The 279,950-nt window shown below is 45.7% G+C and overlaps 5 protein-coding genes across 9 annotated transcripts; 1 reads left to right on the forward strand and 4 right to left on the reverse strand.

Moving 5' to 3' along the window:
• Positions 1–1,117: 1,117 nt before the first annotated feature.
• TSEN54 (tRNA splicing endonuclease subunit 54) lies at positions 1,118–26,856 on the reverse strand. 2 transcript variants are annotated; one of them, XM_077251508.1, is made up of 11 exons: positions 26,724–26,856; positions 23,451–23,615; positions 22,668–22,731; positions 21,663–21,746; positions 20,611–20,709; positions 20,193–20,245; positions 15,782–15,868; positions 14,693–15,315; positions 14,187–14,247; positions 2,141–2,257; positions 1,120–1,429 (listed from the first exon to the last, which is right to left on the reverse strand). In XM_077251508.1, the coding sequence occupies exons 1-11, from the start codon at positions 26,729–26,731 to the stop codon at positions 1,279–1,281; spliced, it is 1,512 nt and encodes a 503-aa protein (XP_077107623.1). In that variant the 5' UTR covers positions 26,732–26,856; the 3' UTR covers positions 1,120–1,278. The 2 variants fall into 2 exon arrangements, with proteins under 2 accessions (XP_077107624.1, XP_077107623.1); XM_077251509.1 differs by lacking the exon at positions 21,663–21,746 and having other exon boundaries at positions 1,118–1,429.
• A 108-nt stretch (positions 26,857–26,964) lies between these two features.
• LOC143769001 (ubiquitin carboxyl-terminal hydrolase CYLD-like) lies at positions 26,965–225,170 on the forward strand. Its single transcript, XM_077257613.1, has 12 exons — positions 26,965–27,089; positions 209,542–209,974; positions 212,780–212,906; positions 216,962–217,100; positions 217,509–217,616; positions 218,878–218,957; positions 219,040–219,106; positions 219,207–219,339; positions 219,845–219,953; positions 220,360–220,478; positions 223,633–223,825; positions 224,550–225,170. The coding sequence occupies exons 2-12, from the start codon at positions 209,552–209,554 to the stop codon at positions 224,735–224,737; spliced, it is 1,686 nt and encodes a 561-aa protein (XP_077113728.1). The 5' UTR covers positions 26,965–27,089; positions 209,542–209,551; the 3' UTR covers positions 224,738–225,170.
• Positions 53,553–58,033, reverse strand: LOC143765145 (uncharacterized). 3 transcript variants are annotated; one of them, XM_077251512.1, is made up of 6 exons: positions 57,527–58,033; positions 56,615–56,675; positions 56,446–56,532; positions 56,085–56,280; positions 55,778–55,937; positions 53,553–54,852 (listed from the first exon to the last, which is right to left on the reverse strand). In XM_077251512.1, the coding sequence occupies exons 2-6, from the start codon at positions 56,660–56,662 to the stop codon at positions 53,802–53,804; spliced, it is 1,542 nt and encodes a 513-aa protein (XP_077107627.1). In that variant the 5' UTR covers positions 56,663–56,675; positions 57,527–58,033; the 3' UTR covers positions 53,553–53,801. The 3 variants fall into 3 exon arrangements, with proteins under 3 accessions (XP_077107627.1, XP_077107625.1, XP_077107626.1); XM_077251510.1 differs by having other exon boundaries at positions 55,778–56,280; XM_077251511.1 differs by lacking the exon at positions 57,527–58,033 and having other exon boundaries at positions 55,778–56,280; positions 56,615–57,306.
• On the reverse strand, positions 61,547–132,553 carry GGT7 (gamma-glutamyltransferase 7). Of its 2 annotated transcripts, none has more exons than XM_077251513.1 (15): positions 132,132–132,553; positions 112,803–113,029; positions 110,113–110,264; positions 109,258–109,372; positions 97,534–97,601; positions 97,201–97,274; positions 93,244–93,437; positions 76,485–76,572; positions 76,188–76,315; positions 72,491–72,579; positions 70,836–70,988; positions 70,584–70,701; positions 67,959–68,096; positions 67,640–67,739; positions 61,547–63,082 (listed from the first exon to the last, which is right to left on the reverse strand). In XM_077251513.1, the coding sequence occupies exons 1-15, from the start codon at positions 132,286–132,288 to the stop codon at positions 62,919–62,921; spliced, it is 1,965 nt and encodes a 654-aa protein (XP_077107628.1). In that variant the 5' UTR covers positions 132,289–132,553; the 3' UTR covers positions 61,547–62,918. The 2 variants fall into 2 exon arrangements, with proteins under 2 accessions (XP_077107628.1, XP_077107630.1); XM_077251515.1 differs by having other exon boundaries at positions 67,959–68,093; positions 132,132–132,422.
• Positions 225,171–232,923: 7,753 nt separating the features above from the next.
• RAB5IF (RAB5 interacting factor) lies at positions 232,924–245,797 on the reverse strand. The gene is made up of 4 exons (XM_077251516.1): positions 245,359–245,797; positions 243,565–243,668; positions 237,667–237,796; positions 232,924–234,092 (listed from the first exon to the last, which is right to left on the reverse strand). Exons 1-4 carry the CDS (start codon positions 245,689–245,691, stop codon positions 234,051–234,053), a joined length of 609 nt encoding a protein of 202 aa, XP_077107631.1. The 5' UTR covers positions 245,692–245,797; the 3' UTR covers positions 232,924–234,050.
• Positions 245,798–279,950: the final 34,153 nt, after the last annotated feature.

Below are 279,950 nucleotides of genomic sequence, written 5' to 3' on the forward strand. Positions count from 1 at the left end.
GGGGCTGATTTGCTGTACTAGATACAATGAAATCTCACGGCATCCTGGAACGAGATGTGCTGCCCAGTGACCGAAAGCTTGGTTCGATTCACAGGTTATGGGTCCCCCAAAAGGATAATGAGCCAAGACCCATGCAAGAATGGCAAAGGGGAATAAAAACATTGAACTATTCTGAAGGGGTAAGGCTACTTTCACACTAGCGTTAACTGCAATACGTCGCAAATGCGTCGTTTTGCCGAAAATACGCATCCAGCAAAAGTTCTTGCTGGATACGTTTTTTCGTCATAGACTAACATTAGCGACGCATTTGCGACGCATTGCCAAATGTCGCGTCCGTTTTGCGACGCTTGGGCGTGTGGTAGCGGACCGTCGGGAGAAAAAAACGTTACATGTAACGTTTTTTGCTCCCGACGTTCCGCTTTTTCCGACCGCGCATGCGCGGCCGGAACTCCGCCCCCACCTCCCCGCACTTCCCCGCACCTCACAATGGGGCAGCGGATGCGTGGGAAAAATGCATCCGCTGCCCCCGTTGTGCGGCGGAGACCACGCTAGCGTCGGGAACCTCGGCCCGACGCACAGCGACGGGTTGTTCCCGACGCTAGTGTGAAAGTAGCCTAAGAAAATATAAGAGCATTCCCAAAGTCTGGGAACTGCATGCCTTTGTTGCAAATAGCTATAGTAAGGGGGTCTGCGGTACGGACTTCCTAGAGCTATTGACATTGCTCAAAGGAAACAAGAAAACCCTGGACTAGATATTCCTGTGCCAGTGTATTTAACCCTAAGTTCAACCAAAACTGAGCATCTAAGAAATGTAGCAATTCAAGAACACTTATGCCATAAGGGGAAACCAAGTACTGTATCCTTAAATTGGGAAATATTTTTAGCTCTCCACACTTGGACTGCAAGTCTGTGACTGGGCAAGAAGGGGCGTGAATATTGCCCTGGTGCCTCCAAGACTCCCAAAGACTTTAAAGATTCAACCAGTGCGCACTGAAGTATTCAGAAAAGCAAAATAATCTTTAAGCGTACTGAAAAATCATCACTCTCAGCAGCACCTTTATCCCGTGTAAACATGTCCTAAGATTCTGTAGATTCAAGCTTATTGAAAATCGGAACAGTAACAGCACAAAGCATTGTTTGATTTATTTGTACTTTTGTTTTTTTATTAAATTACTACAAGAATATTTTTTTTCAAAATATATGTATTAAAGATTAATCTTCAAATATAAGCAGCAGCACCTTTTCCATACAAACAAATTGTTCAAGGCTCATACATCCTCAGGGGTAAACATCCACTGGTAGTTGCAAATCTTTGAAGGTGTAAAAGGCTATTTCTCCACAGTCCACCAGAGCAAACACAACTGGTATGTCTCCACTCTGGTATGCCATGCTCTTTATAGTTCGCAGAGAAGGGATCTGCTCGTCAAAGCTACAGGAAGGAAAATAGAAATTCATTGGTTTGATGTCAATGAGCAAGCTTAAAAATATACAAAAGCTAATGCTACAATGACTAAAACAATTGTAAGAAGAGTCCTTTATAGTGATGAGCGAATATACGCGGTACTCGAGATTTCCCGAGCACGCTCGGGTGTCCGCCGAGTGTTTGTAAGTACTCGGATATTTAGTTTTCAGTGCCTCAGCTGAATGATTTACATCTGTTAGCCAGCATAAGTACATGTGGGGGTTGCCTCGTTACTAGGGAATCCCCACATGTAATCAAGCTGGCTAACAGATGTAAATCATTCAGCTGCGGCGCTGAAAGCTAAATCTCCGAGTACTTACAAATACTAGGACGACACCAGAGCGTGCTCGAAAAATCTCGAGTACCGAGTATATTCGCTCATCAATAGTCCTTTATGTTTGCTCAACCTTTAGCCAACTCTTTATTAGGCTAAATTCACATTAGCGTTTGGGGGCTTTGCGGAGGACTGCGTACGTCCTCCATAAGCCCCACCTACTTTCGCAGGCGTCCTGGGTACCTATTGTTAACACTGGGTACGCAGGACATGCGGATGCGTTGTTGACGTGCCCGTCAACCGCACGGGAACGCAACAAGTTGCGTTTTGTCCAATGTTGCCCATACCAAAATGTTCATTCTGCCTTCACATACACCATAGAGTTCATGTTACTAGCCACCTACCTGCGCACACACAAATAAGCATATGGTTTGCCTGGTTTGGATTTCTTAAACTCAGAGTTACCATCAGCTTGATACAAATTAAAGTGTATCTGTGGTACATTCTGCTTGTCTTGAAGTCTGTAAACAGGAAATAAATAATTTAATTTCTCACTTTATTTCTCTAAAGCTTCAGAACTTATAAATCCAATACAAGATGTATAAATCTGAGGTTAGATTTACACAAATGACAATCACGCGAGTGCTATTCTGCATTCAAAATGCAGATGCTTTGAGTCTTCAGGACAGCGCATTACTCCATTCTAAGAATTTTACCTTCTTGATATTTTTTTTTGTCAACATATAGTACATATAATGTACAAAAAAAAATTTTTGTGGGAGCATGAAAGAGGAGAGGATTTTTTGCAATTTTTTTTTAAAATACATTTAACCTGGGGGTTGATATGACTGCAGCGTTGCCTACATGGAGTTATCTTGTACTACTTTTGCACAATAAAAAGACTTTAAAAAAAAAAATAGCAATTTGCCTTCATATCACTGCAATAGCGCAGCATGAGAAGTTGTTTTAGAGTTTTAAATACTTGGCAGGTTTTAGATAAAAAAAAAAATAATCAAAAAACATACTTATCGATTAGATGCATATTCCACCACCACTTGGAAAGCATTGGAGCATCAGTTCCAGTAATGCTTATTTCATGATTTATGGCCTGGTTTTCTGTTGATCTTAGACACTTAAACCCTTCACTATCTTAAACATATATACAAGTTGGAAGCGTGTCACAAATCTTGCCCATTGGCGCCCGTCACAATTTCAGGACGCCAATGGGTTCTCATAAGAGCTGGGGGTTTGCAGAAGACTCCCGTGACTGTCATTACGATACTCCTGTGAACGCCGGCGCCTGGCTGGCACCCATAGAAGATCGTGATTTCTGCTATTCATAGGACAGGCAATCAGACAGCAAGGGTATGTGTCCACAGGCCGGATTACATCCGGATTAGCTGCAGATTGAACGGTGCGTACAACCGCAGCGTCCAGATGTTACAGCATAGTGGAGGGGAGTTTATCAAATCCCGTCTCCACTATGCGTGCGAACACGCATCCAGTGGCCCTGCGTTTACAGACACACGGCGCATCTTTTTAGAACATAGCATGTCTGTTTACCTTGCGGCGACGAACTGAGGAACCTTGTGGTTCATACGAGAAGCCATCAGGTCGACGTCTCGGGTGCCCCATCTCTGGCAAATCTGGTTGAAGATGGCAGGGCTGTGAGACCACTCTCCCGATGCAAGACCCTGATGGCTCAGAAAATCGCCTTCCCAATTTTCTACCCCCAGAATATGAACGGCTGATATGGCAGGAACGTGACGTTCCACCCATCACAGAATTCTTGTTACCTCTAACATAACCTGTTTGCTGCGAGTCCAGCCTTGATGGTTTATGTAAGCCACGGTCGTGGTGTTGTCCGACTGTATGCGGACCAGCTGGCTTGCGAGGCGGGTCTGCCAGCCGCGAAGGGCAAGGAAAATTGCCGTTGCAGCGGCCCTGCGCTGTGTGATGTAGAAAGACCGCTCCCCAACCGAGGAGACTGGCGTTGGTGGTGATGACCTGCCACAGGAGAGGAAGAAAGGACTTCCCTCATAGGACTGAAGCTGATAGCATCCACTAGGTCAGGGACTGCCTCATCTTGAGAGGCAGAAGCACGGGCCGGTCCAGGGAGACGGTCCTTTTGTCCCAAGCCAACAAGAGAGCCAGCTGAAGATGATGGGTATGGAACTGGGCAAACGAAACGGCTTCCATGGCGGCAATCATCTTCCCCAGAACTCTCATGCAGGACCGTAGTGGGAGGGGAGCTGGTCGCTTCAGAGTGCGGATCCCCTGGCAGAGGGATGAAAACTTCTCCTTTGGAAGGAAGAAATGGGCTTGGGTTGTGTCGAACCTCACACCCAGGAACACCAGATGCTGAGCTGGGGTCAGGGAGGACTTCTCTCTGTTGAACATCCAGCTGAGCCAGACCAGAGTGTACAGAGTGATCTGAAGACACTGGTCGCAGTCTCGGCGGGATGGCCCCTTGAACAGAAGATCGTCCAAGTAAGGAATTATGAGAATCCCCTTGGAGCGAAGGATGGCCATGACCACTGCCATGACCTTTGTAAACACTCTGGGAGCAGAGGCCAGGCCGGAAGGAAGGGCTGTGAAGTGAGAATGATCCTCTTGGACCGCAAACTGTAGGAATCTCTGATGCTGAACACAAACAGGAAAATGAAGATAAGCATTCTGAATGTCTACAGAACAAAGACATTCTCCCGGTTCCATGGAGGCGATTACTGAACGTAAGGACTCCATCCTGAAACGGAAGGCCCGAACATGATGGTTCAGGCGCTTGAGGTCCAAAATCAGACTGAGCAATCTGTCTTTTTTTGGGACTACGAAAAGATTGGAGTAGAACCTTGAAAACCATTAGTTTCGGAGAACGGGTACAATTACTCCTGAGCGTAGCAGGGAAGAGACGGCCTGAAGAATCCCTGCGGCCTGAGACAGATGTCTTTCCGGGCGAGACAGAAAGAAACGCCTTCCTGGAGGGGGAGAAAAGTTGATTTTGTAACAGGAAGTGACTACCTCTCTGGCCAATGTGTCCTCAACCACCGACAACCATGCGTCCAGTAACAGAAGAAGTCTGCCTCCCACCCTGGAAAGATTCCCAGGTGGGGAGACCCGTCATGCAGAGGTGAACCTGTTGGCGCGAGATCCTGAAGGCTTGGAAGAGTGACCCTTTGGTCGCCAGTGAGAAGCTTGTTTGAAGGACGGCTTCTTTTCCCCCTGGGCAGAAAAGCGGTCCTGTTGTGAAGAAGTCCCTGAAGAAGAGAAGGGCTGAAAGGAACGCAATTGAAGTGACCGTTTCCTATTAAAAAGGCGCTTAGGTTTGGACTGGGGCAGCGAGGTGCTTTTCCTGCCGGTAGCATCCGATATTATTTGATCCAGCTTGGACCCGAAAAGTCTAGAGCCCTGGAAGGCCAGACCAGTGAGGGACTTTTTTGATGGTGATCTGCATTCCATGCTTTCAACCAGATGATGCGGCGTATAGCAACGATGTTGCTAGAAGCCCTGGCAGAGCAACCTGCTGCATCTAAGGAAGCAGTCAAAAGATATTTGCCGGCATAGGCAATCTGAACTGCCAAGTCTACCATCTCATCCAGAGGAGCTGCCGATAGAATACCCTGACAAAGCATTCTTGCCCAGGCAGACATGGACTTTGCCACCCAGGTGGAGGGAAAAATTGGGCAGAAGGAGGCGCCAGCTGCTTCAAATGCTGACTTAGCCAAGGATTCAATCTGTCTATCCGTAGAATCCTGAAGAGATCCACCATCCAGTAGAGACAGGACTGCCTTGGAAGACAGGCGAGAAACCGGCGGATCCACATTAAGGGATTCTGCCCATTTACCAACGAGGGCTGGTCTAATGGGATAGAGAATATCTAGCTGCTTCCTTCCTGGAAAGCGCTTTTCAGGGAGTTCCCAGTGTTTAGATAAAATTGCCTCAAACTCCCTGTGATTAGGGAAATTCCGGGAAGGACGTTTTATCCGTTTGAAGGAAACTGAGTGCTCCTGAGCAGGTGCCTCGTCCTCCTTTAGGCTCAAAGTTTGGGTAACTGCCAAGATGAGGCTATTTACCATATCCTGCAACTTTGAGGTCTGGTCCATATCGGACTCAGACATAGACTGGGAATCCACATCTGACCCAAAAACCTCCTCCCAGGAGGGGGCTTGGGGTGAAGAATGCATCCAGGAGGATGCAGAGGGACCCGGAGAACTAAAGGAAGAACTGGAAAGAGTCCAATTCCTTTGCTTTGAAGAAGATTTGTCCCTGTGAAGGTCGCGGTCAGGTGCGTGCGAATCACTGTGAGAGGCGTTCGGAGCACTGGTGGCATTAGACTAATGTGGAAGTCGCTCCAGGACCAGGGACTGTGAAACTTGTCAGGTCAGAGACCAACAGACATGGCAACAGCCCACTCCGGAGGGGAGTGCTCTCATCCTGAGTGTTAGAGGGCTCTAGTGGGGGCAGACATGGTGGAGAGGCTGTAGGACAGGCAGAAAAGGGAGGGCTGGTCTGAAGACCACTTCTTTTTGCAGAGGGCACAGGTGTGAATTACAGTGGAATAGAGGGCCTCTCTAGGATTGGGCATAAGTTGAGCTTTGGGGATACTGCTGAGGAGGAACCAAGGCAAAAAGAAACGGAGCCTACCCGATGCCAGTGACGACCAGCAGAAAGAGCTATGGAAGCTGTGTCCCCCTGTGAGCAGAGTGTCCGCTGATCTAAAGAGCGCAGAATATGGCTGTGTCTCCTGTGTGCAGAGCGTCCTCTGGTTTGTAGCGAGGGCGCAATATGGCGGCGTAATAAGCCAGATGCAGTCTCGGCTGTGTCACCGCATGCTGAAGTCTGCCGGCTAACATCCTATTGGTTGACACGGTGGGAGCATGAACAACCAGGGAGATCTGCGGGCGAAAGCGCAAGTACCCCTGTGATTGGCTGACACACCGGGGGGGCGTGACCAGCCAGGAAGGGGAAGCTGCATGATAGAAGCGAGAAAAAAGGGCTGAAAAAGCGCGAACTGCGGGGGAACATGGCCAGAAGAGGATGAAGAAGCCTCTTATTGGCCAAAAAAAGAGTGTGCGATTTAAATGCGCGGCGAAGACAGACCAGGAAGGGGTGAAAGGGGAGTGCCCGCAAGTACAGAGCCTGGCCATGAGAAAAATGGCTGCGGCTGTGCCGGGTGTTCCCTACAACTTTAGCTGCCCTGTCCCTTTGCGATAAACACAAACAGGGAACCTGCAAAAGGAAAATGCAGATCTGGGAGCATATCCAAGCCAGCCTCCTTCAGACACTAGGCTTAAACTGAGGTACTTGGTTCCTGTCGGTGGGTGTATACTGCTGAGGAAGAGCTATTTTCTTTTTCTGCCTACTGTAAGCCTCCTAGCGACAGCTGCATACACCCATGGTTACCTGTGTCCCCCAATGAAGGGATAAAGAAAATGGTATCGCCGAAAACACCAACTTGTCCCGCAAAAAAACAAGCTGCCATATAGCTCTATCAGCATAAAAATAAAAGTTTTATCTCGCAGAATAAAGCGAAGCAAAAATTATTTTTTTTTCTATAAAAAATAGTTTTTATTAGTACTAATAAAAAGGCCAACTTGTCCCACAAAAACAAGCCCTCACATGACTGTCAGCAGAAATATGGAAAAATTATAGCTCTCAAAATTTGGTGATGCAAAACTTGGCAATAAAAAGCGTTTAGTGTTTGAGAACAGCCAAACCGAAAAAATACAATATAAATCTGGTATCGCTGTAATTGCACTGACCCAAAGAATCAAGTGGCCTAATCACTTATACCACACGAGGAATTGCATAAAAAATAAAACCAATTCTTCACCTCCGATAGATTTTGCCTCCTAAAGATCGCAGTAAGGTTCGGCGCACATGTATCCTGCACTCTATGCTGAGCACTTACACTGAAGTTTCGATATAAATCTCTGAAATACGCGATTCATACGAAACCCCCGGCCGAAGATTCCCTATAACAAGGCAGATGGAGGCACTGTGGACAACATCTGGCCTATGATCCAGCAGTGTCTGTCTTTTTTTAGGCGTGCAAACAAGAGCTGTCTGCCACAGTTTTGAGCACTTCTGAAAAGAAGGACATCACTGAAGAGAGGCGAGATGGAGTAAGGAGTAACTCTGCTGCCTCATTATAGTGAATGGATCCCTCCGGGGTTTAATTTGAATCACGTCACTCGAAGATTTAGATGGAAACCCCAAAGTAAGTGCTCAGAGTAGAGTGCCGGATAAATGTGATTCAAAATGTGATGTAAAATGTTCCTAACAAACTCTTCAAATCAAAACGCAAGTCACCTCTCAGGTCTGTCATCTGTTAATGGAAATACAGGGGGCTTCCACATTACTGGTAGTACAAGGGCTCTATGAAAAGTGAAATGGCTCCTCACCCCCCTAAGGAAATTCAGAAACTTTTGTGCTCCCAAATCCCTCCCCTCATTTCTGAGCCCAAGTGTGCCTAAACCACATATAGGGTCCACATGTTTGGCATTTCTGTAGCTGTGACAGCCTGCCTAATTTAGGGTTACGGTACATGTCTCCAGAAGCATGAGCTGGGCAAAATGTACTGGTGCTACAATGGCAGTTTACAATTTTCACTCAGTCACAATAGTCACTACACCTGTAGATAAATTCCCAAAGAGGAATAATTTCCAAAATGAGGTCACTTGAGGGGGGATTCTACTTTTCTAGCACTTAGGGGCTCTGTATATGAAGCCTGCAAACTATTCTAGGAAACTCTGTGTTTCAGAAGGCAAACAGCGCTCTATTCCTCCCGAGTCTCACCATGTGGCCAAGCAGTAATGTATAGCTGCATGTGGGGTATGTTTACATTCAGCAGAAATTGTGGGACAAATTTTGGAGCCATTTTTGCCCACTTTCCCTTGAAAAATATAAAATCAGGGACTAAAACTAAGTTTTGGTAGTAAAAAAGTAATTTATTCTTCACAGCCCAATTGTATAAAATTCTGTGACACACCTGTAGCGTCAATGTGATCATTGCACCCCCTACATGAATTGAGAAGTGTGTAGTTTGAAAAATGGGGTCACTTATGAAGGGGGGGTGGGGGTGTTCTGATGTTCTGGCACCTCAGGGGCTCTGCCAATGTGACATGGCACCTTAAAACCAGTTCATCAAAATTTGAACTATAATAAGATGCTTATTCCCTTTACACTGTACCTCAAAAGTAGTTTTCAACCACATATGAGGTATCCATGTACTCAGGAGAAATTACACAACAAATTTTTGGGTGCATTTTTTTATTGTTACCCTTGCGAAAATAACAAAACTGGGGTCTGAAGTAAAATTTGTGTGTAAAAAAGTTAAATGTTCATTTTTTTCCTTCCACATTCTGTTAATTCCTGTGAAGCACCTTAATGGTTAATAAACTTCTTGAATGTGGGTTTGAACACCTTGAGGAGCGTAGTTTTTAGAATGGTGTCACTATTGGGCACTTTGTCATATAGACCCCTCAAAGTCACTTCAAATATGAGGTGGTCCCTAAAAAAAATGGTTTAGTAAATTTTGTTGGAAAATGAGAAATCGTTGGTCAACTTTTAACCCTTATAACGTCCTAACTAAAAAAAACTATGCTTCACAAGTTGTGTTGATGTAAAGTAGACATGTGGGAAATGTTATTTATTAACTATTTTGTGTGACATATCTCTGATGTAAGGGCATAAAAATTAAAAGTTTGAAAATTTTAAGATTTTCCACAAGTGTCCATTTTTTTCACAAGTCCCAATGAAGAAATGTTACCACTATTATGAAGTACAATATGTCACAAAAAGACAGTCTCAGTCACTGGGATCCATTGAAGCGTTCCAGAGTTATTACCTCATAAAGTGAGATTGGTCAGAGCTGTAAAATTTGGCCTGGTCATGAAAGGTGAAAACCGGCTTGGGGGGTAAAGTAAACTGACAACAGATGCATGCTGGTCAATCCATGGGACGCATGTATCCGCTCTATCCTGCAGTACTTTTATGTTTTACTACTTTTGCACACGAGATGCAAACACCCTGAAACATCTGTCTCCAAATGCAGTTTCTAGTTTGGCTTCTTATTCATGTGGCAAGGCTCATTAAAAGAGTTCATATTGACTTTTAAGATTACTACATCCAATATGGGCACTAGAGTTCTAGTCCTCCTTTTCTCTGAAGAGACCACTTTCATATTTAAATTTCCATTTCCATTTCCATCATGGCCTATACAGTTGTGGCCAAAAGTATTAACACCCCTGCAATTCTGTCAGATAATACTCAGTTTCTTCCTGAAAATGATTGCAAACACAAATTATTTGTTATTATTATCTTCATTTAATTTGTCTTAAATGAAAAAAAAAACACAAAAAGAATTGTTCTAAAGCCAAATTGGATATAATTCCACACCAAACATAAAAAGGGGGGTGGACAAAAGTATTGGCGCTGTTCAAAAAATCATGTGATGCTGCTCTAATTTGTGTAACTAACAGCACCTGTAACTTACCTGTGGCACCTAACAGGTGTTGGCAATAACTAAATCACACTTGCAGCCAGTTGACATGGATTAAAGTTGACTCAACCTCTGTCCTGTTTCCTTGTGTGTACCACATTGAGCATGGAGAAAAGAAAGACAAAAGAACTGTCTGAGGACTTGAGAAACCAAATTGTGAGGAAGCATGAGCAATCTCAAGGCTACAAGTCCATCTCCAAAGACATGAATGTTCCTGTGTCTACCGTGCGCAGTGTCATCAAGAAGTTTAAAGCCCATGGCACTGTGGCTAACCTCTCTAGATGTGGACGGAAAAGAAAAATTGTCAAGAGATTTCAATGCAAGATTGTGCAGATGTTGGATAAAGAACCTTGACTAACATCCAAACAAGTTCAAGCTGCCCTGCAGTCCGAGGGTACAACAGTGTCAACCCGTACTATCCGTCGGCGTCTGAATGAAAAGGGACTGTATGGTAGGAGACCCAGGAAGACCCCACTTCTTACCCCGAGACATAAAAAAGCCAGGCTGGAGTTTGCCAAAACTTACCCGAAAAAGCCTAAAATGTTTTGGAAGAATGTTCTCTGGTCAGATGAGACAAAAGTAGAGCTTTTTGGGCAAAGGCATCAACAGAGTTTACAGGAGAAAAAAAAGAGGCATTCAAAGAAAAGAACACGGTCCCTACAGTCAAACATGGAGGAGGTTCCCTGATGTTTTGGGTTGCTTTGCTGCCTCTGGCACTGGACTGCTTGACCGTGTGCATGGCATTATGAAGTCTAAAGACTACCAATAAATTGTGCAGCATAATGTAGGGCCCAGTGTGAGAAAGCTGGGTCTCCCTCAGAGGTCATGGGTCTTCCAGCAGGACAATGACCCAAAACACACTTCAAAAAGCACTAGAAAATGGTTTGAGAGAAAGCACTGGAGACTTCTAAGGTGGCCAGCAATGAGTCCAGACCTGAATCCCATAGAACACCTGTGGAGAAATCTAAAAATGGCAGTTTGGAGAAAGCACCCTTCAAATATCAGGGACCTGGAGCAGTTTGCCAAAGAAGAATGGTCTAAAATTCCAGCAGAGCATTGTAAGAAACTCATTGATGGTTACCGGAAGCGGTTGGTCGCAGTTATTTTGGCTAAAGGTTGTGCAACCAAGTATTAGGCTGAGGGTGCCAATACTTTTGTCTGGCCCATTTTTGGAGTTTTGTGTGAAATGATCAATGTTTTGCTTTTTGCTTCATTCTCTTTTGTGTTCTTTCATTTAAGACAAATTAAATGAAGATAATACCAAAGAATTTGTGATTGCAATCATTTTCAGGAAGAAACTGAGTATTATCTGACAGAATTGCAGGGGTGTCAATACTTTTGGCCACAACTGTAAGTCTCTCTATGCTGACTTGGTGCTCTCCACAAGGAAAATGTATTGCTAAAGACCTACTTTTGGACAAAATACTTGATTTTTATTTATTTTTTATTTTTGTTGGCACTAATTGGGGTATAAATTAAATTTTGAGTTCTTCTTATTTCATATTTTTTGGATTGGGGTTTTTAGTTTAGGTTAATTTTATAGTTGAGGTAATTACCGATGTCACAATACCAATTACATGTATGATTATTTATAGTTTTTTTTTTTCCTGGCAGTTGTTTCCATAACGCCATTCTTCTGACGCTTATTTTGCGGGTATAGGGAGAATACTCACAAGATCAATATAACAGATATGTTCTCTAAAGAACACAACTATATAATTGTCTAAGGGTCACTTCCGTCTTTCTGTCTGTCTGTCACGGATATTCATTGGTCGCGGCCTCTGTCTGTCATGGAAATCCAAGTCGCTGATTGGTCGTGGCCGTTTTGCCGCGACCAGTGACGGGCACAGTCCGGCGGCAAAATGGCCGCTCCTTACTCCCCGCAGTCAGTGCCCGCTCCATAATCCCCTCCAGTCAGCGCTCACACAGGGTTAATGGCAGCGGTAACGGACCGCGTTACCGCTGCTATTAACCCTGTGTGACCAACTTTTTACTATTGATGCTGCCTATGCGGCATCAATAGTTAAAAGATCTAATGTTAAAAATAAAATAAAAAAATCGTTATCTACTCACCGTCCGTCGGCCCCTCGGATCCAGAACCGGCCTTTCCCGCTCCTCGCGACGCTCCAGTGACCGCTCCATGCATTGCGGTCTCGCGAGCGAGATGATGACGTAGCAGTCTCGCGAGACTGCTACGTCATCATCTCGCGAGACCACAATGCACTCTTGGGACTGGAGCGCGCGAGGAGAGTCGGTAAAAGCCTCGCTTGGATCCGGGGGCCAACGGAAGGTGAGTATATAACTATTTTTTATTTTAATTCTTTTTTTTTTAACAGGGATATGATGCCCACATTGCTATATACTGCGTGGGCTGTGCTATATACTGCGTGGGCTGTGCTATATACTACGTGGGCTGTGCTATATACTACGTGGGCTGTGCTATATACTACGTGGGCTGTGCTATATACTACGTGGGCTGTGCTATACACTACGTGGGCTGTGCTATACACTACGTGGGCTGTGTTATACACTACGTGGGCTGTGTTATACACTACGTGGGCTGTGTTATACACTACGTGGGTGGGCTGTTATATAGTACGTGGCTGTGTTATATGCTATGTGGGCTGTGCAATATACTACGTGAGCTGTGTTATACGCTACGGGGCCTGTGTTATACGCTACGTGGGCTGTTATACACTGCATGCGTGGGCTGTGCAATATACTACGTGGCCTGTGTTATACGCTACGTGGCCTGTGTTATACGCTACGTGGCCTGTGTTATACGCTACGTGGCCTGTGTTATACGCTACGTGGCCTGTGTTATACGCTACGTGGCCTGTGTTATACGCTACGTGGCCTGTGTTATACGCTACGTGGCCTGTGTTATACGCTACGTGGCCTGTGTTATACGCTACGTGGCCTGTGTTATAAGCTACGTGGCCTGTGTTATAAGCTACGTGGCCTGTGTTATACGCTACGTGCGTGGGCTGTTATATACTACGTGGCTGTGTTATATGCTATGTGGGCTGTTATACACTCCGTGGGCTGTGCTATATACTCCGTGGGCTGGGCTATATACTCCGAGGGCTGGGCTATATACTCCGAGGGCTGGGCTATATACTACGTGGCTGTGTTATTTACTACATGGCCGGCTGCGAACAATCAGCGACAGGCGCAGTGCGGCCGCGAATTGGCGCAGGATTTGAACCACGCTTCGCTAATTGGTCGCGGCCGGCTGAATCCTGTGTATTCAATGTATTATTCTAAAATCTTCATAAATAAACTATATACATATTCTAGAATACCTGATGCGTTAGAATCGGGCTACCATCTAGTATCTTATAAATGTGCCCCTGCTGTGTACTGTGTAATGTCTGTGTCTCACCGTACAGGGACATGGTCTGATCATACCACAGCTCCTGGGCAGGGGAGGAAGCAAAAGACTAAACAGACAGGACAGCACGGGATCACAGACCTTTTTTTTTTTTATTGAGGAAAAACATTACTTAAAACACAGGAAGTGAAAGGTTTTGCCTCACAGAAAGTAGCAGCTACAATACCGTGCTGTAATGTCTGTACACTTTTCTGCTTCCTCTCTGCCCAGGAGCTGTGGTATGATCAGACCATGTTCCTGTACGGTCAGACACGGCCATTACACAGCACGGGCACATGTGTAAGATTATCTCAGCACAGGAACATTGTTGTTTAACATCCAATTGTGGAAATTATTATCATTCAAAGATCTATAAATTAAAATGCGCTTTGTGGGAAAACCCCTTTAAAATCTCTGCACCTAGAATTAACTGTATAAGACAAACCTGTAGTTTTTTTTCATGTAGTATAATATTATGGCATTCGGTATTGAAAAAAAAAAAAAAAAAAGCTTTACAACAAACCTCTACATTAATAGTTCTGCCAGGGACATGTCTTCTGTTCGTTATTGCACTTACCTCTTACCATCTTCTAGTAATGTAGATTGACTGATAATCGTTACTTGCTCTAAAACAGAAGCTGGAAGCAACAATGAGGAGTTAATATATCGAATGTGTCGTTATCAACATTATCAATCAGTCAATAATACCAGTCACTCTGCTCCTTGTTGTCTGTTACTTTCTAGAATTTGCTATATAATGTAATTTAGTCATCTATATAACAATGTAAAATCTGCGTCTGACTCGTTAAATATAATGCTAATTTAGGTCATCAGACTTCATTCATAGTAACATATTAGTGACTGTAATACAGATGGGCCCGCGTCACGATGGTCCGATTTGAGGCCTAACACTAATGCTAGACATTTTGCTTGAAAACATTGAATAGAGTGGTAGTAACGTTTTACATCCCTAGATTTCGGGCAATATTCACCCTACACAATTTACACCACCCTAAGGTACGATTTTATATGTTTGAGAGTAAGTATTAAAAAGTTAAGGCGATAAACATAGGAAAACTTCACCTGTAGATGTCACCTGTCCAGGTGTCAGCAGTGGTCGGACTGTACTTGACCATAGATGTGCTGGCCTCTCCCTACAACTTTGACATTCTCTCTCTTGTAGGAGCTTCTTATATTCACTCCAGTTTCTGCACTTCCTTATTTTAGGGTCAGCATTGATGCCGATTTTGTACTTCCGTTCCCAGTCCAACTGATCTTGTTCTTTTCTGGAAAACTTTTCTGCACGCAAGTTTAGTTTCCCTAACCAAGGAGATATATTCACTTGGCGGCCAACCACATTTTCGGGAAGAAAGGCAGGCTCAGGATCTGGCAGCTGAACGTACGGCTGATCATGTGCACAGTTAGGAAAGCAGAATTTTGAGAAATCCCATCTGTATTTCTCTTTTGATTTGACAATAGCCGATTCTTCAAGGTCATGAGCAGTTTCGTTGCTTTCCAGTCGACTGTTATTATTTCTGGCTTCATCATCAATGTTCATGTTTTTTACTATGGTGGGAAAAAATGCTATTGGTTCTGGAGTAAAGGAATCAACTTTTCCAGGGCAATGACTAATCCGTGGTTTTGAAGACCTATTTTCTTCTCTGCTATTGCTTCCTGATGTCTCCAACTCATCTTGAGTTCCTAAACTGCAAATTGTACACAAAAAAAACAAAACAAGAAACACACAAACAAAAATCAGGTTATTTTGCCTCTAATCAACCACTCCTTTATCTGTATGTTTTCTGAGTTTGTGGCCTGTACAGCCTTGCTATGCTGCAAGAAATAAGAAGCTTGGGTCTGACTACAGATGTGGCTGCTGGACCAGGGTCCCGAGAATCTTTTTGCTCAAAGCTATTAAAGGGATTTTTAGGTCACTACAACTGCTAAACCGCACTAAAGTGATCAACAATAAAGGAACCACGTCGCTCCAGGCACCACAACTTTCATTCAATGAGTGGTCAAAGTAGGGATCACAAAGAGTGACTACACTGCTAATCTTGTGAATGGAGGTGTTACATAATGCAAGCAGATAATTATTGAACGTCATTGAATTCCAAAACATTATTCCCAATCCAACTCAATTACTGTACTGTATGAGACATGGATCATTACCCTGTTCTTGAACTCCTCTTACGCTTCCTATTCGATACCGACGGGATCTCCAAATTTATCTGTCTTTCATAAGGCAACTGAATTGAGCTATAAAAAAAAAAAAAAAAAAGAGAGAGAAAGCAGAGAAATTAATATGTGTCAGTGGAAGGACATCAGATTCCAGAATATCACTCACAGTGATACAGCAATATTAGTAAGGCTACATTCACACATACATGAAATTCAGATCATGGATAAATCATAATTACCATATATACTTGTGTAATAGCTGAGATTTTCAGCACTTTTTTTGTGCTGAAAACACCCCCCCTCGGCTTATACAAGAGTCATTGTCCAGAAAGCCAGTGGGAGTGGCGGAGCAGCAGCAGGCGGCTGTAACTGTGCAGCTGCTAAAGAGAAATAATATTCATTTCTCTTATTGCGCACAGTGACAGCTGCCGGCTTCCAGAAGACATCATACTCGCCCTTGCTGCATCTCATTGGTTCTGGCGCCAGCAGCTCTTCCTGCCGAGTGATCACGTGGCCCCGCTCATTAAGGTAATGAATATGCACGCCTCTCCACTCCCATTGGCGTGGAGAGCATATTCATTACCTTAATGAGCGGTGCCACATGATCGCTCAGCACAGGAAGAGCTGCAAGCGCCAGAACCAACGAGATGCTGCGACGGCGCAGAGGAGGGCGAGTATAATGTTTTTTGGTTTTTTTTGGAATAGGAAGCATGCATACCGCGACTTGGGAGCCAATTCATATGACGGGACCAGGGGAGCAATGCATACAACGATGGGAGGGGGGGGCATGCATACCAGGACAGGGCAGGGAAGAGCCACACATACCAGGACAGGACAGGGAAGAGCCACACATACCAGGACAGGACAGGGAAGAGCCACACATACCAGGACAGGGAAGAGCCACACATACCAGGACAGGACAGGGAAGAGCCACACATACCAGGACAGGACAGGGAAGAGCCACACATACCAGGACAGGACAGGGAAGAGCCACACATACCAGGACAGGACAGGGAAGAGCCACACATACCAGGACAGGACAGGGAAGAGCCACACATACCAGGACAGGACAGGGAAGAGCCACACATACCAGGACAGGACAGGGGGGAGCCACACATACCAGGACAGGACAGGGGGGAGCCACACATACCAGGACAGGACAGGGGGGAGCCACACATACCAGGACAGGGGGAGCCACACATACCAGGACAGGGGGAGCCACACATACTAGGACAGGACAGGGAAGAGCCACACATACCAGGACAGGACAGGGAAGAGCCACACATACCAGGAAAGGGGGGAGCCACACATACCAGGACAGGACAGGGGGGAGCCACACATACCAGGACAGGACAGAGCCACACATACCAGGACAGGACAGGGAAGAGCCACACATACCAGGACAGGACAGGGAAGAGCCACACATACCAGGACAGGACAGGGAAGAGCCACACATACCAGGACAGGACAGGGAAGAGCCACACATACCAGGACAGGACAGGGGGGAGCCACACATACCAGGACAGGACAGGGGGGAGCCACACATACCAGGACAGGACAGGGGGGAGCCACACATACCAGGACAGGGGGGAGCCACGCATACTAGGACAGGACAGGGAAGAGCCACACATACCAGGACAGGACAGGGGGGAGCCACACATACCAGGAAAGGGGGGAGCCACACATACCAGGACAGGACAGGGGGGAGCCACACATACCAGGACAGGACAGGGGGGAGCCACACATACCAGGACAGGACAGGGGGGAGCCACACATACCAGGACAGGGGGAGCCACACATACTAGGACAGGACAGGGGGGAGCCACACATACCAGGACAGGTCAGGGGGAAGGCCACACATACCAGGACAGGACAGGGGGGGGGGGGGGGGAGCCACACATACCAGGACAGGTCAGGGGGAAGGCCACACATACCAGGACAGGACAGGGGGGGAGCCACACATACCAGGACAGGACAGGGGGGGGAGCCACACATACCAGGACAGGGGGGGAGCCACACATACCAGGACAGGACAGGGGGGGAGCCACACATACCAGGACAGGGGGGGGGGCACACATACCAGGACAGGACAGGGGGGAGAGCCACAAATACCAGGACAGGACAGGGGGGGGGAGCCACATATCAGGACAGGGATGAGGGGACAATACATACCATGTTTATACTCGAGTCAATAAGCTCACCCAGTTTTCCGTGGCATAATTAGGTGCTCATCAAAGAAAAAGTCTTGTACATTAGCAAGATGACAGAGGTCCTAAAGAACAGGTCTTGTTCTGGCAAAACCAACTTGCCCATGTATCAAGTGCATTAAGATGAAGGGGCTGTTCAGAGCTAACTTAAGGGGAACCTGTCAGCAGGACTGTGCACAGTAACCTGCAGTGTCAGGTCAGCGCCGTTATTCTGAATAAAATGATCCCTTGGGTGATGAAATCCTTCTTGTAATTGTTGTTTAATCATTATTTTCAGTTTTGCGTTAATATGTTCGCGGTCCGGGGCGGCCTATGGGGGGGTCTGCATGTGGTGCTCTGCTTACATATTTATCAGTATGGCTTCTGACTGGTCAGTGATCCCTCAGTGACCTGACCCTTATTTTGCATACTGAATATTCTATATATTGAAAATAAAATGCCTTGAGCAGGCAGTGGCGCCTGCAACGCAGCATGATCCGCATGTAAAATGTGTATATAATTTAGTTAATTGATGCTATACAGAAATTAATTGAAAAAAAAAAAAGGATTCTCCAAGATGCTACTGCGCAGGCGCCAGTGGCGCCATCATTGAGGCAGCAATTTTTTTTCTCTTCCTTTATGAATTTCTTTATACCTAATCAGAGCACCACATGAAGATCCCCACAGGCCACCCCAGAGCACGAGCATATCATTAGCTCACAACTGAAAATAAGGATTAAACAACAAGCATAAGACGGATTTCATCAGCCCAGATATCATTATAATCAGTAGAACGGCGCCGACCTGACACTGTCTGTAGGTTACTGTGCACAATCCTGCTGACAGGTTCCCTTTAAACATTGCAGGTAGAAGAAGCCCACGCGAAACGCGCGTTGGGGCTGCTACCTAGGACGCACCTGAAAGATACCCATGAAAGTAAGTTCAGCGGTCCTTAAAGGGATATTCCCTTATATTTTGTAGTATGTCTGGCAGGTTAGAATGAGGGTTGATGGAACATCTCATACCTGCTGCTTATATTGCTGATTAAACACACATATTTGTCCCTATATTATAAAACGTATTGGATTTGCACTATGGTAACAGGGTATATGGACTATGCTTTTGTGGTCTGCTGACTAGCCCTTTCAGTTACTACAGTGGTGGTGCTCTCCCACACATAAGATTGTGTCTGTGCCTTGTTCATGTCTGTCCTTACATAGGTTATTATTATCCATTTATTAGTAAAATATTTATTTTATTGATCTTGGTTTGGACTTGTACTCCTTTTTCTGTGTAGGATTCAGTGCTGCTCTTGATGTTGCAATTTTAAAGATCTTCCAAGATTACATGCATGATCAGCAGATTTAGTGCAACCTGTCTTACTCCTTGAAATACCGAAATAACGTTCTCACAAGAATCATGCACCGGTCATCTCCTGATGCAGAAGTGTGCTGCTGCACCAGTCTATTTAGGCCACATTCACACATTCAGTATTTGTAAGTCAGAACCAGGAGTGGGTGATAAGTACAGGAGTGGTGACGTGTTTCTACCGTATTATACTTTTCCTCTGACTGTCCCACTCCTGGTTTTGGCATCAAAATACTGACCAAATACTGAAGGTGTGAACGTGGCCTTATAGTGATTTTCCAGAAAGAGAAAGCTATCACTTATCTACAGTATATGTCTCCGAGATCACTAAAATGGGCAATTTGAATCTAGCGGGAATGCTCTATGGGACTGCTAGAGATAGCCATGCGCTGTATTTAGCCATCACCTGAATGAAGTGGTGCACACATTCTCAACGGTTGTCTATGCCTGATTAAATCCAAAATAGGCAACTCAATGACTGTTTAGCAATAACTATTTGTTACCTAATACATGAATGACTAGCATATGCATTCATTACCATCTTTTCAGTTAGCCATTAAAAAGGTATCAACCACTGAAAACTCTCAAATCTAAATATTTTTCCATCTACTGGCTAACACGGTACCAAGATATATATCTTTCCTGTAGTATAGGCAAAAATGTAAAATTTAAATGCAAACTGCAAGCAAGTCAATAGATGCAAAGACGATTCCCTCCGAAATACATTAGCTTTATAGCAACCCAAACATTCGCTCAAGCAGAATGAATGCAGGCCGAAAAGTGTCAAAAACCAACAAAAATAGTTAAGGTTAACCAGAGAAACTTCAATAAAAGCCAAGTGTTCGCACCTTGGATCAAAACGGGTGACAATGTAGCCCAGTCTTTTCAAGTGGCTATACACCTGTATAAAAAGCCAGAAAGAAAGAAATATTAACTAGTAGAGAAGCAGACTACCGCTATGGATGCATTCACATTGTGTTTGCAGTGTACGTCAGAGAACTTCCCAGTGTCTGCCTCCGACAGCTGCCTGCAATCACTGTACAGGTAAATGGTAGATGTAGCCCATGGGCCGCCATGTTACTGTACTCAAGGCTAAAATAAAGCCTGACAGATACCAGCAGAACACCCTTTTGGCCTTCATCTGAAGACTTGGGCTCTACCGATCTGTTCTACATGTAGTCGTGGAGTGCTCAATACATCAACTACACACGTCAACTGCAATATGAACACATCCGTAGTGATAAAAAATAAGAATGCCGATTGTACCTGATAGTGTAGCAGACTGACCGGCCCACGTGAGAGCAGTCTCTCGTAAGCCTCCTGGACAGACAGTGGACGTTCTCTGTAAAACAGCTGAATCGTTCCCTAAACAGAGAAACCATTAGCATTTATAGGACAAGTGCACACTACCGTATTTTTGGTACAAGTTCTGCCCGTGAAAAGGTGACAGAACTCGGAAAGCACTCAGACCAGATTCAATGTCACAGCGAAGATGAGCAATTTTTATTTTTCACCAACCGAGTCTGTGTTGGATGAGAATCACCCATTCATGTCTATGGGTATAAAACATATATTGGATTCCATACAGAGCCACTATATCGCATCCAATTTTTATTGATACTTGGAAACGGTTTTTAGTCTTGTACATATTAAATAACTGCTACTGTATAAAAACTGATTGGACACAGATGGAAAAAAACTGTTTTTATATTCATGTGAACTTAAAGGGGTAATCTCATCTCCAAGATCCTATCCCAATATATAGTAGATGTAATAATATTAGCAAATACCATCAACTAGAAATTTAGTATAGTTCTTCAGATTCGCTGTCACTTACCCCATGTAGGGCATTGCAGCTTAGGTATCCATGTTTATGACCACTTCGGGGTAGTTAAACAGCACTGCGTGGTCGTAACCATGGATACCTAGGTTACTGCAATGCCCTATATGAGGTAAGCGACATAGTAAATCAGAAGAACTATGCTACATTTCTAATTGGAGGTATTTACTAAAATTGTGATTATTACACCTACTACATATTGGGATAGGATCTTGGAGACGCGAACTCCCCTTTAATGGTTAATAAGGCACAGAAGTTATATTATAGACTACAAACAAATAAGGTGTGAGACATGAACATACTGTAAGAATGTCAAAGATACGAGCAATGGTGCCAAATTGATCATCAAGGTATACATGCATTATATGCTCAATGGGACTATTTTATCAGAAGAACAAAAAAGCATACAGCAACCAGAGGTCACCATTCATGTCTTTGCACTGTGCCTGTTTACTATGGGGGAGAAGTTAACACTTACACACTCGAGTAAGTAGACGGCTTCCTCAGGCAGGAGACACTGCCTTCCTCCCTCAGCGAAACCCATAGTCTGCCAAAACTTGCCCTGCACATGAGAGTTACAGATCACTACTGCTCCTGGTGACAAGTATTACATTCACAGCGACCGATTGCCACAGGGGATTGTTGGAGCTCTCGAGCTGTGCATGGTGTACAGTGGCCTTCCTGGCATGAAGCAGATGCATGTAAGCTTCTTTGCGTACCTCAATGCAGTATTGGGGATTATTGTTTTTACTTGTTTAGTCTGCAGAGGAGCACGATACCGAGGGCACTGTGGATGATGAAGAACGCACCATCCACACGAAGCAAAGAGGACAACGTCGAAAAAAGTTAGTGGACACGGACCAAGACACCCATCGGACTGGACAGCCCCGTAGGAGAGAATAATAAAAGCTTTTCTTGCTTTATGGAGAACATATTGGGGACACAGACAGCATTCGGTCACACTGGGCTTACAGATGCTGGCCTTACTCTTTAACATCTGTACTCTATGGTTGACATGCGCCATACTCCTTTTTAATTACCAAATACATTTTTTATCTCTATTTTTAACAAGAAAAAGGGGGTTGATTTAATTTTTTATTTTATACTTTTAAAAACGTAAATGCTGCTGTCAGAAATTGACTCTAAATGATGGTTAAAAGCAGCATTCAGAGCTCAGCTGCCAGCGCTTGTGTTAGAGACAGGTGCCAGCTACGTGGAACAGCCAGCATCTACAGTGCGTAGAGTGGGCTTCGCTCCCAAGCCCGCGCCGCTCCCCACTGTGCAGCGCTAACGAGGCAGGCTGGGCTTTAGGCAGGTATTTCAGGGGGCAGCAAAATCCACGGCAGACCGTTGTCAGAGGCGAGATGCTCATCGCAACTCACGGTAGAAGCGGCCTTGCGTGTTATGTATCTGTGAATGGTGTCATTTCCAGACAGTTTATTAGAGCTTTAACCCCAATTTGATCAGGCAAAAGAACACATACTGCAGGTATCGTCAGCTCCACCAATTCTTCTTCTGGTTTCCATACGCCTCTTCCCAAGCTTCCCCTGCAAAAGACAATCTGATCTGTCATTTGAGAGCAATCTGTGCTATTTAAACAAGATCATATACAACTTGCACAAAAGGTGGGACCAGAAATCTGATGCAGGGGTCTTAATACAAAGTTATGCAATGTTAAAGTTTGCAAGTTCATGGAGGAAATGTGCAGCTGTGAGGTAGAAGTAGAGCACGCCTTGCCAGAGAGCATGCGCCATGCCAGAGAGCATGCGCCATGCCAGAGACCACCCGCCGTACCAGAGACAACGCGCCTTGCCAGAGAGGAAGCGGCGTCAGAACACGCACCGTACCAGAGAGCACGCGCCTTGCCAGAGAGCATGCGCCATGCCAGAGACCATGCGCCATGCCAGAGACCACCCGCCGTACCAGAGACAACGCGCCTTGCCAGAGAGGAAGCGGCGTCAGAACACGCACCGTACCAGAGAGCACGCGCCTTGCCAGAGAGCACGCGCCTTGCCAGAGAGCACACGGCGCCAGAGAGGACCAGGTTCACTGTGTGTGCCAACTGACATAGCAAAGCCTGCCAGCATTCATGCCAAGTATATCACATCCACAAAGACTGCCCAAACTCCATCACTTCCCCACAGCTCTTTACAAGCTATGCTTCAATCTCGCCCCTTGCGACCAATACAGAGCTCCTCTTCTAAGCCTAAAACAATGAAGGTTAGTGAGCTGTGTGCGCGCGCTCTAATCCCATGACATTACTTACAGTCGCTCCACACGCTCCTCTCCCAGCAACTCCCATTGCTCAGCACGACAGATCTGCAGCTTCTCATTCTGTATCTGTGACCCATCAGGCAAAAAGTCCTTCTGTCCATGTGAGCGCTGAGGAAGGCTCTGCTCTCTGCTCCGCACTTCAAACAGCTCTGCTGGGCTGAGAGGCATAAATACATAGCAAAAGTGAATGCAGGAGCCTTTATTAACGTGAGCGAAAGAGAAAAGAAAAAGCTGGTCATAGCAAGGAACAAAGTGCAGCTCTTTTTGATAGGCGAGGGTTCCCTTTGTTACCACATCAGTAGCCCTAGTGATGTGATTGTGGGGTGCTAACTGCAGCGTCCAAAATGGATACAATTCCACAAGCCCTGTATTGAGGGGATGAGGCTTGTATGGGGTTTTTAACCATAAAAAGAAAACAAGAATGGCAGCATTCAGCGACAGTAACGTGCGTAGGAGTCTTTAGCTGGAGGAGAGAATGCAGCTAAAAACTGGTTTTCATGAATTGCACCTTATGTTGCATGAGTTTTAGCAAAGAGGCAGCCCCTTAAGAAAGTGCCTAAAGTGGATGTACATGGGATGTTTGCACTATGGGCCGGATTCATCAAAGATTTTGAGTAGAATTCTGGCGTAAAGGCTTTAACCTGTTGATGACACAGCCCTTTTTTGTTTTTGCGTTTTCGTTTTTCGCTCCCCTTCTTCTCAGAGCCGTAACTTTTTTATTTTTCCATCAATATGGCCATGTGAGGGCTTATTTTTTTGCGGGACGAGTTGTACTTTTGAACGACACCATTGGTTTTACCATGTTGTGTACTGAAAAATTGGAAAAAAATTCCAACTGCGGTGAAATTGCAAAAAAAAAAAAAGTGCAATCCCACACTGGTTTTGTTCGGCTTCTTTTGCTAGGTTCACCAAATACTAAAACTGACCTGCCATTATGATTCTCCAGGTCATTACGAGTTCATAGACACCAAACATGTCTAGGTTCTTTTTTCATTTACAGCCAAAATAGCTCAGTTGGGAGTGTGTTAGACTGAAGATTTAAAGGTCCCTGGTTCAATCCCGGGTTTTGGCAACAACTTTTTTAAGGGGTGAAAAAAAAATCCAAATTACGCCATTTTCTGATACCTATAGCGTCTCCATTTTTCGTGATCTGGGGTCGGCTGAGGGCTTATTTTTTGCGTGCCGAGCTGAGGTTTTTAATGATACCATTTTGGTGTAGATACAATGTTTTGATTGCCCATTATTACATTTTAATGCAATTTTGTGGTGACAAACAAAAAATGCAAACCTGGCATTTTGACTTTTTTTCTCGCTACGCCGTTTAGCCATCAGGATAATCCTTTTTGTTATTGATAGGTCGGGCGATTCTGAGCGCAGCGATACAAAATATGTGTAGGTTTCTTTTTTTTTATTGTTTTATTTTGAATGGGGCGAAAGGGGGATGATTTCAACTTTTATATTTTTAAAAATATATATATTTTTTTACCATGGGAGACTAGAAACTGCCATAACCCGATCAGATCTGCTACATATAGGCGATGATCAGATCGCCTCTATGTAGCAAAATTACACACTTGCTATGAGCGAAGACCATCAGGCGGTGCTCACAGCAAGCCAACAGTGACAACCATAGAGGTCTCCAGTAGACCTCTGGTTGTCATGCCAATGAACCGGTAACCTGTGATCACATGACGGGGTCACCGGTGTGCAGATTTCCGGCCCTATGGCCGGAAGCGCGCGTTAAATGCCACTGTTAAGAGTTTGACAGTGGCATTTAATGGGTTAATAGCCACAGGTGGATCGCAATATATTAATTATAAAATATTTATTTTTTCCTTTATTTGGGGATTTTTTTAAAAATATATTTTTTACACATTAGAATATAGATTTTTTTTTAACTTTTTTACATTGCCCCAGTATGAGATATTATTATATAACATCAAATCGCTGATCTGACGCTGTGCACTGCTGTGTATCAGAGGAGCGATCTGACAGGCAGGGAAGGAGGCATGCCAGCACCTGCTCCCAGCAGGCGCTCACAAGCCACCTCCCTGCAGGACCCCACAGCCATCTCGGTGCCAGGGGTCTCCATGGAGAACATCAGAACAACGCGATCACTACTGACAGCCCAAGATCTGTGCCAATACCGATCGTGGGGGTTGCTGCGGGGTGTCAGCTGTCAAATACAGCTGACACTCGCACCCGATAGTCGCAGCGCTCAGTGTGAGGCCGTGGTGATGGCGACGCCGCACTAGTACTGCTCTGGTCAGAAATGCACCTCCCCCGCAGAGCAGTACTAGTATGGCGAAGGTCGTGAAGGGGTTAATGGAATAAAAATTCAAAGACACGCTTTAGGTTTACAAAATTCTAGGGACGTTTTTTGCTACCTAGGAAAGACACAGTGTACCCCATGGGTAGGTGCACACGGTCAGTAAATGCTGCGGGTTGGACGCTGCGTACTTGTGCAGCGACCAGATGTTACCATAGTGGATCATGGGATGTCAAGAATCGACAAGCCGGACATGCGGCTCACCTCTCCAGACAGCAGCGTGTCTCTTTATCTTGCGGAGACATATTGGACGCAGTGAATCCGCACGGCTCAGTGATCACATGTGGAGTCACCTGCGCGCAATAGCCGGCAGCGGATGAGTGCTGCGTCCAATGAGCTGCCACTTCCGGATAGTGTGCACCTACCCTGACGGTGTGGCGGATGCAGACAATGGATCTGATCACATAACCTGGGAATAAATCTGGCGCAGTTAGGCTACGTTCACATTTGCGTTGTTGTGCGTTGCGTCGCTGACGCAACGCACAACGCATGCAAAACGCATTGTTTTGTGACGCATGCGTCCTTTTTTTGCATGATTTTGGATGCAAAAAAAATGCAACTTGCTGCCTCCTCTGCGCCGACGCGTGCGCTCAAAAAGACGCATGTGTCACAAAACGCAACACAACGCATGTCCATGCGCCCCCATGTTAAATATAGGGGCGCATGAGGCATGCGGCGACGCTGCAGCGCACAACGCAAATGTGAACGTAGCCTAAGTTGCACTCTGCACGGTCTCAGCCCCTCATTAGCGGAGTACAGACTGCCACACACTGCGCCATTATTCCGCTGCCAACAACAATACTATTATATAATGGCTTAGAGCAAAAAGTGGGTATATTCTGTGTGACTGCAGTGACGAGAAGCTTGCAGCAGCAGGGGCGCAGATGGGAGGAGCTGTCATGGCCGACCATTGCCGGCAGCACCGAGGACACATACCTCAGCATTATTCACTACGTGTCCGGTCCTGCGCCCACATACTAGTCATACACCGGGACCGCAGCGCACGTGTCCGGTCAGGAACTGCGAGAGACATGATGCACAGCTCGGCAGCCAATCAGCACGAACCTCGTTTGCTGTGATTGGCTACCAGTCCAACCTCTCTGGCGTATCAGGGGAACTCGGCCTGCTATTGGAGCACAACTGCCCACTAATACTGTGCAGAGTCACGTGAGCGACCGGCTTGTGACGCTTTCTCTGCGCCCCCTGTTGGAGACAGGAGTGATTACTTATGAGGGTTACAGTCAGTTCTACACTAATATCACCAGGCCCATAGTCTTCATGTGTCTTAGTGACAGGGAATGGGTAAGTTTATGTGTGGGGTTAGGAGGTGTTTACAGTGTGGATGTAGCAGAGCCATGTGTGTACGAGGTGTACGGAGCGGAGCTGCGTGTGTAGAGGTGTACAGAGCGGAGCCGCGTGTGTACGAGGTGTACGGAGCGGAGCCGGGTGTGTACGAGGTGTACGGAGCAGAGCCGTGTGTGCACGAGGTGTACGGAGCGGAGCCGCGTGTGTACGAGGTGTACGGAGCGGAGCTGCGTGTGTAGAGGTGTACAGAGCGGAGCCGCGTGTGTACGAGGTGTACGGAGCGGAGCCGCGTGTGTACGAGGTGTACGGAGCGGAGCTGCGTGTGTAGAGGTGTACAGAGCGGAGCCGCGTGTGTACGAGGTGTACGGAGCGGAGCCGCGTGTGTACGAGGTGTACGGAGCGGAGCCGCGTGTGTACGAGGTGTACGGAGCGGAGCTGCGTGTGTAGAGGTGTACAGAGCGGAGCCGCGTGTGTACGAGGTGTACGGAGCGGAGCTGCGTGTGTAGAGGTGTACAGAGCGGAGCTGCGTGTGTAGAGGTGTACAGAGCGGAGCCGCGTGTGTATGAGGTGTACGGAGCGGAGCCGCGTGTACGAGGTGTATGGAGCAGAGTCGTGTGTGTGTACGAGGTGTACGGAGTGGAGCCGCTTGTGTACGGACTGTAGCCGCGTGTGTACGAGGTGTACGGAGTGGAGTCGTGTGTGTGTACGAGGTGTACGGAGCGGAGCCGCGTGTGTACGAGGTGTACGGAGCGGAGTCGTGTGTGTGTACGAGGTGTACGGAGCGGAGCCGCGTGTGTACGAGGTGTATGGAGCGGAGCAGTGTGTGTATGAGGTGTATGGAGCGGAGCCGTGTGTGTATGGAGCGGAGCCGGGTGTGTACGAGGTGTACGGAGCGGAGTCGTGTGTGTGTACGAGGTGTACGGAGCGGAGCCGCGTGTGTACGAGGTGTACAGAGAGGAACTGTGTGTATGAGTTGTACGGAACACAGCCGCCTGTTCAAGGTGTACAGAGCGGAGCCGCGTGTGTACGGACCGGAGCCGCACGTATACGAGGTGTACGGAGCACAGCCGTGTGTGTACGAGGTGTACGGAGAGGAGCCGTGTGTATGAGTTGTACGGAGCACAGCCGCATGTTCAAGGTGTATGGAGCCGAGTCGTGTGTGTATACGAGGTGTATGGAGAGGAGCCGTGTGTGTACGGAGCACAGCCGCGTGTGTACAAGGTGTACGGAGCAGAGCCATGTGTGCAAGGTGTATGGAGCAGAGTCGTGTGTGTTTGTACAAAGTGGAGCCAAGTGTGTACAAGGTGTACGGAGCGGACGCTGTGTCGGATCGGAGCAGATATTGCTCCTCGCTCTGACACTGACTGGCACAGGAGACACGGAGAGGTCTTTATCAGTGGCGTACCGCAGCTGCAGCGACGTGAGTAGTCAGCGGTGCGGTTTGGCTGGATGACATCATTCAGCGCCACGGGAGTGGAAGTTGCCAGCTGCTAAGAGGGAGCGCGCTGAAAGGTGTGTGTGTGGGTGGGTGTAGTGATGGAGAAGGCAATGATGGGGGTGGGGTAACCATGTGTGGCCATTATACTGTACGCAGGATCATGTGGGGCCATTATACTGTACCCAGCATCATGTGGGGCCATTATACTGCACAAAGCATCATGTGGGCCCATTATACAGTATGGAGCACTATGTGGCCATTATACAGTATGGAGCACTGTGTGGCCATTATACAGTATGGAGCACTGTGGCCATTATATAGTATGGAGCACTGTGTGGCCATTATACAGTATGGAGCACTGTGTGGCCATTATATAGTATGGAGCTCTGTGTGGCCATTATACAGTATGGAGCATGCTGTGTGGCCATTTTTAGCCCAAACTAGTCTCTTCTGCTTGTTGCCTGTCCTTAGCAGTGGTTTCCTAGCAGCTATTTTACCATGAAGGCCTGCTGCACAAAGTCTCCTCTTAACAGTTGTTGTAGAGATGTGTCTGCTGCTAGTACTCTGGTCTCTAATCTGAGCTGCTGTTAAGTGAAAACCATTCCCGGTAACTACCTCTTGAAGCTTATCAAGAGAATGCCAAGAGTGTGCAAAGTAGTCATCAAAGCAAAAGGTGCTACTTTGAAGAACCTAGAATATAAGACATATTTTCAGTTGTTTCACACTTTTTTGTTAAGTATATAATTCCACGTGTTAATTCATAGTTTTGATGCCTTCAGTGTGAATTTACAATTATCATAGTCATGAAAATACAGAAAAATCTTTAAATGAGAAGGTGTGTCCAAACTTTTGGTCTGTACTGTATATCACACATGAAAACATTGCTACATCAGGACAGAGCATACCCTTAGATTGCCAACAATAAACATCAAAATAATGATGTGGATAGACTGACCTGCTGATGACGTGGAAAGGAGAAGTCCCAACGCAGGTTTCGCACATTGCTTCTTTGGGGGCGTAGTGTCAATGGCTAGGGTGCAGGTTATTAAATACCCCAAGAGATTGTGGAATAAAGCAGCTGCTGCGGTGCTTCCTGTAGCACGGCGGAGACCGGATGCAGTGGAGTCAGCGTCCAACGTCACAAATGTGCCGGGTGTTAAGGATAGACTGTTCTTTAATTAATGGTTACTTTTTTCCTGCATGGATGTGGCACTATGGTGTCATCTCCTGTTTTTAATTGTTTCTGTATTGATTGTATTTACTTACCTTTTTAATATTTTGTGAATAAAAATGTATTTCTTTATTTAGCTCAGTTGTCCATTTTTCTTTGGTTATTCTCTTAGTCTTACGTGGTGGGGCTTGCTTATTATATGCCACTTATTTGGTTTATTCACTTATTATGTATAGCAGAGTCCCTTAGTATATAGTGTACTCACTTATTATGTATAGTATAGTCCCTTAGTATATAATGTACTCACTTATTATGTATAACACCATCCTTAGTTACATAGTTTCCTCTTTTATTATGTATAACACTGACCCTTATTGCGTACCATCCTCTCTAGTTATATATGGTGCCGTCCCTTATTACATAGCTTCCTCTGCTGTTATGTATAGTGCTTTCTCTTACACAGTGTATTCTTGTTATTTTTGTTATTCTCAGCGCCCTCTTTTATTACATAGTCTCCTCTCTTGTTAGATATAAAATGACTGCTGATGGAGCAGCCAGTGACCAGACGACCAGTCCATCAGCTCCTCCATTAGAAAAGAAGCTTTCCCATGCTCCATCAGTGATCATTGCATTACATATCTAACAAGACAGGACGGTATGTATAAACAACATTTTGTAAAAAGGGAACATAATAAAGGAGACAATGTAAGATATACAGTGAGTACGGAAAGTATTCAGACCCCTTTAAATTTTTCACTCTTTGTTTCATTGCAGCCATTTGGTAAATTCAAAAAAGTTCATTTTTTTCTCATTAATGTACACTCTGCACCCCATCTTGACTGAAAAAAAGCAGAAATGTAGAAATATTTGCAAATTTATTCAAACAGAAAAACTGAAATATCACATGGTCATAAGTATTCAGACCCTTTGCTCAATTTTGAGTAGAAGCACCCTTTTGAGCTAGTACAGCCATGAGTCTTTATTATTATTATATTATACATTTATATAGTACCATTTATTCCATGGCGTTTTACATGTGAAAAGGGGTAAATATAGACAAGCACAATAAACATGAGCAATACAGGGCACACAGAAGTACAGAAGGAGAGAAGACTCTGCCTGCGAGGGCTCACAGTCTACAGGGGATGGGTGAGGACACACTAGGAGAGGGTCGAGCTGGTCCTGCGGTGGTTCAGCAGACTAAGGATCACTGCAGATTGTAGGCTTGTCGAAAGAGGTGGGTCTTTAGGTTCTTTTTGAAGGTTTCCGTGGTAGGCGAGAGTCTGATGTTTTGTGGTAGAGAGTTCCAGAGTATGGGGGAAGCACAGGAGAAGTCTTGTATGTGGTTGTGGGAAGAAGAGATTACAGGGGAGTAGAGAAGGAGATCTTGAGAGGATCGAAGGTTGTGTGTGGGTAAGTATCGGGAGGCCATGTCACAGATATATGGAGGAGACAGGTTGTGGATGGCTTTGTAGGTCATAGTAAGGGTTTTGAACTGGAGCCTCTGGACAATAGGAAGCCAGTGAAGGGCTTGGCAGAGAGGAGAGGATGGGGAATAACGGGGAGACAGGTGGATAAGTCGGGCAGCAGAGTGTAGGATGGATTGGAGGGGAGGCCAGAGTGGGAGGTTGCAGTGTCTTCTTGGGAATGATGCAACAAGTTTTTCACACCTGGATTTCGGGATCCTCTGCCATTGTTCCTTGCAGATCCTCTCCAGTTCTGTCAGGTTGGATGGTGAATGTTGTAGACATCCATTTTCAGGTCTCTCCAGAGATGCTCAATTCGGTTTAGGTCAGGGCTCTGGCTGGGCCAGTCAAGAATGGTCACAGAGTTGTTCTGAAGCCACTCCTTTGTTATTTTAGCCGTGTGCTTAGGGTTATTGCCTTGTTGGAAGATGAACCGTCGGCCTAGTCTGAGGTTTAGAGCACTCTGGAAGAGGTTTTCATCCAGGATATGTCTGTACTTGGCCACATTCATGTTTCCTTCAATGGCAACTAGTCGCCCTGCCCCTACTGCTGAAAAACACCCCCATAGCATATTGCTGCCACCACCATGTTTCACTGTTGGGATTGTATTGGGCAGCTGATGAGCAGTGCCTGGTTTTCTCCACACTTATCAACGAAAAGGTCTATCTTCGTCTCATCAGACTAGAGAATCTTATTTCTTATAGACTGGGTGTCTTTCATGTGTTTTTTAGCAAACTCTATGCAGGCTTTTATATGTCTTGCACTGAGGAGAGGCTTCCGTCGGGCCACTCTGCCATAAAGGCCCGACTAGTGGAGGGCTGCAGTGATAGTTGACTTTGCGGAACTTTCTCCCTACTGCATCTCTGGAGTACAACAGTGATCTTGGGGTTCTTCTTTACCTCTCTCAGAAAGGCTCTTCTCCCACAATTGCTCAGCTTGGCTGGATGACCAGGTCTAGGAAGACTTATGGTGGTCCCAAACGTCTTCCATTTAACTTCTTCATGACCAGAGGTTTTTTTGGTTTTGCGTTTTTGTTTTTCGCTCCCCTTCTTTCCAGAGCCATAACTTTTTTTAGTTTTCCATCAATATGGCTATGTGAGGGCTTATTTTTTGCAGGACGAGTTGTACTTTTGAACGACATCATTGGTTTTAGCATTTCGTGTACTCGAAAACGGGAAACAAATTCCAAGTGTGGCGAAATTGCAAAAAAAGTGCAATCCCACACTTGTTTTTTGTTTAGCTTTCTTGGTAGGTTCACTAAATGCTAAAACTGACCTGCCATTATGATTCTCCAGGTCATTACGAATTCACAGACACAAAACATGTCTAGGTTATTTTTTATCTAAGTGGTGAAAAAAAATTCTAAAGTTTGCTAAAAAAAAAAAAATTGTGCAATTTTCCGATACCGTAGCATCTCCATTTTTCGTGATGTGGGGTTGGGTGAGGGCTTATTTTTTGCGCGCCGTGCTGACATTTTTAATGATATCACGTTTGTGCAGATACGTTCTTTTGACCGCCCGTTGTTGCATTTTATTGCAATGTCGTGGCGACCAAAAAACATAATTCTGGCGTTAAGATTTTTTTCTTGCTACGCCATTTAGTGATCAGGTTAATCCTTTTTTTTATATACCAAATATGTGTATGTTTAATTTTATTTTAATTGTTTTATTTTGAACTTTTATTTTATTTTATTTTATTTTTTTCATATTTTTAAACACATTTTTTTTTTACTTTTGGCATGCTTCAATAGCCTCCATGGGAGACTAGAAGCTGCCATAACTTGATTGCCTCTGCTACATAGAGGGGATGCTCAGATCACCCCTATGTAGCAGAATTACTGAATTGGTATGAGTGCCGACCACAGGGTGGGGCTCATAGCAATCTGGCATCAACAACCATAGAGGTCTCAAAGAGACCTCTGGTTGTCATGCCGACACACCACTGATACCCGATCACGTTACGGGGGTCAGCGGTGCGCGTATTTTGGCCCGAAGCACGCGTTAAATGCCGCTATCAGAGTTTGACCGCAGCATTTAACTAGTTAATAGGTGTGGGCAGATCGCGTTTCCGCCCGCACCTATTGCGGGCACATGTCAGCTGTTGAAAACATGTCAGCTGCCAGAGCCCACCTGAAAGCGGCACTTCTGACCTCGGACGTACTATCCCGTCCGACGTCAGAAAGGGGTTAAGGATTATGGAGGCCACTGTGCTCTTAGGATCTTTGAGTACTGCAGAAATTCTTTTGCAACCTTGGCCAGATTTGTGCCTTGCCACAATTCTGTCTCTGAGCTCCTTGGCCAGTTCCTTTGACCTCATGATTCTCATTTTGTCTGACATGCACTGTGAGCTGTGAGGTCTTATATAGACAGGTGTGTGCCTTTCCAAATCAAGTCCTATCAGTTTAACTAAACACAGCTGGACTCCAATGAAGGAGTAGAACCATCTCAAGGAGGATCACAAGGAAATGGACAGCATGTGACTTAAATATGAGTGTCTGAGCAAAGGGTCTGAAATTACTTATGACCATGTGATATTTCAGTTTTTCTTTTTTAATAAATTTGCAAAAATGTCTACATTTCTGTTTTTTTCAGTCAAGTTGGGGTGCTGAGTGTACATTAATGGGAAAAAAGAACTTTTTTGAGTTTACCAAATGGCTGCAATGAACCAAAAAGAGAGAAAAATTGAAAGGGGTTTGAATACTTTCCGTACCCACTGTATGTAAATATGTACACACACACACACACACACACACACACACACACACACACACACACACACACACACTAGATGGTGGCCCGATTCTAATGAATCGGGTATTCTAGAATATGTATGTATATAGCACAGGCCACGTAGTATATAGGAGCCATGTAGTATATAGCAGACAAACAGTACGTGGCCTGTGCTATATACTATGTGACTGCTATATACATACATACATATTGTAGAATACCCGATGCGTTAATACAGGCCACGCAATATACAGTGCCTACAAGTAGTATTCAACCCCCTGCAGATTTAGCAGGTTTAATAAGATGCAAATAAGTTAGAGCCTTCAAACTTCAAACAAGAGCAGGATTTATTAACAGATGCATAAATCTTACAAACCAAAAAGTTTTGTTGCTCAGTTAAATTTTTATAAATTTTAAACATAAAAGTGTGGGTCAATTATTATTCAACCCCTAGGTTTAATATTTTGTGGAATAACCTTTGTTTGCAATTACAGCTAATAATCGTCTTTTATAAGACCTGATCAGGCCGGCACAGGTCTCTGGAGTTATCTTGGCCCACTCCTCCATGCAGATCTTCTCCAAGTTATCTAGGTTCTTTGGGTGTCTCATGTGGACTTTAATCTTGAGCTCCTTCCACAAGTTTTCATTTGGGTTAAAGTCAGGAGACTGACTAGGCCACTGCAACACCTTGATTTTTTGCCTCTTGAACCAGGCCTTGGTTTTCTTGGCTGTGTGCTTTGGGTCGTTGTCTTGTTGGAAGATGAAATGACGACCCATCTTAAGATCCTTGATGGAGGAGCGGAGGTTCTTGGCCAAAATCTCCAGGTAGGCTGTGCTATCCATCTTCCCATGGATGCGGACCAGATGGCCAGGCCCCTTGGCTGAGAAACAGCCCCACAGCATGATGCTGCCACCACCATGCTTGACTGTAGGGATGGTATTCTTGGGGTCGTATGCAGTGCCATCCAGTCTCCAAATGTCACGTGTGTGGTTGGCACCAAAGATCTCGATCTTGGTCTCATCAGACCAGAGAACCTTGAACCAGTCAGTCTCAGAGTCCTCCAAGTGATCATGAGCAAACTGTAGACGAGCCTTGACATGACGCTTTGAAAGTAAAGGTACCTTACGGGCTCGTCTGGAACGGAGACCATTGCGGTGGAGTACGTTACTTATGGTATTGACTGAAACCAATGTCCCCACTGCCATGAGATCTTCCCGGAGCTCCTTCCTTGTTGTCCTTGGGTTAGCCTTGACTCTTTGGACAAGCCTGGCCTCGGCACGGGAGGAAACTTTCAAAGGCTGTCCAGGCCGTGGAAGGCTAACAGTAGATCCATAAGCCTTCCACTTCCGGATGATGCTCCCAACAGTGGAGACAGGTAGGCCCAACTCCTTGGAAAGGGTTTTGTACCCCTTGCCAGCCTTGTGACCCTCCACGATCTTGTCTCTGATGGCCTTGGAATGCTCCTTTGTCTTTCCCATGTTGACCATGTATGAGTGCTGTTCACAAGTTTGGGGAGGGTCTTAAATAGTCAGAAAAGGCTGGAAAAAGAGATAATTAATCCAAACATGTGAAGCTCATTGTTCTTTGTGCCTGAACTACTTCTTAATACTTTAGGGGAACCAAACAGAATTCTGGTGGGTTGAGGGGGTTGAATAATAAATGACCCTCTGAAAAAACTTTTCCCAATTTAAAAAAAAAAATAAACAAAGAAATAACATTCTTTTTTGCTGCAGTGCATTTCACACTTCCAGGCTGATCTACAGTCCAAATGTCACAATGCCAAGTTAATTCCAAATGTGTAAACCTGCTAAATCTGCAGGGGGTTGAATACTACTTGTAGGCACTGTATAACAGTGGCCAGGCAGTATATAACACAGCCCAAACAGTATACAGTATAACACAGCCCACGTACTATATAACACAGCCCACGCAGTATATAGCAGCCACCCAGTTTATAACACTGGCCACATAGTATATAATACAGGCCACGCAGTATATAACACAGCCCACGCAGTATATAACACTGCCCACGTACTATATAACAACCCACGCAGTATATAGCAGCCACGCAGTATATAACACTGGCCACATAGTATATAGCACAGCCCACGTAATATATAGCACAGCCCACGCAGTATATAATACTGCCCACGTAATATATAGCACAGCCCACGCAGTACAAAACACAGCCCACATAGTACCTAACACTGACCACGTAGTATATAGCAGCCACGCGGTATATAACACAGCCTAGATAGTATACAGCAGTGTGGACCCATATCCCTGTTAAAAAAAATAATTAAAATAAAAAATAGTTCTATACTCACCCGCCGGGATCCAGCGAAGCTCTGGCGATGCGCGTGCGGCTGCCGCCATCTTCTGTTCCCAGGATGCATTGCGAAATTACCCAGATGACTTAGCGGTCTCGTGAGACCGATAAGTCTTCTGGGTAATTTCGCAATGCATCTCTGGGAACGGAAGCTGGCGGCAGCCGCGCGTGCCTCGACGGAAGGTGAGAATAGCAGGTTTTTTGTTTTTTCATTATTTTTAACATTATACAGTCATATGAAAAAGTTTGGGCACCCCTATTAATCTTAAGCTTAATGTTTTATAAAAATTGTTTTTTTTGCAACAGCTATTTCAGTTTCATATATCTAATAACTGTTGGACACAGTAATGTTTCTGCCTTGAAATGAGGTTTATTGTACTAACAGAAAATGTGCAATCTGCATTCAAACAAAATTTGACAGGTGCATAAGTATGGGCACCTGTTATGACCCCAATGGCAGGGGGTCTCAGAGACAATAGTGAAGTCTGCAAACATAAAACCCAGCTCATAGGGCAGTGGTAACTGGGCTGACCATATACCTGAACCTAGCACACAAATAACAGCAGCCGGGGAACGTACCTACGTTGATTCTAGACGTCTCGCGCCAGCTGGAGAACTAACTAACCCTAGCAGGGAAAAGAAAGACCTTTCTTGCCTCCAGAGGAAATACCCCAAAAAGTTGGATACAAGCCCCCAACAAATAATAACGGTGAGGTAAGAAGAAAAGACAAACGCAAGAAATGAACTAGGTTTTAGCAAAGAGAGGCCCGCTAACTAATAGCAGAATATAGGAAGATGACTTATATGGTCAGCAAAAACCCTCACAAAAACTCCACGCGGAATATTCAAGAACCCCCGAACCGTCTAACGGCACGGGGGGAGAACATCCGCCCCCTAGAGCTTCCAGCAATATAAGGAATCACATTTAGTACAAGCTGGACAAAAATAAGAGCACAGATAATAACCAAAAACAAGAAAGCAGGACTTAGCTTAATTTTGCAAAGAACCAGGACCAGCAGATAGGAGCAAACAGAAGGATCTGATTACAACGATGCCAGGCACCAGACTGAAAATCCAGGAAGTTCAAATAGCGACACCCCTGGACTAACGAGGCCAGGTGGATACCAAGCAAGGGAAGGAATATCAAAGTGTCATATCACTAGTGACCACAAGAGGGAGCCAAAAGGTCTAATTCACAACAGTACCCCCCCCTTAAGGAGGGGTCACCGAACCCTCACCAAGACCACCAGGGCGATCAGGATGAGCAGCGTGAAAGGCACGAACCAAATCGGCCGCATGCACATCAGAGGCGACCACCCAGGAATTATCCTCCTGACCATAGCCCTTCCACTTGACCAGATACTGAAGCCTCCGCCTGGAGAGACGAGAATCCAAGATCTTTTCTACCACGTACTCCAACTCGCCCCCAACCAACACCGGAGCAGGAGGCTCAACAGAAGGAACCACAGGCACAACGTACCGCCGCAACAAAGACCTATGGAACACGTTGTGAATGGCAAACGACACAGGAAGTTCCAAGCGAAAGGACACTGGATTAAGAATTTCCAAAATCTTATAAGGACCGATGAAGCGAGGGTTAAATTTAGGAGAGGAGACCTTCATAGGAACAAAGCGAGAAGACAGCCACACCAAATCCCCAACGCGAAGTCGGGGACCCACACTGCGGCGGCGGTTGGCAAAACGCTGAGCCTTCTCCTGTGACAACTTCAAGTTGTCCACCACATGATCCCAAATCCGCTGCAACCTATCCACCACAGAATCCACCCCAGGACAGTCAGACGGCTCCACATGTCCCGAGGAAAAACGAGGATGGAAACCAGAGTTGCAGAAAAATGGCGAAACCAAGGTAGCGGAACTAGCCCGATTATTAAGGGCAAACTCAGCCAACGGCAAGAAGGTCACCCAATCATCCTGATCTGCAGAAACAAAACATCTCAAATAAGCCTCTAGAGTCTGATTTGTTCGCTCAGTTTGGCCATTAGTCTGAGGATGAAAGGCAGATGAAAACGACAAATCAATGCCCATCTTGCAAAATGTAAGATACTAGCGCACTACCTATAGTAAAAAATAAGAAGAAAGGGGTGCAGCAAAGTGGAAATGAAATGACTATGCAGAACCAAGAAAAAGAGCCACTAGAACATGCTGCACACCAATCAATATCAATGCCCATCTTAGCACAAAAGGATTGCCAGAACCTGGAAACAAACTGGGATCCTCTGTCAGACACGATATTCTCAGGAATGCCGTGCAAACGAACCACATTCTGAAAGAACAACGGAACCAGATCAGAAGAGGAAGGCAGCTTAGGCAAGGGCACCAAATGGACCATCTTGGAAAAGCGATCACATACCACCCAGATGACAGACATGCCCCGAGACATTGGAAGATCCGAAATGAAATCCATGGAAATGTGTGTCCAAGGCCTCTTCGGGACAGGCAAGGGCAAAAGCAACCCGCTGGCACGAGAACAGCAAGGCTTAGCCCGAGCACAAGTCCCACAGGACTGCACAAATGACCGCACATCCCGTGACAAGGAAGGCCACCAAAAGGACCTAGCCACCAAATCTCTGGTGCCAAAAATACCCGGATGCCCTGACAACACCGAGGAGTGAACCTCGGAAATGACTCTACTGGTCCATTTATCAGGAACAAACAGTCTGTCAGGTGGACAAGAGTCAGGTCTATCAGCCTGAAATCTCTGCAACACACGTCGCAAATCCGGAGAAATGGCCGACAAGATTACACCCTCTTTAAGAATACCAACTGGCTCTGAGGCTCCAGGAGAGTCAGGCACAAAGCTCCTAGAAAGAGCATCAGCCTTAACATTCTTTGAACCAGGGAGGTACGAGACCACGAAGTCAAAACGGGAGAAAAATAATGACCAACGGGCCTGTCTAGGATTCAGGCGTTTAGCAGACTTGAGATACTGTACATCAGATTTTTGTGATCAGTCAAAACCACCACACGATGCTTAGCACCCTCGAGCAAATGACGCCACTCCTCAAATGCCCACTTCATGGCCAACAACTCCCGATTGCCAACATCATAATTCCGCTCAGCAGGCGAAAATTTCCTAGAAAAAAAAGCACATGGTCTCATTACTGAGCAACCAGGGCTTCTCTGCGACAAAACGGCCCCTGCACCGATCTCAGAAGCATCCACTTCAACCTGAAAGGGAAGCGAGACATCAGGCTGACACAAAACAGGCACCGAAGTAAACCGGCGCTTCAGCTCCTGAAAAGCCTCCACGGCTGCAGGAGCCCAGTTAGCAACATCAGAACCTTTCTTGGTCATATCCGTCAAAGGTTTAACAACGCTAGAAAAATTAGCGATAAACCGACGGTAGAAGTTAGCAAAACCCAAGAACTTCTGAAGACTCTTAACCGACATGGGCTGAGTCCAATCATGAATAGCTCGGACCTTGACTGGGTCCATCTCCACAGCAGAAGGGGAGAAGATAAAACCCAAAAAGGGAACCTTCTGCACACCAAAGAGACACTTTGAGCCCTTAATAAACAAAGCATTCTCACGCAAAACCTGAAACACCATCCTGACCTGCCTTACATGGGAGTCCCAATCATCAGAAAAAAACAGAATATCATCCAGATAAACAATCATAAATTTATCCAGATACTTCCGGAAGATGTCATGCATAAAGGACTGAAACACTGAAGGAGCATTAGAGAGCCCAAAAGGCATCACCAAGTACTCAAAATGACCTTCGGGCGTATTAAATGCAGTTTTCCATTCATCTCCCTGCTTAATGCGCACAAGGTTGTACGCACCACGAAGGTCTATCTTGGTGAACCACTTGGCACCCTTAATCCGGGCAAACAAGTCCGACAACAGAGGCAAAGGATACTGAAATTTAACAGTGATTTTATTCAGAAGTCGATAGTCTATACAAGGTCTCAAAGATTCGTCCTTCTTGGCCACAAAGAAAAATCCCGCACCAAGAGGGGAAGAGGATGGACGAATATGTCCCTTCTCCAGAGACTCCTTAATATACGAACGCATTGCGGTATGCTCAGGTACAGACAGATTAAATAATCTTCCCTTAGGAAACTTACTACCTGGAATCAAATCTATAGCGCAGTCACAGTCCCTATGAGGAGGAAGAGCACTGGACCTGGACTCGCAGAATACATCCTGATAATCAGACAAATACTCAGGAACATCCGAAGGAGTAGAGGAAGCAATAGACACCGGCGGGGAATCGCAATGAATTCCCTGACAGCCCCAACTTGACACAGACATAGCCTTCCAATCCAAAACTGGATTGTGAGTTTGTAACCATGGCAGACCCAAAACGACCAAATCATGCATTTTATGCAAAACAAGAAAACGAATCACCTCTCGATGATCAGGAGACATGCACATGGTCACCTGTGTCCAAAACTGCGGCTTATTCTCCGCCAATGGCGTAGCATCAATACCTCTCAGAGGAATAGGATTAACCAAAGGCTCCAGAACAAAACCACAGCGCTTGGCAAACGACAGATCCATAAGACTCAGGGCAGCACCTGAATCCACAAACGCCATAACAGGATAGGAAGACAATGAGCAAATCAAAGTCACAGACAAAATAAATTTAGGTTGCAAATTACCAATGGCGACCGGACTAACCACCTTTGTTAAGCGTTTAGAGCATGCTGATATAACATGTGTAGAATCACCACAGTAGAAACACAACCCATTCTGACGTCTATGATTTTTCCGTTCAATTCTAGTCTGAACTCTATCACATTGCATTAACTCAGGTGTCTGTTCAGACAACACCACCAGAGGATTAGCGACTTTGCGCTCTCGTAAACGCCGGTCAATTTGAATAGCCAACGCCATGGAATCATTCAGACTTGTAGGAACGGAGAAACCCACCATCACATTCTTAATGGCTTCAGAAAGGCCATTTCTGAAATTTGCGGCCAGAGCACACTCATTCCACTGAGTAAGCACGGACCATTTCCGAAATTTTTGGCAATAAACTTCAGCTTCATCCTGGCCCTGAGAGATAGCCAGCAAAGCTTTTTCTGCCTGAATTTCAAGATTGGGCTCCTCGTATAGCAACCCAAGCGCCAGAAAAAACGCATCAACATCTGCCAAAGCCGGATCGCCTGACGCTAACGAGAAGGCCCAATCCTGAGGGTCGCCCCGTAAGAAAGAGATAACAATTTTTACTTGCTGAGCTGAGTCTCCAGACGAACGATGTCTCAGAGATAGAAACAATTTACAATTATTCCTGAAATTTCTAAATTTAAATCGGTCTCCAGAGAACAATTCCGGAATAGGTATTTTAGGTTCTGACATAGGACTGCTAGTAACAAAATCTTGAATACTCTGCACACGAGCAGCAAGCTGATCCACACTAGTAATCAAGGTCTGGACATTCATGTCTGCAGCAAGGCTCCAGCCACTCTGAGATAAAGAGGAGGAAAGAGAAGAAAAAAAAAAAAAAAAAAAAAAAAACTCAGAATTTCCTTTCTTATAATCCCACTTCTGCAATGCATTAAATATTCACTTATGGCCTGGCATACTGTTATGACCCCAATGGCAGGGGGTCTCAGAGACAATAGCGAAGTCTGCAAACATAAAACCCAGCTCATAGGGCAGTGGTAACTGGGCTGACCATATACCTGAACCTAGCACACAAATAACAGCAGCCGGGGAACGTACCTACGTTGATTCTAGACGTCTCGCGCCAGCCGGAGAACTAACTAACCCTAGCAGGGAAAAGAAAGACCTTTCTTGCCTCCAGAGGAAATACCCCAAAAAGTTGGATACAAGCCCCCAACAAATAATAACGGTGAGGTAAGAAGAAAAGACAAACGCAAGAAATGAACTAGGTTTTAGCAAAGAGAGGCCCGCTAACTAATAGCAGAATATAGGAAGATGACTTATATGGTCAGCAAAAACCCTCACAAAAACTCCACGCGGAATATTCAAGAACCCCCGAACCGTCTAACTGCACGGGGGGAGAACATCCGCCCCCTAGAGCTTCCAGCAATATAAGGAATCACATTTAGTACAAGCTGGACAAAAATAAGAGCACAGATAATAACCAAAAACAAGAAAGCAGGACTTAGCTTAATTTTGCAAAGAACCAGGACCAGCAGATAGGAGCAAACAGAAGGATCTGATTACAACGCTGCCAGGCACCAGACTGAAAATCCAGGAAGTTCAAATAGCGACACCCCTGGACTAACGAGGCCAGGTGGATACCAAGCAAGGGAAGGAATATCAAAGTGTCATATCACTAGTGACCACAAGAGGGAGCCAAAAGGTCTAATTCACAACAGGCACCCTTATCATTTTCTTGTTTTAAATACTCCTACCTACTTTTTACTGACTTACTAAAGCACTTTTTTTGGTTTTGTAACCTCATTGAGCTTTGAACTTCATAGCCAGGTGTATGCAATCATGAGAAAAGCTACTTAAAGTGGCCACTTGCAAGTTGTTCTTCTGTTTGAATCTCCTCTGAAGAGTGGCATCATGGGCTCCTCAAAACAACTGGCTAATGATCTGAAAACAAAGATTATTCAACATAGTTGTTCAGGGGAAGGATACAAAAAGCTGTCTCTGAGGTTTAACCTGTTAATTTCCACTGTGAGGAACATAGTAAGGAAATGGAAGAGCACAGGTACAGTTCATGTTAAGGCCAGAAGTGGCAGGCTAAGAAAAACATCAGAAAGGCAGAGAAGAAGAATGGTGAGATCAGTCAAGGACAATCCTCAGACCACCTCCAGAGAGCTGCAGCATCAACTTGCTGCAGATGGTGTCACTGTACATCGGTCAACTATACAACGCACTTTGCACAAGGAGAAGCTGTATGGGAGAGTGATGCGAAAGAAGCAGTCTCTGCAAGCACACCACAGAGTCGGCTGAGGTATGCAAAAGCACATTTGGAGAAGCCAATTTCTTTTTGGAAGAAGGTCCTGTGGACTCATGAAACCAAGATTGAGTTGTTTGGTAATACAAAAAGGCGTTATGCATGGCAGCAAAAAAACACAGTGCGTTGTATAGTTGACCGATGCACAGTGACACCATCTGCAGCAAGTTGATGCTGCAGCTCTCTGGAGATGGTCTGAGGATTGTCCTTGACTGATCTCACCATTCTTCTTCTCTGCCTTTCTGATGTTTTTCTTGGCCTGCCACTTCTGGCCTTAACAAGAACTGTACCTGTGTTCTTCCATTTCCTTACTATGTTCCTCACAGTGGAAATTGACAGGTTAAATCTGAGACAGCTTTTTGTATCCTTCCCCTCAACAACTATGTTGAATAATCTTTGTTTTCAGATCATTTGACAGTTGTTTTGAGGAGCCCATGATGCCACTCTTCAGAGGAGATTCAAACAGGAGAACAACTTGCAAGTGGCCACTTTAAGTAGCTTTTCTCATGATTGCATACACCTGGCTATGAAGTTCAAAGCTCAATGAGGTTACAAAACCAAAAAAAGTGCTTTAGTAAGTCAGTAAAAAGTAGGTAGGAGTATTTAAGACAAGAAAATGATAAGGGTGCCCATACTTATGCACCTGTCAACTTTTGTTTGAATGCAGATTGCACATTTTCTGTTAGTACAATAAAACTCATTTCAAGGCAGAAACATTACTGTGTCCAACAGTTATTAGATATATGAAACTGAAATAGCTGTTGCAAAAAAAACAATTTTTATAAAACATTAAGCTTAAGATTAATAGGGGTGCCCAAACTTTTTCATATGACTGTATCTTTTTACTATTGATGCTGCATAGGCAGCATCAATAGTACAAAGTTGGGGACACAGGGTTAATAGCAGCGATAACGGAGTGCGTTACCGCTGGCATTAACCCTGTGTTAGCGGTGACTGGAGGGGAGTTTGCAGGCGCCGGGCACTGACTGCAGGGGAGTAGGGAGGGACTAATCGGACTGTGGCCATCGCTGATTGGTCGCGGCAGCCATGACAGGCAGCTGGCGAGACCAATCAGCGACGCGGGATTTCCGTGATGGAAGTTGCCGTCAGAAAAACGGAAGTACCCTGTTGTGAATTCTGCTTTTGGGCTCCCTCCGGTGGTTGTAGGTGGTAATTCAGTTGTCCCTGAGTTGCAGTCCTGGTCAGGTGTATCTGCTGATTGCAGTTCTGACTGGGGTATTTAGGCGTGCAGGATTCATTAGTCCTTGCCAGTTGTCCATGGTTGTTGGGAGGTTTTGGTCCTGGTTTGGTTCCTTCTGCCTTCTGCCAAATCAGCAAAGATAAGTGTCTGGTTTTGGTTTCTGTGGCACACATGCTGTGTGCTTAATAATTCTGTGCTATTCAGTGTTTTTTTTTGTCCAGCTTAGATTGTGTCAGTATTTTCTCAGTCTTGTTGGATTCTCTGGAGTGGCAGATATACATTCCATGTCTTTAGTTAGATTGTGCAACTTTTTGTATTAATTGTATTATCTGCTGTGGATATTTTTGGAAGGGTTTTAATACTGACCGCTTAGTATTCTGTCCTATCTTTCCCTATTTAGCTAGAGTGGCCTCTTTTGCTGAATCTTGTTTTCTGCCTGCGTGTGTCTTTCCTCTCCTACTCACAGTCAATATTCGTGGGGGGCTGCCTATCCTTTGGGGTTCTGCTCTGAGGCAAGGTAGTATTCCTATTTCCATCTATAGGGGTATTTAGTCCTCCGGCTGTGTCGAGGTGTCTAGGGTTTGTTAGGCACACCCCACGGCTACTTCTAGTTGCGGTGTTAGTTCAGGTTTTGCGGTCAGTACAGTTTCCACCTACTCCAGAGAAAGTTCATGCGGCTCCAAAGTCACCGGATCATAACAGTACAACTGGCCCACTATGAGTTAAATGCATCTCAGAAGAAGGGAAGAAAGGTGTTGAGTCATTTTTTTTCTGCAGTTTGCTGTGCCTTTTCTTCCCTCTTTTTCTCTGGGTGGCTAAGGAGTCTTGTGTTAGCATGGATGTTCAGGAATTAGCTTCTCGTGTAGACCAGCTTGCTGCTAGGGTACAGGGAATTTCTGATTATATTGTTCAGACTCCTGTTTTAGAGCCGAAGATTCCTACTCCTGATTTGTTTTTTGGTGACAGGTCCAAATTTTTGAGTTTTAAAAACAACTGTAAACTGTTTTTTGCTTTGAGACCTCGATCCTCTGGGTATTCTATTCAGCAGGTTAAAATCGTCATTTCCCTGCTGCGTGGTGATCCACAGGATTGGGCATTTTCCCTGGAATCTGGGAATCCGGCTTTGCTTAATGTAGATTCCTTTTTTCAGGCTTTAGGACTATTACATGGTGAACCTAATTCTGTGGATCAAGCGGAGAAGACCTTGTTGGCCCTATCTCAGGGTCAAGAGGCGGCAGAATTGTATTGTCAGAAATTTAGAAAATGGTCTGTGTTGACTAAATGGAATGATGATGCGTTGGCTGCAATTTTCAGAAAGGGTCTTTCTGAATCCGTTAAAGATGTTATGTGGGGTTTCCCATGCCCATCGGTCTGAGTGATTCTATGTCTTTGGCCATTCAGATTGATCGGCGCTTGCGGGAGCGCACAACTGTGCACACTGTGGCGTTGTCCTCAGAGCAGAGTCCTGAGCCAATGCAGTGTGATAGGATTCTGTCTAGGACAGAACGACAAGGACTCAGACGTCAGAATAGGTTGTGTTATTATTGTGGCGATGCTTCTCATGTCATTTCAGTCTGCCCTAAATGGACAAAGAGGATCGCTAGTTCATTTACCATCAGTACTGTACAACCTAAACTTCTGTTATCGGTGTCCCTGATCTGCTCATTGTCATAATTTTCTGTCTTGGTGTTTGTGGATTCAGGCGCCGCTTTGAATTTCATGGACCTTGAGTTTGCCAGGCGTTGTGGTTTCCCCTTGCAGCCCTTGCAGAACCTTATTCCTTTAAGGGGCATTGATTCTACACCTTTGGCTAAAAATAAGCCCCAGTTTTGGACACAGGTGACCATGCGCATGGCGCCAGCCCATCAGGAAGATTGTCGATTTCTGGTATTGCATAATTTACATGATGCTATCGTGTTGGGTTTTCCGTGGTTGCAGGTACATAATCCTGTGTTGGATAGGAAGTCTATGTCTGTGACTAGTTGGGGTTGTCAGGGGGTTCATAATGATGTTCCTTTAATGTCCATCTCCTCTTCTTCCTCTTCCGAAATTCCAGAGTTTTTGTCTGATTTTCAGGATGTATTCGATGAGCCCAAGTCCAGTTCTCTTCCACCACACAGGGACTGTGATTGTCCTATTGATTTGATTCCAGGCTGTAAGTTTCCTAAGGGCCGACTCTTCAACCTGTCTGTGCCGGAACATACCGCTATGCGGAGTTATGTTAAGGAGTCTTTGGAGAAAGGGCATATTCGGCCATCTTCTTCACCGATGAGAGCGGGATATTTTTTTTGTTGCTAAGAAGGATGGCTCCTTGAGACCCTGTATTGATTATCGCCTCTTGAATAAGATCACGGTCAAGTTTCAATACCCTTTACCTTTGCTTTCCGATTTGTTTGCTAGGATTAAGGGGGCTAGTTGGTTTACGAAGATTGACCTTCGGGGGGCGTATAATCTTGTTCGTATTAAGCAGGGTGATGAATGGAAAACTGCGTTCAATACGCCCGAAGGCCATTTTGAATACCTTGTGATGCCGTTCGGGCTCACTAATGCTCCATCTGTTTTTCAATCTTTCATGCATGATATCTTCCGGACTTATATTGATAAATTCTTGATTGTATATTTGGACGATATTTTGATTTTTTTCTGATGATTGGGAGTCTCATGTGGAACAGGTCAGGATGGTATTTCAGATCCTTCGTGACAATGCTTTGTTTGTGAAGGGGTCTAAGTGTCTCTTTGGGGTGCAGAAGGTTTCTTTTTTGGGTTTTATTTTTTCTCCTTCATCTATTGAGATGGATCCGGTTAAGGTTCAGGCCATTCATGATTGGATTCAACCCACGTCCGTAAAGAGCCTTCAGAAATTTTTGGGTTTTGCAAATTTTTATCGCCGTTTCATTGCTAACTTTTCCAGCGTGGTTAAACCCTTGACCGATTTGACGAAAAAAGGCGCGGATGTGGCAAATTGGTCCTCTGCGGCTGTTTCTGCCTTTCAGGAGCTTAAACGTCAATTTACTTCTGCTCCGGTGTTGCGCCAACCGGATGTTTCCCTTCCGTTTCAGGTTGAGATTGACGCTTCTGAGATTGGCGCAGGGGCCGTTTTGTCTCAGAGGGATCATGTTGGTTCCTTGACGAAACCGTGTGCATTCTTTTCCCATAAATTTTCGCCTGCTGAACGCAATTATGATGTCGGCAATCGGGAGTTGTTGGCTATGAAGTGGGCATTTGAGGAGTGGCGACATTGGCTTGAGGGAGCTAAGCACCGTATTGTGGTCTTGACCGATAATAAGAATTTGATTTACCTCGAGTCTGCCAAACGGCTGAATCCCAGACAGGCTCGATGGTCCTTGTTTTTTTTCCATTTTGATTTTGTGGTCTCGTATCTTCCGGGTTCCAAGAATATTAAGGCTGATGCCCTTTCTAGGAGTTTTTTGCCTGATTCTCCTGAGGTCCTTGAACCGGTCGGCATTCTGAAAGAAGGGGTGGTTCTTTCTGCTATTTCCCCTGATTTACGACGGGTTCTTCAGGAATTTCAGGCTGACAGACCTGATCGTTGTCCAGTGGGGAAATTGTTTGTTCCTGACAGATGGACTAGTAGCGTGATTTCTGAGGTTCACTGTTCTGTGTTGGCTGGTCATCCTGGTATTTTTGGTACCAGAGACTTGGTTGGTAGGTCCTTTTGGTGGCCTTCTTCATCACGTGATATGCGTTCTTTTGTGCAGTCCTGTGGGACTTGTGTGCAGGCCAAGCCTTGTTGTTCCCGTGCTAGTGGGTCGCTTTTGCCATTGCCGGTCCCTGAGAGGCCCTGGACACATATTTCTATGGATTTTATTTCTGATCTTCCGGTTTCCCAGAGGATGTCGGTTATCTGGGTTGTTTGTGACCGGTTTTCTAAGATGGTTCATTTGGTGCCTTTGCCTAAATTGCCTTCCTCTTCAGATTTAGTTTCATTGTTTTTTCAGCATGTGGTTCGTTTGCATGATATTCCGGAGAATATTGTGTCTGACAGAGGTTCCCAGTTTGTTTCTAGGTTTTGGCGGGCCTTTTGTGCTAGGCTGGGCATTGATTTATCTTTTTCCTCTGCATTTCATCCTCAGACAAATGGCCAAACCGAGCGAACTAATCAGACCTTGGAGACTTATTTGAGATGCTTTGTGTCTGCTGATCAGGATGATTGGGTGGCCTTTTTGCCATTGGCCGAGTTTGCCCTTAATAATCGGACTAGTTCGGGTACTTTGGTTTCGCCTTTTTTTGTAATTTTGGTTTTCATCCTCGTTTTTCTTCTGGGCAGGTTGAGCCTTCTGACTGTCCTGGTGTGGATTCGGTGGTTGACAGGTTGCAGCAGATTTGGGCTCATGTAGTGGACAATTTGGTGTTGTCTCAGGAGAAGGCTCAACGTTTTGTTAACTGTCGTCGGTGTGTTGGTTCCCGGCTTCAGGTTGGGGATCTGGTCTGGTTGTCTTCCCGTCATGTTCCTATGAAGGTTTCTTCTCCTAAGTTTAAGCCTCGGTTTATTGGTCCTTATAGGATTTCTGGGATTATTAATCCGGTGTCTTTTCGATTGGCGCTTCCGGCCTCTTTTGCTATCCATAATGTCTTCCATAGATCTTTATTGCGGAAATATGTGGTACCCGTTGTTCCCTCTGTTGATCCTCCGGCCCCTGTGTTGGTTGATGGGGAGTTGGAGTATGTGGTTGAGAAGATTTTGGATTCTCGTTTTTCGAGGCGGAGGCTTCAGTATCTTGTCAAATGGAAGGGTTATGGCCAGGAGGATAATTCTTGGGTTTTTGCCTCTGATGTCCATGCTGCTGATTTGGTTCATGCTTTTCTTCTGGCTCGTCCTGATCGGCCTGGGGGCTCTGGTGAGGGTTCGGTGACCCCTCCTCAAGGGGGGGGTACTGTTGTGAATTCTGCTTTTGGGCTCCCTCCGGTGGTTGTAGTGGTAATGCAGTTGTCCCTGAGTTGCAGTCCTTGTCAGGTGTATCTGCTGATTGCAGTTCTGACTGGGGTATTTAGGCGTGCAGGATTCATTAGTCCTTGCCAGTTGTCCATGGTTGTTGGGAGGTTTTGGTCCTGGTTTGGTTCCTTCTGCCTTCTGCCAAATCAGCAAAGATAAGTGTCTGGTTTTGGTTTCTGTGGCACACATGCTGTGTGCTTAATAATTCTGTGCTATTCAGTGTTTTTTTTTGTCCAGCTTAGATTGTGTCAGTATTTTCTCAGTCTTGTTGGATTCTCTGGAGTGGCAGATATACATTCCATGTCTTTAGTTAGATTGTGCAACTTTTTGTATTATCTGCTGTGGATATTTTTGGAAGGGTTTTAATACTGACCGCTTAGTATTCTGTCCTATCTTTCCCTATTTAGCTAGAGTGGCCTCTTTTGCTGAATCTTGTTTTCTGCCTGCGTGTGTCTTTCCTCTCCTACTCACAGTCAATATTCGTGGGGGGCTGCCTATCCTTTGGGGTTCTGCTCTGAGGCAAGGTAGTATTCCTATTTCCATCTATAGGGGTATTTAGTCCTCCGGCTGTGTCGAGGTGTCTAGGGTTTGTTAGGCTACGTTCACATTAGCGTCATGCGACGCAGCGTCGCAGACGCAACGCACGACGCATCAAAAACGCACGCTAAAACGCACCTTTTTAAACGCACGCGTCGGACGGATGCGTTGTAAAACGCTGCGTTTTTGGTGCGTTTTTGGTGCGTTTTACCAAAAAACGCAGCGTTTTACGACGCATGCGTTGTCAAACAATGATGTAACAATTTAGTGTCTAGACAGTAGATAAACACCACCAATGAATAGAAGAGGGTGGGTCTAGTGTTCAGAAAATAGATAATGCCACCAATGGGTAGATGAGGGTGGGTATTAATGTAATAGTGGTATATATACCCCGGCATAGATTATTTCCAACCATAGAGCATCAAGATGGATCGTCCCATGGAGATTATCTACCTAAAATTTGAGCTGGAATTAGCACTTGCTATTGCATATGCTATTGCCTGTCATGAACAGAGGAAAAGGGACAAACTACGGAGAAGGAGTCATCGGCGTTTTTGGCTACACCCGATAGTGGAAGTCCGAGAGAGTCGTGGAGCCTATCACTGTCTGTTTGGCGAATTAAATGAGAACCAGGATAAATACTTTGAATACACAAGGATGTCACAAAACAGCTTCCGATATCTGTTGCGTCTGGTTGAAGGAACCATTTCCAGGCAGGACACGCAGCTCCGTAAATCGATTTCCCCCGAGGAACGTCTGCTGGTGACTCTACGGTACGTAATGCAATGTGAAGGATTTATATGTTCTTGCCATTTTTTAAACCCTTCACCCCGCGGCCCTTTTTCATTTTTGTGTTTTCGTTTTTCGCTCACCTCCTTTCCAGAGCCAGAATATTTTTATTTTTCCGTCAATATGGCCATGTGAGGGCTTATTTTTTGCGTGACGAGTTGTACTTTTGAATGTCATCATTTTAACATGTCATGTAATAGAAAACGGGAAAAAAAATTTCAAGTGCGGCGATATTGCAAAAAAAGTGCAATCCCACACTTTTTTTTTGCTAGGTTTACTAAATGCTAAAACTAACCTGCCATTATGATTCTACAGGTCAGTACGAGTTCATAGACACCTATGACTAGGTTATTTTTTATCTAAATGGGGTAAAAAAAAATTCCATGCGGTACTTAAATGCCGCTGTCTGCGTTTGACAGTGGCATAACAGGTTAATAGCCGTGGGTGAATAGCGATTTCACCCGCCGCTATTGCGCGCACGACAGCTGTCCAAAACAGCTGACATGTTGCAACTTTGATGTGGCCTCAGCGCCGGAGCCCACATCAAAGGGGGAGACACGGCATGCACAGTACATGTACGGCGCATGTCGTGAAAGGGTTAAAGTTACGTGTTTTGGATTTGTGGGGTGGGGGATTGTAATTAATAATGAAAAATTCTTTCAAAACAATGTAATTAACATTATTTTTTTTTTTCTTCTTGTCAGTTTCCTTGCTACTGGAGAGACATTGAGATCACTGCATTTCCAGTTTCGTATTGGAGTATCCACACTGTCTGGTATTATTGCCGACACATGCCGTGCATTGTGGGACAACCTCCGGGAGGAGTTTTTACCCCTCCCTACAACAGAAATATGGCAGGCCAACGCCCAAAAATTCGAACAAGTTTGTTCCTTCCCTAATTGTATTGGAGCAGTTGACGGGAAACACATCCGGATTTTAAAGCCTGCACGAAGTGGTTCGCTGTTTTTTAACTACAAAAAACACTTTTCCACCGTCCTCATGGCCATTGCAGGTGCTGACTGCAGGTTTCTTGCCGTGGACATTGGCGCATTTGGCCGTGCCAATGATTCACGGACATTTAAGGAGTCAGACATGGGCCAAAGATTATACGAGAACAATTTTAATTTCCCCCAGCCACGACCTCTTCCCAACACCGAAGGACCGGCCCTGCCATTTGTTGTGGTTGGGGATGAGGCTTTTCAAATGAGTGGCAACCTACTTAAACCGTACTCCAGTCGTGGGTTGGACCGCACCAAAACTATATTTAATTATAGACTGTCCAGGGCCAGAAGAACTGTGGAGTGCGCCTTTGGCATCCTGGCCTCCAAATGGCGTATCTTAGGATCCGCTATAAATTTGAAAATTGAGACAGTGGATGAGGTGGTGAAGGCGTGTGTGGTTCTCCACAATTTCATTATTGATAAAGAGAGAGTCAACGTTGAACTCGATGAACCCATACCAAATCCATTGCCTGATTATCAAGCTAATCCTCTGCGGACAACTGTGGAGATTGCTCATATGAGGGACCAATTTGCTGCATACTTTGTTTCTGATGTTGGCCGTGTTTCATGGCAAGATCACATGGTTTAATCTTTGTGTTATGATGTCATGTAAACACTGTTGTGTCCATGTCATTTAACCATCCTATGTATGGTTATTATATGGTTATTGTTATAATGTCCCCTAATTGTATAATGCGTTGTGTTTTTAAATAAAGTTCTTGTGCCTTTCCATTTTCCAAAAACAAATCTCCCATACGTTTTTCCATAGTTGTGAAATCCAATTTTATTGAAAGTAATGTGTGTCCCCAAAAATTTGTCTGTTCCACAGTTTTGGCGTATAACATAATCGGCTCCCACCTTGTCAACCATTTTTAATCCTGCAGACTATGTGCATATGGAACCTGGCTTGACAAGGAGGGAGACGATCATGTTTGCAAAACTGTACAGAGTGAACACTATTGTACTCAGGATGCTAGAATACGTCCAGAGTCAAATAGTGGCGACACTGTGAACATTGCTTCCACCTCACCTGACCAATATTCTTAAGGTCGGTTTCACACGTCAGTGATTCCGGTACGTGAGGTGACAGTTTCCTCACGTCCCGGAGACACTGACACACGTAGACCCATAAAAATCAATGCATCTGTTCAGATGTCATTGATTTTTTGCAGACCGTGTCTCCGTTTTCGAAACACGGAGACATGTCAGTGTTCGTGGGAGCGCACGTTTTACACGGACCCAATAGAGTCAATGGGTCCGCGTAAAACACGGGCCTCACACGGACATTCTCCGTCTGGGGTCCGTGTGCGTGCAGGAGACAGCGCTACAGTAAGCGCTGTCCCCCCCACATGGTGCTGAAGCCGGTATTCATATCTTCCCTGCAGCAGCGTTAGCTGTAGAGAAAATATGAAGAATAGTGTTACAAATAAAGATCTATGTGTCAGCCGCCCCCCCCACCCCCTGTGCGCCCCCCCGCTGGTGAGAAAATACTTACCCGCTTCCCTCGCTCCTTCCTGGTCTGGCCGCGCCTCCTACTGTATGCGGTTACGTGGGGCCGATCATTTACAATCATGAATAGTCGGCTCCGCCCCTATGGGAGGTGGAGCCACATATTCATGACTGTAAATGATTCGCCCCACGTGACCGCATGCAGGAGAAGCCGCGGCCAGACCAGGAAGCAGCGATAAGTATTTTCTCACCAGCGGGGGGGGCGCACAGGGGGTGGGGGGCGCACATGGGGTGGGGGGGCGCACAGGGGGTGGGGGGGCGGCGTACACATGGATCTTTATTTTAAACATTCAAAATCATTCGCTGACACCAAAAAAGTCACAGCAGGGGCTCAATTGTTTTTACGATTTCAGAAAAGATAACGTTGGTTACACACAAAAAAAAAATTTATCTATACTGAAATCGTTGTCTGATGGTACATTGTAAACTTGACATATTGAGCAATGCTGTTTGTATTTGTAACATCAGAGTACAATGAGCGACAGCCCTATAAACAATGAAAAAAAAATTTGGATAAATATTGTCAGACATTGCACATCAGGTGTTACAAAGACAAGATTTGTGTATACGGCGCAAGGTGTGATTTGGTGCAAACTTTGAGACAATAAAAACAATGGGTTTTTTTTAAAAAAAAGGAACATTTATTTAGGGTACACAAAAAAAAAAGGGAAATGTTATTAGGGGGTACCCACATCGGCAACTAAAGGGGATTGATATCCCACACTTTTTGGGGGTGTTGAGGAGACCGAGGCGGAGGACGAGGGGGAGGAAGCAGCATAGTCTATGACACTAGACGGGATGCCATCAATCCAGCCAGTTGATGTTGGCGACACTAACTCAGCAGGAGATGAGGGAGGAGGAGGGACGACCAGTGTCCTTGGCTGGCTACTCCGGCTCCGGGTAGACCCAGGCTGGGTACTGGGTGTACTCTGTGTAGACCCAGCCTTGGTACTTGTTGTGCTCCGGGTAGACCCGGAGTTTTTTCTTGTGCTACTTTTTGGAGCAGCCATAGCCAAGGTTGGAGTGCTTGTAGTCGTCGTCATCTTCTTCTTCTTTTTCCTCCTCTCTCCCTCTGGGTGTGGGTCGGCTTCCCGTCTGTGTCCCCTTGAAGGCCTGTCATGCTCAGAACTTTCGGGGTCTGTTCTGTGGTGGCGGTGGCGGTGGCGGTGGCCCTCGGCACGCGGAGCTCTGTGGTGGTGCTCTGCAGCAGGAGTCGGAGTCATGGCAGCCAGCGATGGTACTGCGGGCATAGTTGTCGCTGACTGCATGACCCGAGCCTGCTGCAGAGCACTGACATATACATTGTTGCAGCCCTGCATGACCGAAATCTGGAGTTCCGGCGTAAGATGTTCAGCCATGCCCTTGTAAATGGCGTTAAAAAAATGTTTGGCCGGCTTCTGGAGCTCCCTTTCGATGATTTCAAGACGACGTTCGAGATTGGACATTTTATCGCACATCGCCTTGAAACCATTCTGAAAAACGGTGCTCAGATGTAAAAATTCGGGCATGACCTCCCTGTCCGAGGCCCGTTGACGCTGTCGGGAAGACCTAAAGGAAGGAGCGACAGAGGCCTCGGCCAGGGGAACATCTGATGGACCGGCTGCCGGTTCGCCAGATTGGGGTGGTGCAGACCTGCTCTCGCTGTGGGATGGCTGCGACTGTTCAGATGGCGCTTCACAAAGTACCGCTCCAGAGGGTCGGACAGTCTCGCGGGTGCTGCTGTGTGTTCTGTGAAAACATAAGGAAACCTTTAGTATACTAAATATCACATTTAACATGCGTCATTAATTAACTTTACCGCCAGATATCCATTGCTGCCATTAATATTAACCTATTTTTAATATTGACACTGCATATGCACCATCAATATTAAAAAAAAAAATGTATTTATTAAATTCACAATAGTCACCCATGGTTGTGGTTTGCAACGCCACACAATTATGCTTCAGTTGGAACTGCCATGACGTCACGGTCCTGTGACCGCGACGTCATCACAGGTCCTGCGAGCTGAGTAACCATGGGAACATAACCTGCTTTGCAGTGGAATGTATGCCGTATCGATTATATTTTACTTGTTTGTGTCTAAAAAAATCGCGGATACACCTGGATAGCCACTATACTACTCCACTATTAAATATTGGCTGGGCATGTCCAATCTACTGTGTTCTGTATACTTCGGATTTCAGTGAAATGGCTAGTAAGTCAAGGTCAACATTTTAGTAATCCCAGAAGGGAGGCGCTGCTGTGTCAAGTGTGAGAAGACCATAAATGAATAAAAAATTCAAGGTCAACGAGGCGTGAAAAGTAAAAACACAATACTTTATTCACTTCAATCAGAAGCCGAGGATGAAACATCAGCACAATACAATAAAAACACTATGTACGCGTTTCAGGTCTGATGTTCCCTGTCACCTAAAACGCGTAGATAGTGTCTATTGTATTGTGCTGATGTTTCATCCTCTGCTTATGATTGAAGAGGATAAAATTATGTATTTTTTACTTTTCACGCCTCGGTGAGCTTGTCTTTTTTTCTTCCCTTCTATACTTGGTACTTGCCAAAATAAATGGCTGGGCAATAAACTACGTGGCTGGAAGGTAGTATGTGAATAGGAATGTTATAAAAACTAGGTGTGTGCATAGGTACTATACTTACGCTCTGCTTACAAGGACCGGTCGCAAGAACTGCAGTATACGGTTGTACTTGTACACCGAGGTCCTTGAAGCGGCAGCACCACTACGACTCTGTCCCTCCTTTTTCAGGCCCCTCTTGAAACGGTCCTTCATGGAGCGCCATCTGGTCTTCAATTGTTTAACTGTGTATAAATTTAAAAAAAAAAAAAAAGTTTTAGATAATATTTTGAAAACGATTACGCAACCGTGTGCAATCCCAATAGAAGACATCACAGACGGTTGTGTAATCCTGGCATGATGGGTCACAGCAGCATTTTGTAAATACTTACGGAAACTATCTTTGGCCTTGGGTGAAGCGCTGTCGAAGCCATCCCACAGCAATAGTGCCACCTCTATCCACAGACGGCGCAATATGCCCTGGTCCGCGTGCCGGGGGTCACGGCTGTCCCACAACGGGCCCCGTTCTTCAATGGATGCCACCATCAGGTCAATATCCAGTGGTTCATCCAGGGACCGTTGTGAAACCTAGAAAAAATGGTAAATATTAATGTTTGAAAGATCTAAAAATTGTCCCTACCTCCTCCACCGCCACCTACTACACAGAACACCACAACCTCCCACCACCCCCCATACCTGCCAAAAAAAAAAAGTTAAACAAAAAAAATTAATAGGTTTGAAAAAAATTCTTACTCTCCGTGATGCAACCACAGCTTGGCCCCGTGGTCCCTGCTCCTGCTCCCTCTCTTCCTCCTGGTTCTCCTCCTCACTTGAAGAAGCCTGCAAAATAGTTTACCAAAAAGTTGAGTGACCCATCTACAAATGACAGCGAATAGTAAGCAATAGTAGATCATGTACTCACCGCTCTCCTCAGCGGTGGGGTGTTGCTCGACTCGCTGCCGCTGGCCATGACTAATGCAATTCTGAAATAAAGAACAAAATAACATTGATACTATGCTCCTATGCACAATCCAGCAATAAATAAATAATAATAAAAAAAAAGTCTTTTAAACCACAAAGAACATTGCACTCCAACTGAACTAACGCTGAGCAAACAACACTGCCACATTGATTAAATTAAAGAAACAATGGCAGAGACAACCCAATGCCAGAGTACAAAAGCCTAAAGATAAGAAGACTAATCTACAACAGACCCAATGTAGTAATCCCAAGTTTTTTTTTTTTTTTTTAAAGTACAGTATGCACGGAGCAACACAAAAAAAACAATATTTTTCTGAAAGTTAAAATTTAACAACCCCGAAAAATTAAGGGCAGAAACATTAATAACAAAACAAACTTTACAATAAAACCGACAGGGCCGGAGACAATAAAAGGGCCAATACACGCCATACCTCACAACCATAAACATACAACGATGTCTTTACACAACCACAGTGCTGAACATAATACACAACTTGCAATAAAAAATTAATAAATGTAATAAAAGGGCTCAGAATCATTCTATACTACCATACTTTACAATAAAACCGACAGGGCCGGAGACTATTAAACGCCATCATATAACGCAAGAATAAAACATCACAACTTAATACAAAAAACACCACCAAACCAATAAATGGAAACGAAAAATCTACCCTGGAAAGAACAATAATCAAGGCCGCAGACCATGAAACGCCATCGTATACAACGCCATACATCAGAACCAGACCAAAAATACCACAATATCCTAACCACAGTGCAGAATATAAAACACAACTTGCAAAAAATTTTTTAAAAAACATGGAGAAAATGCACAGAATCATTCTATACTTACATCTCTGGACAGCGGATGAATAGAAGTCGTCTTCTGGAGATGTGCCTGTGGTGTCTTGCCTCAAGATGCTGCAGCAGAAGTGACAAACAATCCAAAATTTTCTTTATATATGGGGGATGTTTTTCTCACTGTTTGCACCGTCTAGACATTGTCTAGACACTTTTTTGTTTCATTTTAGCTAACGACGCATGCGTCGCACAACGCACGCACGACGCACACCCGCGACGCAAGTGCGTCGTCAATAGGTTTCAATGGGAAATTGTAACGCATTGACGACGCACGAGCGACGCAAGTGCGACGCGCGCGTTTTTTGAACGCAAGAAAAATGCTACATGTAGCGTCTTCGACGCCACCCAGGTGCGGTGAAACGACGCATGCGTCGTGCGTTTTACCGAAAACGCACAACAACGCAACGCATGCGTCCCCAATGAAAAAGATAGGGGCGCATGACGCATGCGTTGTCGTGCGTCGACGACGCTGCGTCGCATGACGCTAATGTGAACGTAGCCTTAGGCACACCCCACGGCTACTTCTAGTTGTGGTGTTAGTTCAGGTTTTGCGGTCAATACAGTTTCCACCTACTCCAGAGAAAGTTCATGCGGCTCCAAAGTCACCGGATCATAACAGTACCCCTTAGACCAGAGGTGTCAAACTGCATTCCTCGAGGGCCGCCAACAGGTCATGTTTTCAGGATTTCCTTAGCATTCCACAAGGTGCTGGAATCATTCTGTGCAGGTGATTAAATTATCACCTGTGCAATACAAGGAAATCCTAAAAACATGACCTGTTGGCGGCCCTCGAGGAATGCAGTTTGACACCTCTGCCTTAGACAATTATATATATATATAGATATACACTGCTCAAAAAAATAAAGGGAACCCTAAAATCCCACATCCTAGATATCACGGAGTGAAATATTTGAGTTGTAAATCTTTATTCATTACATAGTGGAATGTTTTGAGAACAATAAAACTAAAACATTTTCAACGTAAATCACATCTAATATCCCACTGAGGTCTGGAGTTGGAATGATGCTCAAAATCAAAGTGGAAAATGAAGTTACAGGCTGATCCAACCTCAGTGGAAATGCCTCAAGACAAGAAAATGAGGCTCAGTAGTGTGTGTGGCCTCCACGTGCCTGTATGACCTCCCTACAATGCCTCGGCATGCTCCTGATGAGGCGGCGGATGGTCTAATGAGGGATCTACTCCCAGATCTGGACTAAAGCATCCGACAACTCCAGAACAGTCTGTTGTGCAACGTGACTTTGGTGGATGGTGCGAGACATGATGTCCCAGATGTGTTCAATCGGATTCAGGTCTGGGCAACGGGCGGACCAGTCCATAGCTTCAATTCCTTCTTCTTGCAGGAACTGCTGACACACTCCAGCCACATGAGGTCTGGCATTGTCCTGCATTAGGAGGAACTCGGGGCCAACCGCACCAGCATATAGTCTCACAAGGGGTCTGTGGATCTCCTCTCGGTACCTAATGGCAGTCAGGCTACCTCTGGCGAGCACATGGAGGGCTGTGCGGCCCTCCAAAGAAATGCCACCCCACACCATTTCTGACCCACTGCCAAACCGGTCATGCTGAAAGATGTTGCAGGCAGCAGATCGCTCTCTACAGTGTCTCCAGACTCTGTCACCTGTGCTCGGTGTGAACTTGCTTTCATCTGTGATGAGCACAGGGCGCCAGTGGCGAATTTGCCAATCCTGGTGTTCTGTGGCAAATGCCAAGCGTCCTCCATGGTGTTGGGCTGTGAGCACAACCCCCATCTGTAGTCGTCGGGCACTCAGACCATCCTCATGGAGTCGGTTTCTAACCGTTTGTGCAGACACATGCACATTTGTGGCCTGCTGGAGGTCATTTTGCAGGGCTATGGCAGTGCTCCTCCTGTTCCTCCTAGCACAAAGGCTGAGGTAGCGGTCCTGCTGCTGGGATGTTGCCCTCCTACGGCCCCCTCCATGTCTCCTGGTGTACTGGTCTGTCTCCTGGTAGCGCCTCCAGCCTCTGGACACTATGCTGACAGACACAGCAAACCTTCTTGCCACAGCTCTCATTGATGTGTCATCCTGGATCAGCTGCACTACCTGAGCCACTTGTGTGGGTTGTAGAGTCCATCTCATGCTACCACGAGTGTGAAAGCACAACCAACATTCAAAAGTGACCAAAACATCAGCCAGAAAGCATTGGTACTGAGATGTGGTCTGTGGTCTCCACCTGCAGAACCACTCCTATATTGAGTGTGTCATTATAATTGCCAATAATTTCCATCTGTTGTCTATTCCATTTGCACAACAGCATGTAAAATTGATTGTCAAACAGTGTTGCTTCCTAAGTGGACAGTTTGATTTACTTGGAGTTATATTCTGTTGTTTAAGTGTTCCCTTTTTTTTGAGCAGTGTGTGTGTGTGTGTATAGATATATACACTCACTGGCCACTTTATTAGGTACACCTGTCCAACTTCTTGTTAACACTTAATTTCTAATCAGCCAATCACATGGCGGCAACTCAGTGCATTTAGGCATGTAGACATGGTCAAGACAATCTCCTGCAGTTCAAACCGAGCATCAGTATGGGGAAGAAAGGTGATTTGAGTGCCTTTGAACGTGGCATGGTTGTTGGTGCCAGAAGGGCTGGTCTGAGTATTTCAGAAACTGCTGATCTACTGGGATTTTCACGCACAACCATCTCTAGGGTTTACAGAGAATGGTCCGAAAAAGAAAAAAAATCCAGTGAGCGGCAGTTCTGTGGGCGGAAATGCCTTGTTGATGCCAGAGGTCAGAGGAGAATGGGCAGACTGGTTCGAGCTGATAGAAAGGCAACAGTGACTCAAATCGCCACCCGTTACAACCAAGGTAGGCCTAAGAGCATCTCTGAACGCACAGTGCGTCGAACTTTGAGGCAGATGGGCTACAGCAGCAGAAGACCACACCGGGTACCACTCCTTTCAGCTAAGAACAGGAAACTGAGGCTACAATTTGTACAAGCTCATCGAAATTGGACAGTAGAAGATTGGAAAAACGTTGCTTGGTCTGATGAGTCTCGATTTCTGCTGCGACATTCGGATGGTAGGGTCAGAATTTGGCGTAAACAACATGAAAGCATGGATCCATCCTGCCTTGTATGGAGCATCTTTGGGATGTGCAGCCGACAAATCTGCGGCAACTGTGTGATGCCATCATGTCAATATGGACCAAAATCTATGAGGAATGCTTCCAGCACCTTGTTGAATCTATGCCACGAAGAATTGAGGCAGTTCTGAAGGCAAAAGGGGGTCCAACCCGTTACTAGCATGGTGTACCTAATAAAGTGGCCGGTGAGTGTATATATATATATATATTATTATTTATTATTATAGCGCCATGTATTCCATGACGCTTTACATGTGTGGAGGGGTATACATAATAAAAACCGGTACAATAATCTTGAACAATACAAGTCACAACTGGTACAGGAGAGAGGACCCTGCCCGCGAGGGCTCACAGTCTACAAGGGATGGGTGAGGATACAGTAGGTGAGGATAGAGCTGGTCGTGCAGTGGTTTGGTCGATCGGTGGTTACTGCAGGTTGTAGGCTTGCCGGAAGAGGTAGGTCTTCAAGTTCTTTTTAAAGGTTTCGATGGTAGGTGAGAGTCTGATATGTTGTGGTAGAGAGTATATATATATATATATATATATATATATATACATCTGTAGCTTTGTCGTCATAACAGGAGGGGGCCCAGACACACTTCTTGCACAGGGGCCCCAAGCTGTCAGTGTCTGTCCCTGTGTTGGTCAAACCTATATCGGTGAGCTCAGCTGACAGTCTCATGTGTATGGGATCCTCCCAACACTCCTCCGAGAGATGACGTCGGGGAAATAAGGATCTATCATATCCTACAAAGATACTCTCCACCCAATAGCTAAAGTGATAAAACCATCCACAGCTGAGGCCTCTTTCTGAAAGGTGTGAATACTAGCAACACTAATTCGCAAATCAACTTGACACACAGACACAAAGTCTATTTTTTTTCAATATATTTAGGGTTTGTTTTTTTTGGGATTGGGAAACACAGATTGCAAGTATTTAGAAACCACATACAACCCCAAGCACATTATCCTTTGCAGCAGCTTAAAAGTAGAGAAAGCATTTTATGATCACAGTAGATTCAAAACGATTAAATAGAAATCTAGTTTCTGGATTCATGCAAAACGGTGATCTTACATTTGGCACAAGAAATTTGATATGCATGTTCCTCCTCCAGAAAAAGAGATGACACAGAGTGGGGCAACATGTCGTGTGCCACTTATGCTCTGTTTTGTGACAGAGAAGGTTGGGATCTATGGACTATGCCTATGGTGTCCATCTCTCCATTCAGGAGTGGCAAACGCAGGAGGCACCCCGGGGGCAATGTCTACAAAGTAGACAGATCTTGATGACTTCCCTAAACATTGCACAGACATATAACCAGCCCCACTTTGATTACATAGCACATGTAACTAACACACAAGTGAGTGGCACTGTGGCTTATTAGGCTAAGACATAATGTTTTCTTATAAAATGTGCAATAGGATTTAATATTGTTTTTTTTATTAATTCACCAAACAGATGTCATCGGTGCCCATAATTGTGATCCTTGTCACTTCACCAATAGTGATCATCATTGTGAATGGTGTGTAAAAAATAATGATATCTACCCCATCAAAGAATTAACCAAATCCTCTGACTCTTTCTTTTTTCATAATATTTTTCACAAATTGATCCAAATATTAAAAAGAGTCCTCCAGGGGAATCTATTTTGTATTTGTCTTCTTTTACCCCTCAAATACATGTAAAAAAAATTTTAGGTTGCAATGACTTCTGACTGAGAAGGAGCTTGCAGCAAACAAAGCCTCCCCCTCTGTTCTGTCTGCATTGCGAGACCAGGCAGGCTAAAAACCATGGCCCCTTTAACAAAGTTCTAGATCCTCAACTGAAAATGGAGGAAAATTAATAGAGAATTTTGATGGATTTCCGTAAAACTGTTTTCTTAATAATTTAAAACGTTAGTGCTTCTTTAAAAGGAAACCTTCTCTTGTATAATTTTTATATATAATTTTTTTTCTCGGAGAATAAGAGTCAAACAAATTTAGATGCCCCATTATTCAATTTTCACAATATGTAAATTTGTGAAATTGCTCTGACAGGTCCACAAAGACAATAATAGATCTGATCAAGGTAACATTGTACAATTTGATTTCCTTAGTAAAATTTGGTCCTAGGAACAAGCTGCTATATTACATGTCACTTTTGTTCATTGGTGTGCTAATGGCAGAGGTGAAAATACCCCTTAAAAACCCATTAGGATTGTTTTGAGGGTCGTGGCATGAATGTCACTGTTATTTCTTTCTGACCAGCTGTTATCTCACAAAATGGTGGCAGCTTCTGCATCAGTACTTCGGGGGTCTTTAATGCCAATAATAAGATCGTTACTCCTGCGCGACCCATGCACCAAAGATAGGATGTGTGTTCGGTCCAGCTGATGTCCCTTGGATTCTAGGTCCTGAGTGTCATTTTCAGGGAAGTCACCTAATATAGAAATATTTACGTGTATTTAATACAGTAGGAGAAAATTACTGTATTGTCTTACAGCTATGCATACCTTTACTCCTTTTTTGCACTACATGTACTAGGTAACAAATGCCAGTAATTGGTGATAATTACAAGTTTTTAACCATTTTGCTTTGGGAGTTTGCATGTAATTCAATACATTACAAGCTGCCCAATGCTGTTTAGTATCAATACCAGCAGCTGGGCTCCTTGGCAGCTCAGTCCTTATCTCCTCCTGTCTTCTTCTGAATGCCATATTGAGCTCAGTTCTGATCATATCAAATATCAGAATTCAGATTAGATTGGCACACAGGAGAAGACAATAAGGGCAGGCAACTAAGCTGCCAGGATTTACACTAATCTGCACTGAGCAGCCTGCAATGCATTGTAATATGCAAGCTGCAGTAGCAAAATTGTCAAAACCCAAATACAAAAAATATTTTTATCACTTATTTTATGAGTAAATTGCTTCGTGTAACCCTGGTTCAGGGTCCAGGTCAAGGCTCTCTGACCATGGAAAGGAGCTGCACGTATTTCCTGAGCTTCTGGGTTCTGTTTGATTCAACTACCTGATGTGACGCTATCATTGTAGTGTGTGGCGCACAGGTGATGTCTCACCAGCCCGGTCAAACATAAGCCTAGTTGGGAATTACAAAGGTTAAGCCAGAGAACACTAACCTGGATCGCAGACCGGGATTGTGCTAAGCGATCACTCATCTGTAATGCAACTTAATAAAATAAAACACTCAAAGGCATCAGCCCATAAACATCATATTCAAATAGGTAGTCCACTACTTTATCATTCATGAGCTATCCTTAGGAAAGGTCCTCAATGTCTGATTAATAAGGGTCCGACACCCGGCACCCCCGGCTATCAGCTGTTCTTCTTCAAATCAATAGGAGGCGTATGTGCAGTACCACCCCACAGCCAGTATCAGAAGATGGAGCGGCTACACTATTTAGCAGTTGCGGCCTCCGCCACCGAGAACTGATTGATGGGGGTGCCGGATGTTGGACCCCGACTAATCAGACATTGCTGACCTATCCTAAGTATAGGTCATCAATGATAAAGTAGTGGACAACCTCTTTAATTATCAGATTACAGGCATAACATGGCAACGATAACGGAATCGCTGTCAGGCTGGTAATTTTATCTGTAAACTCTCTTATCAAAGGGAATGTCCCCAACAGAAGTTTGAGCCTGTGAAACAAACCAATGTGGCTACCTGCTCAACACTACATCTATGAAACACATTTAAAGGGGTTGTCCAGTCTTCAGCTACAAGCCTGCAGTCATACTGTGTGACTGCAGACTTATGAATTCTCACATCGCGTAAATTTTTTTAATATATTGTGCCACTTACAATGTTATAAAATACGTTTTTGTTGGGGATTACAACATAGCTCTTTATTTTATATCTGAGTTCCTTCGTAATTGGTGCTGGCATATTAGCCACAATTAAATTTTGGTGCAAATTTAGCTGCAGCAGAGTGGATCTTGGTCTACTAGGACCCAGCAACTTGTACTCTCCTGCCACCCGCTAATCACCTGATTGATTGGGCAGGAGGAAGGGCTGTCAGTCGTTCCTAAGCTATATGCACAGTACTCATTCAGCTCTGTGTATGTAGCAATCAGGATTATTATTACTATTACTTACCAACATACTCTACAGCCCTACATCAGGAAGGCGGGAATAGTAATAAACCCTTTCTGCTTTCTCTATGTTTTTTTTTTTTTAACAAGCCCTTTAAAACTGATGATACAAGGTCAGGTAGTGGTGCAAATTACTGATACACTATAACCACTGATATATATGTATATACAGTTGTGGCCAAAAGTATTGACACCCCTGCAATTCTGTCAGATATTACTCAGTTTCTTCCTGAAAATGATTGCAAACACAAATTATTTGTTATTATTATCTTCATTTAATTTGTCTTAAATGAAAAAACACAAAAAGAATTGTCCTACAGCCAAATTGGACATAATTCCACACCAAATATAAAAAAGGGGGTGGACAGAAGTATTGGCACTGTTCAAAAAATGACGTGATGCTTCTCTAATTAGTGTAATTAACAGCACCTGTAACTTACCTGTGGCACCTAACAGGTGTTGGCAATAACTAAATCACACTTGCAGCCAGTTGACATGGATTAAAGTTGACTCAACCTCTGTCCTGTGTCCTTGTGTGTACCACATTAAGCATTAAGAAAAGAAAGAAGACCAAAGAACTGTCTGAGGACTTGAGAAACCAAATTGTGAGGAAGCATGAGCAATCTCAAGGCTACAAGTCCATCTCCAAAGACCTGAATGTTCCTGTGTCTACCGTGCGCAGTGTCATCAAGAAGTTTAAAGCCCATGGCACTGTGGCTAACCTCCCTAAATGTGGATGGAAAAGAAAAATTGACAAGAGATTTCAATGCAAGATTGTGCAGATGTTGGATAAAGAACCTCGACTAACATCCAAACAAGTTCAAGCTGCCCTGCAGTCCGATGGTACAACAGTGTCAACCCCTACTATCCGTCGGCGTCTGAATGAAAAAGGACTATATGGTAGGAGACTCAGGAACACCCCACTTCTTACCCTGAGACATAAAAAAGCCAGGCTGGAGTTTGCCAAAACTTACCTGAAAAAGCCTAAAACTTTTTGGAAGAATGTTCTCTGGTCAGATGAGACAAATGTAGAGCTTTTTGGGCAAAGGCATCAACATAGAGTTTACAGGAGAAAAAAAGAGGCATTCAAAGAAAAGAACACGGTCCCTACAGTCAAACATGGCGGAGGTTCCCTGATGTTTTGGGGTTGCTTTGTTGCCTCTGGCACTGGACTGCTTGACCATGTGCATGGCATTATTAAGTCTAAAGACCACCAACAAATTGTGCAGCATAATGTAGGGCCCAGTGTGAGAAAGCTGGGTCTCCCTCAGAGGTCATGGGTCTTCCAGCAGGACAATGACCCAAAACACACTTCAAAAAGCACTAGAAAATGGAACACCTGTGGAAAAATCTAAAAATGGCAGTTTGGAGAAAGCACCCTTCAAATATCAGGGACCTGGAGCAGTTTGCCAAAGAAGAATGGTCTAAAATTCCAGCAGAGCATTGTAAGAAACTCATTGATGGTTACCGGAAGTGGTTGGTCGCAGTTATTTTGGCTAAAGGATGTGCAACCAAGTATTAGGCTGAGGGTGCCAATACTTTTGTCTGGCCCATTTTTGGAGTTTTGTGTGAAATGATCACGGTCTTGCTTTTTGCTTCATTCTCTTTTGTGTTTTTTCATTTAAGACAAATTAAATGAAGATAATAATACCAAAGAATTTGTGATTGCAATCATTTTCAGGAGGAAACTGAGTATTATCTGACAGAATTGCAGGGGTGTCAATACTTTTGGCCACAACTGTATGTATGTATGTATGTATGTATGTATGTATGTATATATATATATATATATATATATATATATATACACTCACCGGCCACTTTATTAGGTACACCATGCTAGTAACGGGTTGGACCCCCTTTTGCCTTCAGAACTGCCTCAATTCTTCGTGGCATAGATTCAACAAGGTGCTGGAAGCATTCCTCAGAGATTTTGGTCCATATTGACATGATGGCATCACACAGTTGCCGCAGATTTGTCGGCTGCACATCCCAAAGATGCTCCATACAAGGCAGGATGGATCCATGCTTTCATGTTGTTTACGCCAAATTCTGACCCTACCATCCGAATGTCGCAGCAGAAATCGAGACTCATCAGACCAAGCAACGTTTTTCCAATCTTCTACTGTCCAATTTCGATGAGCTTGTACAAATTGTAGCCTCAGTTTCCTGTTCTTAGCTGAAAGGAGTGGTACCCGGTGTGGTCTTCTGCTGCTGTAGCCCATCTGCCTCAAAGTTCGACGCACTGTGCGTTCAGAGATGCTCTTAGGCCTACCTTGGTTGTAACGGGTGGCGATTTGAGTCACTGTTGCCTTTCTATCAGCTCGAACCAGTCTGCCCATTCTCCTCTGACCTCTGGCATCAACAAGGCATTTCCGCCCACAGAACTGCCGCTCACTGGATTTTTTTTCTTTTTCGGACCATTCTCTGTAAACCCTAGAGATGGTTGTGCGTGAAAATCCCAGTAGATCAGCAGTTTCTGAAATACTCAGACCAGCCCTTCTGGCACCAACAACCATGCCACGTTCAAAGGCACTCAAATCACCTTTCTTCCCCATACTGATGCTCGGTTTGAGCTGCAGGAGATTGTCTTGACCATGTCTACATGCCCAAATGCACTGAGTTGCCGCCATGTGATTGGCTGATTAGAAATTAAGTGTTAACAAGAAGTTGGACAGGTGTACCTAATAAAGTGGCCGGTGAGTGTATATTTATTTACTGTGTGTGTGTATATGTGTATATATATATATATATATATATATATATATATATATATATATATATATATATATATATATATATTTTAACTAATAAATTTAAAAAGCATGAAAATGAAGTGCCATAATTTTCAATAAAAATGAAAAGGGACGGAAGATACTCACTGTCTATCTGCAGAAAATTGGTCTCAAGATCAGGATGTAGTCTTCCCTGGGATACACTGTCACTTAAGTTTTTATTAAATGATAAAACATTTAAAAGCACCTTGATAAAAAGAAAAGGCAAAAAAATAAAGAGATAACTTACAGAAGGAAAGAATACATCTAAAAAGATCAAAACTCTTTTTTAAAGAAAATAATACCACAGTCCCCCATCGCTCTCTAGACAACCCCCTCAAATTCAAGTCCTAAACCACAAACTATACTGGTTTTTAAGTGACCACTTAAAACTTAGAAGCAAACTAGGTCCTAAGCAGAATCATACCTGGGTTATGCCAGATAGAGCTCGTTCCCCATTGGAACCACCAAGGGACAAATATGTTCCGCAAAGACCCTGAGCCGGCCTCACCACTGTGGGGAGCAGGAAGGAGAGAGGCCTCTTCCCAGGCTCAACAATGTTCTGCTGCAGAAAAAAATTGGAGTTCTTAAAGGTATAGAGGAATCAAAATGGACATGAAGTCATAGTAGCTATTACTACAATGTATAATATATATACAGTGCCTTGCGAAAGTATTCGGCTCCCTGGAACTTTTCCACCTTTTCCCACATATCATGCTTCAAACATAAAGATACCAAATGTAAATTTTTGGTGAAGAATCAACAACAAGTGGAACACAATTGTGAAGTTGAACAAAATTTATTGGTTATTTTACATTTTTGTGGAAATTCAAAAACTGAAAAGTGGGGCGTGCAATATTATTCTGCCCCTTTACTTTCAGTGCAGCAAACTCACTCCAGAAGTTGATTGGGGATCTCTGAATGATCCAATGTTGTCCTAAATGCCTAATGATGATAAATATAATCCACCTGTGTGTAATCAAGTCTCCATATAAATGCACCTGCTCTGTGATAGTCTCAGGGCTCTGTTTGAAGCACAGAGAGCATCATGAAGACCAAGGAACACAACAGACAGGTCCGTGATACTGTTGTGGAGAAGTTTGAGGTTTGCGCAGATGTCAGGAGGAATTTTGGTTCACTCCTCTTTGCAGATCATTTCTAAAGCATTAAGATTTTGAGGCTGTTGCTTGGCAACTCAGAGCTTCAACTTCCTCCATAAGTTTTCTATGGGATTAAGGTCTGGAGACTGGCTAGGCCACTCCATGACCTTAATGTGCTTCTTTTTGAGCCACTCCTTTGTTTCCTTGGCTGTATGTTTTGGGTCATTGTCTTGCTGGAAGACCCAGCCACGACCCATTTTTAATGTCCTGGCAGAGGGAAGGAGGTTGTCACTCAGGATTTTACGGCACATGGCTCCATCCATTCTCCTATTGATGCGGTAAAGTAGTCCTGTGCCCTTAGCAGAGAAACACCCCAAAACATAATGTTTCCTCCTCCATGCTTGACAGTGGGGAGGGTGTTCTTTGGGTCATAGTCAGCATTTCTCTTCCGCCAAACACGGCGAGTTGAGTTAATGCCAAAGACCTCAATTGGGGGTTGATAATTATGGTATTCCTAATTGACCTAAAACGGGAATGGTTTATTCTGATTTCATGTCAGATTTTGAGAAAAACATGCATATGTCTTTTTATATAGTGTATGTAAACTTCTGTATATACAGTATATATATATATATATATATATATATAATGCAGATAATTTTTTTTGTATCAGAGTATTACATCTTCCTTTCTGGTGAGAACAGACTTTTGTCACAATAGATCAAACTGTAGACAAAAATGAATATAAGAAGTAGAGGCAGAAACTCTGATCCTAATGCTGGGATACTTACCGGGCTTCTTGCTGTAGCTTTGATAAAACACTTGTTAGTCCTTTAAAGGGAACCTATCACCCCGTTTTTTAAAGATTAGATAAAAATAGTGTGAAATAGGGGCAGAGCTGGGCTTTACATTACTGCCTTTTTGGTGCCTTTACACCCCCGTTAGGCTGCCGAAATACCTTTGTGAAGTGGCCGTTTTCTGCTGTCACTCAAGTTGGTCAGGTCGGATGGGCGTGGTCACAGCGCTGTTTCTCCCCCAGATCAGGCTCATCATTACGTTGGTGGCGTAGTGGTGTGCGCATGTCCAAAGAGAAGATCCGCTGCCCAGGAGATTCAAAACAGCGCGGTCTTCGCTATTCGCCGTTTACCGGTGGGCGCGGCCATCTTTCCTGTGGCCGCGCGTGCGCAGATGGAGCGCTCTGCTGCCCGGGGCTTCAGGAAAATGGCCGCGGGATTCCGCGCGTGCGCAGACGGAGATCGCGGCGGCCATTTTCCTGAAGCCCCGGGCAGCAGAGCGCTCCATCTGCGCACGCGCGGCCACAGGAAAGATGGCCGCGCCCACCGGTAAACGGCGAATAGCGAAGACCGCGCTGTTTTGAATCTCCTGGGCAGCGGATCTTCTCTTTGGACATGCGCACACCACTACGCCACCAACGTAATGATGGGCCTGATCTGGGGGAGAAACAGCGCTGTGACCACGCCCATCCGACCTGACCAACTTGAGTGACAGCAGAAAACGGCCACTTCACAAAGGTATTTCGGCAGCCTAACGGGGGTGTAAAGGCACCAAAAAGGCAGTAATGTAAAGCCCAGCTCTGCCCCTATTTCACACTATTTTTATCTAATTTTTAAAAAACGGGGTGATAGGTTCCCTTTAAGCAATGAGTTCCTTCTATCTATTCTTCCATATTCATGAACTACCCCTGCCCTCCTCATTGATTGGCTGCTTTCTGCCTATGCACAGTCTAGGCAGAAAGCTGTCCATCAGTAGTGTGGGGGCGAGGAAAGACAGAGGTCATCACTTAGAGGACTAGCAAGCCTTAAAAGAAGCAGTGTAAAAAAAAGACATGTTGCAGAAATAAGAGTCTCTGATCATGCCTTAGATTAGGAAGTATAAACCTGGTGACAGATTTGTTTTAAAGTGATATATACTGATTTTTCATGAGTACTTACTGGATTTGGAGAGGAGAGGTTGGTGCTTTTATTGCTCCAGGAGAAATCCAGGATCTGGCTGTTGAGAAGGATTCCTGAAGGGGTCATAATCATACTACCAAAGGGGCGGTTTAAAGAGCTAAAAGTGGAAGAAATAATATATATCTAACTAATGTAGTAACGGGAGAGTGACTGGATAGTTACCTAAGAAAATGACAAATTGCACAAATCATTTTTAAATAAAACAAGCCCCCAAGATATCAGGTCACTCACCTGACGACAGCCACAATGAAATCATCTGGACCAACCACTAAAGCTTGGCTCGCAGCTGGGCCAACATGTAGAGAATGGAAGGGCACGTATTCTCTAGGATACGCCGCATGGAACTCATTTATCTTCTTCCGGAAAAAACTTGCTTCCGCCTTACTGACAGAAGAGAGTTCAAGTTATGTTTTGAGCAAAGAAAGTAGGCTCTTATAAACTGTGTGTAACCCCATAGCTAACTGTAGTGTGCAGTTATTGTCATTTTTCACTCTGCACCAGGGTAATCTATCAGACATGTTTTTCACTTGGGGTCCTAACAGAGCTTTAGCCTTCCTTCTTTTCCGTACGACCATCTACTCAATTAATGACTATTCACAGTTTCCACGCTTAGATGTGTAGTTGTATACTTTTTCCACTAGTCGTAGCTGTTGTATAGTCCTCTGGGCTTATAGCATCAAAGCGTTGATCAAAGGATAGGTTTCAATGAGTCATTTAAAGGGAAGCTAAGATCAGAAAATAACATATTGATAAAATCATTTTTTGTGTTAGTGGTTGTTCACACTAACTTTTCTTAGAAGTTTTTGGAGCGGAATCACTCCAAATCCCCTTCAGCAACTCAAAACTCCTCAAAAAGTTAAGAGTTTACTCTAAGTTTCTGCTATGAAAACTTAACAAAATGACCATCGACTAGTATGAGAATTGCAAGATTACTGATTTTTATTATACAGATCGAGATATGAAAAAAAAATTGACAATTTTGTTTACTAAAATGCACGTAACACAAAATGCTTATTTAAACAATGGGTCTCCTTTTGATAATACATTCACTTTAATGAAATTACAACAGGGGAAATGATCCAAAATTTCATTTTAGTAAATAGAGTATTTTCCATCTCATTCACAAACGTCAGGAAACAAAATCTGCTGAGGATAATACCCAAGCTGTATTTTACAATCCATAGTATGTTTATTCAGGAAAATCCACAGTGTATTTGTCTACATTTGCCTTAGATTCCCAGGAATAGAATCTCTGAACAGTGTCAAATAGCTCTCTAAGGCTATGTGCACACGTAGGAAATGTGGTGCAGAATATTCTGCACTAAATCTGCATCTCCTGGCAGAATCCGCAGGTGCGGTTTTGATGCGTTTTTTATGCGGAACTGATGCGGATTTTGTGTAGTTTTTGTGCACTTTTTACCACTGCGGATTTCTATTAATGGAGGGGTGCAGAAACGCACAAAAGAAGTGACATACACTTCTTTGAAATCTGCAGCGTTTCTGCACGGATTTTTCTGTACCATGTGCACAGCTTTTTTTTTTTCACATTGATTCACATTGTACTGTAAATCACAGTGCAGTTCTGCAGCGTTTCTGCTGCAGAAAAATCCGCTGCAGATCTGCACCAATTCTGCACTAAATCTGCATCGTGTGCACACAGCCTAAGGATATCTTCACATGTTGCATATTTGCTGTTGATTTTGCTGCAGAAAGTTCTACAACTGTCCCATTCATCTGAAATAACTACTTTCACATGAATGAAAAATGATCGAATTTCAGTTGAATACATTTCTGCAACAAAATGTGAATTCACATAGGGCAATGCTGACTTTACCCTCCTTGTGCCTCACTACACACACAAATGGGTTTAAATGGCTAATAGTCACCTCAGAATCTCTGTTACATATCCAGCCACTGTGTGGTCAAAGGAAGGGTCTCCTAATTTACTGGCACAACCCAGGGCAATCTTAAGTGTCTGTAATACAAAAAAAACGGAAGAGACTTAATTTAAGACAAGAAAATTCATGAGGTGAAACTTTATTTTACTCGCCCCAATCACCTTGACTGACAGGTCAATCCCTATGAACACACATTTATGGAGCGACCTGTCAGTCAAGGGGAGCGGAGGCGGGGAGAAGCAGTGAGTGTCCTGCCTTGGAGTAGCCGTCCAATATCCATACAATAGTCCCCGTCTGACCCTTCGTATGTTTTCTCAGAAACACACAGTAAAACATACCACACGTCGGCTTTAATGCAGCCATATGGTTCATGCTACCTGTGGTTCGGGCAGCATGAATCAGATGGAAGGTTCTCTCTAACTGGAAAGGACGAGGCCTAGTTCGTACTCTACGCCACAATTTTGCTGCACGTTTCTGACAGAAAGTAGGCCAACTAATAGATGGTGTAAGCATAGACTACACAGTACAAAGATGCTCCAGATTTATCAAAAAGTATGAACCATTTTGATAAATCTGGTTTATTTTGATAGGAAGCCACCTCGGAAAACGCTATTTACCTGCATAAAGTGCGGCTACCAGGAGAAAAGTAGACGTTTCCTCCTGAGAACCATACAGCATTATTAGGGCCTAGAAATGGTTTCTTCTACTTAACAATTAGCTTGGTGGAAATATATAAAAATAAACGTTAGAAAAAAAATACTTAAAATATTTACAACTTATTGTTTTTTAAGCTTAATTGTTGAAGCTACTGAAATGTGATATTTCTGGTTATGAATTTTGTTAAATGCAATCCTGCCTGGAGCGATTCACGTGTCACAGTAATAATTAGGCTGCTTTTACACTAGCGTCGGTACGGGGCCATCGCGCTGTGTCGGCCCGACGTACCGACGCATACTGTGCAAAAAATGCCCGACGTGGCAGTGGAAGCAGTCTTAGGACGCTTCCGCTGCCCCATTGCAAGGTCCGGGGAGGAGGGGGCGGAGTTTCGGCCGCGCATGCGCGGTCGAAAATGGCGGTCTCGACGCACGAAAAAGCGTTACATGTAACGCTTTTTTGTGGCGGCGGTGCGCCAAAACACGACGCACGATGGTTGCGACGTGTGGCACTGCGTCGCAATGCGTCGCTAATAAAAGTCTATGGAGAAAAAACAAAGTTGCCAAGTTGCCCGCAGGATGCGTTTTTTATCCACTTCGACGCATTGCGACGTGCAGTGCACAACGCTAGTGTGAAAGTAGCCTAACAATTCATTAATTTCCGAGTAGGGTTATTCTGCAAAATATTAATGTCTAAGGCTGCAATACTGAAATATTCTGATCTTGTTCTGAATTGTCATGTAAAATGGTGTCATTGCTGTCTTCTATCTCTACATCCTAACTGCAGTGCATAATGTACAGTATATGTGCAGACATGGATGGATTTGGTGATTCACATCCACACAAGGTCTGACAACAGATCACACGTTTCACCACTGCAGCATATGTATTGGATACCTGTGTATATATGATAAACTAGGTGTTTCCAGCCAGCTAACGCTCGGTAACGCTCATTGCTATCTGATTAACGCTGCTGGTGATTAAACTAAAGTAAATAATGACAACATTCAATAGTGCTTACACAGGTGGTAAATTAACGTGTGGTAATGTGTGGGAACGGAGCCTCGTGTGGTAATGTGTGGGGACAGAGCCTTGTGTGGTAATGTGTGAGGATGGAGCCTCGTGTGGTAATGTGTGGGGACGGAGCCTCGTTTGGTAATGTGTGAAGACGGAGCCTCGTGTGGTAATGTGTGGGGACGGAGCCTCGTTTGGTAATGTGTGAAGACGGAGCCTCGTGTGGTAATGTGTGGGGACGGAGCCTCGTGTGGTAATGTGTGGGGACAGAGCCTCGTGTGGTAATGTGTGAGGATGGAGCCTCGTGTGGTAATGTGTGCGGACGGAGCCTCGTTTGGTAATGTGTGAAGACGGAGCCTTGTGTGTTAATGTGTGGGGACGGAGCCTCGTGTGGTAATGCGGAGGGACGGAACCTCGTGTGGTAATGTGGAGGAACGGAGCCTCGTGTGGTAATATGTGAGGACGAAGCCTCGTGTGGTAATGTGTGGGGACAGAGCCTCGTGTGGTAATGTGTGAAGACGGAGCCTTGTGTGGTAATGTGTGGGGACGGAGCCTCGTGTGGTAATGTAGGGGGACGGAGCCTCGTGTGGTAATGTGTGAGGACGGAGCCTCATGTGGTAATGTGTGGGGACGGAGCCTTGTGTGGTAATGTGGGGGGCGGGATTATGTGTGGTAATGTGGGGGGCGGGATTATTTGTGGTAATGTGGTGGGGGGGCGGGATTATGTGTGGTAATGTGGTGGGGGGCAGGATTATGTGCGGTAATGTGGGAGGGCGGGATTATGTGGTAATGTGGTGGGGCTGCGGGATTGTGTGTGGTAATGTGGTGGGGGGCGGGATTATCTGTGGTAATGTGGTGGGGGGCGGGATTATGTGTGGTGATGTGGTGGGCGGGCGGGATTATGTGTGGTGATGTGGTGGGCGGGCGGGATTATGTGTGGTGATGTGGTGAGCGGGCGGGATTATGTGTGGTAATGTGGTGGGGGGGCGGGATTGTGTGTGGTGATGTGGTGGGGGGGCGGGATTATGTGTGGTGATGTGGTGGGCGGGATTGTGTGTAGTAATGTTGTGGGGGGGGCGGGACTATGTGTGGTGATGTGGTGGGCGGGATTATGTGTGGTGATGTGGTGGGCGGGCGGGATTATGTGTGGTAATGTGGTGGGGGAGGCGGGATTATGTGTGGTGATGTGGTGGGGGGCGGGATTATGTGTGGTGATGTGGTGGGCGGGCGGGATTGTGTGTAGTAATGTGGTGGGGGGCGGGATTGTGTGTAGTAATGTGGTGGGGGGGGCGGGATTGTGTGTGGTAATGTGGTGGGGAGGCAGGATTATGTGTGGTGATGTGGTGGGCGGGTGGGATTGTGTGTGGTGATGTGCGGGATTGTGTGTGGTGATGTGGTGGGCGGGCGGGATTGTGTGTGGTGATGTTTTGGGGGGTGGAGCTACTGTGCAGGGGGCGGGATTAGCGAGTAATCACGATGCCTCATATATATATAGATGTATGTAATGGGAATTGCCTAGTCTGAATACCAGTCTACATAAATGATAGACCATAAAATACGTCATTGTTGATTAATGGAGGTTTTCCATCTATTAAAAAAAACGTTCGTTTTATTATTTTAAACATGGCCAGAATGATTTAATAAAAAAATTGAAAGGGGAAAACACATTTAAGCTTTTGTATATTGTGGGAAATCTCTTCTCAGAAATGAATGAAGCATAATGATTGTGTAGCATGTGAACAGGACTTATCAGATCAGTCGCATGGCCCCTTGTGACGCCCCGTGAGCCCACACACACAGCGGACTGGTGCAGGAGACCTCCTGCTTACATGCACTAGTCTGGTCCACTAACTGGCCCACACTAGCGCATGCTGTGGAAAAATCACCTTTGTGCCCACGCGCATAGACTACAGCTGGTCCATGTATGGTCTTTTGCACACCTAGAAAGCAAGCAGACTGATAAAATGTGTGAACATAGCCTTACACAACCAAGAAAAACCTATAAGCCTCAAACTCACCTCTGCTATCCAATGGAGGGCACTGGAGCGAGATGTGTGCTTGGTCAAATTTGCCCCTTCCAGAATATTGAGGGCACTTATGAGAGCAGGACCTGCATGAGGAGCAGGAGGGGCAAACACAAGGTGACCTACAAAGAAGACAGTAACTGTAGTAGGGAATGTTCCTATGTAGAATTATGTAAGTAATTGATAGTAACGCTCCTATTCAGAATTAGGAGCTATTTACAGCATGACCTGGAGATGCTCCAAATACTCATGAATTCTTATCACATGGATAGGAGTTTATAATGTACATACCTTGATATATAGTTTGTACAGGCTTCTCAACAGAAGCATTATAGGTAGTAAAGTCTTCCTCTGCCATTACTCCACCTTGAGCATTAACCTGAATAAGAAACATAGACTTTACTTCTAGCAAAGTTAATCCTACAATCTTCTGTAGATGCCATATCTAGGAACATGTCACTAGGGCAAACTACTGTAAAAAAAAAAAAAACCTCTCCTGGCAATGAACTGATGAACTCACTAAGGCTGGGTTTTTATACAGTGGCATGTAAAAGTTTGGGCACCCCTGGTCAAATTTACTGTTATTGTGAACAGTTAAAGGGAACCTGTCAGCAGGATTGTGCACAGTAACCTACAGACAGTGCCAGGTCGGCGCCATTATACTGATTACAATGATACCTTGGTTGGTGAAATCCGTCTTGTGGTTGTTGTTTAATCATTGTTTTCAGTTTTCAGTTAATGATATGCCCGTGCTCCGGGGTGGCCTGTGGGGTCTTCATGTGGTGCTCTGCTTAGGTATTCATAATACAGACTGCTGACAGGTCACTGATCCCTCACTGACCTGCCCCTAGTTTACATAATGAATATATGTACAAACTGAAGAAAAAAACAAAACTTTCTGCAGGCAGGTGCTGGCTGTGGCGCCTTCGTCGCAGCATAATCGCATGTTTAATGTGTCAATAATGAATGTGCTTGAGGTTATCCTGAGAGTATATATATATAAAAAAATATATATATTTTTTTAGCAGCTATCGATGTATATAGAGGTGATCAGGTACGTGCTATTGCGCATGCATCGGCGGTGCCATCTAGGAAGAGGACATTTTTTATTTTTCTCTAGCAAGATGGCGCCGACAGCATCTGCACAGTAGCAGCTCTCGGCAGCTGGTACTGCGCAGGTGCGGGCGGCGCCATCTTGGAAGAGGACATTTTTTTCCTTCTCTAGCAAGATGGCGCCGCCAGCGCATGCGCAGTACCATCTATCAGATCACCTCTATATACACCAATAGCTGCAACTGCGCAGGTGCGGTGGGCGCCATTTTAAAAATTGTTTTTTTATTTATACGTTCAGGATAACCTCAAGCACATTTATTATTAACACAGTAGACATGTGATTATGCTGCAGCGCAGGTGTCATGACTGGCGCCTGCAGGCAGGTTTTTTTTCAGTATGTATTGTAGCGTGGCTAAAGGTCATATAGTCAACGGAAGGTATGTGTCGCAGAGATGGCTTGTCTCTGTTTTGTAACCCGGAGTGTTTTCTTTAATGCACATAAGCAATAAGGGATCATTTAGTACACTTGGGTCCGAGTTATGGGTAACTGAGAGATGGGAGGGTCTGGCTACCCATACACCTTACCCCTGAGTAGCGGCATCATCATATCTCTATGTGTTTGAGGACCTGCGATGATGTCACTACCACGTGACTAATCATGTGATGGATTCCTGGGTGTGGTTAGAACTATATAATGTAGCCTAATGCTTAACACAGGACCTGTATGTGGGGAGGTGAAAGCCTCCAATGTGTGCTGAGGCTCCAGGACTGACTGGACATAGGTATTTCCTTTTGCCTGAGCTAAAGGCTATTTGTTTTCTGTTTTTGGAGTTGTTGAATGAACCCAAAGAACTTTTAAAGGAACGTGCCTCCTGATTGCCACCCGCTGCATCTGAGCGAGTACAACCCCTACAATTGGTGGAGAATGCGGGCAGCATTCCCAGCGGAGACTGTTGTTACTACATGTCCTGGGTCAAGTCTGCAGTAAGTCAGCAAGCATTGCCGGGAAAAATGGAGGACTTGCTGAAACACTTGGTCCAGTCACAGTCACAGCAGCAAGAGACCAACAGGCTGTTGTTGCAGTAGATACAACAGAGCCAGCAGGAGCAATGACAGCAGATGCAGCTTCTGGCAACCGCCATCCAGGGCAAGACAAGTGCCCCAACCCCAGGTCTGGCTGACGACGCCCACGTCCGGAAGGCTGTAAGACGCGCATTGCAGAAAATGACCCCTGGGGATGATGTTGAGGCCTTTCTGACAGTGTTTGAGAGAGTCGCTGAGAGGGAAAAACTCCCACCAGAGCAGTGGGCAGAGGTACTGGTGCCATACCTGACGGGGGAACCCCAGAAGGCGTACTATGACTTGACCTTGCAGGATGCCAAGGAGTATCATAAACTGAAATCTGAGATTCTCCCACGTTTAGGGGTGACACTGACTGTCAGGTCACAGCGAGTTCACTGCTGGGCCTATCATCGAGACAAACTGCCTCGCTCCCAAATGTTCGACCTGTTGCACCTGGTTCAGAAATGGCTGCAGCTAGAGTCCTCTACGCCTGCACAGATGATAGAACGAGTGGTGATGGATCGGCTTGTGCATTCCCTGCCGAGGCCCATACAGACTTGGGTTGCTCAGGGTGATCCCCAGAATGCCGATGAACTGGTCGGACTGGTCGAGAGATACCAGGGGATGGAAGGCTCATTGGGGAGGCAGCACATGCCATACTGGGGGTCCCAGAAGCAGGCTGAGTCCCAAAAAGGGGTGGGGCGTCCAAGGTCAAAAGAGGGGGAGGTGGTGCCCAAGGTCCCTACGGGGGATATTTGCTGGAGGTGCCACAAGCCAGGACATAGAGCTGCCCGTTGTCCCCTGACCACCGAGCAGATGGACTGCAGCATGGGATGCCGTAGTTCATTCTATGAATATCCAGCCTGCAGTGTGAACTCTCCGCCCAACGGGGGGCCTGAAGCATGTCCCGTGAAGGTGAACGGTCGAGCAGTAATGGCGCTGCTAGACTCTGGGAGCATAGTGACCCTTGTAAGGGCCACTTTTCCTCTTAACCTACTCCCGGGGAGGAAGGTCGGTTTTCGATGCATACATGGTGATGCAAAGGACTTCCCTATGGCCAGAGTGGACATTGAAACGGCGCATGGCACTGAGTCCCATGAAGATGGTGTCGTTCGGTACTTGTTGCATCCTATAATTATAGGCCAGGATTTTTGTTTGTTTTGGGATCAGTGGGGTAAGGGTTCTGAGGTCACTAGCAAGAGAAGGGAACCAATGAACCCTAATAAGGTATCGCCACACCCAGAGACAAACTGGTTTCCTTTTTGTGTCCTAGTAGGGGATGAGGAGGAAGTGTGCCCTGTATCTGACATTCCAGAGTTAGGTGTGGCCTGTGAGAATTTTGGGACTGCCCAACATAGGGACCCAACTCTGAGGGAAGCCTTTAATAATGTCACAGTCATTAATGGGGTTGCACAGGAGTCGGGGGCGTACAAAAGATTTCCCTATTTTATGGTCAGTGGGGAGCTGTTGTACCGGGTCACGGAAATAAAGGAGGAGTTGGTAGAGCAGTTGATAGTGCCAGGTCCCTATAGACGGAAGGTGTTGGATATGACCCATTCACACATCTTGGGTGGACACCCAGGGGTGGAAAAAATGCAGGAACGGGTTGTGCAGAGGTTCTATCAGACTGGGTGTCACTGGGAAATAGTGAACTATTGCAGGTCCTGCCCTTCATGTCAGTTAACTGCCCCCACTCCTCATTTCCGGAGCCCCCTTGTACCATTGCCCATTATTGAGGTGCCATTCGAGAGAATTGCCATGGACTTGGTCGATCCCCTAGTTAAATCAGCCCAGGGCCATCAGTATATATTAGTCATCCTGGACTATGCCACACGCTATCCTGAGGCAATTCCCCTGAGAAATTCCACGAAGAGTATAGCCCGCGCGTTGGTCCATGTGTTTTCCCGGACAGGTTTGCCGAAGGAGTTCCTGACAGACCAGGGAACACCTTTTATGAGCAAGGTGATGAGGGAGTTGTGCAAAGTCCTGAAAATCTGAGGAATTCAGTGTACCATCCTCAGTCAGATGGCCTTGTTGAGAGGTTTAACAAGACACTGCAGAGCATGCTAAAAAGGAGATTTTTGTTTACTTACCGTAAAATCTTTTTCTCCGAGCCACTCATTGGGGGACACAGGACCATGGACCATGGGTGTTATGCTGCTGCCACTAGGAGGACACTAAGTAGACAGAAAGATTAACTCCTCCTCTGCAGTATACACCCCTTCACTGGATACAATTTCAACCAGTTCGGTAGTAAAGCAGTAGGAGCATGAACAAAGACAACTATGTCAAAACCAAAGAAGTAACAACAAGCCAAAACAGGCTAACAGGGTGGGTGCTGTGTCCCCCAATGAGTGGCTCGGAGAAAAAGATTTTACGGTAAGTAAACAAAAATCTCCTTTTCTCCTACGCCTCATTGGGGGACACAGGACCATGGGACGTACAAAAGCAGTCCCTGGGTGGGGAACAATATGCTAATACCCCATGTACCACTGGCTTACGGCTTAAGGAACTGCCGCTTGCAGAATGCGCCTGCCAAGGGCGGCGTCTGCAGAAGAGATAGAATGAATGTGGTAATGCTTGGTAAAAGTGTGCAAACTGGACCACGTCGCAGCCTTGCAGACCTGCAGTGCTGACGCCTGGTGCCGAATGGCCCACGAGGCGCCTACCGACCGAGTAGAATGAGCCTTGATCCCAGCTGGGATAGGAACACCTTTGACACGATAGGATTCTTGAATGGCTGACCGAATCCATTTTGCCAGAGTGGCTTTTGAAGCAGGAGAACCCTTCCTGGGCCCCTCTGGAAGTACGAACAGGACGTCCGACGTGCGGAAGGGAGCCGTCCTCGAGACGTACCGACGAAGAGCCCTCACCACATCAAGAGTGTGTAGAGCCTTTTCGATGCGATGGACCGGTGCCGGGCAGAACGAAGGCAGAACAATTTCCTCATTGAGGTGGAAAGAGGAGACGACCTTGGGCAAAAAGGTGGGAGAGGTCCTCAATACCGCCTTGTCCGGATGAAAAATTAGAAAGGGAGGACGGCAGGAGAGCGCAGCCAACTCCGAGACCCTTCTGATGGACGTGACGGCTACTAGGAAGACTACCTTCCAAGAAAGGAAGGTCAAGGAAACGTCCTGTAGCGGTTCGAAGGGAGTCTCCTGAAGAGCTCCGAGAACTAAGTTGAGATCCCACGGATCCAAGGGTGACCTGTAGGGAGGCGCCACACGGGAAACTCCCTGGAAGAAAGTTTTCACCGGCAACCTATTGGCAATCTTCCGCTGGAAAAAAACTGACAATGCCGAAACCTGACCCTTTAGGGAGCTAAGGGCAAGTCCCGACTCTAGTCCGGACTGAAGAAACTCCAGTATGGAAGGAATAGAAAATACTAGAGGAGATCGTCCCTGTGCATCGCACCATGAGAAAAAAATTCGCCAGGTACGGTGGTAACTACGCATGGAAACAGGTTTCCTAGCTCTGATCATGGTGGAGGACACCCTGGGAGAGAAACCCGCTTGGCCTAGAATCCAGGACTCAACGGCCAGGCCGTCAAAGACAGGGCCCTTGAGTTCTGGTGGTAAATCGGGCCTTGTGAAAGAAGATCCGCGCGATCTGGAAGACGCCAGGGGACGTCGGCTACCAGCTGAACCAGTTCGGCGTACCACGCCCGACGCGGCCAGTCTGGCGCGACGAGAATCACTGGTACCCCCTCTGCCCTGATCTTCTTGATGACCCTCGGTAGTAGGGGAAGAGGAGGAAAAATGTACGGGAAGCGGAATTGGCGCCACGGCAGGACCAGGGCGTCTACTCCGAGGGCCCGTGGGTCGAGGGACCGAGCAAGGAACTGAGGAACCTTGTTGTTCATCCTGGAAGCCATGAGATCCACATCCGGGGTCCCCCAGCGATGGCAAATCTGCTGGAAGACCTCCGGGTGGAGGGACCATTCTCCGGAGGCGATGCCCTGGCGGCTGAGGAAGTCCGCCGCCCAATTTTCCACACCTGGAATGTGGATCGCCGAGATGGGCGAATGGTTCGACTCCGCCCATTGGAGGATGTGAGACACCTCGAGCATGGCCGTCCTGCTGCGAGTTCCGCCCTGACGGTTGATGTATGCCACGGCCGTGGCGTTGTCGGACTGGATTCTGACTGGATGACCTGCCAGAAGTCGGTGAAAGTGGAACAATGCTAGCCTGATAGCTCGAATCTTGAGGATATTGATGGCAAGGCGAGACTCTTGAATGGACCACCGCCCCTGGGCTGTGTGATGGTTGAAGACCGCTCCCCAGCCTATGAGACTGGCATCGGTGGTCACTACCAGCCACCGTACTGGGAGAAAAGACCTTCCCTGGGTTAGGGAGGACTTCAGCGTCCACCACCTGAGGGTCTTCCTGACCCGAGGGGACAGGATGAATCGGCGGTCGAGGGAGGACGGGTTGCCGTCCCAAGCCGACAGTAGCGCATGCTGCAGGGGACGGAGGTGAAACTGCGCAAATGGGACCGCTTCCATGGCCGCTACCATCTGCCCGAGAACTCGCATGCTGGCGCGAATGGAGTGGGATACTGGACGAGAAAGATGCTGAGCTCCCTGCTGCAAGGCCAAAGCCTTGTCTTGAGGGAGTATGACCAGACCGCGGGAAGTGTCCAGTATCATCCCCAGGAAGGAGATTTGTTGAGACGGAATTGGAAAAGATTTTTCGAAGTTTATCTTCCATCCCAGGCGAGAAAGAGTATCCACCGTGAGAACGACGGACTCTTCGCACGCTGGGTAGGAAGGACCCTTTATCAGCAGGTCGTCCAAGTACGGAATTACCACCACTCCCCTGGAATGAAGAATGGCCATGGCAGCCGCCATGACCTTCGTGAAAACTCTGGGAGCGGTGGCGAGACCGAAGGGCAAGGCCACAAATTGGAAGTGTTCCCCGCAAAAGGCGAAGCGAAGGAACTGCTGATGCGGAGGGAAGATAGGTATGTGCAGGTAGGCATCCTTGATGTCTATGGAAAAGGGAGAATTCCTGGCATCCATAGACGCGACCACAGAACGGAGGGATTCCATCCTGAAGTGTCGGATTTTTATGAATCTGTTTAGTAGCTTCAGGTCTAGGATCGGACGTAGTGATCCGTCCTTCTTTGGGACCACGAACAGATTCGAATAGAAACCCTTGAATCTTTGTTCTAGGGGGACCGGAATGATGACTCCGTCCTTTTGTAGTGCCCGTATTGCCTGGAGAAACGCTGTGGCCTTTGACCTTTGAGGGCAAGACTGGAAGAAGCGTGTAGGGGGGAGGGAGGAAAATTCTATTTTGTATCCGGTGGACACCAGTTCTCTGACCCACTCGTCGGAAACGACTGAGAGCCAGGCTTGACGGAACAAGAGTAGACGTCCGCCTACTTTGTTGGAGTCCACCAGATGATGCAAGGAGTCATTGGGCGGAGGATCCATGGGATGCGGATCCCTTAGACCCGGGAGGTTTAGGCCTGGGTCTCCAGTTACGATTAGGTCTGTAAGAGACCTGGGCGCCCCGGCCACCGCGCGAACCTCATCCTGATGCGGGGGTAGAGGATGTAGAAGACCAGTTGGTATTGGACCGAAAAGGCCGAAATGGAGGTTGCTGCTGGTACCGAAAGGACCGGGTAGGCTTTTGCTGGGGGAGAAATTTACTTTTCCCTCCGGTAGCATCCGAGATCATTTGGTCCAATTTTTCTCCAAATAACCGACCGGCCTGGTAAGGCAGGGCTGTTAGAGAACGTTTAGAAGCCGAATCTGCTCGCCAATCCCTGAGCCACAGGGCTCTCCTGATGGAGATTGCATTGGCGGCTGCCTGTGCAGCGCAATTGGCTGCGTCCATAGAGGCGTTGACTATGAAGTCTCCGGCCTGCGCTATCTGGTTAACCAGTATGCTGGCTTCTGGAGGTAAATCACTGGTGTTAGAAGAAAGAGTCTCGGTCCAAGAGACCATAGCCTTAGCCACCCAAGAGGCGGCGAAGGATGGGAAGAGAGACGCTCCTGTGGCCTCGAAGGCGGAACGAGCCAGATAATCAATCTGGCGATCGGAGGGATTCTTAACGGAGGAACCGTCCGAAAGAGACAGGATGGTCTTGGACGCGAGGTGTGACACAGGAGGGTCCACCGAGGGAGACTGCAGCCAGTCTTTGACTAATTCCCGAGAAAAAGGGTATTTGGCCTCGATGGACTTTTGTCCTATGAAGCGTTTATCTGGGCGATCCCTATGTTTTTGTACAATCTCCCTAAAGTGAGGGTGAATGACAAAAACCTTTTTAACACGTTTAGATTTCTTGAAAGACACCACATGTTCGGGTTCCGATGCGGAGTCCTCAGTCACCTTCAGGGTCTGGTTTACCGCCTCAATGAGAGAGTCGAGAGACTCTTGAGAGGAGGGGGGGTCCTGAACGTAGGAAATGTCGGACTCATATTCAGAGTCATCCGAGTTTGGGGAAGGGGACCTGGGAGCAGAGCTTGCAGGTACTGAAGGGCCCGCTAGCTCATGGTCAGGGGATGAAACGTGAACACGTTTTCTGGAGCCCCGGGTAGAAAGTGACCGGGTACGCCCCCTGCTGGAAGAAGAATCCATACCGTCGTCTGAATCCTCCACGGTCCGACCTAAAGGGGGGCCCCGGAGGGAGTTAATTGCCCTGGTTAGGGAAGCCACAGATCGTGACAGAGAGGTTGCCCACTCAGGGGGGCTAGGCTCTACCAGGTCGACGGCTGCGGCATCGGCGACGGTACCGGCGTCGGCAAGGGGCGGCTGCACAGAGGGCGAGACGCAATCTGCACACAAAGGGCTAGTGTGGGCTCGGGGCAGGGCCGCATTGCAAGTGGCACATACAGTGAAAAACACTGTGTGCTTCTTGTTACCCTTTTTTGTCTCCTTGGATTGAGACATAGTGCCTTAGGGACAGAGCGGGCAGTATACGCAGGGAAGGGGTTAAGCTTTCTTGAAACAGCTTACCCACGGTCCTGTCTGTGTCCCCAGAGAGAGATATGGCGGTTCTTAGTCCAGGAGTTCTCCTTGGAGCGCTAGAAGCGTGGACTCCGTGCAGGGAGAGAGGAAATATGGCCCCCGAGATTTGGAGGGCGCCTCTCGTCCCAGACGAGAAGCGCCGATGTAGGGGGCGGAGCTACGGCCGAGGGAGGAGATGTTTCCCACTGCGGCCTACTCCGGCTGAAGAAGCCGGGGACTAAATTTTTGGGGGCCTGCCGACGATGTGCGGCGACGGCCGCGATGGAGCGCCGCCGAGCACCACCGACCCCCGGTCGGCGGTGCCTCTCCCTGGGGACCCGGACCGCGTCGCTGCCGCTAAGGTGGAGCAGGGGGGGGGGGTCCCCTGAAGGTACTTACAGCCGCCATTGTCCCGGTTCTCACAGGTCTGCAGGCGCTTCTGTGAGAATGCGAACTCAATCCATGTACCCTGGATGGGAATGGAGAGGCCCCTGATGCATCACGCTGCTGTAGCAGAGGGGGGCTGCGGCACAACATCCCCTCCGGACTGCATTCTTCTCCAGATTACATTGCTGTAATGCAGGGTCCTGGAGGGGGTTGGGGGAAATCGGGACCAAAGAGGAACCGTTGCCCTGGCGCAAACTTTTCGTGCGCCATACGTCGCAGGAGAGGGACGGGGAGGTATACTCGCCGTGCTCGCCTGTTGTTGGTTCGGGGGAGAGCGGACCCTATGAAAAAAAGGACCCGTCGCCCCCTTCACTCCGTTATATAAAAAATTAAAAATTTACATAAAATTAAAAAATCAAAAATTAAATAAAGTTGGGGTCTGGGAAAAAAGACCCAAGTGCCTCCTAAGACACTAAGCAAGAACTGGTTGAAATTGTATCCAGTGAAGGGGTGTATACTGCAGAGGAGGAGTTAATCTTTCTGTCTACTTAGTGTCCTCCTAGTGGCAGCAGCATAACACCCATGGTCCATGGTCCTGTGTCCCCCAATGAGGCGTAGGAGAAAAAAGCCATAGAGAAAGATGGTAGAGACTGGGACTGTAGATGGTAGAAACTGAGTTTCTGTATGGCCGACATCCGCAAGGTCTCCTGGGTATAGCCAAGGAAACCTGGGAAGCCAAAGTCACGCCCCACAGAAGCGTCATTGAGCATGTGGCACTGATGCAGCAGAGGATTTAGAAGGTGATGCCCATTGTGAAAGAACACCTCCGCCAGGCACAAGAGGCTCAGGCCAGGGTCTACAACCGGTCAGCAAGAGTGAGGCAGTTCAATCCAGGAGACCGAGTTCTTGTGCTAGTTCCGACAGTGGAGAGAAAGATCTTGGCCAAGTGGCAAGGGCCATATGAGGTGGTCGAGAAGCTTGGTGAGGTAAACTATAAGATTCCCCAACCAGGAAGACGGAAACCAATCCAAGTTTACCATGCCAACCTCATCAAGCCATGGCAAGATAGAGAGCCGGCGGTAACTCCATGTTTGCTGGGCAACCCAGAAGGTGAGGTTGGAGGGGTTACTATAGCAGAGACTCTATCGAAGGCCCAGAAACAGCAGTGCCGGGAGTTACTCCAGAAGAACAGGGACCTGTTTTCAGAGTTGCCAGGATGCACGAAGGTCGTAGAGCACAAGGTCCTGACAGAGACACATGTGCTGGTGAACGTGAAGCCCTATCGAATTCCTGAGGCCCGTCGAGAAGTAATCTCCAAGGAGGTGGAGCGTATGTTGAAGCTTGGAGTTATTGAGGAATCCAAGAGCGGTTGGTTGAGCCCAATTGTCCTGGTCCCAAAATCTGATGGTGAATGGAGGTTCTGCAATGACTATCGGAAGTTGAATGAGGTCTCCAAGTTCGACGCATATGCCATGCCACGCGTTGATGAGTTAATCGAAAGACTTGGACCCGCCTGGTAAATAACCACCTTGGATTTGACAAAGGGGTATTGGCAGATTCCCATGGCACAGGAAGCCAAGGAGAAGACTGCGTTTTCTACACCAGACGGATGCTTCTAGTATGTCCGGATGCCGTTTGGCCTGCAGGGAGCTCCGGCGACCTTCCAGAGGGCTATGGATAGAATCCTTGCACCTCATAAAGCCATACGCTGCTGTGTACCTGGATGATATCGTCATCTTTAGCCCAGACTGGGAGAGTCATCTGGAAAAGGTCCAAGCAGTGTTTGATGCTCTAAGGGAAGCGGGGTTTACAATAAACCCGAAAAAGTGTGCCTTGAGTAAAAAAGAAGCCAAGTACCTGGGATATGTAGTTGGTTGTGGCGAAATAAAACCCCAAATCAGTAAAGTAGAGGCAATTCAAACATGGCCAAGACCGCTCTCCAAAAAGCAGGTTAAAGCCTTCCTGGGGATCGTGTGATATTACAAGAGGTTCATCCCAAACTTCGCCATGCGCCTCTGACCGATCTTCTAAAGGGGACAAAATCAGTAATGGTTAAATAGTCCGAAGAGACAGAGTCAGCCTTCCAAGAAATGAAAGGGGCTCTGTGTAAGCAACCTGTTCTGATGGCCCCGGACTTTAAGAAAGAATTTATTCTTCAGACAGACGCCTCTGGGGTCTCAGTACTCAGTCGTAGAGAAGGAGTGATTGGCCATAAAGTGGGCGGTGGACACATTACGATACGATCTGCTGGGATGTAAGTTTAGATTGATATCCGACCATGCCCCACTCAGATGGATGAGGGAAACGAAGGGTAGAAATGCTAGGGTCACCCATTGATTCTTAGCCCTGCAGGACTTCAACTTCCATGTAGAACATAGGGGAGGGAAGCTACACAGTAATGCTGATGACCTATCAAGAATCCCTTGTCTAGTGGGGGAAAGTGCCAAGCCCCACAGCTTTAGGCAGGGGGGGAGGTATGTAGCGTGGCTAAAGGTCGTATAGTCGACGGAAGGTATGTGACGCAGAGATGGCTTGTCTCTGTGAAGTAACTTGGAGTGGTTTCTTTAATGCACATAAGCAATAAGGGTTCATTTAGTACACTTGGGTCCGGGTTACGGGTAGCTGTGAGATATGGGAGGGTCTGGCTACCCATATTCCTTACCCCTGGGTAGGGGCATCATCATATCTCTATATGTGTTTGAGGACCTGCGATGATGTCACTACCACATGACTAATCATGTGATGTGATCCTGGGTGTGGTTAGAACTATATAATGTAGCCTAATGCTTAACACAGGACCTGAATGTGGGGAGGTGAAAGCCTCCAATGTGTGTTGGGGCTCCAGGACTGAGCCTGAAGTACTGGACATTGGTATTTTCTTTTGCTTGAGCTATAGGCTATTTGTTTTCTGTTTTTGGAGTTGTTGAATAAACCCAGTGAACTTTTAAAGGAACGTGCCTCCTGATTGCCACCCGCTACACCTGAGCGAGTACAACCCCTACAGTATATATATATTCATTATGCAAACTAGGGGGCAGGTCAGTGAGGGATCAGTGACCTGTCAGCAGTCTGCATTATGAATACTTAATCAGACCACCACACGAAGACCCCCCACAGGCCGCCCCGGAGCACAGGCATATCAATAACTCAAAACAACCACAAGATGGATTTCATCAACCCAGGTATCATATTCATCTGTATAAAAGCGCCTACCTGACACTGTCTGTAGGTTACTGTGCACAAACCTGCTGACAGGTGCCCTTTAAGCAAAATGAAGATTAAATTATGCCTAAAAGGCCTAAAGTTAAATATAACACATTTCCTTTCTATTTTAGGCAAAAAAAATTATATTTTCATTATTTTCGTTTTTTTGCGTTTTCGTTTTTCTCTCCCCTTCTTGCCAGAGCCATAACTTTTTTATTTTTTTGTCAAAATGGCCATGTGGGGGCTTGTTTTTTGCAGGACGAGTTGGACTTTTGAACAACACCATTGGTTTTAACATATCGTGTGCTGGGAAAACGGGAAAAAAATTCCAAGTGCCGTGAAATTGCAAAAAAAGAGGAATTCAACAGTTGTTTTTTGTTTTGCTCTGCTTTTTTACTATGTTCACTAAATGCTAAAGCTGACATGCCATTGTGATTCTCCAGGTCATTATGAGTTCATAGACACCAAACACGTCTAGGTTCTTTTAAATCTAAGTGGTGCAAAAAATGTCCAAACTTTGCATTACAAAAAAATTGTGCCATTTTCCGTGATCTCGGGTTGGGTGAGGGCTTATTTTTTGTATGCCCGGCTGACATTTTTAATTATACTATTTTAGTGTAGATAAGATCTTTTGATCGCCCGTTATTGCATTTTAATGCAATGTCGTGGCGAACAAAAAATTCTGGTGTTTTGACTTTTTTCTCACTACGCCATTTAACGATGAGGTTAATCCTGTTTTGTATTGATAGATTGGGTGGTTTTGAAAGCGGCGATATCAAATATGTGGATGTTTGATATTTTTTAATTGTTTTATTTTGAATGGGGCGAAAGGGGGGTGATTTGTACTTTTATATTTTTTTATATATATTTTTAAAACCTTTTTTTTTTTTTTTACTTTTGGCATGCCATGGGAGACTAGAAGCTGCCATAACCTGCTTAGTTCTGCTACATACAGGAGATATTCAAATCGCCTGTATGTAGCAGAGTAACTCACTTGCTATGAGCGCTGACCACTGGGCGGCGCTCATAGCAATCCGGCAGTGACAACCATAGAGGTCTGCAGGAGACCTCTGGTTGTCATGCCAACCGATTGGTGACCCGCGATCACGTGACGGGGTCACCGATGGGCAGATTTCAGATGCACTTGCCGGAAGCGCGCGTTAAATACCGCTGTCAGAGTTTGACAGCGGCATTTAATGAGTTAACAGCCACGAGAGGATCGCGATTCCTCCTGCAGCTGTTAGCGGCACATGTCAGCTGTTCAAAACAGCTGACATGTGCCGGAAAAAAATGTGGGTTCAGTGCCGGAGCCCACAACAAAGGGAGGGTGTCCGACATTGGCGTATTATTACGCCCGATGTCGGAAAGGGGTTAAAAATTATAAAACGGAAAAATGAGATGATGCAAAAGTTTGGCCACCCTGCATGATTAATACCTAGTAGCACCCCCTTTTGCTAGAATCACAGCTTGTAAACGCTTTTTGCAGCCAGACAAGAGTCTATCAATCCTTGTTTGAGAGATTTTTATCCATTCTTCCTTGGAAAATTCTTCCAGTTCTGTGAGAACTGCACAACACTGATATTTTGATGTCTAGCCACAGATTTTCAATGATTTTCTGATCAGAGGACTTTGAGGGCCATTGTTTAACCTTCAGCTTGCACGTTTTGAGGTAGCTATTATGGATTTTCTGCGTTTAGGATCATTATACATTTGATGAAGCCATCATCTTTTCAGCTTCAGCTTTTTTGCAGATGGTATTATGTTGCATCAAGAATTTGTTAAAATTTCATGAAATCCGTTCTTCCGCCTACCCGGAAATATTCCTCATGCCATTGGCTGCAACACAACCCCAAAGCATGATTGATCCACCCCCATGCTTAATTGTTGGCGAACTGTTCTTTTCCAGAAATGAGCCCTTTTGTCTCCACACATACCTTTTGATCATTGTGGTCAAAGAGTTCGATTTTAACTTTATCAGTCCACAGGACTTTTTTCCAAAATGCATCACACTTGTTTAGATTTTCTTTTGCATACTTCTGACACTGAATTTTATGTTGAGAACGCAAGAGGGGATTTCTTCTGATGACTCTTCCATGAAGGTCATGTTTGGGCAGGTGTCTCTGAACAGTAGAACAATGTACCACAACTCCAGAGTCTGCTAAATCTTTCTGAAGTACTAGTAGATTAGGGAGACAAAAAAGCGCATATAGGGTCTTATCCTCAGATTAAGTGCAGTTTTTAACAGGGAGCTGCTCACCTGATGGTATAAAGCAAGAGCATGTGCGTATCTTTCTGAAGGTCATTTGCAGTCAAGCAGGGATTCTGATTTGCCTCTCTAGCAATCCAACGAGCAGCTCTCACTGAAATTTCGCTTGGTCTTACAGATCTTATCTTGATCTCCACTGTTCCTGTTAACTGCTATTTCTTAATTACATTTTGAACTGCGGAAAGAGCAACTTGAAAACACTTGGCTATCTTCTTATAGCCTTCTCCAGCTTTGTGGACCTCCACCATTTTAATTTCAGAGTGCTAGGCAGCTGTTTGGCAGAATCCATGGCTGCTGTTTTTTGGCATGAGGTTAGAGGAGGCTGTTTTTTCATAAAGCTGGAAAATTTGCATGACCTGGCCTTTCCTAGTAATGATAGTGAACAAGCTATAACCCTAAGAGGCTAATTAGGGTATGAAACCTTGGTCAAAGTTATTTGGTCAAATCTCTAATGGTGCCAAAACTTTTGCACTAGCCCATTTTCCTTTTTGTAATTTTTAAAATAATAAAAAAAAGACAATATATTTTTGGGGGGCCTCAAATACAGGAAATAAGGAAATATGTCTTCTTTAACTTTAGGGATTTTAGAGATAATTTCATCTTCAATTTGCTTAACTGTTCCCATTAACAGTCATTTTGACCAGGGGTGCCAAAACTTATACATGCCACTGTACAAAGGCCTTAGTGACGCAACTGATGACTACTTCGGTCCGCTGTCTATAGCCAACTCAAAAACTTCTGCATGCAATATTTTTTATCTGGAACTAGTATACTTACCAACATCTCGGTTGGTAAAATGTGGATCTTTCAAGGAAGTGTGTCGTCAGAAAACTACCGTACATCTTGTTTATATCAGGTTTTTAGTGTTACATGTGGATTTTTTTTTATTTTGACAATTTTTTTTATATCAGTTAAATAAAGTAAGTAATCTTGCAATTTTTGCACTGGCCACAAAGGCTTTTTTAGACTCACACTTCCTGTCCATTCAGGAAGAGTTTGCAGCAGTTCTTTATCATCAGAGGCAGGATTACAATGCCTGAAACACCTGTATTTACAGCTAATAACAAAGGATCCATCAAACACAATAAGTGACGTCACACTTGATCATCTTCCCCCACTCTTCACAATGACTTCTGCACACCCTCAATAGATGCATCAATGCAAAAATATAGGGTCAGAGTCTGTTCATTGCTGCTAATGTACATGTGTTGTTTCCTGAAACTAGAAGAGTCTAAAAAAAAATACAAGTTGGCCAATGTCAAAATTGCAAGATTTGTGATTTTTATTTTTAATAAAGACTGTAATATGGAAAAAAATATTTCCAAACATTAAGAAATGCATTTAACACAAAAAAAACAATAAAAAAGGTGATTTTCTGAAGATGCATTCCATTTCAGCCCTACTTGTATTACTGTCCTAATGGATGACCAAAACCAGACAGGTGGTGGAATTTCGGACAGGCGCATAAGTTTTCAAGGATTTTTCCCTAAAATTAGGAACAGAAGCACAAGCTTAGGGCTAGTAACAACTATGCACAATGACCAACCTTCGTCGGCATCTGACATGTCGGATGTCTGGACATGATCCAATAGAGACCATGTGAACAGCCACATAAATGGAAACAAGGCCTAAGACTAAACTGTGGCCTAATGAAAAATCTTTACAAGGAAAGACAGGATCCTTAGGTTAAAATGTAGTAACACTCTACTCTTTAGATGGTTAGGTTGGGGACCTTGCCTTGCAAAGGGTGTTCCGGAAGCAAGCTCAGGAATCCTATCCTATTCTCACATTTCATCCTATATCTAATCTGATTATAGCATGTAATCAGTTAACAATGGCAGAACCTTTTACATGAGTTTCCGAGCGTACAAAATGTTAGCAAGCCCGAGTGCTTTATTATTGCTCCACCATTGGCACCTTGTTTGCTGGAGCAATTTGTAATAGATCTCTGATAGAATATTTTGATTATTTAGAGATTATATCCCAAATTCCACATTTAGATTAATTGGTAATTCTTAGCATAAAGTGACAAATTAATACAGACTGGGCAGTAGATGTGTCAAACAAAGCCGGCATCAATAATCATCTTCTAAAGTAAGCATATCCTCATTTCGGGTCTCACCTCATTCACCATTTCTCGCGTTAAATTGCTTGAATAGAATGCATCTACCCCTCTTTTTGCTACATCATGCAAAATGGCTGCCAGATCAAGCCTTCTGACAAATGTTCCCGTTGTTAGAGGTAAGCCATGTGGGAAGAAAATATCTTGAAAAGGGGTTGATAGTTCATCTTCCTTCAAGTCACTGATGGCCTTAGCTGTCAAATTGAAATAATCCATTGGTCACTGAGGTTTCAACAAATTTGCATAAAACAATAGTACAAATAAATTTTGCAATATACAGGGAAATATGCTTCTCTCTGCTCTTATGAACCACTTCTTTTTCCCCTCCACCTCCTAAACTTATATAACTGGTAAGATCTATCTTATTTAAGACAGCATTGACTCACTGAAGGATCAGATTACAACTGCATATTAATGTCTATAGAGAAGGGAGGGGGGATAAGGTTGAGGAGAATGAAAGAACGAAATAGACAGACACAGAGAGATGGTGCTGCAGCTTTCTAGCAGTGAATTAGGTCTGGATTCACAGTTACACTGCTCAGTACTGCTGCATAAAGCTCCTCTAAACATTCATATATGCTCATTTAAGGGTCTCCCAATAGCAAGACAATTTTTTTTAATTGACCCTCAGTCTGACATGTCAGCTCTTCTGGCTCGTCTGTAAATATAAAGTAATAATTCTGGAGTATGTTTTCTTAGAACACTGGACTGTGCTGGTACTCTATTATTCCTCCTAAAAATGTGTTAACAAATTGTTCAGTGGGTGTTTTCCTTGTCATTAGGGTGAGTCCCTAGGAAATGGTAATGGTTAGTTGTAAATTTGTACATACATTAACATGAGGAGTAACAGAAATGGTGCAAAGCAGAGTTCCACGAAAATATGTCCTATTGTTATTTTGGGGAATACAAGTATTTACCAAAACAAAAGAGTCAGTATTTAAGTACTACTAGATGGAGGCCAGATGATATCGCAGTAATATCACGATGGGGGCAGGCTTTGCAGCGTTGAGAATCCCCCCCATGTGCTCACCCACCTATCCACTGTCTCATTCCCCATGTGCTGACTTCTCAGAGGATACATTTTGTGAGGTAAAATATTGCTTAAAAACAGTCAGTGAAATATTTTACCTGACAAAAGAAATCCTCTGTGATCCCCTGCTGTATTGTCTTTTGCTTCCTCCCCTGCCCAGGAGATGTGGTATGCTCCGTACACGGTCAGACACAGACCATTTTTAAAATGAACTTTCGTTCGTGGGAAAACCCCTTTAATGTGACCGGCTTCCTCTGCCTGTAGACACATCACGCATCTGCCACCGGGATCAGCCGAATGATTCACTGCGCTGCCATCTTTGTACAGACAGATGGCGTCGGTCACATTAAAACTGCGCATGCGCTCCTCCTGTACCAAGATGGCGGCAGTCAGTGAATCATTTGGCTGTTCCTAGCGGCGTGTTCACGACGGTGTTCAGCTGGTGGTACCATGCAAGAGGCAGCGTACGGCATTTACAGTGTGTGTGTGTGTGTGTGTGTGTGTGGTGCATACGGCATATACAATGTGTGTGTGGTGCATACGGCATATACAGTGTGTGTGTGGTGCGTACGGCGTATACAGTGTGTGTGTGTGTGTGTGTGGTGCATACGGCATATACAATGTGTGTGTGGTGCATACGGCATATACAGTGTGTGTGTGGTGCGTACGGCGTATACAGTGTGTGTGTGGTGCGTACGGTATATACAGCGTGTGTGAGGTGCGTACGGCATATACAGTGTGTTTGTGTGTGTGGTGCATACGGCGTATACAGTGTGTGTGTGGTGCGTACGGCGTATACAGTGTGTGTATGTGTGTGGTGCGTATACAGTGTGTGGTGCGTGGTGTGTACTGTATATACAGTGTGTGTGGTGCGTACAGCATATACAGTGTGTGTGTGTGTGTGTGGTGCATACGGCGTATACAGTGTGTGTGGTGCGTACGGCGTATACAGTGTGTGTGTGTGTGGTGCGTATACAGTGTGTGGTGCGTGGTGTGTACTGTATATACAGTGTGTGTGGTGCGTACAGCATATACAGTGTGTGTGTGTGTGTGGTGCATACGGCGTATACAGTGTGTGTGGTGCGTACGGCATACACAGTATGTGTTTGTGTGTGTGGTGCGTACGGCGTATACAGTGTGTGTGTGGTGCGTACGGCATATACAGTGTGTGTGGTGCATACGGCGTATACAGTGTGTGTGTGGTGTGTACGGTATATACACTGTGTGTGTGTGTGTGTGTGTGTGTGTGTGTGTGTGTGTGTGTGTGTGTGTGTGTGTGTGTGGTGCAACGGTGTTCCGCTGGTGGTACCATGCAAGAGCAGTGCCACCAGCAGTTTCCATATTCAGACACCCATCACTTGGATGTCCCAATATGGAGGTCGGTGAGCTTGGAATTCTGGGATAAGGACACATCTGGACGGAACAGGATGTGAAGACATTACAAGGTAAGTATATATTAAGATATATCTTCATTTTTAAAAAAAATGTCTGCCTTGTCATCAGCCAAACATCGGTTTGCCTTTGGGCTCCATGACCTAGCTTCCCTTCTGATGACTCGAATAACAGAGCCTGTTGTAAGATCTTAATTTATTGTTAATTCAGTTTTCACATTTTCTTTTTTACATTTTGAATAATTTAAAAAGATAAAAATGTCACCATTGGTAATCGTTATACTTTAATGTAAAGAAATGCAAAAAAAGCAGTGTAATAAAGGAGGGGAAAATTTCCACATACCGTAAATGTGACAAAATTCTGCAAGCCACAAACTACCTGCTTAGCGGAATGAGGAGGCTTAGCCTAACGTGACACGCCATGCGGCAAAACTTTCTGATATAAAATAAGCCAACTAATGTGCAGTATAAACTTTGGATAGACAGACTAAACATAGGCCAGATTTTTCAAACAGCATGAACGTCTAGGATAAAGAATTGTTGAGTATTAGTGAAATTATGCCCCAATATGTCTGCACTTCACCAAGTTAATGGCAGGTGAATATCCTTAGAATCTACAATTCTATCTACATCACCTATAGTGACCTTATTTATGAGCAAAAATGCGCAGAAGTCATAAAAAATAAGGAGTTTAAGCCAAGCTGGTTCAACCAGTTCTTCCTGGCACGGAGTGTTGACAAAATCTTGGATTTTATTTAATCACTATGTATTTAGTTGGTAAAGTAATATCAGTCTGTAAGCCTTCAGTAATATGAAGCCGAGGACATTTTTAAATAGGTAGAATAACAAGTAGTGATTGAGAAAACAAATTATCTGTCTGTTGATCTGCAAGACTCCCTGCATTCCCTCCATACTTTACTAGCGATCTGCAGAGGGGGCAACGCGTTACGTAAAGTGGAGGGGTTTCGCTTGCCTTGACTTTTTGCCGACTGAGAAGGGGGTGAAGATTTTGTTGTCGCAAGATGCCTCCCTGTAGTAGTAATAATGCAAACTTATGGTGGTCCTATACATTAGACTAAAGTGGTCCCACCAATTAGTAAAAAAATGTGGCAGTGCCGCTTTAATTAGAAGTATGAGATCTCACGATAACACACGAGGCCCCAGTCTTTGTCAATGAGGGGGACTTGGGAGGGTTATAAGGTCCCACATAGCATGTGAGTGTTCCACAACCAAAAGTTTAGACCTGACGTTTGCACTTTTGATAAAAGTTAGGTCCTTACCCCAAGAGCGTTTTTCTAATTAGTGCTATTTGGTCAAATCATCTACCTGTGGCTGCCTACTGTTTTCCTAAAAAAAGGGCATTGACAAATAGGAGCTAGGTGCTTGTTCAGTACTTATATTACTATTAGGGTCCCTTTCGTATTATACAATGATGGGGTGCTCGAATGTGAATCAGAAGGGTCGACTATTATTCATGTCAATCTAGGCTCCAAATAGAGAAATACTTTTTTTTCTGATACTAATATATCTCCTTACCCAAGTCATGTGTTGTGTTAAATCCACCACTGGCAACTTCTTCTACCTTCGATATAACATCCAACCATGGCAGCCTGAGAAAATTAATTAACTGGAATTAAATTAGAATTGGACATACCATGTGTACATGATATCTTACAACTGAGATTGGAAGGTTAGAAATGGAGATTAAGACTGAGTGATAAAAAGCTGTGCACAGCAGTGGAGACTGATAGATATGTGATAGATAGATAGATAGATAGATAGATAATAGATAGATATGGGATAGATGATAGATAGATATGAGATAGATAGATAGATAGATAGATAGATAGACCATACATGTGTACTTACTTTCCATACATACTGTGGGCTTTGGCCAACCCTTTCAACATGCCAGGAACACCAACCAGAATACCCGGCTAATACATGAAGAGAGAGGTGACACATGAGTAGATAGACATAATCATTTATGCATTAGTTCTTATAAGTAAAATTGCACAGATATGCCTTTATCTGCAGACATACAGTATTGTGCAAATGTATTAGGCAGGTGGGAAAAATGCTGCAAAAGTAAGAATACCTTCAAAAATAATACTGTTAATTATTTATTTTTTATCAATTAAAGTAAATTTATCAAATTAAAGTAAATGAGAAAAAGATCAATCTAAATCAAATAATTGCAGTGACCTCCCTTTGTCTTGGCATGGATTTTTCTAGATATACTGGCACACAATTTTTGTATGAAGTCGGCAAGGAGGTTGTGGGCCATATTATACCTTCAAGGACTCCTTGTTCTTCTTTTGCTGAAGAACAAATTTGGAGCCAATCAGAAGCCTTCCTGATAGCATTGCATGATGGATAAGTATCTGCCTGTATTTCTCGGCATACAAACAAGGCCAAGTGACTCAATTATGCACAAAAAGGAGATTTTTGTGTACTCACCGTAAAATCTCTTTCTCTTAGCCTGTTATGACCCCAATGGCGAGGGTCTCAGAGGAACGTGGAAGTCTGCAGAATACAAAAATCCAGCTCATAGGGCAGTGGTAACTGGGTTGACCATATATCTACTCCTAACGCCAACACTAGAAGTAGCCGGGGATCATTCCTACGTTGATTCTAGATGACACGCGCCAGCCGGAGAATCTAGCTACCCCTAGTAGAGGAAAACAAAGACCTTTCTTGCCTCCAGAGAAGGGGACCCCAAAGCTGGATAGAAGCCCCCCACAAATAATGACGGTGAGGTAAGAGGAAATGACAAACACAGAAATGAACCAGGTTTAGCACAGAGAGGCCCGCTTACTGATAGCAGAATAAAGAAAGGTAACTTATATGGTCAACAAAAACCCTATCAAAATCCACACTGGAAATTCAAGAACCCCCGAACCGTCTAACGGTCCGGGGGGAGAACACCAGCCCCCTAGAGCTTCCAGCAAAGGTCAGGATATAGATTTGGAACAAGCTGGACAAAAATACAAAACCAAAACAAATAGCAAAAGGCAGACTTAGCTGATATAACTGGAACCAGGATCAGTAGACAAGAGCACAGCAGACTAGCTCTGATAACTACGTTGCCAGGCATAGAACTGAAGGTCCAGGGAGCTTATATAGCAACACCCCTAACTAACGACCCAGGTGCGGATAAAAGGAATGACAGAAAAACCAGAGTCAAAAAACTAGTAACCACTAGAGGGAGCAAAAAGCAAATTCACAACAGTACCCCCCCCTTAGTGAGGGGTCACCGAACCCTCACCACGACCACCAGGGCGATCAGGATGAGCGGCATGAAAGGCACGAACTAAATCGGCCGCATGAACATCAGAGGCGACCACCCAGGAATTATCCTCCTGACCATAGCCCTTCCACTTGACCAGGTACTGAAGCCTCCGCCTGGAGAGGCGAGAATCCAAGATCTTCTCCACCACGTACTCCAACTCGCCCTCAACCAACACCGGAGCAGGAGGCTCAGCAGAAGGAACTACAGGCACAATGTACCGCCGCAACAAGGACCTATGAAATACATTGTGAATAGCAAACGACACAGGAAGATCCAGACGAAAAGATACAGGATTAAGGATTTCCAATATCTTGTAAGGCCCAATAAAACGAGGTTTAAATTTGGGAGAGGAGACCTTCATAGGAACAAAGCGGGAAGAAAGCCATACCAAATCCCCAACGCGTAGTCGGGGACCCACACCGCGGCGGCGGTTGGCAAAGCGCTGAGCCTTCTCCTGTGACAACTTCAAGTTGTCCACCACATGATTCCAGATCTGCTGCAACCTATCCACCACAGAATCCACCCCAGGACAGTCAGAGGCTCCACATGACCCGAAGAAAAGCGAGGATGGAAACCAGAGTTGCAGAAAAAAGGCGAAACCAAGGTGGCGGAACTAGCCCGATTATTAAGGGCAAACTCAGCCAACGGCAAGAATGTCACCCAATCGTCCTGATCAGCAGAGACAAAACACCTCAAATAAGCCTCCAAAGTCTGATTGGTTCGCTCCGTCTGTCCATTAGTCTGAGGATGGAAAGCAGACGAAAACGACAAATCAATGCCCATCCTACTACAAAAGGATCGCCAGAACCTGGAAACGAACTGGGATCCTCTGTCTGACACAATATTCTCAGGGATGCCGTGCAAACGAACCACGTTCTGGAAAAACACAGGAACCAGATCGGAAGAGGAAGGCAGCTTAGGCAAAGGAACCAAATGGACCATCTTGGAGAAGCGATCACATATCACCCAGATAACGGACATGCCCTGAGATAGCGGAAGATCAGAAATGAAATCCATGGAGATATGTGTCCAAGGTCTCTTCGGGACAGGCAAGGGCAAGAGCAAACCGCTGGCACGAGAACAGCAAGGCTTAGCTCTAGCACAAGTCCCACAGGACTGCACAAATGACCGCACATCCCTTGACAAGGAAGGCCACCAAAAGGACCTGGCCACCAGATCTCTGGTGCCAAAAATTCCCGGGTGACCTGCCAACACCGAGGAATGAACCTCGGAAATGACTCTGCTGGTCCACTTATCCGGGACAAACAGTCTGTCAGGTGGACAAGACTCAGGCCTATCAGCCTGAAATCTCTGCAACACACGTCGCAGATCCGGAGAAATAGCTGACAAGATAACTCCATCTTTAAGAATACCAACAGGATCAGCGACTCCAGGAGCATCAGGCACAAAGCTCCTAGAAAGAGCATCGGCCTTCACATTCTTTGAACCTCGTAAATACGAGACAACAAAATCAAAGCGGGAGAAAAACAATGACCAGCGGGCCTGTCTCGGATTAAGGCGTTTAGCAGACTCGAGATACATCAGATTTTTGTGATCAGTCAAGACCACCACACGATGCTTAGCACCCTCGAGCCAATGACGCCACTCCTCAAATGCCCATTTCATGGCCAACAACTCCCGATTGCCCACATCATAATTTCGCTCGGCAGGCGAAAACTTCCTAGAGAAAAAGGCACAAGGTTTCATAACAGAGCAACCAGGGCCTCTCTGCGACAAAACGGCCCCTGCCCCAATCTCGGAAGCATCCACCTCAACCTGAAAGGGAAGTGAGACGTCAGGCTGGCACAAAACAGGCGCCGAAGTAAACCGGCGTTTCAACTCCTGGAAAGCCTCCACGGCAGCAGGAGCCCAGTTAGCTACATCGGAGCCCTTCTTGGTCATATCCGTCAAAGGTTTCACAATGCTAGAAAAATTAGCGATAAAACGACGGTAGAAGTTAGCGAAGCCCAAGAACTTCTGAAGACTCTTAACTGACGAGGGCTGAGTCCAATCAAGAATAGCTCGGACCTTGACTGGGTCCATCTCCACAGCAGAAGGGGAAAAAATGAACCCCAAAAAGGGAACCTTCTGTACACCACAGAGACACTTTGAGCCCTTGACAAACAAAGAATTTTCACGCAAAATTTTAAAGACCAACCTGACCTGCTCCACATGCGAATCCCAATTATCAGAAAAAACCAAAATATCATCCAGATAAACAATCAAAAATTTATCCAGATACTTCCGGAAAATATCATGCATAAAGGACTGAAAAACTGAAGGCGCATTGGAGAGCCCAAAAGGCATCACCAAGTACTGAAAATGACCCTCGGGCGTATTGAATGCGGTTTTCCATTCATCACCTTGCTTAATGCGCACAAGGTTGTACGCACCACGAAGGTCTATCTTGGTGAACCACTTGGCACCCTTAATCCGGGCAAACAAGTCAGACAACAGCGGTAAAGGATACTGAAATTTGACAGTGATCTTATTTAAAAGCCGATAATCAATACAAGGTCTCAAAGATCCGTCCTTTTTTGCCACAAAAAAGAATCCCGCACCAAGAGGGGAAGAAGACGGACGAATATGTCCTTTCTCCAGAGACTCCTTGATATATGAACGCATAGCGGTATGTTCAGGTACCGACAGATTAAACAGTCTTCCCTTAGGAAATTTACTGCCTGGGATCAAATCTATAGCACAGTCACAGTCCCTATGAGGAGGCAGTGCACTGGACTCAGACTCACTGAAGACATCCTGATAATCAGACAAATACTCCGGAACTTCCGAAGGCGTAGAAGAAGCAATAGACACAGGCAGGGAATCCCCATGAATACCACGACAGCCCCAACTTGAGACTGACATAGCCTTCCAGTCCAGGACTGGATTATGGGTCTGTAACCATGGCAGCCCTAAAACAACCAAATCATGCATTTTATGTAAAACCAGGAAACGTATCACCTCGCGGTGTTCAGGAGTCATGCACATGGTAACCTGTGTCCAATACTGCGGTTTATTTGCTGCCAATGGTGTAGCATCAATACCCCTAAGAGGAATAGGATTTTCTAATGGTTCAAGAGTAAAACCACAGCGCTTAGCAAATGAGAGATCCATGAGACTCAGGGCAGCACCTGAATCTACAAACGCCATGACAGGATAAGATGACAGTGAGCAAATCAAAGTTACAGACAGAATAAATTTAGGTTGCAAATTACCAACGGTGACAGAACTAACAACCTTAGCTATACGTTTAGAGCATGCTGAGATAACATGTGTAGAATCACCACAGTAGTAGCACAAGCCATTCCGGCGTCTATGAATTTTCCGCTCATTTCTAGTCAGGATTCTATCACATTGCATTAAATCAGGTGTCTGTTCAGACAACACCATGAGGGAATTTGCGGTTTTTCTATCACATTGCACCGAATTAGGTGTCTGTTCAGACAACACCATGAGGGAATTTGCGGTTTTGCGCTCCCGCAACCGCCGGTCAATTTGAATAGCCAGTGCCATAGTATCATTCAGACCTGTGGGAATGGGAAAACCCACCATAACATTCTTAATGGCTTCAGAAAGGCCATTTCTAAAATTAGCGGCCAGTGCACACTCGTTCCAATGTGTCAGCACGGACCATTTCCGAAATTTTTGGCAATACACTTCAGCCTCGTCCTGCCCCTGAGACATAGCCAGCAAGGCCTTTTCTGCCTGAATCTCAAGATTGGGTTCCTCATAAAGTAAACCGAGCGCCAGAAAAAACGCATCAAGATCAGCCAATGCCGGATCTCCTGGCGCCAGCGAAAAAGCCCAATCCTGAGGGTCGCCCCGTAAGATCGAAATAACAATCTTTACTTGCTGAGCAGAATCTCCAGATGAACAGGGTCTCAGGGACAAAAACAATTTACAATTATTCACGAAATTCCTAAACTTAAACCTGTCTCCGGAAAACAGTTCAGGAATCGGTATTTTAGGTTCTGACCTAGGATTTCTGATAACATAGTCTTGTATGCCCTGCACACGAGTAGCCAGCTGGTCCACACTTGTAATCAAGGTCTGGACATTCATGTCTGCAGCAAGCATAGCCACTCTGAGGTAAAGGGGAAGAAGAAAAAAAAAAACTCAGAATCTTCTTTCTTACAATCCCTCTTCTGCAATGCATTAAACATTTAATACGGGCCTGGCAAACTGTTATGACCCCAATGGCGAGGGTCTCAGAGGAACGTGGAAGTCTGCAGAATACAAAAATCCAGCTCATAGGGCAGTGGTAACTGGGTTGACCATATATCTACTCCTAACGCCAACACTAGAAGTAGCCGGGGATCATTCCTACGTTGATTCTAGATGACACGCGCCAGCCGGAGAATCTAGCTACCCCTAGTAGAGGAAAACAAAGACCTTTCTTGCCTCCAGAGAAGGGGACCCCAAAGCTGGATAGAAGCCCCCCACAAATAATGACGGTGAGGTAAGAGGAAATGACAAACACAGAAATGAACCAGGTTTAGCACAGAGAGGCCCGCTTACTGATAGCAGAATAAAGAAAGGTAACTTATATGGTCAACAAAAACCCTATCAAAATCCACACTGGAAATTCAAGAACCCCCGAACCGTCTAACGGTCCGGGGGGAGAACACCAGCCCCCTAGAGCTTCCAGCAAAGGTCAGGATATAGATTTGGAACAAGCTGGACAAAAATACAAAACCAAAACAAATAGCAAAAAGCAAAAGGCAGACTTAGCTGATATAACTGGAACCAGGATCAGTAGACAAGAGCACAGCAGACTAGCTCTGATAACTACGTTGCCAGGCATAGAACTGAAGGTCCAGGGAGCTTATATAGCAACACCCCTAACTAACGACCCAGGTGCGGATAAAAGGAATGACAGAAAAACCAGAGTCAAAAAACTAGTAACCACTAGAGGGAGCAAAAAGCAAATTCACAACATAGCCTCTAATTGGGGGACACAGGACCATGGGTGTTATGCTGCTGTCCACTAGGAGGCGACACTATGCATAATCTGAAAAAGATTAACTGTGGCTCCTCCTGTGCAGTATACACCCCTGGACGGCATCAGCCTTCTCCAGTTTTGTGCCAAAGCAGTAGGAGGAACGTAACATGAATAACATAATTATGCCTGTAAGAAGGCAACTATGTACGAGCTCAAGAAACAATATGAGAACTCAACAGTTACAACAGCCCGGAAAGGGCAACAGGGTGGGAGCTGTGTCCCCCAATTAGAGGCTAAGAGAAAGAGATTTTACGGTGAGTACACAAAAATCTCCTTTACTCTGTCGCCTCATTGGGGGACACAGGACCATGGGACGTCCTAAAGCAGTCCCTGGGTGGGAAGCAATGGACGAATATTGTGCAGACAGGCCCGTACACTTAGGGCACCGCCGCCTGCAGGACACATCTACCCAGGCTCGCTGAGGACTGGGTATGAACCCTGTAGTGTTTAGTAAATGTGTGTAAGCTAGTCCAAGTGGCCGCCTTACACACTTGTTGTGCCGAAGCCTGGTGCCGAATGGCCCAGGAGGCCTCTACCGCCCGTGTAGAGTGTGCCGTAATACCGGCTGGAAGAGGAGGATTTTTAAGGCGGTACGCCTCTTGTATGGTGGATTTGATCCACCTGGCAAGAGTAGCTTTTGGAAGCTGGCCTACCCTTGTGGCCGCCTTCCGGAAGGAGGAAAGGAGAATCAGACCTCTGGAAGGACGCAGTCCTAGACACGTATATACGCAAAGGCCTGACAAGGTCAAGCGTATGCAGAGCCTTCTCCACTCTATGAACCGGAACCGGACAAAGGGATGGTAGTGAAATTTCCTCATGGAGGTGGAAGTCTGATACAACCTTCGGAAGGAAGGATGGGACCGTACGAAGAACTACCTTGGCCTGGTGACAAGCCAGGAAGGGCCGTCTGCAGGAGAGTGCTGTCGGTTCAGACACCTTGCGTAGCGAGGTGATTGCCACCAGGAAAAAAACCACCTTCTGGGAAAGAAGGCGGAGCGGGACCTCCTTAAGGGGTTCGAAGGGTGGTTCCTGCAATGCTGTCAGGACCAGGATGAGGTCCCACGTTTCTAGTGGTCGTCTGTAGGGGGGAACCAATCGGGGAACCCCCTGAAGGAAAAGGCCTTACTTGCGGCTTGGTAGCAATGTGCTTTTGGAAAAAGCACTGAGAGGGCTGACACCTGGCTTTAGGCGAGCCCAATGACAGACTGGCCTCCAGACCCGCTTGGAGAAAACCAAGAGCTTTGGGTAGGGAATAAGGGAGTGGAACCTAGCCACGAGATTCGCACCAGGTAAAGAAAACTTTCCAGGTACGGTAATACATCTTGGCAGAGGCTGATTTCCGTGCTCTGATCATGGTTGCAATGACCTCTGTCGAGAACCCTGCCTGGGTTAGAACCCAGATCTCAAGGGCCACGCCATCAAGTTGAGAGCCCTTGAGTTCTGGTGGTAGAACGGCTCTTGTGATAGAAGATCGTGGCGGTCGGGGAGACGCCAGGGGGCGTCTGCTGTGAGTTGTACGATGTCGGCGTACCATGTGCGTCCGGGCCAGTCCGGTGCAATGAGGATAGTTGAAACTCCCCCTTGTTTGATCTTCCTCACCCTCTGAATATCAGGGGGAGAGGTGGAAAAAATATACAGAAGCTGGAACTGAGTCCAGTCCTGAACCAGAGCGACTGCTCCGAGCGACCGCGGATCGTGAGTTCAGGCAATGAAGTTGGAGACCTTGGCATTGAAATGGGATGCCATTAGGTCCACATCCGGGGTCCCCCAGCGGAGACAGATCTGTAGAAAAATTTCGGGATGGAGAGACCACTCTCCCGAGTCTATTCCTTGTCGGCTGAGGAAGTCTGCTTCCCAGTTGTCCACACCCGAACGTGGACCGCCGAAGGACCGACCCTGTGTCCTCCGCCCAGCGGAGGACATATGACACTTCCCGTGTCGCTTGGGTACTGCGGGTCCCCCCTTGATGAGTCACATATGCCACAGTCGTGGTATTGTCCGACTGTATCCTGATGTAAGAGGCTGCCAGTAAGTGATGGAAAGCCCTCAATGCCAGAAGGATGGCACGAATTTTCAGGATGTTGATGGGCATGGACGCTTCCGCTGACGACCACTTGCCCAACAGGAGCCCACAGCTGAGCCGCGGGTCCCTGGATGCAGGCGCAGTGTGCTGGCCTATTGCTTGGAGGTGTAGGATGCTGCCTGTACAGGCCCTACCTGAGGTGTCTCAACCTATACCCCCAGAGAGGGATAGGGAAGGTGCTATTGTCACCTTCAGGGGCCTTTATCCTCGCCTCGACCTCAACCCAGAAACCAAAAGGAATTGGGGAAGGGAGTCTCGACTTCGAACCAGCACCCGAGGGACTGGGGAAGGAGTAGCATGGGGAATAGCCATCTCAACTTCAACTGGGCACCCCATAATAGGGGGCCGAGGAAGGAGCCATGCCGGGAGTCTCACAAGAGACCCTCTTTTCTTCATCTGCTAGTCGGAGGGCCAGTGCCTTGTCCTTGGGAAGGAGCACTAGACCCCTGGAAGTGTTGAATAACATTCCCAGGAAGGTCAGGGACTGACTCGGAGTTGGTGATGACTTTGTAGGTTGATTAACCAGCCCATACGACTGAGAGTATCGGTTGTGATTGAGACGCTGAGCTCGCAAACCTTGAAGGTGGGAGCCTTGATGAGTAGATCGTCCAGGTATGGAACGACTACTATGCCTCTGGAATGCAGGACGTCCATGGTTGCTGCCATGACCTTGGTGACACTCTGGGAGCCGTGGCGAGTCCAAAGGGGAGAGCCACGAATTGGTAGTGGTCCTGGCCTATTGCGAACCTGAGAAACCTCTGATGGGCAGGTGCAATGGGTATATGCAGGTATGCGTCTTGTATGTCTATGGAGGCGAGATATTCTCCCTTCTCCATGGACGCAGTGATGGACCGAAGGGACTACATGCGGAAGTGACGGACCCGTACATATTTGTTGAGCTGTTTTAGGTCTAGTATGGGCCGTACGCTGCCTCCTTTCTTGGGAACTACGAACAGATTGGAGTAGAACCCTCGGAAACGGTCGGTCATGGGTACCGGTACTATGACTCCTGATTAATAAAGCGAGGAGACCGCTTGGTGGTAGGCTCGAGCCTTGGCTGGCGGTTTTGGGGGGACAGAGAGGAAGAACCTGTCCGGTGGGTTGGAGGTGAAGTCTATTTTGTATCCGGAAGACACTAGTTCCATGACCCACCTGTCTTCTGTAATAGGCAGCCATACTTGATGAAAGAGCAAAAGTCGGCCGCCTACCGGTGTGGTGTCTTCCGGAGTCCGTGAGTCATGAGGAAGAGAAAGTCTGAGATTTTCCTCCTCTGGGCTTAGACTGGCCTGCTTTTGACAGCCAGGTCTTGTCCGACCTTTGCGTCGATCGTGAGTTGTCCCTGCGTGGGGAACGGTTACGATTTTGTACTGGACGTGAGACGGACCAGCCGGAGGAATTCCGAAAGGATCGGAATCGAGTTTGGTTACGCTTCTGGTAAGTGCGTTTAGGTTTCAGTTGGGGAAGAGAAGTACTCTTACCCCCTGTGGCGTTGGATATCATAGTATCCAACTGTTCACCGAAAAGTCTCCCACTGAGGTAGGGGAGGTGCGTGAGGGACTTCTTTGAGGCTGCGTCCGCTTTCCATTCCCGCAGCCAGAGGATACGCCTGATGGGGTTTGATGCTATCCCCGCGACTCCCCTTGCTGAAACCAGAGCTGCATGGAGCATGTAATCTGCTACAACTGCAATGGAACCGCTTGGTCCGACAGTTGAGGAGCGGATGCTTGGAAGGCTTGTAGATTCTTTGCCCAGGCCAGGATGGCCTTGGCAGCCCAAGCTGAAGCGAACGCAGGAGCCATGGATGCCCTTGCTGCCTTGAAAATTGAACGAGCCTTTGCGACACTAAGCAAAAACTGGAGAAGGCTGATGCCGTCCAGGGGTGTATACTGCACAGGAGGAGCCACAGTTAATCTTTTTCAGATTATGCATAGTGTCGCCTCCTAGTGGACAGCAGCATAACACCCATGGTCCTGTGTCCCCCAATGAGGCGACAGAGTAAACATAGGAACTATAGTGCAGAAAGTGGTACCAGCCACTTGATCTGGACAAATAAGTCAAATTGTTAAATATCTGGCTGTAACAGAAGGAAGTTCGATTGTGGATGGGCTGCAGGCAACAGTGAAGCATGGTGGAGGATCACTCCAAGTTTTGGGATGTATTTCAACAAATGCAGTTTTGGTCAAGATTAATGGTGTCCTCAATGCTGAGACATACAGAAAGATACTTATCCATCATTCATTACCATCATGGAAGCATCTCATTGGCAGCAAATATATTCTGCCACATAACAATGACAGAAAACATACAGCCAATATCATTAAGAACTGGCTTTAGTGTAAAGAAGAACAAGGAGACCTGGAAATGATAATATGGCCCCCACAGAGCCCTGATCTAAACATCAAGTCTGTCCTTGGTTACATGAAGAGACAGAAGGATTTGCACAAGTCTAAATCCACAGAAGATCTGTGGTTAGTTCTCCAAAATATTTGGAACAACCTAAGTTTCTACAAAAACTGTATACAAGTGTACCTAGAAGAATTGATGCTTTGAAGGCAAAGGATAATTACACCTAATACTCATTTGATTAATATTTCTATTTGTTCAATCACCTTACAGTTTGTTAATTGATAAATATAAACGATAAACTTTTCTATTTTTGAATATATTCCTGTATAAAAGTTTTGCCCAGCACTGCAGACTGATAATTGGCATTGGATTGCTGTTGACAGATTCTGTCATTTAAGGCCCCTTTACACCGGCCAATCATAATTCATAAGAATTCTTATTCCCATTCATTGACGGGTGCAAGCATACTCGGTCGTTAGCTAATCGAATCATTTACACAGGCCATAAAATTGTTGTCGGAAGCACATCTCATGTAAACAGGGGATGTGCTGCCGACAATGTGCAATGTATCAGGACCGCTCTTGATTCTCATGCCTTGGTCCATGTAAAAGGAGCTTCAGTGAGCGCCAACAGACTAGTTATTTGCTTGTCATGGGTAGAAACTTTACATATGGATGTTCCAATAACCTTACATAACACAATGTTGATTCCCCCATGCTGGAATTTTCGGTTATTTGCTATTTTCTTTTCCTCTCCTGGAATAAGTGTTACGAATAAGTGTTACCGGATATAAGAGGCAGTTATTTCTCAGCCCTCATCTTTCTTATAGGCCGATAATTATGGACTATGGCAGAAGCATTTATATCTTACCTTGTGTTTCCAATACTGCAAAAAATCATGATGTATTCCAGATGGTGCTGTCTCCCGAAAATCAATGACATCTGTCACGTTGTTTCTTATGTCATGGACCAGCATCACACCACCTCTGTTAAAAAATAACATAGACAAGCACTGACTATGTAATCATATCTTCTATAAAATATAGTGCAGTGATGATACATACCGTACTTTTCCAAACAAGTTGTTATTAATTCCACAAAAAATTGAAAACTGGAGACTAAATATTGCAACGTTTCACAATTTTTTAACACTAGGTGGCACTGTTTTATTGATTTCTTAACATCAGGGTATATACCTGCAGTAATATGTAGTGGCAGGGTAACTTTGATATACTCATTATGTGAACCTATCATCCAACCATCTCAATAGTGTTTATTTAATGAAATTCCTAAATCTTCTAGAAATGTCTATTGTGGTAAAGAAAGATCCTGATGTAAGGTAACAACCCATAAAAGAGAGAAAGCTATTGGCAGAATGACAGAGGCGTGAATGTTCATTTTTCTATCCGCGTTTCTCATCATCACAAGCCAAGCAAACAAGACTCAATATTAGTCTCTGGCCTCCTCTCTTCAAGGGATTGCCAAGGATTAGGAAAAGGGTCTGGTTGGCTTTTTTTTCTAGAACCACACCATTCTTGTGTTTCCATTGTTTCTCGTATTCAAGTGCCACACTGAACAATAGACATGGGTGGTACCGTTTCTAAAATAAAAAATCCTTTTTTTTTTTTTTAAATCCTGGACAATTCCTTTAAGTTTACCATGAAAAGAAAACCTTTATTTATAATTAAAGACCACAAATAAAAGGTAATTACTCATTGACACTTACCCTCCAATGCCTGATGTATGTGGATTAACAATCCCAAGACACAGGGCGGTAGCAATAGCAGCATCCACGGAGCTCCCCCTTTTCTCCAACACTTCAATACCCAAAGCTGTACAATGAGAAGCATCACTCACTACTGCCCCTTGGTGGAAGATCTAGAGGGGGCAAATATCAAGTTATACATTCGTTTTTCATTATGTATAATAAAGCAACCGCACACCCTGACAACAATGAAAAGTGAATTTTTCATGCATAGTCACTCTTCCTCGTGTCCACCATTTACCTCCTGCTGCTTCCTCCTCTGAAATTGGCGATTTGTCCCTCCTACATACAAGATGGCCACCATATTGACATATGGAGCAGTGGCTGGTCTAAACCGGGCCTCCACAACACAGAAAAGTCATGGTTCAGGCCTACCATTGCGTTCTCTATGCCACTGAAACAGCCATCTTTGATACAGGAGGACTATAACATTGGTCTCAGTGAAGGGCGCAAACAGAAGACACCAGGTAGGGTGGCTATGCGTGAGAAAATGGATAGTCCCTTTTCAGAGCCATGGTGGAGGATCACTTTAAGTATAGTACTGTATTCATGCACTTTTTTGTCCGTGGGGTCAAAAACTTAAGTGATTATAAAATATTATACCTAAACAGGCTTGGACTGGCCCACCGGGAACAGGTGAATTCCCTGGTGGGCCCCTGTGCAGGAGTAACCCACTTACCCCCCAACATTAGCAGTAGTTGGCCCAATACACATGATTCACTATGTACAGACAAAAGTAACTTCTCATCATTCATCCAGAAAACTACCTAGTGTATTATTATATAGAAGCATATGGAAATTTATTAAAGAGGGTAATGTAATATGGGCATATAGCTAAAGAGCGAGGCCCCAAAGTCAGTGTTACTGGTGGGTTCTTGCAACCCCAGTTCACACTACAACCTAAAATGGCATATTATAGAACTTAGTAATTAAAAATGGCAAATTGTACAGCCAACAAATATAGTTCAATATTCAACCATGTTCCAGTTTGTAGATTGTCGCTTCTGTTCCGGATTCCAAGAGGTCTAGGTCTGACCGGTCTATGAAGGGGCTGACTGGTTTACTTCAGTAGTTCAGCCATCCCCATTTCTGGCTATGCTATTGAAGTGGATCAGCCAGTCCTCTATGTCAAATTCAGGTGGAACAGCCAGGACTGGTAGTGATGTCTACAGACTGGAGCACATTTGATAATTGAGCTGTTTTAGTAAGGTGTATAATTTGCTATATTTAAATCTTAACCATCAATTTAATTTTAATTTCATAAGTCGTTAGTACACGTGAAAATAAGCAACTTTGTAATAAATCTGTATTCAGTGAAGACACTTTCCATTACTGAGAATGACTGATCAATATTAGCAGAGAAAGCAGATTTCTCTGATAACATATATTACAAAGTTGTTTATTTTCACGTGTACTATTGATTTATGAAATAACATTTTAAATGACGATTACTCTTTTAAGTATATATGTTTTTCGCTGTAATTCCAGACACAGCCTTCAGACAAGTGTGGCTCTGGTAATAAGAAAACTGACAAAAACTGTCAAACAAAAGCTGCCTTTGTGACCTCTTGCAACTGATCACAAAGGTGCTTTCATTTTACCGTAACTGTTAACCCCTTAACGAACAGAGCTATTTTTGGTTTTGTATTTTCATTTTTTGCTCCTTTTCTTCCCAGAGCCATAACTTTTTTATTTTTCCGTCAATATGGCCCTGTGAGGGCTTTTTTTTTTTGCGGGGACGGGTTGGACTTTTGAACGACATCATTGATTTTAGCATGTCGTGTACTCGAAAACGGGAAAAAAAATTCCAAGTGCGGTGAAATTGCAAAAAAGTGCAATCCCACACTTTTTTTTTGTTTTTTTTTTACCATGTTCACTAAATGCTAAAACTGACCTGCCATTGTGATTCTCCAGGTCACAGATGCCAAACATGTCTAGGTTCTTTTTTATTTAAGTGGTGAAAAAAAATGTCAAAGTAAAAAAAAAAATTGCGCCATTTTCCTATACGCGTAGCATCTCCATTTTTCGCGATCTCGGGTTAGGTGAAGGCTTGTTTTTTGCACACCGCTAGTCCCGTGTGTGGATGCCACGTCCGTTACTTCTGCCATTTGCGCCCGTTACGGCCTTATCTAAGACTGCTGTCCTTTTACAAGTGGGGTATATTACCCTTGTGACCCCAAAATCTGTTATCTCAAAGTGAGGTACATTGATGAAGGTCCGAAAGTGACCGAAACGTCTACTGTATGTACTTTGTTTATATTAAATCTTCACTGCATCTCACGACGTGTGTGCCAAGTTTATCTCTAATATTGTACGGTTTGGGCACCTACTTGAGCACCACGACCATAGTAGTGCCTACGGACTTCTTCCAAGAGATCAGGTTTTGGCTGCAGAAAAAATAGCAGCAAAAAAGCAATTTGTGAACATAGTCTAAAGGTTTGAATGATAGCAAGCAGAGATCTTGGAAATCACATCAGAATCAAGGAATTAATTGATGTTCAATTATGCAACAGATAACTTTAAGAATTGAAATCTTCTCTGGAAAAAAAGAGGTAAAATAAACTAATATAGAGCAAAAAATAACATAAAGAATATAAAAGCTAGGAAAAGAAAAACTGGTGTCTAATTACCAGTTACATCTTCTCTCTTACCTGAGGATCCCCAAAATATATCTGCATTATAAGTGCTATTGTGACACCCAGAGCAAATGTAATGCAGGCAGTTATGATGACAGTAAGACCATCCTGTCGACAGCTGCAGTCTGAGCTGAAAGGGTCCTTGATGGTCTCTCGAAGTGGGGAGGCGTCTTGGCTTCCCATTTCTGAGGATGAAGATGGTAGTCGCTGCAGACGGGCCGACTTAAGGAATGCGTCTGGATCTATAAAAATAAGAGCACATCAAAAATTCCCCCAAAATTCACAAAAGCTCATCATCACTAATATATGACTTATTTTCTATAGATTTCTATAGATTTCAATGTTACCCAAAGGCGACAAGATAGGTGTAAATGATAATCTGGAGTTCTTTGTCCGGGGTCTATGATTTAGATGATGTGATGTTCTGGATACAAAGCTGGTGATAGTAGTGATGTGGGATTCTGTCTCTTACGAGGATGAGTTTGAAAGTTCAGAGCTCAACGTTGTAGGACAATGTCAGTGACGATATGAAGTTCTGTTCTCCAGGATAGTAGCTACAAACTCTTCTAGATGATTAAATAAACAATAAAAATGTGACAAAAGCCCACTTTACACCTAATGAGAATCCCGGACCTACTATAAAATTTAGTAGGTGCTTCCGTTCCTACAAGCCTTCTGTGGAAAATTAGAACCACAGACTGAGATCTTGGGATTGGCAAAGGTGTTCAAGAGCTATCCTGTTTCTATAGTAAATCCCTAAATTTAACTCTTTGTACTTCTATTGTACTTCTTACAGGAGAGTGAAGTTATAAGACATACTGTATATAACATGCCTACTGGACTACTTTTTGGGACTGTCTTGTTCCTCTAAAACATATACATATACACAGCAGTGTGGGTGAGTGTTTTAGTGTACATTATGCTATCTATAATATAACGCTGGGAGCGTCACTCTGTCCGAAGCCTTTATAGACTGCGCAAGCGCCGGCGCAGTCTGGACCCCACAGAGTGACGCTCCCAGGAGACTGCGGTATGCGTAAGAACTGAACGCACACCGCGATCTCCAACGGAGAATCAGGGACGAGCCAGGAGGGTGAGGGCGAGTATATTTACCTGTCCCGTTCCACCGATGCGCGCTGCTCCGTCCTCCACATCCTCTGCCTGTGACGTTCAGTTCAAAGGGAACGATGACGCGCTTAATGCGCACCGCCCTCTGACTGAGTGAACAGTCACAGCCAGAGGATGTGGAGGATGGAGCAGCGCGCATCGGTGGAACGGGGACAGGTAAATATAGCAAGTGCCGGGGGCCGGAGCTAGCGGCGGCTCCGGCACCTGACCCCCACAGCGCGCCGGTGTCCCCACCTGCTCAGGCCCTCGGCACTCGGCGCCCACCACAGCCACGCACGGCCGCCCGTACTCACCACAGCCATGCACAGCCGCCCGCACTCACCACAGCCACGCACAGCCGCCCGCACTCAGCACCGCCACGCACAGCCGACGGCACTCAGCACAGCCACGCACAGCTGCCCGCACTCAGCACAGCCACGCACAGCCGCCCGCACTCAGCACAGCCACGCACAGCCGCCCGCACTCACCACAGCCACGCACAGCTGCCCGCACTCAGCACAGCCACGCACAGCCGCCCGCACTCACCACAGCCACGCACAGCCGCCCGCACTCAGCACAGCCGCCCGCACTCAGCACAGCCACGCACAGCCGCCGCCACTCAGCACAGCCACGCACAGCCGCCCGCACTCAGCACAGCCGCCCGCACTCAGCACAGCCACGCACATCCGCCCGCACTCAGCACCGCCACGCACAGCCGCCCGCACTCAGCACCGCCACGCACAGCCACCCGCACTCACCACAGCCACGCACAGCCGCCCGCACTCACCACAGCCACGCACAGCCGCCGGCACTCAGCACAGCCACGCACAGCCGCCCGCACTCAGCACCGCCACGCACAGCCGCCCGCACTCAGCACCGCCACGCACAGCCGCCCGCACTCAGCACCGCCACGCACAGCCGACGGCACTCAGCACAGCCACGCACAGCTGCCCGCACTCAGCACAGCCACGCACAGCCGCCCGCACTCAGCACAGCCACGCACAGCCGCCCGCACTCACCACAGCCACGCACAGCTGCCCGCACTCAGCACAGCCACGCACAGCCGCCCGCACTCACCACAGCCACGCACAGCCGCCCGCACTCAGCACAGCCGCCCGCACTCAGCACAGCCACGCACAGCCGCCGGCACTCAGCACAGCCACGCACAGCCGCCCGCACTCAGCACAGCCGCCCGCACTCAGCACAGCCACGCACATCCGCCCGCACTCAGCACCGCCATGCACAGCCGCCCGCACTCAGCACCGCCACGCACAGCCACCCGCACTCACCACAGCCACGCACAGCCGCCCGCACTCACCACAGCCACGCACAGCCGCCGGCACTCAGCACAGCCACGCACAGCCGCCCGCACTCAGCACCGCCACGCACAGCCGCCCGCACTCAGCACCGCCACGCACAGCCGCCCGCACTCAGCACCGCCACGCACAGCCGACGGCACTCAGCACAGCCACGCACAGCTGCCCGCACTCAGCACAGCCACGCACAGCCGCCCGCACTCAGCACAGCCACGCACAGCCGCCCGCACTCACCACAGCCACGCACAGCTGCCCGCACTCAGCACAGCCACGCACAGCCGCCCGCACTCACCACAGCCACGCACAGCCGCCCGCACTCAGCACAGCCGCCCGCACTCAGCACAGCCACGCACAGCCGCCGGCACTCAGCACAGCCACGCACAGCCGCCCGCACTCAGCACAGCCGCCCGCACTCAGCACAGCCACGCACATCCGCCCGCACTAAGCACCGCCACGCACAGCCGCCCGCACTCAGCACCGCCACGCACAGCCACCCGCACTCACCACAGCCACGCACAGCCGCCCGCACTCACCACAGCCACGCACAGCCGCCGGCACTCAGCACAGCCACGCACAGCCGCCCGCACTCAGCACCGCCACGCACAGCCGCCCGCACTCAGCACCGCCACGCACAGCCGTGACCGCACTCACCACAGCCACGCACAGCCGCCCACACTCACCACAGATACGCACAGCCGCCGGCACTCAGCACAGCCACGCACAGCCGCCGGCACTCAGCACCGCCACGCACAGCCGCCCGCACTCAGCACCGCCACGCACAGCCGCCCGCACTCAGCACAGCCACACACAGCTGCCCGCACTCAGCACCGCCACGCACAGCCGCCCGCACTCAGCACCGCCACGCACAGCCGCCCGCACTCAGCACCGCCACGCACAGCCGCCCGCACTCAGCACCGCAACGCACAGCCGCCCGCACTCACCACAGCCACGCACAGCCGCCCGCACTCACCACAGCCACCCACAGCCGCCCGCACTCAGCACCGCCACGCACAGCCGCCCGCACTCAGCACCGCCACGCACAGCCGCGACCGCACTCAGCACCGCCACGCACAGCCGCGACCGCACTCAGCACCGCCACGCACAACCGCGACCGCACTCACCACAGCCACGCACAGCCGCCCGCACTCACCACAGCCACGCACAGCCACCGGCACTCAGCACAGCCACGCACAGCCGCCGGCACTCAGCACCGCCACGCACAGCCGCCGGCACTCAGCACCGCCACGCACAGCCGCCCGCACTCAGCACCGCCACGCACAGCCGCCCGCACTCAGCACCGCCACGCACAGCCGCCCGCACTCAGCACCGACACGCACAGCCGCCCGCACTCAGCACAGCCACGCAGCCGCCCGCACTCAGCACAGCCACGCACAGCCGCCCGCACTCAGCACCGCCACACACAGCCGCCCGCACTCAGCACAGCCGCCCGCACTCAGCACAGCCACACACAGCCGCCCGCACTCAGCACCGCCACGCACAGCCGCCCGCACTCAGCACCGCCACGCACAGCCGCCCGCACTCACCACAGCCACGCACAGCCGCCCGCACTCACCACAGCCACCCACAGCTGCCCGCACTCACCACAGCCACCCACAGCCGCCCGCACTCACCACAGCCACGCACAGCCGCCCGCACTCACCACAGCCGCCCGCACTCACCACAGCCACGCACAGCCGCCCGCACTCACCACAGCGACGCACAGCCGCCGGCACTCAGCACAGCCACGCACAGCCGCCCGCACTCAGCACCGCCACGCACAGCCGCCCGCACTCAGCACCACCACGCACAGCCGCCCGCACTCGGCACCGCCACGCACAGCCGTCCGCACTCGGCACCGCCACGCACAGCCGCCCGCACTCGGCACCGCCACGCACAGCCGCCCGCTCTCGGCACCGCCACGCACAGCCGCCCGCACTCAGCACCGCCACGCACAGCCGCCCGCACTCAGCACCGCCATGCACAGCCGCCCGCACTCAGCACCGCCACGCACAGCCGCCCGCACTCAGCACAGCCGCCCGCACTCAGCACAGCCGCCCGCACTCAGCACAGCCGCCCGCACTCAGCACAGCCGCCCGCACTCAGCACAGCCGCCCGCACTCAGCACAGCCGCCCGCACTCAGCACAGCCGCCCGCACTCAGCACAGCCGCCCGCACTCAGCACAGCCGCCCGCACTCAGCACCGCCACGCACAGCCGCCCGCACTCAGCACAGCCGCCTGCACTCAGCACAGCCACGCACAGCCGCCCGCACTCAGCACAGCCGCCCGCACTCAGCACAGCCGCCCACACTCAGCACAGCCGCCCACACTCAGCACAGCCGCCCACACTCAGCACAGCCGCCCGCACTCGGCACAGCCGCACTTGGGCAGTAGAGCCGGAGAGAGAAAGATGGGAGCAACATATGGCAGAATGGAAACAGGAACAGGCAGAATGGGTGCAGCACATTACAACAGAATGGGGGCGCAGGATGGGAGCAGCACATGATAGAATGGGGGCGCGGGATGGGAGCAGCACATGACAGAATGGGGGCGCGGGATGGGAGCAGCACATGACAGAATGATTGTGCACGATGGGAGCAGCACATGACAGCCACACACAGCCGCCCGCACTCAGCACCGCCACGCACAGCCGCCCGCACTCAGCACCGCCACGCACAGCCGCCCGCACTCACCACAGCCACGCACAGCCGCCCGCACTCACCACAGCCACCCACAGCCGCCCGCACTCACCACAGCCATGCACAGCCGCCCGCACTCACCACAGCCACCCACAGCCGCCCACACTCACCACAGCCACGCACAGCCGCCCGCACTCACCACAGCCACGCACAGCCGCCGGCACTCAGCACAGCCACGCACAGCCGCCGGCACTCAGCACCGCCACGCACAGCCGCCCGCACTCAACACCGCCACGCACAGCCGCGACCGCACTCAGCACCGCCACGCACAGCCGCGACCGCACTCACCACAGCCACGCACAGCCGCCCGCACTCACCACAGCCACGCACAGCCACCGGCACTCAGCACAGCCACGCACAGCCGCCCGCACTCAGCACCGCCACGCACAGCCGCCCGCACTCAGCACAGCCGCCCGCACTCAGCACAGCCGCCCGCACTCAGCACAGCCGCCCGCACTCAGCACAGCCGCCCGCACTCAGCACAGCCGCCCGCACAGCCGCCCGCACTCAGCACCGCCATGCACAGCCGCCCGCACTCACCACAGCCACGCACAGCCGCCCGCACTCACCACAGCCACCCACAGCCGCCCGCACTCACCACAGCCACGCACAGCCGCCCGCACTCACCACAGCCACCCACAGCCGCCCACACTCACCACAGCCACGCACAGCCACCGGCACTCAGCACAGCCACGCACAGCCGCCCGCACTCAGCACAGCCGCCCGCACTCAGCACAGCCGCCCGCACTCAGCACAGCCGCCCGCACTCAGCACAGCCGCCCGCACAGCCGCCCGCACTCAGCACCGCCCGCACTCAGCACAGCCGCCTGCACTCAGCACAGCCACGCACAGCCGCCCGCACTCAGCACAGCCGCCCGCACTCAGCACAGCCGCCCACACTCAGCACAGCCGCCCACACTCAGCACAGCCGCCCACACTCAGCACAGCCGCCCACACTCAGCACAGCCGCCCACACTCAGCACAGCCGCCCGCACTCGGCACAGCCGCACTTGGGCAGTAGAGCCGGAGAGAGAAAGATGGGAGCAACATATGGCAGAATGGAAACAGGAACAGGCAGAATGGGTGCAGCACATTACAACAGAATGGGGGCGCAGGATGGGAGCAGCACATGATAGAATGGGGGCGCGGGATGGGAGCAGCACATGACAGAATGGGGGCGCGGGATGGGAGCAGCACATGACAGAATGATTGTGCACGATGGGAGCAGCACATGACAGCCACACACAGCCGCCCGCACTCAGCACCGCCACGCACAGCCGCCCGCACTCAGCACCGCCATGCACAGCCGCCCGCACTCACCACAGCCACGCACAGCCGCCCGCACTCACCACAGCCACCCACAGCCGCCCGCACTCACCACAGCCACGCACAGCCGCCCGCACTCAGCACAGCCACGCACAGCCGCCCGCACTCAGCACAGCCGCCCGCACTCAGCACAGCCGCCCGCACTCAGCACAGCTGCCCGCACAGCCGCCCGCACTCAGCACCGCCACGCACAGCCGCCCGCACTCAGCACAGCCGCCCGCACTCAGCACAGCCGCCCGCACTCAGCACAGCCGCCCGCACTCAGCACAGCCGCCTGCACTCAGCACAGCCACGCACAGCCGCCCGCACTCAGCACAGCCGCCCGCACTCAGCACAGCCGCCCGCACTCAGCACAGCCGCCCGCACTCAGCACAGCCGCCCGCACTCAGCACAGCCGCCCGCACTCAGCACAGCCGCCCGCACTCAGCACAGCCGCCCACACTCAGCACAGCCGCCCACACTCAGCACAGCCGCCCGCACTCGGCACAGCCGCACTTGGGCAGTAGAGCCGGAGAGAGAAAGATGGGAGCAACATATGGCAGAATGGAAACAGGAACAGGCAGAATGGGTGCAGCACATTACAACAGAATGGGGGCGCAGGATGGGAGCAGCACATGATAGAATGGGGGCGCGGGATGGGAGCAGCACATGACAGAATGGGGGCGCGGTATGGGAGCAGCACATGACAGAATGATTGTGCACGATGGGAGCAGCACATGACAGAATGGGGGTGCACACATGACAGGATGGGGGTGCAGGATGGGAGAACACGACAGGATAGGGCGCGTTATGGGAGCACATGACAGGATGGGAGCAGCACATGACAGAATGGGGGCACAGGATGGGAGCAGCACATGACAGAATGGGGGCACACACATGACAGGATGGGGGTGTAGGATGGAACAGCATATGACAGAATGGGGGCGCAGGATGGGAGCACATGACAGGATGGGGACGCAGGATGGAGCAGCACATGATAGGATGGGTGCGCAGGATGGAGCAGCACATGATAGGATGGGGGCGCAGGATGGAGCAGCACATGACAGGATGGGAGAGCAAGATGGGAGCAGCACATACCAGGATGGAGACCATATACCAATATAAATGCTCGCCACCCGGGCGTAGAACGGGTTCAATAGCTAGTATTATGTACACAGCAGTGTGGGTGAGTGTTTTAGTGTACATTATGCTGTATTATATACACAGCATTGTGGGTGAGTGTTTTAGTGTACATTATGCTGTATTATAGACACAGCAGTGTGGGTGAGTGTTTTAGTGTACTTTATGCTGTATTATATGCACAGCAGTGTGTTTATATGCAGTAGTTTATAATAAACATAGAATTGATGTGCATATACAATTCCTGCATAGGGTATACATCCACATATTACCACTCATGGGGGCACATTCTGAACATTCCAGTCCCACATACTTTTCACACCCATAAATTGATGGCACATGACTTTGTCTTAAGATATCAGAATATTGGCAGTGAAGGCATGCTAAGTCTCAGACTTTACATCACAATGACGCAAGCACACAAGAGATGTACAGATAAGGCACAGGGGAATGGTCAGATGGACAAAAAAATACAGAGGAGACTATGATATACTATAAAGGCTAGTCATTTGCTCGAATCCAGCCTCAGGTAGGAACTATATCAAACACCCTTGCATTGGCATCAAACCACATACATAACTAAGTCTTAAACATTCCTACATTACAATAGAAATATGTGTCTGTAATGTTGTAACACAAATTATTGTGTTAAGACACTCAAAAGAGTCCACAGAAGCCTGTAATGTAATTCCACCTCAAATCTAGTAAATACCTATACAATACTGTATGTACTAGGCACAGGTTTTCAAATTAGTGCTTCTGTATTTTATTATAAAATGGTACATGAAGCGAGACATTAATATACCGTATATTAGTACATGTAGTGAAGGTGTGACATACACTGGTACATGAAATGGGGAGGTGATATATACTGGTACAAGTAGTGAGGGGGTGACATACATTGGTACATATAGTGAGGGGGTGACATACACTGATACATGTAGTGAGGGGTTGATATACACTGGTACATGTAGTGAGGGGGTCATATACACTGGTACATGTAGAGAGGAGGCTATATACACTGTTACATGTAGTGAGGGGGTGATATACACTGGCACATGTAGTGAGAGGGTGATGTACGCTGGTACATGTAGAGAGGATGTTATATACACTGTTACACGTAGTAAGGGTGATATACACTGGTACACGTATCAAGGGGGTGATGTATACTGGTACATGTAGTGAGGGGGTGATATACACTTGTATGTGTAGTGAGGGGGTGATATACACTGGTACGTGTAGTAAGGGGGTGATATACACTGGTACGTGTAGTGAGGGGGAGATATACACTGGTACATGTAGTGAGGGGGTGATATACACTGGAACGTGTAGTAAGGGGGTGATATACACTGGTACATGTAGTGAGGGGGTGATATACACTGTTACATGTAGTGAGGGGGTGATATACACTGGTACGTGTAGTGAGGGGGTGATATACACTGGTACATGTAGTGAGGGGGTGATATACACTGTTACATGTAAAGAGGAAGTTATATACACTGTTACATGTAGTGAGGGGGTGATATACACTGGCACACGTAGAGAGGAAGTTATATACACTGGTACATGTAGTGAGGAGGTGACATACGCTGGTACATGTAGTGAGGGGGTGACATACACTGGAACATGTAGTGAGGGGGTGATATACGCTGGTACATGTAGTGAGGGGGTGACATACGCTGGTACATGTAGTGAGGGGGTGACATACACTGGTACATGTAGTGAGGGGGTGATATACGCTGGTACATGTAGTGAGGGGGTGATATACGCTGGTACATGTAGTGAGGGGGTGATATATGCTGGTACATGTAGAGAGGAAGTTATATACACTGTTACACGTAGTAATAGGGTGATATACACTGGTACACATATCAAGGGGGTGATGTACCCTGGTACATGTAGTGAGGGGGTGATGTATGCTGGTACATGTAGTGAGGGGGTAATATACACTGGTACATGTAGTGAGGGGATGATATACGCTGGTACATGTAGTGAGGGGTGATATATGCTGGTACATATAGTGAGGGGGTGATATACACTGGTACATGTAGTGAGGGGTGATATATGCTGGTACATGTAGTGAGGGGTGATATATGCTGGTACATGGAGTGAGGGGGTGATATACACTGGTACATGTAGTGAGGGGGTGATATACGCTGGTACATGTAGTGAGGGGTGATATATGCTGGTACATGTAGTGAGGGGGTGATGTACACTGGTACATCTAGTGAGGGGGTGATATATGCTGGCACATGTAATGAGGGAGTGATATATGCTGGTACATGTAATGAGGGGTGATATATGCTGGTACATGTAGTGAGGGGTGATATATGCTGGTACATGTATGGAGGGGGTGATATATGCTGGTACATGTAATGAGGGAGTGATATACGCTGGTACATGTAGTGAGGGGGTGATATACGCTGGTACATGTAGTGAGTGGGTGATATATGCTGGTACATGTAATGAGGGAGTAATATACGTTGGTACATGTAGTGAGGGGTGATATATGCTGGTACATGTAGTGAGGGGGTGATATATGCTGGTACATGTAGTGAGGGGGTGATATATGCTGGTACATGGAGTGAGGGGGTGATATACACTGGTACATGTAGTGAGGGGGTGATATACGCTGGTACATGTAGTGAGGGGTGATATATGCTGGTACATGTAATGAGGGAGTGATATACACTGCTACATGTACGGAGGGGGTGATGTACACTGGTACATCTAGTGAGGGGTGATATATGCTGGTACATGTAATGAGGGAGTGATATACGCTGGTACATGTAGTGAGTGGTGATATATGCTGGTACATGTACTGAGGGGGTGATATATGCTGGTACATATACTGAGGGGGTGATATATGCTGGTACATGTACTGAGGGGGTGATATATGCTGGTACATGTACTGAGGGGGTAATATATGCTGGTACATGTACTGAGGGGGTGATATATGCTGGTACATGTACTGAGGGGGTGATATATGCTGGTACATGTAGTGAGGGGGTGATATATGCTGGTACATGTAGTGAGGGGGTGATATATGCTGGTACATGTAGTGAGGGGAGATATATGCTGGTACATGTAGTGAGGGGTGATATATGCTGGTACATGTAGTGAGGGGGTGATAAATGCTGGTACATGTAGTGAGGGGTGATATATGCTGGTACATGTAGTGAGGGGTGATATATGCTGGTACATGTAGTGAGGGGTGATATATGCTGGTACATGTAGTGAGGGGTGATATATGCTGGTACATGTAGTGAGGGGGTGATATATGCTGGTACATGTAGTGAGGGGGTGATATATGCTGGTACATGTAGTGAGGGGTGATATATGCTGGTACATGTAGTGAGGGGTGATATATGCTGGTACATGTAGTGAGGGGGTGATATACGCTGGTACATGTAGTGAGGGGTGATATATGCTGGTACATGTAGTGAGGGGGTAATATACACTGGTACATGTAGTGAGGGGATGATATACGCTGGTACATGTAGTGAGGGGTGATATATGCTGGTACATGTAGTGAGGGGGTGATGTACACTGGTACATCTAGTGAGGGGGTGATATATGCTGGTACATGTAATGAGGGAGTGATATACACTGCTACATGTACTGAGGGGGTGATGTACACTGGTACATCTAGTGAGGGGGTGATATATGCTGGTACATGTGGTGAGGGGGTGACAGACCCTGGTACATGTAGTGAGGGGGTGACATACACTGGTACATGTGGTGAGGGGCTGATATACGCTGGTACATGTAGTGAAGGGGTGATATACGCTGGTACATGTAGTGAGTGGGTGATATATGCTGGTACATGTAGTGAGGGGGTGATATATGCTGGTACATGTAGTGAGTGGGTGATATACACTGGTACATGTAGTGAGGGGTGATATATGCTGGTACATGTAGTGAGGGGTGATATATGCTGGTACATGGAGTGAGGGGGTGATATACACTGGTACATGTAGTGAGGGGGTGATATACGCTGGTACATGTAGTGAGGGGTGATATATGCTGGTACATGTAGTGAGGGGTGATATATGCTGGTACATGTAGTGAGGGGGTGATGTACACTGGTACATCTAGTGAGGGGGTGATATATGCTGGTACATGTAATGAGGGAGTGATATATGCTGGTACATGTAATGAGGGGTGATATATGCTGGTACATGTAGTGAGGGGTGATATATGCTGGTACATGTATGGAGGGGGTGATGTACACTGGTACATCTAGTGAGGGGGTGATATATGCTGGTACATGTAATGAGGGAGTGATATACGCTGGTACATGTAGTGAGGGGGTGATATACGCTGGTACATGTAGTGAGTGGGTGATATATGCTGGTACATGTAATGAGGGAGTAATATACGCTGGTACATGTAGTGAGGGGTGATATATGCTGGTACATATAGTGAGGGGGTGATATACACTGGTACATGTAGTGAGGGGGTGATATATGCTGGTACATGTAGTGAGGGGTGATATATGCTGGTACATGTAGTGAGGGGTGATATATGCTGGCACATGTAGTGAGGGGGTGATATACGCTGGTACATGTAGTGAGGGGTGATATATGCTGGTACATGTAGTGAGGGGGTGATATATGCTGGTACATGTAGTGAGGGGGTGATATATGCTGGTACATGGAGTGAGGGGGTGATATACACTGGTACATGTAGTGAGGGGGTGATATACGCTGGTACATGTAGTGAGGGGTGATATACGCTGGTACATGTAATGAGGGAGTGATATACACTGCTACATGTACGGAGGGGGTGATGTACACTGGTACATCTAGTGAGGGGGTGATATATGCTGGTACATGTAATGAGGGAGTGATATACGCTGGTACATGTAGTGAGGGGTGATATATGCTGGTACATGTACTGAGGGGGTGATATATGCTGGTACATGTACTGAGGGGGTGATATATGCTGGTACATGTACTGAGGGGGTGATATATGCTGGTACATGTAATGAGGGAGTGATATACGCTGGTACATGTAGTGAGGGGGTGATATACGCTGGTACATGTAGTGAGTGGGTGATATATGCTGGTACATGTAATGAGGGAGTAATATACGCTGGTACATGTAGTGAGGGGTGATATATGCTGGTACATGTAGTGAGGGGATGATATACGCTGGTACATGTAGTGAGGGGTGATATATGCTGGTACATGTAGTGAGGGGTGATATATGCTGGTACATGTAGTGAGGGGGTGATATATGCTGGTACATGTAGAGAGGAAGTTATATACACTGTTACACGTAGTAATAGGGTGATATACACTGGTACACATATCAAGGGGGTGATGTACCCTGGTACATGTAGTGAGGGGGTGATGTATGCTGGTACATGTAGTGAGGGGGTAATATACACTGGTACATGTAGTGAGGGGATGATATACGCTGGTACATGTAGTGAGGGGTGATATATGCTGGTACATGTAGTGAGGGGTGATATATGCTGGTACATGTAGTGAGGGGGTGATATACGCTGGTACATGTAGTGAGGGGTGATATATGCTGGTACATGTAGTGAGGGGGTAATATACACTGGTACATGTAGTGAGGGGATGATATACGCTGGTACATGTAGTGAGGGGTGATATATGCTGGTACATGTAGTGAGGGGGTGATGTACACTGGTACATCTAGTGAGGGGGTGATATATGCTGGTACATGTAATGAGGGAGTGATATACACTGCTACATGTACTGAGGGGGTGATGTACACTGGTACATCTAGTGAGGGGGTGATATATGCTGGTACATGTGGTGAGGGGGTGACAGACCCTGGTACATGTAGTGAGGGGGTGACATACACTGGTACATGTGGTGAGGGGCTGATATACGCTGGTACATGTAGTGAAGGGGTGATATACGCTGGTACATGTAGTGAGTGGGTGATATATGCTGGTACATGTAGTGAGGGGGTGATATATGCTGGTACATGTAGTGAGTGGGTGATATACACTGGTACATGTAGTGAGGGGTGATATATGCTGGTACATGTAGTGAGGGGTGATATATGCTGGTACATGGAGTGAGGGGGTGATATACACTGGTACATGTAGTGAGGGGGTGATATACGCTGGTACATGTAGTGAGGGGTGATATATGCTGGTACATGTAGTGAGGGGTGATATATGCTGGTACATGTAGTGAGGGGGTGATGTACACTGGTACATCTAGTGAGGGGGTGATATATGCTGGTACATGTAATGAGGGAGTGATATATGCTGGTACATGTAATGAGGGGTGATATATGCTGGTACATGTAGTGAGGGGTGATATATGCTGGTACATGTATGGAGGGGGTGATGTACACTGGTACATCTAGTGAGGGGGTGATATATGCTGGTACATGTAATGAGGGAGTGATATACGCTGGTACATGTAGTGAGGGGGTGATATACGCTGGTACATGTAGTGAGTGGGTGATATATGCTGGTACATGTAATGAGGGAGTAATATACGCTGGTACATGTAGTGAGGGGTGATATATGCTGGTACATATAGTGAGGGGGTGATATACACTGGTACATGTAGTGAGGGGGTGATATATGCTGGTACATGTAGTGAGGGGTGATATATGCTGGTACATGTAGTGAGGGGTGATATATGCTGGCACATGTAGTGAGGGGGTGATATACGCTGGTACATGTAGTGAGGGGTGATATATGCTGGTACATGTAGTGAGGGGGTGATATATGCTGGTACATGTAGTGAGGGGGTGATATATGCTGGTACATGGAGTGAGGGGGTGATATACACTGGTACATGTAGTGAGGGGGTGATATACGCTGGTACATGTAGTGAGGGGTGATATACGCTGGTACATGTAATGAGGGAGTGATATACACTGCTACATGTACGGAGGGGGTGATGTACACTGGTACATCTAGTGAGGGGGTGATATATGCTGGTACATGTAATGAGGGAGTGATATACGCTGGTACATGTAGTGAGGGGTGATATATGCTGGTACATGTACTGAGGGGGTGATATATGCTGGTACATGTACTGAGGGGGTGATATATGCTGGTACATGTACTGAGGGGGTGATATATGCTGGTACATGTAATGAGGGAGTGATATACGCTGGTACATGTAGTGAGGGGGTGATATACGCTGGTACATGTAGTGAGTGGGTGATATATGCTGGTACATGTAATGAGGGAGTAATATACGCTGGTACATGTAGTGAGGGGTGATATATGCTGGTACATGTAGTGAGGGGATGATATACGCTGGTACATGTAGTGAGGGGTGATATATGCTGGTACATGTAGTGAGGGGTGATATATGCTGGTACATGTAGTGAGGGGGTGATATATGCTGGTACATGTAGAGAGGAAGTTATATACACTGTTACACGTAGTAATAGGGTGATATACACTGGTACACATATCAAGGGGGTGATGTACCCTGGTACATGTAGTGAGGGGGTGATGTATGCTGGTACATGTAGTGAGGGGGTAATATACACTGGTACATGTAGTGAGGGGATGATATACGCTGGTACATGTAGTGAGGGGTGATATATGCTGGTACATATAGTGAGGGGGTGATATACACTGGTACATGTAGTGAGGGGGTGATATACGCTGATACATGTAGTGAGGGGTGATATATGCTGGTACATGTAGTGAGGGGGTGATATATGCTGGTACATGTAGTGAGGGGGTGATATATGCTGGTACATGGAGTGAGGGGGTGATATACACTGGTACATGTAGTGAGGGGGTGATATACGCTGGTACATGTAGTGAGGGGTGATATATGCTGGTACATGTAATGAGGGAGTGATATACACTGCTACATGTACGGAGGGGGTGATGTACACTGGTACATCTAGTGAGGGGTGATATATGCTGGTACATGTAATGAGGGAGTGATATACGCTGGTACATGTAGTGAGGGGTGATATATGCTGGTACATGTACTGAGGGGGTAATATATGCTGGTACATGTACTGAGGGGGTGATATATGCTGGTACATGTAGTGAGTGGGTAATATATGCTGGTACATGTAGTGAGGGGGTGATATATGCTGGTACATGTAGTGAGGGGGTGATATATGCTGGTACATGTAGTGAGGGGGTGATATATGCTGGTACATGTAGTGAGGGGTGATATATGCTGGTACATGTAGTGAGGGGTGATATATGCTGGTACATGTAGTGAGGGGGTGATATATGCTGGTACATGTAGTGAGGGGTGATATATGCTGGTACATGTAGTGAGGGGGTGATATATGCTGGTACATGTAGTGAGGGGTGATATATGCTGGTACATGTAGTGAGGGGGTGATATATGCTGGTACATGTAGTGAGGGGTGATATATGCTGGTACATGTAGTGAGGGGTGATATATGCTGGCACATGTAGTGAGGGGGTGATATACGCTGGTACATGTAGTGAGGGGTGATATATGCTGGTACATGTAGTGAGGGGGTGATATATGCTGGTACATGTAGTGAGGGGGTGATATATGCTGGTACATGTAGTGAGGGGGTGATATATGCTGGTACATGTAGTGAGGGGTGATATATGCTGGTACATGTAGTGAGGGGTGATATATGCTGGTACATGTAGTGAGGGGTGATATATGCTGGTACATGTAGTGAGGGGGTGATATATGCTGGTACATGTAGTGAGGGGGTGATATACGCTGGTACATGTAGTGAGGGGGTGATATACGCTGGTACATGTAGTGAGGGGGTGATATACGGTGGTACATGTAGTGAGGGGGTGATATATGCTGGTACATGTAGTGAGGGGGTGATATATGCTTGTACATGTAGTGAGGGGTGATATATGCTGGTACATGTAGTGAGGGGGTGATATATGCTGGTACATGTAGTGAGGGGGTGATATATGCTGGTACATGTAGAGAGGAAGTTATATACACTGTTACACGTAGTAATAGGGTGATATACACTGGTACACATATCAAGGGGGTGATGTACCCTGGTACATGTAGTGAGGGGGTGATATACGCTGGTACATGTAGTGAGGGGTGATATATGCTGGTACATGTAGTGAGGGGTTGATATATGCTGGTACATGTAGTGAGGGGTGATATATGCTGGTACATGTAGTGAGGGGTGATATATGCTGGTACATGTAGTGAGGGGGTGATATATGCTGGTACATGTAGTGAGGGGTGATATATGCTGGTACATGTAGTGAGGGGTGATATATGCTGGTACATGTAGTGAGGGGGTGATATACGCTGGTACATGTAGTGAGGGGGTGATATATGCTGGTAAATGTAGTGAGGGGTGATATATGCTGGTACATGTAGTGAGGGGTGATATACGCTGGTACATGTAGTGAGGGGGTGATATACGCTGGTACATGTAGTGAGGGGGTGATATATGCTGGTACATGTAGTGAGGGGTGATATATGCTGGTACATGTAGTGAGGGGTGATATATGCTGGTACATGTAGTGAGGGGGTAATATACACTGGTACATGTAGTGAGGGGATGATATACGCTGGTACATGTAGTGAGGGGTGATATATGCTGGTACATGTAGTGAGGGGGTGATGTACACTGGTACATCTAGTGAGGGGGTGATATATGCTGGTACATGTAATGAGGGAGTGATATACACTGCTACATGTACTGAGGGGGTGATGTACACTGGTACATCTAGTGAGGGGGTGATATATGCTGGTACATGTGGCGAGGGGGTGACAGACGCTGGTACATGTAGTGAGGGGGTGACATACACTGGTACATGTGGTGAGGGGCTGATATACGCTGGTACATGTAGTGAAGGGGTGATATACGCTGGTACATGTAGTGAGTGGGTGATATATGCTGGTACATGTAGTGAGGGGGTGATATATGCTGGTACATATAGTGAGGGGGTGATATACACTGGTACATGTAGTGAGGGGTGATATATGCTGGTACATGGAGTGAGGGGTGATATATGCTGGTACATGGAGTGAGGGGGTGATATACACTGGTACATGTAGTGAGGGGGTGATATACGCTGGTACATGTAATGAGGGGTGATATATGCTGGTACATGTAGTGAGGGGTGATATATGCTGGTACATGTAGTGAGGGGGTGATGTACACTGGTACATCTAGTGAGGGGGTGATATATGCTGGTACATGTAATGAGGGAGTGATATATGCTGGTACATGTAATGAGGGGTGATATATGCTGGTACATGTAGTGAGGGGTGATACATGCTGGTACATGTAGTGAGGGGGTGATGTACACTGGTACATCTAGTGAGGGGGTGATATATGCTGGTACATGTAATGAGGGAGTAATATACGCTGGTACATGGAGTGAGGGGTGATATATGCTGGTACATGGAGTGAGGGGGTGATATACACTGGTACATGTAGTGAGGGGGTGATATACGCTGGTACATGTAGTGAGGGGTGATATATGCTGGTACATGTAGTGAGGGGTGATATATGCTGGTACATGTAGTGAGGGGGTGATATATGCTGGTACATATAGTGAGGGGGTGATATACACTGGTACATGTAGTGAGGGGTGATATATGCTGGTACATGGAGTGAGGGGTGATATATGCTGGTACATGGAGTGAGGGGGTGATATACACTGGTACATGTAGTGAGGGGGTGATATACGCTGGTACATGTAGTGAGGGGTGATATATGCTGGTACATGTAGTGAGGGGTGATATATGCTGGTACATGTAGTGAGGGGGTGATGTACACTGGTACATCTAGTGAGGGGGTGATATATGCTGGTACATGTAATGAGGGAGTGATATATGCTGGTACATGTAATGAGGGGTGATATATGCTGGTACATGTAGTGAGGGGTGATACATGCTGGTACATGTAGTGAGGGGGTGATGTACACTGGTACATCTAGTGAGGGGGTGATATATGCTGGTACATGTAATGAGGGAGTAATATACGCTGGTACATGGAGTGAGGGGTGATATATGCTGGTACATGGAGTGAGGGGGTGATATACACTGGTACATGTAGTGAGGGGGTGATATACGCTGGTACATGTAGTGAGGGGTGATATATGCTGGTACATGTAGTGAGGGGTGATATATGCTGGTACATGTAGTGAGGGGGTGATGTACACTGGTACATCTAGTGAGGGGGTGATATATGCTGGTATATGTAATGAGGGGTGATATATGCTGGTACATGTAGTGAGGGGTGATATATGCTGGTACATGTAGTGAGGGGGTGATGTACACTGGTACATCTAGTGAGGGGGTGATATATGCTGGTACATGTAATGAGGGAGTAATATACGCTGGTACATGTAGTGAGGGGTGATATATGCTGGTACATGTAGTGAGGGGTGATATATGCTGGTACATGTAGTGAGGGGGTGATATATGCTGGTACATGGAGTGAGGGGGTGATATACACTGGTACATGTAGTGAGGGGGTGATATACGCTGGTACATGTAGTGAGGGGTGATATACACTGGTACATGTAGTGAGGGGGTGATATACGCTGGTACATGTAGTGAGGGGTGATATACGCTGGTACATGTAGTGAGGGGGTGAGGCACAGTGATATATATGGTGAGGAGACACATACACATTGGTACATGTGATGGAGACTAGTGAGCAGCGTCCATACGATGCAGGCACACTAGGGCTGACCCATGCAGCGAGCATGCACGGTGTACATGGGATGACGCGGGACACGGTACAGAGGACACATGCACGCCCGCTCTAAATGTACACACTATTTATTACACGGAGCAAGGCGTCAGCAGGTTACCGGAGTCATGCTCCCCCAGGAAAGTATCATCCTCCCCCGATCTCGGCACAGGCTCTGCCCCGGTCTCCTCTTCTGGCAGACGGGGAAAGCTGGTGATGCTCATGTAGTCTACAGGGGAATAGGAGCCCAGAGATCGCCCAGGGCCCGTCTCAGCCATCGCCACCAGCCTGTGACGTCACCACTACTGTGGAGGGTGGGAGATGCAGCACAACATATAGGCCGGTAGGTGGCGCTGCTCCTGACAGTCCTCAATGATGTAGGACAGTGATCGCTGATGCCACCGCTCCTCGTTTCGCATCAGTGTGTGACCAGTTCAGGGGGCTGTCAGTACCACACACCAGGACAACCATGAGCAGCCACGGTCATCTTGCAACCCAGGGATACTAGTGCTTGTCCTGCTTCCAGGATCTGCTTTGTGCTTCTATTAGTGGCTACAATTAGGAGGGGGCGGAGACAACTGCCAGCCTGTGCTTGGTACCTGGGCACTAAAAGCTGTGTTGTACTCTCATGACGTGTGCTTCTTGTGTGCTGGGTCTGGGCCTCCGCTGGGTCTGAGCCTCTGCTGGGTCGGGGCCTCTGCTGTGCCTGGGCCTCTGCTAGGTCTGGGCCTCCTCTGTGCTTGAGCCTCCGCTGTGCCTGAGCCTCTGCTGGGTCTGAGCCTCCTCTGTGCCTGAGCCTCCCCTGGGTCTGAGCCTCTGCTGGGTCTGGGCCTCCGCTGTGCCTGAGCCTCCCCTGGGTCTGGGCCTCCTCTGAATCTGGGCCTCTGCTGGGTCTGGGACTCCGCTGTGCATGAGCCTCCGCTGGGTCTGAGCCTCCGCTGTGCCTGAGCCTCCCCTGGGTCTGGGCCTCCGCTGGGTTTGGGCCTCCTCTGTGCCTGAGCCTTTGCTGTGCCTGGGCCTTTGCTGGGTCTGAGCCTCCGCTGGGTCTGGGCCTCCGCTGTGCCTGAGCCTCTGCTGTGCCTGAGCCTCTGCTGGGTCTGGGCCTTTGCTGGGTCTGATCCTCCGCTTTGTCTGAGCCTCCGCTTTGTCTGAGCCTCCGCTGGGTCTGAGCCTCAGCTGGGTCTGGGCCTCCGCTGGGTCTGAGCCTCTGCTGTGCCTGTGCCTCTGCTGGGTCTTAGCCTCCGCTGGGTCTGGGCCTCTGCTGGGTCTTAGCCTCTGCTGGGTCTGGGCCTCTGCTGGGTCTGGGCCTCCGCTGGGTCTGGGCCTCCGCTGGGTCTGGGCCTCCGTTGGGTCTGGGCCTCTCCTGGGTCTGGGTCTTAGCCTCCGCTGGGTCTGGGCCTCCCCTGGGTATGAGCCTCTGCTGGGGTTGGGCCTCCACTGTGCCTGAGCCTCTCCTGGGTCAGAGCTTCTGCTGGGTCTGGGCCTCTGCTGGGTCTGGGCCTCCGCTGGGTCTGGGCCTCCGCTGGGTCTGGGCCTCCGTTGGGTCTGGGCCTCTCCTGGGTCTGGGTCTTAGCCTCCGCTGGGTCTGGGCCTCCCCTGGGTATGAGCCTCTGCTGGGGTTGGGCCTCCACTGTGCCTGAGCCTCTCCTGGGTCAGAGCTTCTGCTGGGTCTGGGCCTCTGCTGGGTCTGGGCCTCTGCTGGGTCTGGGCCTCTGCTGGGTCCTGGCCTCCGCTGGGTCTGGGCCTCTGCTGGGTCTGGGCCTCTGCTGGGTCCTGGCCTCCGCTGGGTCTGGGCCTCTGCTGGGTCTGAGCCTCCGCTTTGTCTGAGCGTCTGTTGGGTCTGAGCCTCCGCTGGGTTGTAGTGCATTGTATGTTTATGACGACTGATTGTTGATATTTCAAACAAGTCTGTTTACAGTGATGGGAAACGTTGCTGAAGTTGGTTTCTTATTCTGCAATTTATTTTCTTTTTTTTTTTTACAATTTTAACAACAAAAACCACAATAACAAAACCCAACGCAGCAAGAAGCCCTGATGTAAATACACTTAATAGCAGCTACAAAAATTATGAAACTGGCACAAAAATAATTAAGAAAGAGGGCACCGAAGGGCGTTATTGAAAGGGTTAAATGACTTTGGGCCACTGATCTCACAAAACCGTTACATAGTAATAATACATAGTAATAATGATGCCCCGCATCAAATTCAGGTTACTCCAGCCTGGCCCAAATGGGTTCTGGGCATCAGAACTGGCATCAAAGTGGGTAAATAACAAATTCTTCCAGATTTAACTAACTGATGTTGGCACTTTAATGCCAGTTCTGATGCCCAGGACCCATTTGGGCCAGGCTGGAGTAACCTGAATTTGATGCGGGGCATCATTATCTATGTAACGGTTTTGTGAGATCAGTGGCCCAAAGTCATTTAACCCTTTCAATAACGCCCTTCGGTGCCCTCTTTCTTGATTATTTTTGTGCCAGTTTGATCATTTTTGTAGTTTCTTTTATCTGTATCCACATTAGGGCTCCTCGCTCATTGTGTTTTATTATTGTGATTTTTTATCGTTAAACCTGTAAATAACAGAAACTGCCGAAAAAGAAACCAACTTCAGCATCGCCAAGTTTTTTTTTACACAGTCGTGAACTTGGCCTTAGAAGGATCTCATCAATCAGCTGAAATCTAGACACTCGTTAATTAATCTACAGCACCTCTACATGAGAAATTAAGCTTTTATTCCTTATTATTTAACCCCTTAGTGACGGAGCCAATTTGGTACTTAATGACCAGGCCAATGTTTACAATTCTGACCACTGTCACTTTATGAGGTTATAACTCAGGAACTCTTCAATGGATCCCACTGATTCTGAGATTGTTTTTTCGTGACATATTGTGCTTCATGTTAGTGGTAAAATGTCTTCGACATAACTTGCGTTTATTTATGAAAAAATTGAAATTTGGCAAAAAATTTGAAATTTTTGCAATTTTCAAACTTTTAATTTTTCTACCCTCAAATCAGAGAGTTATGTCACACAAAATAATAATAATAATAAATAACATTTCCTACATGTCTACTTTACATCAGCACAATAAGGAATCATAATTTTTTTTTGTTAGGACGTTATAAGAGTTAAAAGTTGACCAGCGATTTCTCATTTTTGCAACAAAATTTACAAAACCATTTTTTAGGGACCATCTCACATTTGAAGTGAGTTTGGTGGGGTCAATGTAACAGAAAATACCCAAAAGTGACACCATTCTAAAAACTGCTCCCCTCAAGGTGCGCAAAACCATATTCAAGAAGTTTATTAGCCCTTCAGGTGCTTCACGAGAACTAGAGCAATGCGGAAGGAAAAAATTAGCATTTTACTTTGGAACCACATTTTTACATTTTCACAAGGGTATCAGGATAAAATGGACTGCAACATTTGTTGTGCAATTTCTCCTGAATATGCCCCGTATGTGGGGGAAAGCCACTGTTTGGGCGCATGGCAGAGCTCAGAAGGGAGGGAGCACCGTTTGACTTTTTGTACGTAAATTTGGCTTGAATCAATGGTGGCGCCATGTTGCGTTTGGAGACCCCTTGATGTACCTAAACAGTGGAACCCCCCCAATTCTAACTACAACCCTAACCCCAACACACCCCTAACCCTAATCCCAACCATAACCCTAACACACCCCTAATCCCAACACTAACCGTAATCCCAACCATAACCCTAACTTTAGCCTAACCCTAGCCCTAGCTCAACCCTAGCCCATCCCTAACTTTAGCCCAACCCTAACCCTAATGGAAAAATGGAAATAAATATTTTTTTTTACTTTATTATTTTTACCTAACTAAGGGGCTGATAAAGCGGGTTTTGATTTACTATATTTTTATTTTGATCACTGTGATAGGGTCTATCACAGTGATCAAAATGAACCAGTAGGAAAAATTTCCTATTGTTGCCGAGTGCAGGTTGGCAGATCTCAGCGGCATGCGCCCGCCATTTTCTTCTCAGAGGAAGACTCCACCGGCCGGAGAACTTCACGGGGGATTCAGGGACACCATAGGTACCGGGTGAGGATCGAGGACCCCATTTCTCTCCTCTGGGAAGGAGGGGATCACATCAGAGGAGAGAGAAATTAAATGGGAAATCAGACTTTTTTTTTTTTTTTTTTTTTTTGCGGTCACCGTTATTCCATTAATAATGGCGATTGCAAAACTGGGGTCGACAAAAAATGGCCCGAATCATGTTCTCTGGGGTCTCAGCTACCCCGGTAGTCGAGACCCCAAAGAAATTCTGACGCTGGGGGCGCTGTATACTTATTTCTCAGCGCTGTTAAAAGCGGCTCTGAGGAATAAGTAACCTTAAGTGCCACCGTTAAAAGGCGTATAGGCGGTCGTTAAGGGGTTAAAAGTATGACGGGAAGAAATGAACTTATTCCTTTAGGCAGTGTTGGGCTTTCAGTTTTTGGGGGTGGATGACTGAAGCCAGCCAACCAACCTCTATGAGCGAAAGCCCGAGGCTGCCAGGAGGAATAAAGTTCATTACCTCCTGGCAGTGAGACCTCCAGTGTGGGCGGTGGGCAACTTTATGATGCTATTAACCTGCATATCTGCAGGTTAATAGTATTTTTTTATTTTTTACATTACAGGTTCCTTTTAATTATGTCATGTGTTGATAGATTGTAAGCTTGCGAGCAGGGCTTCACTCCTCTTGATATGTGTTCAGTCATTATATGTTACTCTATATTGCCTCATCTTATTTGTTCAAGCTCCCACTGAATTGTAAAGGGCTTCAGAATAGATAGGCGCTATAGAAAAAAAAAAAATTATTATCATGTGACAAGGCTCATTAAAGGGTCGATATTACGGTAACATTCGGGATTGATACATCCAATAGGTGGCGCTTGCGTTCAATTCCTCTTTCTGATAAGACTATTGCATATAAAATCTCACTGAACTGTTTTCTTTGATTCTTGTCGCACAGGAACAGATTTACCTGCAGCCCCATTAGGGTGCTCACTGTATAAAGATTTTCCATCTTCTTTTGAGGTCAGTTTTTAGTTACACTTCTGTGTTTGTTTAGCAGCACTTTACAGATATCATCCTCACTGTTCCCATTGGGGATCACACTCTAAATTCCCTATCAGTATTTTTTGGAGCGTGGGAGGAAACTACAAACTCCTTGCAAATGTTGTCCTTTATGGGATTAGAACCCAGAACTCCAGATTCACATGTTTGTATGTATAATCATCCAAAAGAGACATTTTTCATAGTTTCATTATGTAAAGGTAGATATAAATGCATGAAGTTCAACCTACACCAAATATATTGACCCAGTGGAAGACAAAAGACTCACGAGGCAGAAGCTGCCTGCCCCATGTTAGGGTCAAAATTATTTCCCAACTCTACATATGGCAATCAGACTAGTTCTTCGGATCAACCTCTTTTCATGACCTGTAATATATAAGGCATCCAGACAATCGTTGAAGTGTTTTTAGTCCATAGTCTCACTGCTCTTACAGTAAAGAATCGCTATGTGTAATGATTAACACCTTACCGACCTCTGCCGCACTATTACTGCAGAGGTCGGTACCCCCGCTTTGATGCGGGCTGCGGCGGTGAGCCCGCATCAAAGCCGGGACATGTCAGCTGTTTTGTACAGCTGACATGTGCCCGCAATAGCGGCAGGTGTAATCGCGATTCACTCGCCGCTATTAACCCCTTCACGCTGTAGCCCTTTTTCATTTCTGCGTTTTCGTTTTTCGCTCCCCTCCTTCCCAGAACCATAACTTTTTTATTTTTCAATCAATATGACCATGCGAGGGCTTATTTTTTGCAGGACGAGTTGTACTTTTGAACAACACCATTGGTTTTGCCATATTTTGTACTAGAAAACGGGAAAAAAATTCCAAGTGTGGTGAAATTGCAAAAAAAGTGCAATCCCACACTATTTTTTTGCTTGGCTTTTTTGCTAGGTTCTCTAAATGCTAAAACTGACCTGCCATTATGATTCTCCAGGTCATTGCGAGTTCATAGGCACCTAACATGACTAGGTTATTTTTTATCTAAGTGGTGAAAAAAAAATCAAAACTTTGCTAAAAAAAACAAATTGCACCATATTCCAATACCGGTAGCGTCTCCATTTTTCGTGATCTGGGGTCTGGGGTGAGGGCTTATTTTTTGCGTGCCGAGCTGACGTTTTTAATGATACCACTTTTGTGTAGATACGTTCTTTTGATCGCCCATTATTGCATTTTAATGCAATGTCATGGCGACCAAAAAAACGTAATTCTGGCATTTCAAATTTTTTTCTCGCTACACTGTTTAGCGATCAGGTTAATGCTTTTTTTTATTGATAGATCGGGCGATTCTGAACGTGGCGATACCAAATATGTGTGTGTTTGATTTTTTTTATTTTATTTTGGATGGGGCGAAAGGGGGGTGATTTAAACTTTTATTTTTTTTTATTTTTTCATATTTTTTTAAACTTTTTCTTTTTACTTTTGCTATGCTTCAATAGCCTCAGCCATCATCAGATCGTTCCTATGTAGCTGAATTACAGGCTTGCTATGAACGCCGACCACAGGGTGGTGCTCACAGCAAGCCGGCATCAGCAACCGTAGAGGTCTCAAGGAGACCTCTGGTTGCTATGCCGACGCATCACTGACCCCCGATCATGTGATGGGGTCGGCGATGCGCTCATTTCCGGCCCGATGGCCGGAAGCGCCGATGAAGGCTAGTTTCACATTAGCGTTAGAATCCGCAGTGTTTAATCCGCATCCGCAAGTGCAGGAAAAAACGCATGGAAACACGTACAAACGCGGCGTTTTTTAGACGCATGCGGGAACGCATGCTGTTAAAAAAAACGCCACGTTTGTACGGGTGTTTCCATGCGTTTTTACCTGCGTTTGCGTGTTTGGTGCGCAGGGTGAAAAATTAAACAGGAAAAAAATCTAGATAACCAGACAGAGCCAATGGGACTACAGAGGGCGTGTATTATGGGATCTCTATATATAGACCCTTGAACAGCTGAAATGTTCAGAATTTGCTCCTGTATCCTGTGTCAGAATGGATCTTCGCATGGAGAGCTTTTATTTCAACCTGGATTTAAGCATCAAGCTGTTTCTTGCCTGTGCGCTTGCTTGGGAGCAAGACAGAAATCGCGAAAGATGGAGAAGGAGACGGTGTAGGCGTTTTTGGAGACACGCCATTATCGAACTACGTGAGAGCCGTGGAGCCTATCACACGCTGTGTGGCGAGCTTAATGCCAACCCCGAGAAATTCCATGAATATACAAGGATGTCGCAAGACTCGTTCCGGGATTTGCTTGCTCGTGTCCAAGGAACCATACGGAGACAGGACTCCCAGCTCCGTAGAGCGATTCCACCCGAGGAACGTCTGCTGGTTACATTAAGGTACGTTCCAAATCTAAACCAATGACAGTCCAAATTTTGGGTGTTCTGACATGTATTTTTGGGGTATTTTCCTTTCTGTCTTTAGTGTAACCACACGATAAATAGAATAGATTGTAATTTTATTTTTTTTTCTTACAGATTTCTGGCAACCGGAGAGAGTTTATCATCCCTCCACTTCCAATACCGGCTTGGAATATCCACCCTGTCCGGAATAGTTGCGGACACCTGTCGGGCTTTGTGGAATGTACTCCGGGACGAGTTTATACCCCTACCCACCTTGAACATGTGGCTTGAAATTGCGGAAAAATTCTGGAGTGTGTGTGATTTCCCAAACTGTTTAGGAGCGGTGGATGGAAAGCACATTCGCATTATCAAACCAGCCAGAACAGGATCGGAGTACTTCAATTATAAAAAATATTTTTCTGTTGTGCTCATGGCAATAGCCGATGCGGACTGTCGCTTCATCGCCGTGGACATTGGAGCTTTTGGCCGTGGCAACGATTCCCAGACTTTTAAGAACTCTGATATGGGCCGCCGTGTGTATGGCAAAAATTTTAATTTTCCACGGCCACAACCGCTCCCCAACACTCAAGGTCCACCGATGCCATTTGTTATGGTTGGGGATAAGGCCTTTCAGATGTGTGAAGACCTACTGAAGCCATATTCCAGTCGGGACTTGAACCACACTAAAAGGATCTTTAACTACAGACTGACCAGGGCCCGAAGAAGAGTAGAGTGTACCTTTGGCATTCTAGTCTCAAAATGGCGCATTCTTGCATCAGCCATTAATCTAAAAATGGAGACAGTCGACGAGGTGGTCAAAGCCTGTCTGGTTCTGCACAATTATATAATGGCAAAGGAGCGACCCACCATTGAACTGGATGAACCATATGCACACCCACTGCCCGATTACCAGCATCACCCGCTGCGGTCAACTGCAGCAGTTGGCCACATGCGGAACCAATTTGCTGCCTTTTTTGATTCTGATATTGGACGTGTGTCATGGCAGGACAATGTTGTGTAAATGTCCTGTTGTAATTTTATCTGTACCAGTAATTTTCTTAAATGTTAATAATATTTCTCATTAATAAACTTTATTTTTGGTTGTCTTGACCGTGTCTTCTATGTATTTCCTCTACAAACCAAGGCTGTCCTAAAACTAGCAGTATTTGGTCTGTATTTAATATCAGTATTTGTAATCCAAAACCAGGAGTGGGTGATAAAGGCAGAGGTGCTAGTTATTATGTTAATATTATAATTTACCTCTAATTGTTCCACTCCTTGTTTTGGCTTACAAATACTGATAAAAAAAGACTGGCCACATACTGCTAGTGTGACGGCAGCCATGTTGCTTTAGTGGTAAGCTTGTTGACGTCATTGCGTCCTGATTCTGTTCTGCAGTATCCATTAGACACAGACTGAAGAGACAATGACTGTCATACTAAAGAGATCTATACTCATCAAGTCAGATGTCAGAAATAATGAATTCATGATGCACATATAACAGCCTCATGAATTCACTATTTCTGACACCTGTGCAGGTGAGCATAGATATGCCGTGTATGACCACCATCGTCCCTTCACTTTGTGTGGAATAGATTATGTACACAGAAGAGAAAATTGAGGTTATACAAAGCAGTTCTCTACTCACCCGGTCAGGTGTCCTAACTAATGAGTTTTTTGACACCTGACCTGTTGAGTATAGTTCTGCATTGTATTTCCGCCATTTTCTCTTCAGACTGCAACACTAGTCACAGACTAAGCAGAAGGAAGAGATTATGGAGATAATACATGAATTAATTTTTTGGCCCACCTCATATCTCTATACTAAAGACACACAAAGCTGCAGTCTTTTATTTGCTAACTACTGGAGCTTTGATGTGGCCCAAAAATTAAGTGATTGGCGCACGGTGTGTGTTGACGTCGGCGAAATACACAATAAACCACACATAATTGGGGGCAAAAAATAATATATATATATTTTTTTAAACAAACTTTTTATTTAACTGCGCCTGCTTGGGGTAGAGTGATGTAAACGGGGGGTGTGAAGCAGTGAGGCCTGGCTAACAGTGGACGACGCAGCGGTGGCAGGAGAAGGGGCCATGAAACTTGTGGGGTCTGGTAGTTCGGGGATAGGGCTTGACACATGAGAGGCTTGAGATGCACTGGAAGGGTGAGACAAACCTGACATTACAGACACACTGGGAGGTGAAGGGGGAGGAATACTAAGAGTCCGCTGTTTTTTTTTGTTTTTTTTTTAAATTTCTGGCATTGACGGGTTCTGGGAAGCCTCGGAGGACTCATTTGTCATGGCATGGTCGTGGTGGGTGACCTGTTTGGGTCCGGCTGCACTGTGCCAGAGTCCATAGTGCTCGTAGAGCGTGCAGCCATGCCAGAGTCCATAGTGCTCGTAGAGCGTGCAGCCATGCCAGAGTCCATAGTGCTTGTAGAGCAGAAGGCCATGCCAGGGTCCTGCTGCATCGTGGTGGTGGCGGTACGGAAGGCCATGCCAGGGTCCTGCTGCATCGTGGTGCTGGCAGTACGGAAGGCCATGCCAGGGTCCTGCTGCATCGTGGTGGTGGCGGTACGGAAGGCCATGCCAGGGTCCTGCTGCATCGTGGTGGTGGCGGTACGGAAGGCCATGCCAGGGTCCTGCTGCATCGTCATGGTGGCAGTACGGAAGGCCATGCCTGGGTCCTGCTGCATCGTCGTGTCAGTGGAGGAGGTCCAAGCAGGAGCAGCGGTTGTCATGGTGGCGGTGGGCTGTCCAACAGCACTCGGCATGGTGGTGGTGCTGTACTGGTGTCCGGCAGTGCTAGGAATAGAGGTGGCCGTGCAGTGGTATGCAGCAGAGGTCGGCATTGAGGTTAATCGTGACAGTGAAGGCACAGGTGGATATGCCGCCACTGTCTGCTGAAAATACCGACTCTGCTGCATAGCCTGCACGTAAGCAGCATTGCAGGCCTGCATGACACTCAGCTGGAGATCAGGAGTAAGGTGTTCCGACATGCCCTGCTCAATTTGGTTAAAAAAATGATGTGCTGGCCTCTGGAGGTCGGCTTTTATTTGGTAAAGGCTTTTGGTGACCTCCTGGATATGTGTATTCATGTGGCTAAGTGAAATATCCATTCGGTCACCCAAAGCCTTGAGTCCTTCGTGAAAAACCGAGCTCAAGTGCAAAAACTCGGGCATGAGGGAACTGATGTGAACTATACTTCTTGGCTCCCTCTTGTGGTCACTAGTGATTTGGCACTTGGATTGTCTTTTACCAGGTTGGTACTCACCTGCTTCGTTAGGCCTGGGGTGTTGCTATTTAAACTTCCTGGATTCTCAGTCCAGTGCCTGGCATCGTTGTAATCAGTTCATTTCTGTTTGCTCCTGTCTTCAGGTCCTGGTTCTTTGCAAGATAAGCTAAGTCCTGCTTTCTTATTTTTGGTTATTTTGCTTTGTTCATATTTTTGTCCAGCTTGTACAATATGTGATTCCTGATATTGCTGGAAGCTCTAGGGGGCTGATATTCTCCCCCCTCACCGTTAGTCGGTTTGGGGGTTCTTGGATATTCAGCGTGGATATTTTGCAGGGTTTTTTGCTGACCATATAAGTCATCTTACTATTTTCTGCTATTAGTCAGTGGGCCTCTCTTTGCTAAAATCTAGTTCATTCTTACGTTTGTCTTTTCTTCTTACCTCACCGTTATTATTTGTTGGGGGCTTATATTACTTTGGGGTCTTTTCTCTGGAGGCAAGAGAGGTCTTATTTTCCCTGATAGGATTAGTTAGTTCTCCGGCTGGCGCGAGACGTCTAGGATCAACGTAGGCACATTCCCCGGCTACTGTTAGTGTTTGTGCTAGGATCAGGTATATGGTCAGCCTAGTTACCACGTCCCTATGAGCTGGTATTTATGTTTGCAGACTTTTGCTGTAATCTCTGAGATCCTTGCCATTGGGATCATAACAGTATGCCAGGCCATGAATAGTTAATGCATTGCAGAAGTGGGATTAAAAGAAAAGGAGTTCTGAGGTTTTTTTTCTCCTCTTTCTTCCTTCCCCTTTTTCTCAGAGTGGCTGTAAGCTTTGCTGCAGACATGAATGTTCAGACCTTGATTACTAGTGTGGATCAGATATTCTCCCCCCTCACCGTTAGTCGGTTTGGGGGTTCTTGGATATTCAGCGTGGATATTTTGCAGGGTTTTTTGCTGACCATATAAGTCATCTTACTATTTTCTGCTATTAGTCAGTGGGCCTCTCTTTGCTAAAATCTAGTTCATTCTTACGTTTGTCTTTTCTTCTTACCTCACCGTTATTATTTGTTGGGGGCTTATATTACTTTGGGGTCTTTTCTCTGGAGGCAAGAGAGGTCTTATTTTCCCTGATAGGGTTAGTTAGTTCTCCGGCTGGCGCGAGACGTCTAGGATCAACGTAGGCACATTCCCCGGCTACTGTTAGTGTTTGTGCTAGGATCAGGTATATGGTCAGCCTAGTTACCACGTCCCTATGAGCTGGTATTTATGTTTGCAGACTTTTGCTGTAATCTCTGAGATCCTTGCCATTGGGATCATAACAGTATGCCAGGCCATGAATAGTTAATGCATTGCAGAAGTGGGATTAAAAGAAAAGGAGTTCTGAGGTTTTTTTTCTCCTCTTTCTTCCTTCCCCTTTTTCTCAGAGTGGCTGTAAGCTTTGCTGCAGACATGAATGTTCAGACCTTGATTACTAGTGTGGATCAGCTTGCTGCACGAGTGCAGAGCATTCAGGATTTTGTTGTTAGCAGTCCTATGTCTGAGCCTAAGATACCTATTCCTGAGCTGTTCTCTGGAGATCGATTTAAATTTAGGAATTTTAGGAATAATTGTAAATTGTTTCTATCTTTGAAACCTCGTTCGTCTGGAGATTCAGCTCAGCAAGTTAAAATTGTTATCTCCTTTTTGCGTGGCGACCCTCAGGATTGGGCTTTCTCGTTAGCGCCAGGAGATCCGGCATTGGCGGATGTCGATGCGTTTTTTCTGGCGCTCGGATTGCTTTATGAGGAGCCTAATCTTGAAATTCAGGCAGAAAAAGCTCTACTGGCTATCTCTCAGGGCCAGGATGAAGCCGAAGTGTATTGCCAAAAATTTCGGAAATGGTCCGTGCTTACTCAATGGAATGAATGTGCTCTGGCCGCAAATTTTAGAAATTTAGAAAAAGCCTTTTTGCAGCCATTAAGAATGTGATGGTGGGTTTCACAATTCCTACAAGTCTGAATGATTCTATGGCGCTGGCTATTCAGATTGATCGGCGTTTGCGGGAGCGCAAATCCGCTAATCCTCTGGCGGTGTTGTCTGGACAGACACCTGTTTCAATGCAATGTGATAGAAACCCCGATCCAGCAATGCAATGTGATAGAATCCTGACTAGAACCGAACGACAAAATCATAGACGACAGAATGGGCTGTGTTTTTACTGTGGTGATTCTACGCATGTTATATCAGCATGCTCTAAACGCCTAACCAAGGTTGTCAGTCCTGTCTCCATTGGTAATTTGCAGCCTAAATTTATTTTGTCTGTGACTTTAATTTGTTCATTGTCTTCCTACCAAGTTATGGCGTTTGTGGATTCAGGTGCTGCCCTGAGTCTTATGGACTTGTCGTTTGCCAAGCGCTGCGGTTTTGTCCTGGAGCCTTTAAAAATTCCTATTCCTCTCAGAGGAATTGATGCTACGCCACTGGCGGAAAATAAACCGCAGTTTTGGACACAAGTGACCATGTGCATGACTCCTGAACATCGGGAGGTGATTCGTTTTCTTGTTCTGCATAAAATGAGTGATTTGGTCGTGTTAGGTCTGCCATGGTTACAGACCCATAATCCTGTTTTGGATTGGAAGGCTATGTCTGTGTCGATTTGGGGTTGTCAGGGAATTCATTGCGATTCTCCGCCGGTGTCTATTGCTACTTCTACTCCTTCAGAGGTTCCTGAGTATTTGTGTGACTATCAGGATGTATTCAGTGAGTCCAGGTCCAGTGATCTTCCTCCTCATAGGGACTGTGACTGCGCTATAGATTTGATTCCTGGCAGTAAATTTCCTAAGGGACGATTATTTAATTTGTCTGTACCCGAGCATGCCGCGATGCGTTCTTATGTCAAGGAGTCTTTGGAGAAGGGGCATATTCGTCCATCCTCTTCCCCTCTTGGTGCGGGATTTTTTTTTGTGGCCAAGAAGGACGGGTCTTTGAGACCTTGTATAGACTATCGGCTTCTGAATAAAATCACTGTTAAGTTTCAGTATCCTTTGCCACTATTGTCAGACTTGTTTGCTCGGATTAAGGGTGCCAAGTGGTTCACCAAGATAGATCTTCGTGGTGCGTACAACCTTGTGCGCATTAGGCAGGGAGATGAATGGAAAACTGCATTCAATACGCCCGAAGGTCATTTTGAATACTTGGTGATGCCCTTTGGACTCAGAAATTTAACCAAGAACTAATTTAAACAATATCTTTATTATAATATTAGGATAAATAAACCAACACAACCCCTTAAAAAACCCTTCTATTATAGACAGGGTTACCTGGTATGTGTGTACACGGGCAGAGGGGTAGGGTACCTATGTAAGATCTGACACCTATGCGTCCCTATAGTGTCCCCTACCTATTTGCGGAGGTTGGCACCCTCTTGGACGCAATGTGGCGCCCCCGCTCCTCGACGACTGACCCTTAATGCCCTATGGATCCCTGGTACACCGTAATTAGGGACACCTAACGACTGCCCACACTTAGGGCCCACACCTAACAAAACACATACCAAATAAAATTTTCACCCAAATACCACAATGTCAAAAAGATACGCCGTAGCAAAAACTTATACGGCACAATAGACAGTCTATTCTAAACCTCCTTCACCGGCTATTATACCCTTGTGCGTCCCTATCCGCACTGCCCTGCCTAACAGCGGAGGTTGGCACCCTCTTGATCGCAAAGTGGCGCCCCCGCTCCTCGGCGGCTGTCCCTTGGATGCCCTTAATAGGTCCCTACAGATAATTGAGTCCCCCTAGGGAAAGGTGCCTATGGGGCTATATTAGTGGGCTATACTCTGAGCACAAGGTCATTGCAGTACCAAAAAGCACAGTGAAGGAGACCTAGTGTCCGTATATACCAGCTATACTAATGATTTATTCACACAAAACAAAAAATAACAATATTCTCTACGTACCAAAGATGCATATACACATTAATGGCATTGCTATATCAGATAATATATGGTGAAAAGATCAAGATATTAAATGATTAAAAACTCTGGTGCACTTATCTGTGCCCGGATCTCGCCTCTACGCGTTTCCCCCCCCATGATATGGTTCCTCAGGAGGCACATGGGAAAAAGAACCGTGTGTTACCACATCGGTGATATGCTGTGCCTGGTTGTAGGTGCAGGGATAACACTGATACAGACTAGCTTATATAGCTTATACCACTCCCACCCACCTACCGGTGTAGAGGGAGTTAATCCAAACTTGCGAACATGTGGGTTAATACGCTAATCATAGCGCAGATGTCCAATGAATGCCCCCAATCCATAAATTCATATTGCACATTGCGGTCGCCATTACTCCTATACTATTTTCAGCGTGCCTGTGCAGCGCATGCGCCGTTTTCGGACCCTAGAGGTCCATCTTACCCCTTCAGGCGACGCAGGTACTAACCGAAATCTCCATTTTCTTATGGCACACATAGCGGCCGCCATTATTCCTGTACTAATCTCGGCGTGCCTGCACTGCGCATGCGCCGTTTTCGGGCCCTAGAGGTCCATCTACTCCTTCAAACAGCCCTGATAATAGTAGGTGTCTCCATTTTCTTGTGGCACACGTTATAGTCATTGCGACTTATACCAGCATTGTTCTCGTGGGCCCCATAAGAGGAATCCAAGGCACCGCATCGGTATAGACACACATGAACAAAGTAAACACATGTTTATATATAATCTTTAATATTTACTATAACCTCATGTTCATATCGCTATCTAGCAGTCATATGTCAAATCCAGTACCAGTTTATAGACATAATTCTCAGGGAACGGCACCTAAAGCATCAAAAATCCCCCGATATGGAATATTATCTAAGTATACCAGCCGAAACAGACCACTTCACACATTATTTGGGAACTTTTCATGATCATGGCTGTATAACCCCATATATGTGTCCCTTTGGACTCTCTAATGCTTCTTCAGTGTTTCAGTCCTTTATGCATGATATCTTCCGGAAGTATCTGGATAAATTTATGATTGTTTATCTGGATGATATTCTGGTTTTCTCGGATGATTGGGATTCTCATGTAAAGCAGGTCAGGATGGTGTTTCAGGTTTTGCGTGATAATGCTTTGTTTGTGAAGGGCTCAAAGTGTCTCTTTGGAGTGCAGAAGGTTTCCTTTTTGGGTTTTATTTTCTCCCCTTCTGCTGTGGAGATGGACCAAGTCAAGGTCCGAGCTATTCATGATTGGACTCAGCCCACGTCTGTTAAGAGTCTTCAGAAGTTCTTGGGGTTTGCTAATTTCTACCGTCGCTTTATCGCAAATTTTTCTAGCGTTGTTAAACCTTTGACGGATATGACCAAGAAAGGTTCTGATGTGGCTAATTGGGACCCTGCAGCCGTGGAGGCCTTCCAGGAGCTGAAGCGCCGGTTTACTTCGGCGCCTGTTTTGTGCCAGCCTGATGTCTCACTTCCCTTTCAGGTTGAAGTGGATGCTTCTGAGATCGGTGCTGGGGTTGTTTTGTCGCAGAGAGGCTCTGGCTGCTCTGTGATGAGACCATGTGCCTTTTTCTCTAGGAAGTTTTCGCCTGCTGAGCGGAACTATGATGTTGGTAATCGGGAGTTGTTGGCCATGAAGTGGGCATTTGAGGAGTGGCGTCATTGGCTCGAGGGTGCTAAGCATCGTGTGGTGGTCTTGACTGATCACAAAAATCTGATGTATCTCGAGTCTGCTAAGCGCCTGAATCCTAGACAGGCTCGTTGGTCATTGTTTTTCTCTCGTTTTGACTTTGTGGTCTCGTACCTGCCTGGTTCGAAGAATGTTAAGGCTGATGCTCTTTCTAGGAGCTTTGTGCCTGACTCTCCTGGAGTCTCGGAGCCAGCTGGTATTCTTAAAGAGGGAGTAATCGTGTCGGCCATATCTCCTGATTTGCGGCGTGTGTTGCAGAGATTTCAGGCTGGTAGACCTGACTCTTGTCCACCCGACAGACTGTTTGTTCCTGATAAATGGACCAGCAAAGTCATTTCCGAGGTTCATTCCTCGGTGTTGGCAGGGCATCCGGGAATTTTTGGTACCCGAGATTTGGTGGCTAGGTCCTTTTGGTGGCCTTCCTTGTCACGGGATGTGCGGTCATTTGTGCAGTCCTGTGGGACTTGTGCTCGGGCTAAGCCTTGTTGTTCTCGTGCTAGCGGGTTGCTTCTGCCCTTGCCCGTCCCGAAGAGGCCTTGGACACACATTTCCATGGATTTCATTTCTGATCTTCCGGTGTCTCAGGGAATGTCTGTCATCTGGGTGGTGTGTGATCGTTTTTCCAAGATGGTCCATTTGGTACCCTTGCCTAAGTTGCCTTCCTCTTCCGATCTGGTTCCTTTGTTTTTTCAGAATGTGGTTCGTTTACACGGCATTCCGGAGAATATCGTGTCCGACAGAGGGTCCCAGTTTGTGTCCAGATTCTGGTGATCTTTTTGTGCTAGAATGGGCATTGATTTGTCATTTTCATCTGCCTTCCATCCTCAGACTAATGGTCAAACGGAGCGAACTAATCAGACACTGGAGGCTTATTTGAGATGTTTTGTTTCTGCGGACCAGGATGATTGGGTGACCTTCTTGCCATTGGCGGAGTTTGCCCTTAATAATCGGGCTAGTTCTGCTACTTTGGTTTCGCCATTCTTCTGCAACTCTGGTTTTCATCCTCGTTTCTCCTCGGGTCATGTTGAGTCTTCTGACTGTCCTGGGGTGGATTCCGTGGTGGATAGGTTGCAGCGGATTTGGAATCATGTGGTGGACAACTTGAAGTTGTCACAGGAGAAGGCTCAGCGTTTTGCCAACCGCCGCCGCGGTGTGGGCCCCCGACTTCGTGTTGGGGATTTGGTTTGGTTGTCTTCTCGGTATGTCCCTCTGAAGGTTTCCTCTCCTAAGTTTAAGCCTCGCTTTATTGGTCCTTATAAAATTTTGGAAGTTCTTAACCCGGTTTCTTTTCGTTTGGATCTTCCGGTGTCGTTTGCCATTCACAACGTGTTCCATAGGTCTTTGTTGCGGTGGTACGTTGTGCCTGTGGTTCCTGCTGTTGAGCCTCCTGCTCCGGTGTTGGTTGAGGGCGAGTTGGAGTACGTGGTAGAGAAGATCTTGGATTCTCGTCTCTCTAGACGGAGGCTTCAATATTTGGTCAAATGGAAGGGCTATGGTCAGGAGGATAATTCCTGGGTGGCCGCCTCTGATGTTCATGCGGCCGATTTGGTTTGTGCCTTCCACGCTGCTCATCCTGGTCGCCCTGGTGGTCTTGGTTGGTACTCACCTGCTTTGTTAGGCCTGGGGTGTTGCTATTTAAACTTCCTGGATTCTCAGTCCAGTGCCTGGCATCGTTGTAATCAGTTCATTTCTGTTTGCTCCTGTCTTCAGGTCCTGGTTCTTTGCAAGATAAGCTAAATCCTGCTTTCTTATTTTTTGTTATTTTGCTTTGTTCATATTTTTGTCCAGCTTGTACAATATGTGATTCCTGATATTGCTGGAAGCTCTAGGGGGCTGATATTCTCCCCCCTCACCGTTAGTCGGTTTGGGGGTTCTTGGATATTCAGCGTGGATATTTTGCAGGGTTTTTTGCTGACCATATAAGTCATCTTACTATTTTCTGCTATTAGTCAGTGGGCCTCTCTTTGCTAAAATCTAGTTCATTCTTACGTTTGTCTTTTCTTCTTACCTCACCGTTATTATTTGTTGGGGGCTTGTATTACTTTGGGGTATTTTCTCTGGAGGCAAGAGAGGTCTTATTTTCCCTGATAGGGTTAGTTAGTTCTCCGGCTGGCGCGAGACGTCTAGGATCAACGTAGGCACGTTCCCCGGCTACTGTTAGTGTTTGTGCTAGGATCAGGTATATGGTCAGCCTAGTTACCACGTCCCTATGAGCTGGTATTTATGTTTGCAGACTTTTGCTGTAATCTCTGAGATCCTTGCCATTGGGATCATAACAGGGAACTGTCCGATGCCCTCTGCCGCTGCCGGGAGCAGCCCCAAAAAAAGGGGCAGTGGCAGAGGACTGGGAAAGGGGAACACCTGATGGACCAGCTTCCTGGTCTCCAGTTAGTGTGGCAGGCCCACTTGCTGCAGCGCTGCTGGATGGCTGGGACGGGTCCGTGGCTGTCTGATGAAGGACCGCTCCAGAACCTGGGCCAACAGTAGTGCTCCATGTGCTGTGAAAAAACGAAAAAGAAAATAACAAAAATTAACCAGACGCAAAATCTTGTGGAATAGAAATATACAGATTATGGCAATACAATACAACCTAATGCACGGGAGAAATACTTACGTTCTCTGGGCAAGGACCGGTCTTAAAAATGCCAGAACGCGATGGTATTTGTATTTTCTGATCCTTGCTCCTGAACCACTGGGAACACGGCTCTCTTGAAGCAGGTCCTTTGTTGAAGCGGTCCTTCATCGAACGCCAACGTGTGTTGACTTTAGCCACTATTAAAAAAAAAAACCCAAAACATTATGGTCAGAAAATGGACTTTTGGCCGTGCTCACACAACTGTGTGTGATGAGAGAAACTCCTGAGAGTTTCTTTCATCACACACAGTTGTGTGAGCACGGCCAAGGTCTCTGCTGCTTCACACTGCAGTGCAATACTTACCAAATGCATTTCGGACCCGATTCGGGGTGTTGTCCCAGCCATCCCACATCGCTTTGGCCACCTTATTCCATAGGCGCCGGATCGTCACGTTGTTTGAGTGCAGTGGATCCCGGGTGTCCCACAACGGGACTCGCTCCTGGACCAGGGAGATGAGGAGGTCATTTTCTATGAGGTCTTCATCCCGTTCTGGAACCTAAAAATTAAATAAAGACATTAATGTTGGGTCAATTAACATAAGGAAAAGAAAGAAAACAGAGGCTGAGAAATGGCATGAATAGGAAAGTCAAGATACTAAAGGATTCCAGAAGAAAAATTTAAAGAAAAAGGAATGTAAAGAAAGGAAGATTCAAGAATACTAAAGTGAGGATACAGTAAACAGTCAGCCTTGTATACGTACACGCTGCCGCCTTGCCACCCGACCGTGACTCCGCTGCTCCTGCCCAGTCTCTGCCGCCGCAGTAGAAGAAGAGCTCTAAAAAAATGAAAAACAAAAATTGTCATATGTGTAGATGTGACAGTGAATACTTACCAATCTGAGGAGGCAAGTACTCACCTCACTGACATGTTCTACTTCAGAAGGCCCAGGACGTTGCTCCTCATCAGAAGAAGAAGACATTCTGATGCATGCAGAAAGAAAGAAATTGCAGAAATTAGGACATGTAGAGACAGAAAATAGAAAATAAAGGCATTGGATAGGATATACTCACATTGTTCAGTGTCTTGTTTTCCTCCAAGGATGTAGCCTGCGTCTCGTCTGCTTCAGTGTCTGCTGAGTAGTGACCTGCAAATGTCCACTCCCTTTATCACCTTGTATGTGGGGGGTGGCTTATCAGTGCAGGGCTGCCATCAGGGCATTACAGCCATGACTGGCGTATGGGGCCCGGTGGGCAGAGGGGGCCCGCATCGGGTCTCATCTGCTCACCGGGCCCCCCCTGCAGGCGCTGCAGCACGCTATTGACGTGCGGGCCCGCACGTCAATAGTTAACAGCCGCCAGCCAGTCGGAGGCTGGCAGCTGAGTAGGGCCGCAGTCGCCGGCGTCTGACGTCATTGTCAGCCGCCGGGCCCGGCGAGTGGTGCGTCTTCAACTGTGTGGAGCCTGGAGGGAGCATCGCCCGGCGCAGGAGCGCGGCCAGGTAATGTACTCGTGTTTTTGTTTTGTTTTTCTTTGAGAGTGGCGATCCAGGGGGGCCCGGGGCAGAATGCAGGACACGCTGGGGAAGAATGCTGGACATGGTGGCAGAATGCTGGCCACGGGGGCAGAATGCTGGACACGGGGGCAGAATGCTGGACACGGGGGCAGAATGCTGGACACGGGGGCAGAATGCTGGACACGGGGGCAGAATGCTGGACACGGGGGCAGAATGCTGGACACGGGGGCAGAATGCTGGACACGGGGGCAGTATGCTGGACACGGGGGCAGTATGCTGGACACGGGGGCAGTATGCTGGACACGGGGGCAGTATGCTGGACACGGGGGCAGTATGCTGGACATAGGGGCAGACTGTGAGACCCGGGGGCAGAATGCTGGACATTGGGGCAGAATGCAAGACTGTTATGACCCCAATGGCGAGGGTCTCAGAGGAACGTGGAAATCTGCAGAATACAAAAATCCAGCTCATAGGGCAGTGGTAACTGGGTTGACCATATATCTACTCCTAACGCCAACACTAGAAGTAGCCGGGGATCATTCCTACGTTGATTCTAGATGACACGCGCCAGCCGGAGAATCTAGCTACCCCTAGTAGAGGAAAACAAAGACCTTTCTTGCCTCCAGAGAAGGGGACCCCAAAGCTGGATAGAAGCCCCCCACAAATAATGACGGTGAGGTAAGAGGAAATGACAAACACAGAAATGAACCAGGTTTAGCACAGAGAGGCCCGCTTACTGATAGCAGAATAAAGAAAGGTAACTTATATGGTCAACAAAAACCCTATTAAAATCCACACTGGAAATTCAAGAACCCCCGAACCGTCTAACGGTCCGGGGGGAGAACACCAGCCCCCCTAGAGCTTCCAGCAAAGGTCAGGATATAGATTTGGAACAAGCTGGACAAAAATACAAAACCAAAACAAATAGCAAAAAGCAAAAGGCAGACTTAGCTGATATAACTGGAACCAGGATCAGTAGACAAGAGCACAGCAGACTAGCTCTGATAACTACGTTGCCAGGCATAGAACTGAAGGTCCAGGGAGCTTATATAGCAACACCCCTAAGTAACGACCCAGGTGCGGATAAAAGGAATGACAGAAAAACCAGAGTCAAAAAACTAGTAACCACTAGAGGGAGCAAAAAGCAAATTCACAACAGTACCCCCCCCCCTTAGTGAGGGGTCACCGAACCCTCACCACGACCACCAGGGCGATCAGGATGAGCGGCATGAAAGGCACGAACTAAATCGGCCGCATGAACATCAGAGGCGACCACCCAGGAATTATCCTCCTGACCATAGCCCTTCCACTTGACCAGGTACTGAAGCCTCCGCCTGGAGAGGCGAGAATCCAAGATCTTCTCCACCACGTACTCCAACTCGCCCTCAACCAACACCGGAGCAGGAGGCTCAGCAGAAGGAACTACAGGCACAATGTACCGCCGCAACAAGGACCTATGAAATACATTGTGAATAGCAAACGACACAGGAAGATCCAGACGAAAAGATACAGGATTAAGGATTTCCAATATCTTGTAAGGCCCAATAAAACGAGGTTTAAATTTGGGAGAGGAGACCTTCATAGGAACAAAGCGGGAAGAAAGCCATACCAAATCCCCAACGCGTAGTCGGGGACCCACACCGCGGCGGCGGTTGGCAAAGCGCTGAGCCTTCTCCTGTGACAACTTCAAGTTGTCCACCACATGATTCCAGATCTGCTGCAACCTATCCACCACAGAATCCACCCCAGGACAGTCAGAAGGCTCCACATGACCCGAAGAAAAGCGAGGATGGAAACCAGAGTTGCAGAAAAAAGGCGAAACCAAGGTGGCGGAACTAGCCCGATTATTAAGGGAAAACTCAGCCAACGGCAAGAATGTCACCCAATCGTCCTGATCAGCAGAGACAAAACACCTCAAATAAGCCTCCAAAGTCTGATTGGTTCGCTCCGTCTGTCCATTAGTCTGAGGATGGAAAGCAGACGAAAACGACAAATCAATGCCCATCCTACTACAAAAGGATCGCCAGAACCTGGAAACGAACTGGGATCCTCTGTCTGACACAATATTCTCAGGGATGCCGTGCAAACGAACCACGTTCTGGAAAAACACAGGAACCAGATCGGAAGAGGAAGGCAGCTTAGGCAAAGGAACCAAATGGACCATCTTGGAGAAGCGATCACATATCACCCAGATAACAGACATGCCCTGAGATAGCGGAAGATCAGAAATGAAATCCATGGAGATATGTGTCCAAGGTCTCTTCGGGACAGGCAAGGGCAAGAGCAAACTGCTGGCACGAGAACAGCAAGGCTTAGCTCGAGCACAAGTCCCACAGGACTGCACAAATGACCGCACATCCCTTGACAAGGAAGGCCACCAAAAGGACCTGGCCACCAGATCTCTGGTGCCAAAAATTCCCGGGTGACCTGCCAACACCGAGGAATGAACCTCGGAAATGACTCTGCTGGTCCACTTATCCGGGACAAACAGTCTGTCAGGTGGACAAGACTCAGGCCTATCAGCCTGAAATCTCTGCAACACACGTCGCAGATCCGGAGAAATAGCTGACAAGATAACTCCATCTTTAAGAATACCAACAGGATCAGCGACTCCAGGAGCATCAGGCACAAAGCTCCTAGAAAGAGCATCGGCCTTCACATTCTTTGAACCTGGTAAATACGAGACAACAAAATCAAAGCGGGAGAAAAACAATGACCAGCGGGCCTGTCTCGGATTAAGGCGTTTAGCAGACTCGAGATACATCAGATTTTTGTGATCAGTCAAGACCACCACACGATGCTTAGCAACCTCGAGCCAATGACGCCACTCCTCAAATGCCCATTTCATGGCCAACAACTCCCGATTGCCCACATCATAATTTCGCTCGGCAGGCGAAAACTTCCTAGAGAAAAAGGCACAAGGTTTCATAACAGAGCAACCAGGGCCTCTCTGCGACAAAACGGCCCCTGCCCCAATCTCCGAAGCATCCACCTCAACCTGAAAGGGAAGTGAGACGTCAGGCTGGCACAAAACAGGCGCCGAAGTAAACCGGCGTTTCAACTCCTGGAAAGCCTCCACGGCAGCAGGAGCCCAGTTAGCTACATCGGAGCCCTTCTTGGTCATATCCGTCAAAGGTTTCACAATGCTAGAAAAATTAGCGATAAAACGACGGTAGAAGTTAGCGAAGCCCAAGAACTTCTGAAGACTCTTAACTGACGAGGGCTGAGTCCAATCAAGAATAGCTCGGACCTTGACTGGGTCCATCTCCACAGCAGAAGGGGAAAAAATGAACCCCAAAAAGGGAACCTTCTGCACACCAAAGAGACACTTTGAGCCCTTGACAAACAAAGAATTTTCACGCAAAATTTTAAAGACCAACCTGACCTGCTCCACATGCGAATCCCAATTGTCAGAAAAAAACAAAATATCATCCAGATAAACAATCAAAAATTTATCCAGATACTTCCGGAAAATGTCATGCATAAAGGACTGAAAAACTGAAGGCGCATTGGAGAGCCCAAAAGGCATCACCAAGTACTCAAAATGACCTTCGGGCGTATTGAATGCGGTTTTCCATTCATCACCTTGCTTAATGCGCACAAGGTTGTACGCACCACGAAGGTCTATCTTGGTGAACCACTTGGCACCCTTAATCCGGGCAAACAAGTCAGACAACAGCGGTAAAGGATACTGAAATTTGACAGTGATCTTATTTAAAAGTCGATAATCAATACAAGGTCTCAAAGATCCGTCCTTTTTTGCCACAAAAAAGAATCCCGCACCAAGAGGGGAAGAAGACGGACGAATATGTCCTTTCTCCAGAGACTCCTTGATATATGAACGCATAGCGGTATGTTCAGGTACCGACAGATTAAACAGTCTTCCCTTAGGAAATTTACTGCCTGGGATCAAATCTATAGCACAGTCACAGTCCCTATGAGGAGGCAGTGCACTGGACTCAGACTCACTGAAGACATCCTGATAATCAGACAAATACTCCGGAACTTCCGAAGGCGTAGAAGAAGCAATAGACACAGGCAGGGAATCCCCATGAATACCACGACAGCCCCAACTTGAGACTGACATAGCCTTCCAGTCCAGGACTGGATTATGGGTCTGTAACCATGGCAGCCCTAAAACAACCAAATCATGCATTTTATATAAAACCAGGAAACGTATCACCTCGCGGTGTTCAGGAGTCATGCACATGGTAACCTGTGTCCAATACTGCGGTTTATTTGCTGCCAATGGTGTAGCATCAATACCCCTAAGAGGAATAGGATTTTCTAATGGTTCAAGAGTAAAACCACAGCGCTTAGCAAATGAGAGATCCATGAGACTCAGGGCAGCACCTGAATCTACAAACGCCATGACAGGATAAGATGACAGTGAGCAAATCAAAGTTACAGACAGAATAAATTTAGGTTGCAAATTACCAACGGTGACAGGACTAACAACCTTAGCTATACGTTTAGAGCATGCTGAGATAACATGTGTAGAATCACCACAGTAGTAGCACAAGCCATTCCGGCGTCTATGAATTTTCCGCTCATTTCTAGTCAGGATTCTATCACATTGCATTAAATCAGGTGTCTGTTCAGACAACACCATGAGGGAATTTGCGGTTTTTCTATCACATTGCACCGAATTAGGTGTCTGTTCAGACAACACCATGAGGGAATTTGCGGTTTTGCGCTCCCGCAACCGCCGGTCAATTTGAATCGCCAGTGCCATAGTATCATTCAGACCTGTGGGAATGGGAAAACCCACCATAACATTCTTAATGGCTTCAGAAAGGCCATTTCTAAAATTAGCGGCCAGTGCACACTCGTTCCAATGTGTCAGCACGGACCATTTCCGAAATTTTTGGCAATACACTTCAGCCTCGTCCTGCCCCTGAGACATAGCCAGCAAGGCCTTTTCTGCCTGAATCTCAAGATTGGGTTCCTCATAAAGTAAACCGAGCGCCAGAAAAAACGCATCAAGATCAGCCAATGCCGGATCTCCTGGCGCCAGCGAAAAAGCCCAATCCTGAGGGTCGCCCCGTAAGAACGAAATAACAATTTTTACTTGCTGAGCAGAATCTCCAGATGAACAGGGTCTCAGGGACAAAAACAATTTACAATTATTCACGAAATTCCTAAACTTAAACCTGTCTCCGGAAAACAGTTCAGGAATCGGTATTTTAGGTTCTGACCTAGGATTTCTGATAACATAGTCTTGTATGCCCTGCACACGAGTAGCCAGCTGGTCCACACTTGTAATCAAGGTCTGGACATTCATGTCTGCAGCAAGCATAGCCACTCTGAGGTAAAGGGGAAGAAGAAAAAAAAAAAAAAAAACTCAGAATCTTCTTTCTTATAATCCCTCTTCTGCAATGCATTAAACATTTAATACTGGCCTGGCAAACTGTTATGACCCCAATGGCGAGGGTCTCAGAGGAACGTGGAAATCTGCAGAATACAAAAATCCAGCTCATAGGGCAGTGGTAACTGGGTTGACCATATATCTACTCCTAACGCCAACACTAGAAGTAGCCGGGGATCATACCTACGTTGATTCTAGATGACACGCGCCAGCCGGAGAATCTAGCTACCCCTAGTAGAGGAAAACAAAGACCTTTCTTGCCTCCAGAGAAGGGGACCCCAAAGCTGGATAGAAGCCCCCCACAAATAATGACGGTGAGGTAAGAGGAAATGACAAACACAGAAATGAACCAGGTTTAGCACAGAGAGGCCCGCTTACTGATAGCAGAATAAAGAAAGGTAACTTATATGGTCAACAAAAACCCTATTAAAATCCACACTGGAAATTCAAGAACCCCCGAACCGTCTAACGGTCCGGGGGGAGAACACCAGCCCCCCTAGAGCTTCCAGCAAAGGTCAGGATATAGATTTGGAACAAGCTGGACAAAAATACAAAACCAAAACAAATAGCAAAAAGCAAAAGGCAGACTTAGCTGATATAACTGGAACCAGGATCAGTAGACAAGAGCACAGCAGACTAGCTCTGATAACTACGTTGCCAGGCATAGAACTGAAGGTCCAGGGAGCTTATATAGCAACACCCCTAAGTAACGACCCAGGTGCGGATAAAAGGAATGACAGAAAAACCAGAGTCAAAAAACTAGTAACCACTAGAGGGAGCAAAAAGCAAATTCACAACACAAGACACGGGGCAGAATGGAGATACGGGGCATGATTGGAGACACGGGGCAGGATGAAAGACATGGGGGCATGACTGGAGACAGATGGGGGAGGATTAGAGACAGATGGGGCAGAATGGAGACACGGGGCATGATTGGAGACAAGTGGCAGGATTGCAGACATGGGGGCATGATTGGAGACATAGGGGGCAGAATGGAGACATGGGGCATGATTGGAGACACGGGGCAGAATTGGAGACAGATCGTGCAGGATCATGGGGCAGGATGGATATGATGGAGACAGATGGGGCAGGATGGAGAGATCACATGGGGTGATCATATGGGGCAGGATGGGGAGATCATATGGTGCAGAATGGATACTCATGAGGGCAGGATGGTAGAACATATGGCTGACGCCAGGAATGAGACACACGGGGGCCAGGATGGGGAACATTATTACCATAGGGACTAATTTAGGGATATTATTACTGCAGTGATGTATTTATTTTATTTTTTGAGGACACTGTTTTAAATGAGGGGGCAGTCCTGTTACTGTGTAGAGTGACACTATGTCGCCTCTTTTTCTTCATGTGTAATGTAGAAGTTGGGAAAAATTAAGTAATGTGTTCTACAAGTGGAGATCAAGATTACTATGATATTTCCTGCAGAGACGAGTCCTGGCTGGATGAAATGATGGCGGTCTGTGCTGGATGAAAGATGAAGGACTTCACCTAGAGACGTCACTGGTGAGTCAGTGTTACCTACACACTGACACTATACACTGTATACTGTATACAGAGCTCCTGTGTATAATTTCACTAGTGATCACTGTATTTTCTGTACACAGACACTGCATACTAAGTACAGATCTCCTGTGTATACTGGCACTTATGGTGATAGTATGGTGCTTTTTTTTTATTACTGATCAGAATTGTAGTATTCAGTCACTATGTGGTGGTAATATGTGGTCTGGACATGGTGGTGCGGTATTTGTTCCTTGTATGTGATATTATTCGGTCACTGTGGTGGTAATATGCGGTCTGGTCATGGTGTAGCAGTATTTGTTCTTTGTATGTGATATTATTCGATCACTGTGGTGGTAATATGTCATCTGGTCATGGTGTAGCGGTATTTGTTCTTTGTATGTGATATTATTGGTCATTTTAAAAATTGAAAAATAAATAAAAATATACGTAAATTGTATTGCATATTTTAACAAATATTTAATAGGTTACAGCAGAGTAGGGCCCGGCCAAAAGTGTCTACCGTGTTATGGTGGCGACTTAAAAAATCTTTTGACCAAAACAAAAGCTGCCGGCTATATGTGTGACCTGGTGATGGGAACTGTTAATGTGTGATAGGTGAGAAGTGGAGTTTTTCCAAGAGAGAGCGGTGGGACTGTGGACAGTTCGAGGGGTGGAGATGGACCTGGGGTGGAGCCTGGGCGGAGTCTCAAGGGGGCCCTGAAAATTTTTGCCAGTATGGGGCCCCGAAATTTCTAGTGGCAGCCCTGTATCAGTGTCTAGACATGTTTTTCTCTTGTGGAACGTATGCGTTCACGAACGCAAGCAAACGCATGTGCTTGTGAATGCATGCGTTCATATAGACAGCAATGCGTTTTTTTTGTGCATTCCTTGCGCGATTGACCGCATACGTTTCCAGGCGGCAAATTGACACCTCTAAAAATTACTACATGTTGCATTTCCGCGACAAGCCGCAGACGACGAAACGACGCATGCGTCGTCAAACGCGGCAAAACGCGAGCGATCGCAGACGCATGCATCCCTAATGTTAAATATAGGAATACACAACGCATGCGGATATTTGCGGAAGAAATGCTGCGGACACAACCGCAAATGTGAAACCGGCCTAAATGCCACTGTTAGCGTTTGACAGCGGCATTTAACTAGCTAACCCCTTCACGACATGCCCCGTACTAGTACCAGGGCATGTCGTGTCTCACCCTTTGATGTGGGCTCCGGCGGTGAGCCCACATCAAAGTCGCGACATGTCAGCTGTTTTGTACAGCTGACATGTGCGCGCAATAGCGGCGAGTGGAATCGCGATTCACCCGCCGCTATTAACCAATTAAATGCCGCTGTCAAACGCTGACAGCGGCATTTAACTACCGTGCGGCCGGAAATGCGCACATTGCCGACCCCCGTCACATGCTTCGTTTAAATCACCCCCCTTTCGCTGCATTCAAAATAAAACAAAAAAAAAACAATATTTCGTATCGCCGTGTTCAGAATCGCCCAATCTATCAATAAAAAAAAGCATTAACCTGATCGCTAAACAGCGTAGCCAGAAAAAAAAATTGAAACGCCAGAATTACGCTTTTTTGGTCGCCGCGACATTGCATTAAAATTCAATAACGAGCGATCAAAAGAACTTATCTGCACCAAAATGGTATCATTAAAAACGTCAGCTCGGCACGCAAAAAATAAGCCCTTACCTGACCCCAGATCATGAAAAATGGAGACACTACTGGTATTGGGAAAACAAGTGTGGGATTGCACTTTTTTTGCATTTTCACCGCACTTGGAAATTTTTTCCCGTTTTCTAGTAGACTACATGCTAAAACCAATGATGTCGTTCAAAAGTGCAACTTGTCCCGCAAAAAACAAGCTCTCACATGGCCATATTGATGGAAAAATAAAAAAGTTATGTCTCTGGGAAGGAGGGGAGCGAAAAACGAGAACACAAAAATGGAAAAGGGCAAGGTCTTGAAGGGGTTAAATCTTTCCTTTTTGTAGAAGATTCCCCTCGTCACCACTGTGGCCTAGGTGTAAAAAGATCATTAGAAAGATCTCTCTGCTGTCCCCTCATATATTTGTACGTTGTGATAACATCGCCCCTAAGCCTTCGTAGTTCCAAACTGAATAACCCCAAGGTTAATAACCTGTCTTGGTACTGGTGTTCCCCCCTCCCTTAATCACCGTTGGTCGCTCTTCTCTGCATCCACTCTAGTTCAGCTATGTCCTTCTTATACACTGGAGCCCAAAATTGTACATTGTATTCTAAGTGTGACCGTGCTAGTGACTTGTATAGAAGCAAAACTGTATTCTTGTCATGACCATCTATGCCTCTGTAATATTAAATTGTTCTCCTCTGTGTTGATTACACTGCAGAGTTTAGTATCATCTGCAGATATTGAAATTCTCCTCTGTATGCCCCTTATAAGGTCATTAATAAATATGTTATAATAAGAGGGCCCAATACGGACACCTGTGATACACCTCTGTTAACTGTGTGGTCCATAAGTAACCATTCTTTGTTTCCTATCACAGAGCTAGTTATTAATCCAGTTACACATACAGTGGGTGTGGAAAGTATTAAGACCCCTTTAAATTTTTCACTCTTTGTATCATTGCAGCCATTTGGTAAATTAAAAAAAAATAAATTTCTCATTAATGTTCACTCTGCACCCCACCTTGACTGAAAAAAACAAATGTAGTAATTTTTGCAAACTTATTAAAAAATAAAAACTGAAATATCACATGGTCATAAGTATTCAGACCCTTTGCTCAGTATTGAATAGAAGCACCCCTTTGAGCTAGTACAGCCAGGAGTCTTGGGAATGATGCAACAAGTTTTTCACACGTGGATTTGGGGATCCTCTGCCATTCTCCCTTTCAGATCCTCTCCAGTTTCGTCAAGTTGGATGGTGAACGTTGATGGACAGCCATTTTCAGGTCTCTGCAGAGATGCTCAATTGGGTTTAGGTCAGGGCTCTGGCTGGGCCAGTCAAGAATGGTCACAGAGTTGTTCTGAAGCCACTCCTTTGTTATTTTAGCTTTGTGCTTAGGGTCATTGTCTTGTTGGAAGGTGAACCTTCGGCCAAGTCTGAGGTCCAGAGCACTCTGGAAGAGGTTTTCATCCAGGATATCACTGTACTTGGCTGCATTCATGTTTCTTTCAATGACAACTAGACGTCCTGTCCCTGCAGCTGAAAAACACTCCCATAGCATAATGCTGCCACCACCATGTTTCACTGTTGGGATTGTTTTTGGTAGGAGATGAGCAGTGCCTGGTTTTCTCCACACATACCGCTTAGAATGATCAACTAAAAAGTCTTTTCATCAGACCAGAGAATTTTATTTCTCATAGTCTGGGAGTCGTTCATGTGTTTTTTTTAGCAAACTCTATGCGGGCTTTAATATGTCTTGCACTGAGGAGAGGCTTCCGTCGGGCCACTCTGCCATAAAGGCCAAACTGGTGGAGGGCTGCATTGATAGTTGACTTTGTGGAACTTTCTCCCAACTCCCAACTGCATCTCTGGAGCTCAGCCACAGTGCTCTTGGGGTTCTTCTTTGCCTCTCTCACCAAGGCTCTTCTCCCACGATTGCTCAGTTTGGCTGGTTGGCCAGGTCTAGAAAGACTTCTGGTGGTCCCAAACTTCTTCCATTTAAGGGTTATGGAGGCCACTGTGCTCTTAGGAACTTTCAATACTACAGAAATTCTTTTGTAACCTTGGCCAAAGCTGTGCCTTGCCACAATTCTGTCTCTGAGCTCCTTGGCCAGTTCCTTTGACCTCATGATTCTCATTTGGTCTGACATGCACTGTGAGCTGTGAGGTCTTATATAGACAGGTGTGTGCCTTTCCAAATCAAGTCCTGTCAGTTTAATTAAATACAGCTGGACTCCAATGAAGGAGTAGAACCATCTCAAGGAGAATCACAAGGAAATGGACAACATGTGACTTAAATATGAGTGTCTGAGCAAAGGGTCTGAATACTTATGACCATGTGACATTTCAGTTTCTCCTTTTTATTAAATTTGCAAAAATGTCTACACTTCTGTTTGTTTTTTTTAGTCAAGTTGGGGTGCAGAATGTACATTAATGAGAAAAAAAATGAACTTTTTTGAATTTACCAAAATGGCTGCAAAGAAACAGAGTGAAAAATTTAAAGGGGTCTGAATACTTTCCGTATCCACTGTACCCCGATTGATGTAATTTAAACTACTTACCTTTTATGTGGCATTGTATCAAACGCCTTTCAAAAGTCCAGATTGACGGTTATCCTGGTCCAGTCTGGAATTCTGCCCATAGTAGAGGTGAAACTTAATGTCCTATAAGTTTATGCATCTATAGTTCGGTATGTCAGTGTGCCATCCGTATTTCCGTTTTTTACGTCCCTTTGACATTCGAATGTCCGTTATGTACATCTGCATTGGATCCAGTTTTTGCATCAACAATGTAATAAACAATAAAAGGCCAAATGCAGATTCCTTCTTAATGTAATTTGTCACAATACTTGAATAGTAAACCGTCTGTGATATGTTTTTTTTTCTTTGTGCACCCACTGACTTGTAACGGACGAGTCTGATCTGAAAAACATATCAAAGTAGTGCATGCTGCTATTTTTTACATGTAGACCATCAATCTGTGTATAAAAAGGTGACTTGTAATGTTTAGTGTACTTGTCCGCATTCTACCCATTTTGCATATAGACGTCTCATGGACATTTAATACAAGCCTTAGGCACACATAGACTTCTCTTTCACACAGCTAAATAGCATGAACTGATATTATAGTACCGTACGTAGGGCTGAACTAGGATTGAAATTCAGCACTGCCATTCGAAAGTCCAGAGGACCCTGCTGTAGCTGTCCCCTGGCCACCAGTACCCCAGATGGGGTCTCTAGTACAAATATTATCCTGCCTGGAGGAAAGAAAGATTTTCAAGACCTATATTTCCAATAATACCGCAATAATATATACAGTGCTCAGTACAAATGAGTAAACCCCTTTAAAAAGTAAGATTTGAATCAATATCTCACTGAACAGAATAACAAATTACACAATTTTGACAAGACTGAGTTTTTTATTTTACCCATAAAATGAAAGTAAGGTTAATAATATAACTTTCGTTACAAAATTATCAATATTGTTCAAATTATGTGATGCAAAAATGATAACACCCCACATCAAAAACTACTACATCTAGTATTTTGTGGCACAAACAAAAATAATGAACAAAAGGAATGAATAAAAAGAGTGAACATAATAACTTAATGGTTCAAAAATATAGAGAGGTGTAATGGGATTACTTGCCATCTTAGACATGGAATGAACATGGAATATGTAGAGATAATGGGGGGATGAACACATTTACCATATAAACAGGTGTATATTGTGTTCCCTGTGCTTGTTAGATGGGAATTGAACATAGAATATGTTTATATTTTAGGCAATGATCAGATATTCAATAGATACATTTTGATTATTTTACTTCGCTCCAATAGTCTGTATATGATGTTAGTTTAGGTTTTGTAAAAACCTAAAGGAGACATACTTGGCCACTGAAACAGTTTTCTGGTCTTCTTTAGAAATGCAACAGTGGCCTTAAATGTGTGCTCTGGATCATGTTAATGTAGGAAAAGTGGACGTCTACCAAGGGCACGGAATAATGGCAGCATCTTCTCTTCCAATATAGAGCAGTACATCTGAAAATTTGTGATACCATCAGTTAAATGTAACTGCTGAGGCCCTCTCTCTTCTAACCGAATGTCAATTACATCTGTAGGAGAGGTCCCGGAAGAGCCAGTGCCGACATCGCTGGAGGTAAGTATAAGGGCTCATTTCCACTGGCGAGAGACAAATCGGTCCGTAATCTGGACCGAAAAAAGGGATGTAGCGTATGCGATTGTCATGCGAGTGTAATGCGAGTGCAATGCGATTTTTAATCGCACCATCCGTTTTACATCCGTATGACATCCGTATGCAATCTGTTTTTTTTCTCTGCAACTATTTTTATACAGTCATTTACAGGACCATGGACAGTGTTCTAGGCCACAGAATGGTGATGTATCCGTAAAAAACGGACGGAATACGGATGGTCCGTATTCCGTCCGTTTTTTTTCTCGCACCCATTGACTTGCATTGGCGAGTCTCGTCCGAGACTCGCAGCAAATCACAGCATGCTGCGATTTTTATCTCAGTCCGATTTCGGCTGAGAAAAAAGTCGCAAATGAAAAGACACCTATTGAATAACATTGGTCCGAGTGCAATCCGATTTTTTATCGGATTGCACTCGTCCGTTTTCCTCGCCAGTGAAAATGAGCCCTTAGTGTTATTACTTTACTGGGGGAAACATAGGGTATCAGAAGGGATTGTCCATGTAGTGGACAACCCCTTTAATCACCCACTCTACTAAGACTGATATTACCACCATACAGTGACAATATAATAGTAATATCATTTCTACACTAGTTCCCTACAGACTATATATATATTTATATACAGTGGGGAAAAAAGTATTTAGTCAGCCACCAATTGTGCAAGTTCTCCCACATTTAAAAAGATGAGAGAGGCCAGTAATTGATATCATAGGCAGACCACAACTATGAGAGTCAAAATGAGAAAACAAATCCAGAAAATCACCTTGTCTGATTCGGCAAGATTTATTTTGCAAATTATGGTGGAAAATAAGTATTTGGTTACCTAAAAACATGCAAGATTTCTGGCTCTCATGTACCTGTAACTTCTTCTTTAAGAGGCTCCTCTGTCCTCCACTCATTACCTGTAGTAATGGCACCTGTTTGAATCTATCAGTATAAAAGACACCTGTCCACAACCTCAAACAGTCACACTCCAAACTCCACTATGGCAAAGACCAAAGAGCTGTCGAAGGACACCAGAAACAAAATTGTAGCCCTGCACCAGGCTGCAATAGGCAAGCAGATTGGCTCAGTGGAGATGTCGGTCTCAGCGTCTCGCTCAGTCTGACTCTATACAGAGAGTTACTGCTGCTTTTCCTGCTTCTGCCATTGGAGTCAGTGCTGGGCAGCAGCGAGCAGATGCTTCTGGGACTAAAGGTACCTTCACACGAAACGACTTTGTAACGATATCGCTAGCGATCCGTGACGTTGCAGCGTCCTGGATAGCGATATCGTTTAGTTTGACATGCAGCAGCGATCAGGATCCTGCTGTGATGTCGCTGGTCGCTGAATAAAGTTCAGAACTTTATTTGGTCGTCCGATCGCCGTGTATCGTTGTGTTTGACACCAAAAGCAACGATACCAGCGATGTTTTACACTGGTAACCAGGGTAAACATCGGGTTACTAAGCGCAGGGCCGCGCTTAGTAACCCGATGTTTACCCTGGTTACCAGTGTAAAATGTAAAAAAAAAAAACAGTACATACTTACATTCGCATCCCCCGCCGTCTGCTTCCCACACTGACTGAGCGCCGCAAAGTGAAAGCACAGCACAGCGGTGACGTCACCGCTGTGCCCTGATACTGCCGGCGCTCAGTCAGTCAGTCAGTGCAGGAAGCGGACGCCGGGGGACGCGAATGTAAGTATGTACTGTTTGTTTTTTTTACATTTTACGCTGGTAACCAGGGTAAACATCGGGTTACTAAGCGCGGCCCTGCGCTTAGCAACCCGATGTTTACCCTGGTTACCCGGGGACCTCGGCATCGTTGGTCGCTGGAGAGCGGTCTGTGTGACAGCTCTCCAGCGATCAAACAGCGACGCTGCAGCGATCGGCATCGTTGTCGCTATCGCTGCAGCGTCGTTTCGTGTGAAGGTACCTTAAGTCCTGCTTTTCTCGTTCTGAGCATTCCCAGAGTAAGATCTCTCAGTGGAGATCGAGGGTCAAATGATCAGACACTGCAGCTAAGGCCATTGGTCCTTTAGGAAGGTCCTGTAGGTGCTCACGCTCTGTGACAGCCTCTCATTGGTCCTTCTAGGAAGGTCCTGTACGTGCTGCAACTATTTAAGGCTCGCATGGCCGCACGGCCATGCGCTAGTATTGTTCTATGTTGTACTTTGCGCCAGTGTGGTCACGTATGATAGTGTTCAGGGACCCGGCTGAAATAAGCCCCTAGAATGCTGGCACCTCCGGTGAGGAGTTTGTGTGTTTGTGTATTCAGGGACCTGGCTGAAATAAGCCCCTAGAATGCTGGCACCTCCGGCGAGGAGTTTTGTGTGCATGCATGACCACTGACTGCTCTCGTTTGGGTAGTTAGCTTGTGCCACTGTGAAGGTTAACAGGGCACAGTGCTTTGAGTTTCCGGCTACTCTGTGAAGTAACAGAGGTAGCTCATACCGCTATTTAGTTCCGCCATTTGCTAGCAGCAGGTTCTCCTGCATGGTGGACCCCGGGCTGCGAACGCATATATTATAATAAAGTCTGTCTATTCATTTGGTGCGTTCCGCTAGCCCTAACATAATACTAGTGCCAGGGTCTGGCTAGTAAATGGCGGACATTCAGCAATCTTTGCGGTATATCCAGCAGCTGGAGGGTAGGTTGGCGGCTCTCGAGAGCTCAACCTCAGCTGTGGATGTTACCGCAGTTGCTGTACAGGCTGCTAGCGTGGCTGCAGCAACCCTGTCCACTGCCACCCCTGTTCCGACATTATCTCGCCTTCCGCTGCCAGAGAAATTTTCTGGAGACAGCAAGTCCTGTAGGGGATTCATGAGTCAGTGCTCTATTCACCTTGAGCTCCTGGCTGCACGTTTTCCCACAGAGCGAGCTAATGTGGGATTTATTGTTTCCCTCTTGTCGGACAGGGCGTTGGAGTGGGCTACACTGCTGTGGGAGCGTGGTGATCATGTGGTGCAGAGTGCTCCGCTGTTCCTGAGCACTTTGAAACAGGTCTTTTTAGGACCTCGAGTCACCCATGACACGGCGCTCCAACTACTGGCATTAACTCAGGGTGAGTCCTTGGTCAGCCAATTTGCCGTCCACTTCCGTACTTTAGCTTCTGAGCTGGAGTGGTCGGATAAAGCCCTTATCCCCATATTTTGGTCACGTTAAGGACGCTCTGGCCACTAGGGAGATTCCTGCCACACTGGAGGGGTTAATATCTGTCTCCACTCGTATTGACCTCCGTTTTCATGAGCGGAGGTTAGAGCGAGCTCAGTGTAGGCAGAGGTTTCGGCTGCCTCCCACCTTTGCCAAACCTCTGGAATCTCCGGTCCTGGTCTGGTTCCTGAGTCACATGTGGCCATGGAAGTGTTACATGAGGGATCTAAGTCCCGGACCGCTTGTGCACACAAGGTCTGTCATGTTTGCCAGCAGTCAGGACATCTTGCCACCAGATGTCCCCAGCGGCCGAGGAAACGTCAGCGTCTAGTGGTAGTAGGTGGAGGTACACTAGACACGGCGACGTTTGCCTCCAAATTGTCCTTTAAGGGGACAATAATTTTTGGCTCATCCACCCACTCTGTAGAGCTCTGCGTGGATTCTGGGGTGGAGGGCAATTTTATGTCTTCAGCCTTCGCCCAACGTCACGCAATACCCGTGGTTATGCTAGCTCAACCAGTAACGGTACGAGTCGTGAATGGGTCAACACTGCCCTCACAGATAACACACCAGACCATCCCTCTTACTCTGTCCATGTCGCCATCCCATCAGGAGATTATATCTCTGCTCGTCATTCCTGAAGGAATTGATGAGGTACTGTTGGGGATACCATGGCTACGGTACCACTCTCCTCATATCGAGTAGTCCTCAGGCAGAATTTTGGGTTGGGGTGAATCTTGTGGGGGTAGGTGTCTGAGGGAGTGCATTCAGGTTGCTACAACAGAGATACCCACAGATCTATCCTCTCTCCCCAAGCAGTATTGGTCTTATGCAGACGTGTTCTCCAAAAAGGCGGCAGAGACCCTTCCGCCCCAACGCCCCTGTGACTGTCCTATTGATCTCTTGCCTGGTGCTGAGCCTCCCCGGGGTCGAGTTTATCCGTTATCTGTCCCGGAGACGGAGGCCATGTCTCAGTACATTCAAGAGAATCTGGCAAGAGGGTCCATCAGGAAGTCAGTGTCACCTGCTGGGGCTGGGTTCTTCTTCGTGCAGAAGAAGAGTGGGGAACTGCGTCCATGCATAGACTACAGGGGTCTTAACGCCATCACCATTAAAAATAAGTATCCTTTGCCCTTGATATCTGAGCTCTTCGATAGGCTTCGGGGAGCAAGGGTGTTTACTAAACTAGATCTGCAGGGTGCTTACAACCTGATTCGCATCCGTGAGGGGGATGAATGGAAGACGGCTTTTAACACCAGGGATGGGCACTATGAATATCTAGTGATGCCCTTCGGGCTCTGTAATGCCCCAGCCATTTTCCAAGACTTTGTGAACGACATCTTCCGGGATATGCTCACCACCTCGGTCGTAGTCTATCTGGATGATATTCTCATCTACTCTCCAGATATTGACTCCCACCGGAGAGATGTTTGCAAAGTCTTCAACCTCCTACGGGCAAACTCCCTCTATGCCAAGTTGGAGAAGTGTATGTTCGAGCAGGAGTCCTTACCTTTCCTAGGCTATATCATCTCCGCCCAGGGATTGGCTGTGGATTCTGCCAAACTACAGGCTGTGATGGACTGGCAGGAACCCCATTCTCTTAAAGCGGTGCAGCGCTTTATGGGGTTCATTAATTATTATCGTCGGTTCATTCTGCACTTCTCAACTTTGGTAGCTCCCTTGGTTGCCTTCACCAAGAAGGGGGCAAATCCCAGATTGAGGTCTGAGGAGGTCTCCAAGGCCTTTAACTCCATAAAGACGCACTTCGCTAGCGCTCCCATCCTACATCGCCCCGATGTAGATAAGCCATTTATCATGGAGGTGGATGCCTCATCTGTTGGTGCTGGAGCAGTCCTCTTCCAAAAGGATGCTCAAGGTCGGAGGCATCCTTGCTTCTTCTTTTCAAAGACCTTCTCACCAGCAGAGAGGAACTATTTCATCGGGGACAGGGAGTTGCTAGCCATGAAGTTGGCCTTCTCGGAGTGGAGACATCTCTTGGAGGGAGCTTGTTTTCCATTCCAAGTCTTCACAGACCATAAAAATTTGGTGTACCTGCAGACAGCCCAGCGGTTAAATTCTCGCCAGGCCAGATGGTCCTTGTTCTTCTCCCAGTTTCATTTCACCCTCCATTTTCTTTCTGGGGAGAAGAACATTCGTGCCGACGCTCTCTCTCGCTCCGTTGTGTCATCTGTGGAGGAGGAAGAGGAGCCTCGGCTTATTGTCCCCACTGAGAGCCTGAGAACCATGGCCCCGGTTTCGCTAGAGTCTGTGCCTCCGGGCAACACTTTTGTACCATCCAGTTTGCGACTGGAGGTTCTTTCTTGGGTACACTCGTCCAGGGTGGTTCCAAAAGGACATCTGAGTTACTGGCAAGGACATACTGGTGGCCGCATATGGCTCGTGATGTCGCAGACTATGTTTGGGCGTGTGTCTCTTGCGCCAAGAACAAGTCCCCTCGGCAACGGCCAGCTGGGTTGCTTTATCCTCTGCCTGTGGCGGACAGGCCCTGGGAGATGGTCTGGATGGACTTTGTGGTGGTCTTACCCAAGTCTCGTAACTGCACCATTATCTGGATGATCACCGATCATTTTTCCTAAATGGTTCATTTGGTGCCTCTTCCACGGCTACCGTCTGCACGGGCTCTGGCAGCCTTGTTCATCAAGCATATCTTTCATTTACACGGTATGCCAGACAAGATTGTCAGTGACCGGGGTCCCCAGTTTGCGTCTCGGTTCTGGAGGGAGCTTTGTCGTCTACTCAGTATTGAGTTAAATCTCCTCGGCTTATCATCCCGAGACGAATGGGTTGGTTGAGAGGGCCAATCAGACTCTGGTCACTTATTTGCGACATTTTGTTTCTGCCAGGTAGGATGACTGGGCATCCTTGTTACCGTGGGCTGAGTTTGCTCTTAACAACGCTGTAGCCGACTCCACCGGTCAGACTCCTTTCCTCCTTAATTACGGCCAACATCCGCGGGTTCCTGTGCCTATGCCCGTGTCCTCTGCTGATTCCAGGGTGGCAGACTGGGCAGTGGAGGCGCAAGACATTTGGGACCGCACTCAGGATGCTATCCAGGCCTCCAAGGAGAGAATGAGGTCCTCCGCCGATGCACATCGGCGCCCTGCCCCGACCTTTGCTCCTGGCGACTTAGTGTGGCTCTCCGCCCATAACATCAGGCTGCGTGTTGAGTCCACTAAGTTTGCACCTCGCTACTTAGGTCCCTTCAAGGTCCTCGAACAGGTTAACCCTGTGGTCTACCGTCTAGCCCTTCCTCCACGCCTAGGTATCACCGACACCTTTCATGTGTCCCTCCTTAAGCCCGTACACATGTCCCGGTTTTCTGAGTCATCTGCCGGGACATCGGGTTCGTCTACAGACGATTACGTGGTGAACGCTATTTTGGGGTGCAAGGTAGTTTGTGGCAAAAAAATTTATTTGGTGGACTGGAAGGGTTACAGTCCTGAGGATAGGTCCTGGGAGCCTGCTGAGCACATTCGGGCTGCGCAGCTCATTGCTGCCTTCGAACGTAGCGAGGCCCAAGGAGGGGGGGCCCAGGGGGGGGTAATGTTAGGGGTCGAGTTCCCGCCTCTGCACAGGGGGAATCTCGGGCCATCTTCGCTGCGGTCTCCCATTCTCCTGCCGCAGTGGAGCCTGCTCAGCGGAGACGTCGGTCTCAGCGTCTCGCTCAGTCTGACTCTGCTGTTTTGATGTGAACTGCCTCCCACCCACATAGATCTTTTGCTTGATGATACTCCAAAGGTTCTCTATAGGGTTGAGGTCAGGGGAAGATGGTTGCCAAGTTTATCTCCTTTTATGCCCATAGCAGCCAATGACTCAGAGGTATTTTTTGCAGCATGAGATGGTGCATTGTCATGCATGAAGATGATTTTGCTCCTGAAGGCACATTTCTGCTTTTTATACCATGGAAGAAAGTTGTCAGTCAGAAACTCTATTTTCTTTGCAGAGATTTTCACAACTTCAGGAACCTTAAAGGGCCCTATCAGCTGTTTCCCCATAATTCCGGCCCAAAACTTGACTCCTCCACCTCCTTGCTGACGTCGCAGCCTTGTTGGGACATGGTGGCCATCCACCGACCATCCACACTCCATCCATCTGGACCATCCAGGGTTGCTCGACACTCATCAGTAAACAAGACTGTTTGAAAATTAGTCTTCATGTATGTCTGGGCCCACTAAAACCGTTTCTGCTTGTGAACACTGTTTAGGGGTGGCCGAATACCACAGCAAGCCTTTGAGGAATCCTACACCTTGAGGTTCGAGGGATTCCAGAGGCACCAGCAGCTTCAAATAACTGTTTGCTGCTTTGTAATGTTTTTTTTGGCAGCTGCTCTCTTAATCCTCATTATGGCTTTATCTGCATGAACACTGTCTGTTCTCTGTTTCAGTCACAAATCTCTTCACAGTATGATGATCACTCTTAAGTTTTCGTGAAATATCTAATGTTTTCATCCCTTGTCCAGGGCATTGCACTATTTAATGCTTTTCAGCCGCAGATGCTTGTTATTTCCCATATTGTTTGAAACCTGTGGCCTGCTTAATAATGTGGAACATTATTTTTAAGTAGTTTTCCTTTAATTAGAATCACCTGGAAAACTAATTATCACATGTGTTTAAGATTTATTTCAGTGATCCATTGAGCCCTGAGACACAATACCATCCACGAGTTTATTTGAAAAACAAAACAATTAAATCTTTGACACTTAAATCCAATTTGCACAATAATTTGGAACATGTTGCATGGTGTAGAGTGTATAGTGTCAGTGTACAGGTAACACACTGACTCACCAGTGATGTCGCTAGCTGAAGTCCTTCATCTTTGCTGTTCTTTTTCATGAAGCGCAGACCGCCATCATTTATTCCAGCCAGGACTTGTCTCTGCATAATGACACATAGCTATAGTACAGACCAAAAGTTTGGACACACCTTCTCATTTAAAGATTTTTCTGTATTTTCATGACTATGAAAATTGTACATTCACACTGAAGGCATCAAAACTATGAATTAACACATGTGGAATTATATACTTAACAAAAAAGTGTGAAACAACTGAAATTATGTCTTAAATTCTAGGTTCTTCAAAGTAGCCACCTTTTGCTTTGATGACTGCTTTGCACACTCTTGGCATTCTCTTAATGAGCTTCAAGAGGTAGTCACCGGGAATGGTCTTCCAACAATCTTGAAGGAGTTCCCAGAGATGCTTAGCACTTGTTGGCCCTTTTGCCTTCACTCTGCGGTCCAGCTCACCCCAAACCATCTCGATTGGGTTCAGGTCTGGTGACTGTGGAGGCCATGTCATCTGGCGTAGCACCCCATCACTCTCCTTGGTCAAATAGTCCTTACACAGCCTGGAGGTGTGTTTGGGGTCATTGTCCTGTTGAAAAATAAATGATGGTCCAACTAAACACAAACCGGATGAAATACCATGCCGCTGCAAGATGCTGTGGTAGCCGTGCTGGTTCAGTATACCTTCAATTTTGAATAAATCCTAAACTGTGTCACCAGCAAAGCACCCCCACACCATCACACCTCCTCCTCCATGCTTCACGGTGGGAACCAGGCATGTAAAGTCCATCCGTTCACCTTTTCTGCGTCGCACAAAGACACGGTGGTTGGAACCAAAGATCTCAGATTTGGACTCATCAGACCAAAGCACAGATTTCCGCTGGTTTAATGTCCATTCCTTGTGTTCTTTAGCCCAAACAAGTCTCTTCTGCTTGTTGCCTGTCCTTAGCAGTGGTTTCCTAGCAGCTATTTTACCATGAAGGCCTGCTGCACAAAGTCTCTTAACAGTTGTTGTAGAGATGTGTCCGCTGCTAGAACTCTGTGTGGCATTGACCTGGTCTCTAATCTGAGCTGCTGTTAACCTGCGATTTCTGAGGCTGGTGACCTCAGAAGTAGAGGTGACTCTTGGTCTTCCTTTCCTGGGGCGGTCCTCATGTGAGCCAGTTTCTTTGTAGCGCTTGATGGTTTGTTGCCACTGCACTTGGGGACACTTTCAAAGTTTTCCCAATTTTTCATACTGACTGACCTTCATTTCTTAATGTCATGATGGCCACTCGTTTTTCTTTACTTAGCTGCTTTTTTCTTGCCATAATACAAATTCTAACAGTCTATTTAGTAGGACTATCAGCTGTGTATCCACCAGACTTCTGCACAACACAACTGATGGTCCCAACCCCATTTATAAGGCAAGACATCCCACTTATTAAACCTGACAGGGCACACCTGTGAAGTGAAAACGTTTCCCGGTGACTACCTCTTGAAGCTCATCAAGAGAATGCCAAGAGTGTGCAAAGCAGTCATCAAAGCAAAAGGTGGCTACTTTGAAGAACCTAGAATATAAGATATAATTTCAGTTGTTTTACACTTTTTTGTTAAGTATATAATTCCACATGTGTTAATTCATAGTTTTGATGCCTTCAGTGTGAATGTACAATTTTCATAGTCCTGAAAATACAGAAAAATATTTAAATGAGAAGGTGTGTCCAAACTTTTGGTCTGTACTGTACCTAGAGCCCCGCTTCCAGAGCACATTCCCCACTTTTCCCTTTCTTCTACTACACTACACATCTGAATACAGACGTGCACCCATCATTAATATATAATTAGTTATTATTAATCCACCAATACGTCCCCACCACCTATAAATAGCCATTTTCCCACTTAATATATACACTGCTCAAAAAATTAAACGGAACACTTAAACAACAGAATATAACTCCAAGTAAATCAAACTTCTGTGAAATCAAACTGTCCACTTAGGAAGCAACACTGTTTGACAATCAATTTCACATACTGTTGTGCAAATGGAATAGACAACAGATGGAAATTATTTGCCGTTATCAAGACGCACTCAATAAAGGAGTGGTTCTGCAGATAGGGACCACAGACCGCATCTCAGTACCAATGCTTTCTGGCTGATGTTTTGGTCACTTTTTAATGTTGGTTGTGCTTTCACACTCGTGGTAGCATGAAATGGACTCTGCAACCCACACAAGTGGCTCAGGTGGTGCAGCTCATCCAGGATGGCACATCATTGCGAGCTGTGGCAAGGTTTGCAGTATCTGTTAGCGTAGTGTCCAGAGTCTGGCGGCACTACCAGGAGACAGGCCAGTACACCAGGAGACGTGGAGGGGGCCATAGGAGGGCAAATAACCAGCAGCAGGACCGCTACCTCAGCCTTTGTGCAAGGAGGAACAGGAGGAGCACTGCCAGAGCCCTGCAAAATGACCTCCAGCAGGCCACAAATGTGCATGTGTCTGCACATCCAGGAAAAAGATGTGCACACTGTCACTGGGTTGGTGCAGGCATGAACAAAAATAGTCCAAGTATAGGAAAAATCAGCCGCACTCAATTGGTTGAAAGTTCAGCAAACTGTGTAGTTTCTTTATTAACATGTGTCTGCACAAACAGAAACCGACTCCATGAGGTTGGTCTGAGTGCCCGATGTCCACAGATGGGGATTGTGCTCACAGCCCAACACCATGCAGGACGCTTGGCATTTGCCACAGAATACCAGGATTAGCAAATTCGCCACTGGCGCCCTGTGCTCTTCACAGATGAAAGCAGGTTCACACTGAGCACATGTGACAGACGTGACAGAATCTGGAGACGCCATGGAGAGCGATCTGCTGCCTGCAACATCCTTCAGCATGACCGGTTTGGCAGTGGGTCAGTAATGGTGTGGGGTGGCATTTCTTTGGAGGGCCGCACAGCCCTCCATGTGCTTGCCAAAGGGAGCCTGACTGCCATTAGTTACCGAGATGAGATCCTCAGACCCCTTATGAGACCATATGCTGGTTCGGTTGGCCCTGGGTTCCTCCTAATGCAGGACAATGCCAGACCTCATGTGGCTGGAGTGTGTCAGCAGTTCCTGCAAGATGAAGGCATTGAAGCTATGGACTGGCCCGCCCATTCCCCAGACCTAAATCCGATTGAACACATCTGGGACATCATGTCTCACACCATCCACCAACGTCACGTTGCACCACAGACTGTCCAGGAGTTGGTGGATGCTTTAGTCCAGGTCTGGGAGGAGTTCCCTCAGGAGACCATCCGCCGCCTCATCAGGAGCATGCCCAGGCGTTGTAGGGAGACCATGTGCAGATCCCCCCCTTCCATCCATCATGAGCAGATCCCCCTTCCATCCATCATGTGCAGACCCCCCTTCCATCCATCATGTGCAAAATGGAGGGGGGCTCCATCCATCATGTAGAGATCCCCCTCCATCCATCATGTGCAGATCCCCCCTCCATCATGTGCAGATCCCCCCTCTATCCATCATGTGCAGATCCCCCTCCATCCATTATGTGCAGATCCTCCATCCATCATGTGCAGATCCCCATAATGTCCAGACTAGACAAGAGGCAGAGATGTATTACACCCCCCACCCCACTCACTCTATCTGGGACTGGGTGCAAACATTGCCAGTGCTGCTGCTGATGTCTGTGTTCCAGCCTCCAGGCAGAAATGAGCCTGAGGAGTCTGAGGGAAGTGGTAAGTCACTGGCAGAGCCGTGCAACAAGCAGCGCATGGGCAGGAGAAAGATCATGTTTACTTACTGTGTACTGCTCTGCTGCTGCAAGTCCCAGGCCAGCAATGTGTGTCCCAGCCAGGTCGGGAGACAGGTCGCCGCCTTTCCACCTCAGCCCCACCCCCGGTAAGTGGACTGTGTGTCAGCAGGGAGTAGGGAGAGTTGGCACCAGCACCACATGTACTGACTGCCGCTCTGTCGCCCCCTGTCTTCAGGGATGCACCGCCGTAACTGCACTAAAAAATACATGCTTAGGTGCCCCCCCACATCTTCCCGCCCTAGACATGTGCCCTCAAGTGCCTAGTGGCAAATACGGCCCTGTATATATATATATATATATATATATATATATATATATATATATACACTCACCGGCCACTTTATTAGGTACACCATGCTAGTAACGGGTTGGACCCCTTTTGCCTTCAGAACTGCCTGAATTCTTCGTGGCATAGATTCAACAAGGTGCTGGAAGCATTCCTCAGAGATTTTGGTCCATATTGACATGATGGCATCACACAGTTGCCGCAGATTTGTCGGCTGCACATCCCAAAGATGCTCCATACAAGGCAGGATGGATCCATGCTTTCATGTTGTTTACGCCAAATTCTGACCCTACCATCCGAATGTCGCAGCAGAAATCGAGACTCATCAGACCAAGCAACGTTTTTCCAATCTTCTACTGTCCAATTTCGATGAGCTTGTACAAATTGTAGCCTCAGTTTCCTGTTCTTAGCTGAAAGGAGTGGTACCCGGTGTGGTCTTCTGCTGCTGTAGCCCATCTGCCTCAAAGTTCGATGCACTGTGCGTTCAGAGATGCTCTTAGGCCTACCTTGGTTGTAACGGGTGGCGATTTGAGTCACTGTTGCCTTTCTATCAGCTCGAACCAGTCTGCCCATTCTCCTCTGACCTCTGGCATCAACAAGGCATTTCCGCCCACAGAACTGCCGCTCACTGGATTTTTTTTCTTTTTCGGACCATTCTCTGTAAACCCTAGAGATGGTTGTGCGTGAAAATCCCAGTAGATCAGCAGTTTCTGAAATACTCAGACCAGCCCTTCTGGCACCAACAACCATGCCACGTTCAAAGGCACTCAAATCACCTTTCTTCCCCATACTGATGCTCGGTTTGAACTGCAGGAGATTGTCTTGACCATGTCTACATGCCTAAATGCACTGAGTTGCCGCCATGTGATTGGCTGATTAGAAATTAAGTGTTAACAAGAAGTTGGACAGGTGTACCTAATAAAGTGGCCGGTGAGTGTATATGTATACTGGGTGGGGCATGTATATGGATACACCTAAATAAAATGGGAACGGTTGGTGATATCAACTTCCTGTTTGTGGCACATTAGTATATGGGAGGGGGAAAACTTTTCAAGATGGGTGATGACCATGGCTGCCATTTTGAAGTCAGCCATTTTGGATCCAACTTTATTTTTTCCAATAGGAAGAGGGTCATGTGACATATCACACTTATTGAGAATTTCACAAGAAAAACAATGGTGTGCTTGGTTTTAACATAACTTTATTCTTTCATGAGTTATTTACAAGTTTCTCTTTGTTTACAGCCATTGACATGTCGCAAAGGTTAACATGTGAGGAGCGGATAGAAATTGTGTTGATGTCTGGTGAACGCAGTAACCAGGTCATTGCAGCAGATTTCAATGCAAGACACCCTACGCAAGAAAACTGTCACCATTCTCATTTTATTTAGGTGTATTCATATAAATGGCCCACCCAAAAAAGTTTGCCTCATCACTGAACATAATGTTATGTGTAAACTGAGAGTCCTGTTCCAACTTTTGTTTTACCCATTCTGCAAATTCAGAGCGCCAATCTGGGTCATCCTCGTTGAGATGCTGCAGCAGCTGGATTTTGTATTGGTGCCATTTGTGAGTAGCTAATATCCGGCGAAGGATGTGTTACCAATGGTTTTCTTTGTGACTGTGGTCCCAGCTGTCTTGAGATCATTAACAAATTCCCCCCGTGTAGTTTTAGACTGATTTTTCACCTTCCTGATGATCAAGGATACCCCATGAGTTGAGATTTTGCATGTTGTCTCAGATCGATGTCGATTGACAGTCATTTTGTATTTCTTCCATTTTCTTATTATTGCATCAACAGTTGTCTCCTTCTCACCCAGCGTCTTACTTATGGTTTTGTAGACCATTCCAGCTTTGTGCAGGTCTATGATCTTGTCCCTGACATCCTTATAAAGCTCTTTGGTCTTGCCTATGTTGTAGAGGTTAGAGTCTGACTGACAGGAGTCTTTTATAAAGGTGACTATGTAAGACCGATGTCTTTAATGCAAGTAAAGAGTTGATTAGGAGCATCTATCTAGTCTGTAGGAACCAGATCTCTTAATGGTTGGTAGGGAATCAAATACGGTACTTATTTATCACTGCAAAATGCAAATAAATTTATATTTATTTCTGGTTTTATTTATGATATTCTATGTTATGACCCCAATGGCGAGGGTCTCAGAGGAACGTGGAAGTCTGCAGAATACAAAAAACCAGCTCATAGGGCAGTGGTAACTGGGTTGACCATATATCTACTCCTAACGCCAACACTAGAAGTAGCTGGGGATCATTCCTACGTTGATTCTAGATGACACGCGCCAGCCGGAGAATCTAGCTACCCCTAGTAGAGGAAAACAAAGACCTTTCTTGCCTCCAGAGAAGGGGACCCCAAAGCTGGATAGAAGCCCCCCACAAATAATGACGGTGAGGTAAGAGGAAATGACAAACACAGAAATGAATCAGGTTTAGCACAGAGAGGCCCGCTTTCTGATAGCAGAATAAAGAAAGGTAACTTATATGGTCAACAAAAACCCTATCAAAATCCACACTGGAAATTCAAGAACCCCCGAACCGTCTAACGGTCCGGGGGGAGAACACCAGCCCCCCTAGAGCTTCCAGCAAAGGTCAGGATATAGATTAGGAACAAGCTGGACAAAAATGCAAAACCAAAACAAATAGCAAAAAGCAAAAGGCAGACTTAGCTGATATAACTGGAACCAGGATCAGTAGACAAGAGCACAGCAGACTAGCTCTGATAACTACGTTGCCAGGCATTGAACTGAAGGTCCAGGGAGCTTATATAGCAACACCCCTAACTAACGACCCAGGTGCGGATAAAAGGAATGACAGAAAAACCAGAGTCAAAAAACTAGTAACCACTAGAGGGAGCAAAAAGCAAATTCACAACAGTACCCCCCCCTTAGTGAGGGGTCACCGAACCCTCACCACGACCACCAGGGCGATCAGGATGAGCTGCATGAAAGGCACGAACTAAATCGGCCGCATGAACATCAGAGGCGACCACCCAGGAATTATCCTCCTGACCATAGCCCTTCCACTTGACCAGGTACTGAAGCCTCCGCCTGGAGAGGCGAGAATCCAAGATCTTCTCCACCACGTACTCCAACTCGCCCTCAACCAACACCGGAGCAGGAGGCTCAGCAGAAGGAACTACAGGCACAATGTACCGCCGCAACAAGGACCTATGAAATACATTGTGAATAGCAAACGACACAGGAAGATCCAGACGAAAAGATACAGGATTAAGGATTTCCAATATCTTGTAAGGCCTAATAAAACGAGGTTTAAATTTGGGAGAGGAGACCTTCATAGGAACAAAGCGGGAAGAAAGCCATACCAAATCCCCAACGCGTAGTCGGGGACCCACACCGCGGCGGCGGTTGGCAAAGCGCTGAGCCTTCTCCTGTGACAACTTCAAGTTGTCCACCACATGATTCCAGATCTGCTGCAACCTATCCACCACAGAATCCACCCCAGGACAGTCAGAAGGCTCCACATGACCCGAAGAAAAGCGAGGATGGAAACCAGAGTTGCAGAAAAAAGGCGAAACCAAGGTGGCGGAACTAGCCCGATTATTAAGGGCAAACTCAGCCAACGGCAAGAATGTCACCCAATCGTCCTGATCAGCAGAGACAAAACACCTCAAATAAGCCTCCAAAGTCTGATTGGTTCGCTCCGTCTGTCCATTAGTCTGAGGATGGAAAGCAGACGAAAACGACAAATCAATGCCCATCCTACTACAAAAGGATCGCCAGAACCTGGAAACGAACTGGGATCCTCTGTCTGACACAATATTCTCAGGGATGCCGTGCAAACGAACCACGTTCTGGAAAAACACAGGAACCAGATCAGAAGAGGAAGGCAGCTTAGGCAAAGGAACCAAATGGACCATCTTGGAGAAGCGATCACATATCACCCAGATAACGGACATGCCCTGAGATAGCGGAAGATCAGAAATGAAATCCATGGAGATATGTGTCCAAGGTCTCTTCGGGACAGGCAAGGGCAAGAGCAAACCGCTGGCACGAGAACAGCAAGGCTTAGCTCGAGCACAAGTCCCACAGGACTGCACAAATAACCGCACATCCCTTGACAAGGAAGGCCACCAAAAGGACCTGGCCACCAGATCTCTGGTGCCAAAAATTCCCGGGTGACCTGCCAACACCGAGGAATGAACCTCGGAAATGACTCTGCTGGTCCACTTATCCGGGACAAACAGTCTGTCAGGTGGACAAGACTCAGGCCTATCAGCCTGAAATCTCTGCAACACACGTCGCAGATCCGGAGAAATAGCTGACAAGATAACTCCATCTTTAAGAATACCAACAGGATCAGCGACTCCAGGAGCATCAGGCACAAAGCTCCTAGAAAGAGCATCGGCCTTCACATTCTTTGAACCTGGTAAATACGAGACAACAAAATCAAAGCGGGAGAAAAACAATGACCAGCGGGCCTGTCTCGGATTAAGGCGTTTAGCAGACTCGAGATACATCAGATTTTTGTGATCAGTCAAGACCACCACACGATGCTTAGCACCCTCGAGCCAATGACGCCACTCCTCAAATGCCCATTTCATGGCCAACAACTCCCGATTGCCCACATCATAATTTCGCTCGGCAGGCGAAAACTTCCTAGAGAAAAAGGCACAAGGTTTCATAACAGAGCAACCAGGGCCTCTCTGCGACAAAACGGCCCCTGCCCCAATCTCCGAAGCATCCACCTCAACCTGAAAGGGAAGTGAGACGTCAGGCTGGCACAAAACAGGCGCCGAAGTAAACCGGCGTTTCAACTCCTGGAAAGCCTCCACGGCAGCAGGAGCCCAGTTAGCTACATCGGAGCCCTTCTTGGTCATATCCGTCAAAGGTTTCACAATGCTAGAAAAATTAGCAATAAAACGACGGTAGAAGTTAGCGAAGCCCAAGAACTTCTGAAGACTCTTAACTGACGAGGGCTGAGTCCAATCAAGAATAGCTCGGACCTTGACTGGGTCCATCTCCACAGCAGAAGGGGAAAAAATGAACCCCAAAAAGGGAACCTTCTGTACACCAAAGAGACACTTTGAGCCCTTGACAAACAAAGAATTTTCACGCAAAATTTTAAAGACCAACCTGACCTGCTCCACATGCGAATCCCAATTATCAGAAAAAACCAAAATATCATCCAGATAAACAATCAAAAATTTATCCAGATACTTCCGGAAAATGTCATGCATAAAGGACTGAAAAACTGAAGGCGCATTGGAGAGCCCAAAAGGCATCACCAAGTACTCAAAATGACCTTCGGGCGTATTGAATGCGGTTTTCCATTCATCACCTTGCTTAATGCGCACAAGGTTGTACGCACCACGAAGGTCTATCTTGGTGAACCACTTGGCACCCTTAATCCGGGCAAACAAGTCAGACAACAGCGGTAAAGGATACTGAAATTTGACAGTGATCTTATTTAAAAGCCGATAATCAATACAAGGTCTCAAAGATCCGTCCTTTTTTGCCACAAAAAAGAATCCCGCACCAAGAGGGGAAGAAGACGGACGAATATGTCCTTTCTCCAGAGACTCCTTGATATATGAACGCATAGCGGTATGTTCAGGTACCGACAGATTAAACAGTCTTCCCTTAGGAAACTTACTGCCTGGGATCAAATCTATAGCACAGTCACAGTCCCTATGAGGAGGCAGTGCACTGGACTCAGACTCACTGAAGACATCCTGATAATCAGACAAATACTCCGGAACTTCCGAAGGCGTAGAAGAAGCAATAGACACAGGCAGGGAATCCCCATGAATACCACGACAGCCCCAACTTGAGACTGACATAGCCTTCCAGTCCAGGACTGGATTATGGGTCTGTAACCATGGCAGCCCTAAAACAACCAAATCATGCATTTTATGTAAAACCAGGAAACGTATCACCTCGCGGTGTTCAGGAGTCATGCACATGGTAACCTGTGTCCAATACTGCGGTTTATTTGCTGCCAATGGTGTAGCATCAATACCCCTAAGAGGAATAGGATTTTCTAATGGTTCAAGAGTAAAACCACAGCGCTTAGCAAATGAGAGATCCATGAGACTCAGGGCAGCACCTGAATCTACAAACGCCATGACAGGATAAGATGACAGTGAGCAAATCAAAGTTACAGACAGAATAAATTTAGGTTGCAAATTACCAACGGTGACAGGACTAACAACCTTAGCTATACGTTTAGAGCATGCTGAGATAACATGTGTAGAATCACCACAGTAGTAGCACAAGCCATTCCGGCGTCTATGAATTTTCCGCTCATTTCTAGTCAGGATTCTATCACATTGCATTAAATCAGGTGTCTGTTCAGACAACACCATGAGGGAATTTGCGGTTTTTCTATCACATTGCACCGAATTAGGTGTCTGTTCAGACAACACCATGAGGGAATTTGCGGTTTTGCGCTCCCGCAACCGCCGGTCAATTTGAATCGCCAGTGCCATAGTATCATTCAGACCTGTGGGAATGGGAAAACCCACCATAACATTCTTAATGGCTTCAGAAAGGCCATTTCTAAAATTAGCGGCCAGTGCACACTCGTTCCAATGTGTCAGCACGGACCATTTCCGAAATTTTTGGCAATACACTTCAGCCTCGTCCTGCCCCTGAGACATAGCCAGCAAGGCCTTTTCTGCCTGAATCTCAAGATTGGGTTCCTCATAAAGTAAACCGAGCGCCAGAAAAAACGCATCAAGATCAGCCAATGCCGGATCTCCTGGCGCCAGCGAAAAAGCCCAATCCTGAGGGTCGCCCCGTAAGAACGAAATAACAATTTTTACTTGCTGAGCAGAATCTCCAGATGAACAGGGTCTCAGGGACAAAAACAATTTACAATTATTCACGAAATTCCTAAACTTAAACCTGTCTCCGGAAAACAGTTCAGGAATCGGTATTTTAGGTTCTGACCTAGGATTTCTGATAACATAGTCTTGTATGCCCTGCACACGAGTAGCCAGCTGGTCCACACTTGTAATCAAGGTCTGGACATTCATGTCTGCAGCAAGCATAGCCACTCTGAGGTAAAGGGGAAGAAGAAAAAAAAAAAAAAAAAAACTCAGAATCTTCTTTCTTATAATCCCTCTTCTGCAATGCATTAAACATTTAATACTGGCCTGGCAAACTGTTATGACCCCAATGGCGAGGGTCTCAGAGGAACGTGGAAGTCTGCAGAATACAAAAAAACAGCTCATAGGGCAGTGGTAACTGGGTTGACCATATATCTACTCCTAACGCCAACACTAGAAGTAGCCGGGGATCATTCCTACGTTGATTCTAGATGACACGCGCCAGCCGGAGAATCTAGCTACCCCTAGTAGAGGAAAACAAAGACCTTTCTTGCCTCCAGAGAAGGGGACCCCAAAGCTGGATAGAAGCCCCCCACAAATAATGACGGTGAGGTAAGAGGAAATGACAAACACAGAAATGAATCAGGTTTAGCACAGAGAGGCCCGCTTTCTGATAGCAGAATAAAGAAAGGTAACTTATATGGTCAACAAAAACCCTATCAAAATCCACACTGGAAATTCAAGAACCCCCGAACCGTCTAACGGTCCGGGGGGAGAACACCAGCCCCCCTAGAGCTTCCAGCAAAGGTCAGGATATAGATTAGGAACAAGCTGGACAAAAATACAAAACCAAAACAAATAGCAAAAAGCAAAAGGCAGACTTAGCTGATATAACTGGAACCAGGATCAGTAGACAAGAGCACAGCAGACTAGCTCTGATAACTACGTTGCCAGGCATTGAACTGAAGGTCCAGGGAGCTTATATAGCAACACCCCTAACTAACGACCCAGGTGCGGATAAAAGGAATGACAGAAAAACCAGAGTCAAAAAACTAGTAACCACTAGAGGGAGCAAAAAGCAAATTCACAACAATTCTATCTCTCAATGTTAAAATTAACCTAGCCTTAAAATCATAGATTGTTCATGTCTTTGTCAGTGGCAAACTTACAAAATCAGCAAGGGATCAAGCAATGTTCTCAATTATCGTTATCATTCCGCTTCCCTTTCATTTTCCATTTGGCCCAGACTGTCTTGATCCCTTCTTCCATCCGTAACTCGTCCCTGCAAAATGCGACACACGGACACGTCTTTGGCTTATTGCTTTTCCAGCATGCTCCTCTCATTCCTACACCCTTTACACAAACCATATAGTCCTCAAACTAGTACCCTAAACAGTAATAGTGCCCCCACTTTATATAATAATTAACATACCCCCGTGCTTTCTTACAATAATAATGCCTCCTGTGCTTTCCCAATAATAATAGTGATCCCCTAGTGTGCCTCAATATAATAATGCATCCCCCATTGTGCTGTGCCTCCTTATGATGATTACCCCCAATGCATCTTATTGTTATAATGCCCCTGAGCAGGGTCATACATAGAGATCATAGGGCCCCAGAGCAAAAGTCTAATCACAGCACATAGTCACAGTCACCTCCCAAATTTTAAAGACCGGTAGAGAGGCATTTATTGCTGTGCTAACATAGTTTTGTTGCCCCTTCGGAAGCCACTTAATGTTCTCACTCAGTAAAATATCCCTTTTATGATACTTTGAAAAACACTCCCACACAGTATGATGGGCTCATAATGCCCGCAACACAGTTTGATGTCCCCACTTTCCTCCATCCACACAGTATGATGGCCCCATAACCTCCACCCACAATATGATGCCCCACAGCCCTCCATATAGTATTATGGCCCCCACAGCCCACAATACAGTATGATGGTCACAATAGCTCACTAGACAGCGTACTCAGACCATGAAAGACTGATTTGTGAATCCAGCCTAATAGCCTTGGTTGGGCTTTTTTTGACCACTGCCACATAAGAAGGTGTTCAAGTAATACCTCCAATGCCTGTCTCTGTGGAGTGTAGGCCCTTGCTAATGATTATCAGCTTTCCATTCCTATCTTTTCTATTACTGGAATTCGGAATTTATTTACCTACACATTGGTATTCTTTGAGGTTTGTCTTCCATACTGCTTTCGTGATCTTCTCACAAAGAACTAATAACTAGTCTTTTAATTACAATGTAACTTGCTAGCATAGCTTAGAATAATTATTGCAAGGAGTAGATTCCTCTGGGACATGACGTCCTTAAAGGTCCATAAATATACTCTTCTTACAAATCACTGCCTGCTGTCAAGTCAAGACTGTATGAGGACATTCAGATGTCTATTTTTGGTGTGATCAATCACTATTTGCAACCATTTTTCACATATAAGTTCTATCTGTTTTTCACAGATAGAACTAGTACCTAGTATAGGCTATGGCTTTGTTCCCATGTTACATGTCCAACGCGAAAAAATATCCAATATTGAGCCAAGTGACGGATCAAAATCTGCAACGCAAGGCTATGGGTCCATAAAGAAAACAGACAGTACTTGCATGCCATCCGAGTGCAGATTGCTTTTCACAGACTGTTTGATGGGAGAAAGTAGAGAAACTTTTTTTTTATCTCATCCAAGAAAAAGTGATAAAACTAAGACCAAATTTGGGTGAAGACTCAATGACACTATGAGGAAAATCTGATGAAACGATGAACAAAATCACCGATGAATCTAAAACTGCTCTTCTCACATGTATAATAACGTTAGTTATTTACACACCTATTTCTTTGCCATTCAAGAGCACTTTAAATACCCAACACCTTCTTCAAGTTGATATATGTTTTTTAAGCACCTTTGTACTATCAAATTTAGGATGTGCACCAATGGCGGCAGCAGAAGTTACTTTGCCCAAAAGTAATGATGCCACAATGATGCGGGCATTGTCGCTTACTACATTGCCTAGTTGCAATTGATAGGATGCCATCCATGCCACAAACTGTAAAACAACCTTGCACTTCTTGAAAGAGAACCTTGTCTAGAAACGCTATTTATTTGCAGATATAAGGATAGTGTGTAGACAAATAGCTATGAAATACTGTGTATCTGACTTACTGGAACATCAGCTACCTGGAGGAAGTGAAGTTATATTCTCCCTGCAGCCGCTTGTTTCCAGTCATCGAGGTAGCACAGCAAACAATTACAGTTAACGATAACTATACTGTGAGCATGTTATAATCACTCTCTATGAGTTTGATTGACAGCCTGCTCTGCACACATACGCTGCAGGGAAGGCAGTCAATCAAAGCACTGGGGAGTGGTCACAATGTGCTCACAAGATAGTGAGCAGTGACTGTTACAGCCCCTTGCTCCACACCTATGACTGAAAGTGAGACGCTGCAGGTAGAACATCAAGTCATTATCTCCCAGGTGCCACAGCTCCAGTAAACCGCTACATAGAATTTAAATGCCATTTACTTGCAGATTAACCCTATATCTGCAGGTAAATAGCACCTCTGGAAAAGACAGGTTTCCTTTACAGGGGTTGTCCACTACTAGAACAATCTCCTTGTGATCTAAATGTTTGGTGCCGATAAAATAAAAAAGTTTATACTCACCTCCCATGCCGACACTGTTCCAGTGGTGTCAGAACTTTTGTGCATTTGTTATGACATGTGAGCCTGGCGCGCAGTCAGCGCTGGCGTCACTATCTCTGCCTTTGGACAAATTGAATGCCAAGAGGAAGTGAGAGAGCAGACGTAGCCCTGATTTAATCTTGATGTTCAATTTGTCCGAAGGTGGAGACAGTGATGCGAGCGATGATTGGGCACCACATGACATAACAACCGCACGAGAGTCCCGGGAATGCCAGTGCCAACACCGCTGGAATGGCTCGGGCACTGGAGGGGAGTACAAGCTTTTTATTTTATCAGGGCCAAGCGAGGGGTATGAGAAGGTGTTGTCCAAGTAGTGGACAACATCTTTAAGCTTACAAAAACAAAAACTCTGAGGTCAGGGATGGATGCAATATTCTGTTGTAGTGGTGGTGTTGGAAATAGGGTAATGTTCATTGAGGAGGATGCGAAGGAGGTGGATATGCACTGACTGAAGTTGGAAACAGACATTTCCCCAATTTGTATGTCACTAATATAAAATGTGTGCAAAAACTCTGTTTAGCAGTTTGTGAAATGCACACTTTGTGCGGAAGACATGGAGTTAGATTTTTGTTTCAACTATATTGTTTGCTTGATGTTGTATTAAGAATGAAGAAATTAGTAATTGAAATGCAGCAGCTGAACTATTCTCACTGTGACCAGATAGTGCTGCCAGCTCTCCTTTCTGTGTATTGTTCTCTTTTCTCCACTACTGTTATTCCTTGTTGTACATCACACAGCATCTGTAGAATTTGTCCACTGTTTCATGTATTTCTCTCCCTATCTTTCTTGCAGAGCTGTGATGTCCGCTCACTATTCAGATTCAGCGCAGATTCTGCTGCATTCCCTTCCCATGTTTTTATACAGGCTCCAATTGTCCTTCCTTATTGTCTGTTCTTTATCAAATAATGTGTTAGCTCAGCTTTATGGTAAAAACTCGCCCATTCAGGCCAAAGGTCTTGTGTTTCAATAATGTAATTACATTTTTAAATATTAACAGAAATATATGAAGGGAAAAGGGAGGGAGGAGCGATGGATGCAAATAATTATTTAATAGGGAGTAACTGGGATAGTAGGAAAGGAAAGGATAATTAAGGGAAGGGAGAACTTAAATGCATTGCTCTTCTTTAGATGATACAATAAAATGCGTAATACACTTTAATTAATCATGTCTCGCACCATCCAGCAATGTCACATTGCACCACAGACTGTGCAGGAGTTGGCAGATGCTTTAGTCCTGGTCTGGGAGGAAATCCCTCAGGAGACCATCCCCCGCCTCATCAGGAGCATGCCCAGGCGTTGTAGGGAGGTCATACAGGCACTTGGCCACACACACTACTGAGCATCATTTCCTTGTCTTAAGGCATTTCCACTGAAGTTGGATCTGCCTGTAACTTCATTTTCCACCTTGATTTTGAGCATCATTCCAACTCCAGACCTCTATGGGATATTAGTTGTGATTTACGTTGATCATTTTTATGTTTTATTGTTCTCAACACATTCCACTACGTAATGAATAAACATTTACAACTGGACTATTTCATTCAGTGATATCTGGGATGTGGGATTTTAGTGTTCCCTTTATTTTTTGAGCAGTGTAATGAACCAGACTATGAATAGGAATTGTCCCATTATTTCCATATAAAAAAAAAAAAAAAAACTTTTCAGGAGTGTTATTTGCTAAGGCATGGGAATATTCCTAAGTTTTAAGAAGTGAAATCTTCTTAATAGTATATGATACTGTAGGGACATTTGGTTTCTTCCAGACGGCTGCGATTGAGTTCTTAAGAATCAGAAATACATGGATTAACCCCTTCATGACCAGAGGTATTTTCAATTTTGCGTTTTCGTTTTTCACTCCCCTTCTTCTTAGGGTATGTGTCCACGATCAGGATGTCCGGCGGTTTCGTCGGAGCAGCAAACCCGCTCGGCGCTAAGCCCCGCCCCCTTCTGGGACGCGATGATGCCGGATGTGTTCATTGCACACATCCGGCATCATCGCACCCCTCGCATAGGGCCCTGTGTTATTCCTTGCGGCGGCGCAGCGTCCCTGCAAGGAACACGGACATGCTGCGATCTTAAAAGACGCGCAGCATGTCCGGAGTCGCAGGGCCGACGGATGCGTGTTACCACGCATAGTGGACACGGGATTTCATAAAATCCCCTCCACTATGCTGGAAAATCTGGACGCCGCGATTTTGACGCTGCGGCCCCATGCAGTGTCAAACACGCAGCGTTTCCTGAACGTGGACACGTACCCTAAGAGCCATAACTTTTTTATTTTTTGGTCAATATGGCCATGTGAAGGATTTTTTGCGGGATGAGTTGTACCATTTGTTTCAACATATCTTGTACTGGAAAACTAGAAAAAAAAAATCCAAGTGCGATGAAAATTGCAAAAAAAGTGCATTTCCACAATTGTTTTGTTTTGATTTTTTACTGTGTTCACTAAATGCTAAAACTGACCTGCCATTATGATTCTCCAAGTCATTAAGAGTTCATTGAAACCAAACATGTCTAGGTGCTTTTTTATCTAAGCGGTGAAAAAAAATTCCAAAGTTTGTTAAAAAAAAAAAAATTGCAAAAAATTGCGCCATTTCCCGATATCTGTAGCGTCTCCATTTTTCATGATCTCGGGTTGGGTGAGGACTTTTGGTGCAGATACGATCTTTTGATCGCCTGTTATTGCTTTTTAATGCAATGTTATGGCAACCATAAAAACGTAATTCTGGCATTTTGACTTTTTTTCTCGTTACACCGGGTTAATTCTTTTTTTATATTGATAGATCGGGAGATTCTGAACTCAGCGATACCAAATATGTGTATCTTTCATTTTTTCATTGTTTTATTTTGAATGGGGCAAAAGGGGGGTGATTTGAACTTTTATATATTTTTGATTTTTTTAATAACATTTTTTTTTACTTTTGGCATGCTTCAATACTCCCAATGGAAGACTAGAAGCTGACATAACCCGATTGCCTCTGGTACATACAGGCGATGATCAAGTTGCCTATATGTAGCAGAATTGCTGACTTGCTATGAGTGCTGACCACCAGGCGGTGCTCATAGCAATCAAGCAGTGATAACCATAGAGGTCTGCTGGAGACCTCTGGTTATCATACCAACCCATCCGCAGCCTGCGGTCATGTGACACGGGCGCCGATGGGTGGGATTTCCGGCGCGCTTGCCGTTAGCGCATGTTAAATGCCTCTGTCAGAGTTTGACAGCGGCATTTAATGGGTTAACAGCCGAAGGTGGATCGCGATTCCTCCCTCGGCTGTTAGCGGCACATGTCAGCTGTTTTGATCAGCTGACATGTGACGGAAAAGATGTGGGCTCAACGCCGGAGCCCACATCAAAGGGAGGGTGTCCAACATCAGCGCATTATTACGCCCGATGTCGGAAAGGGGTTAAGACCAGGGTCACACTAGCGTTGAATACGGACGAGTGCTATGCGAGAAAACATCACATAGCACTCGGACCACTGTTAATTTATGGGGCAGCTCACATCACCGTTTTTTTCTCGGGCGCATTCAACATGCGAGCGAAATCACAGCATGCTGTGATTGTACGCGTATATCAGCTGAGTCTTGCCAATACAAGTCTATGGGTGCGAGAAAAAATTCGAACAACACCCATACCATCAGTGTGACTTGCAAGAAATACGCACACATTTTCCTCATTTCAGCCAATTGAGCCATTAAAGTCAATGAGGAAAAGCAGTGAGAAATGTAAAGCCATAAACATGTCATACAGATACACACGGATGACCATACGGAGAACACTCTCAGCAGGGAGACTTGGACCGATTTTCCATACGTTTAGGGTGACCCGGCCTAACAAAGATTTACAAGTGGGTTAATATTCTCCATATCCATTGAAAGAAGGGCCATTTGGGGAGTTATCGTTATGTCTCGCTTCAGTAGCTGATAAAGAAAGGAGGATTCCTCTTTCCAAAATGTTCTTCATTTAGGACATTTCCAAAAAACGTGAAGAATGTCACTATATTGTCCACAATTTCTCCAACATTGAGAACAGGTGTTTGGAATTGCTTTTGCCAATTTGATAAGAGATTTATAGTAAGATTCATGGAGGGTCATTACATATATTGGGTGAGTAAGTTAGTTTCATGCTTTCCTGTCATTGAGCTGTGGTAAATTGCTTCCTTAAATCTTTTTCCCAACTCAACATATAAGGATTTTTTTTTTTTCAAAAAAAATGTAATTATCATAAATATTGCTGGTTATCCAAATTAGTTTATTGTTTGGAATTGACCAATAAACTCTGGAAAAGGAGCGCTGTTTATTAATAATTCCTGAATTGTTTTCTCTAATAATGAGAAGGTGTAAGAAATCTATTTGGGATCATTTAAAATTGTTATTAATCACTGAAAAAGGAATGAATCTGATTCCATAGTGAATATCTCTCACCCTTATTATTCCTAATTCGGGGATCTCAGATTTTGTTAGGGTTTGGATAACTGATAATGATACGTTTTTAATTTGTTCATATTTAGAAATCCTCTTTGCATATTTTGCTAGTTTTTCACCGGCTGAGATTGTGGCTCTTAAGATCTAGCTATTAGGTTTCACATGTGGAAGTACTAAAAATATGTACCCCACAAAGGCTAAATTACTATAACTCGCATAAAAGGAGGAATTGAACAATACCTACCCTCACGCGAGACCATCTATCATTATTAGATCTATACACTAATAGAGAAATACTTCCCATTCTCTACCACTGTAGTAATAGCCCCCAGCAGTTTATAATCACACTGCTTGAGGAAGTGTTACACTGATAAGTACCAGCAATACATCAAATCAGGACATCAATAACTATTGTAGACTCTGTATTTTTAATGAGCACAATTTTTTCATTATTATTAGAATTAATCATTAAAAGTTATATTTTATTGTCTAAGGATCTTTAGTTAGGGTCTATTTGCCATTTGGCAATTTGGTAATTATTGTATTAAACCCTACGCTGATTCCGGTTGTACTGTATCAGTGTTTCAAGCACTTCTGTTGATAAAAAAACATGTGACCAGACCTGTCCATAGCCTTCTCCAATAGAAAAACAGTATTGCCATTGGAGGAGGCCAATGGGTACGACTGGTCACACGCTCCTCCACCAGCAGCCATTTTATGAAGAAAAGTTCTGCTTAGTTTGGGAAGAAACCTTCACTAATGAGAGAAAGTGGCCAACCCCTTTAAAACTACGGCAACTGAATTAGGTTGTTATTGGAAAAAAGTTTCCTTTTGTTCGGATGGAATATGAAGGCTGCAACTGATCAGTGGTCACATGACACCCTCAATAGGATGTTGATGCCAGATTACGAGCAGGGGATATAGTACAAAGTGCATAGGATAGTTTTCTTACACTGTCCTGAGCCCATTAGCAAGGCTGGCATTAGGGGCAGGCAGACAAGGCAGCCGCCTTGAGCCCCCACTCCTCCAGGAGCCCCCAGCCTTTGGCCGCTATGAGGCCCATGAGTAAGAGGGGTCCGGCGTCGCCCCCTCCCTGCATCGCGAATTCAACTTATAAGCCTCATAGATGGCGATAAAGTTGAAAGCAGTGATGGAGGAGAGAGCGTCTTGTGACACTCCCTCTCCCATCACTGACACTCCCCCTCTGCCTCTGACTCAGCGGGTTTCAGCAGTGGAACTTATGAGACGCTCTGCAGAAGTCAGAGCAGCTGGGGAATGAGGAGGAGTGGTAAGTATTGTGTGTGTGTGTGTCTGCATTATAGTGTGTGTGTCTGCATTATAGTGTGTGCATGTGTGTGTGTGTATCTGCATTATAGTGTGTGTGTGTCTGCTTCACGATAGTGTATGTGGGGGTACTGCACTATACTGTGTGTGGGGGGACTGCACTATACTGTGTGTAGGGGGACTGCACTATACTGTGTGTGTGGGGGGCTGCACTATACTGTATATGTGGGGGGCTGCACTATACTGTGTGTGGGGGCTGCATTATGCTGTGTGTGTGTGGGTACTGCACTATACTGTGTGGGGGGCTGTATTATACTGTGTGTGGGGGTCTACATTATACTGTGTGTGGGGGGCTGCACTATACTGTGTTTGTGGGGGTTGCATTATACTGTGTGTTGGGCTGCATTACACTCTCAGGGGGCTGCTATATAATCTGGGGGGCTGCATTATACTCTGAGGGGGCTGCTCTATACTTCGGGAGGCTGCATTATACTGTGTGTGTGGGGGGGGCTGCATTATACTCTTAGGGAGCTGCATTATACTGTGTGTGGGGGGATTGCACTATACTGTGTGTCAGGGGGCCTGCACCATACTGTGTGTGTTTTTGTGGGGGGCTGCATTATACTCTGAGGGGGCTGCTTTATACTCTGGGGTGCTGCATTATACTTTGTGTATGTGAGGTTGCATTATACTGTGTGTGTGTGTGTGTGGGGGGGGGTGGCTGAATTATGCTATGTGGGGGTGGGGCCTGCATTATACTGTTTGTGTGTGTGTGTAGGGCTGTATTATACTCTGTGTGGGGGGGCTGCATTACACTGTGTGTGAAGGGGCTGCACTATGCTGTGTGTGTTTGTGGGGGTGGGGCCTGCATTATACTGTGTGTGTGTGTGTGAGCCTGCATTATATTCTGAGGGGGCTGCATTATACTCTGAGGCTTGCATTATAATGTGTGTAGGGGGATGTATTACACTGTGTGTGAAGGGGGCTGGACTATACTGTGTGTGTTTGGGGGTGGGGCCTACATTATAATGTGTATGTGGGGCTGCATTATACTCAGAGTGGGCTGCATTATTCTCTGAGGAGGGCTGCGGTATACTGTATGAGGGGGCTGCATTATACTCTTCCAAGGACCACGGGGAGTGCATTTTACTATATGGGACCTGCATTATACTGTATCGAGGACTATCTATACCAGTCATTCTTCCTCAGCCAGAGTAAGGGTAGGTGCACACGGTCAGTAAACGATGCGGGTTGGACGTTGCATACTTGTGCAGCATCCAGATGTTACAGTATAGTGGATGGTATTTCAGGAAATACCATGCCCTCTATACATGCACACCCATGGAGACGGACATGCAGCGCATCTCTCCAGACCGCAGAATGTCTATTTATCTCTATTTGTCTCCACAAGATAAATTTCACCCGTACAATGTATTGAACGCAGTGAATCCGCACGGTTCAATGAACACAGAGGATTCACCTGCGTTCAATAGCCGGCAGTGGACCTGTGCTGCCAGGAAGCAAGTGTCAAACGACTTCAATATTGTCGACCATGCGCCTGAACTGAGCGCTTGCAAATACAACAGAAATGTTTCTGTCTGAGGGTGATATATGTTAGCATTTGGGGCCCCAGTTTGAACTTTTGCCCAGGGCCCCACTTTGTATAAAACCGGCCCTGCCCATTAGGTTTAACTTTTATAGTAGTGGAAAAAAGGGAAATTAGACTTACCGGTAATTCCATTTCCAGGTAGTCCCTCAGGACAGCACCATGGAGGACGTCCTTCCTTGACCTATAGCGGGACAGGATCATAGAGAGGTTAAAAGGACCCTCCCACCTCCACCCTCCAGTGTTCTTTCAAAGTACCACCGAAGGATGGAAATAAATGGTCTAAACGTGCCCTTACAAACACGTGTGTAATAACCATTAAACGGCTTCATCTTAATTTCGAGCCATGGTGACCCGAAGGACGAATGATCTGCCATTAGATTAATCCCGAACAATCCTAAAAACAGAAACATAAGGGAGGGAACTATGGGTGCTGTCCTGAGGGACTACCTGGAAATGGAATTACCGGTAAGTCTAATTTCCCTTTTTCCATTATGTCCCCCAGGACAGCACCATGGAGAATACCAAAGCAACTCTCCTAGGGTGGGTACAGAAGCCCAGGAATCAAAGTCCCAGGCAAAAACCTGACTAAATATATAAAGGATCTGAAAGATCAGAAAAACCATAGATATCTAAAGAGATCCGCAAAGAAAATCACCGTAGTGAGTGTCTGATATACATCTATAATGGCCAATTTCAGTATGAATGTGGTAAATGAAATAAGCATCAGGAGCAGAGAGTGAGATACATCCATTGTACTCCAATACCAATAATGAACCACAGCAAGTTATTTATTGTGATAGATACTTATAGGCATCACAGCCCCAGAATAGGGTTAGAGAACCTTATTGCCCAGCAAAATATGGTGAAGGTCACAGCCACCACACAATGAGGACTGTACTGACCAATAATAAGCTGCATGTGCTTATAACCCAGGATTGTTCCTTCATTGGTCCTTCTGGGCTCAGGTTAAGTCTTGGTTACAGACCAGCTTACCGTACTATAAGGAGACCTGCAGGACAGAGGTCCTGGACTGCGGAAAGATCAAACCAATAACAGTTAGTACATGGATAATGGCAGAGCATTGGGATGTACGCACATTACTCATCCAGGAGATCACGTCTATTCCAAATCCTTAGATGTCTAACCCCAAGAAGGGTTATATATTATTGAAACTAAGGAATCCACCATCCGACAAGTAATATCTCCTGCCATTACCAACATCGGGCTTCTCATTAGAAGCGCTGAAAGAGAAACGTGGATCATCACTCCTGTTTTACTTGATGTTAGACACAGGGAGTCCGGACTCTGAATCAATGAAGGTGGTGGTGGTGGTGCTAGTAAAAATCTTCCGACACTTGAAATTATTCGGAACTGCATTTATACGAGTCATTAGTCCAGACATTATAAGTATGTCAACTTATTTGTCCATATATGCATATACGCACATACATATCCCAAGAGGCAATCTTCTCAGGGATCTTTATACACCCAGACTGCCATTGTGGGAGTAACCATATTCCATGGCTAGAGAAAAAGAAGGTTTCTTCCTCATTACGGAGGGAGATTATCTACTGTGAAGCAGTGAAACTATGGGGTCTTAACAGTAAGAGCCCTGGATACAGTTTCATTTATCTTAGGAGCCGTGACTGCTGTAAGAGCCACGAGAATGGGATCCTCTGCCACGACACAGTGCTGCTGCTTCACCACAAGGTACAAAAGCCAGTGCTGATGTCCCTGGAAAACAAACCGCAACAGACTTATGAGAAAAGAATCTGTCTGTCTATCTGATTGCCGAATGTGGAGTTTGGGAAGGATTAATAATAACAACAATAATAAACTTCCATCCATATAGTGTCCACATATTCCGCAGCGCTTTACAGTTTGACAGTCTCAAACACAACAGTCATAAGTACCAACCATATAATAATTAAAGCAAAATAAACCCACCTTGCTCCTGAGAGCTTACACTCTACAATGAGGCGGGGAAGATACAAATTACAGGTGTGTATCAACACTGTTTTATTTACAATGATGGCACAGCCATCTTCAGGGGGTGGGGATAGATGGAGATAGTGAATGGGCTACACACACACACAAACATAAAATGACTGATTAGGGAACGTGACAGGCCGCTCTGAACAAACGTGCCCTGAGGGTGCCCCCAAAACTATGCAAATTGTAGATGGTCCTAATATCTTAAGACAAAGCATTCCAAGGCTGAAGAAGACCCTTCTTTCAACTCGTGGAATTTTCTGCTCCCAGGACATTAGTATGTCCTTTTATTGGATGTACCAAAATGACGTATGTCATCTTTCAAAGCTAATTATGTAATAGACTTGCCTTTAGCACTCAAAGTAGAACCTACCTGAGAGATCTGTTCCAAACAGAAGAAATGCAGATTTTACTAAGCCAATTCAAGCCTATCTGTTTGCTTGACTAAGCCCTGTTGTAAAGAATGAAGTAGCAGAAGCTGGATCTGGGTCCAAAACACATGAACTCCATATCCAGAGTTGAGGCCCAAGACAAAAATGTGAAGTGGTAGGCCCATGATACAATGTGCGACCACACAACAAGGCACCAGACAGAAGGTCTGCGGCGAAAAAGGCACCAAGCCCGACACACTAATAATACCCCCTGAGGCAAAGGGCACCGAAACCCTATGATGCAATATGATGCATATAGGAACTATGAAGCAATATAATGCAATATGATGTCCAAAGGCACTATTAGTCTGATTCAATAGGATGCAATATGATGCACATAGGAATAATGAAGCAGTATGATGCATGAAGTAACTATGAAGCGCTATGGTGCATATAGGAACAGTGAAGCACTCTGATGCATATAGGAGCTATGAAGCAATATGCTGTAATATAATGCACAAAGGAAATATGAAGCACTATGATGCATATATGAACCTTGAAGCAATATGATGCATAAAGGCAATATGAGCACTATGATGCATATAGTAACCATGAAGCAATATGATGCAGAAAGGCAATATGAAGCACTCTTATGCATACAAGAACAATGAAGCACTATGATGCATATAGGAACCATGAAGCAATATGATGCAATATGATACATGAAGTCACTATGAAGCGCCATGATGCATATAGGAACCATGAAGCATTATGATGCAATAAGATGCAGAAAGGCAATATGAAGCACTCGATGCATAAAGGAACCATGAAGCAATATGATGCACAAAGGCAAAATGAAGCACTATGATGCATAAAAGAACCATGAAGCAATACAATGCAATATGATACATGAAGCAACTTATGAAGCGCTATGATGCATATAGGAACTATGAAGCAATATGATGCACAAAGGCAATATGAAACAGTATGATGCCACAGAGGCACTCAATATGATGCATAGAGGCACTATGATGCAGTATCATGCACAGAGGCACTCAATATGATGCATAGAGGTACTATTATGCAGTATGATGCACGGAGGCACGCAATATGATACATAAGCAGTATGATCCAGTATTATGCATGGAGGCACTCAATATAATGCATAGAGGCGCTATGATGCAGTATTATGCATGGAGGCTCTCAATATGATGCATAGAGGCAATATGAAACAGTATGATGCCACAGAGGCACTTAATATGATGCATAGAGGCACTATGATGCAGTATCATGCACAGAGGCACTCAAAATGATGCATAGAGGTGCTATGATGCAGTATTATGCACGGAGGCACTCAATATAATGCATAGAGGCGCTATGATGCAGTATTATGCACGGAGGCACTCAATATGATGCATAGAGGCACTATGATGCAGTATTATGCACGGAGGCACTCAATATAATGCATAGAGGCGCTATGATGCAGTATTATGCATGGAGGCACTCAATATAATGCATAGAGGCAATATGAAACAGTATGATGCCACAGAGGCACTTAATATGATGCATAGAGGCACTATGATGCAGTATCATGCACAGAGGCACTCAAAATGATGCATAGAGGTGCTATGATGCAGTATTATGCACGGAGGCACTCAATATAATGCATAGAGGCGCTATGATGCAGTATTATGCACGGAGGCACTCAATATGATGCATAGAGGCACTATGATGCAGTATTATGCACGGAGGCACTCAATATAATGCATAGAGGCGCTATGATGCAGTATTATGCATGGAGGCACTCAATCTGATGCATAGAAGCAGTATGACTTACACTTTTAAGCAAAAGAGCCATCTATCAGAGTTCCAGATAAATCTCCACTCTGAACAGTACATCTCATTTGTCAGACTGACTCCACCCGAAGGGGCTAATTAATGAGCAGCAGCTGGAGGGCAGTCTTCATGGAGACAATGTGCTGAATTAACACCTTGTGTCCTCCTCTGGATGGAGTAGGTAGGTTGCAAAGAAAAGTGAAACATTTGCTTATTGAACCAGAAAATGGAAAGCATGCTTCCAAAAAGTCACTCTGAAGCCCAATCATAAGGCTCTGTGCAGACAAGACCTGCAACTAACTGAAGTCCAGTCATGAGATGTAGCCTGGACATATGGCCCTACCATAGCCTAGAGGTCCACAGCCTAGCTTCAAATGGGTTCCAGGTACAGCTTTGGCACAAAGGCATGAGACTAGAGTCAGCCCAGAGGCCCAGGCCATCAATGCAACATTAAACCATGCACTCACCTGTGCTGGCTCCATACCTGCTAGAAGATGGGGAGCTGGTAACGCCAAGAGCCTACCATGGAAGGAAGCGGCGTCCCGTCAGGAATGCTGCATTACTGCCTGTGACCCCTTCCGTGTTCCATCGAAGAACGCACGCCGATCCTATGTGCCGGCGCCCCTTTCTGACGTCACCGGAAGCACAATGGACTTCTCCACCACACAACTTTCGGGAGTAGCGGTGTTTTGCCGGTCGGCGTCCGAGCTGAGAGCCCCCACCGGGAGGAAGCGGCTCTACCCAGGAGCCCATCCGCTCGACTGGTCTCTGGGGGAGTTTCTACCCTGGGCTACTTGACAGGGGGAAGGATTAGACCTGCCGCACGAACCCCCTAAGCCCATTGCATAGGCTGACTGTTGGCTGAGGAACCTCTCAAAGAGGAGTCGGCCACGGTCCGTCTGACCAGGAAAAGGGAAGGTTGAGACCCCCTAACTCTGAGTCCATCTGGTACAGCACTGGTAGCTGAGGTACCTCTACCCAGTTAGGTGTTGGCCATGGACCACTTGATAGGGGGAAGAGAATCCACAGGCTATCTTCGCTCTAGGAGCAACCTCTCATATGTCCGTCCCTGTAGGGACAGGAAAAAACACTGGAGGGTGGAGGTGGGAGGGTCCTTTTAACCTCTCTATGATCCTGTCCTGCTATAGGTCAAGGAAGGACGTCCTCCATGGTGCTGTCCTGAGGGACGTAATGGAAATTGCTTTACTTAACTAAGGAGCAAAAGCAGATTGACGCATATTGTGGTGCCTTGGCTCATCTGTACAACCAGGCGCGGACTTGCCCACAGGAGAACAGGAAAATCCTCCGTTGGGCCACTTTGCAGGAGTAGGCCACCACCCACTTATATAAGCAGTACTTAGCACAATACATTTGATTCAACATGTACAAACAATGGCAGCATCTTATTAATTTAACAATCAACCCAGCTTATTGCTATGAAATTTTGAATGAGGATAAAGACATATTTTGCATGTAGCCAGCGTCAGACTGGAGCACCTTGGGCCCACCAGAGAAAATCATTCTTGGGGCCCACTATGTAGCTACATAGAAATAGAGACCACCAATCATGCGTTAAAACATTCTAATATCCGAGTATAATATAAGGTACTACACGTCTTAATTATGTAGCAGGGCTTGGGGTAGCCCCCTCATAGAACATAATGTAGCCTGCTCATATAGTATAATGCAACCCCCTCCATAGAATATAATGTAGCCCCTTCATATAGTATAATGTAGCCCCCTCATAGATTATAATGTAGCCCCCTCATATAGTATAATGCAGCCCCCTCCATAGAATATAATGTAGCCCCCTCCTAGAATATAATGCAGCCCCCTCCATAGAATATAATGTAGCCCCCTCCATAGAATATAATGTAGCCCCCTCATGGAATATAATGTAGCTCCTGTTGTGAACTCTGTTTTTGGGCTCCCTCTTGTGGTCACAAGTGGTACTGTGTGAGTGCTGTCTTTGGGCTCCCCCTGGTGGCTCTTTGTGTCTTTCTGCAGGTCTGAGGCGGATCAGCTGTCTCGTTATCTGTTAGCTGGTTTCCTATTTAGCTCACCTGGACTTTCAGTGTTTGCCTGCTGTCGATGTATTCAGTGCTATCTTGATCTCTCCTGAATTCCTTCGCTATCAGTCTCTTCAAGAGAAGCTAAGTTTTCTGTTTGGTTATTTTTTGCTCATTAGTGTTCAATATTTTTCTTGGTTATTTACTTGTCCTTGTCCAGCTTGCTAATATGTGATTTCCTTGCTTGCTGGTAGCTCTAGGGGGCTGAGTTTCTCCCCTCACACCGTTAGTTGGTGTGGGGGTTCTTGTATTCTCAGCGTGGATATTTTGTATAGGGTTTTTTACTGACCGCACAGTTCCCTGCCTGTCTTCTGCTATCTAGTATTAGTGGGCCTCATTTGCTGAATCTGTTTTCATTTCTACATTTTGTATTTTCCCCTTACCTCACCGTTAATATTTGTTGGGGGCTTACTATATCTTTGGGGTCATTTCTCTGAGGCACGTGAGGTCTTACTTTCTCTATAGGGGTAGCAAGTTTCTCAGGCTGCGTCGAGATGTCCAGGAATTTAGGCACGTTCACCGGCTGCCTTTAGTGTGTTTGGTTAGGATCAGATTTTGCGGTCAGTCCAGTTACCACCTCCCTAGAGCTCGTTCTATGTTCAGTAACTTAGCTAGTTCATTCTGTGATCCTCAGCCACTAAGGATCATAACAAGCTCCCTCAAATAGTATAATGTAGCCCCCTCATATAGTATATTGCAGCCCCCTCATAGAATATAATGTAGCCCCCTCATATAGTATAATGCAGCCATCTCACAGAATATAATGTAGCCCCCTCATAGAATATAATTTAGCCCCCCATAGAATATAATGTAGCCCCCTTAGAATATAATGTAGCCCACTCATAGGGTATAATGCAGCCCTCCTCAGAATATAATGCGGCCCCATAGAATATAATGTAGCCCCCTCACAGGGTATAATGCAGCCCCCTTCATATAGTATAATCTAGCCCCCTCGTATAGTATAATGCACCCCCCATATAGTATAATGTAACCCCCTCATAGAATATAATGCAGCCGCCACAGAGAATAATACAGCCCCATAGAATATAATGCAGCCCCCCTCATAGAGTACAATGTAGCCCCCATAGAATATAATGTAGCCTCCTCATAGAGAATAATGCAGCCCCCTTCATATAGTATAATGCAGCCCCCCACAGAATACAATGTAGCCCCCTCAGAGTATAATGCAGCCCCTCATATAGTATAATGTAGCCCCACACAGAATATAATGGAGCCCCCACAGAATATAATACTGCCCCCTCATAGGGTATAATGCTGCCCCCCTCATAGGGTATAATGCTGCCCCCTCATAGGGTATAATGCTGCCCCCCTTCATAGGGTATAATACTGGCCCCTCATCAGGTATAATGCACCACCCCTCATAGGGTATAATGCTGCCCCCCTCATAGGGTATAACGCTGCCCCCTCTCATAGGGTATAATGCTGCCCCCCTCATAGGGTATAATGCTGCCCCCTCTCATAGGGTATAATGCACCCCCCTCATAGGGTATAATGCTGCCCCCTCATAAGGTATTATGCAGCCCCCTCATAACGTATAATGCTGTCCCCATAGGGTATAATGCTGCACCCTCACAGGGTATAATGTATATATATGGGCTGGGGGAGCGGGGCCACTGGTCTGCCAGCCCTGATAGATGGCAGTGTTGGCCGGCTGCTGAGGCTAACACTGCCCGCTATTAAAGTGAAATGAATATTCACCCCTCTCCACGCCCATAGTGAATATTCATTTCTCTTTAGCAGTGGGGACAGGTTTTAGCCGCAGCAGCTGGCTTCTGCCGCCTGTCACCCGCTGTTTCTCCTCTGGCATCGGGGCCCCCATCACAGCTGCGTGGTGTGCCGCTATTAGCAACATGCCACTGGCTGGGATCCCCTGGAGCAGCGGGGGCCGTAGGAAGCTGCTGGCCCTGTATCCCAGCAGGTGTCAGTGCCTGGGCCAACCGGAGAATCCTCCTGTTCTCCGGTGATCCAGTCCAACCCTGCACGTAGCTAAAAGTGGGGCTCTGGAATTGACATTACTGGTGTGGTCTCCTTTGCACCCCAATCCGACATTGTGTACAACCAAGTGATTTACTTCTGTTATCAGTGGCACAAGCCAGTAAATGTGGTTCTTAATTGACCTTTACTTGAAATGAGTTACTGTTATGCTGGGTTTATACCAGTTGACTGGTACTATTAAGGTATGTGATCACAATGTCTTTAAGAAGCTTTTTCCTGAAGCAGCTTTGCTTGCATTTCCACTGTTGTTTTTGTGGCTGCTCCGCCACCAGTGTCTGTTTTCGACAATTTCAGCTATAAATGGAGAGCATCTTCCTAAGGCCGGGGACACACTTAACGTATAAAAAAACGGTCCGTTTTTCACGGCCGAGAATCGCACAAATGTTTCAAAAACAGTGATCCGTGTGCAGTACGAGGATGCGATTTCCTCGCATCAAATGATCCGTGTGACATCCGTGTGACATCCGTATGCCGAGATTTTCTCGCAAGCTTGCAAAACCGACATCTAATGGATTTATGTGCTCAAATGTTCGGGAAAACATATATACAGTATGTATATATATATATATATATATATATATATATATATATATATGTCATTGAGACACATATATATATAGTCTGTATTTATATTTCATTCAGCGCGATATCTGTGAAAAGCCGGTAATTCAATTGCCGGCTTTGCATTTCTCCTTCACAAACCCGACAGGATATGAGACATGGTTTACATACAGTAAACCATCTCATATCCCCATTTTTTTTGCATATTCCACACTACTAATGTTAGTAGTGTGTATGTGCAAAATTTGTGCACTGTAGCTGCTAAAATAAAGGGTTAAATGGTGGAAAAAATTGGCGTGGGCTCCCGCGCAATTTTCTCCGCCAGAATGGTAAAGCCAGTGACTGAGGGCAGATATTAATAGCCAGGAGAGGGTCCATGGTTATTGGCCCCCCCGTGGCTAAAAACATCTGCCCCCAGCCACCCCAGAAAAGGCACATCTGGAAGATGCGCCTATTCTGGCACTTGGCCACTCTCTTCCCACTCCCTGTAGCGGTGGGATATGGGGTAATGAAGGGTTAATGTCACCTTGCTATTGGAAGGTGACATTAAGCCAGATTAATAATGGAGAGGCGTCAATTATGTCACCTATCCATTATTAATCCAATTGTTTGAAAGGGTTAAAAAACACTCACACACATGATTAAAAAGTATTTTAATGAAATAAACACAGCGGTTGTTTTAATATTTTATTGCTCTCTCATTCCATTTTCAGACCCTCGCTTGGCAAAACAATAAACACACAATATACATACCCTCTCTGATGAACTGTCACGTCCCACGAAGTAATCCATCTGAAGGGGTTAACTAATATTACAGGCAGGAGCTGCGATAAACCACTCGGGTGCCTGTAATCCCCGGGTGCTGAAAGGAAAGCAGTGATCTATACTTACATTCAGTCGCGGTGATGTTCCCCCTGGTGGATGTCCTCATATGACCTGGAGCGTGGGAAAAAGTTCCCAGGCTGCAGTTCATGAGAACATCCAGCAGGGGCGCATCACCGCGACTGAATGTAAGTACAGATCCAGCTTTCCTTTCAGCACCCGGGGATTACAGGCACGAGCGAGTGGTTTATCGCAGCTCGTGCCTGTAATATTAGTTAACCCCTTCAGATGGATTACTTCGTGGGACGTGACAGTTCATCAGAGAGGGTATGTATATTGTGTGTTTATTGTTTTGCCAAGCGAGGGTCTGAAAATGGAATGAGAGAGCAATAAAATATTAAAACAACCGCTGTGTTTATTTCATTAAAATACTTTTTAATCATGTGTGTGTGTGTTTTTTAACCCTTTCAAACAATTGGATTAATAATGGATAGGTGACATAATTGACGCCTCTCCATTATTAATCTGGCTTAATGTCACCTTCCAATAGCAAGGTGGCATTAACCCTTCATTACCCCATATCCCACCGCTACAGGGAGTGGAAAGAGAGTGGCCAAGTGCCAGAATAGGCGCATCTTCCAGATGTGCCTTTTCTGGGGTGGCTGGGGGCAGATGTTTTTAGCCACGGGGGGGGGGGGGGGGGCAATAACCATGGACCCTCTCCTGGCTATTAATATCTGCCCTCAGTCACTGGCTTTACCATTCTGGCGGAGAAAATTGCGCGGGAGCCCACGCCAATTTTTTCCACCATTTAACCCTTTATTTTAGCAGCTACAGTGCACAAATTTTGCACATACACACTACTAACATTAGTAGTGTGGAATATGCAAAAAAAAATGGGGATATGAGATGGTTTACTGTATGGAAACCATGTCTCATATCCTGTCGGGTTTGTGAAGGAGAAATGCAAAGCCGGCAATTGAATTACCGGCTTTTCTATAGAACACTGCTGCGTATTTCTCGCAATGCACACGCATGGTCCGTGTGTAATCCGATTTTTTCTCGCACCCATAGACTTGCATTGGCGAGTCTCGGCCGAGATACGCTGACAATCGCAGCCTGCTGCGAGTTCCCTCGGATCCGAAATACGGTGGAGAAAATATCGGATGATGGGAGCTGCACCATAGATTAACATTGGGCCGAGTGCTATGCGATTTTTTATCGCATAGCACTCGTCCGTATTACGGTCTAGTGTGACCCCGGCCTAAGACTGATCATGCTGCTTCTTTTAACCGCTTCATGGTTTCCAAACCCTGAAGCAGTTAAAAGAAGTAACATAAGACAGCATGTCATTTTTACAATGCTGTGCATATGTTCATTTGGTGCAGTAGCTTTGTGGCGCTTTTTCAGGTGATATCTGCCTGAAAAAGACATCATGTGCACATTCCCTTAAATGGCCTCCAGCAGCAACATGTTTACCAAGAACAAGGATCTTTTAGCCAAGCTAAAAAATCATTTCACCTGACAAACAAGCATTTTTTGCCCATTCATTGGGCAAACTTGTTTACAATGTACGAGTATCGGAAAATGAGGGCCCCTAAGAGTGCTTGTTCCCAAATATCGAGAACAGAGTGACATTTTTATTATTTTCAGTGATTGCATCAGAGTTGCCTGTACCTGTTATTACATGAGAAGCCATACCCAAACAAATACCCAATAGCAGTTTGCTCAATGCCACGATTGGTAGTGGAAAATTCTATTTTAAGCAGTAGTGTGGGTTTGCTGTATTACCAATCACATCCCTCACCTCTCCTTAACCTCAGCTCGGAAGGGAACAAGGGATGAAAAGCTGACGCACAGATGATTTAATGACTTGTATTGGGAATAACATCATTTTTACTGTAAGGTATAGGGTGGAGTTGCAGAGATATAAGCACCGAGCCTAAGCTTTAAGCTCTTCCCAACATTAAACATACTAGTACGCCTAATGTCGGGGCCCATCTTTGAAGCTTAGTCTGCATCATTCATGGCAGATCGTTGCTGTGATACACAGCCAGCATTTGCCTCTAAAAATAGCAAGTTCAAGTCCCCTGGACTGAAAAAAAGTAAAAGATGTTTTTAAAAATACAGAAAAAAATCTATAAAAATTTGAATGACCTACCTTTTCTCTCATTAAAAATAAAGAAATAAAAACAAACAAACATATGTCTGTAAAAGACCAATCTATCAACATCTAATCTTATTTAACTTGATTGATAAATGCTGTAAAGAGAAAAAAAATCAAATGTTAAATGAAAAAACGATAGAACTATCACCATGATTGTACTGACCTCGAGAATCATACTGAAGGTGATGGGAACCCTGCGAACTGCCTCTTTTTTAATGATATCCATGGTTCCTCTTTGGATTAGCCAGCTTTGCATGATGCTGTGTGTGGAGCACACCACAACGATGTTGACGCAACAGGCCGGCTAATCAAAGAGGAGCCTGGAAGGTTGCCAGGTTATCCATCCAACCACTATGGACTACTGACCTGCCCCTGGACCGCATACTACAAATTGATTCACACCAATTCTAATTACTATGTGACACCAATGAAGCACTGTATGGACCACTATGTAACACCATTGTATGGGCCACTATGTGACACCACTGTACGGACCACTATGTGACACCACTGTATGGGCCCTATGTGACACCACTGTATGGACCATTATGTGACACCAATGAGACACTGTATGGACCACTATGTGACACCACTGTATGGACCACTATGCGACACTAATGAGACACTGTATGGACCACTATGTGACACCACTGTACAGACCACTATGTGACACCACTGTACAGACCACTATGTGACACCACTTTACGGACCACTATGTGACACCACTGTATGAACCACTATGTGACACCACTGTATGGACCACTATGTGACACCACTGTACGGACCACTATGTGACACCACTGTATGGATCACTGTGACACCATTGTATGAACCACTATGTGACACCACTCTATAGATCACTATGTGACACCACTGTACGGACCACTGTGTGACAGCAATGAAACACTGTATGGACCACTATTTGACACCACTGTATGGACTACTATGTGACACCACTCTATAGATCACTATGTGACACCATTGTATGAACCACTATGTGACACTACTGCATGGACCATTATGTGACACCAGTGAAACACTGTATGGACCACTATGTGACACCACTGTATGGACCACTGTGTGACACCAATGAAACACTGTATGGACCACTATTGACACTACTGTATGGATCACTATGTGACACCACTGTATGGACCACTGTGTGACACCAATGAAACACTGTATGGACCACTATTGACACCACTGTACAGACCACTATGTGACACCACTGTATGGATCACTATGTGACACCACTGTATGAACCACTATGTGACACCACTGTACGGACCACTATGTGACAGCAATGAAACACTGTATGGACCACTATGTGACACCACTGTATGGACTACTGTGTGACACCAATGAAACACTGTATGGACCACTATGTGACACCACTGTATGGACCACTATGTGACACCACTCTATAGATCACTATGTGACACCATTGTATGAACCACTATGTGACACTACTGTATGGACTATTATGTGACACCAATGAGACACTGTATGGACCACTATGTGACACCACTGTATGGACCACTAATGAGACACTGTATGGACCACTATGTGACACCACTGTATGGACCACTGTGTTACGCCAATGAAACACTGTATGGACCACTATTGACACTACTGTATGGATCACTATGTGACAATAATAAAGCACTGTATGGATCACTATGTGACACCAATGATATTGTATTGGTCACTATGTGACACTAACAAAACACCATATAGATCACTATGTGCCACAGATGAAGTGCTGTATGGATCACTATGTGGCACTAACGAAGCACTGTATGGATTACTATGTGAGCTATGTAAATGGTTGTTATACAAGTGGCCAGTGCTAGGTACTGGACATGCTGCCAAGTTAAGATGGGTGGATCTGGCATAGTGCTCTCTGTCATCCCTGCAGTATAAATAGTGCTTTTGCAGAACACTGGCCACACAGAGCGTGGAGCCTCACTAGGTGAGTTACATCCTGAGATATATGATAAGTACTATTGGGTATGATAACAAATGACATGGGAAGAGGAGCAGGGGGTTTAGTGATGTTTTACATAATGCAGAATTAAGTTGTGAGCTCCACAGTTAAAGAGATTGCTATAAGTGATCAGTTCCAACTTTCATAAAACATTTTAGCTATATCATGTTTAAAAATATTAAATTATCAAATAATGATACTGAATATATACGAAGATGCCACACTGGTCTAATGCTAATCAGAACCATCTTGAGTTCATATGTTGACTCTGTATCAACATTTGCAAAGCTTTAAGCAAAATATAAGCCACCTTTCAAGGTCATCCTTCATTTAAACAGACCCTTAAAGTTATTGGCTCATCGCAAACAACCCACTATATATGTAAGCTCGGAGTATGGCTCCCGACAACATTGGAAAAGCTGTTTTTCTTTGTGGAGGTCACAGCGAGAGCAAATTGAAAGGCTGTCCATGTAATAATGACCTTCAGAACAGAGTGGTTCTCACACCTGGCTAATAGAGGCCCCTTAAGTAGGCAGTTTCTTAAATGGACAATAAGCCATAATTGTACTTTGTTTTATGTTGTTGATAATTTGTTTATGTGAATGTGGAAAAAACCCCTAAATTCTAATTATTAGCTATATGTTCTTACATTCATCATTTTTGGTACCTGTTGCCTTTTTATTATGAGGTCTAAATATTAACCTTTATTTTAGGTACCACACAATGTCCACTATCAATTCCATGGCTAAATCTCGGAAGCCATTTATTGTCCTAAAAGAGTTTATTACTGGTCGGCACAAGGTGGCATCTGGATCCATTGGTGTTTTTCTAGACAATGAACAGACACATGGTCGTATTATGGATCTGCCTTCACGACCAGAAGTGCTAGTGAGAAGAAGCATGGTGCGACTCCTAGGTAGAAGAGAGTCAGCCTTTTTGTATGGGATTGGATTACCTCAACGGCGGCTTCATCTTTTGGCCAACGAGAAGCTATTTCTTGCAGTTTGTGCTTTACAGATTAGTGATGTTGTCAGAGTTTGTCATCGGGGCTATGCAACAGTGGGTGTGGCCACTGCCATTTGGGAACTTTCTGAAAAATCAGGACTGTGCGAGCTTACAAAGTTACTGGTTGAAGTTGAATTACTGGTAAGTAAATTCTTATAGGGTAGTTTATCCCTAACATATGCATACCTTCAATGGTGCTCATGAAGTGCTGTTCTTCAGCTGTTATTGAGATTATAAAAAGCAGACCCAGCTCAGGTTAGTCTATTAGGTGGTCCCTCAAGGTAAGTAAAGTAATACAAAATGAAGATTAAAAGGGTTATCCACAACTGGAAAACCCCTGCTTAATCAGTTCAGGACCCCAGTCGAAATGAATCCAGTGGATACTCTACTCAGCTACAGCCGCAGCGCTGTTCCAGCAATGTTGGCGCCACTGTTCCCGGAGAGCGACCTTACTTGCTGTTTCACGTGCCAATAAGCATTTGCTGTTTATCTGCAGCCTTTACTACTTCATCAGAACGGACGTCTGCCTTAATAGAATAGAATATTGGTGAGTTGCAGCCTAATAGCAGCCGCTCATTGGATGCTGCCTGTACATGACACAATAATGTCACGTCACTTTCTGGGAACAACAGTGCTGGAGCTGCAGCGCTGCAGGAAGAGGTACCAATTGTTTTTTATTTTAGTCGGGGTCCTGAATTGATTAAGCAGTGGTTGTCCAGTAAGCAAAGAACTAATACAGATAAAGGAAGTCCTTGAATATAACAGTGATAAAGATCAGCTGAAAGCCATAAATCACTTCTTATGTAAAGGACAGCAGCTTCTTCAGGCTCCGGTACAGTACAGACAGTGTAACAAAACATAGCACATGACTCTCCTTACCTGGTGTCCAAATGAGCTGGTTGTGCTGACACAGGTAGGAGGAAGCACAGGACATATAGTACTGGAATGTACTGTAGAGTAATGCTACTAGACAGCTGATGAGTGCAGAAAAGTGATGAGCGAGGAGCATGCTCGGTAACACCTTATCCGAGCATGCTCGCTCATCCCTAGTGCAGAACTCTACCGGAGGAATGCTCATGCTCGTTTTCACACCTTCCATAGATCCTGACTGTACGTGGTATCACGTGGTGAGTGTGGTTTACATTTACAATGGCCAGGAATGGAGGAGTGTGATGTCAGGGTCTTCCTCTGCTATGCCGGATATTGCTAATATAATGAGTCTTACAGTAGTGTTATTACTTTTTATGTCTATTTTGTTCACACTGTATCAAGTATGGCATGGTGTGAATAGTTGTGTACTGGAGATCCCTTCAGTTTTAGGCTCTATTCCTATGTTCAATAGTTATACCTGTTTTTAGATCCATTTTGGGATCATAAAGAGAGCAAAATAATGATCCAGTACAGAACCAATCAATTTAAATGGGGATGAAAGTGTTATAAAATGTCTTCGCTTACAGCTGCTGTACATCTTATTTGTTTGGCCCAAAAAATGTAGAGCAGTTGAAGCTCGTACATGGAAGTCTATAGGAAAAGGATCACAAGGGATGGTCAACTGTTACGTCATCCATTAATGGATCCCAAATTCTCAGAGCACTAGAGATGTACAGAGGCCTCTAGTAAAAGCAGATCGGGTACTAACTGAACAGAAACTAAAGAAAACAAGGAAAACATGGTGTCCTGTATCAAATGTAACCCATCTTTTATTTTTTCTTATTCAAAAACAACACCTTTGCTTACTGTTTTGCTTCTGTTTTTTTCCATTTGTAATGGATCTATTTCTTTTTTTTAATACTGGATTCGCAACTAGACAGGTGACAGAACCTTACAAACATGTAAAACACACTGTTTGAATAGGAAGTATATTTAACATGCAGAACATACAATTCGTTTTGCAATATTCTGAAATAATATGCATTGATTTAACTCCATTTACAATATGTACAATATAAATAATGAATAAAAGGCAACTAAATGGATGGATTTCCAGCCATATTTGCTGCAGATGTTGTTTTCTGCTATGTCTCAATTTACTCTTAGTACGATCACACCAAGGGTATGTTCAGAGCCTGTTTTTTACACAGGGTTCACAAAAAAATCTGTGTCCACAAACCACCTGACACTACCAAGTGGAAAATGTGCCTATACTATAAATGCTATTTTTTCCAAGCAAATTTTTTTGTGAAAAACCAGCTATATATTCATTATTGGGCCAATGAAATAAATTGGAAATGAAAAAATCCCCGAACAGAAAAACTGATTTAAAAATTAATGTTTTTAACACTTATTTTTTAAAACATATTTTTAGCTAGGAAAATCCACGTTTAAGGCTATGTGCACACGTAGAATGGAGCTTAGCGGATTTTTCCGCAGCGGATTTATAAATCCGCAGGTAAAAGGCACTGTGTTTTACCTGCGGATTTACCACGGTTTTTATGCGGATTTTGTGCGGATTCCACCTGCGGTTTTACACCTGCGGATTCCTATTGTGGAGCAGGTGTAAACCGCAGCGGAATCTGCACAAATAATTGACATGCTGCGAAATGTAACCCGCAGCATGTGCACAGCGGATTGCGGTTTCCATAGGTTTACATTGTACTGTAAACTCATGGAAAGCTGCTGCGGACCCGCAGCAAAATCCGCAACGTGTGCACATAGCCTTAGACTTACTTAGATGCTTATTTATTTGCATATAATCTTTTAAACCTGTTTAGTCAGGTTTATTTCTTTTGAAAATCCATGTCAGAATGGCCATATAATCCTGATATTAAGATGAACATTTTAGCTGGAAATGGACTCAGAAAATTTGGTATGCAAGTAAAGCAGCCGCATCAGGTCAAGATCTATTTAGTAATATATGCAGTATGTATTGTGAAATATTCTGACGGATCCTCTTTAAAAAAATCTTTTACTACTGTTACGGTTACAATACTTGGTAATATTTTACAGGACGGAGAGAGCTGCGATACCTCCATGCCAGTAATAAAGGTTGATGCAGGCGAAGTTCTGGCTGTAAGCTCTAGTGTACAGCGATATCCACAGTACAGGGGAAATGGACCCAGGCTGGATGAAGAAGGTGAATGCACATCAAAGACCATAAAATAAAACTGTCGTCTACTACTGTTAGATAAATAAGTTTAACTAAACTTTTACAGTTTTCTTTTTGATATGTTGAATCCCAGTAAATGCCATGGAGATTGGTGGGGTTATGGGTCCTGAGACCTCCTTCCGCCCTGCAGCTGTGTACACCCTGAACGTTTCTGCACAGTCGGGGTCTCAGGAGTCAGAACAACAGCAATCAACAAAGGACTCCAACATCTTGTGGGTGTGTGCATAAGATGTCCATTGAGGCCGTTTTCTTTGAGTCTTTTTTTTAAACTATATATGTAGTGAGGGGCTTCCAAGCGGAAGCTCCCAGAAGAATCAGGTCAATTCTTTTAGCTGCTTAACGGCTTTCGAAAGTTGAAGATGTACAGAAAGACCAAACACATGCACGGCAAGTTGGGTTACCATTGCTGTCTCCACACTGAAATGAAGCAGGATTGGTGACATCCATTTCAGGGGTTCGGCTGACATCTGCTGCACTGAGTGTCGGTTGTCAACACCAATGAATGTACGAGCTCACTTCTTACTGTGCAATATTCTTCTTAGAGCACTCCTTCTCTAGCTTTAATTATAAATCATGAGCCGGCAACAGAGCGCACTGTCACACTTCTAATTAGAACCGGTGAGGGAGTGTACTGTCACTGTGCACTGAGAATAATAAGGCATACTAAGAAAGGAGCGTGTACTGAGCATCCATTGTAATTGACAACCAACAGATGCTCAGTACAGCAAGCACTAGGATGTCGATGATGATGCTCTGTTTCAGGGTGGGAACAGAGGTTGTAGAAGTGACTGCTGCCTCTGCTCTCTAATGGCGTCTCGTTTGAGTATCCCAGCATGCACTGAAGATTCTCATACGAAGCGTTATCAAAACAGAGTAGGTAACTATAAAATAAAGCAGTTAGATTAGAGAGGAAACAGTGGAAATTTTTAATTAAACCATATTAGAAAAACCATTATCTTATTACAATAAATAGATAAATATTTAGGCTGAAAAATCAATATTTATTTTGGACATCCCCTTCAAGCATCGGATGATTTTGGTATTTTGGATACCGATCTAAGTTTTTTGACGTAATATCGATGACTTTTAGTTTCACTGTCTAACAGAATGTGCGTCAATAAAAGCTATCCCAGAATTCCGTCTGCCTTTGTCATGACATACCATTAAGCCTATATATTTTACTCTGGGAGAGCCACGTGTTGGAAGGATAATTAGTAACCACTGTAATTACAATGTGTTATCCTTGAAGGCATTTACAACTATTATTTAATGTCTCTGGCCTGATTTGCTCACATATATTGTTACTGTAAATTTGATCTTAGATCACTTTCATATAGAGTTTTGATATATTTGTTCGACTACATGCACCACCGACCCCATTCCCTCACACCTCCTCCAGTCTCTCTGTCCAGTCGTCAAAACTCACCTAACTGCAATCTTTAATCTCTCCCTCTCCTCTGGCATTTTCCCCTCCTCCTTCAAACACTCTATCATTATTCCATTACTAAAAAAACCCACCCTTGACCCATCATGTGCAAACAACTACAGACCGGTCTCCAATCTACCCTTCATCTCAAAACTCCTGGAGCGCCTAGTCTACTCCCGCCTTACCCGTTACCTCTCCACTCATTCCCTCCTAGACCCTTCACAGTCCGGGTTCCGCCCCCTACATTCAACAGAAACTGCACTCATCAAGGTGACCAATGACCTTCTGACAGCAAAATGTAACGGTGACCACTCTCTGCTCATTCTCCTCGATCTTTCTGCAGCTTTCGACACTGTTGACCACCCTCTCCTACTCTCTAGGCTCCAATCACTAGGCATTAAGGACACTGCTCTCTCCTGGTTCTCTTCCTATCTTTCTGACCGCTCCTTCAGTGTTCTGTTCTCCGGCTCCACTTCATCTCCTCTCCCTCTCACTGTCGGGGTACCTCAGGGCTCAGTCCTTGGCCCCCTTCTCTTCTCCCTCTACACGGCCCCAATTGGACAGACCATCAGCAGATTTGGCTTTCAGTACCATCTTTATGCTGATGACACACAACTATACACGTCAGCCCCTGACCTTACCCCCGCTGTACTACAGAACGCCACTGACTGTCTGTCTGCAGTCTCTAACATCATGTCCGCTCTCTATCTGAAGCTCAACCTCTCCAAAACTGAACTTCTTCTGCTCCCGCCTTCTACTAACCTCCCTAAATCTGACATTTCCCTCTCCGTGGGTGGCACCATAATAACACCTAGGCAGCAGGCACGCTGTCTGGGTGTTATGTTTGACTCCGATCTCTCCTTCACCTCCCACATACAATCTCTTGCCCGCTCGTGCCGCTTACACCTAAAGAACATCTCTAGAATCCGCCCTTTTCTCACCATGGAGACAACAAAAACTCTCACTGTCGCCCTAATCCACTCCCGCCTGGACTACTGCAACTCTCTTTTAATTGGCCTCCCCCTCACGCGACTTTCCCCTCTCCAGTCTATCCTTAATGCAGCAGCCAGGGTTGTCCATCTGGCTAATCGTTACTCGGACGTGTCTGCTCTTCGCCAGTCGTTACACTGGCTGCCCATTCATTACAGGATACAATTCAAACTACTTGTTCTCACCCACAAAGCTCTCCACAGTGCAGCACCCCCTTACATCTCCTCCCTCATTTCTGTCTATCGGCCTAGCCGACCGCTGCGCTCTGCAAACGACTTTCGACTAACCTCTGCACTAATCCGTACCTCACACTCCCGACTCCAAGACTTCTCCCGTGCTGCGCCAATCCTCTGGAATGCTCTACCCCAAGATATTAGGACCATCCACAACTTGCATAGCTTTAGGCGCTCACTCAAAACTCATTTGTTCAGAGCGGCCTATCACGTTCCCTAATCAGTCATTTTATGTTTGTGTGTGTGTGTAGCCCATTCACTATCTCCATCTACCCCCCACCCCCTGAAGATGGCTGGACCATCATTGTAAATACATCATTGTAAATACACACCTGTACTTTGTATCTCCCCACCTCATTGTAGATTGTAAGCTCTCACGAGCAGGGTCGTCTTATTTTGCTTTATTGCTGTATTGTTAACATTGTTACCTATGACTGTTGTGTTTGAAACTGTTAAACTGTAAAGCGCTGCGGAATATGTTGGCGCTATATAAATAAAGATTATTATTATTATTATTATTATATTTGCATTAATGTGCTCTTTGTGGTCTGTTGAATGTATGGATCTCATATTTTAGTATTAGGGATGACATAATACATGGGTTTCTATACTTTTTAATAAATACTTACTAAACTAACAGAGCACTGGTTACATAGAATATTAGAAAAAAAAATGTGTGCCTTACATGTAAGTAAATGAGATGATTAAAAAGAAAAATCTTTTATCCTGAAAGGAACACTTCAGTAAAAATTTCTAAGGGGTTGATCAACCAAGACCTAATAGTTAACCAAATTCTCAATATCTATTTAATTTTAAAAACCAATTACTTTTGTAACGTATGGCTCATCAATTAAAATTCCCTACCATTCCCTCTGTACTTTAGCTTACTTTTGCTCTCCCTAAAGGGAAAGAACATGAAGAGCATACGGAGCAATGAATATAGCTCAATTCCTCCCGGCAGTGGGGCTCTCAGTACCAACACCGCACAGTGTCAGTATGCTATTACACTGCAGATTAACCCCTTATCTGCAGGTTAATAGCATTATTTTACATGACAGGTTGAGTATTAGATACACTGTTTGGTTTCCGACAACCCCTTTAAGCATTGTTTTGTGCATATAGGCATATATGAGTGTGGAGATTGGGTCAGGAGAGCCGTAGATGGTCTGGACAGCACAGTCCACACTCAGATCGGGAATATCGAACATGTAAAAGCGGCCAAATCCTGCTAGTGTCCTCTGCAGGTATTCCATACATTAGGAGACAAACTAATCTCCTTCCAGCCATGGCCGCAATTACCAAATGTGATTTGAGCAATGCCGTTAATATGACAATAATCTGTATTGAATATATCTGTCTCTTTTTCTGTGCAGATATGTACACTGTGCTAGAAGACAGCATGAAGGACCATCCACCTGTGCGTGAATCTGAAGTTCTGGAGAAGATTGTTGGACAGAGAAAAGGCATTCAAGGACACTTCAATTCCTGCTATCTAGATACAACGCTTTTCAGGTAAGGATTGTGAGAATCCTGATAACATAAGGGATGTGTTCAAAAACCTATGTCATAAAAAACACAAAAATATGTTGAATTGAGAGTCCTCGGTGGTTGATACCTTTTAATGGCTAACTGAAAAGATGGTAACAAATTGTAAGCTTTCGAGACTACACGGGTCTCTTCATCAGGCATAGACTAATACAAAATCTGATGAAGAGACCTGAGTAGTCTCGAAAACTTACAATTTGTTACCATCTTTTCAGTTAGCCATTAAAAGGTATCAACCACTGAGGACTCTCAAATCGAAATATTTTTCTATCTACTGGTTAACACGGTGCAAAGATATATACCGTATCTTTCCTGTGTATAAAATACAAGACATTTACAAACCTGAATGTATGTTTCTGGCTTTTCCTTTCACAGCCTGTTTGCATTTTCCTCTGTTTTGGATCACATCTTACGGTCTCCTGATGTTTGCGATGCCAAAGTCCAGCGAATCTTGCGCCAAGATATTGTGTATCCCTTGAGAAGGTAAGCTTCTGGTATACATGTAGATCTGGTCACAAATATAGCTGGTATAAAATCCATACATTGCTTATATAGTGCCAACATATGCTGTAGCTCTTTATATGCATTGTGACAACTCACTGTCCCCATTGGGGCTCACAAATGTAAATTCCCTATTAGTATATCTTTGGAGTGTGGGAGAAAACTGGAGAACTTAGAGCAAACCCACGCAAACACGGGGAGCACAGGTAGACTCCTTGCAGATGTTGTTCTTGGTCAGATTTGAACCCAGAGCCAAAGCAATCTTTTAGTCGTTCTAGATGGGCCTAGACATCTTGATTTCCCTTAGCATTTCTCAGTTTGATATATTTTTAGCTTAAAAGGATTGGCATCATGCAAATGCTCACAAGGATTATAAACGACAGGTCAACATAGGACGCAGCTATTTGTGACCTTGGAGTCAGTAGCCGTGTGGTCAGTGCTATGTTTTGGATCCCGAGGCCACCAGCTTTCTGTGACTAGAGGGTTAATGGACAAAAACCTCAAAGGGAAAACCTCTGCCTCTAATTCACTAATGAAAGGATAATGGGTATCGGAAGGGCGAATACAACCAGTTGAGGGGCATAGCGTCTCCAAGAAAACTCATATCCACCCTAGATTCATGTTTTGAAGCTTGCTTTGAGCATAGATCACAATGCCTTACCCTCATGGATTCAACATAAAAAAGGCCATGTTGGGTCGACCACTAGATAGTCAGCAGGACCACCTACATTTGAGGGAAAAAGAGATGGTGTTGCAGGCTCCTGTTGGTTGATCCATGCCTGGCCCTATCAGACAGGATCATTCAGCTTGTTCTTAGCAGATGGGTGTGGTGTTGCATTTTTTTGTAATGAGGAAAGCATGTTCCCATGGTTGAGATGCACACTTTTTTCAGGTTACTGAATCCAAACTCAATCATCAATGATACTGTAAAGTCCTTAGGATTGCCGTCCAATCATTTTTTTAATATGAGTCAATATATGTACTGTATACGCCTGACCTTGTGCCACCGTATTGCTTCAACAGCCAGATCAAAAATGGCTGCATGCAACATTTTCTGATGAGTTGGAACAATCCCATAGAGATCTCCGGGATCACTTCTGCCATTAGTATCCATCTGAAGTTCCATGTGGAACTGTGGTCCATATGGGTAGTCCCAGTGTTCCTCATACTAATCTAATATACAACTTATGACATATTACGGTACCGTCTTGTACTTCACATCATATGTACTTTGATTTTGCAGGAGTGGATTTGTACATGCAGAAAATGTCATGAAGCTCAGAAAACTACTTCGATGTGCCTCTTTCGTAACCGAGGAGAAAGGTTTCTTTACAATTTTGGATAGTTTTATCTATTTTCCACATTATGTGAATGATGACAGCTTTATCCATCTCATTTCTTCTAGACCCAGAAGAATTCCTCAGTGCCTTGTTGCATGAAGTTCTAGCAGTGGAGCCTCTTCTTAAAATCAGGTATGTTTTATGGATCCGTGACCGGATGAGGCATATATCAATGCTATATTATTGTCTTTTCAGCTGAATGACATTACCTTTTTTTTGTTCAAAATTACAGATGTAATAACAAGACCCAGGAGAGCAACAGCTATCAAATAATTGTAGAACGAGATGGAGCACTAAAGGTTCCCAGTGTCCAGACCCTTATGGACAGATCATTTCGATTCTATGAAGACCTAACATTTGACCAGGTGACAATTGATTATCCCCCCAAAAATGTGTCCATCCACATGCAGATATGCCTTAGTTTTCGGCTTACTGTGATATTTATGTTTCTCTCTGGGAAAAACCGTTTTAGGACAAAAGCAACAATAGGAGCATGGTTGGGTTTCCACTCTTCTTCAGTGTGCATTTTATCTCTATGAGCCGTCTGCCAGCACTATAGGTGCTGTAACTTACTTTCCCTTTTTAGCATGTATTATCGTCCTTATTACCTGCTTCTAAACAATAATCTGCCTCTCTGTTATGTAGTCCCTCTCGGTTGCTAGGGACAGATATCACCTGACAACTGGCAGTGGGCAGCACGTTAGACAGAATGGAAACATCCAGTGAACTGCACTTTGAATTGTTTTTTTTTTTTTAAACTGTTATAAGGCACTTTACTTTTTTTGTTAATCATTGCAATGATGACGAGATGAGGCTGCTTGTTGTGATAATGGTGTCCATTTCTGCTTACACATGATATATTATTTCCAGGTTCCACGTTGTCTTATCCTTCAAATGCCAAGATTTGGCAAGAAGTTTAAAATGTTTCCATATATATTCCCTTCCCTAGAACTGGACATCACTCATATGCTGCACAAAAGTAAGTATCATGTTATGCGTCTAGGATTGTGCCTCAAGCATTCTTGGTCTGGCTTCTACAAAGATTCTCAAGTTTTCTAGGTCGACAAATAATATTACAAGAGATGAGCTAAACCAAGTATTTATTGGAATTGGTGCAAATCGATTCACAGGACCCGGTTCATCAGCCATGTTGGAAATCTGTAGGCGCTGGACTCAAACCCTGAGGACCGCCCCATACCTGATGACATCGGACCTGGTGCAACATTATTGTTGGAGGCAGTTCTCAAGCCTCCCGTCCCAGCAGCCAGACTGGCTGATGGTCTGAGTCCTGCGAATCGATCGGCACCAACTCTAGCCTTTAGCAATCTCAGAACATGGTTATTGTCGTCTTGTCTAGATTGTAACGTTTATACGCTTGTCTGCAGGAAGCGCCGTGTGCTGTCTATGTCTGAGTCCTGCTGAGTATGAATGCACTCACTGCCTTGCCGACCCACTAACCACGGACGGGAACGTTCGCCAGTTCTGCCAACTTTGTGAGAAACAGGTCAGCATCTGCAGTATACAGTATGTAGTGTATGTTCATATGGTGGTAAATTAGTAGGATAGCAGGTAAAGATGGTCATGTAAGGAGACTTTACAGCCTACCTTTGACCATGGGTCTGTTCACATATGAGTTGAAGATGGAAGCAACAATACAGTACTGGATTAGTAACACCATAGACAAAAGCAGTGCATGAGACACCATTTATTTATAATTAGATCTATTGGGGCCAGTAAGGTGTCTGTAGTTTTCATTAAAGGGGTTGTCTGCTCATATATTAATGACCTATCAAGAGAAAAAAAAAAGCTGCTCTGCAGTACCCAGCAGCGGCCACTGCACATTGAATGTAGCTGCACAGTACAGCTTTGTTCACTGTTTTCATCCAACCACTGTCTGAGCTTATAATAACTGATCAGTGGGAGTGGTGGACCATCAACAAACTGATATTGATGTCTTATAGTCTTATACTAAGATTAGGTCATCTATATCATAAATGGGTATTTTCTCTGTAGACAACAGTGGGATCTACAGTGGAGCCTCTGGTGTAGATGGTAACATAATCTGATTTTCCTGTGTCTGGCTTCAATCATTGTCTTCATGCACCGGCTTCCGGAGAGATTGTGATGGGCTTGTTTTCATATACAGTAAAGGATTAGAGATGGGAGGACACCTGGATGTTCAGGTCCGGCTGAACAGTTACAAAAAGTTTGGGTTCGGGTACCAGAACAGTACTCGAACCTGGACCCCATTCACTTGAAATGCGGGCTCGAACATCCAGTGTTTGCTGTGCTGTGATGTGCATGACAGCATAGCAAACACTTCTTCTAATCGGCGGTGAAATCATCCCCGCCGATCAGAGAGCCGCGGTTTCTACGCTGTGAGAAGACAGCATGAGCATTCAGCTGTGATCGGAGGTATACAGTTTACCTCCGGTCACTGGTGTCAGCTGACGGTACAACTGCTCCCATCATCTGACACCTGCTGCCACTAATAACAGCGAGAGCAGGAGCGGCGGATAGGAGTAATCATCTGCCGCTCCTGCACTGCAAATAAATAATGTAAAAAAAAAAAACGGCGTGGGTTCCCCTGTATTTTTGTTAACCAGCCAGGCAAAATCCTCAGCTGTCAGCTTCAGCAAGGCTAGTTATCAAGAGTAGAGGGGTCCCAACGACGCATTTTTTAATTATTTAAATAATTTTTAAAAACGGCGTTGGGTCCCCCCCATTTTTGACAACCAGCCTTGCTAAAGCTGAGGGCTGGTATTCTTAGGCTGGTAAGGGGCCCTGGATATTGGCCCCCCCAGCCTAAAAATAGCAGCCTGCAGCTGCCCAGAAAAGGCATATTAGATGCGCCAATTCTGGCGTTTTGCCCGGCTCTTCCCACTTGCCCTGTAGCGGTGGCAAGTGGGGTTCATATTTATGGGGTTGATGTCACCTGACAATACAAAGGTGACATCAAGCCCATGGCTTAGTAATGGAGAGGCGTCTATAAGACACCTATTCATTACTAATCCTATAGTTGTATTATAAATACACAGCCAGAATAAAGTCCGTTAATTGTAAAAGTGACACAGACTTCTTTAATAATCTCAATTAAATCATACTTACAACCTCGACTAATTCCACCAAAGTCCTTGATCTCCTGTAATAAACCAAAAATAATAAAACAACAATATACTACACCTTTCTGTCGTTGTGTCCCACGCCGTAATCCATGTCTGGGGGAGAAATAGTTTTCAACCTGGACAGTGCCAAGTTGCGACCGTCCAGGCTGAGAACCACTGGGGAATGAACTGCTGCGAGTGCAGCCTCAGTGACTGGAAGTGACATCATCAAGGTTACCTACGGTCACTGAGGTTCCGTTCCCAGCCGGGCTGAACTGCCGTGACCTCAGTGAGATCCCTGCTAGCACTGTGAGAAAAACTATATAGGAATAGTAATGGATAGGTGTCTTATAGACGCCTCTCCATTACTAAGCCGTGGGCTTGATGTCACCTAACAATACAAAGGTGACATCATCCCCACAAATATGAACCCCACTTGCCACCGCTACAGGGCAAGTGGGAAGAGCTGGGCATAGCACCAGAGTTAGCGCATCTATTAGATATGCCTTTTCTGGGCAGCTGCAGGCTGATATTTTTAGGCTGAGGGGGACAATATCCATGGCCCCTTACCAGCCTGAGAATACCAGCCCCCAGCGGTCTGCTTTAGAAAAGCTTTTTGTCAAAACTGGGGGGGTCCCCACGCCGTTTTTTTTTAAAGTATTTAAATAATTAAAAAATACGTTGTGGGGACCCCTCTATTCTTGATAACTAGCCTTGCTGAAGCTGACAGCTGAGGGTAGCAGCCCCCTGCTGTGAGTTTTGCCTGGCTGGTTAACAAAAATCGTTTTTTTTTTTTACATTATTTATTTACAGTGCAGGAGCGGCAGATGAATACTCCCATTCACCGCTCCTGCTCTCGCTGTTATTAGCGGCAGCAGGTTTCGGATGATGGGAGCAGTTGTACCATCAGCTGACACCAGTGACTGGAGGTAAACTTTCTACCTCTGATCACAACTGAGCGCTCACACTGTCTTTTGACAGTGTGGGAACTGCGGCTCTCTGACCTGCAGGGATGATTTCACCACCGATCAGAAGCGGTGTTTGCCGTGCTGTTCCTGGTGAAGTCCGTGTTCGGTGTCCGTGCCCAAACAGTAGGTGTTCAGTACTGATGCTGAACTTTACTGTTTGGGTTCACCCATCTCTATAAAGGATCAGCAGAGGTAGAAATACAGCAGGGGCCTGAATCAATGATAAAAGGAGAGGTGGGTTTCAAAGTACCTCAGACCCCCTAAAGCTACTTTAGCTATAGTCATAGATCACAACTAGGCTTTAATGGAGCTGAACCAAAAAGAAGCCATGCAACAAGTGCTGAGAAGAATACAAAAACAACCTATTTATACTGACTTGCATAACTCTTCTGAGTTTGTTGGACTTCTTCTTTCACCAAGTAGCTTGTCCTATAGTCATGATCGCTTTGCAGTGTGCAGAATTTTTACACATCCAATGTAAGTTTGTGGATACTGTGCTTTTATCACTAAATACATATGTGCAGTATGTTACAGCCATATATATGTAAGGTTCGGCCTCATCATTTTTTATCTTTTCTACCTAAAGGTTCATTCAAGCAATCAGATGAAGGATCATAGACCCACAAGACTTGAAATACAACCTAACATTACAAACAAAAAGCAAAAGCTTGAACTGTTGGCCGTTCTCTGCATAAAGACCAGTCACTTTGTCTCATTTGTAAAATATGGACCAGACAAAAACTCCTGGGTCTTCTTTGACAGCATGGCAGGAAGAATAGGTAAAAATATGCTCAAAGACACTTGGTCACATACAATAGCTTTTGGTGTAACAACTTGTAAATATCAGCAGTTCACTAACAATAATAAAGAGAAAAAAGTGCATTAACATTGCATTAAAGGGGTGTCCGATACCCAAAGTAATTTTCCAAACATGACATTTCAATAGTCTCAATAGCTCAATTATGTTTTTTATCCCATTTTTCTGCTGTTTTCTCTTCTCCCCCATGTCATTCATGTCTGTTGCTTTTGGATCACAGTATGTGAAATCTCTGCTTTGCAGTCCAATTGGGTCTTTTCTGGGAGCATACACTTTAACCTTTCCACGCTGGATGCACCCAGTCACAGCATGCCAACTCATTTAACAGTCTATCAGTCTCAGATGCTGTTGGACTGTGATTGGCAGAGAAGACTCTGCAGAAATGCCCAGTTGGATTACAAACCTGAGATTTCACATAGTTCGCTTCAGCAGAAACAAATGTGAATATCTCTGCCGTGGTGTGAGGCGGCGCAAAAAAGTAAAGTGCTATAGAATAAGTGGAGCGCAAGAATTTTTACATGTATTTAACTATTGTTTTTAACAATTGATAGGTCCTCTTTACCTATGTCAAACAGCTGGGAGTGATTATTTTTTGTAGATACTTTGTCTAGCAGGCAATACTTTGAAGGATAAAGTATTTTTCTATGTTAAATGCTCTTTCATTAAAAACCTCATTTTTTTCATAGGAAATGAAATCGGCACAAATGTCCCTGTAGTCCGAACCTGCCCACAACTGGGAGACTATCTATCCATGCCTGAGGAGGAGTTTAGTGCTGTGGACTTCACCAAGATGGACGCACTACCTAAAAGATTCTTTTCCGACATCTACATGTGCATCTACCAGCGCCCAGATCATTGCATGCAAAGTGGTTGACAGACAGATCTTGGTGAACGAGGATGCATCTTGGACAATCTTGTTCTATTTTTACTTCCCCGAGAGCTAGATCAAAGTAGATGGTAGACCTAAAAACATTTCTGACAGCTGACACAGAAGATGGAAAGAGAAGGAACCAGGTATCTAATGCTGGAACCATAGGAAACTCATCCTGGCTTCCTTTTGATTTTTCATTTTGAGAGGGCATTTCTACAGACTTTTTTAGAACATGAGCAAGCAGAAATTGCTTTATGGTTCTGAACTACCTTAATTTTTCTTTTAATTTGTTTTTTTTAAATTGTATATATTTATGAATAATATAAGACACTGTAGAAACATACTGTACATTTTAGATGTGTGGTGGTTAGGTATATGAATTATGTGTATGCATACAAGGGATCTAGTGCAATAAAATTATTTGTATCGCCCAACTTAATGTACGTTCTCCAAGTGTGTTATAAGGATGGTTAGGGAAAAAGGGTCTAGGGCCGCCCTTCAGCCACATAAGAAAAAGGTATGCTGCAGTCTGCATTGCACTTCATATCAACCTCTGGTGCAAGAGGAGTTACTATTTCATCACGGACATGTAAGTGGTCAGTGCTAGGGTTGAGCGAAACGGATCGGATAAATTCAAAAATCGCCGACTTTCGGCAAAGTCGGGTTTCATGAAACCCGACCCGATCCTAGTGTGGGATCGGCCATGAGGTCGCTGATCTGCGCGCAAAAGTCGCGTTTCATATGACGCTTTCAGCACCATTTTTCAGCCAATGAAGGAGGACGCAGAGTGTGGGCAGCGTGATGACATAGGTCTCGGTCCCCACCATCTTAGAGAAGGGCATGACAGTGATTGGCTTGCTTTCTGCGGCGTCACAGGGGCTATAAAGGGGCGTGCACGCCGACCGCCATCTTACTTCTGCCGATCTTAGCATAGGGAGAGGTTGCTGCAGCTTCGTCAGAAGAAGGGACATAGTTAGGGAGGGAAGATTAACCCCCAAACCGCTAGTGCTGTAGCGATTTCCACTGTCCAACACCACCTTTGTTTTGCAGGGACAGTGGAGGCTATATCTTTGTGCATCAGCTCTGTAGCTTAGTAGGCTGCCTTATAAGGCTCCCTGATAGCTGCATTGCTGTTTGCATGCTGCTGTGCAAACCAACTGCTTTTTTTAAAAGCAAAAATCCTGTTGCTCCTTTCTGCACAGTTATCTTGTTTATTTGTCCACACTTTTGTGTGCAGCAGTCCTTTTTATTGCTGCCATACTTGTCCTGAGATCATTGTAGGGAGATTGAAATTGTACTACAGTCCTTGTATTTTTTCATATATCTTCCAGCCACTTTCTGCCACTTAGATTGCGTTGTTATATACACTGGGCCTGAGTTTTGGGTCAGTCTCCCCCCAAAAAAGGGAGATTTAAATTCTCAACAAGTTTATATGCACCTTCTACCTTGTTTTACAGTACCATATAACGGTTGTTATTTTGGTTAGATTTTCCCAAAAATGAGGAAGTCTGGTGGAAGAGCCCGTGGGCGGTGGTTGCCAGCTGGTACTGATGGTGGTGGTGGTGCATCTGGTGGTAGTGGGAAAACCACAATAGCACCTAAGGCTGGAGGTGTTGAGCCAGATTTAAAATTATTTTGCCCCACCTTCCACTGCTGACACGTAGCTTGCCTGAAAAATGTCTTGCTTTTGGCCTCCTCTTACTGACTTCTCCAATTCCTCCATTTGCAGCTGCTGAATGTCCACCATAGGCCATTTTTATACCTCCCTAAATGGGCTGACTCCCCCCACAGGGCCGTGGTCACCACCTGGCGCAAGCACCCGTGCGAGTGCCGTTTGCCTGGACAGGTGGGCCCACTCTTGGGTGACGGCACTGGCACAGGGTCCCTCATAGTACAATGAAGTGTCTCTGACGGTGGTGGTGCACAACCAACGTCAGACACACCGTCGTAATATGAGGGGCCCTGTGCCAGTACCGCCGCCCACGAAAGAGTGTTCCCCCCAGCTCGAACAGTGCTCTACCACTTGCAATACTTACCTCTCCCTGCTCCACCACTGTGTAGTCTGTGCTGTTAAATCCTTCAATGGCACTGCCAATACAAATTTGTTGAAATGATAGATGATAGTTAAAATATACAATATACATGGGCCTTGCCCTCCATTTAGACCAGTTAATACTTTGCGCCTACTACCACTGTCTGCTACTCAGCAGAGGAGCCCACCCACGTACCTAGCTATGCCACCTGTTTATTTATGAACAATTTTTTGGCAGACATTTAGCCCACTTTAATGTTTGGGACTACTAACTGTCTGCCACTCATTACAGTTTCCTCCACTGAACAAAGCAATGCCGCCTGTTTAGTCCTGTTACCACATTTGAACTGCATTTAGCCTACTTTATTATTTGGCCTACTAACTGTGTTTCCTCCTCATCCTGCCCATTGCCCAGCCACTGCTAGATGAGTCTGCTGGTACATTGACCCAGACCACTACATTTCCCTTGCACTCTACACAGCCAGAATCTGACCCTGCTGAAAGTCAGGTTCCCCTTCCCGCATACTATACCACCTTACACGGGGACAAAGAGGAAGGTGCAGATGAAAGTGCAGGTTCCTTCATCAGGCGGGGGGGCATACTCGTTGGCGACGTCACTGGCACAGGGCCCCTCATAGTACGCAAAAGTGTCTCTGCCAGTGGGAGGCGCCACCCGCCGTCACACACACTGCCGTACTATGAGGCGCCCTGTGCCAGTGCCAATGAGTGGGTCCCCCCTGCTTGCTCAGGATCACAGCACTTGCAAAGTTGAAATACTTACCTCTCCCTGCTCCACCACCGTGACGTATTCCGTGTTTCCTGGGCCCACGAAAATCTTGAGCCAGCCCTACCCCCCCCCCCACAACTTTAGCCAAATGACCCCCAGTTTTCAATGCCTATTATTATAAAGTAAATTAAGATTGACAAGCTTAAGTAATAAGAATTGATGTTTTTGGCATTAAAATGGGCACTGTAGGTGTTTTCCTGTCCTCCACTCACTGCCGACTTTGATTCCCCATTGACTTGCATTGGGTTTCGTGTTTCAGTCGGCCCCCGACTTTTCGCAATAATCGGCCGATTTCACCCGACCCGACTTTTGACAAAGTCGGGTTTCGCGAAACCCGACTCGATCTGATAAAAGTAAAAGTTGCTCTACTCTAGTCAGTGCCATAAGTGGGAACAACCAAGGACCATGATAGGCTATGGCTGTTATTTTCCATCGTCTCGTTCAGCCAAAACCTATCTTCCCCATAGAGCTGGCTGAGCGCTCCTATGTTCTCTATGAGACTCCTATGGTGGCGATTTATCTCTTGGAGATCAAAAAATTGCCCGTCAGAAATCGAAGATGCGGAATACTTCTGTTCCCAACATAATCTATCAGGGTAGAGTCTGAAGCACCCATAACAGTTAACCACTGGCTCAACCTGTCGTTATTGGTGGGTTCAGCTGACTTTAGTGTATTGGGACCTTTACGTGTGCTGGCTGGTACAGTTGTTCAGCTAATAAATTCCATACAAGAAACTGTTTGGGAGTCATAGAGATGCAACAATACCCCTCAGTAGTGGCATCACTCCATACCCCATATTGGGTCAATCAGAAGATTGCAACTGGAGGTCCACTTTGAGTTTTCCAATTCATGAAAGATTTTACACCAGAAACCTGGAGTAAAATGCTTTGAAAAGTTGCAAAAGTTTTTGAACTTTTGGCATTTTCATGCCCTTTTTGCCTGCTTTCACAAAGCGAACGTGGCAACAGTTTGTAAAATTCATGACAATGTGAGAATGCTCTGAATTTGGCCTATAGCGGCCCACTTATACATAAGGGTACACATTGCTGATCCTGGACTACCTACACGCTGCTTCTATGGGTAATAGATTGACTTCCAGCCGGGAGAAGAAATGAAGTGCACAGTGATACCTGGTCAGACACAGTTTTTTCTATTTGTGTTTGGAATGTATTATTGCAAGCTGTAATTAATAGGATTATATATATATACCTGTAATGACCACTCCTTTAATTACCCTATAATCAGCTAACAGTCCGGAATGATTACCTATAGTTAGGTAAGAAGCAAGATGATAATCGGATCTGTGAAGAAAACCTGAGAAGAACAATTTCCCAACCTTGCCACCGCACCCTCCGTAATTAGAGGGCTCACCCACATCTGCATTTCCTCACTTGGCCTTGGCACACACAAGCAAATATAGGCCCCACATCAGGCTCCACATATTTAACCTATTTATACACTATGTAGCACATCACAAAGCAGCATATAATCACAACAAACCTAAGGTCACACCACAGTATGAAAAAATCGTTCAGAGTTGCATCCAGATTTTAGCAAATGCAGCAAAAAAACCACGACGAGTGATAGTACCCTCACAGTTCCAGCAAAACACATGGGATTTATAGAAGCCTTATTCCCACTGTGCTTTTTTTTTTTTATACCACAGCGTAAACTGATCTGCTGGGCGTATTTGAAACCGGACACATGTCAAGTTCTCATGCTGCAAATATGTGATACATTTAAAGATTTTCCCCATAGACATGAAGGAGATAAGGAAAATCTGCAGGTGAAAAAATGCATAACCTGTACATGACTATCAATAAACTTTTATCAAATCTAAGTAACAGGAAGTATGCAAAACAAAGCAGTTTTAAATAATATATAACATGCCAAAATGAGACATAAATCACTGCAAAAAACGCAATCAAAAGTAACCTTAATGTAGCGAATTGGTGCAAAAAATCTGGTGAAAATTTGCAACATCAAAACCTCATCAGGGAAACTTAACCTTAGTCTCCGGGTGAGTGTTATATATATATATATATTTTTTTTTTTTAATACCAAAGCCAACAATGGATTCTTATGTAATGGGAAATCTAAAGGAAGAGCTTCTTCCCGCTGGATCAACTTCTTGCTTTTATGCAGAGGGTCTTGTCCCTCAAAAAACAGTTTGGGAAATCATCCTTATGTAGAAAAATAACGGGTTTGTGCCCAAGTTCTCCCGACAATTTGTTATTGATGGATTCGCTCTTTTTATTTTTGCATGGGCACAGTTACAGTCGCACAAGTGCCCAGGATTTTAACAGGGTCTTAATGAGCCCTCTACCACATGAGAAGACACATGGATTAGTGGCCATTACAGACTCTGCATTGGGGCTCAGAGGCTTGTAAGACATCCTGGTTAACAATGTCATGTGTTACCTTCTTCTGGGGGTCTTATATTAGCCTGGAAATATAAATGGTTCAATATCTAGATGTTTGGGTCTATTTGGACAAGGGTCAAGCTGAAAGCAATATGGTGCTCTTGGGAGTGACCCTTAGAATGGAAAGAATGTAGCAGCCTCCTTCATACTGGCATATTCTCAATAAAAGGCTCTGGAATATAAGGTTTGGTTTATGTTTTTATTTTCTTATTTATATGAATTTTTTTTTTTTTTTTTTTATAAAAGGAACTTTTATGCGCAGGATGCCATGATTTCGTCTGCACAATTCCTACATCATGTATATTTTTGTGCATACACGTTATAATGCCTGTCTTCACATGTGATGACTGTCCACAAATATAATATAGATTTGCTCAAATAATGTAGTAATCATTCGTGCTTTAAGAAACATACCATTTCCATGAATAAGGGTAGGATTGGGGGATGAATTATGGTTATAGTCCTGCGTAAGTGGGAGTTGCTGCAGTAAACACGGATTACTCCACTTGTCCCAATATTGCACCATAAGAAACATGGCAGAGCACTGTATCGGGTCGCCTTGCTTTCATTGAGCTGGACCAAGCTTAACAAATTACATGAGCCCTTTACTACAGAGCGCTGGAAAGAGCAGACATGTCACAAGTTGAAAGATGAGGACTGCGTAACATAAAATAATCACACTGTAAGATCAGAGATGTTCTTTCAGATGTAGTAGGAAAACATCAGCTATGTAGATTTTATATATAATGTGTAGACTTGAACAAAAAGACTTGCAGGATCCCTGTCCAGCGGCCACATCGGTGGTCCAAGGCTGCGGAACCAGAGCTCTACAAGCCTCCTTCTACCTGCGACACCTCTTCTGAGTAGGCCGACGCGACGCCATGCGTGCCTTCAGCTACTGTTTAATAATGTGGACAGGTGACAACTAGGAGTAGCTACCTCAATATACAATGAACAAAAAAAGTTGCACTGTGTCGTTCTAAAGCATGTCAATGTGAAATATATGAATATCAATAAGGCTTCTGGATACTAGGAAAAAATGAGACACTTAGCACATAATTTGGCCAATTCATGCATGCCCAGCAACCAACAACAAGGTGGTCTCAAAACTGCTGGGTCCTAATATGTCTAATGTGAATACATCCGGAATTGCCGCAGAAATTTCCACAGCAATTCCGCAACTGTGTCGCGGGTAAAACGCATGCGGAATTGGCATGCGTTTTCCTGCTAAACACTAGAATTTTGCAAGCGTAATTAGCTTGCAGAATGCTAGCGTTTTCCAAGCGATCTGTAGCATTGCTTGGAAAACTGATTGACAGGTTGGTCACACTTGTCAAACATAGTGTTTGACAAGTGTGACCAACTTTTTACTATTGATGCTGCCTATGCAGCATCAATAGTAAAAAGATCTAATGTTAAAAATAATTAAAAAAAATAAAATAAATCGTGATATTCTCACCTTCCGGCGTCCCCCACAGCCTTCCAGCGTCCCCCACAGCCTTCCAGCTCCTCGCGATGCTTCTGTTCCCATTAACGCATCGCAGCATTTACTCCAGATGACGAAGCGTCACGCGAGACCGCTACGTCATCCCAGGTCATTGCCGCAAAGCATCACTGGGAACGGAAGCATCGCAAGGAGCGGGGACGCCGGAAGGTGAGAATATCACGATTTATTATTTGAATTCTTTTTTTTTTTTAACAATGATATGGTTCCCAGGGCCTGGAGGAGAGTCTCCTCTCCTCCAACCTGGGTACCAACCGCACATGATCCGCTTACTTCCTGCATGGTGGGCATAGCCCAATGCAGAAAGTTTGCGGATCAATGCATTCCTATGTGTGCGGATTCCCCGCAATTCCGCACAAAGAATGGACATGCTGCATTTTTTTCCGGAATGCGTTTTTTCCCGCGGCGGAATCGCAACATGTGAACAAAAATTGTGGATTGCATTCTAATAATAGGATGCTTAATGTATGCGTTTTTTTCGTGGTTTTATAGCAAAAAATCCTGAACGTGTGCACACAGCCAAAGACTGAAGTCTGAATTCCTGGGTAGATGTGAATACCTCTCTTCAAAGTCTGATTTTATGGGTACGAAGGACCCTGCTGCAATTAAAATCCACCACATGCTGAAGGGTGGACTGCTCGGTCAGAGAGCTAATCTACAATGACAAAAAGACTGACTGGCACTTCCAAGCTAATGGGCATGCATGAATTGGCCAAATTATGTGCTAAGCGTCTCATTTTCCCTAGTATTCAGAAGCCGTATTGCTATTCAAATTTCATATATTTCACATTGATGTTCTTTAGCTCTACAGAGTGCAACTTTTTTTTTGTTTATCTTATAAAAGAAATGCCTCCAATCAGAAATCTCATCTATCGGTCTGATCAAATTTTCATTAAATGGGCTGTTGAGGATAGGTCAATGTTTGATCGGTGGGAGAGCGACACCTGCCGGCCGCCACTGCCCCCCTCCAAACCAGATCAGCTGTTCCTGGCGTCAGACGGGCCTGCTGTTATGAAGCTGCCTAGCTCAGTCGCTGCCGGGTACTGCACATTTGTCAATCAATAAGGGGTGGATGTATAGCAGAGGTGTCAAAACTGCATTCCTCGAGGGCCGCCAACAGGTCATGTTTTCAGGATTTCCTTGTATTGCACAGGTGATAATTTAATCACCTGCACAGAATGATTCCAGCACCTTGTGGAATGCTAAGGAAATCCTGAAAACATGACCTGTTGGCGGCCCTCGAGGAACGCAGTTTGACACCTCTGATGTATAGTACCCGGCTGCCGCCACTATTCTGTCATTAGACCTTTGCGTCACGGATGAGTTCTGGCCACTGCCAACATTGGGAACAGCTGATCGGGGGAGGGGGGTGTGCCAGGTGACCCACTGATCAGATATTGATGACCTATCCTAAGGATAGGCCATCCACAGTAAAGTCCCAGACAACCCCTTTAAGCCAGGGATACAGGTCTTAGTGGCTTTATGACATACAATCGCAATGTTGGGTGGTCACATCTCAAGTGTTATTAATGAATGGGATCACACTGTAGCCAAGTCCACAAACAGACTGTCGGTAGGAATTCAACTGTGTGTGACCCCATTCAGCAATTCTGGCCTTAGCTTGAAAACATCGGAGCGACTCGCGGCAGTACAGTTGCATAATGCAAAGGGAAGGGCTGTGATGGGAGTCATCCTGCGGCAAATCCCACCATTAGTGTCTGGTAGGGGACAAAAGAATCCCTAATATTTATCACTATTAAAAATAGGGGGGGAAAAGAAGACAGGTTATGACAATTGCAAAGATCAAAGACAAATTTCAATAAATCTGATTTATTTGTAAAACACATTTATGCCGAGTTAAATACCAAATTTGTTCCAATACTGTGTAGCTTTATGTCAGGGTTAGTTTGGATGATTTCCCTGTAACCCTTTCAGGGACACCGGAGCAGCTGTCTTGTACTACCATCAGGCATAACAGTATTATCGGACAGCTGGACGAGGGCTTCAGTCACATACAAGCTGTAGAAATGATGTTCTGCAGTTCATACGAAGGGATATAACTGGTCTCCGCTTCCATGTGCATAAAAAACATGTGTGAGCTGATACTGAAAGCCTCGTTAATCCTTAATTAAAATATTTGCAGGGATCCAATCTGGATGCTGGAGCTTACTCTGTGACAACGGTGCCCGTTCTAGGATACGTCCCTCATGTCACGCTGCTGTCCTGGTGAACAATGGACAAGCTGAGGATGTAGCCAAGTGAAAACGCTGACATTTCCCAAGAGTCGAAAGAAAAGGCTTTGTAGCTCCTCTGAGGGAGGGAAAAGTCTTTAAGAACTTTGCAAACAGTAGAACAACACCTCTGAAGTCATGGCGGTGAACCGTACCTGCAGCCCAATGTCAACATCCAGGGAACATTAATGCTGCTAAAGAATAAAAAAGAAACTATTTTTCATTTATCTTCCCATGAAATGTCCTTTTTATTGGCAGATTACAAAAAAAAAAAAAATTACCAATCTTCTTGACAAAACGGGTTGAATTTGGCAAAACGGGAGATAAAATTGATGACTGTCAATCATAATGAATCGCAGTGTAAAAAATGACCCAAACCACCTAGAAGAGAAAACGAGGGTTAAAACACATACATGTATGAAAAACAACTGCAAAAAAAAATAAAAATGTTATAGTAAAATTCCATTATTAAAATGGCACCAAATGGTGCAGAAATTTTGGCATTTCACAAAAACAATCCCAAATTACCAAGGAATCCCTGTGCAGTTACGGACAACCACAGTCTGAACAGCAATCTGACACGGTTTGTCAAAAAAGCCATTAGGACATAGGTGGAGGGCTGCAGACATCAGCCTGGGGTGGAGAACTCAGGCGCTATGTTTTCCATCATCGTGCATCACTATATGAAAAAGGTATTTCTACCCCCCTCCAGCCACAGCTACTTTTCATATCACGCCTTTATATTTTCCTTCCCTTCTTCCAAGAGTCCTAACTTTACTTGTTGTCGGGATGAGCTATAGTTTTCAATTACATTATTTCAGCATACAATGTACTAGAAAGTGGGACAAAAATGGCAAAAGTGGTGAAATACCGAAGGAAAAAAAATAAAATAAAAACCTGCCATGATTTTTGTTTCTATTGTGCTCGATGTGCAGTAAAAAATGTCCTGGGAAATGTATTCTTCAGATCACTAGGAAGTTGTAAAAATAAAAAATAATAAATAAAAAAATAAAATAATAAAAATTATATATATATATATATATATATATATATATATATATATATATATATATATATATATATATACATATATACACACACACACATTTTCTGAGTTTTTTGTACTTTAGTCGATGGCGCCCTGTGCTTGTTTTCTTGTGTGGCAAACTAACATTTTTAATTATACCATTTTTAAATACATATTGTGTTTTGCTCGCTTTTTATTGCATTTTTCAGGAAGATGTGGCAAAAAACAAAACAAAAAAAAAAAACTAATTCTGGAGGGAATTTAATTTTTTTTTTTTCTCTTCAGATCTTTAAAAGCTTTTTGTTTTTGGTCCACTTCGGGGACTTGGACCTGCAATCGCCTGCTCTATATACTGCAGTATCACCCTACTGCCATACAGTATTTAGCGGAATAGGCAATTTAATATAATGAATAATAAAACGGAAAATGTTCTGCAAACAGAAAAAAATAGAGGGCAAAAAGGCGCCATCTAGTGGTAAACGGCCACCACATACAAGCATGGCATGGTCTTCACTTCGTCGGCGGAGCTTCTGGTATACTATGAAGGCCATGAACTGGGCACAAGTGCAGCAGGCGGTGTACATGAGCATTCCCTAGCAGTTATAGGGACCACCGCTCCTGCACGACTTGACATACAGATGTTTTCTGTAGTGCCGCAGCCTTACAAACGAAGCTACAGAGCTATTCTGGATGTATCGCATGACGGATCCCAGAGGACCCCCTTGACGTATAATGCGGTCTATAGGGGGTTCCACTGTTTTGTCAACAAGAATATTGCTATGCACTGAGCTGTTCTTGCCAGAAAGCCTGGATGGTTTGTCTTAGAAGCCATGATTTTTTCTTGTACCTTTTATATTTTACAGGAATTATATTAATAATATTAACCACCCGCTCTGTATGTTTAATAGAAGAATCTGTGATCCCTATAAAGGGATAGCACATTGTTAAAAAAACAAAAACAAAACATGAATGCATGCTTCCAAAAACAGCGCCATGTCTGTCCACAGGCCACGTATGGTATTGCAGCTCAGCCCCTTTTAGAGGGTGCATGGTACTGTTTCTAAAATAATTTAGCAATTGTTTTTTCAATCCTGAACAATCCCTTTAAAAGGGGTTATCCAAGACTATTTTTTGTACTACAGGCCTAAGAAATAACAGGCAGATAGCAGCTAACTACCTGCCTGATGTGCCCTGTGACGTTCATTAGACCACTCCTGCCAGAGATTCAGTGGATTCTGGCGAGTTCATGTCAACAGAGCAGCTTCTTTTCTCCACTGTTCTGTTGACGGAGTGTGACTGCTGGTGTCATGCTGACTGGAGCCGGCTCTCCGCTGTCTAACCGCTGGACGTTGGATGTCAATCAGAATGACATCGGTAGTGATGCCACTTCAACAGAGCGGATTGGTGGAGGAAGAGCTGCTCTGGTGACTTGGAGCAGCAGGATCGCCAGCAGGAGCAGTCAGTGCCCGCTCAGAACCACCGCTGAGTGGAACAGGCAGGTAGATGCCATATATATTTGGACAGAGACAACATTTTTCGAATTTTGGTTATAGGACATTACCACAATGAATTTTAAACAAAACAATTCAGATGCAGTTGAAGTTCAGACTTTCAGCTTTCATTTGAGGGTATCCACATTACAATTGGATGAAGGGTTTAGGAGTTTCAGCTCCTTAACATGTGCCACCCTGTTTTTAAAGGGACCAAAAGTAATTGGACAGATTAAATAATTTTAAATAAAATGTTCATTTTTAGTACTTGGTTGAAAACCCTTTGTTGGCAATGACTGCCTGAAGTCTTGAACTCATGGACATCACCAGGCTCTGTGTTTCCTCCTTTATGATGCTCTGCCAGGCCTTCACTGCGGTGGTTTTCAGTTGCTCTTTGTTTGTGGGCCTTTCTATCTGAAGTTTAGTCTTTAACAAGTGAAATGCATGCTCAATTGGGTTGAGATCAGGTGACTGACTTGGCCATTCAAGAATATTCCACTTCTTTGCTTTAATAAACTCCTGGGTTGCTTTGGCTTTATGTTTTGGGTCATTGTCCATCTGTAGTATGAAACGATGACCAATCAGTTTGGCTGCATTTGGCTGGATCTGAGCACACAGTATGGCTCTGAATACCTCAGAATTCATTCGGCTGCTTTTGTCCTGTGGCACATCATCAATAAACACTAGTGACCCAGTGCCACTGGCAGCCATGCATGCCCAAGCCATCACATTGCCTCTGCAGTGTTTTACAGATGATGTGGTATGCTTTGGATCATGAGCTGGACCACGCCTTCGCCATACTTTTCTCTTTCCATCATTCCGGTAGAGGTTGATCTTGGTTTCATCTGTCCAAATAAAGTTCTTCCAGAACTGTGCTGGCTTTTTTTAGATGTTGTTTAGCAAAGTCCAGTCTAGCCTTTTTATTCTTGATGCTTATGAGTGGCTTGCACCGTGCAGTGAACCCTCTGTATTTACTTTCATGCAGTCTTCTCTTTATGGTAGATTTGGATATTGATACGCCGACCTCCTGGAGAGTGTTGTTCACATGGTTGGCTCTTGTGAAGGGGTTTCTCTTCACCATGGAGATTATTCTGCAATCGTCCACCACTGTTGTCTTCCGTGGTCGCCCAGGTCATTTCCAAAACAGGGTGGCACATGTCAAGGAGCTGAAACTCCTAAACCCTTCATCCAATTTTAATGTGGATACCCTCAAATGAAAGCTGAAAGTTTTGTTTAAAATTCATTGCGGTAATGTCTATAACCAAAATTAGAAAAAGATTGTCTCTGTCCAAATATATATGGACCTAACTGTACCTGCCTGTTAGTTTTTAGGCCCATAGTAAAAACAACAAAACAAATAGTCCTGGACAACCCCTTTAACATGTAACAAAATCCAATAATCCTGAACGGAAACCTTAAAGTCAGCAGTAATATGTACCAAAAACAGAGCGAATGAGGTCATAAATCCTTCCTTGGTTAACTCCCAGGTACCACCATACTCCTCCTCATCTATTTGCTGGAAACTGCTAAAATACAGGTACAGAACGCCGGCGTTTATTAGGCAAAATCTGTAGGGAAATAAGAGAAAAAAAGCGTAGCATCAGAAGCAAAATCCTGTTATCTACGTTTGTAAGACTAAAGCCAAAAAGCATTCCTGACATGCTGGTGAAGGCAGCCACGCTCCTCAATGTGCTCCGTCACCGTATCTGTACCCATCATGTATGCAGCAAGGCCATGTTCTATACGTTCCGGTGACAGAACGGGCTCTTCTCACCCTAGGGAGGGGTGAGGGGTCTAGTTTAGGTCTGGATTCTAGCAAGATCCACACCAGAGAAGAGACATTAAATTAATGGAGCCGAGAAATAAGGGTTCAGCCCCGCCCTGGGTCAGAAAATCTCCGGGGTCTCAGCTAATGGGGGTAGCTTAGACCCTGGAGAACATGATCAGGGCCATTTTTTACAGTCCCGTCACGTGATCGCCGTTATTCACCACCATTTTTTTTGCCATCCTTTGCAGTTAGGGTTGGGATTAGGGCTGTATTAGGGTTAGGTTTGAAGTTAGAATTGTTATTTTTTGGCTAGTGTAGAGTAGAGATCAGTGAATTGGTTTAGGTCCCTGTATATTCAGCAAGCTATAGAACTTACCGAATAAGCTTCATCGGGAATCCGGATGCCTGGAGCGTGCCGGCTGATCAGCTCCGCTGCTGCATGTGTCACGGTTGTGTGACAGTCATAACACCCAGGCTCTCCATGCATGAGTTGTGACTATCACACAGCCGCGATACATGCAGCTGCGGAGCAGAACAGCTGATCAGCTGGCACGCTCCAGGTATCCGGGTTCCCTCTGCAGCTTATTCGGTAAGCGCTATAGCAGGGACCCGACCAAATTCATTCATCTCTAGTGTTGAGAGAAAGTGCTCGCTACTCAAGTTTCCATCAGGTGCTTGGGTATCGCAGATTCCCACATATTTTTTTTTTTTTTTAGGTGTCTGACAGCCGCAAAGCATTCGGATTAGGGACTTGAGCATGTCACTTGAGCATCCGCGATACTCGGTGCATACCCAAGCACCCAATGCAAACTGGAGTTGCGAGCACTTGCACTCAGCGCTAATAAAGACATTCAATATGATGACCTAATGTTATCAAATTCTGTGTCATACCTGGGGGTTCAAAATGCTCATTATACCCGGGATAAAATCCTTGAGGGGTGTGGTATGAAGTGTGTGTGTGTGTGTGTGTGTGTGTGTGTGTGTGTGTGTGTGTGTGTGTGTGTGTGTGTGTGTGTGTGTGTGTGTGTGTGTGTGTTTCCACTGTTTAACCCCTTCACCCCCAAGGGTGGTTTGCACGTTAATGACCGGGCCAATTTTTACAATTCTGACCACTGTCCCTTTATGAGTTTATAACTCTGGAACGATTCAACAGAACTTGGCGATTCTGACATTGTTTTCTCGTGACATATTGTACTTCATGATAGTGGTAAAATTTCTTCGATATAACTTGCGTTTATTTGTGAAAAAAACGGAAATTTGGCGAAAATTTTGAAAATTTCGCAATTTTCCAACTTTGAATTTTTATGCCCTTAAATTACAGAGATATGTCACACAAAATACTTAATAGGTAACATTTCCCACATGTCTACTTTACATCAGCACAATTTAGGAACCAAAATTTTTTTTTGTTAGGGAGTTATAAGGGTTAAAAGTTGACCAGCAATTTCTCATTTTTACAACACCATTTTTTTTTTTTTTTAGGGACCACATCTCATTTGAAGTCATTTTGAGGGGTCTATATGATAGAAAATACCCAAGTGTGACACCATTCTAAAAACTGCACCCCTCAAGGTGCTCAAAACCACATTCAAGAAATTTATTAACCCTTCAGGTGTTTCACAGGAATTTTTGGAATGTTTAAATAAAAATGAACATTTAACTTTTTTTTTTTTTCACACAACTTATTTCAGCTCCAATTTGTTTTATTTTACCAAGGGTAACAGGAGAAAATGGACCCCAAAAGTTGTTGTACAATTTGTCCTGAGTACGCCGATACCCCATATGTGGGGGTAAACCACTGTTTGGGTGCATGGCAGAGCTCGGAAGGGAAGGAGTGCCATTTAACTTTTCAATGCAAAATTGACTGGAATTAAGATGGGACGCCATGTCGCGTTTGGAGAGCCCCAGATGTGCCTAAACATTAAACCCCCCACAAGTGACACCATTTTGGAAAGTAGACCCCCTAAGGAACTTATCTAGATGTGTTGTGAGAACTTTGAACCCCCAAGTGTTTCACTACAGTTTACAACGCAGAGCCGTGAAAATAAACAATCTTTTTTTTCCCCACAAAAATGATTTTTAGCCCCCCAACTTTTTATTTTCCCAAGGGTAACAAGAGAACTTGGACCCCAAAAGTTGTTGTCCAATTTGTCCCGAGTACGCTGATGCCCCATATGTTGGGGGAAACCCCTGTTTGGGTGCACGGTAAAGCTCGGAAGGGAAGGAGCACTGTTTTACTTTTTCAACGCAGAATTGGCTGGAATTGAGATCGGACGCCATGTCGCGTTTGGAGAGCCCCTGATGTGCCTAAACAGTGGAAACTCCCCAATTCTAACTGAAACCCTAATCCAAACACACCCCTAACCCTAATCCCAACGGTAACCCTAACCACACCCCTAACCCTGACACACCCCTAACTCTAATCCCAACCCTAATCCCAACCGTAAATGTAATCCAAACCCTAACCCTAACTTTAGCCCCAACCCTAACCCTAACTTTAGCCCCAACCCTAACCCTAGCTTTAGCCCCAACCCTAACCGCAGCCCTAGCCCTAACCCTAATGGGAAAATGGAAATAAATACATTTTTTTACATTTTATTATTTTTCCCTAACTAAGGGGGTGATGAAGGGGGGTTTAACGATTTACTTTTATAGCATTTTTTATAGCGGATTTTTATGATTGGCAGCCGTCACACACTAAAAGACGCTTTTTATAGCTAAAAAGTTTTTGCGTCTCCACATTTTGAGACCTATAATTTTTCCATATTTTGGTCCACAGAGTCATGTGAGGTCTTGTTTTTTGCGGGACGAGTTGACTTTTTATTGGTAACATTTTCGGATACGTGACAGTTTTTGATCGCCTTTTATCCCGATTTTTGTGAGGCAGAATGACCAAAAACCAGCTATTCATGAATTTCTTTTGGGGGAGGTGTTTATACCGTTCCACGTTTGGTAAAATTGATAAAGCAGTTTTATTCTTCGGGTCAGTACGATTACAGCGATACATCATTTATATCATTTTTTTATGTTTTGGCGCTTTTATACGATAAAAACTATTTTATAGAATAAATAATTATTTTGGCATCGCTTTATTCTGAGGACTATAACTTTTTTATTTTTTCTTTGATGACGCTTTATGGCGGCTCGTTTTTTGCGGGACAAAATGACGTTTTCAGCGGTACCATGGTTATTTATATCTGTCTTTTTGATCGCGTGTTATTCCACTTTTTGTTCGGCGGTATGATAATAAAGCGTTGTTTTTTGCCTCTTTTTTTCCCTACGGTGTTCACTGAAGGGGTTAACTAGTGATATACTTTTATAGGTGGGGTCGTTACGGACGCGGCGATACTAAATATGTGTACTTTTATTGTTTTATTTTTTTTATTTAGATAAAGAAATGTATTTATGGAAATATTATTATTTTTTTTTTCTTTATTTAGGATTTTTTTTTTATTATTATTTTTTTTTTACTTATGTGGAAATTTTTTTTTTTTACTTTGTCCCAGGGGGGGGACATCACAGATCGGTGATCTGACAGTTTGCACAGCACTCTGTCAGATCACCGATCTGACTTACAGCACTACAGGCTTACCAAGCGCCTGCTCTGAGCAGGCACTCGGTAAGCCACCTCCCTCCCTGCAGGACCCGGATGCCGCGGCCATCTTGGATCCGGGCACCTGCAGCGAGGAGGTAAGAGACCCTCGCAGCAACGCGATCACATCGCGTTGCTCCGGGGGTCTCAGGGAAGCCCGCAGGGAGCCCCCTCCCTGCGCGATGCTTCCCTGTACCGCCGGCACACCGCGATTATGTTTGATCGCGGTGTGCCGGGGGCGGTCCGTGACCGCTCCTGGCACATAGTGCCGGATGTCAGCTGTGATAATCAGCTAACACCCGGCCGCGATCGGCCGCGCTCCCCCCGCGAGCGCCGCCGATCGCGCTGGACGTACTATCCCGTCGGTGGTCATACGGGCCCACCCCACCTCGATGGGATAGTACGTCCAATGTCAGAAAGGGGTTAAGCACATCAGGGGCTCACCAATCAAGATTCTAGTCAATTTTGTGTTCAAAAAGTCAATTGGCGCTCCTTCCCTTCCGAGCCCTGCCGTGCACCCAAACTGTAGATTCCCCCAAATATGGGGTATTGGCGTACTCAGGAGAAATTGCACAACAAATTTGGGGGTCCATTTTCTCTGGTTACCCTTGTGAAAATACAAAAAAGTTTGTGTCTAAAGTACATTTTTTGTGAAAAAAAGTTAAATGTTGATAATTTCCTTTCACGTTGCTTTAGTTCTTGTTAAGAAACTGAAGGCTTAAAAAAACTTCTTGAATGTGGTTTTGAGCACCTTGAGGGGTGCAGTTTTTAGAATGGTGTCACTTTGGGGTATTTTCTGTCATATAGACCCATCAAAGTGACTTCAAATGTGAGGTGGTCCCTAAAAAAAAAAAAGTTTAGTAAATTTTGTTGGAAAAATGAGAAATCGCTGGTCAACATTTAACACTTACAACTTATTAACAACAAAAAAAAATTATGTTTCCAAAATTGTGCTGCTGTAAAGTAGACATGTGGGAAATGTTATTTATTATCTATTTTGTGTAAAATGACTCTCTGAGTTCAGGGCATAAAAATTAAGAGTTTGAAAATAGCTAAATTTTCTACTTTTTTTTTTTTTTTTTTTTTCACAAATAAACGCAAGTCATATCAAAGAAATGTTACCACTAACATGAAGTACAATGTCAGAATCACCAAGATCCATTGAATCGCTTCAAAGCTATAACCTCATAAAGGGAGAGTAGTCAAAATTGTAAAAATTGGATTTGTTGTTAAAGGGTTAACCAGGCATTTTTCAAAACCTCTTTAAAGAAGGAGGAGAAACTACGCAAAAAATAACGCCAGTCCATTCATTTTTGAAGGTGCTGCCGAGCACTATGGTTGGCTTTTTCCACTAGCCCGGTAGAGAATGAATGGAGGCGTACGACCTGATGCTCCATTTCCCGACCTATGGGTGCAGGCCCCAGTGGTGGGACACCCACCAATCAGCAAATTAACACCTGTTCTTTGGATAGCTGATGACTAGTGGTAAGTGAATGTGCTCTGATCAGGTGTTTCCTGAGCATGCTTGGGTGCTAACCGAGTGTCTCCATTACGCTCGGAAAATATGTTCGAGTCCCCGCGGCTGCATGTCTCGCAGGTGATAGGCAATCCCCGCATGTGTTACAGCTGTCGAACATCTGCGGGGACGCAAAGATATTCTTCGAGCACACTGAAGACATTCAGTTAGCACACGAGCACGCTCAGATAACATCAGTGCACATTCGCTCGTCATTCACTGGACAACCCCCAGCCTGACATAAGCCTCACGAGACGTGTATGCGATCCAATGCTCTTATAGGACATTAAGTGTGCAAATACTATCTCTTCTGAGGAAGAACAGTGCGACCTCTTGCACCGGAGACCCTATTAGCTTCCTGTAGGGTTATATAACCAGATAGGGGGCACCGGGCATGTTACCCGTCAAATAATACATTCTTATCGGGACCACTGTACATGTGAATTCCACGAATACTTACATAGCTATTCCCACAAATCCCTTCAGAGGAGCGATACCCCAAATCACACCCAATACAATGGCCAGGATCTGCCGCATCCAGTAGATGACATCCAGGAACTCATCCTGCAGGGGACAGAGAAGGGAGGGTTACATCTGGGTCAGGGGTCAGTAACACGCGGGATATTTTCTGCCAGCACCGAGGCTTAGGCACCATGTGGTGTTGTAATTCTCCGCCAGCAGCTGCAGAGTCAGCAGTCCGGACCAGAATAAATCCCACACTTCTAATAATCCTCCCAAGGAAAAAGATACAGTGGCCCTGTAGTAAGGGGGCTGCAGGGGTTAGGCTGCCATGGGAGGGAAGGGGTTATTGGAAAATTCTAGAAAAACAAACATTTTGATGGTGGTTGATCTTCCTGAGAAGGCCGTGATGTCAACTGATTGATATATATATATATATATATATAAATCTCATTCGCTGGCGACTAATGTGTCTAGAAGCATCGTCCTCTGGGAAAAGTGTGCGTCTAAAAGGCACCGGGTGCACATACCCCTATAATAATGAGCTGCCATGGCATGGCCCCACACAAAACATACTGCCTCTTTGCGCAGGTTCCACGGGACTTATGAAAATGTAGGGGATTTATGGAATGTATTGTGGTCTTCAGCCTTGAACCTGCCACTTGTGAGCCCCCCACCTCTTTCCATATATGAGCAATCATGGTGGATGGTTGCAGTGAATTCATGGCCGACACCGAAGTTTCCATTATCTGATAAATAAACAGATATTCAAAAGAAGAAACATTAAAAATATAAACACCCATCTATTGATAAATATATGGAGATTCAACAACTGGGACAGCGACAGATTCTAAGAACAGGGTCCCAAAGCCCCCTGTGTGTACGGAGCGGTATCGTGCATGAACGAGACACAAACCTCGCATACGTGCCCCTCCACTTACAAGGAAGACTTAGGGCCCCCCGCTCTTAGATCAGTGGAGGGTCAGACCGCCAGCGATCATACACTTATTTTGCCTGGCGCCCACCCATTGCTCCCATCACCCATCTATGGGAGAAGTCGGAAGGATTTCTATGGAGCGGCCTCACAAGCTGAGCCTGCGCCATATCCCAGTGGGTGGTGGCTGTATTACACAGCAGGCGCCCAGCAGTAAGAGCTAGCTCTGGTGTGTGGAGCCGACGCTGAGCACAGCAGCTTAGCTTTCTAAATGCTGCAAGTAACAGCAACCAGACTGGGAGGAGGAGAAAGAGGAAAGTGGGACCATTGGTACCCCATCAGATGCCCATGGAGCAATCACAAGAGCCCAAGGGAGAGTTTAATGGCAGCCTGACTGCTAATCCATCTGAAATATCAATGTGTCTATGAACCTTACTGCAGCAAAGAGCATTGCAGGACTACAAGTCCCAGCATCACCAGGATGCCACGCTATAGGACTACAAGTCCCAGCATCACTAAGATGCCGCGCTATAGGACTATAAGTCCCAGCATCATTAAGATGCCACACTGTAGGACTATAAGTCCCAGCAAAGATACCACACTGTAGGACTACAAGTCCCAGCAAAGATACCACACTGTAGGACTACAAGTCCCAGAATAACTAAGATGCCACACTATAGGACTACAAGTCCCAGCAAAGATGCCACACTGTAGGACTACAAGTCCCAGCATTGCTAAGATACCACACTGTAGGACTACAAGTCCCAGCATTGCTAAGATACCACACTGTAGGACTACAAGTCCCAGTAGTACTGTCTTGCGCAGGGGCCATCCACTCCAGCCTGTCTCCGTGGCCCGTACCTTGTCCTCCCAGGCTGCATCCCCCCGCAATGCTTTGCTCCAGGGAGACTGCTTCACTTTCACGCCCCCGTTGGACACAGGGTGCTCGTCTTTCCGCTTGGCGCGGCTCATTCTCCGGGCACGGGAGGGAAGGAGACCCCGCGGCGCTGGACGATCCCAGGACCTCTGAGCTCTTAGGATGACGAGCTCGTCCTCACTCTCACCCGGAAGTGACGACAGCACAGACAGGAAGTGACTCCTCGTATCCATGGTGGAGGAAAGTTCATGTTCGGCTGTAGGCTGCAGACAGAAGCCATTTTTTAGGGGACCGAGTATTCTAATCAATGGCGTCATGTGATTCTCCAGCAACTGCGAAACTCCCAGAACTCTGTGCACCTGCTGCCGGGGATGTGCTCCTGGGAGTTGTAGTGCTCCTGGGAGTTGTAGTGTTACTGGGGATGTGCTCCTGGGAGTTGTAGTGCTCCTGGGAGTTGTAGTGTTACTGGGGATGTGCTCCTGGGAGTTGTAGTGTTACGGGGGATGTGCTCCTGGGAGTTGTAGTGCTCCTGGCAGTTGTAGTGTTACGGGGGATGTGCTCCTGGGAGTTGTAGTGTTACTGGGGATGTGCTCCTGGGAGTTGTAGTGCTCCTGGGAGTTGTAGTGTTACTGGGGATGTGCTCCTGGGAGTTGTAGTGCTCCTGGCAGTTGTAGTGTTACGGGGGATGTGCTCCTGGGAGTTGTAGTGCTCCTGGGAGTTGTAGTGTTACGGGGGATGTGCTCCTGGGAGTTGTAGTGCTCCTGGGAGTTGTAGTGTTACGGGGGATGTGCTCCTGGGAGTTGTAGTGTTACTGGGGATGTGCTCCTGGGAGTTGTAGTGTTATGGGGGATGTGCTCCTGGGAGTTGTAGTGTTATGGGGATGTGCTCCTGGGAGTTGTAGTGTTACGGGGGATGTGCTCCTGGGAGTTGTAGTGCTCCTGGGAGTTGTAGTGTTACGGGGGATGTGCTCCTGGGAGTTGTAATGTTACGGGGGATGTGCTCCTGGGAGTTGTAGTGCTCCTGGGAGTTGTAATGTTACGGGGGATGTGCTCCTGGGAGTTGTAGTGTTACGGGGGATGTGGTCCTGGGAGTTGTAGTGTTACGGGGGATGTGCTCCTGGGAGTTGTAGTGTTACGGGGGATGTGCTCCTGGGAGTTGTAGTGCTCCTGGGAGTTGTAGTGTTACGGGGGATGTGCTCCTGGCAGTTGTAATGCTCCTGGGAGTTGTAATGTTACGGGGGATGTGCTCCTGGTAGTTGTAGTGCTCCTGGGAGTTGTAGTGTTATGGGGGATGTGCTCCTGGGAGTTGTAGTGCTCCTGGGAGTTGTAGTGTTATGGGGATGTGCTCCTGGGAGTTGTAGTGCTCCTGGGAGTTGTAGTGTTACGGGGGATGTGCTCCTGGCAGTTGTAGTGCTCCTGGGAGTTGTAGTGTTACGGGGGATGTGCTCCTGGGAGTTGTAGTGTTACTGGGGATGTGCTCCTGGGAGTTGTAGTGCTCCTGGGAGTTGTAGTGTTACGGGGGATGTGCTCCTGGCAGTTGTAGTGCTCCTGGGAGTTGTAGTGTTACGGGGGATGTGCTCCTGGGAGTTGTAGTGTTACGGGGGATGTGCTCCTGGGAGTTGTAGTGTTAAGGGGATGTGCTCCTGGGAGTTGTAGTGCTCCTGGGAGTTGTAGTGTTACGGGGGATGTGCTCCTGGCAGTTGTAGTGCTCCTGGGAGTTGTAGTATTATGGGGGATGTGCTCCTGGGAGTTGTAGTGTTACGGGGGATGTGCTCCTGGGAGTTGTAGTGTTACTGGGGATGTGCTCCTGGCAGTTGTAGTGCTCCTGGGAGTTGTAGTGTTACGAGGGATGTGCTCCTGGGAGTTGTAGTGTTACGGGGGATGTGCTCCTGGGAGTTGTAGTGTTACTGGGGATGTGCTCCTGGGAGTTGTAGTGCTCCTGGGAGTTGTAGTGTTACGGGGGATGTGCTCCTGGGAGTTGTAGTGTTACTGGGGATGGGCTCCTGGGAGTTGTAGTGCTCCTGGGAGTTGTAGTGTTACTGGGGATGTGCTCCTGGGAGTTGTAGTGCTCCTGGGAGTTGTAGTGTTACGGGGGATGTGCTCCTGGGAGTTGTAGTGTTACTGGGGATGGGCTCCTGGGAGTTGTAGTGCTCCTGGGAGTTGTAGTGTTACGGGGGATGTGCTCCTGGCAGTTGTAGTGTTACGGGGGATGTGCTCCCGGGAGTTGTAGTGCTCCTGGGAGTTGTAGTGTTACAGGGGATGTGCTCCTGGGAGTTGTAGTGCTCCTGGGAGTTGTAGTGTTACGGGGGATGTGCTCCTGGGAGTTGTAGTGCTCCTGGGAGTTGTAGTGTTACGGGGGATGTGCTCCTGGGAGTTGTAGTGCTCCTGGGAGTTGTAGTGTTACGGGGGATGTGCTCCTGGGAGTTGTAGTGCTCCTGGGAGTTGTAGTGTTACGGGGGATGTGCTCCTGGGAGTTGTAGTGTTACGGGGGATGTGCTCCTGGGAGTTGTAGTGTTACGGGGGATGTGCTCCTGGGAGTTGTAGTGTTACGGGGGATGTGCTCCTGGGAGTTGTAGTGCTCCTGGGAGTTGTAGTGTTACTGGGGATGTGCTCCTGGGAGTTGTAGTGCTCCTGGGAGTTGTAGTGCTCCTGGGAGTTGTAGTGTTACTGGGGATGTGCTCCTGGGAGTTGTAGTGCTCCTGGGAGTTGTAGTGTTACGGGGGATGTGCTCCTGGGAGTTGTAGTGTTACGGGGGATGTGCTCCCGGGAGTTGTAGTGTCTGCAAGGCGTTTGTATGTCTTCCCCGTGTTTGCGTGGGTTTCCTCTGGATATTCCGTTTTTTTTCCCACACTCCAAAGAAATATTGTTAGGGAATGTAGATTTTGAGCCCCATTGGGGACAGTGATGATAATGTGTGCAAACTGTAAAGCGCTGCGGAATTTATGGCGCTATATAAAAATAAAGATGATTATTACAGGGGATGTGCTGGGAGTAGTAGTGTTACAGGGTATATTCTCCTGGGAGTAGTAGTGTTACAGGGGACTTGGCTCCATGATGTACAGGACAGCCCTAGTACTACAGCTTAAAAAAAAAAAAAATTGAGCTTAACTTGAGTTGGTACACATGCAGAGGTTAAACGCATGTTCACATTGGCCACAAAACATTAAAACCTACAAACATTTTTTTTCTTGTAGGTTTTAATGTTTTATGGCCAATGTGAACATGCGTTTAACCTCTGCAAGTGTACCAACTCAAGTTAAGCTCAATTTTTGTGTTTTTTTTTCTCTGTATTGTTGTATTCTGTGCAAGCCGGGGTGTGGCCTCCCTGTTTCTGAGCTAGAGACTATATATAAGGCCAGTCTCACACGTCCAGATAAGTCCGGTACCGGAGTTATCCGTGTTCGTGTGCTCACATGGCACATCAGTGTGGCACACGTGCGGCAGCCGTGTGCCGACTGAGGACCACACGGACCATGCAGGAGACAGCGCTACAGTAAGTGCGTGTGGTGCTGAAGCCGCCATTCATTCCTTCTCCCCAGCAGCGTTCGCCTGAGAGAAGGAATGAAAAATCATGTTTTTTTTAATTTTTTTTGTTTTTAAAATAAAGTTCCCGGTCAGCTCCCGCCTCCCACCCCCTGTGCGCCCGCTGGCATTAAAATACTCACCCAGCTCCCGCGATGCTTCCTCTCAGCGCCGCAGCTTGTCCTGTGTGAGCGGTCACGTGGTACCACTCATTACAGTGATGAATATGCGGCTCCATCCCTATAGGAGTTCCAGTGAAGGAGGAACTTCAGAAGAATGAGAAGGTGTGGAGCAGTTAGTAATAGGTAATTGCTCCTTACCGTCTGGTACAAGTGCTTCTCACAAAATCAGAATATTATCAAAAAGTTAAATTTATTTCAGTTCTTCAAAAAGTGAAACTCCTATATTATTACATTACAAACGGTGATCTATTTCACGTGTTTATTTCTGTTATTATTGATGATTATGGCTTACAGCCAATGAAAACCCAAAAGTCATCATCTCAGTAAATTAGAATAATAAACAAAAAGCACCCTTAGGCCGGGATCACACACAGCGAGACACGGCCGAGTCTCGCATGTTAAAATCAAGCTCTGGCGCCGGCGCTCCAGAGCGGAGCGTGCAGCCGCATAGCAATACATGGAGCTGCACGCTCCGCTCCACAGTGCCGGTGCCAGAGCTTGTTTTTAACCTGCGAGACTCGGCCGTATCTCGCTGTAGTGTGACTCCGGCCTTAAAGGCTTCCTAAGTGTTTAAAAAGGTCTCTTAAGGTACCGTCACATTAAGCGACGCTGCAGCGATATAGACAACGATGCCGATCGCTGCAGCGTCGCTGTTTCGTCGTTGTGTGGTCGCTGGAGAGCTGTCACACAGACAGCTCTCCAGCGACCAACGATGCCAAAGTCCCCGGGTAACCAGGGTAAACATCGGGTTACTAAGTGCAGGGCCATGCTTAGTAACCCGATGTTTACTCTGGTTACCAGTGTAAATGTAAAAAAAACCAAACACTACATACTTACATTCCGGTGTCTTGTCGCGTCCCCCGGCGTCCGCTTCCCTGCACTGTGTAAGCGCTGGCCGTAAAGCAGAGCGGTGACGTCACCGCTGTGCTCTGCTTTACGGCCGGCCGGCGCTGACACAGTGCAGGGAAGTGGACGCCGGGGAACGCGACAGACACCGGAATGTAAGTATGTAGTGTTTGGTTTTTTTTACATTTACAATGGTAACCAGGGTAAATATCGGGTTACTAAGCGCGGCCCTGCGCTTAGTAACCCGATGTTTACCCTGGTTACCAGTGAAGACATCGCTGAATCAGCGTCACACACGCCGACTCAGCGATGTCAGCGGGTGAGCCAGCGACGAAATAAGGTGCTGGCCTTCTAGCTCCAACCAACGATGTCACAGCAGCATCCAGATCGCTGCTGCGTGTCAAACACAACGATATCGCTATCCAGGACGCTGCAACATCACGGATCGCTATCGTTATCGTTGTTAAGTTGTTCAGTGTGAAGGTACCTTTAGTCTGTTTCAGTAGGCTCCACAATCATAGGGAAGACTGCTGACTTGACAGTTATACAGAAGGCAGCCATTGACACACTCCAAAAAGAAAGTACTGTATTTTCTGGCGTATAAGACTACTTTTTAACCCCTGAAAATCTTCTTAAAAGTCGGGGGTCGTCTTATACGCCGGGTGCCGTCTTGTACGCCGAGTGCAGACACCAATGTGTATATGGTGGGTGGGGGGGACTGGTCCCGATGACGAAGAGGGGGCGTCTCACAGGAAAGTGTGAGTGGAGTATCCCCCTTACCTCATTGTAGCTGCAGCATGGGGTCTCTGTGCTGGGGAGAGGCGGCAGCTGCTGCTCCTCTTTGTGCCGCATGGGTGCTGTGCTGTGGGGGCGGTGGCCGCCGCCGCTCCCCAGCACCCCACACTGCAGCTACAATGAGGTAATGGGGGATACTCCACTCACACTTTCCTGTGAGATGCCCCCTCTTCGTCTTCAGGACCACTCCCCCCCCAAAAAGCACATTAGTCACCGGCCCTATAAGACGACATACGGCGTATAAGAAGACCCCCGACTTTCAAGAAGATTTTATATTTTAACTGGAAAAGTTGGGGGGTCGTCTTATACGCCCAGTCGTCTTATAGGCCGGAAAATACGGTACATTTTGCATTTCACTTGGAAATCAAGGTCCCAGAGTCTGAAGAAATCCAAGCTGCTTGAGGTCTAGTGTGAAGTTTCCACAATCAGTGATGGTTTGGGGAGCCATGTCATCTGCTGGTGTAGGTCCACTGTTTTTTATCAAGACCAAAGTCAAGAACCAAAAGAAAAAAGACGTATGCAAAAATGGTGATTACCAAATGGATAACATTTATTTATTACAACATCAGGCTATGTGCACATGTTGCAGATTTGCCTGTGGATTTTTCTGCACTAAATCCGCAGGTCTTGGCAGAAAACGCAGGTGCGTTTGTGATGCGTTTTTGCGTGGTTTTTGATGCGGTTTTGAAAGCTAAATAAAGATGTATTATTGAACAAAAAAAAAAGATTTGTGATGTCAAGTCTTGTCCAACCTCCTCTTTTACATTTGTCCAACCCACACTCCATTACACACATAGACAGACAGATAGATAGATAGATAGACAGAAGGAATGAGATAGAAAGATGTAGATCGATATATGGATAGTTAGGCTACTTTCGCACATCAGGTTTTTGCCGTCAGGCAAAATCCGTCGAGTTTTGAAAAAAACGGATCCTTTTTTTCTCATAGAGTTGTATTAGCGCCGGATTACACCTGATGGCCACATGTTTCATTCGTTTTTTGCCGGATCCATAAAAAAAACTTTCCGGTGGACGGAGAAAACATACAGAGGAAAGTTCTTTCTGTCCGGTGAAAAAACGCATAGCGACGGATCTGGCAAAAAATGTATGAAACAGATGTGAAATGATTAATCCGGCCTCCGAATCCGGTTTTTCATGAATTTTTTCCATTGAAATCATGCACATTTTCCGTTCTCTCTCTCTAAAAAACGGATCAGTTGCATCAGTTTTTCACTATTTGCAACGATCCGTTTTTCCACAAATTCACAGGATCCTGCCTGACGGAAACAAACAGATGTGTGAAAGTAGCCTAACTATCCATATATCTATACATCTATCCATCAGGCAGGATCCGGCGAATTTTTAAAAAAACGGATCTTTTGCAAATAGTGAAAAACTGATGCAACTGAACCGTTGTTTTTTTAGAGAGAGAGAATGAAAGATGTGGATGATTTCAATGGAAAAAATGCATGAAAAAACGGATTCGGAGGCCGGATTCATCATTTCACATCTCAGTTTCATACATTTTTCGCCGGATCCGTCGCTGTGCGTTTTTTCGTCGGACAAAAAAAAGTTCTTCTGTACGTTTTCTCCGTCCGCCGGAAACAGCTTTTCTGACGGATCCGGCAAAAAACGGATGAAACGTGTGGCCATCAGGCGCAATCCGGTGCTAATACAACTCTATGAGAAAAAAACGGATCCGGCGGAAAAAAACTGATACGTTTTTTTCAAAACTCGACAGATTGTGCCTGACGGCAAAAACCTGATGTGTGAAAGCAGCCAGATATATGGATAGATACATCTATGTATCTATAGATATATCTATATATAAATATATCTATAGATAGATATATCCATAGATATATAATAGCAAGGTCGATGTTTCTTAACCCCTTAATCCCATATGACGTACAATCCCGTCAAGGTGACCTGGGACTTAATTCCCAGTGACGGGATAGTTGTCATATGCGATCGGCCGCGCCTACGGGGGGAGCGCGGCCGGGTGTCAGCTGACTTTCGCAGCTGACATCCAGCACTATGTGCCAAGAGCAGTCACGGACCGCCCCCGGCACATTAACCCCCGGCACACTGCGATCAAAGATGATCGCAGTGTACCGGCGGTACAGGGAAGCATCGCGCAGGGAGGGGGCTCCCTGCATGCTTCCCTGAGACGATCGGTACAAGGCGATGTACTCACCTTGTACCGAGCGTCTCCTCCCTGCAGTTCCCGGATCCAAAATGGCCGCGGGGCTGCATCCGGGTACTGCAGGGAGTACTTCCGGGTCCACAGCAGGCGCTGGTAAGCCTGCAGCCCTGTCAGTCAGATCGCTGATCTGACAGAGTGCTGTTCAAACTGTCAGATCAGCGATCTGTGATGTCCCCCCCTGGGACAAAGTATAAAAGTAAAAAAAAAAAATTCCACATGTGTAAAAAAAAATAATATCTAAATAAAGAAAAAAAATATATATTATTCCCATAAATACATTTCTTTATCTAAATTAAAAAAACCAAAACAATAAAAGTACACATATTTAGTATCGCCATGTCCGTAACGACCCAACCTCAAAAAGATGGATATAAATAACCATGGTACCGCTGAAAGCGACATCTTGTCCCGCAAAAAACAAGCCATCATACAGCATCAAAAGCAAAAAAATAAAAAAGTTATAGTCCTCAGAATAAAGCGATGCCAAAATAATTATTTTTTCTATAAAATAGCTTTTATCGTATAAAAGCACCAAAACATAAAAAAATGATATAAATGAGATATCGCTGTAATCGTACTGACCCGACGAATAAAACTGCTTTATCAATTTTACCAAACGTGAAACGGTATAAACGCCTCCCCCCAAAAAAATTCATGAATAGCTGGTTTTTGGTCATTCTGCCTCACAAAAATCGGAATAAAAAGCGATCAAAAACTGTCATGTGCCCGAAAATGTTACCAATAAAAAGTCAACTCGCCCGCAAAAAACAAGACCTCACATGACTCTGTGAACCAAAATATGGAAAAATTATATGTCTCAAAATGTGGAGACGCAAAAACTTTTTTGCTATAGAAAGCGTCTTTTAGTGTGTGACAGCTGCCAATCATAAAAATCCGATATAAAAAAACGCTATAAAAGTAAATCAAACACCCCTTCTGTTATGAACTGGTGGTTTAGGAGCAACATGGACGTGCTCTGGAGGAGGTGGTACCTGTACTGACCGTAGTTCCTGAGCTTAACACAACACTAGAAGTAGCCGTGGGATGTTCCTGTCACTCCCTAGACACCTCGTCACAGCCGGAGGACTAACTACCCCTAAAGATAGAAACCGGAAAGCTATCTTGCCTCAGAGAAAATTCCCAAAGGACAGACAGCCCCCCACAAATATTGACTGTGAGTGGAGAGGGAAATGACATACACAGAATGAAACTAGGATGAAGCAAAGGAGGCCAATCTAGCTAGATAGATAGAACAGGACAGAATGCTGTGCGGTCAGTATTAAAAACTAGAAAAATCCACCACAGAGTTTACAAAAATCTACACACCTGACTAAAGGTGCGGAGGGTAAATCTGCTTCCCAGAGCTTCCAGCTTAACTGAAAAAATCCATACTGACAAGCTGGACTAGAAAAAAACAAAGAATGTGCTGAACGATTAAGTCCACAACAAGTGGAAAGCAAAAGAACAAAGCAAGGACTTATCTTTGCTGAACTGGTCAGAATATCAGGGAAATCCAAGTGAGATGTGAATCCAAGCAGGAACCATTGACAACTGGCACTGGCTGAAGGATGGAGCCAGGATAAATAGCCGAGCCAGAATAGACGATCAGTGGAAGCAGCTGCTGACTGCTAAATCCAAGGAGCAGCAGTTCCACTTAAATCCACCGGAGGGAGCCCAAGAGCAGAACTCACAAAAGTGCCACTTACAACCACCGGAGGGAGCCCAAGAGCGGAATTCACAACAGTACCCCCCCCTTGAGGAGGGGTCACCGAACCCACACCAGAGCCCCCAGGCCGATCAGGACGAGCCAAGTGAAAGGCACGAACCAAATAGGCGGCATGGACATCGGAGGCAACAACCCAAGAATTATCCTCCTGGCCATAACCCTTCCACTTGACAAGATACTGAAGCCTCCGCCTCGAAAAACGAGAATCCAAAATTTTCTCCACCACATATTCCAACTCCCCTTCAACCAACACCGAGGCAGGAGGATCAACAGAGGGAACAACGGGCACCACATATCTCCGCAACAAAGATCTATGGAAAACATTATGGATGGTGTTGTGAAATTGGATTCTGGGCTCCCCCGGTGGCCACTTGTGGAATTGTACTTGTGTGCATCATCCCCTCTGTTCACCTGCTCCTATCAGGATGTGGGAGTCGCTATATAACCTTGCTCCTCTGTCAGTTTCATGCCGGTCAACAATGTAATCAGAAGCCTTTCTGTGCATGTTCCTGCTACTAGACAACTCCCAGCTAAGTTGGACTTTTGTCCTTGTGTGTTTTTGCATTTTGTTCCTGTTCACAGCTGCTGTTTCGTTACTGTGTCTGGAAAGCTCTTGTGAGCGGAAATTGCCACTCTGGTGTTATGAGTTAATGCTAGAGTCTTAAAGTAATTTCTGGATGGTGTTTTGATAGGGTTTTCTGCTGACCATGAAAGTGCCCTTTCTGTCTTCTTGCTATCTAGTAAGCGGACCTCGATTTTTGCTAAACCTATTTTCATACTACGTTTGTCATTTCATCTAAAATCACCGCCAATATATGTGGGGGCCTCTGTCTGCCTTTTGGGAAAATTTCTCTAGAGGTGAGCCAGGACTGTCTTTTCCTCTGCTAGGATTAGGTAGTTCTCCGGCTGGCACTGGGCATCTAGGGATAAAAAAACGTAGGCATGCTACCCGGCCACTTCTAGTTGTGCGGCAGGTTTAGTTCATGGTCAGTATAGTTTCCATCTTCCAAGAGCTAGTTCTCATATATGCTGGGCTATGTTCTCTCGCCATTGAGAATCATGACAGTTTGACCGGCCAAAAAAAAGGGTTAAATTACTGGCTGAGAAAGGAGAGAAAAAAGAAGTCTGCTACAATTTTTTTTTTTTTTTTTTCCTCTAGTTCTGAGTGTGCTCTTAATTGAATCACTTGCTAGTCTGCCTATACTGCAGCCTTCCTCTCTTTCTCTCCTTCTTATCCTTGAATGGCTCTGTGTTCACCTGTTTCAAATGGATCTTCAGAGTGTAGCTACAGGTTTGAATAATCTCGCCACAAAGGTACAAAATTTGCAAGATTTTGTTGTTCATGCACCTATGTCTGAGCCTAGAATTCCTTTGCCTGAATTCTTCTCGGGGAATAGATCTCACTTTCAAAATTTTAAAAATAATTGCAAATTGTTTTTGTCCCTGAAGTCTCGCTCTGCCGGAGACCCTGCACAGCAGGTCAGGATTGTAATTTCCTTGCTCCGGGGCGACCCTCAAGACTGGGCTTTTGCATTGGCACCAGGGGATCCTGCGTTGCTCAATGTGGATGCGTTTTTTCTGGCCTTGGGGTTGCTTTATGAGGAACCTCATTTAGAGCTTCAGGCGGAAAAGGCCTTGATGTCCTTGTCTCAGGGGCAAGATGAAGCTGAAATATACTGCCAAAAATTCCGCAAATGGTCTGTGCTTACTCAGTGGAATGAGTGCGTCCTGGCGGCGATTTTCAGAGAAGGTCTCTCTGATGCCATTAAGGATGTTATGGTGGGGTTCCCTGTGCCTGCGAGTCTGAATGAGTCCATGACGATGGCTATTCAGATCGATAGGCATCTGCGGGAGCGCAAACCTGTGCACCATTTGGCGGTGTCTACTGAGAAAACGCCAGAAAATATGCAATGTGATAGAATTCTGTCCAGAAGCGAGCGGCAGAATTTTAGACGAAAAAATGGGTTGTGCTTCTATTGTGGTGATTCAACTCATGTTATATCAGCATGCTTAAAGCGTACTAAGAAGCCTGACAAGTCTGTTTCAATTAGCACTTTACAGTCTAAGTTTATTCTATCTGTGACCCTGATTTGTTCTTTGTCATCTATTACCGCGGACGCCTATGTCGACTCTGGCGCTGCTTTGAGTCTTATGGATTGGTCCTTTGCCAAACGCTGTGGGTATGATTTGGAGCCATTGGAGGCTCCGATACCTCTGAAAGGGATTGACTCCACCCCATTGGCTAGTAATAAACCACAATACTGGACACAAGTGACTATGCGTGTTAATCCGGATCACCAGGAGGTTATTCGCTTTCTGGTGCTGTATAATCTACATGATGTTTTGGTGCTGGGGTTGCCATGGCTGCAATCTCATAACCCAGTCCTCGACTGGAGAGCTATGTCTGTGTTAAGCTGGGGATGTAAAGGAACTCATGGGGACGTACCTTTGGTTTCCATTTCATCATCTATTCCCTCTGAGATTCCTGAATTCTTGTCTGACTTTCGTGACGTTTTTGAAGAACCCAAGGTTGGTTCACTACCTCCGCACCGGGAGTGCGATTGTGCCATAGACTTGATCCCGGGTAGTAAATACCCTAAGGGTCGTTTATTTAATCTGTCTGTGCCTGAACACGCGGCTATGCGAGAATATATAAAGGAGTCCTTGGAAAAGGGACATATTCGTCCTTCGTCATCTCCCTTAGGAGCCGGTTTTTTCTTTGTGTCTAAGAAAGACGGCTCTTTGAGGCCGTGTATTGATTATCGACTTTTGAATAAAATCACGGTTAAATATCAATATCCGTTACCACTGCTTACTGATTTGTTTGCTCGTATAAAGGGGGCCAAGTGGTTCTCTAAGATTGATCTCCGTGGGGCGTATAATTTGGTGCGAATCAAGCAGGGGGATGAGTGGAAAACCGCATTTAATACGCCCGAGGGCCATTTTGAGTATTTGGTGATGCCTTTTGGTCTTTCAAATGCCCCTTCAGTCTTCCAGTCCTTTATGCATGACATTTTCCGCGATTATTTGGACAAATTTATGATTGTGTATCTGGATGATATTCTGATTTTTTCGGATGACTGGGACTCTCATGTCCAGCAGGTCAGGAGGGTTTTTCAGGTTTTGCGGTCTAATTCCTTGTGTGTGAAGGGTTCTAAGTGTGTTTTTGGGGTTCAAAAGATTTCCTTCTTGGGATACATTTTTTCCCCCTCTTCCATCGAGATGGATCCTGTCAAGGTTCAGGCTATTGGTGATTGGACGCAACCCTCTTCTCTTAAGAGTCTTCAGAAATTTTTGGGCTTTGCTAACTTTTATCGTCGATTTATTGCTGGTTTTTCTGATGTTGTAAAACCATTGACTGATTTGACTAAGAAGGGTGCTGATGTTGCTGATTGGTCCCCTGATGCTGTGGAGGCCTTTCGGGAGCTCAAGCGCCGCTTTTCTTCCGCCCCAGTGTTGCGTCAGCCTGATGTTGCTCTTCCTTTTCAGGTTGAGGTCGACGCTTCTGAAATCGGAGCTGGGGCGGTGTTGTCGCAGAGAAGTTCCGACTGCTCCGTGATGAGACCTTGTGCTTTTTTTTCCCGTAAATTTTCGCCCGCCGAGCGGAATTATGATATTGGGAATCGGGAGCTTTTGGCCATGAAGTGGGCTTTTGAGGAGTGGCGTCACTGGCTTGAGGGGGCCAGACATCAGGTGGTGGTATTGACTGACCACAAAAATTTAATTTACCTTGAGTCTGCCAGGCGCCTGAATCCTAGACAGGCGCGCTGGTCGTTGTTTTTCTCTCGGTTTAATTTTGTGGTGTCTTACCTACCGGGTTCTAAGAATGTTAAGGCGGATGCCCTTTCTAGGAGTTTTGAGCCTGACTCCCCTGGTAATTCTGAGCCCACAGGTATCCTTAAAGATGGAGTGATATTGTCTGCCGTTTCTCCAGACCTGCGGCGGGCCTTCCAGGAGTTTCAGGCGGATAGACCTGATCGTTGCCCACCTGGTAGACTGTTTGTTCCTGATGATTGGACCAGTAGAGTCATCTCTGAGGTTCATTCTTCTGCATTGGCAGGTCATCCTGGAATCTTTGGTACCAGGGATTTGGTGGCAAGGTCCTTCTGGTGGCCTTCCCTGTCACGAGATGTGCGAGGCTTTGTGCAGTCTTGTGACGTTTGTGCTCGGGCCAAGCCTTGTTGTTCTCGGGCTAGTGGATTGTTGTTACCCTTGCCTATCCCGAAGAGGCCTTGGACGCACATCTCGATGGATTTTATTTCGGATCTGCCTGTTTCTCATAAGATGTCTGTCATCTGGGTGGTGTGTGACCGTTTCTCTAAGATGGTCCATCTGGTTCCCTTGCCTAAGTTGCCTTCTTCTTCCGAGTTGGTTCCTCTGTTTTTTCAAAATGTTGTTCGTTTGCATGGTATTCCGGAGAATATCGTTTCTGACAGAGGGACCCAATTCGTGTCTAGATTTTGGCGGGCATTCTGTGCTAGGATGGGCATAGATTTGTCTTTTTCGTCTGCTTTCCATCCTCAGACTAATGGCCAGACCGAGCGGACTAATCAGACCTTGGAGACATATTTGAGGTGTTTTGTGTCTGCGGATCAGGATGATTGGGTTGCTTTTTTGCCTTTGGCGGAGTTCGCCCTCAATAATCGGGCCAGCTCTGCCACCTTGGTGTCCCCGTTTTTCTGTAATTCGGGGTTTCATCCTCGATTTTCCTCCGGTCAAGTGGAATCTTCGGATTGTCCTGGAGTGGATGCTGTGGTGGAGAGGTTGCATCAGATTTGGGGGCAGGTGGTGGACAATTTGAAGTTGTCCCAGGAGAAGACTCAGCTTTTTGCCAACCGCCGTCGTCGTGTTGGTCCTCGGCTTTGTGTTGGGGACTTGGTGTGGTTGTCTTCTCGTTTTGTCCCTATGAGGGTTTCTTCTCCTAAGTTTAAGCCTCGGTTCATCGGCCCGTACAAGATATTGGAGATTCTTAACCCTGTGTCCTTCCGTTTGGACCTCCCTGCATCCTTTTCGATTCATAATGTTTTTCATCGGTCATTGTTGCGCAGGTATGAGGTACCGGCTGTGCCTTCCGTTGAGCCTCCTGCTCCGGTGTTGGTTGAGGGTGAGTTGGAGTACGTTGTGGAAAAGATCTTGGACTCTCGTGTTTCCAGACGGAAACTCCAGTATCTGGTCAAATGGAAGGGATACGGTCAGGAGGATAATTCTTGGGTCACTGCCTCTGATGTTCATGCCTCCGATCTTGTCCGTGCCTTTCATAGGGCTCATCCTGATCGCCCTGGTGGTTCTGGTGAGGGTTCGGTGCCCCCTCCTTGAGGGGGGGTACTGTTGTGAAATTGGATTCTGGGCTCCCCCGGTGGCCACTTGTGGAATTGTACTTGTGTGCATCATCCCCTCTGTTCACCTGCTCCTATCAGGATGTGGGAGTCGCTATATAACCTTGCTCCTCTGTCAGTTTCATGCCGGTCAACAATGTAATCAGAAGCCTTTCTGTGCATGTTCCTGCTACTAGACAACTCCCAGCTAAGTTGGACTTTTGTCCTTGTGTGTTTTTGCATTTTGTTCCTGTTCACAGCTGCTGTTTCGTTACTGTGTCTGGAAAGCTCTTGTGAGCGGAAATTGCCACTCTGGTGTTATGAGTTAATGCTAGAGTCTTAAAGTAATTTCTGGATGGTGTTTTGATAGCGTTTTCTGCTGACCATGAAAGTGCCCTTTCTGTCTTCTTGCTATCTAGTAAGCGGACCTTGATTTTTGCTAAACCTATTTTCATACTACGTTTGTCATTTCATCTAAAATCACCGCCAATATATGTGGGGGCCTCTGTCTGCCTTTTGGGAAAATTTCTCTAGAGGTGAGCCAGGACTGTCTTTTCCTCTGCTAGGATTAGGTAGTTCTCCGGCTGGCGCTGGGCATCTAGGGATAAAAAAACGTAGGCATGCTACCCGGCCACTTCTAGTTGTGCGGCAGGTTTAGTTCATGGTCAGTATAGTTTCCATCTTCCAAGAGCTAGTTCTCATATATGCTGGGCTATGTTCTCTCGCCATTGAGAATCATGACAGGATGGCAAAAGAGGCTGGAAGGGCCAAACGAAAAGATACCGGATTGATAATCTCAGAAATCTTATAAGGACCAATAAACGGAGGTTTGAACTTAGGGGAAGAAACCTTCATAGGAACATGACGAGAAGATAACCAGACTAAATCCCCCACCCGAAGCCGGGGACCAACACACCGATGACGGTTAGCAAAACGTTGAGCCTTTTCCTGAGACAACGTCAAATTGTCTACCACATGAGTCCAAATCTGCTGTAACCTGTCCACCACAGAATCCACACCAGGACAATCAGAAGGCTCAACCTGCCCCGAAGAAAAACGAGGATGAAAACCAAAATTACAAAAGAAAGGCGAAACCAAAGTAGCCGAACTAGCCCGATTATTAAGGGCAAACTCGGCCAACGGCAAGAAAGCCACCCAATCATCCTGATCAGCAGACACAAAGCATCTCAAATAGGTCTCCAAGGTCTGATTAGTTCGCTCAGTTTGGCCATTTTTCTGAGGATGGAACGCCGAAGAAAAAGACAAATCAATGCCCATCCTAGCACAAAAGGCCCGCCAAAACCTAGAAACAAACTGGGAACCTCTGTCAGACAAAATATTCTCCGGAATGCCATGCAAACGAACCACATGCTGAAAAAACAATGGAACCAAATCAGAGGAGGAAGGCAATTTAGGCAAAGGTACCAAATGGACCATTTTAGAGAACCGGTCACAAACCACCCAGATAACAGACATCTTCTGGGAAACAGGAAGATCCGAAATAAAATCCATGGAAATATGCGTCCAGGGCCTCTCAGGGACCGGCAAAGGCAAAAGCAACCCACTAGCGCGGGAACAGCAAGGCTTGGCCCGGGCACAAGTCCCACAGGACTGCACAAAAGAACGCACATCCCGCGACAAGGAAGGCCACCAAAAGGACCTAGCAACCAAATCTCTGGTACCAAAAATCCCAGGATGACCAGCCAACACTGAACAATGAACCTCAGAAATTACCTTACTAGTCCATCTATCAGGAACAAACAGCTTCCCCACTGGATAGCGGTCAGGTTTATCAGCCTGAAATTCCTGAAGCACCCGCCGCAAATCAGGGGAGATGGCAGAAAGAATCACCCCTTCTTTAAGAATGCCAACCGGCTCAAGGACTCCAGGAGAATCAGGCAAAAAACTCCTAGAGAGGGCATCAGCCTTAACATTCTTAGATCCCGGAAGATACGAGACCACAAAATCAAAACGGGAGAAAAACAGGGACCATCGAGCCTGTCTAGGGTTCAGCCGCTTGGCCGACTCGAGGTAAATCAGATTCTTATGATCGGTCAAGACTACAACGCGGTGCTTGGCTCCCTCAAGCCAATGTCGCCACTCCTCAAATGCCCACTTCATAGCCAACAACTCCCGATTGCCAACGTCATAATTGCGCTCCGCAGGCGAAAACTTTCTGGAAAAAAAAGCACACGGTTTCATCAAAGAACCATCAGAATTCCTCTGAGACAAAACGGCCCCTGCCCCAATCTCAGAAGCGTCAACCTCAACCTGAAAAGGAAGAGAAACATCCGGCTGACGCAACACAGGGGCAGAAGTAAATCGGCGTTTAAGCTCCTGAAAGGCCTCAACAGCCGCAGAGGACCAATTCTTCACATCAGCGCCTTTCTTCGTCAAATCGGTCAGGGGCTTAACCACACTGGAAAAGTTGGCAATGAAACGGCGATAAAAATTAGCAAAGCCCAAAAATTTCTGAAGGTTCTTCACCGATGTGGGTTGAATCCAGTCATGAATGGCTTGGACCTTAACAGGATCCATTTCTATAGACGAGGGAGAAAAAATAAAACCCAAAAAAGAGACCTTCTGAACTCCAAATAGGCACTTAGACCCCTTCACAAATAAAGCATTATCACGAAGGATCTGGAATACCATCCTGACCTGCTTCACATGAGACTCCCAATCATCGGAAAAAATCAAAATATCATCCAAATACACAATCATGAATTTATCAAGATAATTGCGGAAAATATCATGCATGAAGTACTGAAATACAGAAGGAGCATTAGAAAGCCCGAAAGGCATCACAAGGTATTCAAAATGGCCTTTGGGCGTATTAAATGCAGTTTTCCATTCGTCACCCTGTTTAATACGAACAAGATTATATGCCCCTCGAAGGTCAATCTTAGTAAACCAACTAGCCCCCTTAATCCGAGCAAACAAATCAGAAAACAAAGGTAAAGGGTATTGGAATTTGACCGTGATCTCATTAAGAAGGCGATAATCAATACAGGGTCTCAAGGAGCCATCCTTCTTGGCAACAAAAAAGAATCCCGCTCCCAATGGTGACGAAGACGGCCAAATATGCCCCTTCTCCAAAGACTCCTTGACATAACTCCGCATGGCGGCATGCTCTGGCACAGACAGATTGAAAAGTCGGCCCTTAGGGAACTTACAGCCAGGAATCAAGTTAATAGCACAATCACAGTCCCTATGTGGAGGAAGGGAACTGGACTTGGGCTCATCAACTACATCCTGGAAATCCGACAAAAACTCAGGGACTTCAGAAGAGGGGGAAGAGGAAATTGACATCAAAGGAACGTCACAATGTACCCTTGACAACCCCAACTAGTCACAGACATAGATTTCCAATCCAGCACCGGATTATGTTCCTGTAACCATGGAAAACCCAGTGCAACAACATCATGCAAGTTATGCAACACCAGAAAACGGCAATCTTCCTGATGTGCTGGAGCCATGCACATGGTCAGCTGAGTCCAATACTGAGGTTTATTCTTGGCCAACGGTGTAGCATCAATCCCCCTCAAAGGAATAGGGCTCTGCAAAGGCTGCAAGGAAAAACCACAGCGCCTGGCGAATTCCAAGTCCATTAAGTTCAGGGCAGCGCCTGAATCCACAAATGCCATGACAGAAAAGGACGATAATGAGCAAATCAGGGTCACAGATAAGAGAAATTTAGGCTGTACAGTACTGATGGTAACAGACCTAGCGACCCTCTTAGTACGCTTAGGGCAATCAGAAATAACATGAGCAGAATCACCACAGTAAAAACACAGCCCATTCTGACGTCTGAATCCCTGCCGTTCTGCTCTAGTCAAAATCCTATCACATTGCATAGGCTCAGGACTCCGCTCAGAGGACACTGCCATATGGTGCACAACTTTGCGCTCGCGCAGGCGCCGATCAATCTGAATGGCTAGAGACATAGATTCGCTCAAACCAGCAGGCGTGGGGAACCCCACCATAACATCTTTAAGGGCTTCAGAAAGACCCTTTCTGAAAATTGCTGCCAGAGCATCCTCATTCCATTTAGTGAGCACAGACCATTTTCTAAATTTCTGGCAGTATAATTCTGCCGCTTCCTGACCCTGACATAGGGCCAACAAGGTTTTTTCTGCATGATCCACAGAATTAGGTTCGTCATACAATAATCCGAGCGCTTGAAAAAATGCGTCTACATTAAGCAATGCCGGATCCCCTGATTCAAGGGAGAATGCCCAGTCCTGAGGGTCACCACGCAGCTGTTATGATCCTGGTGGCAAGGATTGCAAACTGACCTGCTAAGTAACAGAAATCCTTAGGACAAGCTCTGGGGATGTGGGAGCTATACTGACCGCAACCCTGATTCTATCAATACACACTATAGGCAGCCGTGGAGCGTTACCTAAAATCCTAGACGCCTCGTCACAGCCTGAGAAACTAGCTACCCCTAGAGAGAAAGCAAGCCTCACTTGCCTCAGAGAAATCACCCCAAAGTTTTAGACAGCCCCCCACAAATAATAACGGTGAGTTAAGGGGAAAACACAAACGTAGAAATGAAAACAGGTTTTTTAGCAAATGAGGCCCGCTAACACTAAATAGACAGAAGACAGCAAGGGATCTGTGCGGTCAGTATAAAATGCTATCAAAAATAATCCACGCAGAGATTACAAGAACCCCCACACCGACTCACGATGTGAGGGGCGCAACTCTGCACCCCAGAACTTCCAGCAAGCGAGAATATTACATATAAGCAAGCTGGACAGAACTCATCATATACAGAGAAACATTTTCAAGGAAATAATGAGCAAACATGAACTAGCAAGACTTAGCTTCTCAGGAGGAGACAGGTCACAAGGAAAGTCCAGAGAGATCAGAACCAGTACTGAATACAACGACAGCAGGCAAAAAGTGAAGGTCCAGGTGGAGTTAAATAGAGGCCAGACTAGCAGAAAACGAGGCAGCTGGATTCCAGCTACAAACCCGCAGTAAGCACAAAAGGCCACCAGAGGGAGCCCAAGAACAGAACTCACACAATACCACTCATGACCACAGGAGGGAGCCCGAGAACGGAATTCACAACAGTACCCCCCCCCTTGAGGAGGGGTCACCGAACCCTCACCAGAGCCCCCAGGCCGATCCGGACGAGCCAGATGAAAGGCACAAACCAAATCAGCCGCATGGACATCAGAGGCGACAACCCAGGAATTATCCTCCTGACCATAGCCCTTCCACTTAACCAAGTACTGTAGCTTCCGTCTCGAAATACGAGAATCCAAGATCTTCTCCACCACATACTCCAATTCTCCCTCAACCAACACCGGAGCAGGAGGATCAACAGAAGGAACCACAGGCACCACATACCTCCGCAATAATGACCTATGGAACACATTATGAATGGCAAACGATGCTGGGAGGTCCAAACGAAATGACACAGGGTTAAGGATTTCTAAAATCTTATAAGGACCGATGAAACGAGGCTTGAACTTAGGAGAGGAAACCTTCATAGGAACGAAACGAGAAGACAGCCATACCAAATCCCCCACACGAAGTCGGGGACCCACACAGCGACGGCGGTTAGCAAAGCGCTGAGCCTTCTCTTGTGACAACGTCAAATTGTCCACTACGTGGTTCCAAATCTGTTGCAACCTATCCACCACAGAATCCACCCCAGGACAATCCGAAGGCTCAACCTGACCTGAGGAAAAACGAGGATGAAAACCAGAATTGCAAAAAAAAGGTGAAACCAAAGTAGCAGAACTAGCCCGATTATTGAGGGCGAACTCAGCCAATGGCAAAAAGGACACCCAATCATCCTGATCAGCCGAAACAAAACATCTCAGATAAGTTTCCAAGGTCTGATTAGTTTGTTCAGTTTGGCCATTCGTCTGAGGATGGAAGGCCGACGAAAATGACAAATCAATGCCCATCTTAGCACAAAAGGACCGCCAAAATCTGGACACAAACTGGGATCCTCTGTCAGACACAATGTTCTCCGGAATCCCATGCAGACGAACCACATTCTGAAAAAACAGCGGCACCAAATCGGAGGAGGAAGGCAGCTTAGGCAAGGGCACCAAATGGACCATTTTAGAAAAACGATCACAAACCACCCAGATGACAGACATCCTCTGAGAGACTGGAAGATCCGAAATAAAATCCATGGAAATATGCGTCCAAGGCCTCTTTGGGACAGGCAAAGGCAAAAGCAAACCACTGGCATGAGAACAGCAAGGCTTGGCCCGAGCACAAATCCCACAGGACTGCACGAAGGAACGCACATCCCGCGACAAGGACGGCCACCAAAAGGACCTAGCCACCAAATCCCTGGTACCAAAAATTCCAGGGTGACCCGCCAACACCGAAGAATGAACCTCGGAAATAACTCTACTGGTCCATCTATCCGGGACAAACAGTCTCTCTGGTGGACAACGGTCAGGTTTATTGGCCTGAAATTCCTGCAGCACCCGCCGCAAATCAGGGGAGATGGCAGACAGAATCACCCCCTCTCTGAGGATACCAGCCGGTTCAGAAACTCCCGGAGAGTCAGGCACAAAACTCCTAGAAAGGGCATCAGCCTTCACGTTCTTTGAACCCGGAAGGTATGAAACCACGAAATTGAAACGGGAGAAAAACAGCGACCATCGAGCCTGTCTAGGATTTAACCGTTTGGCAGACTCGAGATAAGTCAAATTCTTGTGATCCGTCAAGACCACCACACGATGTCTGGCTCCCTCAAGCCAATGTCGCCACTCCTCAAATGCCCACTTCATTGCCAACAACTCCCGATTACCAACATCATAATTCCGCTCGGCAGGCGAAAACTTTCTTGAAAAGAAAGCACATGGCCTCATCATAGAGCCATCAGAGTTTTTCTGCGACAAGACAGCCCCTGCTCCTATCTCAGAGGCATCAACCTCGACCTGGAAAGGGAGAGAGACATCCGGCTGACGCAAGACAGGAGCCGAAGAAAACCAACGTTTCAGCTCCTGAAAGGCCTCCACGGCCGCAGGAGACCAATTGGTCACATCAGAACCCTTCTTGGTCAAATCCGTCAAAGGCTTAACCACACTAGAGAAATTTGTGATGAAGCGACGGTAAAAATTAGCAAAGCCCAAGAACTTCTGAAGACTCTTCACTGATGTAGGTTGAGTCCAGTCATAAATAGCCTGGACCTTAACTGGATCCATCTCAATAGTGGAAGGAGAAAAAATAAAGCCCAAAAAGGAAACCTTCTGGACTCCGAAGAGACATTTAGAGCCCTTCACAAATAAGGCATTGGCACGCAGGACCTGAAATACCATCCTGACCGGCTTCACATGGGATTCCCAATCGTCAGAAAATACCAAAATATCATCCAGGTACACAATCATAAATCTATCCAGATACTCTCGGAAGATGTCGTGCATGAAGGACTGAAACACGGAAGGTGCATTAGAGAGCCCAAAAGGCATCACCAAGTACTCAAAATGGCCTTCGGGCGTATTAAATGCCGTTTTCCATTCATCGCCCTGTTTCATACGCACAAGATTATACGCTCCTCGAAGATCTATCTTGGTGAACCAACTAGCCCCCTTAATCCGAGCAAACAGATCAGGCAGCAATGGCAAAGGATACTGAAATTTGACCGTGATGTTATTTAGAAGGCGATAATCTATACAAGGTCTCAGAGAACCATCCTTCTTGGCCACAAAAAAGAACCCCGCACCCAAAGGGGATGAGGACGGGCGAATATGCCCCTTCTCCAGAGACTCCTTTATATACCGTATATACTCGAGTATAAGCCGAGATTTTCAGCCCAAATTTTTGGGCTGAAAGTGCCCCTCTCGGCTTATACTCGAGTCATGATCGGTGGTGGGGTCGGCGGGTGAGCACTGTCATATACTTACCTGCTTCCGGGGCTCCTGGCGCTCCCCCTGCCCGTCCCACGGTCTCCGGGTGCCGCAGCCTCTTCCCCTGAGCGGTCACGTGGGACCGCTCATTAGAGAAATGAATAGGCTTCTCCACCTCCCATAGGGGCGGAGCCGCCTATTCATTTCTCTAATGAAGCGGTGCCGGTGACCGCTGATAGAGAAAGAGGCTGCGGCACCGAAGACAGGCAGGGGGAAGGAGCGGGACGCCGGGAGCAGGTAAGTATCGCATATTCACCTGTCCTCGTTCCACACGCCGGGCGTCGCGCCATCTTCCCGGCGTCTCTCTGCACTGACTGTGCAGGTCAGAGGGCGCGATGACGCATATAGTGTGCGCGCCGCCCTCTGCCTGATCAGTCAGTGCGGAGAGACGCCGGGAAGATGGCGCCGAGGAGCTGCAAGCAAGACAGGTGAGTATGTGTTTTTTTTTTTTTTATTGCAACAGCAGCAGCACAGATTTATGTGGAGCATCTATGGGGCAATGGTGCAGAGCACTATATGGCAGAGCTATGGGGCAACGGTGCAGAGTACTATATGGCACAGCTATGGGGCAATGGTGCAGAGCACTATATGGCACAGCTATGAGGCAACAGTGCAGAGCACTATATGGCACAGCTATGGGGCAACGGTGCAGAGCATTATATATATGGCACAGCTATGGGGCAACATTGCAGAGCACTATATGGCACAGCTATGGGGCAACGGTGCAGAGCACTATATGGCACAGCTATGAGGCAACGGTGCAGAGCACTATATGGCACAGCTATGGGGCAACGGTGCAGAGCACTATATGGCACAGCTATGGGGCAACGGTGCAGAGCACTATATGGCACAGCTATGGGGCAATGGTGCAGAGCACTATATGGCAGAGCTATGGGGCAACGGTGCAGAGCACTATATGGCACAGCTATGGGGCAACGGAGCAGAGCACTATATGGCACAGCTATGGGGCAACGGTGCAGAGCACTATATGGCACAGCTATGGGGCAACGGTGCAGAGCACTATATGGCACAGCTATGGGGCAACGGTGCAGAGCATTATATATATGGCACAGCTATGGGGCAACGGTGCAGAGCATTATATATATGGCACAGCTATGGGGCAACGGTGCAGAGCATTATATATATGGCACAGCTATGGGGCAACGGTGCAGAGCATTATATATGGCACAGCTTTATGTGGAGCATCTATGGGGCCATAATGAATGGTATGGAGTATCTATTTCTAATTTTGAAATTCACCGGTACCTGCTGCATTTTCCACCCTAGGCTTATACTCGAGTCAATAAGTTTTCCCAGTTTTTTGTGGCAAAATTAGGGGGGTCGGCTTATACTCGGGTCGGCTTATACTCGAGTATATACGGTAACTCCGCATAGCGGTATGTTCTGGTACAGATAAATTGAAAAGTCGTCCCTTAGGGAACTTACTACCAGGAATCAAATTTATAGCACAATCACAATCCCTATGAGGAGGTAGGGCACTGGATTTGGGCTCATCAAATACATCCTGGTAGTCCGACAGAAATTCAGGGACTTCAGAAGGAGTAGAAGCAGCAATTGACACCAAAGGAGCATCGCCATGAATCCCCTGGCAACCCCAACTTGACACAGACATTGCTTTCCAATCCAGGACTGAATTATGAGCCTGCAGCCATGGCAGACCCAACACGACAACGTCATGCAAATTATGTAACACAAGAAAACGAATCACCTCCTGATGTGCAGGAGTCATGCACATAGTCACTTGAGTCCAGTACTGAGGCTTATTCTTGGCCAATGGCGTAGCATCAATTCCCTTTAGTGGAATAGGAAATTGCAAAGGCTCCAAGATAAAACCACAGCGCCTGGCAAATGACAAATCCATCAAGTTCAGGGCAGCACCTGAATCCACAAAAGCCACAACTGAGTAGGATGACAGGGAGCAAATCAAAGTAACAGACAAAATGAATTTGGGCTGTACAGTACCAATGGTGACAGATTTAGTGAACCTATTTGTGCGCTTAGAACAATCAGAGATAACATGAGTAGAATCACCACAGTAAAAGCACAACCCATTCTGACGTCTGTGATTCTGCCGTTCAATTCTGGTCAGAATCCTGTCACATTGCATAGACTTAGGCTTCTGCTCAGAAAATACCGCCAGATGGTGCACAGGTTTGCGCTCCCGCAAACGCCGATCAATCTAAATGGCCAACGACATAGACTCATTCAGACCCGCAGGCGTGGGGAACCCCACCATAACATCCTTAACGGCTTCAGAAAGACCTTTTCTGAAAATTGCTGCCAGGGCACACTCATTCCACTGAGTGAGCACAGACCATTTCCTAAACTTCTGACAGTAAACCTCTGCTTCATCCAGACCCTGAGAGAGAGCCAGCAAAACCTTTTCTGCCTGGTCTATTAGATTAGGTTCCTCATAAAGCAATCCAAGCGCCAGAAAAAACGCATCCACATTTAGTAATGCAGGATCTCCTGGCGGCAGAGAGAATGCCCAATCCTGAGGGTCACCACGCAACAAAGAAATAATAATTTTAACTTGCTGAACAGGGTCACCAGAGGAACGAGGTCTCAGAGAAAGGAATAATTTACAATTATTTTTGAAATTCAAAAACCTAGATCTATCTCCAGAGAATAACTCAGGAATTGGTATTTTAGGCTCTGACATAGGACTGTGAACTACATAATCCTGGATACCTTGTACCCTTGCAGTGAGATGATCCAGACTAGAGGACAGACTCTGAATGTCCATGTCTGCAGCTGAATTCTGAACCACCCAGAGATTAAGGGGAGGAGAGAGGCTAGCCACACTGCAGAGGAAAAAAAAAAAGAACTCAGGATCTCTCTTATCCCTCTTTTGCGATGCATTAACTCTTTTATGGCCTGCTGTACTGTTATGATCCTGGTGGCAAGGATCGCAAACTGACCTGCTAAGTAACAGAAATCCTTAGGACAAGCTCTGGGGATGTGGGAGCTATACTGACCGCAACCCTGATTCTATCAATACACACTATAGGCAGCCGTGGAGCGTTACCTAAAATCCTAGACGCCTCGTCATAGCCTGAGAAACTAGCTACCCTTAGAGAGAAAGCAAGCCTCACTTGCCTCAGAGAAATCACCCCAAAGTTTTAGACAGCCCCCCACAAATAATAACGGTGAGTTAAGGGGAAAACACAAACGTAGAAATGAAAACAGGTTTTTTAGCAAATGAGGCCCGCTAACACTAAATAGACAGAAGACAGCAAGGGATCTGTGCGGTCAGTATAAAATGCTATCAAAAATAATCCACGCAGAGATTACAAGAACCCCCACACCGACTCACGATGTGAGGGGCGCAACTCTGCACCCCAGAACTTCCAGCAAGCGAGAATATTACATATAAGCAAGCTGGACAGAACTCATCATATACAGAGAAACATTTTCAAGGAAATAATGAGCAAACATGAACTAGCAAGACTTAGCTTCTCAGGAGGAGACAGGTCACAAGGAAAGTCCAGAGAGATCAGAACCAGTACTGAATACAACGACAGCAGGCAAAAAGTGAAGGTCCAGGTGGAGTTAAATAGAGGCCAGACTAGCAGAAAACGAGGCAGCTGGATTCCAGCTACAAACCCGCAGTAAGCACTAAAGGCCACCAGAGGGAGCCCAAGAACAGAACTCACACAATACCACTCATGACCACAGGAGGGAGCCCGAAAACGGAATTCACAACAGCAGCAGAGAGATGACGATTTTAACCTGCTGAATGGGATCACCAGAGGAACGGGGTTTCAAAGCAAAAAACAATTTGCAGTTATTTTTAAAGTTCAAAAACTTGGATCTGTCCCCAAAAAACAAATCAGGAGTAGGAATTTTAAGACAAAACAGACTACAGAAAAAAAAATGGCTCAGAATTTTTCTTTTTTCCTTCTTTTGAGATGCATTTAATTCATTTTTGGCCAGTTGTACTGTTATGAACTGGTGGTTTAGGAGCAACATGGACGTGCTCTGGAGGAGGTGGTACCTGTACTGACCGCAGTTCCTGAGCTTAACACAACACTAGAAGTAGCCGTGGGATGTTCCTGTCACTCCCTAGACACCTCGTCACAGCCGGAGGACTAACTACCCCTAAAGATAGAAACAAGAAAGCTATCTTGCCTCAGAGAAAATTCCCAAAGGACAGACAGCCCCCCACAAATATTGACTGTGAGTGGAGAGGGAAATGACATACACAGAATGAAACTAGGATGAAGCAAAGGAGGCCAATCTAGCTAGATAGATAGAACAGGACAGAATGCTGTGCGGTCAGTATTAAAAACTAGAAAAATCCACCACAGAGTTTACAAAAATCTCCACACCTGACTAAAGGTGCGGAGGGTAAATCTGCTTCCCAGAGCTTCCAGCTTAACTGAATAAATCCATACTGACAAGCTGGACTAGAAAAAACAAAGAATGTGCTGAACGATTAAGTCCACAACAAGTGGAAAGCAAAAGAACAAAGCAAGGACTTATCTTTGCTGAACTGGTCAGAATATCAGAGAAATCCAAGTGAGATGTGAATCCAAGCAGGAACCATTGACAACTGGCACTGGCTGAAGGATGGAGCCAGGATAAATAGCCGAGCAAGAATAGACGATCAGTGGAAGCAGCTGCTGACTGCTAAATCCAAGGAGCAGCAGTTACCCTTAAATCCACCGGAGGGAGCCCAAGAGCGGAATTCACAACACCCTTCATCACCCCCTTAGTTAGGGAAAAATAATAAAATAAAAAAAATGTATTTATTTCCATTTTCCTATTAGGATTAGGGCTAGGGTTAGGGCTAGGGTTGGAGCTAAAGTTAGGGTTAGGGTTGGGGCTAAAGTTAGGGTTAGGATTGAGGCTAAAGTTAGGGTTAAGGTTGGGGCTAAAGTTAGGGTTTGGATTACATTTACAGTTGGGATTAGGGTTAGGGGTGTGTCAGGGTTAGGGGTGTGGTTAGGGTTACCGTTGGGATTAGGGTTAGGGGTGTGTTTGAATTAGGGTTTCAGGTAGAATTGCGGAGTTTCCACTGTTCAGGCACATCAGGGGTCTCCAAACGCGACATGGCGTCCGATCTCAATTCCAGCCAATTCTGCGTTGAAAAAGTAAAACAGTGCTCTTTCCCTTCCGAGCTCTCCCGTGCGCTCAAACGGGTTTACCCAAACATATGGGATATCAGCATACTCGAGACAAATTGGACAACAATGTTTGGGGTCCAAGTTCTCTTGTTATCCTTGGGAAAATAAAAATTTGGGGGGCTAAAAATCATTTTTGTGGGAAAAAAAAGGATTTTTTATTTTCACGGCTCTGCGTTGTAAACTGTAGTGAAACACTTGGGGGTTCAAAGTTCTCACATCACATCTAGATAAGTTCCTTGGGAGGTCTAGTTTCCAATATGGGGTCACTTGTGGATGGTTTCTACTGTTTGGGTACATCAGGGGCTCTACAAATGCAACTTGACGCCTGCAGACCAATCCATCTAAGTCTGCATTCCAAATGGCGCTCCTTCCCTTCCAAGCTCTGCCATGCGCCCAAACAGTGGTCCCCCCCACATACGGGGTATAAGCGTACTCAGGACATATTGGACAACAACTTTTGGGGTCCAATTTATCCTGTTACCCTTGTGAAAATACAAAACTGGGGGCTAATAAATCATTTTTGTGAAAAAAAAAAAGAATTTTTATTTTCACAGCTCTGCATTATAAACTGTAGTGAAACACTTGGGGGTTCAAAGCTCTCAAAACACATCTAGATAAGTTCCTTAGGGGGTCTACTTTCCAAAATGGTGTCACTTGTGGGGGGTTTTAATGTTTAGGCACATCAGGGTCTCTCCAAACGCGACATGGTGTCCCATCTAAATTCCAGTCAATTTTGCATTGAAAAGTCAAACGGCGCTCCTTCCCTTCCGAGCTCTGCTATGCGCCCAAACAGTGGTTTATCCCCACATATGGGGTATCGTCGTACTCAGGACAAATTGCACAACAACTTTTGTGGTCTAATTTCTTCTCTTAGTTTTGGGAAAATAAAAAATTGGGGGCGAAAAGATCATTTTTGTGAAAAAATATGATTTTTTATTTTTACAGCTCTGCATTATAAACTTCTGTGAAGCACTTGGTGGGTCAAAGTGCTCACCACACATCTAGATAAGTTCCTTAGGGGGTCTACTTTCCAAAATGGTGTCACTTGTGGGGGGTTTCAATGTTTACGCACATCAGGGGCTCTCCAAACACAACATGGCGTCCCATCTCAATTCCAGTCAATTTTGCATTGAAAAGTAAAATGGCGCTCCTTTCCTTCCGAGCTCTGCCATGCGCCCAAACAGTGGTTTACCCCCACATATGAGGTATCAGCGTACTCAGGACAAATTGTACAACAACTTTTGGGGTCAATTTTCTCCTGTTACCCTTGGTAAAATAAGACAAATTGGAGCTGAAATAAATTTTGTGTGAAAAAAGTTAAATGTTCATTTTTATTTAAAAATTCCAAAAATTCTTGTGAAACACCTGAAGGGTTAATAAACTTCTTGAATGTGGTTTTGAGCACCTTGAGGGGTGCAGTTTTTAGAATGGTGTCACACTTGGTTATTTTCTATCATATAGACCCCTCAAAATGACTTCAAATGAGATGTGGTCCCTAAAAAAAAATATTGTTGTAAAAATGAGAAATTGCTGGTCAACCTTTAACCCTTATAACTCCCTAACAAAAAAAAATTTTGGTTCCAAAATTGTGCTGATGTAAAGTAGACATGTGGGAAATGTTACTTATTAAGTATTTTGCGTGACATATCTCTGTGATTTAAAGGCATAAAAATTCAAAGTTGGAAAATTGCAAAATTTTCAAAATTTTCGCCAAATTTCCATTTTTTTCACAAATAAACGCAAGTTATATCAAATAAATTTTACCACTATCATGAAGTACAATATGTCATGAGAAAACAGTGTCAGAATCGCCAAGATCCGTTGAAGCGTTCCAGAGTTATAACCTCATAAAGGGACAGTGGTCAGAATTGTAAAAATTGGCCTGGTTATTAACGTGCAAACCACCCTCGGGGCTTAAGGGGTTAATGAGCGTTTAATTACAAAAAAGGAAAAAAATGATGTGGTCTCCCGTGCAATTTTCTGCACCAGAGGGGGAAAGCCGATGGCCGGGGCCAATATTTGTAGCCTGGGAAGGGGTTAATACCCATGGCCCCTCCCAGGCTATGAATATCAGCCCGCAGCTGTCTGCGTAGCCTTTATTGGCTATTAAAATAGGGGGACCCCCCCCAAAAAATGACGTGGGGTCCCCCTATATTTTATAGCCAGAAAGGCTACGCAGACAGCTGCGGGCTGATATTCATAGCCTAGAGAGGGGCGATGGATATTGCCCCTTCCCCGGCTACAAATACCAGCCCCCAGTCGCCCCAGAAATGGCACATCTGTGAGATGCGCCAATTCCGGCACTTAGCCCTTCTCTTCCCACTCCCGAGTAGCGGTGGGATATGGGGTAATAAGGGGTTAATTTCACCTTGCTATTGTAAGGTGACATTAAGCCGGGTTAATAATGGAGAGGCGTCAATAAGACGACTATCCATTATTAATCCTAGAGTAGTGAAAGAGTTAAAAAAATTAAGACACTGCCAGAAAAAAGTATTTTATTCTTAATTTAACCATACGTACCATACTTGAGCACCTGCAAAAAACGTAAAATAATAAACCGTATACTCCCTGTCCGAAGCAGTCCAATTAATAACGAGGGTCCCAAGACGATCTCCCCTACAGAACAGTGACATCGGGTGATGTCACTGCTCTATAGGACCTCCAGTGACACACTGACAGGAGACAATGGCAGAGGTTACCTTAGTTCACTGGTCTCACTTTATGGCAATTGCTGCGTGGGAACTTTCTCACACAGCAGTGCCAAAAGTGAGACTAGGGACTATTTTTTACAGTGGCGGAGGAATACAGTGCGGAAGGATACCTTCCATCATTGTATTCCTGGAGCCCCTAGAGAGCGGTCGCATCAGCTGATGCTGCTGCTCTCCACGGGAGATCGTCGTGGGACACTCGTTTGGATTTCTGCGGATCAGGGAGTATATTGGTTGTTTATTATTTTAATATTTTTTACAGGTGACACTGGCTTCGGGCATCAAAGTGACAAGTGATGGTGAGTATGTACTCTATGTTATATGTACTGTATGTTATATGTATGTATTGCATGTAATGTATGAATGTATTGTATGTAGTATGTATGTACTATGTTGTATGTCTGTAGTATGTATGTATTGTATGTAGTATGTATGTATGGAGTATGTTGTATGTATATATGTTGTATGTATGTAGTATGTATTGTATGCAATGTATGAATGTATTGTATGTAGTATGTATGTAGTATGTATGTTGTATATTGTATGTATGTATGTATGTTGTATGTATGTTGTATGTATGTATGTAGTATGTTATATGTATGTATGTTGTATGTATGTAGTATGTTGTATGTATGTAGTATGTATGTAGTATGTTGTATGTATGTAGTATGTATGTAGTATGTTGTATATAGTATGTATGTAGTATGTGTTTGTGTTTTTTGCTTTTTTTTCACATTCAACACATTAGCCGGTTGATGGGACTACTACTGTCCCATCATTGGCTACTGTGTCAATCACTGTCATTGTAGCAGGCATAGCCCGATGGGACTTGTAGTCCCATCGGACAATGCCTGCACACACACATGAAGACCCCCGAGAGGCCCGCACAGACCCCCGAGAGGCCCGCACAGACCCCCCGGCAGCCCGCACAGACCCCCCCGGCAGCCCGCACAGACCCCCGACAGGCCCGCATAGACCCCCGGCAGCCTGCACAGACCCCCCGGCAGCCCGCACAGACCCCCGGCAGCCCACACAGACCCCCGACGGTCCCCCACAGACCCCGCCTGCACACACAGACATGCACAGTCTCCGCCCACGCACCGCCCACACTGTTCCCCCCTCCCGATCTGCAGCGTTTCACCACAGCTAAACCGCAGATCTTTTTTATATCTGCAGTTTTGCTGCGGAAGTGCCTGACTCAATACATGTCAGTGGGTGTAGAAACGCTGCAGATCTGCACAAAGAATTGACATGCTGTGGAAAAAACAACGCTGCATTTCCGCGCGTTTTTTTCCGCAGCATGTGCGCAGCGGATTTTGTTTTTCATAGGTTTACATGGTACTGTAAACCGCATGGGAAACTGCTGCAGATCCGCAGCGTAAAAAACGCAACGTGTGAACATAGCCTCAAGGACAACATGTGGGAAAACAAGAGAAATTAAAAACATTTAAAAAACCAATTATGGTCTAGAAAAACCACATACCACCAACAGCCTATAATATGGCTATTAGGACAAACGAACACGGGTGGTATGGCATATATTAGAATGGGGGGGCAAAGCATGCAACCAGAGACTTAAAGTGCTGTAATGCAAAGTGATAAAATATATAAAACATACAGTAGATTCAAAATATAAACACTGTGCATCGAATCCTCAAATGTACAGATACACACATGAATACAAGCAATAAGAGTACATATAAGACAAGTCACATAGGTACACTGTGTTGAGAATACAAGATCCTAAATAGTCTGTGTCATGCAAAAGGTACCAGAAAGAAATACAAAGGGTACAAGAGCAAATATAAAGTCCTGGAAAAGGAGATAAGTCAAGGAGCAGAATTTGAGGATTTTTTGCACAGTGTTTATATTTTGAATCTACTGTATTTTTTATATATTTTATCACTTTGCATTAAGGCACTTTAAGTCTGTGGTTACATGCTTTCCTTGATGTTGTAATAAATAAATGTTATTCCTTTGGTGATCACTATTTTTCCATACGTCTTTTTTCTTTTGTTTCTTCACATTAATATTTTGTATGCATAAGTTAATCCCATTATTTTGATTGTGTGGGTGGTGCCCACTCCCTTTAAATAGTATGAAGACCAAAGTCAGCGCAGCCGTCTTCCAGGAAATTTTAGAGCATTTCATGCTTCCCTCTGCTGACAAGCTTTTTGGAGATGTAAATTCCATTCTCCAGCAGGACTTGGCACCTGTCCACACTGCCAAAAGTACCAATTCCTGGTTTAAAAACAACAGTATCACTGTGCTTGATTGTCCAGCAAACTCGTCTGACCTTAACCCCATAGAGAATCTATGGGGTATTGTCAAGAGGAAGATGAGAGACACCAGATCCAACAATGCAGACAAGCTAAAGGCTGCTATCAAAGCAACCTGGGCTTCCATAACAGCTCAGCAGTGCCACAGGCTGATCGCCATTGATGCAGCAATTGGTGCAAAAGGAGCCCCGACCAAGTATTAACTGAACATACATTTCAGTAGGCCAACAGTTCAGACTTTAAATCATTTTTTCAAGCTGGTGTTATAAAGTAATCTAAGTTACTGAGATAATAACTTTTGGGTTTTCATTGGCTGTAAGCCATAATCATCAACATTAACAGAAATTAACACTTGAAATAGATCACTCTGTAATGGCTCTATATATGAGTTTCACTTTTTGTATTGAAGAACTGAAGTACAGCTCTAGCAAAAATTAAGAGCCCACTGCAAAATGTTCAGTTTGTCTAATTTTCCTCTTTATATGTATATTTTTGAGTAAAATGTAAATTTTTCATTTATTCTATAATCTTCTGACAACATGTCTCCAAAGTTCCAAGCAATAAATTTGGTATTTTTTTTCTGAAAAGGAGAAATTGTCAAAATCAAAAAGAAAACCCAGTGCTTTCAGACTTCAAATAATGCAAAGAAAACAAGTTCATAATTATTTAGAAACAACAATACTAATGTTTTAACTCAGGAAGAGTTCAGAAATCAATATTTTGTGGAATAACCATGATTTTTAATCACAGCTTTCATACGTCTTGGCATGCTTTCCACCAGTCTTTCATACTGCAGTTCTTCTTTGTTTGATGGCTTGTGACTATCCATCATCCTCTTCATTACAATCCAGAGGTTTTCAATGGGTTAAGGACTGGAGATTGGGCTGCCCATGACGATTATGGTGTGGTGGTCTCTTAATTTTTGCCAGAGCTGTTAATTAACTTTTTAATGATAGTCTAATGTTGTGAGATGCACCTGTATTACCACATAAAGTGACAGTGGTCAGATTTGAAAAATTTGGCCTGGTCACTAAGGTAAAAATTGGCTCAGTCACTAAGGAGTTAAAACAAGATGTACCAAAAACCACAATAAAGAAAAATATTCAATGAAAAAATCCAAGTTTCATAATTTAGATAATAAGTGTAGAAATGGTGCAGAAAACCTTCCACATCATAATCTCACCCAACACTCATTGTGCGAACCAGGGGTGGACATAGACAAAAAACAATATGTGGGACCTTCGGCCCATGTTCACACGATCAGTATTTTACCTCAGTATCTGTAAGCCAAAACCAGGAGTGGGTGATAAATACAGAAGTGGTGACGTGTTTCTGTTAGACTTTTCCTCTGACTGTCCCACTCCTGGTTTTGGCTTACACATACTGAGGTAAAATACTGACCAAATACTGAATGTGTGAACATGGCTGCAGTCCAATAGCTCAGCATAATGCAAAATTCCACCCTCTTAGGCTACGTTCACATTCGCGGCTAGCGCCGCAGCGTCGGGCACCGCAGCGGCGCCGCATGCATCATGCGCCCCTATATTTAACATGGGGGCGCATGGACATGCGGTGCACTTGCTTTTTGCGCCGCATGCGTCCCTGCGGCGCCCGCGTCGGGGCGCAGAGGACGCAGCAAGTTGCATTTTTGCTGCGTCCAAAATCAATGGAAAAAAGGACGCATGCGGCGCAAAAAGCAGCGTTGTGCATGTGTTCACATTTGCGCTGTGCGTTGCGGCGGCGACGCTGCGGCGCACACCGCAAATGTGAACGTAGCCTTAGGATGTTTAGTTGGGCCCTTACCTCTCGGTCCTCTGCACAGGCTTCCCCAGTGGTATGTCTGCCGCCCCTGTTGGGACCAAAGCCTAAAAATCTGTTATGGGCTTCATTACCTTTTCCGCAGGGCAGGTGAGACGAGCATATTATCAGCACACGTACGATCGGATCGCACTTAGACCA

Source organism: Ranitomeya variabilis, chromosome 4, assembly GCF_051348905.1.
Source record: "Ranitomeya variabilis isolate aRanVar5 chromosome 4, aRanVar5.hap1, whole genome shotgun sequence".
Taxonomy (NCBI): domain Eukaryota; kingdom Metazoa; phylum Chordata; class Amphibia; order Anura; family Dendrobatidae; genus Ranitomeya; species Ranitomeya variabilis.

What these genes read in the sequence shown, in the direction of transcription:
- RAB5IF (XM_077251516.1), bottom strand. Translation starts at nt 245,691, where the DNA reads ATGACGCCATTGATTAGAATACTCGGTCCCCTAAAAAATGGCTTCTGT. An exon ending in GGATTTGTGGGAATAGCTAT is followed by an intron (nt 237,797 to 243,564) that starts GTAAGTATTCGT and finishes ATTTCCCTACAG; the next exon opens with ATTTTGCCTAATAAACGCCG. An exon ending in CCTCATTCGCTCTGTTTTTG is followed by an intron (nt 234,093 to 237,666) that starts GTACATATTACT and finishes TTTCTCTTCTAG; the next exon opens with GTGGTTTGGGTCATTTTTTA.
- LOC143765145 (XM_077251510.1), bottom strand. Translation starts at nt 56,662, where the DNA reads ATGGCCAGCGGCAGCGAGTCGAGCAACACCCCACCGCTGAGGAGAGCG. An exon ending in CTGTGGTTGCATCACGGAGA is followed by an intron (nt 56,281 to 56,445) that starts GTAAGAATTTTT and finishes CATTTTTTCTAG; the next exon opens with GTTTCACAACGGTCCCTGGA. An exon ending in CCGGTCCTTGTAAGCAGAGC is followed by an intron (nt 54,853 to 55,777) that starts GTAAGTATAGTA and finishes ATGTTTTCACAG; the next exon opens with AACACACAGCAGCACCCGCG.
- TSEN54 (XM_077251508.1), bottom strand. An exon ending in CCGTCTACTTACTCGAGTGT is followed by an intron (nt 20,710 to 21,662) that starts GTAAGTGTTAAC and finishes TTCTCTGTTTAG; the next exon opens with GGAACGATTCAGCTGTTTTA. An exon ending in GCTTATTTGTGTGTGCGCAG is followed by an intron (nt 1,430 to 2,140) that starts GTAGGTGGCTAG and finishes TCCTTCCTGTAG; the next exon opens with CTTTGACGAGCAGATCCCTT.
- GGT7 (XM_077251513.1), bottom strand. Translation starts at nt 132,288, where the DNA reads ATGGCTGAGACGGGCCCTGGGCGATCTCTGGGCTCCTATTCCCCTGTA. An exon ending in CATACATCAGGCATTGGAGG is followed by an intron (nt 109,373 to 110,112) that starts GTAAGTGTCAAT and finishes ATTTTTTAACAG; the next exon opens with AGGTGGTGTGATGCTGGTCC. An exon ending in TATGTAACAGAGATTCTGAG is followed by an intron (nt 70,989 to 72,490) that starts GTGACTATTAGC and finishes CTCTTCTGTCAG; the next exon opens with TAAGGCGGAAGCAAGTTTTT.
- LOC143769001 (XM_077257613.1), top strand. Translation starts at nt 209,552, where the DNA reads ATGTCCACTATCAATTCCATGGCTAAATCTCGGAAGCCATTTATTGTC. An exon ending in ATTGTGTATCCCTTGAGAAG is followed by an intron (nt 217,617 to 218,877) that starts GTAAGCTTCTGG and finishes TTGATTTTGCAG; the next exon opens with GAGTGGATTTGTACATGCAG. An exon ending in AAGACCTAACATTTGACCAG is followed by an intron (nt 219,340 to 219,844) that starts GTGACAATTGAT and finishes TATTATTTCCAG; the next exon opens with GTTCCACGTTGTCTTATCCT.